At 39.7% G+C, this 232917-nt stretch overlaps 13 protein-coding genes across 13 annotated transcripts; all 13 read right to left on the reverse strand.

Annotated features, from left to right (window-relative positions):
• Positions 1-3556: 3556 nt before the first annotated feature.
• Positions 3557-5143, reverse strand: LOC114510218 (olfactory receptor 145-like). The gene is made up of 2 exons (XM_028528889.2): positions 4800-5143; positions 3557-4678 (listed from the first exon to the last, which is right to left on the reverse strand). Exon 2 carries the CDS (start codon positions 4666-4668, stop codon positions 3715-3717), a length of 954 nt encoding a protein of 317 aa, XP_028384690.1. The 5' UTR covers positions 4669-4678; positions 4800-5143; the 3' UTR covers positions 3557-3714.
• A 10895-nt stretch (positions 5144-16038) lies between these two features.
• LOC114510219 (olfactory receptor 145-like) lies at positions 16039-17105 on the reverse strand. The gene has a single exon (XM_028528890.2). It carries the CDS (start codon positions 17100-17102, stop codon positions 16146-16148), a length of 957 nt encoding a protein of 318 aa, XP_028384691.1. The 5' UTR covers positions 17103-17105; the 3' UTR covers positions 16039-16145.
• A 7219-nt stretch (positions 17106-24324) lies between these two features.
• Positions 24325-28272, reverse strand: LOC114510220 (olfactory receptor 8B12-like). Its single transcript, XM_036014126.1, has 2 exons — positions 27994-28272; positions 24325-27270 (listed from the first exon to the last, which is right to left on the reverse strand). The coding sequence occupies exon 2, from the start codon at positions 27252-27254 to the stop codon at positions 26319-26321; it is 936 nt and encodes a 311-aa protein (XP_035870019.1). The 5' UTR covers positions 27255-27270; positions 27994-28272; the 3' UTR covers positions 24325-26318.
• A 15997-nt stretch (positions 28273-44269) lies between these two features.
• Positions 44270-46587, reverse strand: LOC114509927 (olfactory receptor 8B12-like). Its single transcript, XM_028528523.2, has 2 exons — positions 46309-46587; positions 44270-45586 (listed from the first exon to the last, which is right to left on the reverse strand). The coding sequence occupies exon 2, from the start codon at positions 45568-45570 to the stop codon at positions 44635-44637; it is 936 nt and encodes a 311-aa protein (XP_028384324.1). The 5' UTR covers positions 45571-45586; positions 46309-46587; the 3' UTR covers positions 44270-44634.
• Positions 46588-62576: 15989 nt separating this feature from the next.
• Positions 62577-64894, reverse strand: LOC114509924 (olfactory receptor 8B12-like). The gene is made up of 2 exons (XM_028528518.2): positions 64616-64894; positions 62577-63893 (listed from the first exon to the last, which is right to left on the reverse strand). The coding sequence occupies exon 2, from the start codon at positions 63875-63877 to the stop codon at positions 62942-62944; it is 936 nt and encodes a 311-aa protein (XP_028384319.1). The 5' UTR covers positions 63878-63893; positions 64616-64894; the 3' UTR covers positions 62577-62941.
• Positions 64895-80990: 16096 nt separating this feature from the next.
• Positions 80991-83495, reverse strand: LOC114509942 (olfactory receptor 8B12-like). The gene is made up of 2 exons (XM_028528551.2): positions 82957-83495; positions 80991-82231 (listed from the first exon to the last, which is right to left on the reverse strand). Exon 2 carries the CDS (start codon positions 82213-82215, stop codon positions 81280-81282), a length of 936 nt encoding a protein of 311 aa, XP_028384352.1. The 5' UTR covers positions 82216-82231; positions 82957-83495; the 3' UTR covers positions 80991-81279.
• A 14904-nt stretch (positions 83496-98399) lies between these two features.
• On the reverse strand, positions 98400-100705 carry LOC114509972 (olfactory receptor 8B12-like). Its single transcript, XM_028528603.2, has one exon. It carries the CDS (start codon positions 100246-100248, stop codon positions 99313-99315), a length of 936 nt encoding a protein of 311 aa, XP_028384404.1. The 5' UTR covers positions 100249-100705; the 3' UTR covers positions 98400-99312.
• A 15608-nt stretch (positions 100706-116313) lies between these two features.
• On the reverse strand, positions 116314-138439 carry LOC114509950 (olfactory receptor 8B12-like). The gene is made up of 2 exons (XM_028528568.2): positions 138308-138439; positions 116314-117534 (listed from the first exon to the last, which is right to left on the reverse strand). The coding sequence occupies exon 2, from the start codon at positions 117516-117518 to the stop codon at positions 116583-116585; it is 936 nt and encodes a 311-aa protein (XP_028384369.1). The 5' UTR covers positions 117519-117534; positions 138308-138439; the 3' UTR covers positions 116314-116582.
• LOC114509944 (olfactory receptor 8B12-like) lies at positions 136595-138426 on the reverse strand. Its single transcript, XM_028528553.2, has 2 exons — positions 138308-138426; positions 136595-137573 (listed from the first exon to the last, which is right to left on the reverse strand). The coding sequence occupies exon 2, from the start codon at positions 137555-137557 to the stop codon at positions 136622-136624; it is 936 nt and encodes a 311-aa protein (XP_028384354.1). The 5' UTR covers positions 137558-137573; positions 138308-138426; the 3' UTR covers positions 136595-136621.
• A 14417-nt stretch (positions 138440-152856) lies between the features above and the next one.
• Positions 152857-155063, reverse strand: LOC114509945 (olfactory receptor 8B12-like). Its single transcript, XM_028528554.2, has one exon. The coding sequence runs from the start codon at positions 154723-154725 to the stop codon at positions 153790-153792; it is 936 nt and encodes a 311-aa protein (XP_028384355.1). The 5' UTR covers positions 154726-155063; the 3' UTR covers positions 152857-153789.
• Positions 155064-174575: 19512 nt separating this feature from the next.
• LOC114509938 (olfactory receptor 8B12-like) lies at positions 174576-175620 on the reverse strand. Its single transcript, XM_028528544.2, has one exon. The coding sequence runs from the start codon at positions 175608-175610 to the stop codon at positions 174675-174677; it is 936 nt and encodes a 311-aa protein (XP_028384345.1). The 5' UTR covers positions 175611-175620; the 3' UTR covers positions 174576-174674.
• Positions 175621-192004: 16384 nt separating this feature from the next.
• Positions 192005-193079, reverse strand: LOC114509906 (olfactory receptor 8B12-like). Its single transcript, XM_028528498.2, is given in 2 exon segments — positions 192005-192563; positions 192565-193079. Coding segments are annotated over 2 exon segments (936 nt in total). The 5' UTR covers positions 193078-193079; the 3' UTR covers positions 192005-192140.
• A 15895-nt stretch (positions 193080-208974) lies between these two features.
• Positions 208975-210192, reverse strand: LOC114509913 (olfactory receptor 8B12-like). Its single transcript, XM_028528503.2, has one exon. The coding sequence runs from the start codon at positions 210157-210159 to the stop codon at positions 209224-209226; it is 936 nt and encodes a 311-aa protein (XP_028384304.1). The 5' UTR covers positions 210160-210192; the 3' UTR covers positions 208975-209223.
• Positions 210193-232917: the final 22725 nt, after the last annotated feature.

A 232917-nucleotide genomic window follows, 5' to 3' on the forward strand; every position in this document is an offset into this window, starting at 1 on the left:
TTGGCCTGAAGTTTTCTTTCCTTGTTTTGTCTCTATCTGGTTTTGGAATTAGGATGATATTGGCCTCATAAAAAGAGTTTGGGAGACTCCCGTCTTTTTTGGATTTACAAAACCCAATTTTCAACCCTCAGAGTAATTATTGATTTGGCCTAGAATCATCGATGCATGCTAATATCAGAGTGTGAAAGATGAAAAAGGAACAAGACATTTCATAGTGTCAAAATATTGCCTTATGATTTCTTTTTAATTATGAACAAAAACCCCAATCTTTCCCAATAAATTACTAAGCAAGTTGCAAAATTCCAAAACTGTCTTCTCAAATGTCCTCACAAGCAATTCTGAGAAGATATAGAATGTATAAATTGGTCAGGGAAAAAAAAGAGGAAAGTTTGCTCTGAGAGGAAGGAAGGTTTACTGTCCTGGGCCCTGGAAAGCCAGCAAAGAAGAGGCAGACTATGGTCTTGGTGGCACTCTTCTAAGTGTATTTGTGTTTTGGACGCAACCACGCAGGCCCACAGGCTCTGGTACTCTGGGGGAAATGGGAACTGCATACATGAAGGATTCACTTTTTCACTGTACAAGGTTTTCTTCAGTGTGTCATCACTGGACTATTAGTCAAAGTGGGGAGCACACAATGAATGCTCAATTGCTGGGGTTTTATAAACTTCCTTTGAAGCCCTATGTTTAGCTGGATAGCTACTTAGAGCTTGCACGAGTTAACCATTTTATATAACACTACATACATTTTACCATATGAAGAAGTGGCAAGTTGGGGTTTCTAACTCCAAATCTAAGGGGGAATCCCCAGATCTAAGATAGGATCTGCTTCCTGCTATAGCTGCCTGGAGACAAGTGCCTAGACTCGGAGATCAGGAATGAAATACAGGAAGACTCTAAATAAGGCATCAGGGCTGTGGTATAGTAGGGATCAAACAGGTGTCTATCCATGCATGGGGAAGGGGGCGGGGGAGAATATGTTGCCAGAACATAAGAACAGGAAAGTCCCTCTAGCAAGTCAGCCCTTAAACTACCAGGTGCTTCATTCTTGCATCCAACACCTGGATGTCCCCACCCACCCACTCTACACGAGTCAGGCACTGTGCTAGGTGTGGGGGATATATCAAGATGGACTCTGCAGGCCGACAATGTAGTCTAATTGATGGTGCAGGTAGACACAGAAAAGCAAATGAGCACGTAGTAGGTGAAAGGCAGTGTGCCATGTGAGCACAGAACCAGGGTCCTGAAACCATCCCAGGTAGGGGAAAGATATTCCAGAAAGGCATCTCAAAATGGAGTATCACAGAGGTAAGGGCTGCTGAGTATCTTCCCTTCCCAGGATGAAAAAGTTTACCAGAAATAGGGTCAAGTCAAGGAAAGACATTTAGGAAATAAGGGGAATAGGCAAGGAAGGCAAAGGAGGAAGAATATGTTTTCATTTTTTTTGTGACTTTTCTTTTTTCACCCATTTAGATTTATAAGTATTTTATAAAGTAGAGCACAACAAGATATAAAAGGAGGAGACAACACCACAACCAAAATGAAAGCTAACAAGTTTTCCAAAGTGCTGGCCAAGAGCAGATGATGTGGATATGTTTAGGCTGCCAGTGAGAGTGCAAATACACCTTCTAGAAAGAATTTGCTATAAAATTCTAGAATCTGGTATAATTCAGAGATTTCCTGTTTAAGGTGTATCCTAATTAGGGAAAAATGGAAAGATTTAGTGACTAAGTGTATTCAACAAGTATTATTCATAATTTGGCAAATAAAATAATATACAGTAGTAAAACATGTGAATTAGATAGAAACATCCATATAGAGAATTTTACACAGTCCTAAAAATCAAGTTGGAGGCAAGAGATCGGAAAAACCAATTGTTGCTGTGAGCCACGCTCTGGGCTGCACAGCAAGAGCTCAGAACAAGAGCTGAGGCTCCCTTGCTTTCCCAGGACTCCTTTATCTCTCCTTCTTCTGGGCTACCCACCACCATTCACATACATCCTTCCTGCTTTTGTATTCATTTCTTTGTCACAGTAACCCTCCCCATTGCCTCATCGTCTAATTCATTTTCAGCAACGGATACATTTTAAAGGAGCTTTTGTAAGACTTTGAAAACAAGGACAAGATCCTATGTATGTATGCCCAGGTGCTACACATGCAAAGACTGTCTAAAAATACACAAGTCACAAGCAACCTTTATGGAATGTTACAAGCAACCATGATGGACCCAGTGGGAGGTATCGGGGGACCCAGAAAACTGGAATAAAGGGAGATTTTTTTCACTGATTATTCTATGGGAGTGATTTTTTTTAAAAATCCTACTTCAGCACATTTATGCATTGCTTTTAGAGTGAGAAGGAAGAGAGAGAGGAAGGGAGAGAGAGAAACATTGACATGAGAGAGAAACATCAATTGGTTGTTTCCTATATGTGCCTGAGCCAAAGAATAAACCTGTCACCAAGGTATGTGCTCTGATCAGGTATCAAACTGGTGATCTTTTGGTTATGGGAGGATACTCCAACCAACTGAGCCATACTGGCCAGGGCTCTTGGGTAACAATTTTAAATGAACATGTACTACCCAGTCAATATACAGAGATATGTATTAAATGAAATGCAGAAATTATCTGATTGAGCATAAACATTTTTCATAGAAGGAGGCATGAGCACAGAAAGGTGAAACAATTGTCCCAGGTTCATACGATAAATTCATGGAAGTGCTCATATACTATGTGGCAGAGAACCTAGCAGGGATGAAGGGAAAATTTACTGAGCACTCAGCATTTCATTGTTTTAATAATTCTTCAACAAAGTTTTTAAAGGTAAAAGCATCAATGCTTAGAGACATCAAGCTACTTGGTTAAGGGCACAGAGCTGCAGAGTAAAAGCTAGGAGCTCAGATTTGTCCCCACCCTCCAGTTCCCTAGCCTCTGCTCTTTCTGGCTCTTTCTGCTGCTCTATTCCACCCCCTGCCACAGTCACATGAGTTCAATGCTGTCCATCTGTCTTGTGCTGTCTAAAGCACAATTCTCTCACTGCACTCGCCTTCTTTTGAATTCACTTTTACCGATCTGTACCATCCCAAATGCAAAACTACATATCCATCCAAACTTCATTTTTCTACGAAGAAGACGATTTTCATAAAGAGAATCTTGTTTAGTCAGAAGTCTTTTCACAGCATTTCACATTTTGTAGCTTCACAAAAATATTTACACTTACAGTTTTCTTTTAAACCAAAAGGCAACTCTACCTGCCTTGACACCGCACCACGAGGCTGTGGATTTACAACGTGAGCCACAGAACTCTTCCACTCTGGAAAGCATATCAGTCAGGGAAGAAGAAAACAGATGACTCACTGAAACAAAGTAATTGAAAAATACACCCCTGACTGGTGTGGCTCATTGTGTTGGGTGTTGCCCGCCAAACCGAAAGGTTGCTGGTTTGATTCCCAGAGAAGGGACATGTCTCGGTTTCAGGTTCTGTCCCTGGTCAAGATGCATACAAGAGGCAACCAATGAATGTTTCTGTGATACATTGATATTTCTCTCGCTCTCTTTCTCCATCCCTTCCCCTATCTCTAAAAATAAATAATTTTTTTTTTTTTTAAATTAAGAGATGCTTAAAATGGGAAGGATAAACTTGTTTGAGAAAGAGTGAACATTTCCTCCATGTAACCACTGGAACTCGCATCACCTATGGAAGGAAGAATGTCCCTTCCCTAAGTATTTCCCCTTTCTTGAGAGAATGACATTCTGCTCCAGGTTCTCTTCAGAGCAGCTTGGACATCCCTGTTCCTCAGGCTGTAGATTAACGGGTTCAGCATGGGCACCACAGTGGTGTAGAACAAGGAGGACACTTTCTCCTGGCTCATGGGTAGAAGAGAAGACGGCTTGAGGTACATGAATGCCCCTGATCCAAAGAAAAGAGAAACTGCAATTATGTGGGAGCCACAGGTGCTGAAGGCTTTGAACCTGCCCTCAGTGGAACGAATGTGGAGAATGCTGGAGAGAATCAGGGCATAAGAAATGAAGATGGTAACCACTGGCACACCGATATCGATGCCAACAACCACGAAAACCACCAGCACATTCACCTGTGTGCTGGTACAAGAGAGCTCAAGAAGGGGCAGGATGTCACACATGTAGTGGTCAACCAGGTGATCGGCACAGAAGGTCAGTCTGGCCATGCACACTGTGTGGACCATGGCTCCTACGAACCCCATTCCGTAGACACCCAAGAGGAGACACAAGCAGACGAGGGGAGACATGGTGGCTGTGTACACCAGTGGGTGACAGATGGCCACATAGCGGTCATATGCCATTGCTGACAGGATGAAGGACTCGGACACAACAAAAAAAAGGAAGAAGAAGAGCTGAGTCATGCACCCTGTGTAGGAGATGATCTTCTTAGAGACAAAACCCATCAGCATCTTGGGGGTGATAACAGTGGAATAGCAGAAATCTATGAAGGACAAATTATAGAGGAAAAAGTACATGGGGGTGTGCAGGTGAGAGTTCAGCCCAATCAGTGTTATCAAGCCCAGGTTCCCCACCACAGTGACCACGTAGAAGCCCAGAAACAGGAAGAAGAGGGGCAGCTGGAGTCCCGGCTGGTCCGTTAAGCCTGCGAGGATAAACTCTGCCACAGAGGAGTTCTCACCTACCATTCTCATTTAGGGCACTCTGTGGGAACAAAGGAAAAGGGTCACTGAGAGAGAGAGACAGAGAGGGAAAGAGAGAGAGAGAGAAAGAGAGAGAGATGGCTGTCCTCTGTCCCCTCCCCATTCTGGAGAATTAGACCCACACAGGCAGGCACTGGACGTCAGCAGAGAGGGTTTCTGGAAGCCCTGGGCCTGCTCTCACCACACCCTGGGGTAGCCTCTGGGTCTGTGCAGTGGGAGCAGGTGCTGCCTGAGGAGGAGCTGAGGAGTCTCCCAGATCTTCACTCTGGTCCATTTACTGTGTCCTTCTGACTCTGCTTTCTGCTCAAAGTCACCCAACTGGACCCAGTCTCTGGAGAAAGCCCCCTCACAGGCTGAGGCAGCCCAGCTGTGCCTGGGGTGTCACCTCACAGTCAAGTGAGACAGAGTGCAAAGGTGAGGGGACCTTTCTCCAAGCCTTTCCTACCCGAGGTTGACGGCAGAGAAAGGTCATTCCAGATGCAGTCACTCACGCTCCTTCAGCCTGATGTTCCTTTGGGTCTGACCCTTCCCCGTTGTTCAGAGAACTAACTGGTTGTACTGCCCACACAGAAGAAGGCACTGATAGCAGATCCGTCTGGTCTCTGACCTGTCTGGAGGACCAGGGCTGGGGTGGCCTTAGAATTCTCCCTGAGCTGCAGAACCTGAGAGCTGTGGGAGGCTCTGCCCCGAGGCTCTGATCCCAGCTGGCGGGAGGGAGACTGCGTTCTTGCCTGTGACTGGTGCCAGGTGGGGCCGGGGCACTGAGCAGTTTTATTCTGGCTTCAGAGACCTGGGGACCTGATTACAGGTAGGAAGCCAGAGGTTCCCCTGGGAACACAGCCATCAAATTTAAGGTTCCAAAGGAGAAAATTTTACTTATACCCTTGATAATATTTTAATGGGGTTAAAGACCTTATTTGTTCAGTTAACCTCTGCTCAGCAAAATGAAAAGTGTGTGTAAAAATAATAATTTGTCACCTCTTTTGCACTTAGGATGTATGCCCCACACACTTCCTGTCCTCACACTTGTATCCTGGCCCCAGCATGCCTGGGACCATTCCATCTTACATATAATACTTTGTTTTAATTTTTCCTCCAATCCTGGGAACTGAGTTTTCTGTCTCCCATTATATGTTATTTTTATAAATGTTTTTTATATTAGAGAGACAGAAAGGAAGGGTTAGCAAGACAGGGAGAGAAACACTGATGGGAGAGAGAAACATCAGTGGGCATCCAACCGGCGGCCCTTCACACTGTGGAAGGAAGTCCATCCAAACAGCCATAGCCCATAGGCCAGGGCTGCCGCTCCCATTCCACAGATGTAATTTAGCAGATGTCAAAATTACAAAGGACATATGAAATCTAAGTGATTCTGACTACAAATCTGGTGTTTCAAACAATTGTATTTAATACTTCTCTGTGAGAAATAATCAAATGTATGAAGCTTTGCCTTCAAGGCTCTGACATTCTCTTGGAAAGGATGATAGAACACATTTACCTAAACATGCAAACAATGGATAAGTCTAGAAAAGGTAAAAATAAAATGCCATGTGAGTTCGGAGGAGGGCATGCTACACACCACTTACATCTCCGGCTCAGTGCCTAGTCCAGGGAGAAGCAAATCTCTGGTGTCACTTGGAATCTGAGCTTGGCAGGAAAGACAGTCCCAATTAATTAAGAACAGTTTTTCCCAAACTGCTAAATTGTTGGGCTTCTCCTTGATGGCTCCTGCCCTATGCCCTCCCAGCTCTCTTTGGGCTCCAGTGCCCTGAGAGTGACCCTGATGACCTTGTATGTTGAGGCCCTTCACCCACTCAACCCACCAAGCCTGGCTTCCTTGTTTTACTCTTTTTGTAACTACCCTCTCTCATGACAAAACTTATCCCTCTGTGGTCATATATTTCAGAGCCCTGCTTGAGCTCAGTGACTGCCAGTTCACACTTTAGGGGCCTAGGTTTGATGTCATATTAAAAGATTATCTAGCCCTGTGGCTAGTAAGGCTGACAGTGCAATGCAATAGGGAAGTGTGTACATGCTCACCAAAAGTGCATTATCTCACTACTACTGTCCAGTCATAACATGCCAGATTCACCAGGGACTTTATCATCTGTGTTCTCTGTTAAATCTTCCCTGGTGACCTGGACCTTTTGCCAGGTTTGAGATTCACCCATCCAACCCCGTACCTTTACTTCCAGACAGGAAACCCGAACACGATCAAGAGCTGGTTGGAGGTAGAGACATGAATGAAACACGGGCTACCCTCCCTAGGTGAAGAGGTTTCCCAAACGACCCAGGAGAAGCCCACATGGCTTTTAGTTTGGCTCAAATGGGGGTGCAGTGAAAGACATAACTGGACAGCAGGCCCGGAAGAGCACCCCGGGGGCGTACTGGGGAGCGACTTGGATATCGAGATGGGGAAACTGTGCACAGTGTGATCCTTGGAGCATTTCCAACAGAGCAACATGGAAATGACAAGGTGTCCTGGGGAAGACCAGCTGGTCTCATGGCTACTGGAGTCAGGGACTTGAAGCAGCAGTCCCTCTAGGCATGATGGTTTACCTTGTAGTTCAGACAAATCACTCCAAGGACAGCAATGAGATAAGAGCGAAGGGATGCACTTTCTACACAAGTAGCAGCTAAATGGTGCAAAAGGCCTTCCTGAAATTTGTAGCCCCTTATAAACCACAGCCTATGGGCCTTGCCTAGGAGCTGGGTGCCCTCTGTCCTCCACTCTGAACATTCTCATGAGGCCCTGAGTTCAGGATCCAGTACCAGCTCTGTGTGCTGGACATCTTTTCTGCCTCACTTTATATTATTCAGCCCATCTTCTTGTTTTCTCCTGATGCTGGGGCAGCTGGCTGCAGGCAGTTAGTGCCAAACAACACCACTCCTCAGATGTACCTGGTCTGCCTGGCTTTCTGTGGAAGAATGCTGTTTCTATCACCACAGGTGGCACATGTGTTGGAATCCACTCAGACATTCTTGTAAGGGTGGGAACTGTAATCCACCCCACCATTGTTTTGGCATTGTTTCTGTAAGTGCTGACTCTGACTAATATGTAGCTGAGAGATGAGCAGCATGGTAGGAACTAAGTTCAAAAGATACAGAATCTGATCTTTGGGCACCCCAACTCCAGGAGATTTGCTGACCTTCCAATGAGAAGGCAGGATGACATGAAGGCAGCCTGGTTAAGCCAGGGTGATGTACAGTGGACCATCACTTGCCTTGTAGACTGGGCTATGCTCTTCTGCACACAGAGAACTTTTCAACCCCCTCCCTTAATCTCTTTGTTCTGTTCCCCTCTATCTCCTCATGAAAATCTCTGCCTACAGTGAGAGGTGCAAATGGGCTTTAAACAAGAGTCCCCACCTTCCCAATTGGGATCCTCAATTTCCCAGTAAAGTAACCAGCTCATGAAGCCACCCACAGTTGGGTTGACTTCCTGTCCTTCCCTGTTTATATTCCTCTTCCCTGAGATCACGTCCAACAATAAGCTACCTGCATACAAGTCCTTGTCTCCAGCGCCGCTTGCTGTGGGAACCCCACTAAGGCCCTGTTGGAACATTGTTTAACACAGGTCTGACCAAAATGTGCCTTTTCCAGCAGCAAGTAAGTGGCCTCCCCCTGTTTGAGTCCAGGTGAGAACATCAAATATGTATCAGTAACTTTATGAAGCACCTGAAACTCCATGTTACAGAGAATTTTTGCGTCTTAAATATGCCCTATCAAAATTCCCTCCAATGCCAGAAGAAGTAGGGTCTGAAGTCCTCATCAGCTCACACTGTCAGGGGCATCAGCAGAAAACCCCTGCAGTGCCTTGTCCTTAGAGCCGCTGCAGCGCCCCTCCCGGTGCACCGCTGTCTTTGTTGCGGTCCACAGGGCCCCAAGGACGGTGACAGATGGGAACTAGGTTTAGTCTTTTATGCTTTAGAACCCAGCACAGAACTTGGTTTGCAGCAGCTCACAGAATGTTTATTGATCTCACGTGCTCATCTCATCATCTGCAAAGTGGAGCAAATACTGATCATCCACAGGGTTGTGGTGAGGGTTCGATTAAATCAGAAGGTGGAAAGGCCTAGGAGAGGGCTGACATGTGGAAGAGCCATGATCATGTTCAGGAAATATACCGAAAACAAACATAAAATATGTATAATTTAGGGAGGGAGTGAGGGAGAGAAAAAATTGCGAAGAGCGAGACCAGCCTGAAAGGGGAGAGAGAGAGGCTCCCATGAGGTGGGAGAGCTGATAGAAGTTAGGGGAGCTGTGAAGTAACGCTTTTTCTTCAAAATTCTATCTAGGGCCCATCTTAACACATGATCCTCAGTCAGGCTCCAGGGCCTGGATCATTTACCTTGTCCCTCTTCCTGTCCCACCACTGATACCCTAGTTTTCAAATAACCCCACTCTTCCATACCCCAAAGGCCTAATTGCAAAGTCAGGTGAGGTTTCCTTCACAGTCTGCAATCTCCTCTTTCTGTACCCCCTTCTCATCTCAATCAATGTTCCTCTTCCCCAAATACTCAGTGTCTTAATACTTGCCCTGTCTTTGATTTTCTGGTAAAACCCAACCTCAGGAAACATCTCCCAAATTCATCAACACAGTCTACAGGAAACACTTCTGAGGATTATCCACATTCCAGAACTTCTTCCAGACATATGAAAAATATAAAGACAAGTCCTTTAACCCCCCAAATAGATTTCTAATTATGAAATCTGACACAGTACTCCATTGATGACAGGTATACTTTGGTCAGGATGGGTCAGGTGTCTCTCACATTGATGTTTTCTGTTTCACTTCCTCTCTCTCTAAAAGCAGTGAAAAAATGGCCTCGTGGGATGATGAAAAACGTAAATAATTAAAAAAAAAGGAAACAGGGTTGTCTTTCTGTGCAGTAAATCAAACATTTCAAATCATTCCACTGACCTTTCAGGTTTAAACACAATTAGGGAAGTCATTAAAAATCATGATTTTCATATACATTTAATCACATGGAAAGCTGTTTACAGTGTGTTACAGAATGAAAAGAGGAATTACAAGCTCCCACTTAGCAGGATCACACCTGTCTGTGCAGTATACACCTATATGCTGTTGACACGGCGGGCACGCACATATATGCACAATGGTTTCACCACTGTGTTTCAGCCATCACAACAACACACAGAAAAAACTATGGGAAAATAATATACACAAAATCCTAAGGGCGCTTACCTCTAGGTGGCAGGATTACGGAGTTGTTGTTTTTTTTTTGTCTTGTCACCTGGGTTCTTAAAAATATTTTTATTTTTGATTTTAGAAATTTTTTTTAAATTTCATTTTAATCATTGTTCAAGTACAGTTTTCTCCCACTTACTCCCATTCCAGCCCACCCACCCAACCCTCCCCTCGTCCCCCCATTACTCCCCACCCCTAGTTTTTGTCCATGTGTCCTCCAAATTAGTTCCTGTAAACCCTACCCATTCCCCCCTGAAATTCCCTCTTCTCTCCCGTCTGGTCACTGTCAGCCTGTCCCCTATTTCAGTGTCTTTGGTTATATTTTGCTTGCTTCTTTGTTTTGTTGTTTAGGCTCCTGTTAAAGGTGATATCATGTGGTATTTGTCTTTCACTGCCTGGCTTGTTTCGCTTAGCATAATGCTTTCCAGCTCCATCCATGCTGTTGCAAAGGGTAGGAGCTCCTTCTTTCTTTCTGCTGCATAGAATTCCATTGTGTAAATGGGCCATAGTTTTTTGATCCATTCATTTACTGATGGGCATCTTGGTTGCTTCCAGCATCTAGCTATTGTAAATTGTGCTGCTATGAACATTGGGATGCACAGGTTCTTTGGGATTGGTGTTTTAGTGTTCTTAGGATAGAGTCCCAGCAGTGGAATTGCTGGGTCAAAAGGTAGATCCATTTTTAGTTTTCTGAGGAAGTTCCATACTGCTTTCCACAGTGGTTGTACCAGTCTGCAGTCCCACCAGCAGTGCACTAGGGACCCCTTTTCTCCACAACCTCTCCAACACTTGTTGTTTGTTGCTTTGTTTATGATGGCCATTCTGACTGGTGTGAAGTGGTATCTCATTGTGGTTTTAGTTTGCATCTCTCTGATAGCTAGTGATACTGAACATCGTTTCATGTGTCTTTGGATTTTCTGTATGTCCTCCTTGGAGAAGTGTCTGTTCAAGTCCTTTGCCCACTTTTTCATTGGATTCCTTGTCTTCTTAGAGTGGAGTCGTGTAAGTTCTTTATATATTTTGGAGATTAAACCCTTGTCTGAGGTATCATTGGCAAATATGTTTTCCCATACAGTTGGTTCTCTTTTAATTTTGATACTGTTTTCTTTAGCTGTGCAGAAGCTTTTAATTTTGATGAGGTCCCATTTGTTTATTCTTTCCTTTATGCCCCTTGCTCTAGGGGACAAGTCAGTAAAAAAGTTTCTGCATGAAATATCTGAGATTTTCCTACCTACCTTCTCCTCTAGGACTTTAATGGTGTCATGTTTTATATTTAAGTCTTTTATCCACCTTGAACTTATTTTTGTATATGGTGTAATTTGGTGTTCAAGTTTCATTTTTTTGCACGTGGCTGTCCAGTTCTCCCAACACCATTTGTTGAAGAGGCTATATTTACTCCATTTTATGTTGCTTTCCTCCTTTGTCAAATATTAATTGACCATAGAGACTTGGGTTTATTTCTGGGCTCTCTGTTCTGTTCCATTGGTCTATGTGCCTGTTTTTATGCCAGTACCAGGCTGTTTTGATTACAGTGGCCTTGTAGTATAGTTTAGTGTCGGGTATTGTGATCCCTCCGACTTCACTCTTCTTTCTCAAAATTGCAGCAGCTATTCGGGGTCGTTTATGATTCCATATACATTTTTGAAGTGTTTGTTCTATGTCTGTGAAATATGCCATTGGTACTTTAATAGGAATTGCATTGAATGTGTAAAGTGCCTTGGATAGTATGGCATTTTCATGATATTAATTCTTCCAATCCATGAACACGGTGTATGTTTCCATTTGTTTGTGTCTTCCTTGATTTCTTTCGTGAGTGTTATGTAGTTTTCTGAATACAGGTCTTTTACTTCTTTGGTTAGGTTTGTTCCTAGATATTTTATTTTTCTTTTTGCTATTTCAAATGGGATTTTTTCTTTGATCTCTGCTTCTGCTGTTTCATTGTTCATGTACAGAAATGCCTTTGATTTCTGGATATTGACTATGTATCCCGCTGTTTTGCCAAATTCATTCATTAGATCAAGCAGTTTTTTGGTGGAGTCTATAGGATTTTCTATGTATACTATCATGTCATCTGCAAACAGTGACAGTTTTGTTTCCTCCTTTCCGATTTGGATGCCTTTTATTTCCTTTTCTTGTCTAATCGCTATGGCTAAAACTTCCAGTACTATATTGAATAGAAGTGGTGAAAGTGGACAGCCTTGTCTTGCTCCTGATCTTAGTGGGAAAGATTTTAATTTTTGCCCATTGAGAATGATGTTGGCTGTAGGTCTCTCATATATGGCCTTTATTATGTTGAGGAATGCTCCCTCTATTCCCACTTTGCAGAGTGTTTTTATCATGAATGGGTGCTATACCTTATCAAATGCTTTTTCTGCATCAATTGATATGATCATGTGGTTTTTGTCTTTGCTTTTGTTTATGTGATGTATTACATTTACTGATTTGTGAATATTGAACCATCCTTGCATCCCTGGAATGAATCCCACTTGGTCATGGTGTATGATCTTTTTAATGTATTGTTGGATGCGGTTTGCCAGTATTTTGTTGAGGATTTTAGCGTCAATGTTCATCAGTGATATTGGCCTGAAGTTTTCTTTCCTTGTTTTGTCTTTATCTGGTTTTGGAATTAGGATGATATTGGCCTCATAAAAAGAGTTTGGGAGACTCCCGTCTTTTTTGGATTTACAAAACCCATTTTTCAACCCTCAGAGTAATTATTGATCTGGCCTAGAATCATCGATGCATGCTAATATCAGAGTGTGAAAGATGAAAAAGGAACAAGACATTTCATAGTGTCAAAATATTGCCTTATGATTTCTTTTTAATTATGAACAAGAACCCCAATCTTTCCCAATAAATAACTAAGCACGTTGCAAAATTCCAAAACTGTCTTCTCAAATGTCCTCACAAGCAATTCTGAGAAGATATAGAATGTATAAATTTGTCAGGGAAAAAAAAAGAGGAAAGTTTGCTCTGAGAGGAAGGAAGGTTTACTGTCCTGGGCCCTGGAAAGCCAGCAAAGAAGAGGCAGACTATGGTCTTGGTGACACTCTTCTAAGTGTATTTGTGTTTTGGACGCACCACGCAGGCCCACAGGCTCTGGTACTCTGGGGGAAATGGGAACTGCATACATGAAGGATTCACTTTTTCCCTGTACAAGGTTTTCTTCAGTGTGTCATCACTGGACTATTAGTCAAAGTGGAGAGCACACAATGAATGCTCAATTGCTGGGGTTTTATAAACTTCCTTTGAAGCCCTATATTTAGCTGGATAGCTACTTAGAGCTTGCATGAGTTAACCATTTTATATAACACTACATACATTTTACTATATGAAGAAGTGGCAAGTTGGGGTTTCTAACTCCAAATCTAAGGGGGAATCCCCAGATCTAAGATAGGATCTGCTTCCTGCTATAGCTGCCTGGAGACAAGTGTCTAAAATTGGGGATCATGAATGAAATATAGCAAGACTCTAAACAAGGCAACACAGTCATGGGATAGTAGGGACCAAGCACGAGTCTATCCATGCATGGGGAAGGGGGGGGGGAGAATATGTTGCCAGAAAATAAGAATAGGAATGTCCCTCTAGCAAGTCAGCCCTTAAACTACCAGGTGCTTCATTTTTGCATCCAACACCTGGATGTCCCCACCCACCCACTCTACACGTGTCAGGCACTGTGCTAAGTGTGGGGGATATATCAAGATGGACTCTGCAGGCAGAAAACTTAGTCTAATTGATGGTGCAGGTAGACACAGAAAAGTAAATGACCACGTAGTAGGTGAAAGGCAGTGTGTCATGTGAGCACAGAACCAGGACCCTGAAACCATCCCAGGTAGGGGAAAGATATTCCAGAAAGTCATCTCAAAATGGAGCATCACAGAGGTAAGGGCTGCCGAGTATCTTCCCTTCCCAGGATGAAAAAGTTTACCAGAAATAGGGTCAAGTCAAGGAAAGTCATTTAGGAAATAAGGGGAATAGGCAAGGAAGGCAAAGGAGGAAGAATATGTTTTCAATTTTGGTGCAACTTTTCTCTTTTTCACCCATTTAGATTCACAAGTAATTTATAAAGTAGAGGAAAAAAAGATATAAAAGGAAGAGACAACAGCACAACCGAAATGAAAGGTAACAAGTTCTCCTAAGTGCTGGCCAAGAGCAGACCATGTAGATATGTTTCTGCTGCCACTTAGAGTGCAAATATACCTTGTAGAAGGAATTTGCAATAAAATTCAAGAATCTGGTGTAATTCAGTGATTTCCTGCCTGAGGTGTATCCTAATTAGGGAAAAATGGAAAGATTTGGTGACTAAATGTATTCAGCAAGTCTTATTCATATTTTGAAAAATAAAATAATATACAGTAGTAAAACATGTGAATTAGATAGAAACATCCATATGGAGAATTTTACACAGTTCTGAAAATCAAGTTGGAGGCAAGAGATCAGGAAAACCGATTGTTGCTGTGAGCCACATTCTGGGCTGCACAGCAAGAGCCCAGAGCAAGAGCTGAGGCTCCCTTGCTTTCCCAGGACTCCTTTATCTTTCCATCTTCTGGGCTACCCACCACCATTCATATACATGTTTCCTGCTTTTCTATTCACTTCTTTTTCACAGTAACCCTCCCCATTTCCTCCACGTCTAATTCATTTTCAGGAACATATACGTTTTAAAGCAGCTTTTGTAAGACTTTGAAAACAAGGACAAGATCCTATGCATGTATTCACAGAGGCTATACATGCAAAGACTGTCTAAAAATATACAAGTTACAAGCAACCTTGATGGACCCAGTGGGAGGTATAGGAGGACCCAGAAAACTGGAGTAAAGGGAGATTTTTCTTTCACTGATAATTCTATGGGAATAATCTTTTAAAAATCCTCACATGGGAACACTTATGCATTGCTTTTAGAGTGAGAAGGAAGAGAGAGAGGGAGGGAGAGAGAGAAACAATGACATGAGAGAGAAACATCAATTCGTTGTTTCCTATATGTGCCTGCACCAAAGGTCAAACCTGCAGTCTAGGTATGTGCCCTGATCAGGATTCAAACTGGTGATCTTTTGGTTATGGGAGGATACTCCAACCAACTGAGTCATACTGACCAGGGCCCTGGGTAACAATTTTAAATGAACATGTACTACCCAGTCAATACACAGAGATATGTATTAAATGAAATGCAGAAATTATCTGATTGAGCATAAACATTTTTCATAGAAGGAGGCATGAGCACAGAAAGGTGAAACAATTGTCCCAGGTTCATACGATAAATTCATGGAAGTGCTCATATACTATGTGGCAGAGAACCTAGCAGGGATGAAGGGAAAATTTACTGAGCACTCAGCATTTCATTGTTTTAATAATTCTTCAACAAAGTTTTTAATGATAAAAGCATCAGTGCTTAGAGACATCAAGCTACTTGGTTAAGGGCACAGAGCTGCAGAGTAAAAGCTAGGAGCTCAGATTTGTCCCCACCCTCCAGTTCCCTAGCCTCTGCTCTTTCTGGCTCTTTCTGCTGCTCTATTCCACCCCCTGCCACAGTCACATGAGTTCAATGCTGTCCATCTGTCTTGTGCTGTCTAAAGCACAATTCTCTCACTGCACTCTCCTTCTTTTGAATTCACTTTTGCTGATCTGTATCATCCCAAGGACAAAAATGTACCCATGCAAAGTTCATTTTTCTATGAAGAAGATGATTTTCCAAAAGAGAATCTTGTTCAGTCAGAAGTCTTTCAAATGATGTTGCTTCACAAAAATATTTATACTTACAATTTTCTTTTAAACTAAAAGCCAACTCTACCTGTCTTGATGCAGCACCAAGAGGCTGTGAATATACAAACCTGAGCCACTGAACTCTTCCACTCTGGAAAGCATATCAGTCAGGGAAGAAGAAAACAGATGACTCACTGAAAGAAAGTAGTTGAAAAACACACCCCTGACTGGTGTGGCTCATTGTGATGCGTGTTGCCCGCCAAACAGAAAGGTTGCTGGTTTGATTCTCAGAGAAGGGACATGTCTCGGTTTCAGGTTCTGTCCCTGGTCAAGATGCATACAAGAGGCAACCAATGAATGTTTCTGTGATACATTGATATTTCTCTCGCTCTCTTTCTCCATCCCTTCCCCTATCTCTAAAAATAAATAATTTTTTTTTTTTTAAATTAAGAGATGCTTAAAATGGGAAGGATAAACTAGCTTGAGAAAGAGTTAACATTTCCTCCATGTAACCACTGGAACTCGCATCACCTATGGAAGGAAGAATGTCCCTTCCCTAAGATTTCCCCCTCCTCCAGTAGAACCACATTCTGCTCAAGGTTCTCTTCAGAGCAGCTTGGACATCCCTGTTCCTCAGGCTGTAGATTAATGGGTTCAGCATGGGCACCACAGTGGTATAGAACAAGGAGGACACTTTCCCCTGGCTCATGGGTAGAAGAGAAGATGGCTTGAGATACATGAATGCCGCAGACCCAAAGAAAAGAGAAACTGCAATTATGTGGGAGCCACAGGTGCTGAAGGCTTTGAACCTGCCCTCAGTGGAACGAATGTGGAGAATGCTGGAGAGGATCAGGGCATAAGAAATGAAGATGGTAACAGTGGGCACACTGATATTTATGCCTGCAACCACGAAAACCACCAGCACATTCACTTGTGTGCTGGTGCAAGAGAGTTCAAGAAGGGGCAGGATGTCACACATGTAGTGGTCAACTAGGTGATCGGCACAGAAGGTCAGTCTGACCATGCACACTGTGTGGGCCACAGTCCCCAAGAACCCCATTCCATAGACACCCAAAAGGAGACACAAGCAGACGAGGGGAGACATGGTGGCTGTGTACACCAGTGGGTGACAGATGGCCACATAGCGGTCATATGCCATTGCTGACAGGATAAAGCACTCAGAGACACCACAAAAAACAAACAAGAAGAGCTGACTCATGCACCCTGTGTAGGAGATGGTGTTCTTCTTAGAGACAAAACCCATCAGCATTTTGGGGGTGATAACAGTGGAACAGCAGAAATCTATGAAGGACAAATTGTAGAGGAAAAAGTACATGGGGGTGTGCAGGTGAGAGTTCAGTCCAATCAGTGTTACCAAGCCCAGGTTCCCTGCCACGGTGACCACATAGAAGCCCAGAAACAGGAAGAAGAGGGGCAGCTGGAGTCCCGGCTGGTCCGTTAAGCCTGCGAGGATAAACTCTGCCACAGAGGAGTTCTCACCCACCATTCTCATTTAGGGAACTCTGTGGGAACAAAAGAAAAGGGTCACTGAGAGAGAGACAGATAGGGAGAGAGAAACGGTGAAGGAGAGGGAGAGGGAGAGAGAGAGAGCGAGAGAGAGAGAAGGCTGCCCCTGTCCCCTCCCCATTCTGGAGAATTAGACCCACACAGGCAGGCACTGGACGTCAGCAGAGAGGGTTTCTGGAAGCCCTGGGCCTGCTCTCACCACACCCTGGGGTAGCCTCTGGGTCTGTGCAGTGGGAGCAGGTGCTGCCTGAGGAGGAGCTGAGGAGTCTCCCAGATCTTCACTCTGGTCCATTTACTGTGTCCTTCTGACTCTGCTTTCTGCTCAAAGTCACCCAACTGGACCCAGTCTCTGGAGAAAGCCCCCTCACAGGCTGAGGCAGCCCAGCTGTGCCTGGGGTGTCACCTCACAGTCAAGTGAGACAGAGTGCAAAGGTGAGGGGACCTTTCTCCAAGCCTTTCCTACCCGAGGTTGACGGCAGAGAAAGGTCATTCCAGATGCAGTCACTCACGCTCCTTCAGCCTGATGTTCCTTTGGGTCTGACCCTTCCCCGTTGTTCAGAGAACTAACTGGTTGTACTGCCCACACAGAAGAAGGCACTGATAGCAGATCCGTCTGGTCTCTGACCTGTCTGGAGGACCAGGGCTGGGGTGGCCTTAGAATTCTCCTTGAGCTGCAGAACCTGAGAGCTGTGGGAGGCTCTGCCCCGAGGCTCTGATCCCAGCTGGCGGGAGGGAGACTGCGTTCTTGCCTGTGACTGGTGCCAGGTGGGGCCGGGGCACTGAGCAGTTTTATTCTGGCTTCAGAGACCTGGGGACCTGATTACAGGTAGGAAGCCAGAGGTTCCCCTGGGAACACAGCCATCAAATTTAAGGTTCCAAAGGAGAAAATTTTACTTATACCCTTGATAATATTTTAATGGGGTTAAAGACCTTATTTGTTCAGTTAACCTCTGCTCAGCAAAATGAAAAATGTGTGTAAAAATAATAATTTGTCCCTTCTTTTGCACTTATGACATATGTCCCACATACTTCCTGTCCTCACACTTGTATCCTGCCCCAGCATGCCTGGGGCCATTCCATCTTACATATAATAATTTGTTTTAATTCTCCCTTGAATCCTGGGAGCTGGGTTTTATCTCTCCCATTCTATGTTATTTTTATAAATGTTTTATTTTTTTATATTGGAAAGAGAGGAAGGAAGGGATAGCAAGAGAGGGAGAGAAACACTGATGGGAGAGAGAAACATCAGTGGGCATCCAATCAGCGGCCCTTCACACTGTGGAAGGAAGTCCATCCAACCAGCCACAGCCCATAGGCCAGGGCTTCTGCTCCTATTCCACAGATGCAATTTAGCAGATGTCAAAATTACAAAGGACGTATGAAATCTAAGTGACTCTGACTGCCAATCCGGTGTTTTAAATGATTGTATTTAATACTTCTCTGTGAGAAATAATCAAATGTATGAAGCTTTGCCTTCAAGGCTCTGACATTCTCTTGGAAAAGATGATAGAACACATTTACCTAAATATGCAAACAAATGGATAAGTCTAGAAAAGGTAAAAATAAAATGTGAGTTCAGAGGAGGGCATGCTACACACCACTTACATCTCCGGCTCAGTGTCTAGTCCAGGGAGAAGCAAATCTCTGGTGTCACTTGGAATTTGAGCTTGGCAGGAAAAACAGTCCCAATTAATTAAGAACATTTTTTCCAAAACTGCTATATTGTTGGGCTTCTCCTTGATGGCTCCTGCCCTCTGCCCTCCCAGCTCTCTTTGGGCTCTAGTGCCCTGATAGTGGCCCTGATGACTTTGTAGGTTGAAGAAGCCCTTCAATCCTGAGATCCTCTACCCCTCTTCACTGCTACTCTTCCTCTTCCCTGAGATCATGTCCAACAGTAAGCTACCTGCACACAAGTCCTCGTCTCTTGCATGCCTTGTTGTGGGAACCCCACTAAGGGCCTCCTGAAACAGTGTTTAAAGCAGGTCTGACCAACATGTGCCTTTTCTAGCAGGAAGTAAGTGGCCTCCCCCTGTTTGAGTCCAGGTGAGAACATCAAATATGTATCAGTAACTTTATCAAGTACCTGAAACTCCATACTACAGAGAATTTTTGTGTCTTAAGTATGCTCTATCAAAATTCCTAAATGCCAGAAGGAGTAGGGTGTCATGTCCTCATCAGCTCACACTGTCAGGGGCATCAGCAGAAAACCCCTGCAGTGCCTTGTCCTTAGAGCCGCTGCAGCGCCCCTCACGGTGCACCGCTGTCTTCGTTACCGTGCACAGGAATGGTGACAGATGGGAACTAGGTTTAGTCTCTTTTATGCTTTAGAACCCAGCACAGAACTTGGTTTGCAGCAGCTCACAGAATGTTTATTGATCTCACGTGCTCATCTCATCATCTGCAAAATGGAGCAAATACTGATCATTGGCAGGGTTGTGGTGAGGGTTCGATTAAATCAGAAGGTGGAACAGCCTGACACGTGGAAGATCCGTGATCATGTTCAGGAAATATACCAACAACAAACATAAAATATGTATAATTTAGGGATGGCGGGAGGGAGAGGAAAAGATTGGTAAGAGTGACACCAGCCTGAAAGGGGAGAGAGAGAGGCTCCCATGAGGTGGGAGAGCTGATAGAAGTTAGGGGAGCTGTGAAGTAATGCTTTTTCTTCAAAACCCTATCTAGGGCCCATCTTTCCACATGATCCTCAGTCAGGCTCCAGGGCCTGGATCATTTACCTTGTCCCTACTTCTTGTCCCACCACTGATGCCCTAGTTTTCCAATAACCCCACTCTTCCGTATCCCAAAGGCCTAATTGCAAAGTCAGGTGAGGTTTCCTTCACAGTCTGCAATCTCCTCTTTCTGTACCCCTTTCTCATCTCGATCAATGTTCCTCTTCCCCAAATACTCAGTGTCCTAATACTTGCCCTGCCTTTGATTTTCCAGTGAAACCCAACCTCAGGAAACATCTCACAAATTCATCAACACAGTCTAGAGTATTTTGAGGATCATCCACATTCCAGAACTTCTTCCAGACACATTATAAAAATGCAGACAAAAACTTTAACCCCAAAATAGATTTCTAATTATGAAATTTCACACAGTACTCAACAATGACAGGTATATTTTGGGGTGATCATGAATGGGGTTTATATTGGAACCATGTTGGCATCTGCTTGCCCTACATTTGGCAAGATAAGTACAGCCTGTACATCATTCCTGTGTGTGTGTGTGTGTGTGTGTGTGTGTGTGTGTGTGTGGTGACATATACCCAGCCCAATACTTGCCAGTCCTTCGCACGGGAATATAGTTTGGTCACTGCTCAATAACAAGAGGCCTAAATTGTATATCTTGCACTTAGATATTTGCCATGGCCATGGTGATCACAATCTATCCCAGTTCCTGCTCTGTTCCACACCTCTGTCATCCAGTCACTATTAAAGAAGTTGTCAGTACAGACCTGGACTGGGCCCCACAGGAAAAGGGCCCCTGGGGGCACAGAAAGCGAAGAAGGCCCAAGCTTCATCATGAGCTGACTTTTCCCTCTGAGCCTTAGAGGATCCTTGTTTGGATGGTGGAACAACTAAGAAAAGTTCCTCTGGTGTTATGTCACTTTAGGGCCTGTTGCCATGGGAATTACATTTCAAAATCTTGTCAGCTGGGGCTTCACGCAAGTCATGTTCCCTAAAGAGCACATGAAGCCCTGGCAGGAAGCAGTGTAGGAAGAACTATACTTAACCATATTCCTTTAGTTGCAGAACTGCCCTTTTTCAAAAACTTGAATCTCTATATAGAGCTTCTTTATTTTATTTCTATTTTCCATCATTTTTTATTGTGATCTGTTTGTGTCATTTCATGTGCGATACATATAAATGCAATACAATGTCTCCCATGCACAAGCATGGACACTCAGACTTCTGGGGACAAGAATTGGATCTCAAGAGTGTGGACCATCACTGCACTCCAGAGGAGGCCGACTGACCACAAGTGACAATTTCGTGAGAAGAGGCATAGATGTCACTGAGAAGACAAGATGGCAGTTGAAATGTCTTCATTTGAAATGGCCTCTGCTAGCTCCTGAGAAAGTAAACATTAGGAGTTACATGGATCTGCATTATGTTTAATCTCAAGTTACTTTCATCAAGCATTTTCAATTGCTTAACACACAAATCTCTACATAAATAATATGTGTATTTACCACTGATTTCTAGAGTTAGAGGGCAACTTGCAGGTCTGTATTGTGGGTAATCAACAGGTAGTGAACACTTATGTACATACAATAAAATATTATGTATTTTATGGAAAATGACAAATCTATAGAATGTGCAGATTTAGCATGCTTAAAAAATCATCTAATGGGTTCAAGAATACTAATACCAATAGTTTATGGTTTTTAAAATGCTTGCTATGTACCAGGAACTATGCTAAGAATTTTACACATATTAATTCAGCTATTTTTTACAAAAATTCAAGAGGTAGGTGCTTTCCTTATCCTACTCGGTACAGGAACATTTCCTTGAATCAAAGTAACCAGCCTTGCTTATCTCTTAGCTGTGACAGGTCTTAGCCTCTAGGTATTTGTAGTGACAGAGGAATTAGCAGGATTTGCTAGATTAATGGTGGTGGGGGTGGAGGGGAGGGCAGAATGAAGTGGAAAAGCTAAGTATCAAAAGAGACTAAGATTGCAATCCCAGGACAGAGGAAAAGGGAAGAACAGAAAATAAAGACTCAAATGCTGAGAGTTCACCTAAGAGGGATGGCAGAAAGAGCTGTCAGTGGACACGGCGCCAGGAAGTGGAAATCCTGCACATGGCAGCGACCCTGCAACCACGAGTCCAGGGGTTAGGGGGGAACTTTTCAATACTGGGGAGGAGGAAGCAGTTAGTACCTGCACCAGAGAAGGGAAATGTGGTGACCCTGAGCGGGCTTCACAGCCAGATAACCTGGGCAATGATCACATCACGCACTGGCCCAGTAAGCACACGGTGTCTGCACCTCAGCGGCCCTTGCATAAGCAGAGACATTAACACCTAACTTAGAGGATTGCAGTGAGCATCAGCTATTGTATAATGTTTAATGAATAATTTTGAATTAATGAGGTGCCATAGGATCCTTATTCTTTCATATCTCTTTTTTACCCACTTGGTTAAATTCTGCCTTTTACTTTGCAACTATGGTTTTGGGATTGAAATCCCCTAGCCCCAACTATATTATAAGTGAGTACAAGGCAAGATCATATGCTGCAATACTGTTTAACTTACACACCCAATATTGAACACAAAGACAAAGGCACATACTCTTTATAATACTTACTAAGTTCAATAGAAAAAATATAAATATGGTTCAATAAAAGCCCATATTAGAAACTTGATAAATTCAGGGACACATTTATTTCTTCAAACACTGAAGACTTTATCAGAGGTTTCTCATAAATAGCTATGTGGCAAGCCCATGTCCAAAGTGTAAATAAATAACATAGATGACACATAACTGGTTTTATTGCCAATATTTTGGGCGTTTGCAATATGCTAACATTGACACTAAACTGACAGTCATGCTAGGTGACATGTACCTTTTGGATGTGACCGCCAGGGTCATGATATTTGGAGGTCTGGCAAAGGAAAATTACTCAGTGACAGAAAGAGCTGGAATGCCTTCCCAAGTCAGGAGCTGCCCAGAGCTCAATTTCGTCACAGCCCACAGTTTGGGGCTCTTAAAATAGGGATCCATTTTTAAGTGACATTTATCCAAAGAACATATAGGCTATAAAAAGCAAATTGCACTAACACCAGCACTATAAAATATATGTGTTAAGGGCATGCCATGTTCCAAGCCTGTGCTAGAGGGAGAAAGTGCAAGGAGGTGGCCTTATTTAAAGTCAGTTTGATGGAGGGCAGGTTATTTTAGGCAACAGTGGGGAAGTCTTAATTGATTTAAAAAGATTAATTCTAAAAATGAACATTCACAGACTGTCCCTATTGGACAGAAATGCCTCAGACATCCTGATTTCAGGATAGAGAAGACTCTGTTATTTTCTTTTTTAAACATCTCTACTGGTCAAGAAAGCCACAAAACCTCTGTAACTTTTTGGGGGGTACTTTTCAAAGCTTTCCGTAGAGAATTTTTATAAAGACTGCTTTTCATCCAGAAGTCATGTGAGGTAGTTGAAGGAAACAGATTTAGGGGTCTGAAGATCTAGGTGTGTGGCCTTGGGAAAGTAAAAATGTTTTCAGTCTGGGATTTCCTGTCCGTAAACAGGAATGTCAAACCCCGCCATACCTACCCGTTGGTCTTAGGTCCACTACCGCAGCTATCCTCCTCCCTGCCCATCATTCAGTGTTGAGGTTCCTCAAATTTCCAACCTCATCTTTCTTATCTCCTCATCCCATGTCAGTTTCCAGAGTAATTCCATTCATTCCTATGGTTTACATAGCATCTGTTTTTTAAAACTCTCACCCAAGGATATGTGTTTTTTTTTTAAGTTGATTTTAGAGATAGGAGAGAGCAAGACAAACATCGATTGGTTGCCTCCCACACAAGCCCTGACCAGGGATCGAACCTGTCCAGGATAAAGTTCCCACCACCTGAGGCACCCAACCAGGGCATTTCATTGCTGAAAGGACTCGCAAGACTCAAACGTTTTATATTCACAGAGCAGGTTTATCACAAGTAAAGAATAAAGCAATAGCTGGGATGGTACACAATGAGAGAGATCTAGATATTTCTGGCCCTGGCTTCTGAGTCCTCTCACCACTGGACTGTACAAGATGCATTTGGTCTCCAGGCCTTAGAGCATCACCAGCATCCACAGGAAGTATCTCAGTACAAACAAGTCCAAAGTCTGCTATTCTAATACAACTCTGGAACCATGGGCATAGTCCACCCATGTGACCGGCATGAACTGTTGAAGCCCCCCAGGCTCCACTAAAACCAGATTCTATTACTATATAATTATTATAATTGAATTATTTTTACCATACAATGTTGGCCAAATTAGGTCAGGGACACATGGTTATAAAGCATCATTTATATTTAGTATATACATTCCATTGCATTGCCAGTGGTCAGCACAACTGGTAGCTGCCCAGTGTACATGTCTAGCTCAGACCTATGTCCTGGAAGTATGCATATTCTGTGACCCAGTGAATCCAACTCTAGGGATAGGTCCAAAAGAAATGAGTGTATTTCAAAGAAACTACATGTCAAGAATACTCATGGCAGCTTTATTATTAATATGAAGAAACTCAAAATAAGCCAAATGTCCATAAAGAGGATAGTTGATAAATAAATTGCTCTGTATTCACACACTTGAACACTACACAGCAACAACAAAGAGCAAAGTACCTATTCACACATTATGGATGAGATGCACAATACCTCTATATTATATTATGAGAAAGAAGCCAGACATGAAAAAGTAAATGCAATATTTAACATTTATATGAACCTTGAGAATGAGTGAATTAGATCTGTAATAATAACAGTGAGAATAGTAGCTATTTCCAGGGAGAGACTGTAGAGTAATATTGACTGGGCACAGGCAGACAGGGATTTTCTGAAATGAAAATCTTATGTATCTTAGGATAGGTGCTGGTTACACAGCCTTACAGATGTGAAAAAATTCATTGAGCACTCAAGATTTTTCTGTATATAAATTATACTTCAACTTAAAAGGGGGTGAGATTGTTTTTCCATCTACTAACCTTCTACTGATTCTCCATCATCCTCCCTGCATTTACAACCCGTCAGCATCTTGGATTCAGTGGCTGTCCCCTCCCTGCACTACCCAAAGTACATCCATCCCCTGCATTTCCATCCCTTTTGTTACGTCCTCATTGCCAGAATGATTCCCAAGGACAAGACTACCCATTTGTCCAACATTTCCTTTTTTCCTAATAGAATAAAACTTTCCTAGCAAAAGTTTGTAAGTCAAAGTGTTTTGCAAACTGTTCCCACGCCATTGCTTCTACTAATAAAAGAGCTGTGTTCAGACCAAACATTGTTCTCTTACTTTATGCAGGTCCGGTAGAAGTAACACCTGCATCAGTGTGGTTGGTAGGGTGATAATATGGGTGTGATAATTTATAGTTTTCATTTGAACATTTCACCTAAAATGTCATATGATGTGCTTGAGTGTGATATTGTTATGTTATAGAATTACATGCTTATGATTTCTTTATGAAAGATTTTGTAATTAAAAAAAGGAGTTTTTTTTGTGCAGGACCTTGGATAAAGCTGTACCTCCATTTTCCCAATACTGTGAATACGCAACCTGTCCTGAGACCACCATTGTTTTCCTTAGTTGTTACTGCTAAAAGATCGCAGCTCTATGCAACACCTTAAAATGCAAGAGCAAATGCCTCCCTAATAAATTCTTGCTTGTACTGCTCTTAGGGCTCTCTTACACCCAAAACTATTACTCAGTTACAGCATTCAAACCCTTGAACTGAGGCTACAAATTCTATTTTATTATTCAGGAAATAACTCTTAAATCTGTGCATCTGTCTGTTAAATGTCTAAGAAGTAAGCCTCTGTTCTTAGAGCTCTGTACACCATCTTAACAGGCACCATGCTTGACTCTATCTAAAACTTTCCCCCCTGAAAAACCATAAAACATGTAAAAAATCATTGTGCCCAAACCAAATCACTACACTTTTAACCTTCAACATTCTTGCAAAATTGATCTTCCAAAAATTAACCCTTGAAGAGATTCATGATATCCCTGTAAATAGAATTAGACCTCTTTAAATGCAAAACTAAACTAAAAAAAAAAACCACTTGAAATGAAACTTACTATAAAAAAGATGGATCAAGAAAACATGACTGAAAGAAAGTAAAACTCAGGGGATACAAGCCCAGGACCTAGATTCCAGACCCAGCTCTGGCACCAGCTGTATGCATCTTCATGAGAAACCTACAAAATATTTGTCTCCAGTGTGCAACGTGTCACATGAGAGGCTGGTCTAAATGGTTTCTTACCAATTCAACAGTAACCCTATATGACTGTGGAAACTGTTTTCATAAAAAAATGAGTGGAATAGTTAGGGTGGAGTAAGGAATAGATGGAAATAGTATACTTGAGAACAAACTAAAAATTTCTTCTACCTACAAGAGAGCAAGTTTAGATATTTATTTTCCTCATTGAAAAGCTAAGAAAAACACACCAATAAACAAAGCTTTGGATCTCTGTTCGGAGTCATTTTCAAAAGAAGATTTTTCTGCCCAAGGTTTTCTTCATGGCTAATTTGACATCCTTGTTCCTCAGGCTGTAGATTAGTGGGTTCAACATGGGCACCACAATGGTATAGAACACAGTACACACTTTCCCCTGGTCAAGGGGTACAATAGAAGGTGGTTTGAGATACATAAAAGCTCCTGAACCAAAGAAAAGACAAACTGCAATTATGTGAGAACTGCAGGTACTAAAGGCTTTGGACTTGCCCTCAGTAGAACTAATGTGGAAAATGCTGGAAAGAATGAAGCCATAAGAGAGAGAAATGGTCACAATGGGCACCCCAATGCCAAAGGCCACATTAATAAAGAGTGCCTGAATATTCAGATAAGAGCTATTGCAGGAGAGTTCAAGGAGGGGAATGATGTCACACATATAATGATTGACAAGGTTGTCTGCACAAAAGGTCAGAAACAGTACATTACTTGTATGAGCTATACCCAACAAAGCGCCCATCCCATAGACACCCAGCAAAAGAAATAGACACACCTGAGGAGACATGGTGACTGTGTACAACAGTGGTTTACAGATGGCCACATAGCGGTCATATGCCATTGCTAACAGGATGAAACATTCACAAACAACAAAAAAACAGAAGAAAAAGAGCTGAGTTATACACCCTGTGTAGGAGATGATGTTCTTCCTTGAAACAAAACTCATCAGCATTTTGGGGATGATGGTAGAGGAGTAACTGAAGTCAATGAAGGACAAGTTGAAGAGGAAAAAGTACATGGGGGTGTGCAGGTGAGAGTTCAGCCCAATCAGTGTTATCAAGCCCAGGTTCCCCAGCACAGTGACCATGTAGAAGCCCAGAAACAGGAAGAAGAGGGGGAGCTGGAGTCCTGGCTGGTTTGTTAAGCCTGCGAGGATAAACTCTGTCACAGAGGAGGTGTTATCTGCAGCCATCCTCCTCTGGGAGGGTCTGGGAGAGAAACAGAAGAGAATTGCTCACACAGAGAGAGGAAAACAACCCATTCTTGAGAGTGGTGTTTGAACAAGGATGTATGGAACTTAGAGCTGAGATGGCATCTCCTTGTTCCCCCATCTGTTTTTATAGTCTCCACAAGGCCTCAAGCATCCTAGTAACTGTTGGTGGATGAAAATTGCCTCCAGAGTAAGGGCTCATCCAACTGAGGAGAAAGTCCACAAAGCTCAGCTGGGATGCCCCTGCAACCTTGCAGTCACCCTCCTCAGATACTGCCTGCTCTGTACAGCCCTCGACCAAGTTTTGTGCGACCTGGGACCTTCTCTGGAGTACTGTTGAGAAGCAGAAGTCAATTGCCCTAGACCTTCCACCTTTGGTCAGTGCTGGTCACCACAGGAAGATGAGGCTTTGTTGCCCAGAGTCTTTATTGGCAATGCCTGTGGAAATGTTATGTGAAAATAATACCAAAGTTATAAGGCAAAGATACCAAATAACCTAAGAAAAAAGAAACATTTGCTGAGCACTAACTATGCTAATGGCACTGTTCTAAGTGCTCTGGGGCATTTTGATTAAACCCATTGAACAGCTGAGGACACTGAGCACAGTCCCAGTCCTTCTAAGTGGCAGCAGAAGGGGAACTCAGGCTGTCTGGCTCCGGGGTTGGAGCTTCATACCCTAATTGCTCTGCTAGATCACAGAGCAGGTCAGACAGGCACTCACCCTCCTTCTGCCTGCAGTCACAGTGCTGGGCTCTACTGGCTCCCACCCATCTCTCTCATGGAGACTCAGATGGCCCTGGTGACAAGAAGGGGACAACTCAGAGCTCAGACCACTTTGCTTCTTCTGTCTCTCTCCTTTAAAATTCAAAGCCTTTAGTTTGTCTTGGTTCTCCTGTTAAGCTGAAGAAGATGGTCTCTGACATTCTTTGTCCCGAGCTTCCAGGTCAGCTTCCAGGGATGAAACAGCACTTTTACAACATCCATGGATAACCAGAGACTGAAGAGTATTTTTCTAGATTACAGACCACAGTACGTAGTTACAGGGGCTCCCTCAGGATACCAGTCCCTATGGAAGAGGAAATGTTTGTTTATGCCCTTGATAGTACTTGATGGGGCTTTTAATAGGCTTCCCTTTCATTCAGGTTACATCTTTTTAAGTACAATTAAGAAGAAAGCACTTGGGAAAAGAATTCTTGTACTGAGCACTTACTGTATACTGACCACTGTTTCTGTCCCAGCACCCTCATCTAAAAGATCCAGAGAAATGCATACATAATTTCACCTTCTTTATTCCTCAGAACAACCTCATAAGGTAGACCTACCAGTCTCCACTAATAATACATGGAAAATACATGAAAGAAACATGAAAGTGCACAGAAGAAAAGAAAGCTAGGGAGAGGAACAGCACACAGGGGAGAGCGGCTGTAAGGGTAAGTGTTACAGATTTCAGTTTAAATAGTGGAATCTGATAGTTGAGCAATGACTTGAGAGAGACCTGGAAAGCCTTTGCTTAAAAATAATAACACCAGTTACTCTAATGAAACACTGGATGCCATGTCTTAATGCAGCACCGGGCATCAAGGTTTTGTCCTGCAGTTTTACACAGCACTCCAGCCCAAATTAGTGCTGTGGGGAAGGAAATTCTGACCAAATAACAGGATAGAGGGGTAACAGAGCTTGCTGAGGTTTCACATAACCACAAGTCACACAGTGTAGACTTTTGGCTGACACTGATATAAAGAGTAATAAAATTTTATGTGGCAATATGTATTCAACACCCTTTGCCATAGGCATTTACGTAGTAAGGATGGCAAATTTTCTATTCAAAAAACAAATCTGTATTTGGGGAAGTTCAAGAGTTGGTTTGCTGATGAGGTATGTATGTTTTTGGTCAGAGTTAAGGTCTGAAGCTCTTTGGGAGAAATCAGGACATCAGAACACAAAGGCAGAACCCATCGTCTTCCAGGCAAGTCCAACTGAAACCATTGCACATGGGCCTGTGTGTGTGTCTGAGTGTGCACACATACAGCAGTGAGGACTTGCCCTCCCCACACTAAGGCTCAGCAGTGAGGGTGCCTCATCTGCCTGTTTGCATTGGGAATAGCCCACTGCCCAGATGACACTAATGAATCCCAGTCCCTGTTCTTCATCCCACTGCACATGTTGAAGAAATAGAGGAAAACAATGCATTATCAAGAAACTAAATTAAGCACCACAGGTACGCTCTCCTTAGGACTAAGGTCAAAGAGGACCTTGGGGACTCATGAAAATGTTCAGTTTCCTTTCAGAATCTCAGAGGGTTCTTGGAAGCATGATGCAATGCCAGGAATAATTTTTCTGAGATCTTTGCCTCTTCAGAGATGGTTTCCCTGGGAGCTGCATTTCCACTGCATCCGGGTTTTATTTCAAGTGCACCAGGGCTTCTCTAAAGCTGTTTTGACTGTTGACTTGCTCCTATACAAGCAGGGAAAAACACAAAGCAATATTCTGGATTAAGTTATTTTGTTGCAGGTCTTTTATCTACTTGGTTAAATTTATTCCTAGGTACTTTATTTTTTTCTTGCTATAGTAAATGGGATTTCTCCTCTAGTTTCTCTTTCTGATATTTCATTGTTGCTGCACAAAAATTTCATTGATTTCTGAATATTGACCTTGTATCCCACTACTTTGCCAAATTTACTCATTAAGTCAATAGTTTTTTGGTGGAGACTGTAGGGTTTTCTAGGCGCACTATCATGTCATCTGCAATAATGACAGTTTTCCTTCCTTCTTTCCAATTTGGATGACTTTTTGTTCTTTTCTTGTTTGATTGCTGTGGCTAGAACTTCCAGTACTATGTTGAATAAGAATGGTGAGAGAGTACACCCTTGTCTTGTTGCTGATCTTAAGGGGAAAGCTTTTATTTTTTTCCCACTGAGTATAATGTTGCCTGTAGGTTTCTCATATATGGCTTTTATTGTGTTGAGGTGTGCTCCCTTTAGCTCACTTTGCTGATGTTTTTATCATAAATGGGCATTGGATTTTATCAAAATCTTTTTCAGCATCTATTGATTTCATCATGTGATTTTTGTCCTTAATTTTGCTTATGTGGAGTATTACATTAATTAATTTGTGAACATTGTACCATCCTTGCATCCCTGTGATGAATCCCACTTGACATGGTGTATGATTTTTCTAATGTATTTCTGAGTCTGGATATGCAGTGTATTGTTGAGGATTTAAGCATCTATGTTCATCAGCAATCCTGGCCTGTAGTTTTGTTTCTTTGATTGGTCTTTACCTGGTTTTGGAATTAGAATGACACTGGCCTTGTAAAAAGAGTTTGGGAGTTTTCCCTCATCTTGAATTTTTTGGAACAGTTTGAGGAGATGGCAGTTGGTTCTTTCTTAAATATTTGGTAGAATTCAACTGTGAAGCCTTCTGATCCAGGGTTTGTGTGCTGGGAGTTTTTGATTACCACTTCAATTTCACTAGTTGTTACCAGTGTATTCTGGCATTCTGCTTCGTCTTGATTCAGTTTTGGAAGATTGTATGTTTCAAGAAATTTCTCCATTTCACCCAGGTTGTCCTGTTTCTTGGCATTTAGTTGTTCATATTAATTTCTTACAATCCTTTGTATTTCTGTGGTGTCAGTTGTAACTTCTCCTCCTTCATTTCTGATTTTATTTATTTGTGTCCTCCCTCTTTTTCATGCTGAGTCTCTTTAAAAGCTTTTCAATTTTATATACCTTTTCAAAGAACCAGCTCCTGGATGTCCTGATCCTTTGAATTGTTCTTTTAGTCTGTGTGTCATTTCATTCTGCCCTGTTCTTGATTATTTCCTTCCTTCTCTTTGCTATGGCCTTTGTTTGTTGTTGTTCCTCTAGTTCTTGTAGATGCAGGGTTAGGTTGTTTATTTGAGATTTTTCTATCTTCTTTATGTAGGACATTAACCATTTCTTTCAATATGAAGTCAAACTTATGTTCCTAGGATCAAACTCTACTTCAAAATTATATGAAACTATTTTTGTGTTATGTTGGATTTCTTTAGGCCAGTGTTTCCAGGTGTTTTTTTGCATGTAAATTCATGAAGCGTATTGGTGTATACATATTTTTCTAGTAACATTTTCATCCAGTTTAGGTTATCAGAGGCAGTACAATTTCCTCTGGTGAGCCAAGATTTCAGTCACTAATAATCATGTCACCAGACTTATCCCTAGACTCAGGCAACCCATTAGTGCTGCTGAGAACCCACCATCAGGCTGCTATGAGCCTGAGAGATTGGAACACATGGTGACTTTGCACACGTGTTTTCCCAGTGGCTCCTTTTCCATTTGTAGATTCACTGGGCCTGCAGTTAAGGCAAGAGCTGACACTTACAAAGGCCTCTGTACCTCACAAAGACCCTTCACACACACCATGTGCTAATCAATCCTCACAAAGCATTAAGATTGTATCCTGTTTTTCATTTTAAAGATAATAAAGCTGAAGTATGTATGAGTCACCAAAAGTCACAGAGCAAGAAATGCATTTTTAACAAAGTTTAACAGGTCACATAGTAAGAAATGCATGGAACCAAATCAACAAAAGAAAAAAGGAAGCAAAATATAACTGGGAGCCCTGGCTGGCATAGCTCAGTGGATTGAGCATGGGCTGCGAACCAGGCATCGCAGGTTCGATTCCCTGTCAGGGCACATGCCTAGGTTGCAGGCCATGGCTCCCAGCAACCGCACATTGATGTCTGTCTGTCTGTCTGTCTGTCTCTCCCTTCCCTCTCTAAAAAATAAATGAATAAAATCTTAAAAAAACCTTATGTGCAGATGGAGATAAAATATCTACTTAGATTTTTAAAAAATATATAACTGGAGACATTGAAATAAGAAGAATCTGACAGTAACCAGAGGGGAAGTGGAAGGGATTAATGAGGAAACAGGGGAAGGGTTTTCAGGAACAACTATAAAGGACACATGGACAAAACCAACGGGGCATGGAAGCAAGGAAAGGAGGGAGGTTTGGCAGGGGTGGTGGCGGGAGGTAGGGAGTAAACACAGACAAGTGTAACTGGACAATAAAACAATTTTTTTTGGAAAAGGAAAACATTCCTAGATAAAAAAGAAAGGAAGAAAGGAAGAAAGAAAGAAAAGAAATGCATTCTATGGCAGTCTTTTGTCTTCCATTTTCAAAGTTCATGATCTTTCCTCTACCAATTCATGCATTTTTCAACATTTCTAGAGGATTCTGGGGCCTCAAACACTATTGGAAAAATGTGATTAAAAAATTTTGGCAAAAGACATGTGGCAGGGAGCAAAATTTAATGTCAAAAGAGGAGAAGTTTGAGGACATAAATCAGGAATGAAAGTTGAATCTGTCACAAACATAAAGAGCTCACTAGGGTAACTGTCCCAGTCAAGTTTTGGATCTCCAGCGCCACCCACACAACAAAATTAAGGCCTCTGATGCATGTAAGCAAACTCATACTACATTCAACACCAAGTAAATGGGCGTCCTCACAGCACTCCCTCCCACCTCATCTCCAGGCTCCCCCTGCACACACCTCATTAATGAGAGGGCAGTATAAAACCACGAGGCTCCACCTACTTGTAGAAAGCAGCCTGGCCTGACCAGCAGTTGAATCCTATCCACAATAAACCCTGCCTGTCATGTCCTGGCCCATATCCTTGTATGTTATTTAGGGATTCAATTTTTGCTCCTTGAACAGATACTCCCAAGGCTGGAACTACAGACACCCTCTCAGAGCCAGCTGCCTGATGCTGTTGTGTGCTCACTCTGGCCATCCTGACTGATGCGCATGTGCACATTCAGCAACATCATGTCACTTGCACACACAACTGCATAGCACATGCTCACAGGTGCCACATTGGTTTGCCAGAAGGGCACACCTTCTGGATTATGCTGGTACATCCCTTGGATCTGATGGTCAGGGTCATAGCTGAAGACTTCCCCTTGTTGCTGATGTCTCTGGGATCTTCTCAAGAGATCTGCCCTATGGAGTTGGTGCCATGGTCTACTTTCAAATTGTGAGCCACAGTGTGAAAAACCCTTGTCTGAAACTGTACTTTGGAGATCAATCAACAGGGTCAGAAAATTTGGGAAAGATCATCTAAAGTTATCATTTCCTGGATTTTTCATTCAAAAATTTAGAAACACCCCCCATTACCCCCAAGCATATGTTAGAGATACCCACAACTAAAAGAGAACTGTGCGGTATAGCAACTGCCTCAACATTCTTTGTTTCACTTAAGTCTCCTTCTACATTACTTTGTTTTGAAACTGCTTAGTGATCTTGGCTCTTTTCTTGACATTGAAAGTGTCCTAAGCTGATAAAACACAGATGTGCTTTGCACAGACTGCTCTACAAGAGCACTTCACTTTCCCCATGCTTTTGTGGTCTGTATTACTAGGCAACTCCTATCCTTGGGATCCAGTTCTCTCTTTTTGGGCTAATCAGTTTCACCAGAAGGCCATGCTCCAGTCTCTTAAGAGGTCATGTTAGGGTGCATAATAATCTTAAGGAAATCCTTTCTATATTATTTCCTTTTAGTTTAGTTTAGTTTAGTTTAGTTTAGTTTAGTTTATGTATGTGCTCCTGGGCTTCCCTCCTCCCCAGCTCACTCCTCCCCACTTGCCAACTCCAGGATGCCTGGGAGGTGTGCTGAGCCTCGCTGTTGATTTAAGCTACCCAGAACTAGCAGCAAATTCAACATCCTAGTCAGGTCCAGCCTTTCCTCTCAATATCACAAACAAACTCTTGGCTGAAAATCCCTTATGATCTCATGGAACCAGCACTGGGCGTATTGTGTGTCACTGATGGTTGTCACACGGTGCATCAACACACACTTTTTCAGCCTCGTAGGGTCTCACTTCCGTGTTCTCACGGGGTTTACCTGGAATGCTTCCTAGCAAATCACTTCCATGTAAGCCTTCATCTCATGGACTTTGGGGAACCTAATCCAAGACTGGTGGGAAGGAAGCAAAACGAAGGGTAGAGAAGACTGCACACAAGAGAAAGGGGGAGAAAAAGCATTCCCGGGGAAAATTAAACTCCCGACTTTCTAGAAGGAAAACTGTTGGAATTCAGGATGCTCGGTAAAGAAAGTTCAAAAATAAAGAAAAATGTCAGAGTTTACACCTCAGGAAATGAGGTGCTCTTAGGATCGTTCAGCATGGCTGCTGCTTGGCTCAAAGAGATCCTGGTTCTGGGTGGTTGCTCCCCAGGCAGGAGGAGCAGCATCACTGGGGATCTTCTTAGGAATGAGAAGTCTCAAGTCCTATCCGAGACCTACCAGATCGGAAACTCTGTGGATGGGGCCTAGAATCTGTGTTTCAGCACATCCTCCGTGTGTTTCAGATTCATCTAAGAACCACCAGTGTAGTTCCTGGTCCCAGGACACGAGCTAAAGTAAAGTGTTTTCCTGACCCGTAGGGAAGAAAGAGGAGCTTCTACTTCTGCCTCAGGAGGGAGGAAAATAAGAATGAGTATGCACCACATGAAGATGGTCGGTTGTAATGCTCATGGCTACAAAATCCAACTGCTTGTCAGTAGGTGCTGAATAAAGAGTTTGATGAGAGCAGGTGTGTTGCACGTGCCATGGTTGATGCTGCTGTGGTTACAGAAAGACACATTGACCTTTGACATTGGGTGGGTCATGACACCCCCGATATCTGTTCCTACACAAACCAAGTGTTGGCAGAGAACAGACCTGAGAGACAGATGCCATAGTGACATCAAGCCATGAGTATTAAAACAGTGGTCACTAACCAAAAAGGAGCAGGAGAAAAGTGTCTTGCCCTTAAAATTAGTGATGCTGTTCCTATGTGATATAGAGTTCATTATCATTTTAAGTAAAATGGCAAAAATAGAGAAGATCCTCTATTATTCACTTTGTTTTTAAAAATATAATTTATTTCCTTTTACTTTACAACTACAGTTGATGTACAATATCATGTTAGTTTCAGGTGTGCAACCCCATCATTAGACATTTACACAACTTATGAAGGGATCACCTCAATAATCTAGTCCCCATCTGGCACCATACATAGTCATGACAGAAGTATTGACTGTATTCCTGTGCTGTACTTTGTGTCCCCATGACTATTCTGCAACTACCAATTTGTACTTCCTAGTCCCTAAATCCCTTCACCTTTCTCACTCTTTCCCCCAAACTGTCTGATCTCACAGCCATCAAAATGTTCTCTGCATTTCTGAGTCTCCTTTTCTGTTTGTTGTTCATTTTGTTTTTTAGATTCCACAAAGAAGTGAAATCATCTGGCATTTGTCCTTCTCTGTCTGACTTATTTCACTCAGGATAATATCCTCTAGGACCACCCATGATGTTAGGGTGCAGGAACTCATTCTTTTTTGTGGCTGAATCATATTCCATTGTATGTCTGCACCTCTTCTTCCTTCACTCATTTCTTGATGGACACTCAGGTTGCTTCCATATCTTGGCCATTGTAAATAGTGCTGCAACGAATGTACAAGTTTCTTTGGATAAACACCCACAAGTGAAGTTTCTGGGTCCTTCTTTGTCTCTTGTTTAGTCTTTGTTTTAAAGTCTATATTTTCTGGAATATGCACTGCTCTCACAGCTTTTTTGGCTTTCCTCTGTTTCCATTTTCATGTACTACATTTTTCCATCCCATTACCTTCTGTCTGTGTGAGTCTTTTCATCTGAAGAGGGCAAATGGAAGGGTCTTGTTTTGTTATTCATTAAGCCACTGTATGTCTTTCAATGCAGCACTAATTCATTTTCACTTAAAGCAGTTATGGATGAATATGTATTTGTTGCCATTTATTATTCACATTTCTAATCTTTTTTATTCTTTTTTTTTTAAGTTTTCCTTTCTTTAGTTTTAGAGAGAGGGGAAGGAAAGGAGAAAGAGAAATATCAATGTCTGGTTGCCTTTCACCCACCCCCTACTGGGGACCTGGCCTGCAACCCAGACCTGTGCCCTGACTGGGAAGTGAACTGTCAACCTTCGTCGGGTTTGAAGCTTGTGTAAAATCCACTGAGCTACACCAGCCAGGGCTTTTTTACTCAGTTTAAAGAAGTCCCTTTAATATTTCTTTTTCTTCTATTTTCTTTCTGTATTTATTGAATTTATTGGGGTTGACATTAGTTAATAAAATTATGTAGGTTTCATGTGTACATTTCTATAACACATCATCTGTATGTTGTATTGTGTGTTCACCACCCCAAGTCAAGTCTCCTTCCATCACCACTTATGCCCTCTCTCACTCTGTGCCTTCTTCACTCTGGTAATAATGCTGTTATTGTCTGACTATGAGTTTTTTTCATTTTTTGCTTAATTCCTTCACCTTTTCTCCCAGCAACCCCCTCTTCTCCTCTGATGGCTGTCAGTCTCTTCTCTGTATCCATGATTCTGTTTCTATTTTGTTGAAATCACATGGTAATTTGTCTTTCTCTAACTGGTTTATTTCACTTACCCTAATACTCTACAGGTCCATCCATGCTGTCCCAAAAGGTAAGATTTCCTTCTTTTTTATAGCCAACTAGTCCACTGGGTGAATGTACCACTTTTTTATCCACTCATCCACTGATGGACACTTGGAATCCTAGCAATTGTAAATAACGCTGCCGGGAACACCAGAGAGCATAAATTCTTTGAAATAGTGCTTCTTTGGATATATTGCCAGATTTGTAATTGCTGGGTTTAAGGCAGTTCCACTTCTTACTTTTCTGAGGCAACTCCATACTGCTTTCCAAAGTGGCAAGGCAGAAGATCACTATATGAATGATACACACTTTTAATCACTTATTATTCCATAAGTCCATAATTGCTACATTTTAAAAGGAATACAGGAATTAATGGACGCCCAGTAATTGTGAAAACTTTCCTCTAATACATGGAGTTAATTGAATGATGCAACTTTTCCTAACATTTATTTTAATTAATGCTATGTATTTTCTCATAAAAGTGATATGATATATAGTGGGCTTTTTAATGCTATGTTCCTAGTATGGATGTGTTAGCTGTTTTGGTTTGATTTTTTATTCTGGTAAGATCATTTAACATGAGATTTATCCTCTGAACAATTTGTAAGTGGACAATACAGTACTGTTAACTAGAGGCTCTCCATTGCACAGCAGATCTCTGGAACTTACTCATCTGCATAACTGAAGCTTCATATGTGTTGAAAAACTGAAGAGGGCATAACACCTTGAAATTTTATTTCATTTTATTTTAATCATTGTTCAAGTACAGTTTTCTCCCTTTTACTACCATTCGAGCCTGCCCACTCATCCCTCCCAGCTTACCTCCCATTACCACCCTCCCCCTAGTTTTTGTCCATGTGTCCTTTAAATTTGTTCCTGTAAACCCTCCCATTCTCCCCTGAAATTCTCTCTTCTCTTGCCTCTGGTCACTGTGAGCCTGTCCTCTATTTCAGTGTCTTTGACTAGATTTTGCTTGTTTCTTTGTTTTGTTCTTTAGGTTCCTGTTAAAGGTGAGATCATAGGTATTTGTCTTTCACTGCCTGGCTTATTTTGCTTAGCATCATGCTTTCCAGCTTCATCCATGCTGTTGCAAAGGCTAGGAGCTCCTTCTTTCTTTCTGCTGCATACAATTCCATTGTGTAAATGTACTATAGTTCTTTGATTCATTCATTTACTGATGGGCATCTAGGTTGCTTCCAGCATTTAGCTATTGTAAATTGTGCTGCTATGAACATGGGGGTGCAAAGGTTCTTTTGTACTGCCACCTTAAATTTGGATCAAAAAGAATGACTGCTTCCACCTGGTGGCCTGAGGCCTAGATTTCAGGATAGTAATTGAGTCACATACACAGGAGGTGAACCTCAGGTTCTAGGATGCCTTGAAAATCAGATGTGAAGTCTCATTGGCATGGATTGGTCAGATTTTAAAATATAAGTGCATCTGAATAGGGATGTTACACTCCAACACTGGAGTAGAAAGAGAGGCATGGGCAAAAATTGCATAAATAATATACAAAAGTAGCCACGAGACTACAAATGTGGAGAAGAAAGAAGCACTGGTCACTCTCCTTAATTTTGGACATAAAAGGGGGAGGGAATAGCAAAGGGAATTTTTTTTAGAGTAAAAGCAGACTGGCACATGTTTACAGGCAGAAGAGTCTGTAGAGGTGGGGTGATTAAAGATCTAAGAAAGATGAGAAAATTTTGAGGGAACAAATTCCAAAGAAGATGAAAAGAAGTTGTCAGAATTCAACATCTTTACATGTTTTTAAAATACTTATCTGAATAGGGAATGACAGATACTTCTTGAAGATGATTAAAAATATATATAATCCATAGCAACATCAGCAGTGTAATTAGGAAACTCTAGAAGCATTCTTAATCACTTCTACCAAAACCAAGATGACTATAGTCTTCAGTATTATTTAACAATGTGTTAAAGAAAGTGTTAGAAAATGCAATGATAGAGGCAAATGGAAGAAGAGGTATGCTAATTAGAGAAAAAGAGGTAAGATTATCTTTAATTATAAAATATTTTATTACATATTTGGAAAACCTGAAAGAATTCATGGAAAGAATTCTACAAATAGTAATTACTTTACAAAGTATAAAATTAGGATAGAATTCAATAAAATTCATACATACAAATAAATAATAATCAGAAGATGCAATGAAAGATAAAACTCTTGTTACAGTTGCAAAAGTAAAATAAAATTCCCATGCATAAATGTAATAAAATGTGCAAAAAATAGATGACAAAAATTATAAAACACTCCTAGGAGATACTGAAGTTTGCCCCACAGAAAGTGGAGAGACATACCACACATCAAGATTGGAAGTCTCGAGATCCAAAGAGGTTAATATTCCTTAAAAGTTTACTTACAAATTTAAGATGCAGACAATAAATATGCCTTTAAGTTATTTTGCAGAAGTAGAGAGTTTAATTATAAAGGTTGAAGTTAAACATCAATAGCCAAGAAAACCATAAAAAAAGAACAACATGTGGAAAGTTACCTTCAAGATATGAAACATTTTAAAGCTTCTGTAATTCCAGCAGTGTGGTATTGGCTTATAAATACACTGACAAACCAATAGAACACAATGGAGAACACAGAAATAGCCCAGGTGCCTATGAAACCTTGTATGTTATGAAGGCAACAGCTCATACCAGTGGGGGGAAAATAAACTTTTTAATAAATGGCAATAGAACTACAAAATGGTCTTCTGGAAAGTATATAGTTAGAAAGTATATAGTATATAGAAAGTACATAGTGAGGAATATATCTGTTCCTCACACCATACACTGATAAAACTTCTACAATGATCAGATATTCAAATATAAAAATATAAAACCATACAATCACATTATGATAAAAATGAGTGACTTTCTTTATAACCTAAGAGGAGAGAAAATATTTCTATCATCAAAATACTGGAGACAATAGAAGATTAATAAATTTAATTTTAAAAACGTATCTTAAGAACTGTCAAAAGCCAAATCACAAATTACAGGAAAATATGCAACTTATACCTCAAACACAAAGCTATTATACCCAATATGCACTCCTCCAAAAAGTTGAGAAGGTCAAAATCCAGCAGAAACATGAGGAAAAGCTATGAAGAGACAGTCCATAAAAGAAGTCGTAACACCAACACTCATTAAATACAGGAAACCATCTCCCATGGTTCTTAAAATTAAAGAAATGCAAATTATAATAATAGTTAAACACTACTTCTCATCCATCAGGATGGAAATTTAAAAAATTCTGACACTACACCATGCTGAACAGACTGCAAGAAAGTAGGCACTCCCATTTATTGCTGAGGGGGAATATAAATGTCAAATTCCACCCCCCTACACTCCCGGACACCACCACCCCCACCCTACCCACAAATCCAGAGTCAATACAAGCTCATTCAAAATCACAGAAGGTACTTTTATAGGAATTTACAAGCTGATTCTAGAATTCATATGGAAACTCACAGGTCCTAAAGTAGCCAAGACAACTGTGAAAGAGGAGAATGAAAATCAAGTACTTATACTAACTGATTTAAAAAATTATTATAAAGCTACAGTAATCAAAACTGTATGGTATTGGCATCAAGATAGACAAATAGATGAAAACAAACACACACAAATAGAATCAACTGATTTTTAACAGAGGTAAAAGAACAATCACTGGATATTTATGTGCAAATACACACATGCCCCCAAACCCCACTTTGATCCATATACAAAAAAATTAACTCATAAAATTTTCACATTGTTTTTCTGGCTGCAGCAAAAGCAATGAATAATTTCTTAAACAGGACATAGCCCTAGTCATGAAAGGCAAAGTTGAAAAATCAAACTTCATTACAATAAAAAATATTGGCTATCAAAAGATATCATTCAAGATATATTCATTGTCTACCTGGGAAGGTAGACAGAGGCAGGAAGATGACTGCATATGTATGCATGTATTATCCACAGATACATATATATTATCTACAGATACACAAACACAAACATGTGTGTGTGTGTGTGTGTGTGTGTGTGTATATATATATATATATATATATATATATATATATATCTTACATGCATTTTAAAATCCCTTCAATACAATAGGAAAATAACTAGCCTATGTTTTAATGAGCAAAAGACATGAATAATTTCTTCAGAGAAGATGTCCAAACAGCCAGTAAGTATGTAAAAAGGTGTTCAACATCATTACTTATCAGGAAAAAAGTTTAAACAAAAAGGCATTCCCCGTCCATACCAGAATAAAAATACATTTTTGCATGTGGGAGAAAACAAGGATAAAATAAAAATACCAAGGATTAACAAGGATGTAGAACAACGGGAATCCTCAGGCATTGTTGATAGCAATGCAAATTGAATCAAACATTAGAAAACAGTTTGGCAGTGATGTTTATGAAAACTGCACATAAGCCTACTCCAGTGTCCAGCACATCCACATATAGGCATAATCCAAAAGCAATATTTGCTTATTCAATCAAAATATACACTCAAACTCTTTCTAAATGCTTTATCAATAATAGGCAAAAACTTGAAGCTATCTAATTTTATTAATAGGCTAAATAATTGTATATTCAATAAACAAATGGGACCTCATCAAAATAAATAGCTTCTGCAGAGCTAAAGAAAACAGTATCAAAATAAAATGGGAACCAACTGTATGGGAAAACATATTTTCTAATGATACCTCAGACAAGGGTTTAATCTCCAAAATATATAAAGAACTTACACGACTCCACTCTAAGAAGACAAGCAACCCAATTAAAAAATGGGCAAAGAACTTGAACAGACACTTCTCCAAGGAAGACATACAGAGGATCCAAAGACACATGAAACGACGTCCAATACCGCTAGCTATCAGAGAGATGCAAATTAAAACCACAATGTGATACCACCTCACACCAGACAGAATGGCCATCATAAACAAAGCAACAAACAACAAGTGTTGGAGAGGTTGTGGAGAAAAGGGGTCTCTAGTGCACTGTTGGTGGGATTGCAGACTGGTACAACCACTATGGAAAACAGTATGGTATTTTCTCTAAAAACTAAAAGTGGATCTGCCTTTCGACCCTAAATTCCACTGCTGGGACTATATCCCAAGAACCCTAAAACACCAATACAAAAGAACCTTTGCACCCCCATGTTCATAGCAGCACAATTTACAATGGCTAAGTGCTGGAAGCAACCAAGATGCCCATCAGTAAATGAATGAATCAAAGAACTATAGTACATTTACACAGTGGAATTGTATGCAGCAGAAAGAAAGAAGGAGCTCCTAGCCTTTGCAACAGCATGGATGAAGCTGGAAAGCATGATGCTAAGCAAAATAAGCCAGGCAGTGAAAGACAAATACCTATGATCTCACCTTTAACAGGAACCTAAAGAACAAAACAAAGAAACAAGCAAAATCTAGTCAAAGACACTGAAATAGAGGACAGGCTCACAGTGACCAGAGGCAAGAGAAGAGAGAATTTCAGGGGAGAATGGGAAGGGTTTACAGGAACAAATTTAAAGGACACATGGACAAAAACTAGGGGGAGGGTGGTAATGGGAGGTAAGCTGGGAGGGATGAGTGGGCAAGCTAGAATAGTAGTAAAAGGGAGAAAACTGTACTTGAACAATGATTAAAATAAAATTAAAAAATAATTGTATATTCACATGATAGATACTACACAGCAATATAAAAATCTACCCATATATACTACAATATAGATGTACAGGACAGGCTTTATGATGAAGAAAAGAGGCCAGAAACAATTGAGTACCTGTTTATATGAAGTTCAAATACAGACAACATTCTACAATGATAAAAGTCAGAACAGTGGATAGCTATGGGGGATGAGGTGCAGGGCAGGTTATATTTATTAGAAAGATGGAAATATTCTACATCTTGATCTAGGTTATGGTTACATATACATAAGCAAAAGTTTAATGAGCTATACAGTTAAGATTTGTGGACTTTGCTATATGAAAGTTACAACACAAAATTTTCAAAAGGACGTTTCTCTATTCTTTCCTGACCTACATTGAATAGCATATTCAATACACCAACCCCAACCCCAACTCCTAAATTCTAGGTTCCCTAAATTCAGGCACATACAGGGTCCAGCACAAAAATACCCCTTTGATTACATAAAAATCTTTTATTACAAAATAATAAGCATGTACTTCTGTAACACAAAATACCACACTCCAGCACGCCATATGACACTTTAGGTGAAATGTTCAAATTGCCGTCCATCTCTTGTGAGACATTCACATACCCTACCAACCACACTCAGTGGTGCTACCTCTGCTTCACCCTGTATTTCATCTCATCTCATTCCTCTCTTCAGAAGCTTATTCTTTCCTTTTTGGCAGCATTGAACAGAATCAAAAGGCAGAACAAACTTAACAGTTCTTCCAATTTCCCCTACATCCCAATGGAATGGACTTGCCTAAGGAACAGCCAGGTAAGTCAAAATGTTTCCCCCAGCACTTCATTTGTCATTGCTTCTCTGAGAAATTTTACCAATAATAGAGAGTTTAGATAAAAATTGTTCTTTTGAATTTTAATATAAAGCTCTATTTCCCATTTCATAATATGGTGGCTTTATGAACTTATCCCGAGCTCACCATTTCTTACCCATATGCCTCTGTTATTAGAACATCGAGGCTACCTGCAATGCCTGACAATTCCATAGCAATTGCCTCTCTTAATAAGCAGCAGCTTGGTGCTGCCTGGCAGGTGACCATGGACCCAGGGCCAGCTAGTGCTCTGTTCCATCCTCTAGACCAGTGTCATCCAATAGAAATATAATTAAACCACCTATAAATTCTAAACTTTCTAGTAGGTCCCTTAAAAATAAACAAATAGATTCATTTTAAAGACATATTTTGTTTAACACTATATGTTCAAAATGTTATCATTTCAACATGTAATCAAGTAAGAAAGCATCCATGAGATTATTTTTCATATTCTTCAAAGATTTGGTGTGTATATCACGCTTACTTTGCTCACTTACACTGTCTCAATTTGCATGTCCACATTTCAGTTGCTCAATACCACACATGACTCGTGACTACCAGTTCAGATAGCACAGCTCCCAATGACCTTGGACCACAACCAAGATAACCCTTGCAATGAGACTCCAAATTATGTCTGAGCCTTGAAATAATATGATGCCTCCACTCAGCATCTTTCTACCCTATAAAATTCCATTTCTCTCCCCTGGAAGTCCTAATTCACTAGTCCTAATTCACTAACCCATGTCCCTGGTCCTCCACTCACCAACTGGGTGGTCACCATACTTGCCTTCTGAGAAACCTAAAACACGACCCATTAACACACTAAGAAATTCATCAGACACTGATCTTGTCATTTTGCCAAGACCAACTCAAAAAAATTTTTTCACCTCCTATTCTCTTGCAAAATGTGATGGATTAACATTATTTTGTGAAAGTAGTATGAAATTACTGTCAATCCATTATTCATTTACAGGTACTGTGTCAACTATCATGTGAAATGACATCTTCCTAGAAAGAGATGAGGCAAGAAAACATGGCATAAAGGGAAACAAACTGAATTGAGATTCAAGCAGGGATTTCAGTCCCTGCTCTGCCACCAGGTAGTTTCATATTTTCAGACTAGATGAAGTGATTCTGAATCCTAATTCAATACTGCATACTGTATAATTGCAGAAAATATTTTCATAAAATAAAGAAGGAAGAGTTGGGGTGATGATGAGAGAGAATAAATCCATTTGGGAAAGAGAGTTAAAATTTCCTTTCAATATAGAACCCAAAAGCACGAAGTTTGAATTCCTTATTGATGATGATGATAAAATAATAACAGCACTCTAATTAAAAAATTCTGATTCCTTTACTCAATTTCCAATTTTTTTTCAAGAGAAACTTATTCTGCCCAAGGTTTTTTTCATGGCTAATTTGACATCCTTGTTCCTCAGGCTGTAGATTAGTGGGTTCAGCATGGGCATCACAATGGTATAGAACAGAGTACACACTTTCCCCTGGTCAAGGGGTACAGCAGAAGGTGGTTTAAGGTATCCAAAAGTTCCTGATCCAAAGAAGAGACAAACTGTCATTATGTGAGAACTGCAGGTACGAAAGGCTTTGGATCTGCCCTCAGTAGAACTAATGTGGAAAATGCTGGAAAGAATGAAGCCATAAGAGAGAAAAATGGTCACAATGCACACCCCAATGCCAAAGCCCACAAAAGTGAAGACCACCAGCAAATTCATGTAAGAGCTATTGCAGGAGAGTTCAAGGAGGGGAAGGATGTCACACATATAATGATTGACAAGGTTGTCTGCACAAAAGGTCAGAAACAGTATATTACTTGTATGAGCTAAAGCCGCCAAAAGCCCCATCCCATAGACACCCAGCAAAAGAAATAGACACACCTGAGGAGACATGGTGACCGTGTACAACAGTGGTTTACAGATGGCCACATAGCGGTCATATGCCATGGCTGACAGGATGAAACATTCACAAACAACAAAAAAACAGAAGAAGAAGAGCTGAGTCATACACCCTGTGTAGGAGATGATGTTCTTCTTTGAGACAAAACTCATCAGCATTTTGGGGATGATGGTAGAGGAGTAACTGAAGTCAATGAAGGACAAGTTGAAGAGGAAAAAGTACATGGGGGTGTGCAGGTGAGAGTTCAGCCCAATGAGTGTCATCAAACCCAGGTTCCCCACCACAGTGACCATGTAGAAGCCCAGAAACAGGAAGAAGAGGGGGAGCTGGAGTCCTGGCTGGTTTGTTAAGCCTGCGAGGATAAACTCTGTCACAGAGGAGGTGTTATCTGCAGCCATCCTCCTCTGGGAGGGTCTCAGAGAGGAAAAGAAAAGAATTGCTCACACAGAGAGAGGAAAACAACCCATTCTTGAGAGTGGTGTTTGAACAGGGAGGTGTGGAACTCAGAGTTGAGATGGCATCTCCTTGTTCCCCCATCTGTTTTTATGGTCTCCACATGGCTTCAACCATCCTAGTAACTCTTGGTGGATGAAAATTGCCTCCAGAGTAAGGGCTCATCCAACTGAGGAGAAAGTCCACAAAGCTCAGCTGGGATGCCCCTGCAACCTTGCAGTGACTCTCCTCTGGTACTGCCTGCCCACTATAGCCCTTGACCAAGTTTTGTGTGACCTGGGCCCTCCTCTGTAGTGCTGTTGAGAAGCAGAAGCCAATTGACCTAGACCTTCCACCTTTGGTCAGTGCTGGTCACCACAGGAAGATGAGGCTTTGTTGCCCAGAGTCTTTACTGGGAATGCCGTGGAAATGTTATGTGAAAATAATACCAAAGTTATAAGGCAAAGATATCAAATAACCTAAGAAAAAAGAAACATTTGCTGAGCACTAACTATGCTAATGGCACTGTTCTAAGTGCTCTGGGGCATTTTGATTAAACCCATTGAACAGCTGAGGACACTGAGCACAGTCCCAGTCCTTCTAAGTGGCAGCAGAAGGGGAACTCAGGCTGTCTGGCTCCGGGGTTGGAGCTTCATACCCTAATCGCTCTGCTAGATGACAGAGCAGGTCAGACAGGCACTCACCCTCCTTCTGCCTGCAGCCACAGTGCTGGACTCTACTGGCTCCCACCCATCTCTCTCATGGAGACTCAGATGGCCCTGGTGACAAGAAGGGGACAACTCAGAGCTCAGACCACTTTGCTTCTTCTGTCTCTCTCCTTTAAAATTCAAAGCCTTTAGTTTGTCTTGGTTCTCCTGTTAAGCTGAAGAAGATGGTCTCTGACATTCTTTGTCCCGAGCTTCCAGGTCAGCTTCCAGGGATGAAACAGCACTTTTACAACATCCATGGATAACCAGAGACTGAAGAGTATTTTTCTAGATTACAGACCACAGTACGTAGTTACAGGGGCTCCCTCAGGATACCAGTCCCTATGGAAGAGGAAATGTTTGTTTATGCCCTTGATAGTACTTGATGGGGCTTTTAATAGGCTTCCCTTTCATTCAGGTTACATCTTTTTAAGTACAATTAAGAAGAAAGCACTTGGGAAAAGAATTCTTGTACTGAGCACTTACTGTATACTGACCACTGTTTCTGTCCCAGCACCCTCATCTAAAAGATCCAGAGAAATGCATACATAATTTCACCTTCTTTATTCCTCAGAACAACCTCATAAGGTAGACCTACCAGTCTCCACTAATAATACATGGAAAATACATGAAAGAAACATGAAAGTGCACAGAAGAAAAGAAAGCTAGGGAGAGGAACAGCACACAGGGGAGAGCGGCTGTAAGGGTAAGTGTTACAGATTTCAGTTTAAATAGTGGAATCTGATAGTTGAGCAATGACTTGAGAGAGACCTGGAAAGCCTTTGCTTAAAAATAATAACACCAGTTACTCTAATGAAACACTGGATGCCATGTCTTAATGCAGCACCGGGCATCAAGGTTTTGTCCTGCAGTTTTACACAGCACTCCAGCCCAAATTAGTGCTGTGGGGAAGGAAATTCTGACCAAATAACAGGATAGAGGGGTAACAGAGCTTGCTGAGGTTTCACATAACCACAAGTCACACAGTGTAGACTTTTGGCTGACACTGATATAAAGAGTAATAAAATTTTATGTGGCAATATGTATTCAACACCCTTTGCCATAGGCATTTACGTAGTAAGGATGGCAAATTTTCTATTCAAAAAACAAATCTGTATTTGGGGAAGTTCAAGAGTTGGTTTGCTGATGAGGTATGTATGTTTTTGGTCAGAGTTAAGGTCTGAAGCTCTTTGGGAGAAATCAGGACATCAGAACACAAAGGCAGAACCCATCGTCTTCCAGGCAAGTCCAACTGAAACCATTGCACATGGGCCTGTGTGTGTGTCTGAGTGTGCACACATACAGCAGTGAGGACTTGCCCTCCCCACACTAAGGCTCAGCAGTGAGGGTGCCTCATCTGCCTGTTTGCATTGGGAATAGCCCACTGCCCAGATGACACTAATGAATCCCAGTCCCTGTTCTTCATCCCACTGCACATGTTGAAGAAATAGAGAAAAACAATGCATTATCAAGAAACTAAATTAAGCACCACAGGTACGCTCTCCTTAGGACTAAGGTCAAAGAGGACCTTGGGGACTCATGAAAATGTTCAGTTTCCTTTCAGAATCTCAGAGGGTTCTTGGAAGCATGATGCAATGCCAGGAATAATTTTTCTGAGATCTTTGCCTCTTCAGAGATGGTTTCCCTGGGAGCTGCATTTCCACTGCATCCGGGTTTTATTTCAAGTGCACCAGGGCTTCTCTAAAGCTGTTTTGACTGTTGACTTGCTCCTATACAAGCAGGGAAAAACACAAAGCAATATTCTGGATTAAGTTATTTTGTTGCAGGTCTTTTATCTACTTGGTTAAATTTATTCCTAGGTACTTTATTTTTTTCTTGCTATAGTAAATGGGATTTCTCCTCTAGTTTCTCTTTCTGATATTTCATTGTTGCTGCACAAAAATTTCATTGATTTCTGAATATTGACCTTGTATCCCACTACTTTGCCAAATTTACTCATTAAGTCAATAGTTTTTTGGTGGAGACTGTAGGGTTTTCTAGGCGCACTATCATGTCATCTGCAATAATGACAGTTTTCCTTCCTTCTTTCCAATTTGGATGACTTTTTGTTCTTTTCTTGTTTGATTGCTGTGGCTAGAACTTCCAGTACTATGTTGAATAAGAATGGTGAGAGAGTACACCCTTGTCTTGTTGCTGATCTTAAGGGGAAAGCTTTTATTTTTTTCCCACTGAGTATAATGTTGCCTGTAGGTTTCTCATATATGGCTTTTATTGTGTTGAGGTGTGCTCCCTTTAGCTCACTTTGCTGATGTTTTTATCATAAATGGGCATTGGATTTTATCAAAATCTTTTTCAGCATCTATTGATTTCATCATGTGATTTTTGTCCTTAATTTTGCTTATGTGGAGTATTACATTAATTAATTTGTGAACATTGTACCATCCTTGCATCCCTGTGATGAATCCCACTTGACATGGTGTATGATTTTTCTAATGTATTTCTGAGTCTGGATATGCAGTGTATTGTTGAGGATTTAAGCATCTATGTTCATCAGCAATCCTGGCCTGTAGTTTGTTTCTTTGATTGGTCTTTACCTGGTTTTGGAATTAGAATGACACTGGCCTTGTAAAAAGAGTTTGGGAGTTTTCCCTCATCTTGAATTTTTTGGAACAGTTTGAGGAGATGGCAGTTGGTTCTTTCTTAAATATTTGGTAGAATTCAACTGTGAAGCCTTCTGATCCAGGGTTTGTGTGCTGGGAGTTTTTGATTACCACTTCAATTTCACTAGTTGTTACCAGTGTATTCTGGCATTCTGCTTCGTCTTGATTCAGTTTTGGAAGATTGTATGTTTCAAGAAATTTCTCCATTTCACCCAGGTTGTCCTGTTTCTTGGCATTTAGTTGTTCATATTAATTTCTTACAATCCTTTGTATTTCTGTGGTGTCAGTTGTAACTTCTCCTCCTTCATTTCTGATTTTATTTATTTGTGTCCTCCCTCTTTTTCATGCTGAGTCTCTTTAAAAGCTTTTCAATTTTATATACCTTTTCAAAGAACCAGCTCCTGGATGTCCTGATCCTTTGAATTGTTCTTTTAGTCTGTGTGTCATTTCATTCTGCCCTGTTCTTGATTATTTCCTTCCTTCTCTTTGCTATGGCCTTTGTTTGTTGTTGTTCCTCTAGTTCTTGTAGATGCAGGGTTAGGTTGTTTATTTGAGATTTTTCTATCTTCTTTATGTAGGACATTAACCATTTCTTTCAATATGAAGTCAAACTTATGTTCCTAGGATCAAACTCTACTTCAAAATTATATGAAACTATTTTTGTGTTATGTTGGATTTCTTTAGGCCAGTGTTTCCAGGTGTTTTTTTGCATGTAAATTCATGAAGCGTATTGGTGTATACATATTTTTCTAGTAACATTTTCATCCAGTTTAGGTTATCAGAGGCAGTACAATTTCCTCTGGTGAGCCAAGATTTCAGTCACTAATAATCATGTCACCAGACTTATCCCTAGACTCAGGCAACCCATTAGTGCTGCTGAGAACCCACCATCAGGCTGCTATGAGCCTGAGAGATTGGAACACATGGTGACTTTGCACACGTGTTTTCCCAGTGGCTCCTTTTCCATTTGTAGATTCACTGGGCCTGCAGTTAAGGCAAGAGCTGACACTTACAAAGGCCTCTGTACCTCACAAAGACCCTTCACACACACCATGTGCTAATCAATCCTCACAAAGCATTAAGATTGTATCCTGTTTTTCATTTTAAAGATAATAAAGCTGAAGTATGTATGAGTCACCAAAAGTCACAGAGCAAGAAATGCATTTTTAACAAAGTTTAACAGGTCACATAGTAAGAAATGCATGGAACCAAATCAACAAAAGAAAAAAGGAAGCAAAATATAACTGGGAGCCCTGGCTGGCATAGCTCAGTGGATTGAGCATGGGCTGCGAACCAGGCATCGCAGGTTCGATTCCCTGTCAGGGCACATGCCTAGGTTGCAGGCCATGGCTCCCAGCAACCGCACATTGATGTCTGTCTGTCTGTCTGTCTGTCTCTCCCTTCCCTCTCTAAAAAATAAATGAATAAAATCTTAAAAAAACCTTATGTGCAGATGGAGATAAAATATCTACTTAGATTTTTAAAAAATATATAACTGGAGACATTGAAATAAGAAGAATCTGACAGTAACCAGAGGGGAAGTGGAAGGGATTAATGAGGAAACAGGGGAAGGGTTTTCAGGAACAACTATAAAGGACACATGGACAAAACCAACGGGGCATGGAAGCAAGGAAAGGAGGGAGGTTTGGCAGGGGTGGTGGCGGGAGGTAGGGAGTAAACACAGACAAGTGTAACTGGACAATAAAACAATTTTTTTTGGAAAAGGAAAACATTCCTAGATAAAAAAGAAAGGAAGAAAGGAAGAAAGAAAGAAAAGAAATGCATTCTATGGCAGTCTTTTGTCTTCCATTTTCAAAGTTCATGATCTTTCCTCTACCAATTCATGCATTTTTCAACATTTCTAGAGGATTCTGGGGCCTCAAACACTATTGGAAAAATGTGATTAAAAAATTTTGGCAAAAGACATGTGGCAGGGAGCAAAATTTAATGTCAAAAGAGGAGAAGTTTGAGGACATAAATCAGGAATGAAAGTTGAATCTGTCACAAACATAAAGAGCTCACTAGGGTAACTGTCCCAGTCAAGTTTTGGATCTCCAGCGCCACCCACACAACAAAATTAAGGCCTCTGATGCATGTAAGCAAACTCATACTACATTCAACACCAAGTAAATGGGCGTCCTCACAGCACTCCCTCCCACCTCATCTCCAGGCTCCCCCTGCACACACCTCATTAATGAGAGGGCAGTATAAAACCACGAGGCTCCACCTACTTGTAGAAAGCAGCCTGGCCTGACCAGCAGTTGAATCCTATCCACAATAAACCCTGCCTGTCATGTCCTGGCCCATATCCTTGTATGTTATTTAGGGATTCAATTTTTGCTCCTTGAACAGATACTCCCAAGGCTGGAACTACAGACACCCTCTCAGAGCCAGCTGCCTGATGCTGTTGTGTGCTCACTCTGGCCATCCTGACTGATGCGCATGTGCACATTCAGCAACATCATGTCACTTGCACACACAACTGCATAGCACATGCTCACAGGTGCCACATTGGTTTGCCAGAAGGGCACACCTTCTGGATTATGCTGGTACATCCCTTGGATCTGATGGTCAGGGTCATAGCTGAAGACTTCCCCTTGTTGCTGATGTCTCTGGGATCTTCTCAAGAGATCTGCCCTATGGAGTTGGTGCCATGGTCTACTTTCAAATTGTGAGCCACAGTGTGAAAAAACCCTTGTCTGAAACTGTACTTTGGAGATCAATCAACAGGGTCAGAAAATTTGGGAAAGATCATCTAAAGTTATCATTTCCTGGATTTTTCATTCAAAAATTTAGAAACACCCCCCATTACCCCCAAGCATATGTTAGAGATACCCACAACTAAAAGAGAACTGTGCGGTATAGCAACTGCCTCAACATTCTTTGTTTCACTTAAGTCTCCTTCTACATTACTTTGTTTTGAAACTGCTTAGTGATCTTGGCTCTTTTCTTGACATTGAAAGTGTCCTAAGCTGATAAAACACAGATGTGCTTTGCACAGACTGCTCTACAAGAGCACTTCACTTTCCCCATGCTTTTGTGGTCTGTATTACTAGGCAACTCCTATCCTTGGGATCCAGTTCTCTCTTTTTGGGCTAATCAGTTTCACCAGAAGGCCATGCTCCAGTCTCTTAAGAGGTCATGTTAGGGTGCATAATAATCTTAAGGAAATCCTTTCTATATTATTTCCTTTTAGTTTAGTTTAGTTTAGTTTAGTTTAGTTTAGTTTATGTATGTGCTCCTGGGCTTCCCTCCTCCCCAGCTCACTCCTCCCCACTTGCCAACTCCAGGATGCCTGGGAGGTGTGCTGAGCCTCGCTGTTGATTTAAGCTACCCAGAACTAGCAGCAAATTCAACATCCTAGTCAGGTCCAGCCTTTCCTCTCAATATCACAAACAAACTCTTGGCTGAAAATCCCTTATGATCTCATGGAACCAGCACTGGGCGTATTGTGTGTCACTGATGGTTGTCACACGGTGCATCAACACACACTTTTTCAGCCTCGTAGGGTCTCACTTCCGTGTTCTCACGGGGTTTACCTGGAATGCTTCCTAGCAAATCACTTCCATGTAAGCCTTCATCTCATGGACTTTGGGGAACCTAATCCAAGACTGGTGGGAAGGAAGCAAAACGAAGGGTAGAGAAGACTGCACACAAGAGAAAGGGGGAGAAAAAGCATTCCCGGGGAAAATTAAACTCCCGACTTTCTAGAAGGAAAACTGTTGGAATTCAGGATGCTCGGTAAAGAAAGTTCAAAAATAAAGAAAAATGTCAGAGTTTACACCTCAGGAAATGAGGTGCTCTTAGGATCGTTCAGCATGGCTGCTGCTTGGCTCAAAGAGATCCTGGTTCTGGGTGGTTGCTCCCCAGGCAGGAGGAGCAGCATCACTGGGGATCTTCTTAGGAATGAGAAGTCTCAAGTCCTATCCGAGACCTACCAGATCGGAAACTCTGTGGATGGGGCCTAGAATCTGTGTTTCAGCACATCCTCCGTGTGTTTCAGATTCATCTAAGAACCACCAGTGTAGTTCCTGGTCCCAGGACACGAGCTAAAGTAAAGTGTTTTCCTGACCCGTAGGGAAGAAAGAGGAGCTTCTACTTCTGCCTCAGGAGGGAGGAAAATAAGAATGAGTATGCACCACATGAAGATGGTCGGTTGTAATGCTCATGGCTACAAAATCCAACTGCTTGTCAGTAGGTGCTGAATAAAGAGTTTGATGAGAGCAGGTGTGTTGCACGTGCCATGGTTGATGCTGCTGTGGTTACAGAAAGACACATTGACCTTTGACATTGGGTGGGTCATGACACCCCCGATATCTGTTCCTACACAAACCAAGTGTTGGCAGAGAACAGACCTGAGAGACAGATGCCATAGTGACATCAAGCCATGAGTATTAAAACAGTGGTCACTAACCAAAAAGGAGCAGGAGAAAAGTGTCTTGCCCTTAAAATTAGTGATGCTGTTCCTATGTGATATAGAGTTCATTATCATTTTAAGTAAAATGGCAAAAATAGAGAAGATCCTCTATTATTCACTTTGTTTTTAAAAATATAATTTATTTCCTTTTACTTTACAACTACAGTTGATGTACAATATCATGTTAGTTTCAGGTGTGCAACCCCATCATTAGACATTTACACAACTTATGAAGGGATCACCTCAATAATCTAGTCCCCATCTGGCACCATACATAGTCATGACAGAAGTATTGACTGTATTCCTGTGCTGTACTTTGTGTCCCCATGACTATTCTGCAACTACCAATTTGTACTTCCTAGTCCCTAAATCCCTTCACCTTTCTCACTCTTTCCCCCAAACTGTCTGATCTCACAGCCATCAAAATGTTCTCTGCATTTCTGAGTCTCCTTTTCTGTTTGTTGTTCATTTGTTTTTTAGATTCCACAAAGAAGTGAAATCATCTGGCATTTGTCCTTCTCTGTCTGACTTATTTCACTCAGGATAATATCCTCTAGGACCACCCATGATGTTAGGGTGCAGGAACTCATTCTTTTTTGTGGCTGAATCATATTCCATTGTATGTCTGCACCTCTTCTTCCTTCACTCATTTCTTGATGGACACTCAGGTTGCTTCCATATCTTGGCCATTGTAAATAGTGCTGCAACGAATGTACAAGTTTCTTTGGATAAACACCCACAAGTGAAGTTTCTGGGTCCTTCTTTGTCTCTTGTTTAGTCTTTGTTTTAAAGTCTATATTTTCTGGAATATGCACTGCTCTCACAGCTTTTTTGTCTTTCCTCTGTTTCCATTTTCATGTACTACATTTTTCCATCCCATTACCTTCTGTCTGTGTGAGTCTTTTCATCTGAAGAGGGCAAATGGAAGGGTCTTGTTTTGTTATTCATTAAGCCACTGTATGTCTTTCAATGCAGCACTAATTCATTTTCACTTAAAGCAGTTATGGATGAATATGTATTTGTTGCCATTTATTATTCACATTTCTAATCTTTTTTATTCTTTTTTTTTTAAGTTTTCCTTTCTTTAGTTTTAGAGAGAGGGGAAGGAAAGGAGAAAGAGAAATATCAATGTCTGGTTGCCTTTCACCCACCCCCTACTGGGGACCTGGCCTGCAACCCAGACCTGTGCCCTGACTGGGAAGTGAACTGTCAACCTTCGTCGGGTTTGAAGCTTGTGTAAAATCCACTGAGCTACACCAGCCAGGGCTTTTTTACTCAGTTTAAAGAAGTCCCTTTAATATTTCTTTTTCTTCTATTTTCTTTCTGTATTTATTGAATTTATTGGGGTTGACATTAGTTAATAAAATTATGTAGGTTTCATGTGTACATTTCTATAACACATCATCTGTATGTTGTATTGTGTGTTCACCACCCCAAGTCAAGTCTCCTTCCATCACCACTTATGCCCTCTCTCACTCTGTGCCTTCTTCACTCTGGTAATAATGCTGTTATTGTCTGACTATGAGTTTTTTTTCATTTTTTGCTTAATTCCTTCACCTTTTCTCCCAGCAACCCCCTCTTCTCCTCTGATGGCTGTCAGTCTCTTCTCTGTATCCATGATTCTGTTTCTATTTTGTTGAAATCACATGGTAATTTGTCTTTCTCTAACTGGTTTATTTCACTTACCCTAATACTCTACAGGTCCATCCATGCTGTCCCAAAAGGTAAGATTTCCTTCTTTTTTATAGCCAACTAGTCCACTGGGTGAATGTACCACTTTTTTATCCACTCATCCACTGATGGACACTTGGAATCCTAGCAATTGTAAATAACGCTGCCGGGAACACCAGAGAGCATAAATTCTTTGAAATAGTGCTTCTTTGGATATATTGCCAGATTTGTAATTGCTGGGTTTAAGGCAGTTCCACTTCTTACTTTTCTGAGGCAACTCCATACTGCTTTCCAAAGTGGCAAGGCAGAAGATCACTATATGAATGATACACACTTTTAATCACTTATTATTCCATAAGTCCATAATTGCTACATTTTAAAAGGAATACAGGAATTAATGGACGCCCAGTAATTGTGAAAACTTTCCTCTAATACATGGAGTTAATTGAATGATGCAACTTTTCCTAACATTTATTTTAATTAATGCTATGTATTTTCTCATAAAAGTGATATGATATATAGTGGGCTTTTTAATGCTATGTTCCTAGTATGGATGTGTTAGCTGTTTTGGTTTGATTTTTTATTCTGGTAAGATCATTTAACATGAGATTTATCCTCTGAACAATTTGTAAGTGGACAATACAGTACTGTTAACTAGAGGCTCTCCATTGCACAGCAGATCTCTGGAACTTACTCATCTGCATAACTGAAGCTTCATATGTGTTGAAAAACTGAAGAGGGCATAACACCTTGAAATTTTATTTCATTTTATTTTAATCATTGTTCAAGTACAGTTTTCTCCCTTTTACTACCATTCGAGCCTGCCCACTCATCCCTCCCAGCTTACCTCCCATTACCACCCTCCCCCTAGTTTTTGTCCATGTGTCCTTTAAATTTGTTCCTGTAAACCCTCCCATTCTCCCCTGAAATTCTCTCTTCTCTTGCCTCTGGTCACTGTCAGCCTGTCCTCTATTTCAGTGTCTTTGACTAGATTTTGCTTGTTTCTTTGTTTTGTTCTTTAGGTTCCTGTTAAAGGTGAGATCATAGGTATTTGTCTTTCACTGCCTGGCTTATTTTGCTTAGCATCATGCTTTCCAGCTTCATCCATGCTGTTGCAAAGGCTAGGAGCTCCTTCTTTCTTTCTGCTGCATACAATTCCATTGTGTAAATGTACTATAGTTCTTTGATTCATTCATTTACTGATGGGCATCTAGGTTGCTTCCAGCATTTAGCTATTGTAAATTGTGCTGCTATGAACATGGGGGTGCAAAGGTTCTTTTGTACTGCCACCTTAAATTTGGATCAAAAAGAATGACTGCTTCCACCTGGTGGCCTGAGGCCTAGATTTCAGGATAGTAATTGAGTCACATACACAGGAGGTGAACCTCAGGTTCTAGGATGCCTTGAAAATCAGATGTGAAGTCTCATTGGCATGGATTGGTCAGATTTTAAAATATAAGTGCATCTGAATAGGGATGTTACACTCCAACACTGGAGTAGAAAGAGAGGCATGGGCAAAAATTGCATAAATAATATACAAAAGTAGCCACGAGACTACAAATGTGGAGAAGAAAGAAGCACTGGTCACTCTCCTTAATTTTGGACATAAAAGGGGGAGGGAATAGCAAAGGGAATTTTTTTTAGAGTAAAAGCAGACTGGCACATGTTTACAGGCAGAAGAGTCTGTAGAGGTGGGGTGATTAAAGATCTAAGAAAGATGAGAAAATTTTGAGGGAACAAATTCCAAAGAAGATGAAAAGAAGTTGTCAGAATTCAACATCTTTACATGTTTTTAAAATACTTATCTGAATAGGGAATGACAGATACTTCTTGAAGATGATTAAAAATATATATAATCCATAGCAACATCAGCAGTGTAATTAGGAAACTCTAGAAGCATTCTTAATCACTTCTACCAAAACCAAGATGACTATAGTCTTCAGTATTATTTAACAATGTGTTAAAGAAAGTGTTAGAAAATGCAATGATAGAGGCAAATGGAAGAAGAGGTATGCTAATTAGAGAAAAAGAGGTAAGATTATCTTTAATTATAAAATATTTTATTACATATTTGGAAAACCTGAAAGAATTCATGGAAAGAATTCTACAAATAGTAATTACTTTACAAAGTATAAAATTAGGATAGAATTCAATAAAATTCATACATACAAATAAATAATAATCAGAAGATGCAATGAAAGATAAAACTCTTGTTACAGTTGCAAAAGTAAAATAAAATTCCCATGCATAAATGTAATAAAATGTGCAAAAAATAGATGACAAAAATTATAAAACACTCCTAGGAGATACTGAAGTTTGCCCCACAGAAAGTGGAGAGACATACCACACATCAAGATTGGAAGTCTCGAGATCCAAAGAGGTTAATATTCCTTAAAAGTTTACTTACAAATTTAAGATGCAGACAATAAATATGCCTTTAAGTTATTTTGCAGAAGTAGAGAGTTTAATTATAAAGGTTGAAGTTAAACATCAATAGCCAAGAAAACCATAAAAAAAGAACAACATGTGGAAAGTTACCTTCAAGATATGAAACATTTTAAAGCTTCTGTAATTCCAGCAGTGTGGTATTGGCTTATAAATACACTGACAAACCAATAGAACACAATGGAGAACACAGAAATAGCCCAGGTGCCTATGAAACCTTGTATGTTATGAAGGCAACAGCTCATACCAGTGGGGGGAAAATAAACTTTTTAATAAATGGCAATAGAACTACAAAATGGTCTTCTGGAAAGTATATAGTTAGAAAGTATATAGTATATAGAAAGTACATAGTGAGGAATATATCTGTTCCTCACACCATACACTGATAAAACTTCTACAATGATCAGATATTCAAATATAAAAATATAAAACCATACAATCACATTATGATAAAAATGAGTGACTTTCTTTATAACCTAAGAGGAGAGAAAATATTTCTATCATCAAAATACTGGAGACAATAGAAGATTAATAAATTTAATTTTAAAAACGTATCTTAAGAACTGTCAAAAGCCAAATCACAAATTACAGGAAAATATGCAACTTATACCTCAAACACAAAGCTATTATACCCAATATGCACTCCTCCAAAAAGTTGAGAAGGTCAAAATCCAGCAGAAACATGAGGAAAAGCTATGAAGAGACAGTCCATAAAAGAAGTCGTAACACCAACACTCATTAAATACAGGAAACCATCTCCCATGGTTCTTAAAATTAAAGAAATGCAAATTATAATAATAGTTAAACACTACTTCTCATCCATCAGGATGGAAATTTAAAAAATTCTGACACTACACCATGCTGAACAGACTGCAAGAAAGTAGGCACTCCCATTTATTGCTGAGGGGGAATATAAATGTCAAATTCCACCCCCCTACACTCCCGGACACCACCACCCCCACCCTACCCACAAATCCAGAGTCAATACAAGCTCATTCAAAATCACAGAAGGTACTTTTATAGGAATTTACAAGCTGATTCTAGAATTCATATGGAAACTCACAGGTCCTAAAGTAGCCAAGACAACTGTGAAAGAGGAGAATGAAAATCAAGTACTTATACTAACTGATTTAAAAAATTATTATAAAGCTACAGTAATCAAAACTGTATGGTATTGGCATCAAGATAGACAAATAGATGAAAACAAACACACACAAATAGAATCAACTGATTTTTAACAGAGGTAAAAGAACAATCACTGGATATTTATGTGCAAATACACACATGCCCCCAAACCCCACTTTGATCCATATACAAAAAAATTAACTCATAAAATTTTCACATTGTTTTTCTGGCTGCAGCAAAAGCAATGAATAATTTCTTAAACAGGACATAGCCCTAGTCATGAAAGGCAAAGTTGAAAAATCAAACTTCATTACAATAAAAAATATTGGCTATCAAAAGATATCATTCAAGATATATTCATTGTCTACCTGGGAAGGTAGACAGAGGCAGGAAGATGACTGCATATGTATGCATGTATTATCCACAGATACATATATATTATCTACAGATACACAAACACAAACATGTGTGTGTGTGTGTGTGTGTGTGTATATATATATATATATATATATATATATATATCTTACATGCATTTTAAAATCCCTTCAATACAATAGGAAAATAACTAGCCTATGTTTTAATGAGCAAAAGACATGAATAATTTCTTCAGAGAAGATGTCCAAACAGCCAGTAAGTATGTAAAAAGGTGTTCAACATCATTACTTATCAGGAAAAAAGTTTAAACAAAAAGGCATTCCCCGTCCATACCAGAATAAAAATACATTTTTGCATGTGGGAGAAAACAAGGATAAAATAAAAATACCAAGGATTAACAAGGATGTAGAACAACGGGAATCCTCAGGCATTGTTGATAGCAATGCAAATTGAATCAAACATTAGAAAACAGTTTGGCAGTGATGTTTATGAAAACTGCACATAAGCCTACTCCAGTGTCCAGCACATCCACATATAGGCATAATCCAAAAGCAATATTTGCTTATTCAATCAAAATATACACTCAAACTCTTTCTAAATGCTTTATCAATAATAGGCAAAAACTTGAAGCTATCTAATTTTATTAATAGGCTAAATAATTGTATATTCAATAAACAAATGGGACCTCATCAAAATAAATAGCTTCTGCAGAGCTAAAGAAAACAGTATCAAAATAAAATGGGAACCAACTGTATGGGAAAACATATTTTCTAATGATACCTCAGACAAGGGTTTAATCTCCAAAATATATAAAGAACTTACACGACTCCACTCTAAGAAGACAAGCAACCCAATTAAAAAATGGGCAAAGAACTTGAACAGACACTTCTCCAAGGAAGACATACAGAGGATCCAAAGACACATGAAACGACGTCCAATACCGCTAGCTATCAGAGAGATGCAAATTAAAACCACAATGTGATACCACCTCACACCAGACAGAATGGCCATCATAAACAAAGCAACAAACAACAAGTGTTGGAGAGGTTGTGGAGAAAAGGGGTCTCTAGTGCACTGTTGGTGGGATTGCAGACTGGTACAACCACTATGGAAAACAGTATGGTATTTTCTCTAAAAACTAAAAGTGGATCTGCCTTTCGACCCTAAATTCCACTGCTGGGACTATATCCCAAGAACCCTAAAACACCAATACAAAAGAACCTTTGCACCCCCATGTTCATAGCAGCACAATTTACAATGGCTAAGTGCTGGAAGCAACCAAGATGCCCATCAGTAAATGAATGAATCAAAGAACTATAGTACATTTACACAGTGGAATTGTATGCAGCAGAAAGAAAGAAGGAGCTCCTAGCCTTTGCAACAGCATGGATGAAGCTGGAAAGCATGATGCTAAGCAAAATAAGCCAGGCAGTGAAAGACAAATACCTATGATCTCACCTTTAACAGGAACCTAAAGAACAAAACAAAGAAACAAGCAAAATCTAGTCAAAGACACTGAAATAGAGGACAGGCTGACAGTGACCAGAGGCAAGAGAAGAGAGAATTTCAGGGGAGAATGGGAAGGGTTTACAGGAACAAATTTAAAGGACACGTGGACAAAAACTAGGGGGAGGGTGGTAATGGGAGGTAAGCTGGGAGGGATGAGTGGGCAAGCTAGAATAGTAGTAAAAGGGAGAAAACTGTACTTGAACAATGATTAAAATAAAATTAAAAAATAATTGTATATTCACATGATAGATACTACACAGCAATATAAAAATCTACCCATATATACTACAATATAGATGTACAGGACAGGCTTTATGATGAAGAAAAGAGGCCAGAAACAATTGAGTACCTGTTTATATGAAGTTCAAATACAGACAACATTCTACAATGATAAAAGTCAGAACAGTGGATAGCTATGGGGGATGAGGTGCAGGGCAGGTTATATTTATTAGAAAGATGGAAATATTCTACATCTTGATCTAGGTTATGGTTACATATACATAAGCAAAAGTTTAATGAGCTATACAGTTAAGATTTGTGGACTTTGCTATATGAAAGTTACAACACAAAATTTTCAAAAGGACGTTTCTCTATTCTTTCCTGACCTACATTGAATAGCATATTCAATACACCAACCCCAACCCCAACTCCTAAATTCTAGGTTCCCTAAATTCAGGCACATACAGGGTCCAGCACAAAAATACCCCTTTGATTACATAAAAATCTTTTATTACAAAATAATAAGCATGTACTTCTGTAACACAAAATACCACACTCCAGCACGCCATATGACACTTTAGGTGAAATGTTCAAATTGCCGTCCATCTCTTGTGAGACATTCACATACCCTACCAACCACACTCAGTGGTGCTACCTCTGCTTCACCCTGTATTTCATCTCATCTCATTCCTCTCTTCAGAAGCTTATTCTTTCCTTTTTGGCAGCATTGAACAGAATCAAAAGGCAGAACAAACTTAACAGTTCTTCCAATTTCCCCTACATCCCAATGGAATGGACTTGCCTAAGGAACAGCCAGGTAAGTCAAAATGTTTCCCCCAGCACTTCATTTGTCATTGCTTCTCTGAGAAATTTTACCAATAATAGAGAGTTTAGATAAAAATTGTTCTTTTGAATTTTAATATAAAGCTCTATTTCCCATTTCATAATATGGTGGCTTTATGAACTTATCCCGAGCTCACCATTTCTTACCCATATGCCTCTGTTATTAGAACATCGAGGCTACCTGCAATGCCTGACAATTCCATAGCAATTGCCTCTCTTAATAAGCAGCAGCTTGGTGCTGCCTGGCAGGTGACCATGGACCCAGGGCCAGCTAGTGCTCTGTTCCATCCTCTAGACCAGTGTCATCCAATAGAAATATAATTAAACCACCTATAAATTCTAAACTTTCTAGTAGGTCCCTTAAAAATAAACAAATAGATTCATTTTAAAGACATATTTTGTTTAACACTATATGTTCAAAATGTTATCATTTCAACATGTAATCAAGTAAGAAAGCATCCATGAGATTATTTTTCATATTCTTCAAAGATTTGGTGTGTATATCACGCTTACTTTGCTCACTTACACTGTCTCAATTTGCATGTCCACATTTCAGTTGCTCAATACCACACATGACTCGTGACTACCAGTTCAGATAGCACAGCTCCCAATGACCTTGGACCACAACCAAGATAACCCTTGCAATGAGACTCCAAATTATGTCTGAGCCTTGAAATAATATGATGCCTCCACTCAGCATCTTTCTACCCTATAAAATTCCATTTCTCTCCCCTGGAAGTCCTAATTCACTAGTCCTAATTCACTAACCCATGTCCCTGGTCCTCCACTCACCAACTGGGTGGTCACCATACTTGCCTTCTGAGAAACCTAAAACACGACCCATTAACACACTAAGAAATTCATCAGACACTGATCTTGTCATTTTGCCAAGACCAACTCAAAAAAATTTTTTCACCTCCTATTCTCTTGCAAAATGTGATGGATTAACATTATTTTGTGAAAGTAGTATGAAATTACTGTCAATCCATTATTCATTTACAGGTACTGTGTCAACTATCATGTGAAATGACATCTTCCTAGAAAGAGATGAGGCAAGAAAACATGGCATAAAGGGAAACAAACTGAATTGAGATTCAAGCAGGGATTTCAGTCCCTGCTCTGCCACCAGGTAGTTTCATATTTTCAGACTAGATGAAGTGATTCTGAATCCTAATTCAATACTGCATACTGTATAATTGCAGAAAATATTTTCATAAAATAAAGAAGGAAGAGTTGGGGTGATGATGAGAGAGAATAAATCCATTTGGGAAAGAGAGTTAAAATTTCCTTTCAATATAGAACCCAAAAGCACGAAGTTTGAATTCCTTATTGATGATGATGATAAAATAATAACAGCACTCTAATTCAAAAATTCTGATTCCTTTACTCAATTTCCAATTTTTTTTCAAGAGAAACTTATTCTGCCCAAGGTTTTTTTCATGGCTAATTTGACATCCTTGTTCCTCAGGCTGTAGATTAGTGGGTTCAGCATGGGCATCACAATGGTATAGAACAGACTACACACTTTCCCCTGGTCAAGGGGTACAGCAGAAGGTGGTTTAAGGTATCCAAAAGTTCCTGATCCAAAGAAGAGACAAACTGTCATTATGTGAGAACTGCAGGTACGAAAGGCTTTGGATCTGCCCTCAGTAGAACTAATGTGGAAAATGCTGGAAAGAATGAAGCCATAAGAGAGAAAAATGGTCACAATGCACACCCCAATGCCAAAGCCCACAAAAGTGAAGACCACCAGCAAATTCATGTAAGAGCTATTGCAGGAGAGTTCAAGGAGGGGAAGGATGTCACACATATAATGATTGACAAGGTTGTCTGCACAAAAGGTCAGAAACAGTATATTACTTGTATGAGCTAAAGCCGCCAAAAGCCCCATCCCATAGACACCCAGCAAAAGAAATAGACACACCTGAGGAGACATGGTGACCGTGTACAACAGTGGTTTACAGATGGCCACATAGCGGTCATATGCCATGGCTGACAGGATGAAACATTCACAAACAACAAAAAAACAGAAGAAGAAGAGCTGAGTCATACACCCTGTGTAGGAGATGATGTTCTTCTTTGAGACAAAACTCATCAGCATTTTGGGGATGATGGTAGAGGAGTAACTGAAGTCAATGAAGGACAAGTTGAAGAGGAAAAAGTACATGGGGGTGTGCAGGTGAGAGTTCAGCCCAATGAGTGTCATCAAACCCAGGTTCCCCACCACAGTGACCATGTAGAAGCCCAGAAACAGGAAGAAGAGGGGGAGCTGGAGTCCTGGCTGGTTTGTTAAGCCTGCGAGGATAAACTCTGTCACAGAGGAGGTGTTATCTGCAGCCATCCTCCTCTGGGAGGGTCTCAGAGAGGAAAAGAAAAGAATTGCTCACACAGAGAGAGGAAAACAACCCATTCTTGAGAGTGGTGTTTGAACAGGGAGGTGTGGAACTCAGAGTTGAGATGGCATCTCCTTGTTCCCCCATCTGTTTTTATGGTCTCCACATGGCTTCAACCATCCTAGTAACTCTTGGTGGATGAAAATTGCCTCCAGAGTAAGGGCTCATCCAACTGAGGAGAAAGTCCACAAAGCTCAGCTGGGATGCCCCTGCAACCTTGCAGTGACTCTCCTCTGGTACTGCCTGCCCACTATAGCCCTTGACCAAGTTTTGTGTGACCTGGGCCCTCCTCTGTAGTGCTGTTGAGAAGCAGAAGCCAATTGACCTAGACCTTCCACCTTTGGTCAGTGCTGGTCACCACAGGAAGATGAGGCTTTGTTGCCCAGAGTCTTTACTGGGAATGCCGTGGAAATGTTATGTGAAAATAATACCAAAGTTATAAGGCAAAGATATCAAATAACCTAAGAAAAAAGAAACATTTGCTGAGCACTAACTATGCTAATGGCACTGTTCTAAGTGCTCTGGGGCATTTTGATTAAACCCATTGAACAGCTGAGGACACTGAGCACAGTCCCAGTCCTTCTAAGTGGCAGCAGAAGGGGAACTCAGGCTGTCTGGCTCCGGGGTTGGAGCTTCATACCCTAATCGCTCTGCTAGATGACAGAGCAGGTCAGACAGGCACTCACCCTCCTTCTGCCTGCAGCCACAGTGCTGGACTCTACTGGCTCCCACCCATCTCTCTCATGGAGACTCAGATGGCCCTGGTGACAAGAAGGGGACAACTCAGAGCTCAGACCACTTTGCTTCTTCTGTCTCTCTCCTTTAAAATTCAAAGCCTTTAGTTTGTCTTGGTTCTCCTGTTAAGCTGAAGAAGATGGTCTCTGACATTCTTTGTCCCGAGCTTCCAGGTCAGCTTCCAGGGATGAAACAGCACTTTTACAACATCCATGGATAACCAGAGACTGAAGAGTATTTTTCTAGATTACAGACCACAGTACGTAGTTACAGGGGCTCCCTCAGGATACCAGTCCCTATGGAAGAGGAAATGTTTGTTTATGCCCTTGATAGTACTTGATGGGGCTTTTAATAGGCTTCCCTTTCATTCAGGTTACATCTTTTTAAGTACAATTAAGAAGAAAGCACTTGGGAAAAGAATTCTTGTACTGAGCACTTACTGTATACTGACCACTGTTTCTGTCCCAGCACCCTCATCTAAAAGATCCAGAGAAATGCATACATAATTTCACCTTCTTTATTCCTCAGAACAACCTCATAAGGTAGACCTACCAGTCTCCACTAATAATACATGGAAAATACATGAAAGAAACATGAAAGTGCACAGAAGAAAAGAAAGCTAGGGAGAGGAACAGCACACAGGGGAGAGCGGCTGTAAGGGTAAGTGTTACAGATTTCAGTTTAAATAGTGGAATCTGATAGTTGAGCAATGACTTGAGAGAGACCTGGAAAGCCTTTGCTTAAAAATAATAACACCAGTTACTCTAATGAAACACTGGATGTCATGTCTTAATGCAGCACCTTCTCCGGGCATCAAGGTTTTGTCCTGCAGTTTTACACAGCACTCCAGCCCAAATTAGTGCTGTGGGGAAGGAAATTCTGACCAAATAACAGGATAGAGGGGTAACAGAGCTTGCTGAGGTTTCACATAACCACAGTCACACAGTGTAGACTTTTGGCTGAGGCTGATATAAAGAGTAATAAAATTTTATGTGGCAATATGTATTCAACACCCTTTGTCAGAGGCATTTACGTAGTAAGGATGGCAAATTTTCTATTCAAAAAACAACTCTGTATTTGGGGAAGTTCAAGAGTTGGTTTGCTAATGAGTTATGTATGTTTTTGGTCAGAGTTAAGGTCTGAAGCTCTTTGGGAGAAATCAGGACATCAGAACACAAAGGCAGAACCCATCGTCTTCCAGGCAAGTCCAACTGAAACCATTGCACATGGGCCTGTGTGTGTGTCTGAGTGTGTACACGTACAGCAGTGAGGACTTGCCCTCCCCACACTAAGGCTCAGCAGTGAGGGTGCCTCATCTGCCTGTTTGCGTTGGGAATAGTCCACTGCCCAGATGACACTAATGAATCCCAGTCCCTGTCCTTCATCCCACTGCACATGTTGAAGAAATAGAGAAAAACAATCCATTATCAAGAAACTGAGGTAAGCACCACAGGTATGCTCTCCTTAAGACCCAAGGTCAAAGAGGACCTTGGGGACTCATGAAAATGTTCAGTTTCCTTTCAGAATCTCAGAGGGTTCTTGGAAGCATGATGCAATGCCAGGAAAAATTCTTCTGAGATCTTTGCCTCTTCAGAGATGGTTTCCCTGGGAGCTTCATTTCCACTGCATCCGGGTTTTATTTCAAGTGAACCAGTGCTTCTCTAAAGCTGTTTTGACTGTTGACTTGCTCTTATATAAGCAGGGAAAAACACAAAGCAATATTCTGGATTAAGTTATTTTGTTGCAGGTCTTTTATCTCCTTGGTTATATTTATTCCTAGGTACTTCATTTTTTTCTTGCTATAGTAAATGGGATTTCTCCTCTAGTTTCTCTTTCTGATATTTCATTGTTGCTGCACAAAAATTTCATTGATTTCTGAATATTGACCTTGTATCCCACTACTTTGCCAGATTTACTCATTAAGTCAATAGTTTTTTGGTGGAGACTGTAGGGTTTTCTAGGCACACTATCATGTCATCTGCAATAATGACAGTTTTCCTTCCTTCTTTCCAGTTTGGATGCCTTTTTGTTCTTTTCTTGTTTGATTGCTGTGGCTAGAACTTCCAGTACTATGTTGAATAAGAATGGTGAGAGAGTACACCCTTGTCTTGTTGCTGATCTTAAGGGGAAAGCTTTTATTTTTTTCCCACTGAGTATAATGTTGGCTATAGGTTTCTCGTATATGGCTTTTATTGTGTTGAGGTATGCTCCCTTTAGTCCCACTTTGCTGAATGTTTTTATCATAAACGGGCATTGGATTTTATCAAAATCTTTTTCAGCATCTATTGATTTCATCATGTGATTTTTCTCCTTTATTTTGTTTATGTGCAGTATTACATTAATTGATTTGTGAACATTGTACCATCCTTCCATCTCTGGGATGAATCCCACTTGACATGGTGTATGATTTTTCTAATGTGTTTCTGAGTCTGGATATGAAGCGTATTGTTGAGGATTTAAGCATCTATGTTCATCAGCAATACTGGCCTGTAGTTTTGTTTCTTTGATTGGTCTTTACCTGGTTTTGGAATTAGAATGAAACTGGCCTTGTAAAAAGAGTTTGGGAGCTTTCCCTCATCTTGAATTTTTTGGAACAGTTTGAGGAGATGGCAGTTGGTTCTTTCTTAAATATTTGGTAGAATTCAACTGTGAAGCCCTCTGGTCCAGGGCTTTGTGTGCTGGGAGTTTTTTGATTACAGCTTCAATTTCACTAGTTGTTATGAGTCTATTCAGGCTTTCTGCTTCGTCTTGATTCAGTTTTGGAAGATTGTATGTTTCAAGAAATTTCTCCATTTCACCCAGGTTGTCCTGTTTCTTGGCATTTAGTTGTTCATATTAATTTCTTACAATCCTTTGTATTTCTGTGGTGTCACTTATAACTTCTCTTTCATTTCTGATTTTATTAATTTGTGTCCTCCCTCTTTTTCATGATGGGCCTCAATGAAAGCTTGTCAATTTTATATACCTTTTCAAAAAACCAGCTCCTGGATGTCCTGATCCTTTGAATTGTTCTTTTAGTCTGTGTGTCATTTCATTCTGCCCTGTTCTTGATTATTTCCTTCCTTCTCTTTGCTATGGCCTTTGTTTGTTGTTGTTCCTCTAGTTCTTGTAGATGCAGGGTTAGGTTGTTTATTTGAGATTTTTCTATCTTCTTTATGTAGGACATTAACCGTTTCTTTCAATATGAAGTCAAACTTATGTTCCTAGGATCAAACTCTACTTCAAAATTATATGAAACTATTTTTGTGTTATGTTGGATTTCTTTTGGCCAGTGTTTCCAGGTGTTTTTTTGCATGTAAATTCATGAAGCGTATTGGTGTATACATATTTTTCTAGTAACATTTTCATCCAGTTTAGGTTATCAGAGGCAGTACAATTTCCTCTGGTGAGCCAAGATTTCAGTCACTAATTATCATGTCACCAGACTTATCCCTAGACTCAGGCAACCCATTAGTGCTGCTGAGAACCCACCATCAGGCTGCTATGAGCCTGAGAGATTGGAACACATGGTGACTTTGCACACGTGTTTTCCCAGTGGCTCCTTTTCCATTTGTAGATTCACTGGGCCTGCAGTTAAGGCAAGAGCTGACACTTACAAAGGCCTCTGTACCTCACAAAGACCCTTCACACACACCATGTGCTAATCAATCCTCACAAAGCATTAAGATTGTATCCTGTTTATCATTTTAAAGATAATAAAGCTGAAGTATGTATGAGTCACCAAAAGTCACAGAGCAAGAAATGCATTTTTAACAAAGTTTAACAGGTCACATAGTAAGAAATGCATGGAACCAAATCAACAAAAGAAAAAAGGAAGCAAAATATAACTGGGAGCCCTGGCTGGCATAGCTCAGTGGATTGAGCATGGGCTGCGAACCAGGCATCGCAGGTACGATTCCCTGTCAGGGCACATGCCTAGGTTGCAGGCCATGGCTCCCAGCAACCGCACATTGATGTCTGTCTGTCTGTCTGTCTGTCTCTCCCTTCCCTCTCTAAAAAATAAATGAATAAAATCTTAAAAAAAAAACCTTATGTGCAGATGGAGATAAAATATCTACTTAGATTTTTAAAAAATATATAACTGGAGACATTGAAATAAGAAGAATCTGACAGTAACCAGAGGGGAAGTGGAAGGGATTAATGAGGAAACAGGGGAAGGGTTTTCAGGAACAACTATAAAGGACACATGGACAAAACCAACGGGGCATGGAAGCAAGGAAAGGAGGGAGGTTTGGCAGGGGTGGTGGCGGGAGGTAGGGAGTAAACACAGACAAGTGTAATTGGACAATAAAACAATTTTTTTTGGAAAAGGAAAACATTCCTAGATAAAAAAGAAAGGAAGAAAGGAAGAAAGAAAGAAAAGAAATGCATTCTATGGCAGTCTTTTGTCTTCCATTTTCAAAGTTCATGATCTTTCCTCTACCAATTCATGCATTTTTCAACATTTCTAGAGGATTCTGGGGCCTCAAACACTATTGGAAAAATGTGATTAAAAAATTTTGGCAAAAGACATGTGGCAGGGAGCAAAATTTAATGTCAAAAGAGGAGAAGTTTGAGGACATAAATCAGGAATGAAAGTTGAATCTGTCACAAACATAAAGAGCTCACTAGGGTAACTGTCCCAGTCAAGTTTTGGATCTCCAGCGCCACCCACACAACAAAATTAAGGCCTCTGATGCATGTAAGCAAACTCATACTACATTCAACACCAAGTAAATGGGCGTCCTCACAGCACTCCCTCCCACCTCATCTCCAGGCTCCCCCTGCACACACCTCATTAATGAGAGGGCAGTATAAAACCACGAGGCTCCACCTACTTGTAGAAAGCAGCCTGGCCTGACCAGCAGTTGAATCCTATCCACAATAAACCCTGCCTGTCATGTCCTGGCCCATATCCTTGTATGTTATTTAGGGATTCAATTTTTGCTCCTTGAACAGATACTCCCAAGGCTGGAACTACAGACACCCTCTCAGAGCCAGCTGCCTGATGCTGTTGTGTGCTCACTCTGGCCATCCTGACTGATGCGCATGTGCACATTCAGCAACATCATGTCACTTGCACACACAACTGCATAGCACATGCTCACAGGTGCCACATTGGTTTGCCAGAAGGGCACACCTTCTGGATTATGCTGGTACATCCCTTGGATCTGATGGTCAGGGTCATAGCTGAAGACTTCCCCTTGTTGCTGATGTCTCTGGGATCTTCTCAAGAGATCTGCCCTATGGAGTTGGTGCCATGGTCTACTTTCAAATTGTGAGCCACAGTGTGAAAAACCCTTGTCTGAAACTGTACTTTGGAGATCAATCAACAGGGTCAGAAAATTTGGGAAAGATCATCTAAAGTTATCATTTCCTGGATTTTTCATTCAAAAATTTAGAAACACCCCCCATTACCCCCAAGCATATGTTAGAGATACCCACAACTAAAAGAGAACTGTGCGGTATAGCAACTGCCTCAACATTCTTTGTTTCACTTAAGTCTCCTTCTACATTACTTTGTTTTGAAACTGCTTAGTGATCTTGGCTCTTTTCTTGACATTGAAAGTGTCCTAAGCTGATAAAACACAGATGTGCTTTGCACAGACTGCTCTACAAGAGCACTTCACTTTCCCCATGCTTTTGTGGTCTGTATTACTAGGCAACTCCTATCCTTGGGATCCAGTTCTCTCTTTTTGGGCTAATCAGTTTCACCAGAAGACCATGCTCCAGTCTCCTAGGAGGTCATGTTAGGGTGCATAATAATCTTAAGGAAATCCTTTCTATATTATTTCCTTTTAGTTTAGTTTAGTTTAGTTTAGTTTATGTATGTGCTCCTGGGTTTCCCTCCTCCCCAGCTCACTCCTCCCCACTTGCCAACTCCAGGATGCCTGGGAGGTGTGCTGAGCCTCGCTGTTGATTTAAGCTACCCAGAACTAGCAGCAAATTCAACATCCTAGTCAGGTCCAGCCTTTCCTCTCAATATCACAAACAAACTCTTGGCTGAAAATCCCTTATGATCTCATGGAACCAGCACTGGGCGTATTGTGTGTCACTGATGGTTGTCACACGGTGCATCAACACACACTTTTTCAGCCTCGTAGGGTCTCACTTATGTGTTCTCACTGGGTTTACCTGGAATGCTTCCTAGCAAATCACTTCCATGTAAGCCTTCATCTCATGGACTTTGGGGAACCTAATCCAAGACTGGTGGGAAGGAAACAAAACGATGGGTAGAGAAGACTGCACACAAGAGAAAGGGGGAGAAAAAGCATTCAGGGAGAAAATTAAACCCCCGACTTTTTAGAAGGAAAACTGTTGGAATTCAGGATGCTCGGTAAAGAAAGTTCAAAAATAAAGAAAAATGTCAGAGTTTACACCTCAGGAAATGAGGTGCTCTTAGGATTGTTCAGCATGGCTGCTGCTTGGCTCAAAGAGATCCTGGTTCTGGGTGGTTGCTCCCCAGGCAGGAGGAGCAGCATCACTGGGGATCTTCTTAGGAATGAGAAGTCTCAAGTCCTATCCGAGACCTACCAGATCGGAAACTCTGTGGATGGGGCCTAGAATCTGTGTTTCAGCACATCCTCTGTGTGATTCAGATTCATCTGAGAACCACCGGTGTAGTTCCTGGTCCCAGGACATGAGCTAAAGTAAAGCGTTTTCCTGACCCAAAGGGAAGAAAGAGCACCTTCTACTTCTGCCTCAGGAGGGAGGAAAATAAGAATGAGTATGCACCACATGAAGATGGTCAGTTGTAATGCTCATGGCTACAAAATCCAACTGCTTGTCAGTAGGTGCTGAATAAAGAGTTTGATGAGAGCAGGTGTGTTGCACGTGCCATGGTTGATGCTGCTGTGGTTACAGAAAGACACATTGACCTTTGACACTGGGTGGGTCATGACACCCCCAATATCTGTTCCTACACAAACCAAGTGTTGGCAGAGAACAGACCTGAGAGACAGATGCCATAGTGACATCAGGCCATGAGTATTAAAACAGTGGGCACTAACAAAAAAGGAGCAGGAGAAAAGTGTCTTGCACTTAAAATTAGTGATGCTGTTCCTATCTGATATAGAGTTCATTATCATTTTAAGTAAAATGGCAAAAATAGAGAAGATCCTCTATTTTCACTTTGTTTTTAAAAATATAATTTATTTCCTTTTACTTTACAACTACAGTTGATGTACAATATCATGTTAGTTTCAGGTGTGCAACCCCATCATTAGACATTTACACAACTTATGAAGGGATCACCTCAATAATCTAGCCCCATCTGGCACCATACATAGTCATGACAGAAGTATTGACTGTATTCCTGTGCTGTACTTTGTGTCTCCATGACTATTCTGCAACTACCAATTTGTACTTCCTAGTCCCTAAATCCCTTCACCTTTCTCACTCTTTCCCCCAGACTGTCTAATCTCACAGCCATCAAAATGTTCTCTGCATTTCTGAGTCTCCTTTTCTGTTTGTTGTTCATTTTGTTTTTTAGATTCCACAAAGAAGTGAAATCATCTGGCATTTGTCCTTCTCTGTCTGACTTATTTCACTCAGGATAATATCCTCTAGGACCACCCATGATGTTAGGGTGCAGGAACTCATTCTTTTTTGTGTCTGAATCATATTCCATTGTATGTCTGCACCTCTTCTTCCTTCACTCATTTCTTGATGGACACATAGGTTGCTTCCATATCTTGGCCATTGTAAATAGTGCTGCAACGAACGTACAAGTTTCTTTGGATAAACACCCACAAGTGGAGTTTCTGGGTCCTTCTTTGTCTCTTGTTTAGTCTTTGTTTTAAAGTCTATATTTTCTGGAATATGCACTGCTCTCACAGCTTTTTTGTCTTTCCTCTGTTTCCATTTTCATGTACTACATTTTTCCATCCCATTACCTTCTGTCTGTGTGAGTCTTTTCATCTGAAGAGGGCAAATGGAAGGGTCTTGTTTTGTTATTCATTAAGCCACTGTATGTCTTTCAATGCAGCACTAATTCATTTTCACTTAAAGCAGTTATGGATGAATATGTATTTGTTGCCATTTATTATTCACATTTCTAATCTTTTTTATTCTTTTTTTTAAAAGTTTTCCTTTCTTTAGTTTTAGAGAGAGGGGAAGGAAAGGAGAAAGAGAAAAATCAATGTCTCGTTGCCTGTCACCCACCCCCTACTGGGGACCTGGCCTGCAACCCAGACCTGTGCCCTGACTGGAAAGTGAACTGTCAACCTTTGTCGGGTTTGAAGCTTGTGTAACATCCACTGAGCTACACCAGCCAGGGCTTTTTTACTCAGTTTAAAGAAGTCCCTTTAATATTTCTTTTTCTTCTATTTTCTTTCTGTATTTAATTGAATTTATTGCAGTGACATTAGTTAATAAAAATATGTAGGTTTCATGTGTACATTTCTATAACACATCATCTGTATGTTGTATTGTGTGTTCACCACCCCAAGTCTAGTCTCCTTCCATCACCACTTATGCCCTCTCTCACTCTGTGCCTTCTTCAGTCTGGTAATAATGCTGTTATTGTCTGACTATGAGTTTTTTTCATTTTTTGCTTAATTCCTTCACCTTTTCTCCCAGCAACCCCCTCTTCTCCTCTGATAGCTGTCAGTCTCTTCTCTGTATCCATGATTCTGTTTCTATTTTGTTGAAATCACATGGTAATTTGTCTTTCTCTAACTGGTTTATTTCACTTACCCTAATACTCTACAGGTCCATCCATGCTGTCCCAAAAGGTAAGATTTCCTTCTTTTTTATAGCCAACTAGTCCACTGGGTGAATGTACCACTTTTTTATCCACTCATCCACTGATGGACACTTGGAATCCTAGCAATTGTAAATAATGCTGCCGGGAACACCAGAGAGCATAAATTCTTTGAAACAGTGCTTCTTTGGATATATTGCCAGATTTGTAATTGCTGGGTTTAAGGCAGTTCCACTTCTTACTTTTCTGAGGCAACTCCATACTGCTTTCCAAAGTGGCAAGGCAGAAGATCACTATATGAATGATACACACTTTTAATCACTTATTATTCCATAAGTCCATAATTGCTACATTTTAAAAGGAATACAGGAATTAATGGACGCCCAGTAACTGTGAAAACTTTCCTCTAATACATGGAGTTAATTGAATGATGCAACTTTTCCTAACATTTATTTTAATTAATGCTATGTATTTTCTCATAAAAGTGATATGATATATAGTGGGCTTTTTAATGCTATGTTCCTAGTATGGATGTGTTAGCTGTTTTGGTTTGATTTTTTATTCTGGTAAGATCATTTAACATGAGATTTATCCTCTGAACAATTTGTAAGTGGACAATACAGTACTGTTAACTAGAGGCTCTCCATTGCACAGCAGATCTCTGGAACTTACTCATCTGCATAACTGAAGCTTCATATGTGTTGAAAAACTGAAGAGAGCCTAACACCTTCAAATTTTATTTCATTTTATTTTAATCATTGTTCAAGTACAGTTTTCTCCCTTTTACTACCATTCGAGTCTGCCCACTCATCCCTCCCAGCTTACCTCCCATTACCACCCTCCCCCTAGTTTTTGTCCATGTGTCCTTTAAATTTGTTCCTGTAAACCCTTCCCATTCTCCCCTGAAATTCTCTCTTCTCTTGCCTCTGGTCACTGTCAGCCTGTCCTCTATTTCAGTGTCTTTGACTAGATTTTGCTTGTCAAAATTTTGACAACCTGTCAAAATTTTGACAGGAACCTAAAGAACAAAATCAGAATTTTGTTCTTTAGGTTCCTGTTAAAGGTGAGATCATAGGTATTTGTCTTTCACTGCCTGGCTTATTTTGCTTAGCATCATGCTTTCCAGCTTCATCCATGCTGTTGCAAAGGCTAGGAGCTCCTTCTTTCTTTCTGCTGCATACAATTCCATTGTGTAAATATACCATAGTTTTTTGATTCATTCATGTACTGATGGGCATCTAGGTTGCTTCCAGCATTTAGCTATTGTAAATTGTGCTGCTATGAACATTGGGGTGCAAAGGTTCTTTTGTACTGCCACCTTCAAATTTGAGTCAAAAGGAATGACTGCTTCCACCTGGTGGCCTGAGGCCTAGATTTCAGGATAGTAATTGAGTCACATACACAGGAGGTGAACCTCAGGTTCTAGGATGCCTTGAAAATCAGATGTGAAGTCTCATTGGCATGGATTGGTCAGATTTTAAAATATAAGTGCATCTGAATAGGGATGTTACACTCCAACACTGGAGTAGAAAGAGAGGCATGGGCAAAAATTGCATAAATAATATACAAAAGTAGCCATGAGACTATGAATGTGGAGAAGAAAGAAGCACTGGTCACTCTTCTTAATTTTGGACATAAAAGGGGGAGGAAATAGCAAAGGGAATTTTTTTTAGAGTAAAAGCAGACTGGCACGTGTTTACAGGCAGACGAGTCTGTAGAGGTGGAGTGATTAAAGATCTAAGAAAGATGAGAAAATTTTGAGGGAACAAATTCCAAAGAAGATGAAAAGAAGTTGTCAGAATTCAACATCTTTACATGTTTTTAAAACACTTATCTGAATAGGGAATGAAAAATACTTCCTGAAAATGATTAAAAATATATATAATTCATAGCAACATCAGCAGTGTAATTAGGACACTCTAGAAGCATTCTTAATCACTTCTACCAAAACCAAGATGACTATAGTCTTCAGTATTATTTAACAATGTATTAAAGGAAGTATTAGAAAATGCAATTATAGATGCAAATGGAATAAGTGGAGTTCCAATTAGAGAAAAAGAGGTAAGATTATCTTTAATTATAAAATATTTTATTACATATTTGGAAAACCTGAAAGAATTCATGGAAAGAATTCTACAAATAATAATTACTTTACAAAGTATAAAATTAGGATAGAAATCAACAGAATTCATGCATACAAATAAATAATAATCAGAAAATACAATGAAAGATAAAACTCTTGTTACAGTTGCAAAAGTAAAATAAAATTCCCATGCATAAATGTAATAAAATGTGCAAAAAATAGATGACAAAAATTATAAAACACTCCTAGGAGATACTGAAGTTTGCCCCACAGAAAGTGGAGAGACATACCACACATCAAGATTGGAAGTCTCGAGATCCAAAGAGGTTAATATTCCTTAAAAGTTTACTTACAAATTTAAGATGCAGACAATAAATATGCCTTTAAGTTATTTTGCAGAAGTAGAGAGTTTAATTATAAAGGTTGAAGTTAAACATCAATAGCCAAGAAAACCATAAAAAAAGAACAACATGTGGAAAGTTACCTTCAAGATATGAAACATTATAAAGCTTCTGTAATTCCAGCAGTGTGGTAATGCCTTATGAATACACTGACAGACCAATAGAACACAATGGGAAACACAGAAATAGCCCAGGTGCCTATGAAACCTTGTATGTTATGAAGGCAACAGCTCAAACCAGTGGGGGGAAAATAAACTTTTTAATAAATGGCAATAGAACCACAAAATGGTCTTCTGGAAAGTATATAGTTAGAAAGTATATAGTATATAGAAAGTACATAATGAGGAATATATCTATTCCTCACACCATACACTGATAAAACTTCTACAATGATCAGATATTCAAATATAAAAATATAAAACCATACAATCACATTATGATAAAAATGAGTGACTTTCTTTATAACCTAAGAGGAGAGAAAATATTTCTATCATCAAAATACTTGAGACAATAGATTAATAAATTTAATTTTAAAAACTTATCTTAAGAACTGTCAAAAGCCAAATCACAAATTACAGGAAAATATGCAACTTATACCTCAAACAGAAAGCTATTATGCCCAATATGCACTCTTCCTAAAAGTTGAGAAGATCAAAATCCAGCAGAAACATGAGGAAAAGCTATGAAGAGACAGTCCATAAAAGAAGTAGTAACACCAACACTCATTAAATACAGGAAACCATCTCCCATGTTTCTTAAAATTAAAGAAATGCAAATTATAATAATAGTTAAACACAACTTCTCATCCATCAGGATGGAAATTTAAAAAATTCTGACAATACACCATGCTGAACAGACTGCCAGGAAGTAGGCACTCCCATTTATTGCTGAGGGGGAATATAAATGTCAAATTCCACCCCCCTACACTCCCTGACACCACCACTCCCACCCTGCCCACAAATCCAGAGTCAATACAAGCCCATTCAAAATCACAGAAGGTACATTTATAGGAATTTACAAGCTGATTCTAGAATTCATATGGAAACTCACAGGTCCTAAAGTAGCCAAGACAACTTTGAAAGAGGTGAATGAAAATCAAGGACTTATACTAACTGATTTCAAAAATTATTACAAAGCTACAGTAATCAAAACTGTATGGTATTGGCATCAAGATATACAAATAGATGAAAACAAACACACACAAATAGAATCAACTGATTTTTAACAGAGGTAAAAGAACAATCACTGGATATTTATGTGCAAATACACACATGCCCCCAAACCCCACTTTGATCCATATACAAAAAAATTAACTCATAAAATTTTCACATTGTTTTTCTGGCTGCAGCAAAAGCAATGAATAATTTCTTAAACAGGACATAGCCCTAGTCATGAAAGGCAAAGTTGAAAAATCAAACTTCATTACAATAAAAAATATTGGCTATCAAAAGATATCATTCAAGATATATTCATTGTCTACCTGGGAAGGTAGACAGAGGCAGGAAGATGACTGCATATGTATGCATGTATTATCCACAGATACATATATATTATCTACATATACACAAACCCAAACATATATATATATATATATATATATATATATATATATATATATATATGACTTACATGCATTTTAAAATCCCTTCAATACAATAGGAAAACAACTAGCCTATGTTTTAATGAGCAAAAGACATGAATAATTTCTTCAGAGAAGATGTCCAAACAGCCAGTAAGTATGTAAAAAGGTGTCCAACATCATTATTTATCAGGAAAAAAGTTTAAACAAAAAGGCATTCCCCTGTCCATACCAGAATAAAAATATATTTTTGCATGTAGGATAAAACAAGGATAAAATAAAAATACCAAGGATTAACAAGGATGTAGAACAACGGGAATCCTCAGGCATTGTTGATAGCAATGCAAATTGAATCAAACGTTAGAAAACAGTTTGGCAGTGATGCTTATGAAAGCTGCACATAAGCCTACTCCAGTGTCCAGCACATCCACATATAGGCATAATCCAAAAGCAACATTTGCTTATTCAATCAAAATATACACTCAAACTCTTTCTAAACGCTTTATCAATAATAGGCAAAAACTTGAAGCTATCTAATTTTATTAATAGGCTAAATAATTGTATATTCAATAAACAAATGGGACCTCATCAAAATAAATAGCTTCTGCAGAGCTAAAGAAAACAGTATCAAAATAAAAAGGGAACCAACTGTATGGGAAAACATATTTTCTAATGATACCTCAGACAAGGGTTTAATCTCCAAAATATATAAAGAACTTACACGACTCCACTCTAAGAAGACAAGCAACCCAATTAAAAAATGGGCAAAGAACTTGAACAGACACTTCTCCAAGGAAGACATACAGAGGATCCAAAGACACATGAAACGACGTCCAATATCGCTAGCTATCAGAGAGATGCAAATTAAAACCACAATGTGATACCACCTCACACCAGACAGAATGGCCATCATAAACAAAGCAACAAACAACAAGTGTTGGAGAGGTTGTGGAGAAAAGGGGTCTCTAGTGCACTGTTGGTGGGATTGCAGACTGGTACAACCACTATGGAAAACAGTATGGTATTTTCTCTAAAAACTAAAAGTGGATCTGCCTTTCGACCCTAAATTCCACTGCTGGGACTATATCCCAAGAACCCTAAAACACCAATACAAAAGAACCTTTGCACCCCCATGTTCATAGTAGCACAATTTACAATAGCTAAGTGCTGGAAGCAACCAAGATGCCAATCAATAAATGAATGAATCAAAAAACTATGGTACATTTACACAATGGAATTGTGTGCAGCAGAAAGAAAGAAGGAGCTCCTAGCCTTTGCAACAGCATGGATGAAGCTGGAAAGCATGATGCTAAGCAAAATAAGCCAGGCAGTGAAAGACAAATACCTATGATCTCACCTTTAACAGGAACCTAAAGAACAAAACAAAGAAACAAGCAAAATCTAGTCAAAGACACTGAAATAGAGGACAGGCTGACAGTGACCAGAGGCAAGAGAAGAGAGAATTTCAGGGGAGAATGGGAAGGGTTTACAGGAACAAATTTAAAGGACACATGGACAAAAACTAGGGGGAGGGTGGTAATGGGAGGTAAGCTGGGAGGGATGAGTGGGCAAGCTAGAATAGTAGTAAAAGGGAGAAAACTGTACTTGAACAATGATTAAAATAAAATTTAAAAATAATTGTATATTCACATGATAGATACTACACAGCAATATAAAAATCTACCCATATATACTACAATATAGATGTACAGGACAGGCTTTATGATGAAGAAAAGAGGCCAGAAACAATTGAGTACCTGTTTATATGAAGTTCAAATACAGACAACATTCTACAATGATAAAAGTCAGAACAGTGGATAGCTATGGGGGATGAGGTGCAGGGCAGGTTATATTTATTAGAAAAATGGAAATATTCTACATCTTGATCTAGGTTATGGTTACATATACATAAGCAAAATTTTAATGAGCTGTACAGTTAAGATTTGTGCACTTTGCTATATGAAAGTTATGACACAAAATTTTCAAAAGGACTTTTCTCTATTCTTTCCTGACCTACATTGAATAGCATATTCAATACACCAACCCCAACTCCTAAATTCTAGGTTCCCTAAATTCAGGCACACACAGGTCCAGCACAAGAAATACCCCTTTGACTACATAAAAATCTTTTATTACAAAATAATAAGCATGTACTTCTGTAACACAAAATACCACACTCTAGCACGCCATATGACACTTTAGGTGAAATGTTCAAATTACCGTCCATCTCTTGTGAACCATTCATATACCCTACCAACCACACTCAGTGGTGCTACCCTCTGCTTCACCCTATATTTCATCTCATCTCATTACTGCCTTCAGAAGCTGATTCTTTCCTTTTTGGCAGCATTGAACAGAATCAAAAGGCAGAACAAACTTAACAGCTCTTCCAATTCCCCCTACATCCCAATGGAATGGACTTGCCTAAGGAACAGCCAGGTAAGTCAAATGTTTCCCCCAGCACTTCATTTGTCATTGCTTCTCTGAGAAATTTTACCAATAATAGAGAGTTTAGATAAAAATTGTTCTTTTGAATTTTAATATAAAGCTCTATTTCCCAGTTCATAATATGGTGGCTTTATGAACTCATCCCGAGTTCGCATTTCTTACCCATATGCCTCTGTTATTAGAACATCGAGGCTACCTGCAATGCCTGACAATTCCATAGCAATTGCCTCTCCTAATAAGCAGCAGCTTGGTGCTGCCTGGCAGGTGACCATGGACCCAGGGCCAGCTAGTGCTCTGTTCCATCCTCTACACCAGTGTCATCCAATGGAAATATAATGCAAGCCTCCTATAAATTCTAAACTTCCTAGTAGGTCCCTTAAAAATAAACAAACAGATTCATTTTAAAGACATATTTTGTTTAACACTATATATTCAAAATGTTATCATTTCAACATGTAATCAAGTAAGAAAGCATCCATGAGGTTATTTTTCATATTCTTCAAAGATTTGGTGTGTATATCATGCTTACTTTGCCCACTTACACTGTCTCAATTCGGATGTGCACATTTCAGTTGCTCAATACCACACATGACTCGTGACTACCAGTTCAGATAGCACAGCTCCCAATGACCTTGGACCACAACCAAGATAACCCTTGCAATGAGACTCCAAATTATGTCTGAGCCTTCAAATAATATGATGCCTCCACTCAGCATCTTTCTACCCTATAAAATTCCATTTCTCTCCCCTGGAAGTCCTAATTCACTAGTCCTAATTCACTAACCCATGTTCCTGGTCCTCCACTCACCAACTGGGTGGTCACCATACTTGCTTTCTGAGAAACCTAAAAGACAACCCATTAACACACTAAGAAATTCATCAGACACTGATCTTGTCATTTTGCCAAGACCAACACAAAAATTTTTTTTCACCTCCTATTCTCTCGCAAAATGTGATGGATTAAAATTACTTTGTGAAAGTAGTATGAAATTACTGTCAATCCATTATTCATTTAGAGGTACTGTGTCAACTATCATGTGAAATGACATCTTCCTAGAAAGAGATGAGGCAAGAAAACATGGCATAAAGGGAAACAAACTGAATTGAGATTCAAGCAGGTATTTCAGTCCCAGCTCTGCCAGGAGGTAGTTTCATATTTTCAGACTAAATGAAATGATTCTGAATCCTAATTCAATACTGCATACTGTATAATTGCAGAAAATATTTTCATAAAATAAAGAAGGAAGAGTTGGGGTGATGATGAGAGAGAATAAATCCATTTGGGAAAGAGAGTTAAAATTTCCTTTCAATATAGAACCCAAAAGCACGAAGTTTGAATTCCTTATTGATGATGATGATAAAATAATAACAGCACTCTAATTCAAAAATTCTGATTCCTATTCTCAATTTCCAAATTTTTTTCAAGAGGAAGTTATTCTGCCCAAGGTTTTTTTCATGGCTAATTTGACATCCTTGTTCCTCAGGCTGTAGATTAGTGGGTTCAGCATGGGCATCACAATGGTATAGAACAGACTACACACTTTCCCCTGGTCAAGGGGTACAGCAGAAGGTGGTTTAAGGTATCCAAAAGTTCCTGATCCAAAGAAGAGACAAACTGTCATTATGTGAGAACTGCAGGTACGAAAGGCTTTGGATCTGCCCTCAGTAGAACTAATGTGGAAAATGCTGGAAAGAATGAAGCCATAAGAGAGAAAAATGGTCACAATGCACACCCCAATGCCAAAGCCCACAAAAGTGAAGACCACCAGCAAATTCATGTAAGAGCTATTGCAGGAGAGTTCAAGGAGGGGAAGGATGTCACACATATAATGATTGACAAGGTTGTCTGCACAAAAGGTCAGAAACAGTATATTACCTGTATGAGCTATATCCAACAAAGCACTCATCCCATAGACACCCAGCAAAAGAAATAGACACACCTGAGGAGACATGGTGACCGTGTACAACAGTGGTTTACAGATGGCCACATAGCGGTCATATGCCATTGCTGACAGGATGAAACATTCACAAACAACAAAAAAACAGAAGAAGAAGAGCTGAGTCATACACCCTGTGTAGGAGATGACGTTCTTCTTTGAGACAAAACTCATCAGCATTTTGGGGATGATGGTAGAGGAGTAACTGAAGTCAATGAAGGACAAGTTGAAGAGGAAAAAGTACATGGGGGTGTGCAGGTGAGAGTTCAGCCCAATGAGTGTCATCAAACCCAGGTTCCCCACCACAGTGACCATGTAGAAGCCCAGAAACAGGAAGAAGAGGGGGAGCTGGAGTCCTGGCTGGTTTGTTAAGCCTGCGAGGATAAACTCTGTCACAGAGGAGGTGTTATCTGCAGCCATCCTCCTCTGGGAGGGTCTCAGAGAGGAAAAGAAAAGAATTGCTCACACAGAGAGAGGAAAACAACCCATTCTTGAGAGTGGTATTTGAACAGGGAGGTGTGGAACTCAGAGTTGAGATGGCATCTCCTTGTTCCCCCATCTGTTTTTATGGTCTCCACATGGCTTCAACCATCCTAGTAACTCTTGGTGGATGAAACTTGCCTCCAGAGTAAGGGCTCATCCAACTGAGGAGAAAGTCCACAAAGCTCAGCTGGGATGCCCCTGCAACCTTGCAGTCACCCTCCTCTGGTACTGCCTGCCCTCTATAGCCCTGGACCAAGTTTTGTGTGACCTGGGCCCTTCTCTGGAGTGCTGTTGAGAAGCAGAAGTCAATTGCCCTAGACCTTCCACCTTTGGTCAGTGCTGGTCACCACAGGAAGATGAGGCTTTGTTGCCCAGAGTCTTTATTGGCAATGCCTGTGGAAATGTTATGTGAAAATAATACCAAAGTTATAAGGCAAAGACATCAACTAAACCTAAGAAAAAAGAAACATTTGCTGAGCACTAACTATGCTAATGGCACTGTTCTAAGTGCTCTGGGGCATTTTGATTAAACCCATTGAACAGCTGAGGACACTGGGCACAAGTCCCAGTCCTTCTAAGTGGCAGCAGAAGGGGAACTCAGGCTGTCTGGCTCCGGGGTTGGAGCTTCATACCCTAATCGCTCTGCTAGATCACAGAGCAGGTCAGACAGGCACTCACCCTCCTTCTGCCTGCAGTCACAGTGCTGGGCTCTACTGGCTCCCACCCATCTCTCTCATGGAGACTGGGATGGCCCTGGTGACAAGAAGGGGACTACTCAGAGCTCAGAATGCTCTGCTGCTTCTGTCTCTCTCCTTTAAAATTCAAAGCCTTTAGTTTGTCTTGGTTCTCCTGTTGAGCTGAAGAACATGGTCTCTGACATTCTTTGTCTGAGCCTCCAGGTCAGCTTTCAGGGATGGAACAGCACTTTTATAACGTCCATGGATAACTGTAGAACAAACAGTGTTCTTCTGGATTAGAGACCACAGTGACCTAGATACAGGGGCTCCCTCAGGATACCTGTTCCCTAAGGAAGAGGAAATGTTTGTTTATGCCCTTGATAGTGCCTGACAGGGCTCTTAATGACCTTTCCTTTCATTCAGGATACATCTTTTTAAGTACAATTTAAAAGAAAGCACTTGGGAAAAGAATTCTTATACTGAGCACTTATGTATACTGACCACTTTTTCTGTCCCAGCACCCTCATCTGAAAGATCCAGAGCAACGTGTACATAAGTTTACTCAGAATAACCTCATAGGGTAGACCTATCAGTCTGCACTTTAAAAGCAAGGAACACACACAGTTTCTTGGTTCCAGAACCTTAAGTGAAACTCCAGTCTGTCCAACCCCAAACTCTTCCATGTGAATCACTCATCTCCAGTGTCTCCCTGAAAGTGACAATGAAAGTTGGAGGCAGCACTTTTGCCAGTAGCATCTCATGAGACTCTAGACAAAAACAAGTACTTAAATAACTTCAATGGAATGTAGAAAGTATCAAGGCCAGGAATGGGAAAATTTGAGATATCTGGACTTGAAGAGAGGAGACTCATTATTTCAATCACATTCAATACATACTAAGAATTATTTGCACCTTCTTCAATTTTTAAAAAAGCTCTCTCTGTTTTATATCTACTACTTGATCATGCAGTTGAAACTTAGTTATTTTAAGCAAATACTTGTCAGACAACTAATTACAACTTATGTCAAGACCTAGAGGTGTGGCAAAGACTCTACAGCTAATATGTCTGATAATGGGGTGTGGATAAGAAACTTTGACAAGTGGCCCTCCTTCAAGAAATAGCCATTGAACATTCACCCTGTCCCTGAACTCTTCTAAGCCCTAAGCTCCTAAGCTTCTGTGAAAAAATAAAAATAACTTTGTATGTATTCCTTCATGGAGATTTCATTCACGTGGGAGAAAAATACATGAAAGAAACATACAAGTGCACTGAAGAAAAAAGAAAGCTAGGCAGAGGGACAGCACACAAGGTGGAATGGCTGAAAGGGTGAGTGTTACACATTTCAGTTTACATAACAGAATCTGACACTTGAGCAATGACTTGAGAGAGACCTGGAAAGCCTTTGCTTAATAACACCAGTTACTCTAATGAAACACTGGGTGTCATGGCTTAAAGCAGCACCTTCCCTGGGTATCAGGGTTTTGTCCTGCAATTTCACACAGCACTCCAGCTCAAATATTTGCTTTTGGGAAGAAAATTCTGATAAAAAAACAGGATAGAGGGTTAAGAAAGCTTGTTGAGGTTTCAGATATCCACAAGTCACACAATATAAATTTTTGGCTGAGACTAATATAAAGAGTAATAAAATTTTATGTTGAATTTGTATTCAACACCCTTTGTCAGAGGCATTTATATAGTAAGGATGGCAAATTTTCTATTCAAAAAACAAATCTGTATTTGGGGAAGTTCAAGAGTTGGTTTGCTAATGAGTTATGTGTGTTTTTCATCAGAGTTAAGGTCTGAAGCTCTTTGGGAGAAATCAGGACATCAGAACACAAAGGCAGAACCCATCGTCTTCCAGGCAAGTCCAACTGAAACCATTGCACATGGGCCTGTGTGTGTGTCTGAGTGTGTACATGTACAGCAGTGAGGACTTGCCCTCCCCACACTAAGGCTCAGCAGTGAGGGTGCCTCATCTGCCTGTTTGCATTGGGAATAGTCCACTGCCCAGATGACACTAATGAATCCCAGTCCCTGTTCTTTATCCCACTGCACATGTTGAAGAAATAGAGAAAAACAATCCATTATCAAGAAACTAAAGTAAGCACCACAGGTACACTCTCCTTAGGACCCAAGGTCAAAGGGGACCTTGGGGACTCATTAAAATGTTCAGTTTCCTTTCAGAATCTCAGAGGGTTCTTGGAAGCATGATGCAATGCCAGGAAAAACTCTTCTGAGATCTTGCCTCTTCAGAGATGGTTTCCATGGGAGCTTCATTTCCACAGCATCAGGGTTTTATGTCAAGTGCACCAGGGCTTCTCTAAAGCTGTTTTGACTGTTGACTTGCTCCTATACAAGCAGAGACAAACAAATCAATATTCTGGATTAAGTTATTTTGTTGCAGGTCTTTTATCTCCTTGGTTATATTTATTCCTAGGTACTTCATTTTTTTCTTGCTATAGTAAATGGGATTCCTCCTCTAGTTTCTCTTTCTGATATTTCATTGTTGGCGCTCAAAAATATCATCGATTTCTGAATATTGACCTTGTATCCCACTACTTTGCCAAATTCACTCATTATGTCAATAGTTTTTTGGTGGAGACTGTAGGGTTTTCTAGGTACACTATTATGTCATCTGCAATAATGACAGTTTTCCTTCCTCCTTTCCCATTTGGATACTTTTTAGTTCTTTTTCTTGTTTGCTTGCTGTAGCTAGAACTTCCAGTACTATGTTGAATAAGAATGGTGAGAGAGGACACCCTTGTCTTGTTGCTGATCTTAAGGGGAAAGCTTTTAGTTTTTTCCCATTGAGTATGTTGGCTGTAGGTTTCTTGTATATGGCTTTTATTATGTTGAGGTATGCTCTCTCAAGTCCCACTTTGCTGAGTGTTTTTATGATAAATAGGTGCTAAATTTTATCAAAATCTTGTTCAGCATCTATTGATCTGATCATGTGATTCTTGTCCTTTATTTTTTTTTTATGTGGAGTATTACATTAATAGATTTGTGAATATTGTACCATCCTTACATCCTGGGATGAATCCCACTTGACAAGGTGTATGATCTTTCTAATGTATTTCTGAGTCTGGATATGCAGTGTATTGTTGAGGATTTAAGCATCTATGTTCATCAGCAATACTGGCCTGTAGTTTTGCTTCTTTGATGAGTCTTTACCTGATTTTGGAATTAGAATGAAACTGGCCTTGTAAAAAGAGTTTGGGAGCTTTCCCTCATCTTGAATTTTTTGGAACAGTTTGAGAAGATGACAGTTGGTTCTTTCTTAAATATTTGGTAGAATTCAATTGTGAAGCCCTCTGGTCCAGGGCTTTGTGTGCTGGGAGTTTTTTGATTACAGCTTCAATTTCACTAGTTGTTATGAGTCTATTCAGGCTTTCTGCTTCGTCTTGATTCAGTTTTGGAAGATTGTATGTTTCAAGAAATTTCTCCATTTCACCCAGGTTGTCCAGTTTCTTGGCATGTAGTTGTTCATAGTAATTTCTTATAATCCTTTGTATTTATGTGGTATCGGTTGTAACTTCTCCCCTTTCTTTTCTGATTTTATTTATTTGGGTCCTCTCTCCTTTTCATGGTGACTCTGGTTAAAAGCTTGTCAATTTTATGTATCTTGCCAAAGAACCAGCTCCTGGATTTCTTATTCCTTTGCATTGTTCTTTTAGTCTGTGTGTCATTTCATTCTGCCTCGTTGTTGATTATGTCCTTCCTTCTCTTTGCTCTGGCCTTAGTTTGTTGTTGTTCCTCTAGTTCTTGCAGACACAAGGTTAGGTGGTTTATTTGAGACTTTTCTATCTTCTTTATGTAGAAAATTAACTGATTTTTCAATATGAAGTCAACCTTATGCTCCAAGTATCAAACTGTACTTCAAAATTACATAAAACTATTTTTGTGTTATGCAGGATTTTTAAGCCATTTTTTCCACTTGTTTTTTTTTTTTTGCATCTAAACTCATGAAGCATATTGGTATATATATATTTTTTTCTAGTAACATTTCAGTCCAGTTTAGGTTATTAGAGGCAGTACAATTTCCCCTGATAAGCCAAGATTTCAGTCACCTATAATCACATCACCAGACTTATCCCTAGACCCAGGCAACCCATTAGTGCTGCTGAGAACCCACCATCAGGCTGCTATGAGCCTGAGAGATTGGAACCCAAGGGTGACCTTTGAACACGTGTTTTCCCAGTGGCTCCTCCTCCATGCCTAGACTCACTGGGCCTGTAGTCACAGCAAGACCTGACACTTACAAAGTCCTCTGTACCTCAAAAAGCCCCTTCACACACTCCATGTGGTAATCAATCCTCACAAAGCATTAAGATTGTATCGTGTTTCTCATTTTAAAGATAATAAAGTTGAAGTATGTATGCGTCACCAAAAGTCAACAGTAAGCAATGCATTTCTTAACAAGTTTAACAGCTCACATAGTAAGAAATGCATTTTTAAGAAAGTTTAACAGCTCACATAGTAAGAAATGCATGGAACCTAATCGACAAAATTAAAAAGCAAGTAAAATGTAACTGGAGACATTGAAATTAAGAACAATCTGACAGTCCTGGCTGGCGTAGCTCAGTGGATTGAGCGCGGACTGGGAACCAAAGTATCCCAGGTTCGATTCCCAGCCAGGGTACATGCCTGGGTTGCAGGCCATAACCCCCAGCAACCGCATATTGACGTTTCTCTCTCTCTCTCTCTATCTCCCTCCCTTCCCTCTCTAAAAATAAATAAATAAAATCTTTAAAAAAAAAAAAAAAAAAAAAAAGAACAATCTGACAGTAACCAGAGGGGAGGTAGAAGGGATTAATGGGGAAAAAGGGGAAGGGTTGCCAGGAGCAACTCTAAAGGACATGTAGACAAAACCAATAAGGAGTGGAAGCAAGGGAGGGAGGAAGGTTAGGGGTAGGGGTGGGGAGGGGAGGGAGTAAACACGGACAACTGTAATTGGACACAATGAAACAATTTTTTTTCAAAAGGAAAACATTCCTAGATACAAGAAAAGAAAGAAAGAAAAGAAATGCATTCCGTGGCACTCTTTTGAGTTCAGTTGTCAAGGTTCATGATCTTTCCCCTACCAATTCATGCATTTTTCAACATTTCTAGAGCATTCTGGGGATCTTAAACACAATTGTAGTAATGTGATTAAAATATTCTGGCAAAACACGTGACAGGGAGCAAAATTGAATACCAAAAGAGGAGAAGTTTCAGGGCACAAATCAGGAATGAAAGTTGAATCTGTCACAAAGATAAAGACCTCACTAGGGTAACTGTCCCAGTCAAGTTTTGGATCTCCAGCGCCACCCACACAACAGGCCTCTGATGCATGTAAGTGAACCCATACTACACTCAACACCAAGTAAATGGGCGTCCTCACAGCACTCCCTCCCACACCATCTCCAGGCTTCCCCTGCACACACCTCATTAATGAGAGGGCAGTATAAAACCATGAGGCTCCACCTACTTGTAGAAAGCAGCCTGGCCTGACCAGCAGTTGAATCCTATCCACAATAAACCCTACCCGTCATGTCCCAGCCCATATCATTGTATGTTATTTAGGGACTCAATTTTTGCTCCTTGTACAGATGCCCCCAAGGCTGGAACTGTAGACACCCTCTCAGAGCCAGCTGCCTGATGCTGTTGTATCCTCACTCTGGCCATCCTGAATGATCCTCATGTGCACATTCAGCAACATCATGTCACCTGCACACACAACTGCATAGCACATGCTCACAGGTGCCACACTGCATTGCCACAGGGGCCCACCTCCAAGATTATGCTGGTGCATCCCTTGGATCTGATGGTCAACTTCACAGCTGCAGACTTCCCCTTGTTGCTGATGTCCCTGATATCATCCCAAGAGTTCTGCCCTACAGAGTTGCTGCCATGGTCTACTTTCAAATTGTGAGTCACAGTGTGAAAAACCCTTGTCTGAAACTGTGCTTTGGAGATCAACCAGCAGGGGCCGAAAACTTGGGAAAGATCATCTGAAGTTATCATTTCTAGAATTTTGACTGAAAAATTCTAGAAACACCCCCCGTCACCCTCAAGCATATATTAGAGGTACCCACAACCAAAACAGTCTTGTCTGGTACAGCAATTGCCTCACAACATTCTTTGTTTCACTTAAGTCTCCTTCTATGTTACCATTTTTTCAAAACTGCTTAGTGATCCTTGGCTCTTTTCTTGACATTGAAAGTGTCCTAAGCTGACAGAACACACATGTGCTTTGACCAGACTGCTCAACAAGAGCACTTCACTCTCCCCGTGTTTCTGTGGTCTGAATTACTGGGCAGCTTCTATCCTTGGGGTCCAGTTCTCTCTTTTGTGCTGATCAGTTTCACCAGAAAGCCATGCTCCAGTCTCTTAAGGGGTCATGTTAGGGTGCATAATAATCTTAAGAAAATCCTTTCTATAATCATTTCCTTTTAGTTTAGTTTAGTTTAATTTGTGTATGTGTAGGGGCGTGCTCCTGGGCTTCCCTCCTCCCCAGCTCACTCTTCCCCACTTGCCAACTCCAGCATGCCTGGGAGGTGTGCTGAGCCTCATTGTTGATTTAAGCCACCCAGACAAGCAGCAAATTCAACATTGCAGTCAGGTCCAGCCTTTTCTCTCAACATCACAAACTCTTGGCTGAAAATCCCTTATGATCTCATGGAACCAGCAGTGGGTGTATTGTGTGTCACCGACAGTTGTCACACAGTGCATCAACACACACTTTTTCAGCCTCCTAGGGTCTCACTTCTGTGTTCTCACTGGGTTCACCTGGAATGCTTCCTAGCAAATCACTTCCATGTAAGTCTTCATCTCGTGGTCTTTGGGGAACCCAATGCAAGACTGGTGGGAAGGAAACCAAATGAAGAGTAGAGAAGACTACACACAAGAGAAAGGGAGAGAAAAAATATTCCGGGAGAAAATAAAACCACCGCTTTTAAGAAGGAAAACTTGGAATTCAGGATGCTCAGTAAAGAAAATTAAAAAATAAAATGAGATATCAACATTTCCCCAAGTCAAAAGAAAAATCTCAGAGTTTTCACATCCAGAAATGACGTGCTCAGAGGATGGTTCAGCATGGCTGCTGCTCTGCTGGAAATAATCCCAGTCCTGGGTTGTTGCTACCCAGGCAGGAGGAGCAGCATCACTAGGCATCTTCTTAGGAATGAGAATTCTCCAGTCCTCCCGAGACCTACCAGATCGGAAACTCTGTGGATGGGGCCTAGAATCTGTGTCTCAGCAAATCCTCTGTGTGATTCAGATTCATCTGAGAACCACCAGTGTAGTTCCTGGTCCCAGAACATGAGCTAAAGTAAAGCGTTTTCCTGACCCAAAGGGAACAAAGAGCAGCTTTTGTATCTGCCTTAGGAGGGAGGAAAATAAGAATGAGTGTACACCAGATGAAGATGGTCAGTTGTAATGCTTATGGCTACAAAATCCAACTGCTTCTCAGTAGGTGCTGAAGATTTTGATGAGAGCAGGTGTGTTGCATGTGGCAGGGTTATGGTGTTGTGGTCATAGAAAGACACATTTTCCTTTGCCACTGGGTGGGTCATGACACCCCTGATATCTGTTCCTACACAAATCAAGTGTTGGCAGTGAACAGACCTGAGAGACAGATGCCATAGTACATCAGGCCATGAGTTTTAAAACAGTGGTCACTAACCAAAAAGGAGCAGGAGAAAAGTGTCTTGCACTTAAAATTAGTGATGCTGTTCCTATCTGATATAGAGTTCATTATCATTTTAAGTGAATTGACAGAAACAGAGAAGGTTCTTTATTATTCACTTTCTTTTAAAAAATATAATTTATTTCCTTTTACTTTACAACTACAGTTGATGTACAATATCATGTTAGTTTCAGGTGTGCAACCCCATCATTCGACATTTACACAACTTATGAAGGGATCACCTCAATAAATCTAGTCCCCATCTGGCACCATACATAGTCATGACAGAAGTATTGACTGTATTCCTGTGCTGTACTTTGTGTCCCCATGACTATTCTGCAACTACCAATTTGTACTTCCTAGTCCCTAAATCCCTTCACCTTTCTCACTCTTTCCCCCAAACTGTCTGATCTCACAGCCATCAAAATGTTCTCTGCATTTCTGAGTCTCCTTTTCTGCTTGTTGTTCATTTTGTTTTTTAGATTCCACAAAGCAGTGAAGTCATCTGGCATTTGTCCTTCTCTGTCTGACTTATTTCACTCAGGATAATATCCTCTAGGACCACCCATGATGTTGGGGTACAAGCTCTCATTCTTTTTTGTGGCTGAGTCATATTCCATAGTATGTCCGCACCCCTTCTTCCTCCACTCATCTCTTGATGGACACTCAGGTTGCTTCCATATCCTGGCCATTGTAAATAGTGCTGCAACAAACATACAGGTTTCTTTGGATGAACACCCACAAGTGGAGTTTCTGGGTCCTTCTTTGTCTCTTGTTTAGTCTTTGTTTTAAAGTCTATATTTTCTGGAATATGCACAGCTACTGCAGCTTTTTTGTCTTTCCTTTGTTTCCATTTTCATGTAGTACATTTTCCTATCCCATTACCTTCTGTCTGTGTGAGTCTTTTGATCTGAAGATGGCATATCGAAGGGTCTTGTTTTGTTATCCTTAAGCCATTGTATGTCTTTCAATGGCATAATTTAGTCCATTTGCACATCAAATAAGTGTGAATAAATATGCATTTATTGTCATTTTATTATTCATATTTCTAATCTTTTTATTCTTTTAAAAGACCTTTTCACATTTCTTTTTCTTCTTTTTTCTTTATTTCTTTATTGAATTCATATTGGGGTGACATTGGTTAATAAAATTATGTAGGTTTCAGGAGCACATTTCTATTACACATCATCTGTATGTTGTATTTTGTGTTCACCACCCCAAGTCAAGTCTCCTTACATCACCACTTGTCCCCTCTCTCACTCCCTGACTTCTTCACTCTGGTAATAATGCTACTGTTGTCTGCCTACGAGTTTTTTTCATTTTTTGCTTAATCCCTTCACCTTTTCCCCCAACCCCCATCTCCTCTCCTCTGACAGCCGTCAGTCTATTCTCTGTATCCATGAGTCTGTTTCTATTTTGTTTGGTAGTCTATTCTATTCATTTGAATCCACAGGTAAGTGAAATTACATGGCAGTTGTCTTTCTCTATGTGGCTTATTTCATCTACCCTAATACTCTATAGGTTCATCCATGCTGTCCCAAAAGGTAAGATTTCCTTCTTTTTTATAACCAAGTTGTATTCCATTGGGTGAATGTACCACTGCTTTTTTACCCGGAAGTTACCTTCAAGATATGAAACATTATAAATCTTCTGTAATTCAAGAAGTGTGGTATTGGCTTATGAATAGATGGACAGACCAATAGAACACAATGGTAAACACAGAAATAGCCCAGGTGCCTATGAAATTTTGTATTCAGTGAGATCAACAGCTCAAACCCATGTGGAAAAGATGGACTTTTTTATAAATGGCAATAGAACCACAGGATGGTCTTCTGGAAAAATATATGGTTGGATCCATTCTTCACTGCATACATACACTGGTAAAATTTCTAAAATGACCAGATATATTAAGCGGGGCCTTTGATAGCTCAGTTGGTAGAGTGGAGGACTGTAAAATGACCAGATATTCAAATATTAAAAAAATAAAACCATACAATCACATTATGATAAAAATGAGTGACTTTCTTTATAACCTAAGAGAAAAAATATTTCTAGCATTAAAATACCAGAAACAATAGATTAATAAATTTAATTTAAAAAATGTATCATAAGAACAGTCAAAAGCCAAATCACAAGTTAGAGGAAAATATGCAACTTATACCTCCAACAGAAAGCTATTATACCCAATATACAGTCTTTCTAAAAATTGAGAAGATCAAAATCCAGCAGCAACATGAGGAAAAGGTATGAAGAGACAGTCCATAAAAGAAGTAGTAACACCACTGCGGGGGCTCTCGGCCCGGGTGGACAGATGGGTGGGGCCAGCAGTGCAGTTCACAGAACAGAAAATGTGAGCCCTAGAGTGCGGAGTGCCTGGCGAATGCCATGAGAGCCTGCAGTAGAGCCCTGAGCAGGGGCTCCTCACTTAACTACGGAAAACTCCCCTTTGAAAAGTACTTTCTGACTTCTGGACAAGATGGAGGCATAGGTGGACGCACTGTACCTCCATGCACAACCAAGATTGGAACAATAACAATTTAGAGACAGAATAACATCCAAAACTGACAGAAAATTTATCTGAATGGAAGTCGGACAGCCAAGAAGTTGAAGTAGACCCGTTCATCCAGAACGGTAGGAGGGGCGGAGAGGAGCAGCCAGGCACAGGTCGCAGCATGGAGAGCAGAGAGAGTTGGGTGCATAAGGCATCTAGGGGCGCATAAGGCATCTGGGGCATGCAAGATCACAGTGGGTGGACCCTGAGTATGCAAGCGGCAGCTGGCAGACCCAGTGAGGAGGCCGTTGTGGAACAGGGCAGAGCACACAACCCAGGGTCCCAAGAAAGGGAATGAGGTCCCACAGAGAACGGAGCAAATGCCATTGTTCCCTCTTGACCCTGCCCCCACATACAACATTACAATCTAGCAACTGGGGTGCCCAGCCCTGGTGAACACCTAAGGCTCTGCCCCTCACCGTAACAGGAGTGACCACATTAAAAAAAAGAGAGAGAGAGACAGATGGCTCAAACAGAAGAAGAAAGCAATGCCCCAGAACTCATCCTTTTAAGCGACTGAGAGATAGCCAACGTATTAGATGCACAGTTCAAAACACTGGTGATCAGGAAGCTCACAGAATTGGTCGATTTTGGTAGCAAATTAGATGAAAAACTGCAGGTTACAATAACGGAAATGAAGGAAAATGCACAGGGAACCAACAGTGATGGGAAGAAAACTGGGACTCAGAACAATAGAGTGGGCCAGAAGGAAAAAAACAACCAAACAGGAAAGAATGGAGAAATAAGAATTCAAAAAATGAGGAGAAGGTTAGGAACCTCCAGGACATCTTTAAATATTCCAACATCAGAATTATAGGGGTACGAGAAGGGAAAGAGGAAGAGCAACAGATTGAAAATGTATTTGAACAAATAATAAAGAAGAACATCCCCATTCTGGCAAAGGAAATAGACTTCCAGGAAATCCAGGAAGCTCAGAGAGTCCCAAAGAAGTTGGACCCAAGAAGAAACACACCAAGGCACATCATAATTTCATTATCCAAGGTAAAAATGAAGGAGAGAATCCTAGAAGCAGCAAGAGATAAGGGGAGAGTAACCTACAAAGCAGTTCCCATCAGACTGTCAGCTGATTTCTCAAAAGAGACCTTACAGGCAAGAAGGGGCTGGACAGAAGTATTCCAAGTCATGAAAGACAAGGACCTACATCCAAGATTGCTCTATCCAGCAAAGCTTTCATTTAGAATGGAAGGGCACATAAAGCCCTTCTCTGATAAGGTCAAGTTAAAGGAGTTCATCATCACCAAGCCATGATTATATGAAATGTTAAAGGGACTTATCTAAGAAAAAGAAGATAAAAAACATGTATAGTAAAATGACAGCAAACTCAGTTATTAACAACCACACCTACAGCAAAACCAAAAGAAACTAAGCAAACAACTAGAACAGGAACAGAACCACAGAAATGGAGATCACATGGAGGGTTAGCAACAGGGGAGTGGGAGGAAGAGAGATGGGGGAAAGGTAGGAATGAGTAGCATAGATTATAGGTTGAAAATAGATAGGGGGAGGGTAAGAATAGTACGTGAAATGTAGAAGCTAAAGAACTCATAAGCATGACACATGGACATGAACTAAAGGGGGGGAATGTGGGTGGGAGAGGGTGTACAGGGTGGAGGGGAGTGAAGTGGGAAATGGGACAACTGTAATAGCATAATCAATAAAATATATTTTAAAAAGAAGTAGTAACACCAACAATCATTACATAAATGAACCCATCTTCCATGTTTCCTAAAATTAAAGAAATGCAAATTATAATAATACTTAAACACTACTCATCCATCAGGATGGAAACTATAAAAATTCTGAGAATACACCATGCTAAAGAGACTGTAAAAAAGTAGGCATTCCCATTTATTGCTGAGGGAGAAAATAAATGTCAATTCCTCCTCCCCCAACACAAAATCCATTGTCAATACAATCCCAATCAAAATCACAGCAGGTTCTTTTGTAGGAATTTACAAGCTGATTCTAGAATTCATATGGAAACTCACAGGTCCTAAAGTAGCCAAAACAACTTTGAAAGAAGTGAATGAAATCCAGGACTTTTGCTAACTGATTTCAAAAATTATTATAAAGCTACAGTAATCAAAACTGTATGGTATTGGCATAAACATAGACAAATAGATGAAAACAAACACACACAAATAGAATCAACTGATCCTATTTAACACAGGTAAAAGAACAATCACTGGACATTTAGGTGCAAATATACACATACCCCAAAATCCCACTTTGATCCATATACAAAAATTAACTCATAAAATTTCCACATTGTTCTTCTGGCCTTAGCAAAAGCAGTAAAGAATTTCTTAATTAGGACATAGCACTAACTATGAAAGACAAAGTTGATAAATCAAACTTCATTACAATTAAAAATATTGGCTATCAAAACATATCTTTTAGGATAAGTGACACACAGTCTGGGGAAGATAGACAGGGAGAGGAAGATGACTGAGTATGTATGTATTATCCATAGGTACACATATATTATCAATACAACACAAACATGTACACGTATATGGACTTACAAGTGCATATTAACATTCCTTCAATACAATAGGAAAACAACTAACTACCCTATATTTTTAATGAGGAAATGACCTGAATAATTACTTCAGAGAAGACATCCAAATAGCCAGTAAATAGGTAAAAAGGTGTCCAACATCATTACTTATCAGGGAAAAAAGTTAAACAGAAAAGCATTCCACTGTCCATACCAGAATAAAAGTACATTTTTGCATATGGCATAAAACAGGGATAAAATAAAAATACCAAGGGTTAACAAGGATGTAGAGCAATTGGAATCCTCAAACATGGTTGATAGCAATGAATTTGAATCAAAAATTAAAAACCAATTTGGTATTTTTTCTTGATTTCTGCTTCTGTTGTTTGATTGTTGGTATACAGAAATGCCTTTGATTTCTGCATACTGACTTTGTATCCTGCTGTTTTGCCAAATTCATTATTAGGCTGAGCAGTTTTCTGGCTGAGTCTATAGGATTTTCTATGTACACTTTCACGTCATCAGCAAACAATGACAGTTTTGATTCCTCCTTTCTGATTTGGATGCCTTTTATTTCCTTTTCTTGTCTGATCGCTGTGGCTAAAATTCCAATGCTAGGATTATATCCTAAGAACTCTGAAACACCAATCTAAAAGAGCCTATGCACCCCAATGTTCATAGCAGCACAATGTACAATAGCCAAGTGTTAGAAGCAAGCTAGGTGCCCATCAGTACATGAATGTGTCAAAAAACTATGGTGCATTTACACAATGGAATTCCATGCAGCAGAAAGAAAGGACATCCTACCCTTTGAGACAGCATGGATGGAACTGGAAAGCATTATGCTAAGTGAAATAGGCCAGGAGGGGAAAGACAAATACCACATGATCTCAGCTTTAACAGGGACCCAAACAACAAAACAAACAAACACGCAAAATATAACCAAAGACACTGAAGTAGAGAACAGGCTGACAACAACCAGGGGGAAGAGAGGAGGAAATATCAGGGGAAAGGGGGAAGGGTTTACAGGAACAAGTATAAAAGACACATGGACAAAAAAACTAGAGGGGAGTGGAAATGGGAGTGGGGGAGTGCTGGGGGTGGACAGGGAAGGGAGTAGAAGGCAGAAAACTGTGCTTGAACAACAACTAAGATAAAAGAAAAGAAAAGAAAAAGAAAACAGTTTGGCAGAGATGTTTATAAAAGCTCCACATAAGCCTACTCTATTATCTAGCAGATACACATATAAGCATAATCCAAAAGAAATGTTTGCTTATTCAACCAAAATGCACATTCAAACTGTTTCTAAAGGCTTTATCAATAATAGGCAAAAACTTGAAACTATCTAACTTTATTAATAGGCTAAATAATTGTACATTCACATGATGGAATACTACACAGCAATATAACATAATCTACCCATATATACTGCAAAATAGATGTACCTGACAGGCTTTATGATGAAGAAGAGAGGCCAGAAACAATTGAGTACCTGTTCATATGAAGTTCAAATACAGACAACACACTATAATACTAAAAGTCAGAAGAGTAGATAGCTGTGGGGCATGGGACTGAGGGCAGGTTGTATTTATTGGAAAGATGTAATAGGAAACTTTCCAAAGTAGATGGAAATATTGTGCATCTTGATGTAGGTTGTGGTTACATATTCATGTGCAAAAGTTTAATGAGCTGTACAGTTAAGATTTGTGCACTTTGCTATATGAAAGTTAGGGCACAACATTTTCAATAGGATGTTTCTGTATCCTTTCATGACCTACATTGAATAGCGTATTCAATACACCAACCCCAACTCCTAAATTCTAGGTTCCCTAAATTCAGGCACACACAGGGTCCAGCACAAAAAATACCCCTTTGATCACATAATCTTTTATTACAAAATAATCAGCATGTAATTCTGTAACATAACAATATCACACTCCAGCGCGCCATATGACACTTTAGGTGAAATGTTCAAATTGCTGTCCACCTCTTGTGAGACATTCATGTACCCTAGAAACCACACTCAATGGTGCTATTTCTGCTGGACTCTGTGTTTCATCTCATCTCAATCCTCTCTTCAGAAGCTTATTCTTTCCTTTTTGGCAGCATTGAACAGAATCGAAAGGCAGAACTAACTCCACAGATCTGCCAATTTCCCCTGCATCCTAATGGAATGGACTTCCCTAAGGAACAGCCAGTTAAGTCAAAATATTTCCCCCAGCACTTCATTTGTCATTGCTTCTCTGAGAAATTTTACCAGTAATAGTGAGTTTAGATGAAAGTGGTTCTTTTGATTTTAATATAAAGCTCTATTTCCCATTTCATAATATGGAGGCTTTATGAAATTATCCCAAGATCACCATTTCTTACCCATATGCCTCTGTTATTAGAACATTGAGGCTACCTGCAATGCCTGACAATTCCATAGCAATTGCCTCTCCTAATAAGCAGCAGCTTGGTGCTGCCTGGCAGGTGACCATGGACCCAGGGCCAGCTAGTGCTCTATTCCATCCTCTAGACCAGTGTCATCCAATGGAAATATAATGCAAGCCTCCTATAAATTCTAAACTTTCTAGTAGGTACCTGAAAAATAAACACATACATTCATTTTAATGGCATATTTTCTTTAACACTATATATTCAAAATCTTATCATTTCAACATGTAATCAAGTAAGAAAGTATGCATGAGATTATTTTTTCATATTCTTCAAAGATTTGGTTTGTATGTCACACTTACTTTGCCCACTTGCAGTATGTCTCAATTTGGATGTCCACATTTCAGTTGCTCAATACCACACATGACAGTGACTACCAGTTCAGATAGCACAGCTCCCAATGACCTTGGACCACAACCAAGATAACCCTTGCAATGAGACTCCAAATTCTGTCTCAGCCTTGAAATAATATGCCGCCTTCACTCATCATTTTTCTCCCCTATAAAATTCCATTTCTATCCCCTGGAAGTCTTAATTCACTAACCCACATCCCTGGTGCTCCACTCACCAACTGGGTGGTCACCATACTTGCCTTCTGAGAAACCTAACACAGGACACATTCACACACTGAAAAGTTCATCACACACTGATCTTCTCATTTTGCCAAGACCAACTCAAAAAAATTTTTCACCTCCTATTCTCTTGCAAAATGTGATGGATTAAAATTATTTTGTGCATGTAGCATGAAATTACTGTCAACCCATTATTAATTTAGATGTACTGGGTCAACTAACATGTGAAATGACATCTTTCAGAAAGAAATGAAGCAAGAAAACATGGCATAAAGGGAAACAAACTGAACTGAGATTCAAGCTGGGATTTCAGTCCCAGATCTGCCACCAGGTAGTTTCATATTTTTGGACTAGATGAAATTATTCTGAAGCATCATTCAATACTGCATACTGTATAATTGCAGAAACTATTTTCATACAATAAAGAAGGAAGTGTTGGGGTGATGATGAGAGAGAATAAATCCACTTGGGAAAGAGAGTTAAAGTTTCCTTTCAATATACAATCCAAAAGCACGAAGTTTGAATTCCTTATTGACGATGATGATAAAATAATAATAGCACTCTCATTTAAAAATTCTGATCCTTTTTCTCAATTTCCAATTTTTTCTCAAGAGAAAGTTATTTTGCCCAAGGTTTTTTTCATGGCTAATTTGACATCCTTGTTCCTCAGGCTGTAGATTAGTGGGTTCAGCATGGGCACCACAATGGTATAGAACAGACTACACACTTTCCCTTGGTCAAGGGGTACAGCAGAAGGTGGTTTAAGGTATGCAAAAATTCCTGACCCAAAGAAGAGACAAATTGCAATTATGTGAGAACCACAGGTACTAAACGCTTTGGATTTGCCCTTAGTAGAACTAATGTGGAAAATGCTGGAAAGAATGAAGCCATAAGAGAGAAAAATGGTCACAATGCACACCCCAATTTCAATGCCCACAACAGCAAAGACCACCAGATTATTCATGTAAGAGCTATTGCAAGAGAGTTCAAGGAGGGGAAGGATGTCACACATATAATGATTGACAAGGTTGTCTGCACAAAAGGTCAGAAACAGTATATTACTTGTATGACCTAAAGCCTCCAAAGCGCCAATCCCATAGATACCCAGCAAAAGAAATAGACACACCTGAGGAGACATGGTGACCATGTACAACAGTGGTTTACAGATGGCCACATAGCGGTCATATGCCATTGCTGACAAGATAAAGGATTCAGAAGCGACAAAAAAACAGAAGAAAAAGAGTTGAGTCATACACCCTGTGTAGGAGGTGATGTTGTTCTTTGAGACAAAACTCATCAGCATTTTGGGGATGATGGTAGAGGAGTAACTGAAGTCAATGAAGGACAAGTTGAAGAGGAAAAAGTACATGGGGGTGTGCAGGTGAGAGTTCAGTCCAATCAGTGTCATCAAACCCAGGTTCCCCATCACAGTGACCATGTAGAAGCCCAGAAACAGGAAGAAGAGGGGGAGCTGGAGTCCTGGCTGGTTTGTTAAGCCTGCGAGGATAAACTCTGTCACAGAGGAGGTGTTATCTGCAGCCATCCTCCTCTGGGAGGGTCTCAGAGAGGAAAAGAAAAGAATTGCTCACACAGAGAGAGGAAAACAACCCATTCTTGAGAGTGGTGTTTGAACAGGGAGGTGTGGAACTCAGAGTTGAGATGGCATCTCCTTGTTCCCCCATCTCTGTTTTTATGGTCTCCACATGGCTTCAACCATCCTAGTAACTCTTGGTGGATGAAACTTGCCTCCAGAGTAAGGGCTCATCCAACTGAGGAGAAAGTCCACAAAGCTCAGCTGGGATGCCCCTGCAACCTTGCAGTCACCCTTCTCTGGTACTGCCTGCCCTCTGTAGCCCTGGACCAAGTTTTGTGTGACCTGGGACCTCCTCTGTAGTGCTGTTGAGAAGCAGAAGTCAATTGCCCTAGACCTTCCACCTTTGGTCAGTGCTGGTCACCACAGGAAGATGAGGCTTTGTTGCCCAGAGTCTTTATTGGCAATGCCTGTGGAAATGTTATGTGAAAATAATACCAAAGTTATAAGGCAAAGATACCAAATAACCTAAGAAAAAAGAAACATTTGCTGAGCACTAACTATGCTAATGGCACTGTTCTAAGTGCTCTGGGGCATTTTGATTAAACCCATTGAACAGCTGAGGACACTGAGCACAAGTCCCAGTCCTTCTAAGTGGCAGGAGAAGGGGAAGTCAGACTGTCTGGCTCCGGGGTTGCAGCTTCGTACCCTAACCACTCTGCTAGAGCACAGAGCAGGTCAGGCAGGCACTCACCCTCCTGCCTGCAGTCACAGTGCTGGACTCTACTGGCTCCCACCCATCTCTCTCATGGAGACTCAGATGGCCCTGGTGACAAGAAGGAGACAATTTAGAGCTCAGGCTGCTCTGCTGCTTCTGTGTCTCTCCTTTAAAATTCAAAGCCTTTAGTTTGTCTTGATTCTCCTGTTGAGCTGAAGAACATGGTCTCTGACATTCTTTGTCTGAGCCTCCAGGTCAGCTTTCAGGGATGGAATAGCACTTTTATAACATCCATGGATAACTGTAGAACAAACAGTGTTCTTCTGGATTAGAGACCACAGTGACCTAGATACAGGGGCTCCCTCAGGATACCTGTTCCCTAAGGAAGAGGAAATGTTTGTTTATGCCCTTGACAGTGCCTGACAGGGCTCTTAATGACCTTTCCTTTCATTCAGGATACATCTTTTTAAGTACAATTTAAAAGAAAGCACTTGGGAAAAGAATTCTTATACTGAGCACTTATGTATACTGACCACTTTTTCTGTCCCAGCACCCTCATCTGAAAGATCCAGAGCAACGTGTACATAAGTTTACTCAGAATAACCTCATAGGGTAGACCTATCAGTCTGCACTTTAAAAGCAAGGAACACACACAGTTTCTTGGTTCCAGAACCTTGAGTGAAACTCCAGTCTGTCCAACCCCAAACTCTTCCATGTGAATCACTCATCTCCAGTGTCTCCCTGAAAGTGACAATGAAAGTTGGAGGCAGCACTTTTGCCAGTAGCATCTCATGAGACTCTAGACAAAAACAAGTACTTAAATAACTTCAATGGAATGTAGAAAGTATCAAGGCCAGGAATGGGAAAATTTGAGATATCTGGACTTGAAGAGAGGAGACTCATTATTTCAATCACATTCAATACATACTAAGAATTATTTGCACCTTCTTCAATTTTTAAAAAAGCTCTCTCTGTTTTATATCTACTACTTGATCATGCAGTTGAAACTTAGTTATTTTAAGCAAATACTTGTCAGACAACTAATTACAACTTATGTCAAGACCTAGAGGTGTGGCAAAGACTCTACAGCTAATATGTCTGATAATGGGGTGTGGATAAGAAACTTTGACAAGTGGCCCTCCTTCAAGAAATAGCCATTGAACATTCACCCTGTCCCTGAACTCTTCTAAGCCCTAAGCTCCTAAGCTTCTGTGAAAAAATAAAAATAACTTTGTATGTATTCCTTCATGGAGATTTCATTCACGTGGGAGAAAAATACATGAAAGAAACATACAAGTGCACTGAAGAAAAAAGAAAGCTAGGCAGAGGGACAGCACACAAGGTGGAATGGCTGAAAGGGTGAGTGTTACACATTTCAGTTTACATAACAGAATCTGACACTTGAGCAATGACTTGAGAGAGACCTGGAAAGCCTTTGCTTAATAACACCAGTTACTCTAATGAAACACTGGGTGTCATGGCTTAAAGCAGCACCTTCCCTGGGTATCAGGGTTTTGTCCTGCAATTTCACACAGCACTCCAGCTCAAATATTTGCTTTTGGGAAGAAAATTCTGATAAAAAACAGGATAGAGGGTTAAGAAAGCTTGTTGAGGTTTCAGATATCCACAAGTCACACAATATAGATTTTTGGCTGAGACTAATATAAAGAGTAATAAAATTTTATGTTGAATTTGTATTCAACACCCTTTGTCAGAGGCATTTATGTAGTAAGGATGGCAAATTTTCTATTCAAAAAACAAATCTGTATTTGGGGAAGTTCAAGAGTTGGTTTGCTAATGAGTTATGTGTGTTTTTCATCAGAGTTAAGGTCTGAAGCTCTTTGGGAGAAATCAGGACATCAGAACACAAAGGCAGAACCCATCGTCTTCCAGGCAAGTCCAACTGAAACCACTGCACATGGGCCTGTGTGTGTGTCTGAGTGTGTACATGTACAGCAGTGAGGACTCGCCCTCCCCGCACTAAGGCTCAGCAGTGAGGGTGCCTCATCTGCCTGTTTGCATTGGGAATAGCCCACTGCCCAGATGACACTAATGAATCCCAGTCCCTGTTCTTCATCCCACTGCACATGTTGAAGAAATAGAGAAAAACAATCCATTATCAAGAAACTAAATTAAGCACCACAGGTATGCTCTCCTTAGGACCCAAGGTCAAAGAGGACCTTGGGGACTCATTAAAATGTTCAGTTTCCTTTCAGAATCTCAGAGGGTTCTTGGAAGCATGATGCAATGCCAGGAAAAATTCTTCTGAGATCTTTGCCTCTTCAGAGATGGTTTCCCTGGGAGCTTCATTTCCACAGCATCATGGTTTTATTTCAAGTGAGCCAGGGCTTCTCCAAAGCTGTTTTGACTGTTGACTTGCTCCTATACAAGCAGAGACAAGCAGAAATCAATATTCTGAATTAAGTTATTTTGTTGCAGGTCTTTTATCTCCTTGGTTATATTTATTCCTAGGTACTTCATTTTTTTCTTGCTATGGTAAATGGGATTTCTCCTCTAGTTTCTCTTTCTGATATTTCATTGTTGGCGCGCAAAAATATTATTGATTTCTGAATATTGACCTTGTATCCCACTACTTTGCCAAATTCACTCATTACGTCAATAGTTTTTTGGTGGAGACTGTAGGGTTTTCTAGGTACACTATCACGTCATCTGCAATAATGACAGTTTTCCTTCCTCCTTTCCCATTTGGATACTTTTTAGTTCTTTTTCTTGTTTGCTTGCTGTAGCTAGAACTTCCAGGACTATGTTGAATAAGAATGGTGAGAGAGGACACCCTTGTCTTGTTGCTGATCTTAAGGGGAAAGCTTTTAGTTTTTTCCCATTGAGTATGTTGGCTGTAGGTTTCTTGTATACGGCTTTTATTATGTTGAGGTATGCTCTCTCAAGTCCCACTTTGCTGAGTGTTTTTATGATAAATAGGTGCTAAATTTTATCAAAATCTTTTTCAGCATCTATTGATCTGATCATGTGATTCTTGTCCTTTATTTTTTTTTATGTGGAGTATTACATTAATAGATTTGTGAATATTGTACCATCCTTACATCCCTGGGATGAATCCCACTTGACAAGGTGTATGATCTTTCTAATGTATTTCTGAGTCTGGATATGCAGTGTATTGTTGAGGATTTAAGCATCTATGTTCATCAGCAATACTGGCCTGTAGTTTTGCTTCTTTGATTGGTCTTTACCTGATTTTGGAATTAGAATGAAACTGGCCTTGTAAAAAGAGTTTGGGAGCTTTCCCTCATCTTGAATTTTTTGGAACAGTTTGAGAAGATGACAGTTGGTTCTTTCTTAAATATTTGGTAGAATTCAATTGTGAAGCCCTCTGGTCCAGGGCTTTGTGTGCTGGGAGTTTTTTGATTACAGCTTCAATTTCACTAGTTGTTATGAGTCTATTCAGGCTTTCTGCTTCATCTTGATTCAGTTTTGGAAGATTGTATGTTTCAAGAAATTTCTCCATTTCACCCAGGTTGTCCAGTTTCTTGGCATGTAGTTGTTCATAGTAATTTCTTATAATCCTTTGTATTTATGTGGTATCGGTTGTAACTTCTCCTCTTTCATTTCTGATTTTATTTATTTGGGTCCTCTCTCCTTTTCATGATGACTCTGGTTAAAAGCTTGTCAATTTTATGTATCTTGCCAAAGAACCAGCTCCTTGATTTCCTGAAACTTTGCATTGTTCTTTTAGTCTGTGTGTCATTTCATTCTGCCCCGTTGTTGATTATGTCCTTCCTTCTCTTTGCCCTGGCCTTAGTTTGTTGTTGTTCCTCTAGTTCTTGCAGACACAAGGTTAGGTGGTTTATTTGAGACTTTTCTATCTTCTTTATGTAGAAAATTAACTGATTTTTCAATATGAAGTCAACCTTATGCTCCAAGGATCAAACTCTACTTCAAAATTATATAAAACTATTTTTGTGTTATGTAGGATTTTTAAGCCATTTTTTCCACTTGTTTTTTTTTTTTGCATCTAAACTCATGAAGCATATTGGTATATATATTTTTTTTTCTAGTAACATTTCAGTCCAGTTTAGGTTATAGAGGCAGTACAATTTCCCCTGATAAGCCAAGATTTCAGTCACCTATAATCACATCACCAGACTTATCCCTAGACCCAGGCAACCCATTAGTGCTGCTGAGAACCCACCATCAGGCTGCTATGAGCCTGAGAGATTGGAACCCAAGGGTGACCTTTGAACACGTGTTTTCCCAGTGGCTCCTCCTCCATGCCTAGACTCACTGGGCCTGTAGTCACAGCAAGACCTGACACTTACAAAGTCCTCTGTACCTCAAAAAGCCCCTTCACACACTCCATGTGCTAATCAATCCTCACAAAGCATTAAGATTGTATTGTGTTTCTCATTTTAAAGATAATAAAGTTGAAGTATGTATGCGTCACCACAAGTCAACAGTAAGCAATGCATTTTTTAACAAGTTTAACAGCTCACATAGTAAGAAATGCATTTTTAAGAAAGTTTAACAGCTCACATAGTAAGAAATGCATGGAACCTAATCGACAAAAGAAAAAAGCAAGTAAAATGTAACTGGAGACATTGAAATTAAGAACAATCTGACAGTAACCAGAGGGGAGGTAGAAGGGATTAATGGGGAAAAAGGGGAAGGGTTGTCAGGAGCAACTCTAAAGGACATGTAGACAAAACCAATAAGGAGTGGAAGCAAGGGAGGGAGGAAGGTTAGGGGTAGGGGTGGGGAGGGGAGGGAGTAAACACGGGCAACTATAATTGGACACAATGAAACAATTTTTTTTCAAAAGGAAAACATTCCTAGATACAAGAAAAGAAAGAAAGAAAAGAAATGCATTCCGTGGCACTCTTTTGAGTTCAGTTGTCAAGGTTCATGATCTTTCCCCTACCAATTCATGCATTTTTCAACATTTCTAGAGCATTCTGGGGATCTTAAACACAATTGTAGTAATGTGATTAAAATATTCTGGCAAAATATGTGACAGGGAGCAAAATTGAATACCAAAAGAGGAGAAGTTTCAGGGCACAAATCAGGAATGAAAGTTGAATCTGTCACAAAGATAAAGACCTCACTAGGGTAACTGTCCCAGTCAAGTTTTGGATCTCCAGCACCACCCACACAACAGGCCTCTGATGCATGTAAGTGAACCCATACTACACTTAACACCAAGTAAATGGGCGTCCTCACAGCACTCCCTCCCACCTCATCCCCAGGCTCCCCATGCACACACCTCATTAATGAGAGGGCAGTATAAAGCCCCGAGGCTCCACCTACTTGTAGAAAGCAGCCTGGCCTGACCAGCAGTTGAGTCCTATCCACAATAAACCCTACCCGTCATGTCCCAGCCCATATCATTGTATGTTATTTAGGGACTCAATTTTTGTCCCTTGCACAGATACTCCCAAGGCTGGAACTACAGACACCCTTGTCAGAGTCAGCCGCCTCATGCTATTGTCCTCACTCTGGCCATCCTGACTGATCCTCATGGGAACATTCAGCAACATCATGTCACTTCCACACACAACTGCATAGCACATACTCACAGGAGCCACACTGTTTTCTCACAGGGGCCCACCTCCAAGATTATGCTGGTGCATCCCTTGGATCTGATGGTCAAGATCATAGCTGCAGACTTCCCCTTGTTGCTGATGTCCCTGGGATTTTCCCGAGTTCTGCCCTATGGAGTTGCTGCCATGGTCTACTTTCAAACTGTGAGCCACAGTGTGAAAAACCCTTGTCTGAAACTGTACTTTGGAGATCAACCAGCAGGGGCAGAAAACTTGGGAAAGATCATCTGAAGTTATCATTTCCAGAATTTTTCAGTCAAAATTCTAGAAACACCCCCTGACCCCCAAGCACAACCAACACAGAATTGTGTGGTACAGCAACTGTCTCACAACATACTTTGTTTCACCTAAGTCTCCTTCTATGTTACCATTTTTTAATAACCTGCTTAGTGATCTTAGCTCTTTTCTTAATATTGAAAGTGTCCTAAGCTGATAAAACACAGATGTGCTTTGGCCAGACTGCGCAACAAGAGCACTTCACTCTCCCTGTGTTTGTGTGGTGTGTATTACTAGGCAGCTCCTATCCTCCAGATGCAGTTCTCTCCTTTTGGGCTAATCAGTTTCACCAGAAGGCCATGCTCCAGTCTCTTAAGGGGTCATGTTAGGGTGCATAATAATCTTAAGAAAATCCTGTCTATAATTATTTCCGTTTAGTTTAGTTTATGTATGCGCTTCTGGGCTTCCCTCCTCCCCACCTCACTCTTCCTCACTTGCCAACTCCAGGATGCCTGTGAAGCGAGCTAAGCTTCATTGTTGATTTAAGCCACCCAGAACTAGCAGCAAATTCAACATTACAAACAGGTCCAGCTTTTTCTCTCAACATCACAAACAAACTCTTGGATGAAAATCTCTTATGATCTCATGGGTGAGCACTGGGTGTATGTTGTGTCACTGACGGTTGTCACATGGTGCATCAACACATATTTTTTCAGCCTCCCAGGGTCTCACTTCCGTGTTCTCACTGGGTTTACCTGGAATGCTTCCTAGCATATCACTTCCATGTAAGCCTTCATCTCACAGTGTTTGGGGAACCCAATCCAAGACTGGTGAGAAGAAAACCAAATGAAGGGTAGAGAAGACTCCACACAAGAGAAAGGGGGAGAAAAACATTCAGGGAGAAAATTAAACTCACAACTTTTTAGAAGGAAAACTGTTGGAATTCAGAATGCTCAGTAAACAAAATGCAAAAATAAAATGAGATATCATCATTTCCCCAAGCCAAAAGAAAAATGTCAGAGTTTTCACCTCAGGAAATGACGTGCTCAGAGGATCATTCAGCATGGCTGCTGCTTTGCTGGAAACGATCCCGGTTCTGGATGGTTGCTTCCCAGAGCAACATCACTAGGGAACTACTTAAAAATGAGAAGTCTCAAGTCCTACCCGAGACCTACCAGATTGGAAACTCTGTGGATGGGGCCTAGAATCTGTGTCTCAGCACATCCTCTGTGTGATTCAGATTCATCAGAACCACCAGTGTAGTTCCTGGTCCCAGGACATCAGCTAAAGTAAAGCGTTTTCCTGACCCAAAGGGAAGAAAGAGCAGCTTCTACTTCTGCCTCAAGAGGGAGGAAAATAAGAATGAGTATGCACCAGATGAAGATGGTCAGTTGTAATACTTATGGCTACAAAATCCAACTGCTTGTCAGCAGGTGCTGAATAAAGAGCTTGATGAGAGCAGGTGTGTTGCAAGTGCCATGGTTGATGGTGCTGTGGTTACAGAAGGACACGTTGACCTTTGACACTGGGTGGGTCATGACACCCCCGATATCTGTTCCTACACAAATCAAGTGTTGGCAGAGAACAGACCTGAGAGACAGATGCCATAGTGACATCAGGCCATGAGTTTTAAAACAGTGGTCACTAACCAAAAAGGAGCAGGAGAAAAGTGTCTTGCCCTTAAAATTAGTGATGCTGTTCCTATCTGATATACAGTTCATTATCATTTTAAGTGAATTGACAAAAACAGAGAAGGTTCTTTATTACTCACTTTCTTTTAAAAAATATAATTTATTTCCTTTTACTTTACAACTACAGTTGATGTACAATATCATGTTAGTTTCAGGTGTGCAACCCCATCATTAGACATTTACACAACTTATGAAGGGATCACCTCAATAAATCTAGTCCCCATCTGGCACCATACATAGTCATGACAGAAGTATTGACTGTATTCTCTGTGCTGTACTTTGTGTCCCCATGACTATTCTGCAACTACCAATTTGTACTTCCTAGTCCCTAAATCCCTTCACCTTTCTTACTCTTTTCCCCAAGCTGTATGATCTCACAGCCATCAAAATGTTCTCTGCATTTCTGAGTCTCCTTTTTTTCTGCTTGTTGTTTATTTTGTTTTTAGATTCCACACAGAAGTGAAGTCATCTGGCATTTGTCCTTCTCTGTCTGACTTATTTCACTCAGGATAATATCCCCTAGGACCACCCATGATGTTGGGGTGCGAGATCTCATTCTTTTTTGTGGCTGAGTCATATTCCATAGTATGTCCGCACCCCTTCTTCCTCCAATCATCTCTTGATGGACACTCAGGTTGCTTCCATATCCTGGCCATTGTAAATAGTGCTGCAACGAACATACAGGTTTCTTCGGATAAACACACAGAAGTGGAGTTTCTGGATCCTTCTTTGTCTCTTGTTTAGTCTTTTTCTTTTTTTTTAAAGCAAATATTTCTTTATTTTATTTTATTTTACTTTATTTATTTATTTTTAGAGAGGGTAGGGAGGGAGAAAGACAGAGAGAGAAACATCAATGTGTGGTTGCTGGGGGCGGTGGCATGCAACCCAGGTGTATGGCCTGATTAGGAATCGAACCTGCGACAGTTTGGTTCACAGCCTGTGCTGCAGTCTTTTTCTTAAAGCCTATTTTTTTCTGGAATATGCACTGCTACCACAGCTTTTTTGTCTTTCCTTTGTTTCCATTTTCAGGTACTACATTCTTCCATCCCATTACCTTCTGTCTGTGTGAGTCTTTTCATCTGAAGAGGGCATATGGAAGGGTCTTGTTTTGTTATTCATTAAGGCACTGTATGTCTTTCAATGCAGCATTAATTCATTTTCACTTAAAGTAGTTATGGATAAATATGTACCTGTTGCCATATATTATTCACATTTTGAATCTTTTTTATTCTTTTTTTTTTTAAATATTTTATTCCTTTAGTTTTAGAGAGAGGGAAAGGAAAGGAGAAAGAGAAATATCAATGTCTGGTTGCCTGTCACCCACCCCCTACTGGGGACCTGGACTGTAACCCAGACCTGTGCCCTGACTGGGGATTGAACTGGCTACACTTGCGTTTGCAGCCTGTGCACAATCCACTGAGCTACACCAGCCAGGGCTTTTTTATTGCATTTAAAGAAGTCCCTTTAACATTTCTTTTTCTTATTTTTTTCTTTCTGTATTTTTTAATTGAATTTATTGGGGTGATACTGGTTAATAAAATTATGTAGTTTCATGTGTACATTTCTATAACACATCATCTGTATGTTGTATTGTGTGTTCACCACCCCAAGTCAAGTCTCCTTCCATCACCACTTATGCCCTCTCTTACTCCCCACCTTCTTCACTCTGGTAATAATGCTACTGTTGTCTTACTACAAGGTTTTTTTTTCATTTTTTGCTTAATCCCTTCACCTTTTCCCCCGACCCACCTCTCCTTTTCTCTACAGCTGTCAGTCTCCTCTCTGTATCAATGATTCTGTTTCTATTTTGTTTGGTAGTTTATTCTGTTCATTAGAATCTACAGGTAAGTGAAATTACATGGTATTTGTCTCTCTCTGACTGGCTTATTTCACTTACCCTAATACTCTATAGATCCATCCATGCTGTCCCTGGTAAGGGGCAGATTTCCTTCTTTTTTATAGCCAAGTAGTATTCCATTGGGTGAATGCACCACTGATTTTTTTATCCACTCATCCACTGATGGACAATTGGAATCTTAGCAATTATAAATAATGTTACAATGAACACCAGAGAGCATAAATTCTTTGAATTAGTGCTCTTTGGATATATTGCCAGATTTGTAATTGCTGGGCTATAAGCCAGTTCCACTTCCTACTTGTCTGAGGCAACTCCATACTGCTTTCCAAAGTGGCAAGGCAGAAATTCACTATATGAACGAGACACACTTTTGTTCACTTATTATTCCATAAGTCCGTAATTGCTACATTTCAAAAAGAACACAGAAATTAAATGATGCCCAGTAACTGTGAAAAGGTTCCTCTAAAACATGGTGTTAATTGAATGAAGCAATTTTTCCTAAAATTTACTTTCTTAAATAATGCTATGTATTTTCTCATAAAAATGACATGATATATAGTGGGCTTTTTAATGCTATGTTCCTAGTATGGATGTGTTAGCTGTTTTGGTTCGATTTTTTATTCTGGTAAGATCACTTAACATGAGATGTATGCTCTGAACAATTTGTAAGTGGACAATACAGTACTGTTAACCAGAGGCTATGAATTGCACAGCAGATATCTAGAACCTACTCATCCGCATAACTGAAGCTTCATATGTGTTGAAACACTGGAGAGGGCATAACACCTTCAAATTTGGGTCAGACAGAGTGATTCCTTTCACCTATTGGCCTGAAGCCTAGATTTCAGGACAGTAATTGAGTCACATACATAGGAGCTGAACCTCAGGTTCTAGGATGCCTTGAAAATCAGATGTGAAGTCTCATTGGCATGGATTGGTCAGATTTTGAAAAGTAAGTGCATCTGAATAAGGGCGTTACACTCCAACACTGGAGTAGAAAGGGAGACATAGGCAAAAATTGCATAAATAACATACAAAAATAGCCACGAGACTATGAATGTGGAGAAGAAAGAAGCACTTGTCACTCTTCTGAATTTTGGACATAAAAGGGGGAGGGAATAGCAAAGGGAATTTTTAAGGGTAAAAGCAGCCTGGCACATGTTTACAGGCAGACGAGTCTGTAGAGGTGGAGTGATTAAAGATCTAAGAAAGATGAGAAAAGTTTGAGGGAACAAATTCCAAAGAAGATGAAAAGAAGTTGTCAGAATTCAACATCTTTACATGTTTTTAAAATACTTATCTGAATAGGGAATGACACATACTTCTTGAAGATGATTAAAAATATATATAATCCATAGCAACATCAGCAGTGTAATTAGGAAACTCTAGAAGCATTCTTAATCACTTCTACCAAAACCAAGATGACTATAGTCTTCAGTATTATTTAACAATGTGTTAAAAAAGTGTTAGAAAATGCAATGATAGAGGCAAATGGAAGAAGAGGTATGCTAATTAGAGAAAAAGAGGTAAGATTATCTTTAATTATAAAATATTTTATTACATATTTGGAAAACCTGAAAGAATTCATGGAAAGAATTCTACAAATAATAATTACTTTACAAAGTATAAAATCAGGATAGAATTCAAAGAAATTCATACATACAAATAAATAATAATCAGAAGATGCAATGAAAGATAAAACTCTTGTTACAGTTGCAAAAGTAAAATAAAATTCCCATGCATAAATGTAATAAAATGTGCAAAAAATAGAGGAGGAAAATTATAAAATACTCCTAAGAGATACTGAAGTTTGCCCCACAGAAAAACGGGTAGACATACCATACTTCATGATTGGAAGTCCCAAGATCCAAAGAGGTCAATACTCCTTAAAAGTTTACTTACAAATTTAAGATGCAGTCAACTAATATGCCTTTAAGTTATTTTCTAGAACTAGAGAGTTTAATTATAAAGGTTGAAGTTAAACATCAATAGCCAAGAAAACCATAAAAAATGAACAACATGTGGAAAGTTACCTTCAAGATATGAAACATTATAAAGCTTCTGTAATTCAAGCAGTGTGATAATGGCTTATGAACAGACTGACAGACCAGTGGAACACAATGGGGAACACAGAAATAGCCCAGGTGCCTATCAAACCTTGTATCTTATGAAGGGAACAGCTCAAATCAGTGAGGGAAAAATGAACATTTTTATAAATGGCAATGAAACCACAGAATGTTCTTCTGGAAAGTATATAGTTAGATGTATTCCTCACACCATATACTGACAAAACCTCTACAATGGCCAGATATTCAAATGTAAAAAAATAAAACCATACAATCACATTATGATAAAAAAAGAGTGACTTTCTTTATAACCTAAGAGGGGAGAAAATGTTTCTAACTATCTTTAAAATGCAAGAAACAATAGAAGGTTAATAAATTTAATTTAAAAAGCTTATCATAAGAACAGTCAAAAGCCAATCACAAATTACAGGAAAATATACAACTTATACCTCAAGCAGAAAGTTATTATACCCAATATGCAGTCCTCCTGAAAGTTGAGAAGATCAAAATCCAGCAGAAATGTGAGGGAAAGCTATGAAGAGACAGTCCATAAAAAAAGTAGTAACACCAACACTCATTAAATACAGGAAACCATCTCTCATGTTTCTTAAAATTAAAGAAATGCAAATTATAACAATACTTAAACACTACTTCACATCAATCAGGATGGAAATTATAAAAATTCTGACAATATACCAAGCCAAAGAGACTGTAAGAAAGTAGGCACTCCCATTTATTGCTGAGGGGAAATATAAATGTCAAGTTCCACCCCCCTACACTCCCCACCACCACCACCACCACCCTGCCCACAAATACAGAGTCAATACAAGCCCATTCAAAATCACAGAAGGTATATTTGTAGGAATTTACAACCTGATTCTAGAGTTCATATGGAAACTCACAGGTCCTAAAGTAGCCAAAACAACTGTGAAAGAGGTGAATGAAAATCAAGGACTTATACTAACTGATTTCAAAAATTATTATAAAGCTACAGTAATCAAAACTATATGGTATTGGCATCAAGATAGACAAATAGATGAAAACAAACACACACAAATAGAATCAACTGATTTTTAACACAGACAAAAGAGCAATCACTGGATATTTATGTGCATATACACACACCTCAAAACCCCACTTTGATCCATATACAAAAAATTAACTCATAAAATTTTCACATTCTTTTTCTGACTGCAGCAAAAACAATGAAGAATTTCTTAAACAGGACATAGCACTAGTTATGAAAGGCAAAGTTGATAAATCAAACTTAATTACAATAAAAAATATTGGCTATCAAAAGATATCATTTAGGATAAGTAAGGCATAGTCTGGGAAGATAGACAGGGAAGGAAGATGACTGCATATCTATGCATGTATTATTCACAGATACATATATGTGATCTATAGATTCACAAACATGTGTATATATATATATATATATATATATATATATATATATGACTTAACGTTCATTTTAAAACCCCTTAAATACAATAGGAAAACAATGACCCTATGTTTTAATGAGCAAAAGACATGAATAGTTACTTCAGAGAAGATGTCCAAACAGCCAGTAAGTATGTAAAAAGGTTTTCAACATCATGTCTTATCAGGGAAAAAGGTCAAACAAAAAGGCATTCCACTGTCCATACCAGAATAAAAATACATCTTTGCATATGGGATAAAACAAGGATAAAATAAAAATACCAAGGATTAACAAGATTGTAGAACAATGGGAATCCTCAAATATTATTCATAGCAATGCGAATTGAATCAAATATTAGAAAAAAGTCTGGTAGTGATGTTTATAAAAGCTGCACATAAGCCTACTCTATTATCCAGCACATCCACATATAAGCATAATCCAAAAGAAATGTTTGCTTATTCAATCAAAATACACATTCAAACCGTTTTTAAAGGCTTTATCAATAATAGGCAAAAGCTTCAATCTATCTAAATTTATTAACAGGCTAATTAATTGTATATTCACATGATGGAATGCTACACAGCAATATAACAATCTACCCACATATACTACAATATAGATATACATGACAGGCTTTATGATGAAGAAAAGAGGCCAGAAACAATTGAGTACCTGTTCATATGAAGTTCAAATACAGTAAACACTCTACAATGATAAAAGTCAGCACAGTGGATAGCTGACGGGGATGGGGTACAGGGCAGGTTGTCTTCATTAGAAAGATGCAAGAGGAAGCTTTCTAAAGAAGAGGAAAATGTTGTACATCTTGATCTAGGTTGTGGATACGTATTCATATGCAAACATTTAATATGCTAAAAACAAAGTTAAGACTTGTGCACTTTGCTATATGAAAGTTAGGACACAAAATTTTCAGAAGGACGTTTCTCTATTCTTTCCTGACCTACATTGAATAGCATATTCAATACACCAACCCCAACTCCTAAATTCAGATTCCCTAAATTCAGGCACCCACAGGGTCCAGCACAAAAAATACCCCTTTGATTACATAATGATCTTTTATTACAAAATAATAAGCACGTAATTCTGTAACATAACAATATCACACTCCAGCGCACCATATGACACTTTAGGTGAAATGTTCAAATTGCTGTCCACCTCTTGTGAGACATTCATGTACCCTAGAAACCACACTCAGTGGTGCTATTTCTGCTGGACTCTGTGTTTCATCTCATCTCAATCCTGCCTTCAGAAGCTTATTCTTTCCTTTTTGGCAGCATTGAACAGAATCGAAAGGCAGAACTAACTCCACAGATCTTCCAATTTCCCCTGCATCCTAATGGAATGGACTTGCCTAAGGAACAGCCAGGTAAGTCAAAATATTTCCCCCAGCACTTCATTTGTCATTGCTTCTCTGAGAAATTTTACCAGTAATAGTGAGTTTAGATGAAAGTGGTTCTTTTGATTTTAATATAAAGCTCTATTTCCCATTTCATAATATGGAGGCTTTATGAAATTATCCCAAGATCACCATTTCTTACCCATATGCCTCTGTTATTAGAACATTGAGGCTACCTGCAATGCCTGACAATTCCATAGCAATTGCCTCTCCTAATAAGCAGCAGCTTGGTGCTGCCTGGCAAGTGAACATGGACCCAGGGCCAGCTAGTACTCCTTTCCATCCTCTAGACCAGTGTCATCCAATGGAAATATAATGCAAGCCTCCTATAAATTCTAAACTTTCTAGTAGGTACCTGAAAAATAAACACATAGATTCATTTTAATGCCATATTTTCTTTAACACTATATATTCAAAATCTTATCATTTCAACATGTAATCAAGTAAGAAAGTATGCATGAGATTATTTTTTCATATTCTTCAAAGATTTGGTTTGTATGTCACACTTACTTTGCCCACTTGCAGTATGTCTCAATTTGGATGTGCACATTTCAGTTGCTCAATACCACACATGACAGTGACTACCAGTTCAGATAGCACAGCTCCCAATGACCTTGGACCACAACCAAGATAACCCTTGCAATGAGACTCCAAATTCTGTCTCAGCCTTGAAATAATATGCCGCCTTCACTCATCATTTTTCTCCCCTATAAAATTCCATTTCTATCCCCTGGAAGTCTTAATTCACTAACCCACATCCCTGGTGCTCCACTCACCAACTGGGTGGTCACCATATTTGCTTCCTGAGAAACCTAACACAGGACACATTCACACACTAAAAAATTCATCACACACTGATCTTCTCATTTTGCCAAAACCAACTCAAAAAAATTTTTCACCTCCTATTCTCTTGCAAAATGTGATGGATTAAAATTATTTTGTGCATGTAGCATGAAATTACTGTCAACCCATTATTAATTTAGATGTACTGGGTCAACTAACATGTGAAATGACATCTTTCAGAAAGAAATGAGGCAAGAAAACATGGCATAAAGGGAAACAAACTGAACTGAGATCAAGCTGGGATTTCAGTCCCAGATCTGCCACCAGGTAGTTTCATATTTTTGGACTAGATGAAATTATTCTGAAGCCCCATTCAATACTGCATACTGTATAATTGCAGAAACTATTTTCATACAATAAAGAAGGAAGTGTTGGGGTGATGATGAGAGAGAATAAATCCACTTGGGAAAGAGAGTTAAAGTTTCCTTTCAATATACAATCCAAAAGCACGAAGTTTGAATTCCTTATTGACGATGATGATAAAATAATAATAGCACTCTCATTTAAAAATTCTGATCCCTTTTCTCAATTTCCAATTTTTTTCTCAAGAGAAAGTTATTCTGCTCAAGGTTTTTTTCATGGCTAATTTGACATCCTTGTTCCTCAGGCTGTAGATTAGTGGGTTCAGCATGGGCACCACAACAGTATAGAACAGACTACACACTTTCCCCTGGTCAAGGGGTAAAACAGAAGGTGGTTTAAGGTATGCAAAAGTTCCTGACCCAAAGAAGAGACAAATTGCAATTATGTGAGAACCACAGGTACTAAACGCTTTGGATTTGCCCTTAGTAGAACTAATGTGGAAAATGCTGGAAAGAATGAAGCCATAAGAGAGAAAAATGGTCACAATGGACACCCCAATGCCAAAGCCTGCAACAATAAAGACCACCAGATTATTCATGTAAGAGCTATTGCAGGAGAGTTCAAGGAGGGGAAGGATGTCACACATATAATGATTGACAAGGTTGTCTGCACAAAAGGTCAGAAACAGTATATTACCTGTATGAACTAAAGCCTCCAAAGCGCCAATCCCATAGACACCCAGCAAAAGAAATAGACACACCTGAGGAGACATGGTGACCATGTACAACAGTGGTTTACAGATGGCCACATAGCGGTCATATGCCATTGCTGACAGGATGAAGCATTCAGAAACGACAAAAAAACAGAAGAAAAAGAGTTGAGTCATACACCCTGTGTAGGAGATGATGTTCTTCTTTGAGACAAAACTCATCAGCATTTTGGGGATGATGGCAGAGGAATAACTGAAGTCAATGAAGGACAAGTTGAAAAGGAAAAAGTACATGGGAATATGAAGGTGAGAGTTCAGCCTAATCAGTGTCATCAGGCCCAGGTTCCCAACCACAGTGACCATGTAGAAGCCCAGAAACAGGAAGAAGAGGAGGAGCTGAAGTCCTGGCTGGTCTGTTAAGCCTGCAAGGATAAACTCTGTCACAGAGGAGGTGTTATCTGCAGCCATCCTCCTCTGGGAGGGTCTGGGAGGGAAACAGAAAAGACTTGTTCACACAGAGAGAAGAAAACAAGCCATTCTTGAGAGTGGTGTTGAACAGAGAGGTGTGCAACTTGGAATTGAGATGGCAACCTGTTGTTCCTCCATCTCTGTTTTTAGGGTCCCCATGTGGCTTCAACCATCCTAGCAACTGCTGGTGGGTGAAATTTGCCTCCAGGGTAAGGGTTCATCCAACTGAGGAGAAAGTCCACAAAGCTCAGCTGGGATGCCCCTGCAACCTTGCAGTGACACTCCTCTGGTACTGCCTGCCCTGAACAGCCCTGGATCAAGTTTTGTGTGACCTGGGCCCTTCTCTGGAGTGCTTTTGAGAAGCAGAAGCCAGTTGTCTTAGACCTTCCACCTTTGGTCAGTGCTGGTCACAACAGGAAGATGAAGCTGTGTTGCCCAGAGTCTTTATTGGGAATGCCTGTGGAAATGTTATGTGAAAATAATACCAGAGTTATAAGGCAAAGATATCAACTAAACCTAAGAAAAAAGAAACATTTGCTGAGCACTAACTATGCTAATGGCACTGTTCTAAGTGCTCTGGGGCATTTTCATTAAACCCATTGAACAAGTGAGGACACTGGGCACAAGTCCCAGTCCTATGTGGCAGCAAAGGGAAGTCAGGCTGTCTGGCTCCTGAGTTGGAGCTTCATACCCTAACCATGCTGCTAGAGCACAGACCAGGTCAGGCAGGCACTCATCCTCCTTCTGCCTGCAGTCACAGTGCTGGACTCTACTGGTTCCCACCCATCTCTCTCATGGAGATTCAGATGGGCCTGGTGACAAGAAGGGGACAACTCAGAGCTCAGACCACTTTGCTTCTTCTGTCTCTCTCCTTTAAAATTCAAAGTCTTTAGTTTGTCTTGGCTCTCCTGTTGAGCTGAAGAACATGGTCTCTGACCTTCTTTGTCCCAAGCCTGCAGGTCAGGTTCCGGGGATGGAGCAGCACTTTTATAACATCCATGGATAACTGTAGAACGAAGAGTGTTCTTCTGGATTGGAGACCACAGTGACCTAGTTACAGGGGCTCCCTCGGGATACCTGTCCCTAAGGAAGAAGAAATGTTTGTTTATGCCCTTGATAGTACTTGATGAAGCTTAATGGCTTTTCCTTTCATCCAGGTTACAACTTTATATGTATAATTAAGAAGAAAGCATTTGGGAAAAGAATTCTTGTACTGAGCACTTACTGTATACTGACCACTCTTTCTGTCCCAGCACCCTCATCTGAAAGATCCAGAGAAATGCATACATAATTTCACCTTCTTTATTCCTCAAAACAACCTCATAAGGTAGACCTATCCGTCTCCACTAATAATACAAAGAAAATACATGAAAGAACCATGAAGTGCACAGAAGAAAAGGAAAGCTAGGGAGAAGAACAGCACACAGGGGAGAGCGGCTGTAAGGGTAAGAATTACAGATTTCAGTTTAAATAGTGGAATCTGATAGTTGAGCAATGACTTGAGAGAGACCTGGAAAGCCTTTGCTTAAAAATAATAACACCAGTTACTCTAAAGAAACACTGGATGTCATGTCTTAATGCAGCACCTTCTCCGGGCATCAAGGTTTTGTCCCATAATTTCACACAGTACTCCAGCCCAAATTAGTGCTGTGGGGAAGGAAATTGTAACCAAATAACGGGATAGAGGGGCAAAAGAGCTTGCTGAGGTTTCACATTACCAAAAGTCACACAGTGTAGACTTTTGGCTGAGGCTGATATAAAGAGTAATAAAATTTTATGTGGCAATGCGTATTCAACACCCTTTGCCAGAGGCATTTACATAGTAAGGATGGCAAATTTTCTATTCAAAAAGCAAATCTGTATTTGGGGAAGTTCAAGAGTTGGTTACCTGATGAGTTATGTATGTTTTTGGTCAGAGTTAAGGTCTGAAGTTCTTTGGGAGAAATCAGGACATCAGAACACAAAGGCAGAACCCATCGTCTTCCAGGCAAGTCCAACTGAATCCACTGCACATTGGCCTGTGTGTGTGTCTGAGTGTGTACATGTACAGCAGTGAGGACTTGCCCTCCCCACACTAAGGCTCAGCAGTGAGGGTGCCTCATCTGCCTGTTTGCATTGGGAATAGTCCACTGCCCAGATGACACTAATGAATCCCAGTCCCTGTTCTTCATCCCACTGCACATGTTGAAGAAGTAGAGAAAAACAATCCATTATCAAGAAACTAAATTAAGCACCACAGGTATGCTCTCCTTAGGACCAAGGTCAAAGAGGACCTTGGGGACTCATTAAAATGTTCAGTTTCCTTTCAGAATCTCAGAGGGTTCTTGGAAGCATGATGCAATGCCAGGGAAAATTCTTCTGAGATCTTTGCCTCTTCAGAGATCATTTCCATGGGAGCTTCATTTCCACTGCATCATGGTTTTATTTCAAGTGAGCCAGGGCTTCTCTAAAACTGTTTTGACTGTTGACTTGCTCCTATACAAGCAGAGACAAACACAAAGCAATATTCTGGATTAAGATACTTTGTTGCAGGTCTTTTATCTCCTTGGTTAAATTTATTCCTAGGTACTTTATTTTTCTTGCTATAGTAAATGGGATTTCTCCTCTAGTTTCTCTTTCTGATATTTCATTGTTGGTGTACAAAAATGCCATCAATTTGTGAATGTTGACCTTGTATCTCAGTACTTTGCCAAATTCACTCACTAGGTCAATAATTTTTTGGTGGAGACTGTAGGGTTTTCTAGGTACACTATCATGTCATCTGCAATAATGACAGTTTTACTTCCTGCTTTCCAATTTGGATACTTTTTAGTTCTTTTTTTTTGTCTGATTGCTGTGGCTTGAACTTCCAGTACTATGTTGAATAAGAGTTGTGGGAGAGAACATCCTTGTCTTGTTTCTGATCTTAAGGGGAAAGCTTTTAGTTTTTTCCCACTGAGTATAATGTTGACTGTAGGTTTCTTGTATATGGCTTTTATTATGTTGGGGTATGCTCCCTCAAGTCCCACTTTGCTGAGTGTTTTTATGATAAATGGGCATTTGATATTATTAAAATCATTTTCAGCATCTATTGATCTTATCATGTGATTTTTGTCCTTCATTTTTTTTTATGTGAAGTATTACATTTACTGATTTGTGAACATTGTACCATCCTAGCATCCCTGGGATGAATCCCACTTGACATGGTGTATTATCTTTCTAATGTATTTCTTAGTCTGGATATGCAGTGTATTGTTGAGGATTTAAGCATCTATGTTCATCAGCAATCCTGGCTGTAGTTTTGTTTCTTTGATGAGTTTTTACGTGGTTTTGGAATTAGAATGAAACTGGCCTTGTAAAAAGAGTTTGGGAGTTTTCCCTCATTTTGAATTTTTTGGAACAGTTTGAGGAGATGGCAGTTGCTTCTTTTTAAATATTTGGTAGAATTCAACTGTGAAGTCTTCTGATCCAGGGTTTGTGTGCTGGGAGTTTTTGATTGCCACTTCAATTTCACTAGTTGTTATGAGTCTATTCAGGCTTTCTGCTTCATCTTGACTCAGTTTTGGAAAACTGTATGTTTCAAGAAATTTCTCCATTTCACCCAGGTTGTCCAGTTTCTTGGCATGTAGTTGTTCATAGTAATTTGTTACAATCCTTTGTATTTCTGTGGTGTCAGTTGTAACTTCTCCTGTTTCATTTCCGATTTTATTTATTTGGGTCCTCCCTCTTTTTCATGGTGACTCTCGTAAAAGCTTGTCAATTTTATACACCTTTTCAAAGAACCACCTCCTGGATTTCCTGATCCTTTGCAGTGTTCTTTTAGTCTGTGTGTCATTTAATTCTGCCCCGTTGTTGATTATGTCCTTTATTCTCTTTCCTCTAGCCTTTTTTTGCTGTTGTCCTCTAGTTCATGTAGATGTAGGGTTAGGTTGCTTATTTGAGATTTTTCTATTTTCTTTATGTAAGACATTAACTGATTTTTCAATATGAAGTCAACCTTATGTTCCTAGGATCAAAAAACTCTACTTCAAAATTATATAAAACTATTTTTGTGTTTTGTTGGATTTTTTTGGTCAGTTTTTCCAGTTGTTTTTTTTTTTTCATGTAAATTCATGAAGGATATTGGTATATACACATTTTTAGTGATGTTTTCATCCAGTTTAGGTTATCAGAGGCAATACAATTTCCCCTGTTGAGCCAAGATTTCAGTCACTAATAATTACATCGCCACACTTATCCCTAGACCCAGGCAACCCATTAGTGCTGCTGAGAACCCACCATCAGGCTGCTAAGAGGCTGAGACATTGGAACCCAAGGGTGACCTTTGCACACGTGTTTTCTCAGTGGCTCCTTCTCCATGCCTAGACTCACTGGGCCTGCAGTCATGACAAGACCTGACACTTACAAAGTCCTCTGTGGCTCCTAAAGCCCTTTCACACACGCCATGTGCTAATCAGTTCTCACAAAGTGTTAAGATTGTATCATGTTTTTCATTTTAAAGATAATAAAGTGGAAGTATGTATGAGTGACCAAAGTCACATAGTAAGAAATGCATTTTTAACAAAGTTGAACAGCTCACATAGCAAGAAATGCATGGAACCTAACCAACAAAAGAGAAAACCAAGCAAAATATAACTGGAGACATTGAAATTAAGAACAGTCTGACAGTAACCAGAGGGGAGGTGGAAGGGGTTGATGGGAAAATAGGAGAAGTGTTTTCAGGAGCAACTATAAAGGACATGTGGACAAAACCAACAAGTGGTGGAAGCAAGCGAGAGAGGAAGGTTTGGGGTGGGGGTGGGGAGGGTAGGGAGTAAACACAGACACCTGTAATTAGACAAAGTAAAACAATATTTTTTTGAAAATGAAAAAATTCCTAGAAAGAAAGAAAAAGAAATGAAGGAAGGAATTAAAGAAATGCATTTTATGGCAGTCCTTTGTCGTCAATTGTCAAAGTTCATGATCTTTCCTCTACCAATTCATGCATTTTTCAACATTTCTAGAGGATTCTGGGGGTCCTAAACAAAACTGTAGTAATATGATTAAAATATTTTGGCAAAAGGCATATGGCAGGGAGCAAAATTTAATACCAAAAGAGGAGAAGTCTGAGGGCATGAATCAGGAATGAAAGTTGAATCTGTCACAAAGAGAAAGAGCTCACTAGGCTAACTGTCCCAGTCAAGTTTTGAATCTCCAGCACCACCCACACAACAAAATTAAGGCCTCTGATGCATGTAAGCAAACTCATACTACATTCAACACCAAGTAAATGGGCGTCCTCACAGCACTCCCTCCCACCTCATCCCCAGGCTCCTTATGCACACACCTCATTAATGAGAGGGCAGTGTAAAGCCACAAGGCTCCACCTACTTGTAGAAAGCAGCCTGGCCTGACCAGCAGTTCAGTCCTATCCACAATAAACCCTGCCTGTCATGTCCTGGCCCATATCATTGTATGTTATTTAGAGAGTCAATTTTTGGTCCTTGCACAGATACTCCCAAGGCTAGAACTGCAGACACAAGTCAGAGCCAGCCACCTCATGATATTGTCCTCACTCTGGCCATCCTGACTGATCCTCATGTGCACATTCAGCAACATCATATCACCTGCACACACAACTGCATAGCACATGCTCACAGGAGCCACACTACTTTGCCAGTGGGGCCCACCTCCAAGATTATGCTGGTGCATCCCTTGGATCTGATGGTCAAGTTCATGGCTGCAGACTTCCCCTTGTTGCTGATGTCCCTGGGATTTTCCCAAGAGTTGTGCCCTATGGAGTTGCTGTCATGGTCTACTTTCAAATTGTGAGTCACAGTGTGAAAAACCATTGTCTGAAACTATACTTTGGAGATCAACCAGCAGGGGCAGAAAACTTGAGAAAGATCATCTGAAGTTATCATTTCCAGAATTTTTCAGTTAAAAATCTAGAAAAATCCCCCCTCACAGCCAAGCATATATGTTAGAGGTACCCACAACTAAACAGTCTTGTGTGGTACAGCAATTGCCTCACAACATTCTTTGTTTCACTTAAGTCTCCTTCTATGTTACCGTTTTTTCAAAACTGCTTAGTGATCTTGGCTCTTTTCTTGACATTGAAAGTGTCCTAAGCTGATAGAACGCACATGTGCTTTGGCCAGACTGGGCAACAAGAGCACTTCACTCTCCCCATGTTTGTGTGGTCTGAATTACTGGGCAGCTCCTATCCTTGGGATCCAGTTCTCTCCTTTTGGGCTAATCAGTTCCACCAGAAGGCCATGCTCCACTCTCTTAAGAAGTCATGTTAGGGTGCATAATAATCTTAAGGAAATCCTTTCTATAATTATTTCCTTTTAGTTTAGTTTAGTTTAATGTAGTGTAGTGTAGTTTATGTATTTGCAGGGGCGTGCATCTGGGCTTCCCTCCTCCCCAGCTCACTCTTCCCCACTTGCCAACTCCAGGATGCCTGGGAGGCGAACTAAGCTTCATTGTTGATTCAAGCCACCAAGAATTGGCAGCAAATTCAACATCCTAATCAGGTCCAGCCTTTCCTCTCAACATCACAAACAAACTCTTGGCTGAAAATCCCTTATGATTTCATGGAACCAACACTGGGAGTATTGTGTGTCACTGATGGTTGTCACACGGTTCATCAACACACACTTTTTCAGCCTCCTAGGGTCTCACTTCTGTGTTCTCACTGGGTTTACCTGGAATGCTTCCTAGCAAATCACTTCCATGTAGGCCTTCATCTCACAGTGTTTGGGGAACCCAATCCAAGACTGGTGGGAAAGAAACCAAATTAAGGGTAGAGAAGATTGCACACAAGAGGAACAAGGAGAAAAAACATTCAGGGAGAAAATAAAACCCCCCACTTTTAAGAAGGAAAACTTGGAATTCAGGATGCTCAGTAAAGAAAAGTAAAAAATAAAATGAGATATCAACATTTCCCCAAGTCAAAAGAAAAATCTCAGAGTTTTCACCTCAGGAAACGACATGCTCAGAATATCGTTCAGCATGGCTGCTGCTCTTCCGGAAAAGATCTTGGTTTCGGTAATTGCTCCCCAGGCAGCAGGAGCAGCATCACTAGGGAACTTCTTAGGAATGAAAAGTCTCAAGTCCTACCTGAGACCTACCACATCAGAAACTCTGTGGATGGGGCCTAGAATCTGTGTTTCAGCAAATGTTCTGTGTGATTCAGATTCATCTAAGAACCACCAGTGTAGTCTCTGGTCCCAGGACATCAGCTAAAGTAAAGCGTTTTCCTGACCCAAAGGGAAGAAAGAGCAGCTTCTATGTCTGCCTCAGGAGGGAGGAAAATAAGAATGAGTATGCACCAGATGAAGATGGTCGGTTGTAATGCTCATGGCTACAAAATCCAACTGCTTGTCAGTAGGTGCTGAATAAAGAATTTGATGAGAGCAGGTGTGTTGCACGGGCCATGGTTGATGGTGCTGTGGTTACAGAAGGACACATTGACCTTTGACACTGGGTGGGTCATTGCAGCCTTGATATCTGTTCCTATACAAACCAAGTGTTGGCAGATAACAGACCTGAGAGACAGATGCCATAGTGACATCAGGCCATGAGTATTAAAACAGTGGTCACTAACAAAAAAGGAGCAGGAGAAAAGTGTCTTGCCCTTAAAATTAGTGATGCTGTTCCTATCTGTATAGAGTTCATTCTCACTTTATGTAAAATGGCAAAAACAGAGAAGATTCTCTATTATTCACTTTCTTTTTAAAAATATAATTTATTTCCTTTTACTTTACAACTACAGTTGATGTACAATATCATGTTAGTTTCAGGTGTGCAACCCCATCATTAGACATTTACACAACTTATGAAGTGATCACCTCAATAATCTAGTCCCCATCTGGCACCATACATAGTCATGACAGAAATATTGACTATATTCTCTGTGCTGTACTTTCCATCCCCATGACTATTCTGCAACTACCAATTTGTACTTCCTAGTCCCTAAATCCCTTCACCTTCCTCACTCCCCCAAAAGAGTCTAATCTCACAGCCATCAAAATGTTCTCTGCATTTCTGAGTCTCCTTCTTTTCTGCTTGTTGTTTATTTTGTTTTTTAGATTCCACAAAGAAGTGAAGTCATCTGGCATTTGTCCTTCTCTGTCTGACTTATTTCACTCAGGATAATATCCCCTAGGACCACCCATGATGTTGGGGTGCAAGATCTCATTCTTTTTTGTGGCTGAGTTATATTCCATAATATGTCTGCACCCCTTCTTCCTCCACTCATCTCTTGATGGACACTCAGGTTGCTTCCATATCTTGGCCATTGTAAATAGTGCTGCAACGAACATACAGGTTTCTTTGGATGAACACCCACAAGTGGAGTTCCTGGGTCCTTCTTTGTCTCTTGTTTGCTCTTTCCCTTAAAGTCTATTTTTTTCTGGAATATGCACAGCTACCACAGCTTTTTTGTCTCTCCTTTGTTTCCATTTTCATGTACTACATTTTTCCATCCCTTTATTTTCAGTTTGTGCAAGTCTTTTGATCTGAAGACGGCATATCGAAGGGTCTTGTACTGTTATCCTTAAGGCACTGTATGTGGTTCAATGGCAGAATTTAATCCATTTGCACGTTAAATAAGTGTGGATAAATGTGCATTTATTGTCATTTTATTATTCATATTTCTAATCTTTTTATTCTTTTAAAAGAAGACCTTTTTCACATTTCTTTTTCTTTTCTATTTCTTAACTGAACTCATATTGGGGTGACATTGGTTAATAAAATTATGTAGGTTTCAGGAGCAAATTTCTATAACACATCATCTGTATGTTGTATTGTGTATTCACCACCCCAACTCAAGTCTCCTTGCATCACCACTTATCCCCTCTCTCACTCCCTGCCTTCTTCACTCTGGTAATAATGCTACTGTTGTCTGCCTATGAGTTTTTTTCATTTTTTTCTTAATCCCTTCACCTTTTCCCCCGAACCCCCTCTCCTGTCCTCTGACAGCCGTCAGTCTCTTCTCTGTATCCATGAGTCTGTTTCTATTTTGTTTCGTAGTCCATTCTGTTCATTCGAATCCACAGGTAAGTGAAATCACATGGCATTTGTCTTTCTCTGACTGGCTTATTTCATCTACCCTAATACTCTAGAGGTCCATCCATGCTGTCCCAAAAGGTAAGATTTCCTTCTTTTTTATAGCCAAGTAGTATTCCATTGGCTGAATGTACCACTGATTTTTTTACCCACTCGTCCACTGATGGACACTTGGGCTGCCTCCATATGTTGACAATTGTAAATAATGTTGCAATGAACACCAGGAAGCATCAATTCTTTGAATTAGTGTTTTGGGTTTCTTTGGATGTACTGCCAGATTTGTAATTGCTGGGTTATGAGGTAGTTCCACTTTTTACTTTTTTGAGGCAACTCCATACTGCTTTCCAAGGTGGCAAGGCAGAAATTCACTGAATGAATGATGCACACTTTTGTTCACTTATTATTCCACAAGTCCATAATTGCTACATTTTAAAAAGAATACAGGAATTAATTGATGCCCAGTAATTGTGAAAAGTTTCCTCTAATACATGGTGTTAATTGAATGATGCAATTTTTCCTAACATTTACTTTCTTAAATAATGCTATGTATTTTCTCTTAAAAATGACATGATATATAGGTGTCTTTTTTAATGCTATGTTCCTAGTATAGGTGTTTCAGCTGTTTTGGTTTGATTTTTTATTGTGGTAAGATTACATAACATGAGATTTATCCTCTGAACAATTTGTAAGTGGACAATACAGTACTGTTAACTTGAGGCTCTTCATTGCATGGCAGATCTCTAGAACTTACTCATCTGCATAACTGAAGCTTCATATGTGTTGAAAAACTAGAGAGGGCATAACACCTTCAAATTTGGGACAGACAGAGTGATTCATTCCACCTGGTGGCCAGATGCCTAAATTTCAGGACAGTAATCAAGTCACATAAACATGAATGTGTGGTTGCCTCTCGAGCGCCCTCTACTGGGGCCCTGGGTCACAACCCAGGTGTGTGCCCTGACTGGAAATCAAAGCAGCAACCCTTTGGTTCATAGTCTGGTGCTCGATCCACTGAGCCACACCAGCCAGTAAAATGACAAGAAATTCACAACTGTCATCCACTGAACATTAAAAAAAGATGAAAACAAAAACTAAGCAAACAACTAGAATAGGAACAGGATCAGAGAAATGGACATCACATGGATGGTTTTCAGTAGGGGTGGGGAGAGGGAGAATGAGGGTGGAAAAGTACAGGGAATAAGAAACGTAATTGGTAGGCATAAAATAGACAGGGAGAGGTTAAGAATAGTATAGGAAACAGAGAACTCAAAGAACTTATATGTACAACCCATAGACGTGAACTAAGTGGGGGGTGCCTGGAGGGTTTCTGGGTGCATGGTGGAGAGGACATAAAGGGAGGGAAATTGGGAAAACTTTAATGGCATAATCGATAAAGTTTATTTTTTAAAAAAAGAAAGAAAGAGTCACATAAATAGGAGCTGAACCTCAGGTTCAAGGAGCTCTGAAAATCAGACATGAAGTCTCATTGGCTCTGATTGGTCAGATTTGAAATATAAGTGCATTTGAATAGGGATGTTACACTCCAACACTGATGTAGAAGGGGAGACATGGACAAAAATGGCATAAATAACAGTCAAAAATAGGCAGGAGACTATGAACATGAAGAAGAAAGAAGCACTGGTCACTCTTCTTAATTTTGGAGAGAAAAGGGGAAGGGAAAATCAAAGGGAATTTTTAGGGGTAAAAGCAGACTTGCATATGTTTAGATGTAGAGGAGTCTGCAGTCATAGTTTAAAGATCTAAGAACGATGAGGAAAGTTTGAGGGAACAAATTCCAAAGATGAAAAGAAGTTGACAGAATTCAACATCTTTTCATGCTTTCAAAATACTTATTTGAATCTGGGAATGATTGATGCTTCTCTAAGATGATGAAAAATATGTACAACTCAGACCAAAAGTCAGCAACTTAATTAGGAAACTCTAGTGGCAGTCCTAATTAGAACTAGTAAAACCAAGATGACTACAGTCTTCAGTATTATGTAACATTGTATTAAAGAAAGTATTAGAACTTCTGGCCAAGATGGAGGCGTAGGTAGACACACTGTGCCTCCTCGCACAACCAAATTAAGGACAAAAAATATTTAGAAAAAAACAACAACAAAAAACAAGAACTGACAGAAAATGGAACTGTACGGAAGTCCAACAACCAAGGAGTTAGACACATTCATCCAGTCCAGTAGGAGGGGTGGAGTTGGGGGCCGGGAAAGAGGGGTCACAGCAAAAAAAAAAAAAAAAAAAAGCAGTGGCTTGCAGACCCTGGCACATAAGACAGCAGCTGACAGATCCCGAGTACAGGGTGGCAGCGGACAGACCCAGTGAGGTGCGGAGGGTGGCTGGCTGACTGAGTGGTCCCATACTTGTGCATAGACAAACCAGGCGAAGCTGAGGAGTAAGACAGACCGCGCAGCCCAGGGCACTAGCAAGGGAAAAAAAGCCTCAAAACACCAATTGAAAACACATGAGGGGGTTGAGGTTCTGGGAGAGACTCCCAGCCTCACAGGAGAGTTCCTTAGAGAGACCCACAGGGTCCTAGAACATACACAAGCCTACCCACCTGGGAATCAGCCCGAGAAGGGCCCAATTTGCTTGGGAAAAGTGGCAGAAGGGACTGAAACCTAGCAGAGGGCTCAGCATGTGGCACCATTCCCTCTTGGACCTCTTCCCCACAGACAGTGTCACAAACCAGCAACTGGGCTGACCTGCCCTGGTGAACACCTAAGGTTCCACCCCTTATATGTAATAGGTGCAGCAAGACAAAAAAATGGCCCAAACGGAAGAACAGGTCAAAGCTCGAGAGCAAATACTTTTAAGCGACGAAGAGATAGCCAATCTATCAGATGCACAGTTCGAAGCACTGGTGATCAGGATGCTCACAGAATTGGTTGATTTTGGTTGCAAATTAGATGAAAAAATGAAGGCTATGCTAAGTGAAATGAAGGAAAATGCACAAGGAACCAATAGTGATGGGAAGAAAACTGGGACTCAAATCAATGGAGTGGACCAGAAGGAAGAAAGAACAACCAAACAGAAAAGAATGAAGAAATAAGAATTCAAAAAAATGAGGAGAGGCTTACGAACCTCCAGGACATCTTTAAACATTCCAACATCCAAATTATAGGGATACCAGAAGGGGAAGAGGAAGAGCAACCAGTGGAAAACTTATTTGAACAAATAATAAAGGAGAACTTCCCCATTCTGGCAAAGGAAATAGACTTCCAGGAAGTCCAGGAAGCTCAGAGAGTCCCAAAGAAGTTGGACCCAAGGAGGAACACACAGACACATCATAATTACATTACCCAAGATTAAAATAAAGGGGAGAATTCTAGAAGCAGCAAGAGATAAGGGGACAGTCACCTACAAAGCAGTTCCCATCAGACTGTCAGCTGATTTCTCAAAAGAGACCTTACAGGCAAGAAGGACCTGGAAAGAAGTATTCCTAGTCATGAAAGGCAAGGACCTACATCCAAGATTGCTCTATCCAGCAAAGCTTTCATTTAGAATGGAAGGGCAGATAAAGTGCTTCTCAGATAAGGTCAAGTTAAAGGAGTACATCATCACCAAGCCCTGATTATATGAAATGTTAAAGGGACTTATCTAAGAAAAAGAAGATAAAAAACATGTATAGTAAAATGACAGCAAGCTCAGTTATTAACAACCACACCTACAGCAAAACCAAAAACAAACTAATCAAACAACTAGAACAGGAGCAGAATCACAGAAATGGAGATCACATGGAGGGTTAGCAACAGGGGAATGGGAGCAGGAGATAGGGGGAAAAGGTACAGAGAATAAGTAGCATAGATGGTAGGTAGAAAACAGACAGGGAGAGGGCAAGAATAGTATGGGACATGTAAGAGTTAGAGAACTTATGACACATGGACATGAACTAAAGGGGGGAATGTGGGTGAGAGGTGTGCAGGGTGGAGGGGAATGAAGTGGGAAAATGGGACAAATGTAATAGCATAATCAATAAAATAAAAAATAAAAATTTAAAAAATAAAGGAAGTATTAGAAAATTCAATCATAGATGCAAATGGAATAAGAGACATGCAAATCAAAGGGAAACAGGTAAAATCATCTTTAATTATAAAATATTTTATTACATATTTGGAAAACCTCAAAGAATACATGGAGAGAATGCCACAAAAAGTATTTACTTTACCAAGTATAAAATTAGCACAGAATTGACACATACAAATAAATAATATGAAAATATAATGAAAGAGAAAACTCTTGTTATAGTTGCAAAAACAAAATGAAATAAAATTCCCATGCATGAATGTAATAACAATGGCTAAAATGGATGAGGAAAATTATAAAACACTCCTAAAAGATACTGAAGTTGACCTGAAAAAAAATGGAAAGGCGTGCCACACTTCAAAATTGGAAGCCTCAAGATCCAAAGATGTCAATTCTTCCTGTTTACTTGTAAATTTAAGATGCAATCAATAAATATGCCTTTAAGTTATTTTCTGGCACTAGACAGATTACTTTTAAAAATTTAGTAGTCAGGAAAACCCTTAAAAAAGGGCAACATGTGGGAAGTTACCTTCAAGATATGAAATATTATAAAGCTTCTGTAGTTCAAGCAGTGTGGTATTGGTTTATGAATAGACTGACAGACCAATAGATCGTGATGGGAAACACAGAAATAGCCCAGGTGCCTATGAAATTTTGTATTCAATGAGATCAACAGCTCAAACCCATGTGGAAAAGATGGACTTTTTAATAAATGGCAATAGAACCACAGGATGGTCTTCTGGAAAAATATATGGTTGAATCCATTCTTCACACCATACACTGGTAAATTTTCTAAAATGACCAGATATTCAAATATTAAAAAAAAAAATAAAACCATACGTTATGGTAAAAATGAGTGACTATCTTTATAACCTAAGAGGGGAGAAAATGTTTCTAACTATCATTAAAATACCAGAAACAATAGAAGATTAACAAATTTAATTTTAAAAACTTATCTTAAGAACTGTCAAAAGCCAAATCACAAATTACAGGAAAATATGCAACTTGTACCTCAAACAGAAAGCTATTATACCCTATATACAGCCATCCTAAAAATTGAGAAGATCAAAATCCAGCAGAAACATGAGGAAAAGGTATGAAGAGACAGTCCATAAAAGAAGTAGTAACACCAACACTCATTAAATACAGGAAACCATCTCCCATGTTTCTTAAAATTAAAGGAATGCAAATTATAATAATACTTAAACACTACCTCACATCCATCAGGATGGAAATTATAAAAATTCTGAAAATACACCATTCTGAAGAGGCTATAAGAAAGTAGGACCTCCAATCTATTGCTGAGGGAGAAAATAAATGTCAATTCCTCCTCCCCCAACACAAAATCCATTGTCAATACAATCCCAATCAAAATCACAGCAGGTTCTTTTGTAGGAATTTACAAGCTGATTCTAGAATTCATATGAAAACTCACCAATCCTAAAGTAGCCAAAACAACTCTGAAAGAAGTGAGTGAAATCGAGGACTTTTGCTAACTGATTTCAAAAATTATTATAAAGCTACAGTAATCAAAACTGTATGGTATTGGCATAAACATAGACAAATAGATGAAAACAAACACACACAAATAGAATCAACTGACTTTTAGCACAGGTAAAAGAACAATCACTGGACATTTATGTGCAAATATACACATACCCCAAAACCCCACTTTGATCCATATACAAAAATTAATTCATAAAATTTCCACATTGTTCTTCTGGCGTTAGCAAGAGCAGTAAAGAATTTTTAAATTAGGACATAGCACTAACTATGAAAGACAAAGTTGATAAATCAAACTTCATTACAATTAAAAATATTGGCTATCAAAACATATCTTTTAGGATAAGTGACACACAATCTGGGGAAGATAGACAGGGAGAGGAAGATGACTGAATATGTATGTATTATCCATAGGTACACATATATTATCTATACATGCACAAACACAAACATGTACACTTATATGGACTTACAAGTGCATATTAACATTCCTTCAATACAATAGGAAAACAACTAACTATCCTATATTTTTAATGAGGAAATGACCTGAATAATTACTTCACAGAAGACATCCAAATAGCCAGTAAATAGGTAAAAAGGTGTCCAACATCATTACTTATCAGGGAAAAAAGTTAAACAGAAAAGCATTCCACTGTCCATACCAGAATAAAAGTACATTTTTGCATATGGCATAAAACAGGGATAAAATAAAAATACCAAGGGTTAACAAGGATGTAGAGCAATTGGAATCCTTGAACATGATTGATAGAAATGCAATTTGAATCAGACATTAAAAAACAATTTGGCATTTTTTTCTTGATTTCTGCTTCTGCTGTTTCATTGTTGGTATACAAAAATGCCTTTCATTTCTAGATATCGACTTTGTATCCCGCTGTTTTGCCAAATTCATTTATTAGGTTGAGCAGTTTTCTGGCTGAGTCTATAGGATTTTCTATGTACACTTTCACGTCATCAGCAAACAATGACAATTTTGATTCCTCCTTTCTGATTTGGATGCCTTTTATTTCCTTTTCTTGTCTGATCGCTGTGGCTAAAATTCCAATGTTAGGATTATATCCTAAGAACTCTGAAACACCAATCTAAAAGAGCCTATGCACCCCAATGTTCATAGCAGCACAATGTACAATAGCCAAGTGTTAGAAGCAAGCTAGGTGCCCATCAGTACATGAATGTATCAAAAAACTATGGTGCATTTACACAATGGAATTCCATGCAGCAGAAAGAAAGGACATCCTACCCTTTGAGACAGCATGGATGGAACTGGAAAGCATTATGCTAAGTGAAATAGGCCAGGAGGGGAAAGACAAATACCACATGATCTCAGCTTTAACAGGGACCCAAACAACAAAACAAACAAACACGCAAAATATAACCAAAGACACTGAAGTAGAGAACAGGCTGACAATGACCGGGGGGAGAGGGGAGGGAATATCAGGGAAAAGGGGGAAGGGTTTATAGGAACAAGTATAAAAGACACATGGAGAAAAACTAGGGGGGAGTGGAAATGGGAGTGGGGGAGTGCTGGGGGTGGACAGGGAAGGGAGTAGAAGGCAGAAAACTGTGCTTGAACAACAATTAAGATAAAACAAAAGAAAAGAAAAAGAAAACAGTTTAGCAGTGAGGTTTATAGAAGCTGCACATAAGCCTACTCTATTATCTAGCAGATACACATATAAGCATAATCCAAAAGAAATGTTTGCTTATTCAACCAAAATGCACATTCAAACCATTTCTAAAGACTTTATCAATAATAGGCAAAAACTTGAAACTATGTAACTTTATTAATAGGCTAAACAATTGTACATTCACATGATGGAATACTACACAGCAATATAACATAATCTACCCGTATATACTGCAATATAGATGTATCTGACAGGCTTTATGATGAAGAAAAGAGGCCAGAAACAATTGAGTACCTGTTCATATGAAGTTCAAATACAGACAACACACTATAATACTAAAAGTCAGAAGAGTAGATAGCTGTAGGGGATGGGACTGAGGGCAGGATGTATTTATTGGAAAGATGCAAGAGGAAACTTTCTAAAGTAGATGGAAATGTTGTGCATCTTGATGTAGGTTGTGGTTACATATTCATGTGCAAAAGTTTAATGAGCTGTACAGTCAAGATTTGTGCACTTTGCTATATGAAATTGAGGACACAAAATTTTCAATAGGACGTTTCTGTCTTCTTTCATGACCTACATTGAACAGCATACTCAATACACCAACCCAACTCCTAAATTCTAGGTTCCCTAAATTCAGGCACACACAGGGTCCAGCACAAAAAGTACGCCTTTGATTACATAAAAAACCTTTTATTACAAAATAATAAGCATGTAACTATGTAACATAACAATATCACACTCCAACACACCATATGACACTTTAGGTGAAATGTTCAAATTGCTGTCCATCTCTTGTGAGACATTCACATACCCTGCCAACCACACTCAATGGTGTTACTTCTGCTGGACCCTGTATTTCATCTCATCTCAATCCTTCCTTTAGAAGCTTGTGCGTCTCTTTTTGGTGGCATTGAACAGAATCAAAAGGCAAAATTAACTCAACAGTTCTTCCAATTTCTCCTGCATCCTAATGGAATGGACTTGCTAAGGAACAGCCAGGTAAGTCAAAATATTTCCCCCAGTGCTTCATTTGTCATTGCTTCTCAGAGAAATTTTAGAAATAATAGTGAGTTTAGACAAATATTTTTCTTTTGATTTTTAATATAAAGCTCTATTTCCCATTTCATAATATGGTGGCTTTATGAACTTATCACACGTTCACCATTTCTTACCCATATGCTGCTATATTAGAATATCGAAAGCTCTGGCTGGTGTAGGTCAGTGGATTGAGCACAGGGTGTGAACCAAAGTATTGCAGGTTTGATTCCCCGCCAGGGCACATGCCAGGGTTGCAGGCCACAGGCCCCAGCAACCGGATATTGATGTTTCTCTCTCTCTCTGTCTCTCTCTCTTTCTCCCTCCCTTCCCTCTCTAAAAATAAATAAATAAAAATCTTAAAAAATATATCATCTTTAAAAAATTTTTTTAAAAAAGAAAAATCACCATGATTTAAAAAAGAATATCGAGGCTACCTGCAATGCCTGACAATACCATAGCATTTGCCTCTCCTAATAAGCAGCAGCTTGGTGCTGCCTGGCAGGTGACCATGGACCCAGGGCCTTCTGGCACTCTCTTCCATCCTCTACATCAGTGTCATGCAATGGAAATATAATGCAAGCCACCTATAAATCCTAAACTTTCTAGTAGGTACATTAAAAATAAACAGATAGCCCTGGCTGGAGTAGCTCAGTGGATTGAGCGCGGGCTGGGAACCAAAGTGTCCCAGGTTCGATTCCCAGCCAGGGTACATGCCTGGGTTGCAGGCCATAACCCCCAGCAACTGCGCATTGATGTTTCTCTCTCTCTCTATCTCCCTCCCTTCCCTCTCTAAAAATAAATAAATAAAATATTTAAAAAAAAATAAACAGATAGTCTCATTTTAAAGACATATTTTAACACAATATATTCAAAATGTTATCATTTCAACATGTAATCAAGCAAGAAAGTATCCATGAGATTATTTTTTCATATTCTTCAAAGATTTGATGTGCATATCACACTTACTTTGCCCACTTACACTGTCTCAATTTGGATGTCCACATTTCAGTTGCTCATTACCACAAATGACTAGTGACTACCAGTTCAGATAGCACAGCTCCCAATGACTTTGGACCACAACCTAGGTAACCCTTGCAATGAGACTCCAAATTCTGTCTCAGCCTTGAAATAATATGATGCCTCCACTCAGCATCTTTCTACCCTATAAAATTCTATTTCTCTCCCTTGGAAGTTCTAATTCACTAACCCACATCCCTGATACTCCACTCACCAACTGGGTGGTCACCATACTTGCCTTCTGAGAAACCTAACACATGACCCATTCACCCACGAAGAAATTCATCACACACTGATCTTGTCATTTTGCCAAGACCAACTCAAAAAAATTTCACCTCCTATTCTCTTGCAAAATGTGATGGGTTAAAATTATTTTGGGCAAGTAGCATGAAATTACTGTCAACCCATTATTAATTTAGATGTACTGGGTCAACTAACATGTGAAATGACATCTTCCAAGAAAGAGATGAGGCAAGAAAACATGGCATAAAGGGAAACAAACTGAATTGAGATTCAAGCAGGGATTTCAGTCCCAGCTCTGCCACCAGGTAGTTTCATATTATCGGACTAGATGGAATGAATCTGAAGCCTCATTCAATACTGCATACTGTATAATTGCAGAAACTATTTTCATACAATAAAGAAGGAAGGGTTGGGGTGATGATGAAAGAGAATAATTCCATTTGGGAAAGAGAGTTAAAATTTCCTTTCAATATAGAACCCAAAACACGAAGTTTGAATTCCTTATTGATGATGATGATAAAATAATAATGGTACTCTAACTTAAAAATTCTGATTCCTTTTCTCAATTGCCAATTTTTTTCAAGAGAAAGTTATTCTGCCCAAGGCTTTCTTCATGGCTAATTTGACATCCTTGTTCCTCAGGCTGTAGATTAGTGGGTTCAGCATGGGCACCACAACAGTATAGAACACAGTACACACTTTCCCCTGGTCAAGGGGTACAGCAGAAGGTGGTTTAAGGTATGCAAATGTTCCTGACCCAAAGAAGAGACAAACTGCAATTATGTGAGAACTGCAGGTACTAAAGGCTTTGGATCTGCCCTCAGTAGAACTAATGTGGAAAATGCTGGAAAGAATGAAGCCATAAGAGAGAAAAATGGTCACAATGCACACCCCAATGTCAATGGCTACAACAGCAAAGACCACCAGATTATTCATGTAAGAGCTATTGCAAGAGAGTTCAAGGAGGGGAAGGATGTCACACATATAATGATTGACAAGGTTGTCTGCACAAAAGGTCAGAAACAGTATATTACCTGTATGAGCTAAAGCCCCCAAAGCCCCATTCCCAAAGACACCCAGCAAAAGAAATAGACACACCTGAGGAGACATGGTGACCGTGTACAACAGTGGTTTACAGATGGCCACATAGCGGTCATATGCCATGGCTGACAAGATAAAGGATTCAGAAATGACAAAGAAAGAGAAGAAAAAGAGCTGAGTCATACACCCTGTGTAGGAGATGATGTTCTTCTTTGAGACAAAACTCATCAGCATTTTGGGGATGATGGCAGAGGAGTAACTGAAGTCAATGAAGGACAAGTTGAAGAGGAAAAAGTACATGGGGGTGTGCAGGTGAGAGTTCAGCCCAATCAGTGTTATCAAGCCCAGGTTCCCCAGCACAGTGACCATGTAGAAGCCCAGAAACAGGAAGAAGAGGGGGAGCTGGAGTCCTGGCTGGTTTGTTAAGCCTGCGAGGATAAACTCTGTCACAGAGGAGGTGTTATCTGCAGCCATCCTCCTCTGGAAGGGTCTGAGAAGGTCTGGGAGGGAAACAGAAAAGAATTGCTCACACAGAGAGAGGAAAACAACCCATTCTTGAGAGTGGTGTTTGAACAGGGAGGTGTGGGACTTAGAGCTGAGATGGCATCTCCTTGTTCCCCCATCTCTGTTTTTATGGTCTCCACATGGCTTCGACCATCCTAGTAACTCTTGGTGGGTGAAATTTGCCTCCAGAGTAAGGGTTCATCCAACTGAGGAGAAAGTCCACAAAGATCAGCTGGGATGCCCCTGCAACCTTGCAGTGACTCTCCTCTGGTACTGCCTGCCCACTATAGCCCTGGACCAAGTTTTGTGTGACCTGGACCCTTCTCTGGAGTGCTGTTGAGCAGCAGACACCAGTTGTCTTAGACCTTCCACCTTTAGTCAGTGCTGGTCACCACAGGAAGATGAGGCTTTGCTACCCAGAGTCTATTGGGAATGCCTGTGGAAATATTATGTGAAAATAATACTGGAGTTATAAGGCAAAGTTATTAACTAAACCTAAGAAAAAAGAAACATTTGCTGAGCACTAAATTTGCTAATGGTACTGTTCTAAGAGCTCTGGGGCATTTTGATTAAACCCATTGAACAGCTGAGGACACTGGGCACAGTCCCAGTCCTTCTAAGTGGCAGGAGAAGGGGAACTCAGACCGTCTGGCTCCGGGGTTGCAGCTTCGTACCCTAACCACTCTGCTAGAGCACAGAGCAGGTCAGGCAGGCACTCACCCTCCTTCTGCCTGCAGTCACAGTGCTGGACTCTACTGGCTCCCACCCATCTCTCTCATGGAGACTCAGATGGTCCTGGTGACAAGAAGGGGACAACTCAGAGCTCAGACTGCTCTGCTGCTTCTGTCTCTCTCCCTTAAAATTCAAAGCCTTTAGTTTGTCTTGGTTCTCCTGTTGATCTGAAGAACATGGTCTCTGACTTTCTTTGTCCTGACCCTCCAGTCTGGCTTCTAACAATGGAACAGCACTTTTATAACGTCCATGGATAACTGTAAAACAGTGTTCTTCTGGATTAGAGACCACAGCGATGTAGATACAGGGGCTCCCTCGGGATACCTGTTCCCTAAGGAAGAGGAAATGTTTGTTTATGCCCGTGATAGTGCTTGATGGGGCTTAATAGCTTTTCCTTAAATTCAGGTTACACCTTTATATGTACAATTAGGAACAAAGCATTTGGGAAAAGAATTCTTGTACTGAGCACTTACTGTATACTGACCACTGTTTCTGTCCCAGCACCCTCATCTGAAAGAACCAGAGAAAAGCATACATAATTTCACCGTGTTTATTCCTCAGAACAACCTCGTAGGGTAGACCTATCAGTCTCCCCTAATAATACATGGAAAATACATGAAAGAAACATAAAAGTGCACTGAAGAAAAGGAAAGCTATGGAGAGGAACAGCACTCAGGGTAGAGTGGCTATAAGGGCAAGTGTTACAGATTTCAGTTTAAATCGTGGAATCTGACAGTTGAGCAATGAATTGAGAGAGACCTGGAAAGCCTTTGCTTCAAAATAACACCAGTTACTCTAATAAAACACTAGGTGTCATGGCTTTAACAGCACCTTTCTCGGGCATCATGGTTTTGTCCTGCAATTTCGTGCAGTACTCCAGCCCAAAGTAGTGCTGTGGGGAAGGAAATTGTAACCAAATAACAGGATAGAGGGGTAACAGAGCTTGCTGAGTTTCACATAACCACAAGTCACACAGTGTAGATTTTTGGCTGAGACTGATATAAAGATTAAGGAAACGTCATATGGAAATTTATATTCAACACCCTTTGACAGGGGCATTTATACAGTAAGGATGGCAAATTTTCTATTCAAAAAACAAATCTGTATTGGGGATTTGGAGAGTTACTTAGCTGATGAGTTATGTATGTTTTTGGTCAGAGTTAAAGTCTGAAGTTCTTTGGGAGAAATGAGGACATCAAAGCACAAAGGTAGAACCCATTGTCTTCCAGGTAAGTCCAACTGAAATCATTGCACATGGGCCTGTGTGTATGTCTGAGTGTGTACACATACAGTAGTGAGGACTTGTCCTCCCCCCACTAAAGTTCAGTACTGATGGTGCCTCATTTGCCTGTTTGCATTGAGAATAGTCCGCTGCCAAGAGGACACTAATGAATCCCAGTCCCTGTTCTTCATCCCACTGCACATGTTGAAGAAATAGAGAAAAACAATCCATTATCAAGAAACTGAGGTAAGCACCACAAGTATGCTCTCCTTAGGACCCAAGGTCAAAGAGGACCTTGGGGACTCATTAAAATGTTCAGTTTCCTTTCAGAATCTCAGAGGATTCTTGGAAGCATGATGCAATGCCAGGAAAAACTCTTCTGAGATCTTGCCTCTTCAGAGATGGTTTCCATGGGAGCTTCATTTCCACAGCATCAGGGTTTTATGTCAAGTGCACCAGGGCTTCTCTAAAGCTGTTTTGACTGTTGACTTGCACCTATACAAGCAGGGAAAAACACAAAGCAATATTCTGGATTAAGTTATTTTGTTGCAGGTCTTTTATCTCCTTGGTTATATTTATTCCTAGGTACTTTATATTTTTCTTGCTATAATAAATGGGATTTCTCCTCTAGTTTCTCTTTCTGATATTTCGTTGTTGGTGCACAAAAATTTCATCAATTTCTGAATATTGACCTTGTATCCCACCTCTTTGCCAAATTCACTCATTAGGTCAATAGTTTTTTGGTGGAGACTGTAGGGTTTTCTAGGTACACTATCATGTCATCTGCAATAATGACCGTTTTACTTCCTCCTTTCCAATTTGGATGCCTTTTAGTTTTTTTTCTTGTCTGATTGTTGTGGCTAGAACTTCCAGTACCATGTTGAATAAGAGTGGTGAGAGAGGACACCCTTGTCTTATTGCAGATCTTAAGGGGAAAGCTTTTAGTTTTTTCCCATTGAATATGTTGGCTGTAGGTTTCTCATATATGGCTTTTATTATGTTGAGGTATGCTCCCTCAAGTCCCACTTTGCTGAGTGTTTTTATCATAAATGGGCATTGGATTTTATTAAAATCTTTTTCAGCATCTATTGATCTTATCATGTGATTTTTGTCCTTCATTTAGTTTATATGGAGTATTACATTAATTGATTTGTGAATATTGTAGCATCCTTACATCCCTGGGATGAATCCCATTTGACATGGTGCATGATCTTTCTAATGTATTTCTTAGTCTGGATATGCAGTGTATTGTTGAGGATTTAAGCATCTATGTTCATCAACAATACTGGCCTGTAGTTTTGTTTGTTTGATGAGTCTTCACCAGGTTTTGGAATTGGAATGTAACTGACCTTGTAAAAAGTGTTTGGGAGTTTTTACTCATGTTGAATTTTTTGGAATAGTTTGAGAAGATAGGAGTTATTTCTTTCTTAAATATTAGGTAAAATTCAACTGTGAAGCCATTTGGTACAGGGCTTTGTATGCTGGGAGTTTTTTGAATACTGCTTCAATTTTACTGGTTGTTATCAGTCTATTCAGGCTTTCTGCTTCGTCTTGATGCAGTTTTGGAAGATTATATGTTTCAAGAAATTTCTCCATGTCACCCAGGTTGTTCATAGTAATTTCTTACAATTCTTTGTATTTATATGGAATTGGTTGTAACTTCTCCTCTTTCATTTCTGATTTTATTTATTTGTGTCCTCTCTCCTTTTCATGATGACTCTGGTTGAAAGCTTGTCAATTTTATGTATCTTGCCAAAGAACCAGCTCCTGGATTTCCTGATCTTCTGAATTGTTCTTTTATCTGTGTGTCATTTAATTCTGCCCTGTTCTTGATTATTTCCTTCTTTCTCTTTGCTCTGGCCTTAGTTTGCTGTTGTTCCTCTAGTTCTTGTAGATGTAGGGTTAGGTTGCTTATTTGAGATTTTTCTATCTTCTTGACGTAGAACACTAACTGATTTTTCAATATGAAGTCAACCTTATGTTCCCAGGATGAAACTCTAATTCAAAATTATATAAAACTATTTTTGTGTTATGCAGGATTTTTTTAGCCTATTTTTCCAGTTGGATTTTTTTTTGCATCTAAATTCATGAAGCATATTAGTATATATATATATATATATATATATATATATATATATATATATTCTCTAGTAACATTTCAGTCCAGTTTAGGTTACCAGAGGCAGTACAATTTCCCCTGGTGAGCCAAGATTTCAGTCACCTATAATCACATCACCAGACTTATCCTTAGACCCAGGCAACCCATTATTGCTGCTGAGAACCCACCATCAGGCTGCTATGAGCCTGAGAGATTGGAACACAAGGGTAACCTTTGCACACGTGTTTTCCCAGTGGCTCTGTCTCCATTCCTAGACTCACTGGGTCTGCAGTCAAGGCAAGACCTGACACTTACAATGCCCTCTGTGGCTCTCAAAGCCCCTTCACACACACCATGTGCTATCAATCCTCAAGAAGCATTAAGATTGTATCATGTTTTTCATTTTAAAGATAATAAACTTGAAGTATCTATGAGTCACCAAAAGTCACATAGTAAGAAATGCATTTTTAACAAAGTTTAACAGCTCACATAGTAAGAAATGCATGGAACCTAATCGACAAAAGAAAAAAGCAAGTAAAATGTAACTGGAGACATTGAAATTAAGAACAATCTGACAGTAACCAGAGGGGAGGTAGAAGGGATTAATGGGGAAAAAGGGGAAGGGTTGTCAGGAGCAACTCTAAAGGACATGTAGACAAAACCAATAAGGAGTGGAAGCAAGGGAGGGAGGAAGGTTAGGGGTAGGGGTGGGGAGGGGAGGGAGTAAACACGGACAACTGTAATTGGACACAATGAAACAATTTTTTTTCAAAAGGAAAACATTCCTAGATACAAGAAAAGAAAGAAAGAAAAGAAATGCATTCCGTGGCACTCTTTTGAGTTCAGTTGTCAATGTTCATGATCTTTCCCCTACCAATTCATGCATTTTTCAACATTTCTAGAGCATTCTGGGGATCTTAAACACAATTGTAGTAATGTGATTAAAATATTCTGGCAAAACACGTGACAGGGAGCAAAATTGAATACCAAAACAGGAGAAGTTTCAGGGCACAAATCAGGAATGAAAGTTGAATCTGTCACAAAGATAAAGACCTCACTAGGGTAACTGTCCCAGTCAAGTTTTGGATCTCCAGCACCACCCACACAACAGGCCTCTGATGCATGTAAGTGAACCCATACTACACTTAACACCAAGTAAATGGGCGTCCTCACAGCACTCCCTCCCACACCATCTCCAGGCTTCCCCTGCACACACCTCATTAATGAGAGGGCAGTATAAAACCATGAGGCTCCACCTACTTGTAGAAAGCAGCCTGGCCTGACCAGCAGTTGAATCCTATCCACAATAAACCCTACCCGTCATGTCCCAGCCCATATCATTGTATGTTATTTAGGGACTCAATTTTTGCTCCTTGTACACATGCTCCCAAGGCTGGAACTGTAGACACCCTCTCAGAGTCAGCTGCCTGATGCTGTTGTATCCTCACTCTGGCCATCCTGAATGATCCTCATGTGAACATTCAGCAACATCATGTCACCTGCACACACAACTGCATAGCACATGCTCACAGGTGCCACACTGCATTGTCACAGGGGCCCACCTCCAAGATTATGCTGGTGCATCCCTTGGATCTGATGGTCAAGTTCATAGCTGCAGACTTCCCCTTGTTGCTGATGTCCCTGATATCATCCCAAGAGTTCTGCCCTACAGAGTTGCTGCCATGGTCTACTTTCAAATTGTGAGTCACAGTGTGAAAAACCCTTGTCTGAAACTGTACTTTGGAGATCAAGCAGCAGGAGCCGAAAACTTGGGAAAGATCATCTGAAGTTATCATTTCTAGAATTTTTCACTCAAAATTCTAGAAACACCCCCCGTCACCCTCAAGCATATGTTAGAGGTACCCACAACCAAAACAGTCTTGTGTGGTACAGCAATTGCTTCACAACATTCTTTGTTTCACTTAAGTCTCCTTCTATGTTACCATTTTTTCAAAACTGCTTAGTGATCCTTGGCTCTTTTCTTGACATTGAAAGTGTCCTAAGCTGACAGAACACAGATGTGCTTTGACTAGACTGCTCAACAAGAGCACTTCACTCTCCCCGTGTTTGTGTGGTCTGAATTACTGGGCAGCTTCTATCCTTGGGGTCCAGTTCTCTCTTTTGTGCTGATCAGTTTCACCAGAAAGCCATGCTCCAGTCTCTTAAGGGGTCATGTTAGGGTGCATAATAATCTTAAGAAAATCCTTTCTATAATCATTTCCTTTTAGTTTAGTTTAGTTTAATTTGTGTATGTGTAGGGGCGTGCTCCTGGGCTTCCCTCCTCCCCAGCTCACTCTTCCCCACTTTGCCAACTCCAGCATGCCTGGGAGGTGTGCTGAGCCTCATTGTTGATTTAAGCCACCCAGACTAGCAGCAAATTCAACATTGCAATCAGGTCCAGCCTTTTCACTCAACATCACAAACTCTTGGCTGAAAATCCCTTATGATCTCATAGAACCAGCAGTGGGTGTATGGTGTGTCACTGACAGTTGTCACACGGTGCATCAACACACACTTTTTCAGCCTCCTAGGGTCTCACTTCTGTGTTCTCACTGGGTCTACCTGGAATGCTTCCTAGCAAATCACTTCCATGTAAGCCTTCATCTCATGGTCTTTGGGGAACCCAATGCAAGACTGGTGGGAAGGAAATCAAATGAAGAGTAGAGAAGACTACACACAAGAGAAAGGGGGAGAAAAAATATTCCGGGAGAAAATAAAACCCCCCACTTTTAGGAAAGAAAACTTGGAATTCAGGATGCTCAGTAAAGAAAATTTAAAAATAAAATGAGATCAACATTTCCCCAAGTCAAAAGAAAAATCTCAGAGTTTTCACATCCAGAAATGACGTGCTCAGAGGATGGTTCAGCATGGCTGCTGCTCTGCTGGAAATAATCCCAGTCCTGGGTGGTTGCTACCCAGGCAGGAGGAGCAGCATCACTAGGCATCTTCTTAGGAATGAGAATTCTCCAGTCTTCCCGAGACCTACCAGATCGGAAACTCTGTGGATGGGGCCTAGAATCTGTGTCTCAGCAAATCCTCTGTGTGATTCAGATTCATCTAAGAACCACCAGTGTAGTTCCTGGTCCCAGGACATGAGCTAAAGTAAAGCATTTTCTCGACCCAAAGGGAAGAAAGAGCAGCTTCTACGTCTGCCTCAGGAGGGAGGAAAATAAGAATGAGTATGCACCAGATGAAGATGGTCAGTTGTAATGCTTATGGCTACAAAATCCAACTGCTTGTCAGTAGGTGCTGAAGATTTTGATGAGAGCAGGTGTGTTGCATGTGGCAGGGTTATGGTGTTGTGGTCATAGAAAGACACATTTTCCTTTGCCACTGGGTGGGTCATGACACCCCTGATATCTGTTCCTACACAAATCAAGTGTTGGCAGTGAACAGACCTGAGAGACAGATGCCATAGTACATCAGGCCATGAGTTTTAAAACAGTGGTCACTAACCAAAAAGGAGCAGGAGAAAAGTGTCTTGCACTTAAAATTAGTGATCCTGTTCCTATCTGATATAGAGTTCATTATCATTTTAAGTGAATTGACAGAAACAGAGAAGGTTCTTTATTATTCACTTTCTTTTAAAAAATATAATTTATTTCCTTTTACTTTACAACTACAGTTGATGTACAATATCATGTTAGTTTCAGGTGTGCAACCCCATCATTAGACATTTACACAACTTATGAAGGGATCACCTCAATAAATCTAGTCCCCATCTGGCACCATACATAGTCATGACAGAAGTATTGACTGTATTCCTGTGCTGTACTTTGTGTCCCCATGACTATTCTGCAACTACCAATTTGTACTTCCTAGTCCCTAAATCCCTTCACCTTTCTCACTCTTTCCCCCAAACTGTCTGATCTCACAGCCATCAAAATGTTCTCTGCATTTCTGTGTCTCCTTTTCTGTTTGCTGTTCATTTTGTTTTTTAGATTCCACAAAGAAGTGAAGTCATCTGGCATTTGTCCTTCTCTGTCTGACTTATTTCACTCAGGATAATATCCTCTAGGACCACCCATGATGTTGGGGTACAAGCTCTCATTCTTTTTTGTGGCTGAGTCACATTCCATAGTATGTCTGCACCCCTTCTTCCTCCACTCATCTCTTGATGGACACTCAGGTTGCTTCCATATCCTGGCCATTGTAAATAGTGCTGCAACAAACATACAGGTTTCTTTGGATGAACACCCACAAGTGGAGTTTCTGGGTCCTTCTTTGTCTCTTGTTTAGTCTTTGTTTTAAAGTCTATATTTTCTGGAATATGCACAGCTACTGCAGCTTTTTTGTCTTTCCTTTGTTTCCATTTTCATGTAGTACATTTTCCTATCCCATTACCTTCTGTCTGTGTGAGTCTTTTGATCTGAAGAGGGCATATCAAAGGGTCTTGTTTTGTTATCCTTAAGCCATTGTATGTCTTTCAATGGCATAATTTAGTCCATTTGCACATCAAATAAGTGTGAATAAATATGCATTTATTTTCATTTTATTATTCATATTTCTAATCTTTTTATTCTTTTAAAAGACCTTTTCACATTTCTTTTTCTTCTTTTTTCTTTATTTCTTTATTGAATTCATATTGGGGTGACATTGGTTAATAAAATTATGTAGGTTTCAGGAGCACATTTCTATTACACATCATCTGTATGTTGTATTTTGTGTTCACTACCCCAAGTCAAGTCTCCTTACATCACCACTTGTCCCCTCTCTCACTCTCTGCCTTCTTCACTCTGGTAATAATGCTACTGTTGTCTGCCTACGAGTTTTTTTCATTTTTTGCTTAATCCCTTCACCTTTTCCCCCAACCCCCATCTCCTCTCCTCTGACAGCCATCAGTCTATTCTCTGTATCCATGAGTCTGTTTCTATTTTGTTTGGTAGTCTATTCTATTCATTTGAATCCACAGGTAAGTGAAATTACATGGCAGTTGTCTTTCTCTGAGTGGCTTATTTCATCTACCCTAATACTCTATAGGTCCATCCATGCTGTCCCAAAAGGTAAGATTTCCTTCTTTTTTATAACCAAGTAGTATTCCATTGGGTGAATGTACCACTGCTTTTTTACCCGGAAGTTACCTTCAAGATATGAAACATTATAAATCTTCTGTAATTCAAGAAGTGTGGTATTGGCTTATGAATAGATGGACAGACCAATAGAACACAATGGTAAACACAGAAATAGCCCAGGTGCCTATGAAATTTTGTATTCAGTGAGATCAACAGCTCAAACCCATGTGGAAAAGATGGACTTTTTTATAAATGGCAATAGAACCACAGGATGGTCTTCTGGAAAAATATATGGTTGGATCCATTCTTCACTGCATACATACACTGGTAAAATTTCTAAAATGACCAGATATATTAAGCGGGGCCTTTGATAGCTCAGTTGGTAGAGTGGAGGACTGTAAAATGACCAGATATTCAAATATTAAAAAAATAAAACCATACAATCACATTATGATAAAAATGAGTGACTTTCTTTATAACCTAAGAGAAAAAATATTTCTAGCATTAAAATACCAGAAACAATAGATTAATAAATTTAATTTAAAAAATGTATCATAAGAACAGTCAAAAGCCAAATCACAAGTTAGAGGAAAATATGCAACTTATACCTCCAACAGAAAGCTATTATACCCAATATACAGTCTTTCTAAAAATTGAGAAGATCAAAATCCAGCAGCAACATGAGGAAAAGGTATGAAGAGACAGCCCATAAAAGAAGTAGTAACACCACTGCGGGGGCTCTCGGCCCGGGTGGACAGATGGGTGGGGCCAGCAGTGCAGTTCACAGAACAGAAAATGTGAGCCCTAGAGTGCGGAGTGCCTGGCGAGTGCCATGAGAGCCTGCAGTAGAGCCCTGAGCAGGGGCTCCTCACTTAACTACGGAAAACTCCCTTTTGAAAAGTACTTTCTGACTTCTGGACAAGATGGAGGCATAGGTGGACGCACTGTACCTCCATGCACAACCAAGATTGGAACAATAACAATTTAGAGGCAGAATAACATCCAAAACTGACAGAAAATTTATCTGAATGGAAGTCGGACAGCCAAGAAGTTGAAGTAGACCCGTTCATCCAGAACGGTAGGAGGGGCGGAGAGGAGCAGCCAGGCACAGGTCGCAGCATGGAGAGCAGAGAGAGTTGGGTGCATAAGGCATCTAGGGACGCATAAGGCATCTGGGGCATGCAAGATCACAGTGGGTGGACCCTGAGTATGCCAGCGGCAGCTGGCAGACCCAGTGAGGAGGCCGTTGTGGAACAGGGCAGAGCACACAACCCAGGGTCCCAGAGAAGGGAATGAGGTCCCACAGAGAACGGAGCAAATGCCATTGTTCCCTCTTGACCCTGCCCCCACATACAACATTACAATCTAGCAACTGGGGTGCCCAGCCCTGGTGAACACCTAAGGCTCTGCCCCTCACCGTAACAGGAGTGACCAGATTAAAAAAAGAGAGAGAGAGAGAGACAGATGGCTCAAACAGAAGAAGAAATCAATGCCCCAGAACTCATCCTTTTAAGCGACTGAGAGATAGCCAACGTATTAGATGCACAGTTCAAAACACTGGTGATCAGGAAGCTCACAGAATTGGTCGATTTTGGTAGCAAATTAGATGAAAAACTGCAGGTTACAATAAGAGAAATGAAGGAAAATGCACAGGGAACCAACAGTGATGGGAAGAAAACTGGGACTCAGAACAATAGAGTGGGCCAGAAGGAAAAAAACAACCAAACAGGAAAGAATGGAGAAATAAGAATTCAAAAAAATGAGGAGAAGGTTAGGAACCTCCAGGACATCTTTAAATATTCCAACATCAGAATTATAGGGGTACGAGAAGGGAAAGAGGAAGAGCAACAGATTGAAAATGTATTTGAACAAATAATAAAGGAGAACATCCCCATTCTGGCAAAGGAAATAGACTTCCAGGAAATCCAGGAAGCTCAGAGAGTCCCAAAGAAGTTGGACACAAGAAGAAACACACCAAGGCACATCATAATTTCATTATCCAAGGTAAAAATGAAGGAGAGAATCCTAGAAGCAGCAAGAGATAAGGGGAGAGTAACCTACAAAGCAGTTCCCATCAGACTGTCAGCTGATTTCTCAAAAGAGACCTTACAGGCAAGAAGGGGCTGGACAGAAGTATTCCAAGTCATGAAAGACAAGGACCTACATCCAAGATTGCTCTATCCAGCAAAGCTTTCATTTAGAATGGAAGGGCACATAAAGCCCTTCTCTGATAAGGTCAAGTTAAAGGAGTTCATCATCACCAAGCCATGATTATATGAAATGTTAAAGGGACTTATCTAAGAAAAAGAAGATAAAAAACATGTATAGTAAAATGACAGCAAACTCAGTTATTAACAACCACACCTACAGCAAAACCAAAAGAAACTAAGCAAACAACTAGAACAGGAACAGAACCACAGAAATGGAGATCACATGGAGGGTTAGCAACAGGGGAGTGGGAGGAAGAGAGATGGGGGAAAGGTAGGAATGAGTAGCATAGATTATAGGTTGAAAATAGATAGGGGGAGGGTAAGAATAGTACGTGAAATGTAGAAGCTAAAGAACTCATAAGCATGACACATGGACATGAACTAAAGGGGGGGAATGTGGGTGGGAGAGGGTGTACAGGGTGGAGGGGAGTGAAGGGGGAAATGGGACAACTGTAATAGCATAATCAATAAAATATATTTAAAACAGAAGTAGTAACACCAACAATCATTACATAAATGAACCCATCTTCCATGTTTCCTAAAATTAAAGAAATGCAAATTATAATAATACTTAAACACTACTCATCCATCAGGATGGAAACTATAAAAATTCTGAGAATACACCATGCTAAAGAGACTGTAAAAAAGTAGGCACTCCCATTTATTGCTGAGGGAGAAAATAAATGTCAATTCCTCCTCCCCCAACACAAAATCCATTGTCAATACAATCCCAATCAAAATCACAGCAGGTTCTTTTGTAGGAATTTACAAGCTGATTCTAGAATTCATATGGAAACTCACAGGTCCTAAAGTAGCCAAAACAACTTTGAAAGAAGTGAATGAAATCCAGGACTTTTGCTAACTGATTTCAAAAATTATTATAAAGCTACAGTAATCAAAACTGTATGGTATTGGCATAAACATAGACAAATAGATGAAAACAAACACACACAAATAGAATCAACTGATCCTATTTAACACAGGTAAAAGAACAATCACTGGACATTTAGGTGCAAATATACACATACCCCAAAATCCCACTTTGATCCATATACAAAAATTAACTCATAAAATTTCCACATTGTTCTTCTGGCCTTAGCAAAAGCAGTAAAGAATTTCTTAATTAGGACATAGCACTAACTATGAAAGACAAAGTTGATAAATCAAACTTCATTACAATTAAAAATATTGGCTATCAAAACATATCTTTTAGGATAAGTGACACACAATCTGGGGAAGATAGACAGGGAGAGGAAGATGACTGAGTATGTATGTATTATCCATAGGTACACATATATTATCAATACAACACAAACATGTACACGTATATGGACTTACAAGTGCATATTAACATTCCTTCAATACAATAGGAAAACAACTAACTACCCTATATTTTTAATGAGGAAATGACCTGAATAATTACTTCAGAGAAGACATCCAAATAGCCAGTAAATAGGTAAAAAGGTGTCCAACATCATTACTTATCAGGGAAAAAAGTTAAACAGAAAAGCATTCCACTGTCCATACCAGAATAAAAGTACATTTTTGCATATGGCATAAAACAGGGATAAAATAAAAATACCAAGGGTTAACAAGGATGTAGAGCAATTGGAATCCTCAAACATGGTTGATAGCAATGAATTTGAATCAAAAATTAAAAACCAATTTGGTATTTTTTCTTGATTTCTGCTTCTGTTGTTTGTTGGTATACAGAAATGCCTTTGATTTCTGCATACTGACTTTGTATCCTGCTGTTTTGCCAAATTCATTATTAGGCTGAGCAGTTTTCTGGCTGAGTCTATAGGATTTTCTATGTACACTTTCACGTCATCAGCAAACAATGACAGTTTTGATTCCTCCTTTCTGATTTGGATGCCTTTTATTTCCTTTTCTTGTCTGATCGCTGTGGCTAAAATTCCAATGTTAGGATTATATCCTAAGAACTCTGAAACACCAATCTAAAAGAGCCTATGCACCCCAATGTTCATAGCAGCACAATGTACAATAGCCAAGTGTTAGAAGCAAGCTAGGTGCCCATCAGTACATGAATGTGTCAAAAAACTATGGTGCATTTACACAATGGAATTCCATGCAGCAGAAAGAAAGGACATCCTACCCTTTGAGACAGCATGGATGGAACTGGAAAGCATTATGCTAAGTGAAATAGGCCAGGAGGGGAAAGACAAATACCACATGATCTCAGCTTTAACAGGGACCCAAACAACAAAACAAACAAACACGCAAAATATAACCAAAGACACTGAAGTAGAGAACAGGCTGACAACAACCAGGGGGAAGAGAGGAGGAAATATCAGGGGAAAGGGGGAAGGGTTTACAGGAACAAGTATAAAAGACACATGGACAAAAAAACTAGAGGGGAGTGGAAATGGGAGTGGGGGAGTGCTGGGGGTGGACAGGGAAGGGAGTAGAAGGCAGAAAACTGTACTTGAACAACAACTAAGATAAAAGAAAAGAAAAGAAAAAGAAAACAGTTTGGCAGAGATGTTTATAAAAGCTCCACATAAGCCTACTCTATTATCTAGCAGATACACATATAAGCATAATCCAAAAGAAATGTTTGCTTATTCAACCAAAATGCACATTCAAACTGTTTCTAAAGGCTTTATCAATAATAGGCAAAAACTTGAAACTATCTAACTTTATTAATAGGCTAAATAATTGTACATTCACATGATGGAATACTACACAGCAATATAACATAATCTACCCATATATACTGCAAAATAGATGTACCTGACAGGCTTTATGATGAAGAAGAGAGGCCAGAAACAATTGAGTACCTGTTCATATGAAGTTCAAATACAGACAACACACTATAATACTAAAAGTCAGAAGAGTAGATAGCTGTGGGGCATGGGACTGAGGGCAGGTTGTATTTATTGGAAAGATGTAATAGGAAACTTTCCAAAGTAGATGGAAATATTGTGCATCTTGATGTAGGTTGTGGTTACATATTCATGTGCAAAAGTTTAATGAGCTGTACAGTTAAGATTTGTGCACTTTGCTATATGAAAGTTAGGGCACAACATTTTCAATAGGACGTTTCTGTATCCTTTCATGACCTACATTGAATAGCGTATTCAATACACCAACCCCAACTCCTAAATTCTAGGTTCCCTAAATTCAGGCACCCACAGGGTCCAGCACAAAAAAATACCCCTTTGATTACATAATAATCTTTTATTACAAAATAATAAGCACGTAATTCTGTAACATAACAATATCACACTCCAGCGCGCCATATGACACTTTAGGTGAAATGTTCAAATTGCTGTCCACCTCTTGTGAGACATTCATGTACCCTAGAAACCACACTCAATGGTGCTATTTCTGCTGGACTCTGTGTTTCATCTCATCTCAATCCTGCCTTCAGAAGCTTATTCTTTCCTTTTTGGCAGCATTGAACAGAATCGAAAGGCAGAACTAACTCCACAGATCTGCCAATTTCCCCTGCATCCTAATGGAATGGACTTGCCTAAGAAACAGCCAGGTAAGTCAAAATATTTTCCCCAGCACTTCATTTGTCATTGCTTCTCTGAGAAATTTTACCAGTAATAGTGAGTTTAGATGAAAGTGGTTCTTTTGATTTTAATATAAAGCTCTATTTCCCATTTCATAATATGGAGGCTTTATGAAATTATCCCAAGATCACCATTTCTTACCCATATGCCTCTGTTATTAGAACATTGAGGCTACCTGCAATGCCTGACAATTCCATAGCAATTGCCTCTCCTAATAAGCAGCAGCTTGGTGCTGCCTGGCAGGTGAACATGGACCCAGGGCCAGCTAGTACTCCTTTCCATCCTCTAGACCAGTGTCATCCAATGGAAATATAATGCAAGCCTCCTATAAATTCTAAACTTTCTAGTAGGTACCTGAAAAATAAACACATACATTCATTTTAATGGCATATTTTCTTTAACACTATATATTCAAAATCTTATCATTTCAACATGTAATCAAGTAAGAAAGTATGCATGAGATTATTTTTTCATATTCTTCAAAGATTTGGTTTGTATGTCACACTTACTTTGCCCACTTGCAGTATGTCTCAATTTGGATGTCCACATTTCAGTTGCTCAATACCACACATGACAGTGACTACCAGTTCAGATAGCACAGCTCCCAATGACCTTGGACCACAACCAAGATAACCCTTGCAATGAGACTCCAAATTCTGTCTCAGCCTTGAAATAATATGCCGCCTTCACTCATCATTTTTCTCCCCTATAAAATTCCATTTCTATCCCCTGGAAGTCTTAATTCACTAACCCACATCCCTGGTGCTCCACTCACCAACTGGGTGGTCACCATACTTGCCTTCTGAGAAACCTAACACAGGACACATTCACACACTAAAAAATTTATCACACACTGATCTTCTCATTTTGCCAAGACCAACTCAAAAAAATTTTTCACCTCCTATTCTCTTGCAAAATGTGATGGATTAAAATTATTTTGTGCATGTAGCATGAAATTACTGTCAACCCATTATTAATTTAGATGTACTGGGTTAACTAACATGTGAAATGACATCTTTCAGAAAGAAATGAAGCAAGAAAACATGGCATAAAGGGAAACAAACTGAATTGAGATTCAAGCTGGGATTTCAGTCCCAGATCTGCCACCAGGTAGTTTCATATTTTTGGACTAGATGAAATTATTCTGAAGCCCCATTAAATACTGCATACTGTATAATTGCAGAAACTATTTTCATACAATAAAGAAGGAAGTGCTGGGGTGATGATGAGAGAGAATAAATCCATTTGGGAAAGAGAGTTAAATTTTCCTTTCAATATACAATCCAAAAGCACGAAGTTTGAATTCCTTATTGACGATGATGATAAAATAATAATAGCACTCTCATTTAAAAATTCTGATCCCTTTTCTCAATTTCCAATTTTTTCTCAAGAGAAAGTTATTCTGCCCAAGGTTTTTTTCATGGCTAATTTGACATCCTTGTTCCTCAGGCTGTAGATTAGTGGGTTCAGCATGGGCACCACAATTGTATAGAACAGACTACACACTTTCCCCTGGTCAAGGGGTACAGCAGAAGGTGGTTTAAGGTATGCAAAAGTTCCTGACCCAAAGAAGAGACAAATTGCAATTATGTGAGAACCACAGGTACTAAACGCTTTGGATTTGCCCTTAGTAGAACTAATGTGGAAAATGCTGGAAAGAATGAAGCCATAAGAGAGAAAAATCGTCACAATGGACACCCCAATGCCAAAGCCTGCAACAATAAAGACCACCAGATTATTCATGTAAGAGCTATTGCAAGAGAGTTCAAGAAGGGGAAGGATGTCACACATATAATGATTGACAAGGTTGTCTGCACAAAAGGTCAGAAACAGTATATTAACTGTATGAGCTAAAGCCCCCAAAGCCCCTATCCCATAGACACCCACCAGAAGAAATAGACACACCTGAGGAGACATGGTGACCGTGTACAACAGTGGTTTACAGATGGCCACATAGCGGTCATATGCCATTGCTGACAAGATAAAGGATTCAGAAATGACAAACAAAGAGAAGAAAAAGAGCTGAGTCATACACCCTGTGTAGGAGATGATGTTCTTCTTTGAGACAAAACTCATCAGCATTTTGGGGATGATGGCAGAGGAGTAACTGAAGTCAATGAAGGACAAGTTGAAGAGGAAAAAGTACATGGGGGTGTGAAGGTGAGAGTTCAGCCCAATCAGTGTTATCAAGCCCAGGTTCCCCAGCACAGTGACCATGTAGAAGCCCAGAAACAGGAAGAAGAGGGGGAGCTGGAGTCCTGGCTGGTTTGTTAAGCCTGCAAGGATAAACTCTGTCACAGAGGAGGTGTTATCTGCAGCCATCCTCCTCTGGAAGGGTCTGAGGTCTGGGAGGGAAACAGAAAAGAATTGCTCACACAGACAGAGGAAAACAACCCATTCTTGAGAGTGGTGTTTGAACAGGGATGTGTGGAACTTAGAGCTGAGATGGCATCTCCTTGTTCCCCCATCTCTGTTTTTATGGTCTCCACATGGCTTCGACCATCCTAGTAACTCTTGGTGGGTGAAATTTGCCTCCAGAGTAAGGGTTCATCCAACTGAGGAGAAAGTCCACAAAGATCAGCTGGGATGCCCCTGCAACCTTGCAGTGACTCTCCTCTGGTACTGCCTGCCCACTATAGCCCTGGACCAAGTTTTGTGTGACCTGGACCCCTCTCTGGAGTGCTGTTGAGCAGCAGACGCCAGTTGTCTTAGACCTTCCACCTTTAGTCAGTGCTGGTCAGAACAGGAAGATGAGGCTTTGTTACCCAGAGTCTATTGGGAATGCCCATGGAAATATTATGTGAAAATAATACTGGAGTTATAAGGCAAAGTTATTAACTAAACCTGAGAAAAAAGAAACATTTGCTGAGCACTAAATTTGCTAATGGTACTGTTCTAAGTGCTCTGGGGCATTTTGATTAAACCCATTGAACAGCTGAGGACACTGGGCACCGTCCCAGTCCTTCTAAGTGGCAGGAGAAGGGGAAGTCAGACTGTCTGGCTCCGGGGTTGCAGCTTCGTACCCTAACCACTCTGCTAGAGCACAGAGCAGGTCAGGCAGGCACTCACCCTCCTGCCTGCAGTCACAGTGCTGGACTCTACTGGCTCCCACCCATCTCTCTCATGGAGACTCAGACGGTCCTGGTGACAAGAAGGGGACAACTCAGAGCTCAGACTGCTCTGCTGCTTCTGTCTCTCTCCCTTAAAATTCAAAGCCTATAGTTTGTCTTGGTTCTCCTGTTGATCTGAAGAACATGGTCTCTGACTTTCTTTGTCCTGACCCTCCAGTCTGGCTTCTAACAATGGAACAGCACTTTTATAACGTCCATGGATAACTGTAAAACAGTGTTCTTCTGGATTAGAGACCACAGCGACATAGATACAGGGGCTCCCTCGGGATACCTGTTCCCTAAGGAAGAGGAAATGTTTGTTTATGCCCGTGATAGTGCTTGATGGGGCTTAATAGCTTTTCCTTAAATTCAGGTTACACCTTTATATGTACAATTAAGAACAAAGCATTTGGGAAAAGAATTCTCATACTGAGCACTTACTGTATACTGACCACTGTTTCTGTCCCAGCACCCTCATCTGAAAGAACCAGAGAAAAGCATACATAATTTCACCGTGTTTATTCCTCAGAACAACCTCGTAGGGTAGACCTATCAGTCTCCCCTAATAATATATGGAAAATACATGAAAGAAACATAAAAGTGCACTGAAGGAAAGGAAAGCTGTGGAGAGGAACAGCACTCAGGGTAGAGTGGCTGTAAGGGCAAGTGTTACAGATTTCAGTTTAAATCGTGGAATCTGACAGTTGAACAATGAATTGAGAGAGACCTGGAAAGCCTTTGCTTCAAAATAACACCAGTTACTCTAATAAAACACTGGGTGTCATGGCTTAAAGCAGCACCTTTCTTGGGCATCATGGTTTTGTCCTGCAATTTCGCACAGTACTCCAGCCCAAAGTAGTGCTGTGGGGAAGGAAATTGTAACCAAATAACAGGATAGAGGGGTAACAGAGCTTGCTGAGTTTTCACATAACCACAAGTCACACAGTGTAGATTTTTGGCTGAGACTGATATAAAGATTAAGGAAATTTCATATGGAAATTTATATTCAACACCCTTTGACAGGGGCATTTACACAGTAAGGATGGCAAATTTTCTATTCAAAAAACAAATCTGTATTGGGGAATTTGAAGAGTTACTTAGCTGATGAGTTATGTATGTTTTTGGTCAGAGTTAAAGTCTGAAGTTCTTTGGGAGAAATTAGGACATCAAAGCACAAAGGTAGAACCCATTGTCTTCCAGGCAAGTCCAACTGAAATCATTGCACATGGACCTGTGTGTGTGTCTGAGAGTGTACACATACAGTAGTGAGGACTTGTCCTCCCCCCACTAAAGTTCAGTACTGATGGTGCCTCATTTGCCTGTTTGCATTGAGAATAGTCCGTTGCCAAGAGGACACTAATGAATCCCAGTCCCTGTTCTTCATCCCACTGCACATGTTGAAGAAATAGAGAAAAACAATCCATTATCAAGAAACTGAAGTAAACACCACAAGTAGGATCTCCTTAGGACCCAAGGTCAAAGAGGACCTTGGGGACTCATTAAAATGTTCAGTTTCCTTTCAGAATCTCAGAGGGTTCTTGGAAGCATGATGCAATGCCAGGAAAAATTCTTCTGAGATCTTTGCCTCTTCAGAGATGGTTTCCCTTGGAGCTTCATTTCCAGTGCATTAGGGTTTTATGTCAAGTGCACCAGGGCTTCTCCAAAGCTCTTTTGACTGTTGACTTGCTCCTATACAAGCAGAGACGAACAGAAATCAATATTCTGGATTAAGTTATTTTGTTGCAGGTCTTTTATCTCCTTGGTTAAATTTATTCCTAGGTACTTTATTTTTTTCTTGCTATAGTAAATGGGATTTCTCCTCTAGTTTCTCTTTCTGATATTTCATTGTTGGTGTACAAAAATGCCATCGATTTGTGAATGTTGACCTTGTATCTCAGTACTTTGCCAAATTCACTCATTAGGTCAATAGTTTTTTGGTGGCGACTGTAGGGTTTTCTATGTACACTATCATGTCATCTACAATAATGACCGTGTTACTTCCTCCTTTCTAATTTGGATGCCTTTTAGTTATTTTTCTTGTCTGATTGCTATGGCTAGAACTCTCAGTACTATGTTGAATAAGAATGGTGAGAGAGGACACCCTTGTCTTGTTGCTGATCTTAAAGGGAAAGCTTTTGGTTTTTTCCCATTGAGTATAATGATGGCTGTAGGTTTCCCATATATGGATTTTATGTTGAGGTATGCTCCCTCTAGTCCCACTTTGCTGAGTGTTTTTATCATAAATGGGAGTTGGATTTTATCAAAATCCTTTTTAGCATCTATTGATCTGATCATGTGATTTTTGTCCTTCATTTTTTTAATGTGGAGTAACAAATTATTGATTTGTGAGCATTGTACCATCCTTGCATCCCTGGGATGAATCCCACTTGACAAGGTGTATGATCTTTCTAATGTATTTCTGCGTCTGGATATGCAGTGTATTGTTGAGGATTTAAGCATCTATGTTCATCAGCGATACTGGTCTGTAGTTTTGTTTCTTTGATGAGTCTTTACCTGGTTTTGGAATTAGAATGACACTGGCCTTGTAAAAAGAGTTTGGGAGTTTTCCTTCATCTTGAATTTTTTGGAATAGTTTGAGGAGATGGCAGTTGGTTCTTTCTTAAATATTTGGTAGAATTCAACTGTGAAGCCCTCTGGTCCAGGGATTTGTATGTTGGGAGTTTTTTGATTACAGATTCAATTTCACTAGTTGTTATCAGTCTATTCAGGCTTTCTGCTTCTTCTTGATTCAGTTTTGGAAGATTGTATGTCTCAAGAAATTTCTCCATTTCACTCAGGTTGTTCAATTTCTTGGCATGTAGTTGTTCATAGTAATTTCTTACAATCCTTTGTATTTCTGTGGTGTCAGTTGTAACTTCTCCTGTTTCATTTCTGATTTTATTTATTTGGGTCCTCTCTCTTTTTCATGACGGGTCTGGTTAAAAGCTTGTCAATTTTGTATACGTTTTCAAAGAACCAGTTCCTGGATTTCCTAATCTTTTGAATTGTTCTTTTAGTCTGTGTGTCATGTAATTCTGCCCTGTCATTGATTATTTCCTTCCCTCTCTTTGGTCTGGCCTTTGTTGTTGTTCCTGTTGTTCTTGTAGATGCAGGTTAGGTTGTTTATTTGAGATTTTTCCATCTTCTTTATGTAAAACATTAACTGATTTTTCAATATGAAGTCAACCTTATGTTCCTAGGATCAAACTCTACTTCAAAATTATATAAAACTATTTTTGTGTTATGTTGGATTTTTTTGGCCAGTTTTTTCAGGGGTTTTTTTGCATGTAATTTCATGAAGGATATTGGTATCTACATATTTTTTCTAGTAATGTTTTCATCCGATTTAGGTTATCAGAGGCAATACAATTTCCCCTGAAGAGCCAAGATTTCAGTCACCTATAATCTCATCACCAGACTTATTGCTATACCCAGGCAACCCACTAGTGCTGGTGAGAACCCACCATCAGGCTGCTATGAGACTGAGAGATTGGAACCCAAAGGTGACCTTTGTACACGTGTTTTCCCAGTGGCTCCTTCTCCATGCCTAGACTCACTGGGCCTGCAGTCAAGGCAAGACCTGACACTTACAAAGTCCTCTGTACCTCAAAAAGCCCCTTCACACACACCATGTGCCAATCAATCCTCACAAAGCATTAAGATTGTATCTTGTTTTTCATTTTAAAGATAATAAAGTTGAAGTATGTATGAGTCACCAAATGTCACACAGTAAAAAATGCAATTTTTAACAAAGTTGAACAGCTCACGTAGTAAGAAATGCATAGAACCTAATCAACAGAAGAAAACAGCAAGCAAAATATAACCGGAGACATTGAAATTAAGAACAATCTGACAGTAACCAGACGGGAGGTGGAAGGAATTAAGGAGGAAACAGGGAAGTGTTTTCAGTAACACCTATAAAAGACACATGGACAAAACCAACGGGGCATGGAAGCAAGGAAAGGAGGGAGATTTGGCTGGGGTGGTGGCAGGTGGTACGGAGTAAAAACAGACAACTGTAATTGGACACAATAAAACAATTTTTTTTGAAAAGGAAGACATTCCTATATACAAAAAAAAAGAAAGAAAAGAAATGCATTTTATGGCAGTCTTTTGTCTTCCATTTTCAAAGTTCATGATCTTTCCTCTACCAATTCATGCATTTTTCAACATTTCTAGAGGGTTCTGGGGTCTCAAACACTATTGGAAAAATGTGATTAAAATATTTTGGCAAAAGACATGTGGCAGGGAGCAAAATTTAATGCCAAAAGAGGAGAAGTTTGAGGACATAAATCGGGAATGAAAGTTGAATCTGCCACAAACATAAACACCTCACTAGGGTAATTGTCCCAGTCAAGTTTTGGATCTCCAGCGCCATTCACACAACAAAATTAAGGCCTCTGATGCATGTAAGCAAACTCATACTACACTCAACACCAAGTAAATGGGCAGCCTCACAGCACTCCCTCCCACCTCATCCCCAGGCTCCCCCTGCACACACCTCATTAATGAGAGGGCAGTATAAAGCACAGTTTTCTCCCTATTACTCCCAATCCAGCCCACCCTCCCAACCCTCCCCACTTCCCTCCCATTACCACCCTCCCCCTGGTTTTGTCCATGTGTCCTTTAAATTTGATCTTGTAAACCCTTCCCATTCTCTGCTGAAATTCCCTCTTCTCTCCCCTCTGGTCACTGTCAGCCTGTCGTCTATTTCAGTGTCTTTGACTATATTTTGCTTGTTTCTTTGTTTTGTTCTTCAGGTTCCTGTTAAAGGTGAGATCATATGGTGTTTGTCTTTCACTGCCTGGCTTGTTTCGCTTAGCATAGTGCTTTCCTGCTCCATCCATGCTGCATAGAATTTCCATTGTGTAAATGGGCCATAGTTTCTTGATCCATTCATTTACTGATGGGCATCTAGGTTGCTTCCAGCATCTAGCTATTGTAAATTGTGCTGCTATGAACATTGGGATGCATAGGTTCTTTTGGATTGGTGTTTTAATATTCTTAGGATAGAGTCCCAGGAGTGGAATTCCTGGGTCAAAAGGCAGATCCTTTTTTTTGTTTTCTGAGGAATTTCCATACTGCTTTCCATAGTGGTTGTACCAGTCTGCAGTCCCACCAGCAGTGCACTAGGGACCCCTTTTCCACAACCTCTCCAACACTTGTTGTTTGTTGCTTTATTTATGATGGCCATTCTGACTGGTGTGAAGTGGTGTCTCACTGTGTTTTTAATTTGCATCTCTCTGATAGCTAGTGATATTGAACATCATTTCATGTGTCTCTGGATTTTCTGTATGTCCTCCTTGGAGAAGTGTCTGTTCAAGTCCTTTGCCCACTTTTTCATTGGATTCCTTGTCTTCTTAGAGTGGAGTTGTGTAAGTTCTTTACATATTTTGGAGATTAAACCCTTGTCTGAGGTATCATTGGCAAATATGTTTCCCCATACAGTTGGTTCTCTTTTAATTTTCATACTGTTTTCTTTTTTTTTCTTTTCTTTTTTTTTTATTTCAATCATTGTTCAAGTACAGTTTTCTCCCCCCTACTCCCGTTCCAGCCCATCCACCCAACCCTCCCCCCTTCCCCCCATTACCCCCCTCCCCTAGTTTTTGTCCATGTGTCCTCCAAATTTGTTCCTGTAATCCCTACCCATTCCCCCCTGAAATTCCCTCTTCTCTCCCCTCTGGCCACTGTCAGACTATCCCCTATTTCAGTGTCTTTGGTTATATTTTGCTAGTTTTTTGTTTTGTTTTGTTTTGTTGTTTAGATTCCTGTTAAAGGTGATATCATGTGGTATTTGTCTTTCACTGCCTGGCTTGTTTCACTTAGCATAATGCTTTCCAGCTCCATCCACGCTGTTGCAAAGGGTAAGAGCTCCTTCTTTCCTTCTGCTGCATAGAATTCCATTGTGTAAATGTACCATAGTTTTTTGATCCATTCATTTACTGATGGGCATCTAGGTTGCTTCCAGCACCTAGCTATTGTAAATTGTGCTGCTATGAACATCGGGGTGCAAAGGTTCTTTTGTATTGGTGTTTTAGTGTTCTTAGGATAGAGTCCCAGCAATGGAATTGCTGGGTCAAAAGGCAGATCCATTTTTAGTTTTCTGAGGAAGTTCCAAACTGCTTTCCATAATGGTTGTACCAGTCTGCAGTCCCACCAACAGTGCACTAGGGACCCCGTTTCTCCACATCCTCTCCAACACTTGTTATTTGTTGCTTTGTTTATGATGGCCATTCTGACTGGTGTGAAGTGGTATCTCATTGTGGTTTTAATTTGCATCTCTCTGATGGCTAGCGATATTGAACATCGCTTCATGTGTCTTTGGATTTTCTGTATGTCCTCCTTGGAGAATTGTCTGTTCAAGTCCTTTGCCCATTTTTTAATTGGGTTACTTGTCTTCTTAGAGTGGAGTCGCGTAAGTTCTTTATATATTTTGGAGATTAAACCCTTGTCTGAGGTATCATTAGCAAATATGTTTTTCCATACAGTTGGTTCTCTTTTTATTTTGATACTGTTTTCCTTAGCTGTGCAAAAGCTTTTAATTTTGATGAGATCCCATTTGTTTATTCTTTCCTTTATGTCCCTTGCTCTAGGAGACAAGTCAGTAAAAAAGTTTCTGCGTGAAATATCTGAGATTTTCCTACCTACGTTCTCTTCTAGGACTTTAATGGTGTCACGCTTTATATTTAAGTCTTTTATCCACCTTGAATCTATTTTTGTATAAGGTGTAAGTTGGTGCTCGAGTTTCATTTTTTTGCACGTAGCTGTCCAGTTCTCCCAACACCATTTGTTGAAGAGGCTATTTTTATTCCATTTTATGTTGCTGCTTCCTTTGTCAAATATTAATTGACCGTAGAGGCTTGGGTTTATTTCTGGGCTCTCTGTTCTGTTCCATTGGTCCATGTGCCTGTTTTTATGCCAGTACCAGGCTGTTTTGATTACAGTGGCCTTGTAGTATAGTTTAGTGTCAGGTATCGTGATTCCTCCTACTTTACTCTTCTTTCTCAAAATTGCAGCAGCTATTTGGGGTAGTTTATGGTTCCATATAAACTGTTGAAGTGTTTGTTCTATGTCTGTGAAATATACCATTGGTACTTTAATAGGTATTGCATTGAATGTGTAAATTGCTTTTGGTAGTATGGACATTTTAATGATATTAATTCTTCCAATCCATGAACACGGTATATGTTTCCATTTGTTTGTGTCTTCCTTGATTTCTCTCCTCAGTGTTATGTAGTTTTCTGAATACAGGTCTTTTACCTCTTTGGTTAGGTTTATTCCTAGGTATTTTATTTTCCTTTTTGCTATTTCAAATGGGATTTTTTTCTTGATTTCTGCTTCTGCTGTTTCATTGTTGGTGTACAGAAATGCCTTTGATTTCTGGATATTGACTTTGTATCCCGCTGTTTTACCAAATTCATTTATTAGGTCAAGCAGTTTTTTGGTGAAGTCTATAGGATTTTCTATGTATGCTATCATGTCATCTGCAAACAGTGACAGTTTTGTTTCCTCCTTTCCGATTTGGATTCCTTTTACTTCTTTTTCTTGTCTGATTGCTGTGGCTAGAACTTCCAGTACTATATTGAATAGAAGTGGTGAAAGTGGACAGCCTTGTCTTGTTCCTGTTCTTAGTGGAAAAGATTTTAATTTTTGCCCATTGAGTATAATGTTGGCTGTAGGTTTCTCATATATGGCCTTTATTATGTTGAGGAATGCTCCCTCTATTCCCACTTTACTGAGTGTTTTTATCATAAATGGGTGCTGTACCTTATCAAATGCTTTTTCTGCATCTATTGATATGATCATGTGGTTTTTGTCTTTGCTTTTGTTTATGTGATGTATTACATTTACTGATTTGCGTATATTGTACCATCCTTGCATACCTGGAATGAATCCAACTTGGTCATGGTGTATGATCTTCTTAATGTACTGTTGGATGCGGTTTGCCAGTATCTTGTTGAGGATTTTAGCGTCAATGTTCATCAGCGATATTGGCCTGTAGTTTTCTTTCTTTGTCGTGTCTTTAACTGGTTTTGGAATTAAGATGATGTTGGCCTCATAAAAAGAGTTTGGTAGTCTTCCATCTTTTTGGATTTTTTGAAATAGTCTGTGAAGGATAGGTGTTAGTTCTTCCTTAAATGCTTTGTAGAATTCTCCTGTGAAACCATCTGGTCCAGGGCTTTTGTGTGTTGGGAGTTTTTGGATTACTGCTTCCATTTCTTTTGCTGTTATTGGTTTGTTCAGGCTTTCTGCTTCCATTTTATTGAGTTTTGGAAGGTTATATTTTTCTAGAAATTTGTCCATTTCATCTAGGTTTTCAAATTTCTTGGCATACAGCTCTTTGTAGTAATTTATTACAATCCTTTGTATTTCTGTGGTATCTGTTGTAATCTCTCTTCTTTCATTTCTGATTGTGTTTATTTGGGTTTTCTCTCTTTTTTTCTTGATGAGTCTGCTTAAAGGCTTGTCGATTTTGTTTATCTTTTCAAAGAACCAACTCTTGGATTCATTGATCTTTAGAATTGTGCTTTTAGTCTCTATGTCATTTAATTCTGCTCTGATCTTGGTTATCTCCTTCCTTCTGCTTGCTCTGGGCTGTCTTTGTTGTTGTTCCTCGAGTTCTTGTAGACGTAGGGTTAGGTTGTTTGTTTGAAATGTTTCTAACTTTTTTAGGTGGGCCTGTATTGCTATGATCTTCCCTCTCAGGGCTGCCTTGGCTGTGTCCCATAAGTTTTGGGTTGTTGTGAGTTCGTTTTCATTTGTTTCCAAAAACCGTTCGATTTCTTCCCTAATATCATTCTTGACCCATTCATTGTTTAATAGCATGCTGTTTAATCTCCATGAATTTGAGTGTTTTGGGTTTTTTTCCTTGTGGTTGGTTTCTAGTTTCAGTCCCTTGTGATCTGAGAAATTGCTTGGTATGATTTCAATTTTTTTGAAATTGTTGAGGCTTGTTTTGTGTCCTATCATGTGGTCAATCTTTGAAAATGTTCCATGTACATTTGAAAAAAATGTGTATTTAGCTTCTTTGGGATGGAGGGTTCTGTAAATATCAGTAAAGCCCAGTTCATCTAGGGTATTGTTTAATGCCATAATATCTTTGTTGATGTTTTGTTTGGAAGATCTGTCCACTTTTGATAGAGGGGTGTTAAAATCCCCCACAATAATTGTGTTGCTGTCCATATCTTTCTTGAAGTCCTCTAAGATTTTCTTTATGTATTTAGGTGCTCCTATGTTGGGTGCATATATATTTACTATATTTATGTCTTCTTGGTGAATTCTTCCCTTGAGTATTATGAAATGACCTTCTGGGTCTCTCTTTATGGATCTTCTTTGGAAGTCTATTTTGTCAGATATGAGTATTGCTACCCCGGCTTTTTTTTCCTGTCCATTTGCTTGGAAAATTTGTTTCCAGCCCTTCACTTTCAACCTGTGCAGATCTTTTATCCTGAGGTGGGTCTCTTGTAGACAGCATATGTGTGGGTCATGTTTTCTTATCCAATCAGCTATTCTATGTCTTTTGATTGGAGCGTTTAGTCCATTTACGTTTAAGGTTATTATTGATAGGTACTTATTCATTGCCTTTTATGTATGTGTGATCCTCTCTCACTCTCTCTTTTCCTTTCTTTCCTTAAAGCAGTCCCTTCAGCATCTCTTGCAGAGCTGGTTTAGTGGAGGTGTATTCTTTTAGACTTCTTTTGTCTGAGAAGCTTCTTATTTGGCCTTCTATCTTAATTGAGAGCCTTGCTGGGTAAAGTAGTCGTGGTTGCAGGCCTCTGGTTCTCATTACTTGGATTATTTCTTGCCATTCTCTTCTGGCTTGGAGTGTTTCCATTGAGAAGTCAGCTGTTAGCCTTATTGGGGCCCCCTTGTATGTTACTTCCTTCTTCTCCCTTCCTGCCTTTAAGATTCTCTCTTTGTCTTGAAATTTTGCCATTTTAATTATGATGTGTCTTGAGGTGGGCCTCCTTGGGTTCCTCTTGATTGGGACTCTCTGTGTTTCCTGTATTTGTGTGACTTTTTGTCTCATCAAATTAGGGAAGTTTTCCATCATCACGTGTTCAACTAGGTTTTCTATCCCTTGTTCTTCTTCTTCTCCTTCTGGTATCCCTATTATACGGATATTATTACGTTTCATATTGTCTTACATTTCTCGTAATCCCTCTTCATTCTTTCTGAGCCTCTTTTCCCTTTCTTGCTCTTTCTGGGTGTTTTCTTCTATTTTGTCCTCTAGCTCGCTGATTCGATCTTCTGCTTCATCGATCCTGCTTTTCATTCCTTCTACTGTGTTCTTCATTTCAGAGATTGTATTCTTCATTTCCTCTTGGCCCTTGTTGAGAGTTTCTATTTCCTTTTTTATGCTGATGTAGTTTTCATTGAGTTCATTGTAGCTTCCCTGTAGTTTCTCGTAGCTCATTGTGAGCTCATTGAGCTTCCTGACAATCATTGCTTTGAATTCAATATCTGATAGTTGAATTGCCTCTGTTTCATTTAGCATTCTTTTTGAGGCTTCCTCCTTTCCTTTCATTTGGGGGGTATTTCTTTGTTTTCCCATTGTTTGTGAGACTCTTCTTGTTCACCTCAGCTTCTTATATTGATCTGTTCTGGCTCCCTGGGTTTATGATGTGAACTTCTTTAGTAGAGTAGCAGTGAGTTTCAGTGGTGCTGTTTCCTTGACCCCCCAAGCTCGCTGGTCTTGGGCTGTTGTCTAAGTTGGCTTTGTGTTTGCCTTTGGGTTTTGATTGTTGTTGAGTCTTTCTTTGGTGGTTCCTTCCCGCCAGCTGGTTAAATGTGGGTCACTCTGTCCACCACCTTCTGTATTTTGTTGTGCTGGTGAGGGCAGGTTGTGTTGAGGCTGGTTCTTCTGTGTGTACAAGGTTTAAAGAAATCTTGTTCAGTTGTTTGTATTGGGTACTGTCTCTACTGTTTAGTTGTATTTCCAGATAAGTCCTGGATTGAGGTTTGTGTGGTTACTACTCCCTCCTTCACCTTCTTCTGCTGTTATCTGTTAGTGGTTCCTTAGTTGTTGGGTTTCCTCTTCCAGTGGGTATCCTGGTGTTCACCTCCTCCACCTATTCTTTTTTGTCATCAGATGGAGGGGAAGGCAAAATGGTTTAAGACAGCAACCGAGAATTCTATGCTATTTACAGTAGTAGCAAGTAGGGAAGATATAGGAGATCCTTTCACTATGTATAGTGTTAACCGTGGTCTTCCACCCAGCTAGCTGATTTTTAGAAAGGATGGAAAGAAGATAATACTCTTGTTGGGGGAGGAAGGATTGTGAGTTGGATCTATAAAGCAGAGAGGTTGTGGGCGGTCAGATTCTGGGGTAAGGTGAGAGTAAAGGATAGTAAATAGGTGTAGTGTGTGAGAGAATAGAGTTAACCACTACAGTAATAGAGTTCAGGAAACTTTGAAATGGGCTAAGATCTGGGGGGGGGGGGTGTTGTGAAGTAATTACAATTGCATGGAACAGCAGTTATTTACAATAATATTATGGCAACATTCATATGGCAGAGTCTATGAAATCTAGGTAATAAGGATAGGGAGTACAGAACATTGAGTAGTATGCTGATAGGACACAGGTGAGTTAATGGACAGTAGATTAGTAATACGGTACAGAAAGAGATATCAGGGGAAAGCTGTCAGGTCATACAATAAAACCAGCCAAGCAAAGCGGGCTATACAAAAATAAGAGGGATATAAAAATATTGTTAAAAAAAAAGATGTAGGAACACTGGAAAAATAATAATAATACAAATATGCAATAACTTGCAGGTTCTCTGTAATAGCAGAGTGACATTTATCTCACTGCCCCAGCTGTTGTGATGCCCCTTCTTTGGGTTCAACTTTGGTCTTTTCACCGATCCAGGATTTTGTCTCACTTGTAGGTATTTAGGAAAAAATTTAAAAAAGAAAAAAATAGAAAAGGCAGACAAAGGCAGGAAGAAGAGATAAAATTGGAGGACAGGAAGGAGGAAGGAATAAAACAAGAAATCAGGTAAGAGAGGAAAAAGAAATCAAAAGAGAATAAAAACAATAAAACTTAAAAAATTAAAAATTGTTAAAAAAAATAGAATCAAATTAAAAAGTCTCTTGATTTCAAAGTGGCCAAACCGGTTTTTCTGCTCTTGCTGCTTGAGGCAGGCTGAAGGATGACTTGTTTGGCTTTTCTTCCTAGGCCCGTGGGGTTCGCACTGGCTCTGCAGCCCATCCGCCGCCTGCGCGCTCACAGCTGGGGAGCAGACAGGCCAGAGCCACTGATCACTTCAGGAGAATTCCCCAAACAGTGTCTGTGTCCATTCACTCCTTCCTCTTGGGAAATTCCTCCCGATCGAGCCCGCCACTCTCCACAGTGGCCCGGCTTCTCTCACCGCCAAAGCTCCAGCCAGAATGGTGACCCTGGGAGTCCAGGTCCGCAGCGCGACTTGGCTCTGGTGTTCACCGCCTCCAAAGCTGCTCGCCACCTGGAGTGTTTGCCAGCACCTGGATTCCTCCTAGAGCCGCCCAGACCTTGCTCGGCTGGGGAGGGAGCAGTTGACCTGGCTCTCTCCCACTAGCCCTATGGTAAACCCAGCCGCGGCCCCCGGGCCTGGGGCTGCAGCCCCGGGACCACACGCCTGTCCTGGGAGCCTACCTTGATGCAGCACTCCCCCTAGGATCCGTTCTTTGTTCTTTCGGTTCTGCCACAATCCTTGGTCCTCTGTTTTCAAAAATGCTGAAATATGTTGGTTGCTTGCCTTTCTACTCCAAAGATTGGTCAGGACTCTCTCCCCTGAGCAGAGGAAAGCCAAATCTGCTACTTCCTACTCCGACGCCATCTTAGATCCCTTCATACTGTTTTCTTTAGCTGTGCAGAAGCTTTTAATTTTGATGAGGTCCCATTTGTTTATTCTTTCCTTTATGTCCCTTGCTCTAGGGGACAAGTCAGTAAAAAAGTTTCTGCATGAAATACCTGAGATTTTCTTACCTATGTTCTCCTCTAGGACTTTAATGGTGTCACGTTTTATATTTAAATCTTTTATCCACCTTGAATTTATTTTTGTATATGGTGTAAGTTGGTGCTCCAGTTTCAGTTTTTTGCACGTAGCTGTCCAGTTTTCCCAACACCATTTGTTGAAGAGGCTATATTTACTCCATTTTATGTTGCTGCCTCCTTTGTCAAATATTAATTGACCATAGAGACTTGGGCTTATTTCTGGGCTCTCTGTTCTGTTCCATTGGTCTATGTGCCTGTTTTTATGCCAGTACCAGGCTGTTTTTATTATAGTGGCCTTGTAGTATAGTTTAGTGTTGGGTATTGTGATCCCTCCTACTTCACTCTTCTTTCTCAAAATTTCAGCAGCTATTTGAGGTCGTTTATAATTCCATATACATTTTTGAAGTGTTTGCTCTATGTCTGCGAAATATGCCATTGGTACTTTAACAGGAATTGCATTGAATGTATAAATTGCCTTGGGTAGTATGGACATTTTGATGATATTAATTCTTCCAATCCATGAACATGGTATATGTTTCCATTTGTTTGTGTCTTCCTTGATTTCTTTCCTGAGTGTTATGTAGTTTTCTAAATACAGGTCTTTTATCTCTTTGGTTAGGTTTATTCCTAGATATTTTATTTTTCTTTTTGCTATTTCAAATGGTATTTTTTCTTGATTTCTGCTTCTGCTGTTTCATTGTTGGTGTACAAAAATGCCTTTGATTTCTGGATTATATATATTTTTAACCATCTTCAAGAAGTATCTGTCATTCCCTATTCAGATAAGTATTTTAAAAACATATAAAGATGTTGAACGCTGACAACTTCTTTTCATCTTCTTTGGAATTTGTTCCCTCAAACTTTTCTCATCTTTCTTAGATCTTTAATCACTCCACCTCTACAGACTCTTCTGCCTCTAAACATATGCAAGTCTCCTTTTACCCTTAAAAATTCCCTTTGCTATTCCCTCCCCCTTTTATGTCCAAAATGAAGAAGAGTGACCAGTGCTTTCTTCTTCATATTCATAGTCTCGTGGCTATTTTGGTATGTTATTTATGCAATTTTTGCCCATGTCTCCCTTTCTACTCCAGTGTTGGACTGTAACACCCCTATTCAGATGCACTTATATTTCAAAATCTGACCAACCCATGCCAACGAGACTTCGCATCTGATTTTCAAGGCATCCTAGAACCTGAGGTTCATCTCCTGTGTATGTGACTCAATTGCTGTCCTGAAATCTAGGCATCAGGCCACCAGGTGGAAGCAGTCACTCTGTTTGGCCCAAATTTGAAGGTGTCAATACAAAAGAACCCTTGCACCCCAATTTCATAGCAGCACAATTTACAATAGCTAGATGCTGGAAGCAACCTAGATGCCCATCAGTAAATGAATGGATCAAAAAACTATGGTCCATTTACACAATGGAATTCTATGCAGCAGAAGGAAAGAAGGAGCTCTTACCCTTTGCAACAGCATGGATGGAGCTAGAAAGCACTATGCTAAGCGAAACAAGCCAGGCAGTGAAAGACAAACACCATATGATCTCACCTTTAACAGGAACCTGAAGAACAAAACAAAGAAACAAGCAAAATATAGTCAAAGACACTGAAATAGAGGACAGGCTAACAGTGTCCAGAGGGGAGAGAAGAGGGAATTTCAGCAGAGAATGGGAAGGGCTTACAGGTTCAAATTTAAAGGACACATGGACAAAACTAGAGGGAGGGTGGTAATGGGAGGGAAGTGGGGAGGGTTGGGAGGGTGGAGTGGATTGGGAGTAAAAGGGATAAAACTGAACTTGAACAATGATTAAAATAAAATTTATATATTTATAAAATCCATAGCAACATCAGCAGTATAATTAGGAAACTCTAGAGGCATTCTTAATTATTTCTACCAAAACCAGGATGACTATAGTCTTAAGTATTATTTAACAATGCATTAAAGGAAGTGTTAGAAAGTGCTATAATACACACAAATGGAATAAGAGGTATGCCAATTAGAGGGAAAGAGGTAAGATTATCTTTAATTATAAAATATTTTATTACATATTTGGAAAACCTGAAAGAATTCATGGAAAGAATTCTACAAATAATAATTACTTTACAAAGTATAAAATTAGGATAGAATTCAATAGAATTCATACATACAAATAAATAATAATCAGAAGATATAATGAAAGATAAAATTCTTGTTACAGTTGCAAAGGTAAAATAAAATTCCCATGCATAAATGTAAAAAATGTGAAAACAATAGAGGAGGAAAATTATAAAACACTCCTAAGAGATATTGAAGTTTGCCCCACAGAAAGTGGGAAGACATACCACACTTCATGATTGGAAATCTCGAGATCCAGAGAAGTCTCCTGGAATCACAAATTACAGGAAAATATGCAACTTATACCTCAAGCAGAAAGTTATTATACCCAATATGCAGTCCTCCTAAAAGTTGAGAAGGTCAAACTCCAGCAGAAACATGAGAAAAGAGACAGTCCATAAAAGAAGTACTAACACCAACAGTCATTAAATACAGGAAACCATCTCCCATATTTCTTAAAATTAAAGAAATGCAAATTATAATAATACATAAACACTACTTCTCATCCATCTGGATGGAAATTTAAAAAATTCTGACAATACACCATGCTGAAGAGAGTGTAAGAAAGTAGGGACTCCCATTTATTGCTAAGGGGGAATATAAATGTCAAATTCCACCCCCCTGCACTCCCCAACACCACACCCCCCACTCTGCCCACAAATCCAGAGTCAATACAAGCCCATTCAAGATCACAGAAGGTACAGTTATAGGAATTTACAAGCTGATTCTAGAATTCATATAGAAACTCACAGGTCCTAAAGTAGCCAAGACAACTTTGAAAGAGGTGAATGAAAATCAAGGACTTATACTAACTGATTTCAAAAATTATTATAAAGCTACAGTAATCAAAACTGTATGGTATTGGCATCAAGATAGACAAATAGATGAAAACAAACACACACAAATAGGATCAACTGATTTTTAACACAGGTAAAAGAACAATCACTGGGCATTTATGTGCAAATATACACACACCCCAAAACCCCACTTTGATCCATATGCAAAAAATTAACTCATAAAATTTTCACATTGTTTTTCTGGCTCCAGCAAAAACAATGAATAATTTCTTAAATGGGACATAGCACTAGCTATGAAAGGCAAAGTTGATAAATCAAACTTCATTACAATAAAAAATATTGGCTATCAAAAGATATCATTCAGAGTAAGTAAGGCATAGTCTGGGAAGACAGACAGGGGGAGGAAGATGACTGCATATGTATGCATGTATTATCCACAGATACATATATATTATCTATAGGTGAACACAAACATGTATGTATGTGTGTGTGTGTGTATATATATATATATATATATATATATGACTTATGTGCACTTTAAAATTCCTTCAATACAATAGGAAAACAACTACCCTATGTTTTAATGAGCAAAAGACATGAATAATTGCTTCAGAGAAGATGTCCAAACAGCCAGTAAATATGTAAAAAGGTGTCCAACATCATTACTTATCAGGGAAAAAGGTTAAACAAAAAGGCATTCCACTGTCCATACCAGAATAAAAATACATCTTTGCATATGGGATACAACAGAGATAAAATAAAAATACCAAGGATTAACAAGGATGTAGAACAATGGGAATCCTCAAACATTGTTGATAGCAATGCAAATTGAATCAAACATTAGGAAACAGTTTGGCAGTGATGTTTATAAAAGCTGCACATAAGCCTACTCTATTATCCAACGGATCCACATATAAGCATAATCCAAAAGAAATGTTTGCTTATCCAATCAAAATACACATTCAAACAGTTTTTAAAGTCTTTATCAATGACAGGCAAAAACTTGAAACTACCTAACTTTATTAATAGACTAAATAATTGTATATTCACATGATGGAATACTACACAGCAATATAACAATCTACCCATATATAGTGCAATATAGATGTACATGACAGGCTTTATGATGAAGAAAAGAAGCCAGAAACAATTGAGTACCTGTTTATATGAAGTTCAAATACAGACAACACTCTACAATGATAAAACTGAGAACAGTGGATAGCTGTGGGGGATGGGGTGCAGGGCAGGTTGTCTTTATTGGAAACATGCAAGAGGAAACTTTCTAAAGTGGATGAAAATGTTGTACATCTTGATCTAGGTTGTGGTTAGATATTCATGTGCAAACATTTAATGAGCTAAAAACAAAGTTAAGATTTGTGCGCTTTGCTATATGAAAGTTAGGGCACAACATTTTCAAAAGGACGTTTCTGTATTCTTTCATGACCTACATTGAATAGCATATTCAATACACAACCCCAACTCCTAAATTTTAGGTTCCCTAACTTCAGGCACCCACAGGGTCCAGGAAAAAAAACAAAATACCCCTTTGATTACATAAAAATCTTTTATTACAAAATAATAAGCATGTAACTATGTAACACAACAATACCACACTCCAGCACACCATATGACACTTTAGGTGAAATGTTCAAATTGCTGTCCACCTCTTGTGAGACACTCACGTACCCTACCAACCACACTCAATGGTGCTATCTCTGCTTCACCCTGTATTTCATCTCATCTCAATCCTGCCTTCAGAAGCTTATTCTTTCCTTTTTGGCAGCATTGAACAGAATCAAAAGGCAGAACAAACTCAACAGCTCTTCCAATTTCTCCTACATCCTAATGGAATGGACTTGCCTAAGGAACAGCCAGGTAAGTCAAAATATTTCCCCCAGCACTTCATTGGTCATTGCTTCGCTGAGAAATTTTACCAATAATAGTGAGTTTAGACAATAATTGTTGTTTTGATTTTTAATATAAAGCTCTATTTCCCATTTCATAATATGGTGGCTTTATGAACTTATCTGAGCTCACCATTTCTTACCAATATGCCTCTGTTATTAGAACATTGAGGCTACCTGCAATGCCTGACAATTCCATAGTAATTGCCTCTCCTAATAAGCAGCAGCTTGGTACTGCCTGGCAGGTGAACATGGACGCAGGGCCAGCTGGCACTCTCTTTCATCCTCTAGATCAGTGTCATGCAATGGAAATATAATGCAAGCCACCTATAAATTCTAAACTTTCTAGTTGGTACCTTAAAATAAACAGATAGATTTATTTTAATGACATATTTTGTTTAATAGAATATATCCATAAAGTTATCATTTCAACATGTAATCAAGTAAGAAAGCATCCAGGAGATTATTTTCCATATTCTTCAAAGATTTGGTGTGCATATCACACTTACTTTGCCCACTTACAGTATGTCTCAATTTGGATGTCCACATTTCAGTTGCTCAATACCACACATGGCTAGCCACTACCAGTTCAGATAGCACAGTTCCCAACGACCTTGGACCACAACCAGGTAACCCTTGCAATGAGACTCCAAATTCTGTCTCAGCCTTGAAATAATATTATGCCTCCACTCAACATCTTTCTACCCTATAAACTTCCATTTCTCTCCCCTGGAAGTCCTAATTCACTAACCCACGTCCATGGTGCTCCACTCACCAACTTGTTGTTCACCATACTTGCCTTCTGAGAAACCTAACACACGGCCCATTGACACACTAAAAAATTCATTACACACTGATCTTGTCATTTTGCCCAGACCATCTCAAAAAATTTTTTCACCTCCTATTCTATATCAAAATATGATGGATTAAAATTATTTTGTGCAAGTATATGAAATTATTGTTAATCCATTTTTAATTTAGATGTACTGGGTCAACTAACATGTGAAATGACATCTTCCAAGAAAGAGATGAGGCAAGAAAACATGGTATAAAGGGAAATAAACTGAATTGAGATTCAAGCAGGGATTTCAGTCCCAGCTCTGCCACCAGGTAGTTTCATATTTTCAGACTAGATGGAATGATTCTGAAGCCCCACTCAACACTGTGTAGTATATAATTGCAGATACTAATTTCATAAAGAAAGATGGAAGGGTTGGGGTAATGATGAGAGAGAATAAATCCACTTGGGAAAGAGAGTTACAATTTCCTTTCAATATAGAATCCAAAAGCACGAAGTTTGAATTCATTATTGATGATGATGATGATAAAATAATAACGGCACTCTAACTTAAAAATTCTGATCCCTTTTCTCAATTTCCAATTTTTTTCAAGAGAAAGTTATTCTGCCCAAGGTTTTCTTCATGGCTAATTTGACATCCTTGTTCCTCAGGCTGTAGATTAGTGGGTTCAGCATGGGTACCACAACAGTATAGAACAGACTACACACTTTCCCCTGGTCAAGGGGTACAGCAGAAGGTGGCTTAAGGTATGCAAAAATTCCTGAACCAAAGAAGAGACAAACTGCAATTATGTGAGAACTGCAGGTACTAAAGGCTTTGGATCTGCCCTCAGTAGAACTAATGTGGAAAATGCTGGAAAGAATGAAGCCATAAGAGAGAAAAATGGCCACAATGGGCACCCCAATGTCAATGCCCACAACAGCAAAGACCACCAGATTATTCATGTAAGAGCTATTGCAGGAGAGTTCAAGGAGGGGAAGGATGTCACACATATAATGATTGACAAGGTTGTCTGCACAAAAGGTCAGAAACAGTATATTACCTGTATGAGCTAAAGCTGCCAAAGCCCCCATCCCATAGACACCCAGCAAAAGAAATAGACACACCTGAGGAGACATGGAGACCATGTACAACAGTGGTTTACAGATGGCCACATAGCGGTCATATGCCATTGCTGACAGGATGAAGCATTCAGAAACAACAAAGAAACCGAAGAAAAAGAACTGAGTCATACACCCTGTGTAGGAGATGATGTTCTTCTTTGAGACAAAACTCATCAGCATTTTGGGGATGATGGTAGAGGAGTAACTGAAGTCAATGAAGGACAAGTTGAAGAGGAAAAAGTACATGGGGGTGTGCAGGTGAGAGTTCAGCCCAATCAGTGTCATCAAGCCCATGTTCCCTAGCACAGTGACCATGTAGAAGCCCAGAAACAGGAAGAAGAGGGGGAGCTGGAGTCCTGGCTGGTTTGTTAAACCTGCGAGGATAAACTCTGTCACAGAGGAGGTGTTATCTGCAGCCATCCTCCTCTGGAAGGGTCTGAGAAGGTCTGGAAGGGAAACAGAACAGAATTGCTCACACAGAGAGAGGAAAACAACCCATTCTTGAGAGTGGTGTTTGAACAGGGAGGTGTGGGACTTAGAGCTGAGATGGCATCTCCTTGTTCCCCCATCTCTGTTTTTATGGTCTCCACATGGCTTCGACCATCCTAGTAAGTCTTGGTGTATGAAACTTGCCTCCAGAGTAAGGTTTCATCCAACTGAGGAGAAAGTCCACAAAGCTCAGCTGGGATGCCCCTGCAACCTTGCAGTGACTCTCCTCTGGTACTGCCTGCCCACTATAGCCCTGGACCAAGTTTTGTGTGACCTGGACCCTTCTCTGGAGTGCTGTTGAGCAGCAGACGCCAGTTGTCTTAGACCTTCCACCTTTAGTCAGTGCTGGTCAGAACAGGAAGATGAGGCTTTGTTGCCCAGAGTCTATTGGGAATGCCTGTGGAAATATTATGTGAAAATAATACTGGAGTTATAAGGCAAATATATCAACTAAACCTAAGAAAATGGAAACATTTGTTGACCACTAACTATGCTAATGGCACTGTTCTAAGTGCTCTGGGGCATTTTGATTAAACCCATTGAACAGCTGAGGACACTGGGCACAAATCCCAGTCCTTCTAAGTGGCAGGAGAAGGGGAAGTCAGACTGTCTGGCTCCGGGGTTACAGCTTCGTACCCTAATCACCCTGCCAGAACACAGAGCAGGTCAGGCAGGCACTCACCCTCCTTCTGCCTGCAGTCACAGTCCTGGACTCTACTGGCTCCCACCCATCTCTCTTATGGAGACTCAGATGGTCCTGGTGACAAGCAGGGGACAACTCAGAGCTCAGAATGCTCTGCTGCTTCTGTCTCTCTCCTTTAAAATTCAAAGCCTATAGTTTGTCTTGGTTCTCCTGTTGAGCTGAAGAACATGGTTTCTGACCTACTTTGTCCTGAGCCTCTAGTCTGGCTCCAGGGATCAAACAGCACTTTTATAACGTCCATGGATAACTGTAGAACAAACAGTGTTCTTCTGGATTAGAGACCACAGTGACCTAGGTACAGTGGCTCCCTCGGGTACCTGTTCCCTAAGGAAGAGGAAATATTTGTTTATGCCCTAATAGTGCTTGACAGTTCTTTTAATGGCCTTTCCTCTCATTCAGGATACATTTTTTTAAGTACAACTACGAAGAAATCTCTTGGGAAAAAAATTCTTGTACTGAGCACTTATACATACTGACCACTGTTTCTGTCCCAGCACCCTCATCTGAAAGATCCAGAGCAACGTGTACATAATTTTACTCAGAATAACCTCATAGGGTAGACCTATCAGCCTCCACTTTAACAGCAAGGAGCACACATAGCTTGCAGATTCCAGAACCTTGAGTGAAACCTCAGTCTGTCCAACCCCAAACTCTTCCGTGTGAAGCACTCACCTATACTGTCTCCCTGCAAGTGACAGTGAAAGTTGGAGGCAACACTTTTGCCTACTAGCATCTCATGAGACCCTAGACAAAAACAAGTACTTAAATAACTTCAATGGTATGTAAAAAGTGTCAGGGCCAGGATGGGAAAATTTGAGGTATCTGGACTTCAAGAGAGGAGATTCACTACTTTAATCACATTCAATACATACTTAGAATTATTAGCACCTTCTCGAATTTTAAAAGAACTGTCTCTGGTTTATCTCTACTACTTCATCATGCAGTTGAAACTTAGTTATTTAAAACAAATACTTGTCAGATGACTAATAACAACTTTTGTCCAGACCTACAGGTACGGTAAAGACTCTACACCCAATATGTCTGATAATGGGGGGCTGATAAAAGACTTTGACAAGTGGTCCTCTTCAACAAATAGCTATTGAACATTCATCCTGTACCTGAACTCTTCTAAGCCCTAATTTCCTAAGCTTCTGTGAAAAAATAAAATAATTTGTATTTCCATCTTCACAGAGCTTTCATTCACGTGGGAGAAAAACACATGAAAGAAATATGAAAGTGCACTGAAGAAAAGGAAAGCTAGGGAGAGGAATAACACAGGGCAGAACAGCTGAAAGGGTGAGTGTTACACATTTCTGTTTATATAGCAGAATCTGACAGTTGAGCAATGACTTGAGAGAGACCTGAAAAGCCTTTGCTTAATAACACCAGTTACTCTAATGAAACACTGGGTGTCATGGCTTAAAGCAGCACCTTCCCTGGGCATCCAGCTTTTGTCTCACACTTTTACACAGCACTCCAGCCCAAATTAGTGCTGTGGGGAAGAAAATTCTGATCAAATAACAGGATAGAGGCAAGAGAGCTTGCTGAGGTTTTAGATATCCACAAGTCACACAGTGCACATTTTTGGCTGAGACTGATATAAAGATTAATAAAATTTTATGTGGAAATTTGTATTCAGCACCCTTTGCCAAAAGCATTTACATAGTAAGGATGGCAAATTTTCTATTCAAAAAACAAATCTGTATTTGGGGAAGTCCAAGAGTTGGTTAGCTGATAAGCTATGTATGTTTTAGGTCACAGTTAAGGTCTGAAGTTCTTTGGGACAAATCAGGACAACAGAACACAAAGGCAGAACCCATCGTCTTCCAGGCAAGTCCACCTGAAACCATTGCACATGGGCCTGTGTGTGTGTCTGAGTGTGTACATGTACAGCAGTGAGGACTTCTCCTCTCCCCACTAAAGCTCAGGAGTGAGGGTGCCTCATCTGCCTGTGTGCATTGAGAATAGCCCACTGCCCAGATGACACTAATGAATCCCAGTCCCTGTTCTTCATCCCACTGCACATGTTGAAGAAATAGAGGAAAACAATCCATTATCAAGAAACTAAAGTAAGCACCACAAGAAAACCTTAAGAAGTCATTAAAATGTTCAGTTTCCTTTTAGAATCTCAGAGGGTTCTTGGAAGCATGATGCAATGCCAGGAAAAATTCTTCTGAGATCTTTGCCTCTTCAGAGATGGTTTCCATGGGAGCTTCATTTCCACTAAATCAGGGTTTTATTTCAAGTGAACCATGGCTTCTCCAAAGCTCTTTTGACTGTTGACTTGCTCCTATACAAGCAGAGACAAACAAATCAATATTCTGGATTAAGTTATTTTGTTGCAGGTCTTTTATCTCCTTGGTTAAATTTATTCCTAGGTACTTTATTTTTTTCTTGCTATAGTAAATGGGATTTCTCCTCTAGTTTCTCTTTCTGATATTTCATTGTTGGTGTACAAAAATTTCACTGATTTCTGAATATTGACCTTGTACCCCACTACTTTGCCAAATTCACTCATTAGGTCAATAGTTTTTTTGGTGGAGACTGTAGGGTTTTCTAGATACACTATCATGCCATCTGCAATAATGACAGTTTTAGTTCCTCCTTTCCAATTTGGATGCCTTTTAGTTCTTTTTCTTGTTTGATTACTGTGGCTAGAACTTCCAGTACTATGTTGAATAAGAGTGGTGAGAGAGCACACCCTTGTCTTGTTGCTGATCTTAAGGGGAAAGCTTTTAGTTTTTACCCACTGAGTATAATGTTGGCTGCAGGTTTCTCATATATGGCTTTTATTATGTTGAGGTATGCTCCCTTTAGTCCCACTTTGCTGAGTGTTTTTATCATAAATGGGTGCTGGATTTTATCAAAAGCCCTTCCAGCATCTATTGATCCCATCATATGACTTTTTTCCTTTATTTTGTTTATGTCGAGTATTATGTTTATTGATTTGTGAATATTGTACCATCTCTGCATCCCTGGGATGAATGTCACTTGACATGGTGTATAATATTTTTAATGTATTTCTGAGTCTGGATATGCAGTGTATTGTTGAGGATTCAAGCATCTATGTTCATCAGCGATACTGGTCTGTAGTTTTGTTTCTTTGATGAGTCTTTACGTGGTTTTGGAATTAGAATGAAACTGGCCTTGTGAAAAGAGTTTGGGAGTTTTCCCTCATCTTGAATTTTTTGGAATAGTTTGAGAAGATGGAAGGTAGTTGTTTCTTAAATATTTGGTAAAATTCAACTGTGAAGCCCAGGGCCTTGTGTGCTGGGAGTTTTTTGATTACTGCTTCAATTTCACTAGTTGTTATCAGTTTATTCAGGCTTTCTGCTTCTTTTTTTCTTAAGATTTTATTTATTAATTTTTAAAAAGGGAGAAAGAGAGAGAGAGAGAGAGAGAGAGAGAGAGAGAGAGAGAGAAACATCAATGTGCAGTTGCTGGGGGCCATGGCCTGCAACCCAGGCATGTGTCCTGACTGGGAATCGAACCTGCGATGCTTTGGTACGCAGCCTGCACTCAATCCACTGAGCTACGCCAGCCACAGATTTCTGCTTCTTCTTGATTCAGTTTTGGAAGACTTTATGTGGTAAGAAATTTCTCCATTTCACCCAGGTTGTCCAGTTTCTTGGCATGTAGTTGTTCATAGTAATTTCTTATAATCCTTTGTATTTATGTGGAATCAGTTGTAACTTTCCTCTTTCATTTCTGATTTTATTTATTTGGGTCATCTCTTTCATGATGAGCCTCATTGAAAGGTTGTGAATTTTATATACCTTTTCAAAGAACCAGCTCCTGGATTTCCTGATCCTTTGAAATGTTCTTTTAGTCTGTGTGCCATGTAATTCTGCCCTGTTCTTGATCATTTCCTTTCTTCTCTTTCCTCTGGCCTTTGTTTGTTGTTGTTCCTCTAGTTCTTATAGTTGTAGGATTAGGTTGCTTATTTGAGATTTTTCTATCTTCTTTATGCAGGACATTAACTGGTTTTTCAATATGAAATCAACTTTATGTTCTGAGGATCAAACTCTACTTCAAAACTATATAAAGCTATTTTTATATTATGTTGGATTTTTTTTGGCCAGATTTTCCGGTGGGGTTTTTGTTTTTTGTTTTTTTGCATGTAAATTCATGAAGGATATTGGTATATACATATTTTTTTCTAGTGACGTTTTCATCCAGTTTAGGTTATTGGAGGTACTACAATTTCCCCTGGTGAGCCAAGATTTCAGTCACTAATAATCACATCACTAGAATTATCCCTAGACCCAGGCATCCCATTAGTGCTGCTGAGAACCCACCTTCAGGCTGCTAAGAGGCTGAGAGATTGGAACCCAAGGGTGACCTTTGCACATGTGTTTTCCCAGTGGCTCCTTCTCCATGCCTAGACTCACTGGGCCTGCAGTCAAGGCAAGACCTGACACTTACAATGTCCTCTGTGGCTCTCAAAGCCCCTTCACACACACCATGTGCTAATCAATCCTCACAAAGCATTAAGATTGTATCTTGTTTCTCATTTTAAAGATAATAAAGTTGAAGTATGTATACGTCACCAAAAGTCACACAGTAAGAAATGCATTTTTTAACAAAGTTGAACAGCTCACATAGTAAGAAATGCATGGAACCTAATCAACAGAAGAAAAAAGGAAGCAAAATATAACTGGAGACATTGAAATTAAGAACAATCTGACAGTAACCAGAGAGGAAGTAGAAGGGATTAATGGGGAAATAGGGGAAGGGTTTTCAGGAGCAACTATAAAGGACATGTGGACAAAACCAACGGGGCATGGAAGCAAGAAAAGGAGGGAGGTTTGGCTAGGGGGGGATTGTGGGGGTAGGTAGTAAACACAGACAACTACAATTGGACACAATTAAAGCAATTTTTTTTTTAAAAAAGGGAAAGATTCCAGCCCTGGCTGGCATACCTCAGTGGATTGAGCGGGGGGTTGCGAACCAAAGTGTCGCAGGTTGGATTCCCAGCCAGGGTACATGACTGGGTTGCAGGCCATAACCCCCCGCAACCGCACATTGATGTTTCTCTCTCTCTCTCTCTCTATCCTCCTCCTTTCCCTCTCCAAAAATAAATAAATAATCTTTTTTTAAAAAGGGGAGAAAGATTCCTAGATACCAAAAAGAAATAAAAAAGGAATCAAGAAAATAATGCATTCTATGGCAGTCTTTTGTCTTCTATTTTCAAAGTTCATGATCTTTCCTCTATCAATTCATGCATTTTTCAACATTTCTAGAGAATTGTGGGGTCTCCAACACAATTGGAAAAATGTGATTAAAAGATTTTGGCAAAAGACATGTGGCAGGGAGCAAAATTTAATACCAAAAGAGGAGAAGTTTGAGGGCATAAATCAGGAATGGAAGTTGAATCTGTCTTAAACATAAACACCTCACTAGGGTAACTGTCCCAGTCAAGTTTTGGATCTCCAGTGCCACCCACACAACAAAACTAAGGCCTCTGATGCATGTAAGCAAACTCATACTACACTCAACACCAAGTAAATGGGTGGCCTCACAGAACTCCCTCCCACCTTATCTCCAGGCTCCCCCTGCACACACCTCATTAATGAGAGGGCAGTGTAAAGCCACAAGGCTCCACCTACTTGTAGAAAGCAGCCTGGCCTGACCAGCAGTTCAGTCCTATCCACAATAAACCCTGCCTGTCATGTCCTGTCATGTCCCATATCCTTGTATGTTATTTAGGGACTCAATTTTTGCTCCTTGAACAGATACTCCCCAGGCTGAAACTGCAGACACCCTCTCAGAGCCAGCTGCCTGATGCTGTTGTATCCTCACTCTGGCCATCCTGAATGATCCTCATGATCCAACATCATGTCACCTGCACACACAACTGCATAGCATATGCTCACAGGTGCCACACTGCTTTGCCACAAGGGCCCACATTCAAGATTATGCTGGTGCATCCCTTGGATCTGATGGTCAAGTTTATAGCTGCAGACTTCCCCTTGTTGCTGATGGCCCTGGGATTTTCCCAAGAGTTCTTCCCTACAGAGTTGCTGCCATGGTCTACTTTCAAACTGTGAGCCACAGTGTCAAAAACCCTTGTCTGAAACTATACTTTGGAGATCAACCAGCAGGGGCAGAAAACTTGGGAAGGATCATCTGAAGTTATCATTTCCTGAATTTTTCATTCAAAAATTTAGAAACACCCCCTGACCCCCAAGCACAACCAAAACAGTACTGTGTGGTACAGCAACTGTCTCACAACATAGTTTGTTTCACCTAAGTCTACTATGTTACCATTTTTTAAAAACTGCTTAGTGATCTTTGCTGTTTTTTTCACATTGAAAGTGTCTTAACTTGATAGAACACAGTTGTGCTTTGGACAGACTGCTCAACAAGAGCACTTCACTCTCCCCGTGTTTGTGTGGTGTGTATTACTAGGCAGCTCCTATCCTTGGGATCCAGTTCTCTCCTTTTGGTCTAATCAGTTTCACCAGAAGGCAGTGCTCCAGTCTCTTAAGAGATCATGTTAGGGCGCATAATAATCTTAAGGAAATCCTTTCTATAATTATTTCCTTTAAGTTTAGTTTAGTTTATGTATGTGCAAGGGCATGCTTCTGGGTCTCCCTCCTCCCCAGCTCACTCTTCCCCATTTGCCAACTCTAGCATGCCTGGGAGGTGTGCTGAGCCTCATTGTTGATTTAAGCCACTCAGAACTAGCAGCAAATTCAACATCCAAGTCAGGTTCAGCCTTTTCTCTCAACATCACAAACAAACTCTTGGCTGAAAATCCCTTATGATCTCATGGAACCAGCACTGGGTATATGGTGCGTCACTGACAGTTGTCACACGGTGCATCAACACACACTTTTTCAGCCTCCCAGGGTCTCACTTCTGTGTTCTCACTGGGTTTACCTGGAATGCTTCCTAGCAAATCACTTCCATGTAAGCCTTCATCTCATGGTCTTTGGGGAACCCAATGCAAGACTGGTGGGAAGGAAACCAAATGAAGAGTAGAGAAGACTGCACACAAGAGAAACGGGGAGAAAAAACATTCAGGGAGAAAATAAACCCCCAACATTTTAGAAGGAAAACTGTTGGAATTCAGAATGCTCAGTAAAGAAAATTCAAAAATAAAATGAGATATTAGCCTTTCCCCAAGTCAAAAGAAAAATGTTAGAGTTTTCACTTCAAGAAATCACGTGCTCAGAGGATCATTCGGCATGGCTGCTGCTTTGCTAGAATAGATCCCAGTTCTGGGTGGTTGCTCCCCAGGCAGCAGGAGCAGCATCACTAGGGAACTACTTAGGAATGAGAAGTCTCAAGTCCTACCCGATACCTTCCAGATCGGAAACTCTGTGGATGGGGCCTAGAGTCTGTGTCTCAGCAAATCCTCTGTGTGATTCAGATTCATCTGAGAACCACCAGTGTAGTTCCTGGTCCCAGAACATGAGCTAAAGTAAAGCGTTTTCCTGACCCAAAGGGAACAAAGAGCAGCTTTTGCATCTGCCTTAGGAGGGAGGAAAATAAGAATGAGTGTACACCAGATGAAGATGGTCAGTTGTAATGCTCATGGCTACAAAATCCAACTGCTTGTCAGTAGGTGCTGAATAAAGAGTTTGATGAGAGCAGGTGTGTTGCACGGGCCATGGTTGATGGTGCTGTGGTTACAGAAAGACACATTGACCTTTGACACTGGGTGGGTCATGACACCCCCGATATCTGTTCCTACACAAACCAAGTGTTGGCAGAGAACAGACCTGAGAGACAGATGCCATAGTGACATCAGGACATGAGTATTAAAACAGTGGTCACTAACAATAAAGGAGCAGGAGAAAAGTGTCTTGCACTTAAAATTAAGGATGCTGTTCCTACCTGATATGTACTTCATTAACATTTTAAGTAAAATGGCAAGAACAGAGAAGATTCTCTATTATTCACTTTCTTTTTAAAAATTAATTAATTTCCTTTTACTTTACAACTACAGTTGATGTACAATATCATGTTAGTTTCAGGTGTGCAACCCCATCATTAGGCATTTACACAACTTATGAAGGGATCACCTCAATAAATCTAGTCCCCATCTGGCACCATATATACTCATGACAGAAGTATTGACTGTATTGTTTGTGCTGTACTTTGCGTTCCCATGACTATTCTGCAACTACCAATTTGTACTTCCTAGTCCCTAAATCCCTTCACCTTTCTCACTCTTTCCCCCAGACTGTCTGATCTCACAGCCATCAAAATGTTCTCTGCATTTCTGTGTCTCCTTTTCTGTTTGCTGTTCATTTTGTTTTTTAGATTCCACAAAGAAGTGAAGTCATCTGGCATTTGTCCCTCTCTGTCTGACTTATTTCACTCAGGATAATATCCTCTAGGACCACCCATGATGTTGGGGTACAAGCTCTCATTCTTTTTTGTGGCTGAGTCATATTCCATAGTATGTCTACACCCCTTCTTCCTCCACTCATCTCTTGATGGACACTCAGGTTGCTTCCATATCCTGGCCATTCTAAATAGTGCTGCAATGAACATACAGGTTTCTTTGGATGAACACCCACAAGTGGAGTTTCTGGGTCCTTCTTTGTCTCTTATTTAGTCTTTGTTTTAAAGTCCATTTTTTATGGAATATGCACTGCTCTCACAGCTTTTTTGTCTCTCCTTTGTTTCCATTTTCATGTAGTACATTTTCCCATCCCATTACCTTCTGTCTGTGTGAGTCTTTTCATCTGATGAGGGCAAATGGAAGGGTCTTGTTTTGTTATTCATTAAGCCACTGTATGTCTTTTAATGCAGCACTAATTCATTTTCATTTAAAGTAATTATGGATAAATATGTATTTGTTGCCATTTATTAATCACTTTTCCAATCTTTTTTATTCTTGTTTTTTTTAAAGATATTATTCCTTTAGTTTTAGAGAGAGGGAAAGGAAAGGAGAAAGAGAGATATCAGTGTGAGGTTGCCTATCACCCACGCCCTACTGGGGACCTGGCCTGCAACCCACACCTGTGCCCTGACTGGAAATTCACCTGGCAACCCTCATATTTGCAGCCTGTTCACAATCCACTGAGCTACACCAGCCAGGGCTTTTTTTACTCCCTTTAAAGAAGTCCCTTTAACATTTCCTTTTCTTCTTTTTTCTTTCTCTATTTTTTAATTGAATTTATTGGGGTGACACTGGTTAATAAAATTATGTACGTTTCTATAACACATCATCTGTACATTGTATTGTGTGTTTACCACAATGTCAAGACTCCTTCCATCACCACTTATTCCCTCTCTCACTCCCTGCCTTCTTCACTCTGGTAATAATGCTACTGTTGTCTGCCTGAGTTTTTTCATTTTTTGCTTAATCCCTTCACCTTTTCCCCCAACACTCCCCCTCTTCTCCTCTGACAGCTGTCAGTCTCTTCTCTGTATCAATGAGTCTGTTTCTATTTTGTTTGTTAGTTTATTATGTTCATTAGAATCTACAGGTAAGTGAAATCACATGGTATTTGTCTTCCTCTGACTGGCTTATTTCATTTACCCTAATACTCTACAGGTCCATTCATGCTGTCCCAAAAGGTAAGATTTCCTTTTTTTTTTAATAGCCAAGTAGTATTCCATTAGGTGAATGTACCACTGATGTTTTATCCACTCATCCACTGATGGACACTTGGAATCTTAGCAATTCTAAATAATGCTACAATGAACACCAGAGAATTAAAGAATTAAATTCTTTTAATTAGTGCTTCTTTGGGTATACTGTCAGATTTATAATTGCTGGGTTATGAGGCAGTTCCACTTCTTACCTCTCTGAGGCAACTCGGTACTGCTTTCCAAAGTGGCAAGGCAGAAGTTCACTGAATAAATGATACACACTTTTGTTCACTTATTATTCCATAAGTCCATAATTGCTACATTTTAAAAAGAACACAGGAATTAAATGATGCCCAGTAACTGCGAAAAGTTTCTCTAAAACATGGTGTTAATTGAATGATGCAATTTTTCCTAACATTTACTTTCTTAAATAATGCTATGTATTTTCTCATAAAAATGACATGATATATAGTGGGCTTTTTAATGCTATGTTCCTAGTATGGGTGGCTTAGCTGTTTTGGCTTGATTTTTTATTGTGGTAAGATCACAAAAGATGAGATTTATCCTCTGAACAATTTGTAAGTGGACAATACAGTACTATTAACCAGAGGCTCTGAATTGCACAGCAGATCTCTGGAACTTACTCATCAGCATAACTGAAGTTTCATATGTGTTGAAACACTAGAGAGGGCATAACACCTTCAAATTTGGGTCAAACAGAGGGATTTCTTCCACCTGGTGGTTTGAGGCCTAGATTTCAGGACAGTAATTGAGTCATATACACAGGAGCTGAACCTCAGGTTCTAGGATGCCTTGAAAATCAGATGTGAAGTCTCATTGGAATGGATTGGTCAGATTTTGAAATATAAGTGCATCTGAATAGGGGTGTTACAGTCCAACACTGGAGTAGAAAGGGAGACATGGGCAAAAATTGCATAAATAACATACCAAAATAGCCACAAGACTATGAATATGAAGAAGAAAGCACTGGTCACTCTTCTTCATTTTGGACATAAAAGGGGGAGGGAAAAACAAAGGGAATTTTTAGGAGTAAAAGCAGACTGGCACATGTTTAGAGGCAGAAGAGTCTGTAGAGGTGGAGTGATTAAAGATCTAAGAAATGAGAAAAGTTTGAGGGAACAAATTCCAAGGAAGATGAAAAGAAGTTGTCAGAATTCAACATCTTTATATGTTTTTAAAATACTTATCTGAATAGGGAATGACAGATACTTCTTGAAGATGGTTAAAAATATATATAATTCATAGCAACATCAGCAGTGTAATTTGGAAACTCTAGAAGCATTCTTAATTACTTCTACCAAAACCAAGATGACTATAGTCTTAAGTATTATTTAACAATGTATTAAAGGAAGTGTTAGAAAATGCTATTATAGATGCAAATGGAATAAGAGGTATGCCAATTAGAGGGAAAGAGGTAAGATTATCTTTAATTATCAAATATTTTATTACATATTTGGAAAACCTGAAAGAATTCATGGAAAGAATTCTACAAATAATAATTACTTTACAAAGTTTAAAATTAGCATAGAATTCAATAGAATTCATACATACAAATAAATAATAATCAGAATATACAATGAAAGATAAAACTCTAGTTGCAAAAGTAAAATAAAATTCTCATGCATAACTGTAATTAAATGTGTAAAAAATAGAGGAGGAAAATTATAAAACACTCCTAAGAGATACTGAAGTTTGCTCCACAGAAAATGGGAAGATATACCACACTTCACTTCATGATTGGAAGTCTCGAGATCCAAAGAGGTCAATACTCCTTAAAAGTTTACTTACAAATTTAAGATGCAGTCAATAAACATACCTTTAAGTTATTTTCTAGAACTAGACAGAATAATTATTAAGGTTGAAGTTAAACATGAATAGCCGAGAAAACCCTAAAAAAAAGAACAACATGTGGGAAGTTACCTTCAAGATATGAAACATTATAAAGCTTCTGTAATTCAAGCAGTGTCGTATTGGCTTATGAATAGACTGACAGACCAATAGAACACAATGGGAAACACAGAAATAGCCCAGGTGCCTATGAAACCTTGTATGTTATGCAGGCAACAGCTCAAACCAGTGGGGGCAAAATGAACTTTTTTATAAATGGCAATGGAACCACAGAATGGTCTTCTGGAAAGTATATAGTTAGATGTATTCCTCACACCATATACTGATAAAACTTCTACAATGACCAGATATTCAAATGTAAAAAAAATAAACCATACAATCACATTATGATACAAGTGAGTGACTTTCTTTATAACCTAAGAGGAGAGAAAATGTTTCTAACTATCATTAAAATGCCAGGAAAAATAGAAGATTAATAAATTTAATTTAAAGAACTTATCATAAGAAGAGTCAAAAGTGAAATCACAAATTACAGGAAAATATGCAACTTATACCTCAAACAGAAAGCTATTATACCCAATATGCACTCCTCCTAAAAGTTGAGAAGGTCAAAATCCAGCAGAAACATGAGAAAAAGCTATGAAGAGACAGTCCATAAAAGAAGTAGTAACACCAACACTCATTAAATATAGGAAACTATCTCCCATGTTTCTTAAAACTAAAGAAATGCAAATTATAGTAATAGTTAAACACTACTTCTCATCCATCAGGATGGAAATTTTAAAAATTCTGACAATATACCATGCTGAAGACACTGGGTTATGAGGCATGTAAGAAAGTAGGCACTCCCATTTATTGCTGAGGAGGAACATAAATGTCAAATTCCACCCCCCTGCACTCCCCAACACCACACCCCCTGCCCACAAATCCAGAGTCAATACAAGCCCATTCAAAATCACAGAAGGTACTTTTATAGGAATTTACAAGTTGATTCTAGAATTCATATGGAAACTCACAGGTCCTAAAGTAGCCAAGACAACTTTGAAAGAGGTGAATGAAAATCAAGGACTTATACTAACTGATTTCAAAAATTATTATAAAGCTACAGTAATCAAAACTGTATGGTATTGGCATCAAGATAGACAAATAGATGAAAAACAAACACAACACAAAATAGGATCAACTGATTTTTAACACAGGTAAAAGAACAATCACTGGGCATTTATGTGCAAATATACACACACCCCAAAACCCCACTTTGATCCATATGCAAAAAATTAACTCATAAAATTTTCACATTGTTTTTCTGGCTCCAGCAAAAACAATGAATAATTTCTTAAATGGGACATAGCACTAGCTATGAAAGGGAAAGTTGACAAATCAAACTTCATTACAATAAAAAATATTGGCTATCAAAAGATATCATTCAGAGTAAGTAAGGCATAGTCTGGGAAGATAGACAGGGGGAGGAAGATGACTGCATATGTATGCATGTATTATCCACAGATACATATATATTATCTATGGGTGAACACAAACATGTATGTACGTGTGTGTATATATATACATATATGACTTATGTGCATTTTAAAAATTCCTTCAATACAATAGGAAAACAACTACCCTATGTTTTAATGAGCAAAAGACATGAATAATTGTTTCAGAGAAGATGTCCAAACAGCCAGTAAATATGTAAAAACGGTGTCCAACATCATTACTTATCAGGGAAAAGGGTTAAACAAAAGGCATTCCACTGTCCATACCAGAATAAAAATACATCTTTGCATATGGGATACAACAGAGATAAAATAAAAATACCAAGGATTAACAAGGATGTAGAACAATGGGAATCCTCAAACATTTTTGATAGCAATGCAAATCGAATCAAACATTAGGAAACAGTTTGGCAGTGATGTTTATAAAAACTGCACATAAGCCTACTCTATTATCCAAACATCCACATATATGCATAATCCAAAAGAAATGTTTGCTTATTCAATAAAATACACATTCAAACAGTTTTAAAGGCTTTATCAATGATAGGCAAAAGCTTGAAACAACTAACTTTATTAACAGGCTAAATAATTGTACATTCACATGATGGAATACTACACAGCAATATAACAATCTACCCATATATACTACAATATAGATGTACATGGACAGTCTTTATGATGAAGAAAGAGGCCAGAAACAATTGAGTACCTGTTTTAATGAAGTTCATATACAGACAACACTCTACAATGATAAAACTGAGAACAGTGGATAGCTGAGGGGGATGGGTGCAGGGCAGGTTGTCTTTATTGGAAAGATGCAAGAGGAAACTTTCTAAAGTAGTTGGAAATGTTGTACATCTTGATCTAGGTTGTGGTTAGATATTCATGTGCAAAACATTTAATGAGCTAAAAACAAAGTTAAGATTGTGCACTTTGCTATATGAAAGTTAGGACACAACATTTTCAAAAGGACGTTTCTGTATTCTTTCATGACCTACATTGAATAGCATATTCAATACACCAACCCCAACTCCTAAATTTTAGGTTGCCTAAATTCAGGCACACACGGGGTCCAGCAAAAACAAAATACCCCTTTGATTACATAAAAATCTTTTATTACAAAATAATAAGCATGTAACTATGTAACACAACAATATCACACTCCAGCACACCATATGACACTTTAGGTGAAATGTTCAAATTGCTGTCCACCTCTTGTGAGACATTTCATGTACCCTAGAAACCACACTCAAAGGTACTACATCTGCTGAACCCTGTATTTCATCTCATCTCAATCCTCCTTTAGAAGCTTATTCTTTCCTTTTGGTGGCACTGAATGCAATCAAAAGGCAGAACAAACTCAACAGTTCTTCCAGTTTCCCCTACATCCTAATGGAATGGACTTGCCTAAGGAACAGCCAAGTAAGTCAAAATGTTTCCCCCAGCACTTCATTGGTCATTGCTTCTCTGAGAAATTTACCAATAATAGTGAGTATAGACAAAAATTGTTCTTTTGATTTCTAATATAAAAATCTATTTCCCATTTCATAATATGCCTGGCTTTATGAACTTATCCCGAGCTCACCATTTCTTACCCATATGCCTGTGTATTAGAACATTGAGGCTACCTGCAATGCCTGACAATTCCATAGCAATTGCCTCTCCTAATAAGTAGCAGCTTGGTGATGCCTGGCAGGTGAACATGGACGCAGGGCCAGCTGGCACTCTTTTCCATCCTCTAGATCAGTGTCATGGCAATGGAAATATAATGCAAGTCACCTATAAATCCTAAACTTTCTAGTAGGTCACCTTAAAATAAACAGATAGATTCATTTTAATGACATATTTTGTTTAATAGAATATATCCATAAGGTTATCATTTCAACATGTAATCAAGTAAGAAAGCATCCAGGAGATTATTTCCATATTCTTCAAAGATTTGGTGTGCATATCACACTTACTTTGCCCACTTACAGTATGTCTCAATTTGGATGTCCACATTTCAGTTCGCTCAATACCACACATGGCTAGTGACTACCAGTTCAGATAGCACAGCTCCCAACGACCTTGGACCACAACCAAGATAACCCTTGCAATGAGACTCCAAATTCTGTCTCAGCCTTGAAATAATATGATGCCTCCACTCAGCATCTTTCTACCCTATAAACTTCATTTCTCTCCCCTGGAATTCCTAATTCACTAACCCACGTCCCTGGTGCTCCACTCACCAACTGGGTGGTCACCATACTTGCCTTCTGAGAAAACTAACACACGACTCATTCACACACTAAAACCTCATCAGACACTGATCTTGTCATTTTGCCAAGACCATCTCAACAAAATTTTTCACTTCCTATTCTCTTGCAAAATGTCATGGACTAAAATTATTTTGTGCATGTAGCATGAACCTACTGTCAATCTGTTTTTAATTTACATGTACTGGGTCAACTAACATGTGAAATGACATCTTCCAAGAAAGAGATGAGGCAAGAAAACATGGTATAAAGGGAAATAAACTGAATTGAGATTCAAGCAGGGATTTCAGTCCCAGCTCTTCCACCAGGTAGTTTCATATTTTCAGACTAGATGGAATGATTCTGAAGCCCCATTCAATACTGCATACTGTATAATTGCAGAAACTATTTTCATACAGTAAAGAAGGAAGGGTTGGGGTGATGATGAAAGAGAATAATTCCATTTGGGAAAGAGAGTTAAAATTTCCTTTCAATATAGAACCCAAAAGCACAAAGTTTGAATTCCTTATTGATGATGATGACAAAATAATAATGGCACTCTAACTTAAAAATTCTGATTCCTTTTCTCAATTTCCAATTTTTTTCAAGAGGAAGTTATTCTGCCCAAGGCTTTCTTCATGGCTAATTTGACATCCTTATTCCTCAGGCTGTAGATTAGTGGGTTCAGCATGGGCACCACAATAGTATAGAACACAGTACACACTTTCCCCTGGTCAAGGGGTACAGCAGAAGGTGGTTTAAGGTATGCAAAAGTTCCTGACCCAAAGAAGAGACAAACTGCAATTATGTGAGAACTGCAGGTACTAAAGGCTTTGGATCTACCCTCAGTAGAACTAATGTGGAAAATGCTGGAAAGAATGAAGCCATAAGAGAGAAAAATGGCCACAATGGGCACCCCTATGTCAATGGCTACAACAGCAAAGACCACCAGATTATTCATGTAAGAGCTATTGCAGGAGAGTTCAAGGAGGGGAAGGATGTCACACATATAATGATTGACAAGGTTTGTCTGCACAAAAGGTCAGAAACAGTATATTACCTGTATGAGCTAAAGCTGCCAAAGCCCCCATCCCATAGACACCCACCAGAAGAAATAGACACACCTGAGGAGACATGGTGACCATGTACAACAGTGGTTTACAGATGGCCACATAGCGGTCATATGCCATTGCTGACAAGATAAAGGATTCAGAAACGACAAAAAAACAGAAGAAAAAGAGCTGAGTCATACACCCTGTGTAGGAGATGATGTTCTTCTTTGAGACAAAACTCATCAGCATTTTGGGGATGATGGCAGAGGAGTAACTGAAGTCAATGAAGGACAAGTTGAAGAGGAAAAAGTACATGGGGGTGTGCAGGTGAGAGTTCAGCCCAATCAGTGTTATCAAGCCCAGGTTCCCCAGCACAGTGACCATGTAGAAGCCCAGAAACAGGAAGAAGAGGGGGAGCTGGAGTCCTGGCTGGTTTGTTAAGCCTGTGAGGATAAACTCTGTCACAGAGGAGGTGTTATCTGCAGCCATCCTCCTCTGGAGGGTTCTGGGAGAGAAACATAAGAGAATTGCTCACACAGAGAGAGGAAAACAACCCATTCTTGAGAGTGTTGTTTGAACAAGGATGTGTGGAACTTAGAGCTGAGATGACATCTCCTTGTTCCCCCATCTCTGTTTTTATGGTCTCCAGGTTGCTTTGACCATCCTAGTACCTCTTGGGGGGTGAAATTTGCTTTCAGAGTTAGGGTTCATCCAACTGAGGAGAAAGTCCACAAAGCTCAGCTGGGATGCCCCTGCACCCTTGCGGTGACCTTCCTCTGGTACTGCCTGCCCTCTACAGTCCTGGACCAAGTTTGTGTGACCTGGGCCCTTCTCTGGAGTGCTGTTGAAAGCAGACACCTGTTGCCCTAGACCTTCCACCTTTGGTCAGTGCTGGTCAGAACAGGAAGATGAGGCTTTGTTGCCCAGAGTCTTTATTGGCAATGCCTGTGGAAATGTTATGTGAAAATAATACTGGAGTTATAAGGCAAATATATCAACTAAACCTAAGAAAAAAGAAACATTTGCTGAGCACTAACTATGCTAATGGCACTGTTCTAAGTGCTCTGGGCATTTTGATTAAACCCATTGAACAGCTGAGGACACTGGGCACAAGTCCCAGTCCTTCTAAGTGGCAGGAGAAGGGGCACTCAGACCGTCTGGCTCCGGGGTTACAGCTTCGTACCCTAACCACTCTGCTAGAGCACAGAGCAGGTCAGGCAGGCACTCACCCTCCTTCTGCCTGCAGTCACAGTGCTGGACTCTACTGGCTCCCACCCATCTCTCTCATGGAGACTCAGATGGTCCTGGTGACAAGAGGGGACAACTCAGAGCTCAGAATGCTCTGCTGCTTCTGTCTCTCTTCTTTAAAATTCAAAGCCTTTAGTTTGTCTTGGTTCTCCTGTTGAGCTGAAGAACATGGTCTGACCTACTTTGTCCCGAGCCTGCAGGTCAGCTTCCAGGGATGAAGCAGCACTTTTCTAACATCCATGGGTAACTGTAGAACAAACAGCGTTCTTCTGGATTAGAGACCACAGTGACCTAGACACAGGGGCTCCCTCGGGATACCTATTCCTTAAGGAAGAGGAAATGTTTGTTTATCCCCTTGATAGTGTTTGATGGGGCTTAAATGGGCTTTCCTTTCATTCAGGTTACACCTTGATATGTACAATTAAGAAAAAAGCACTTGGGGAAAAGAATTCTTGTACTGAGCACTTACTGTATACTCACCACTCTCTCTGTCCCAGCACCCTCATCTGAAAGATCCAGAAAGATGCATACATAATTTCACCATGTTTATTCCTCAGAACACCCTCATAAGGTAGACCTACCAGTCTCCACTAATAATACATGGAAAATACATGAAAGAAACATGAAAGTGCACTGAAGAAAAGGAAAGCTAGGGAGAGGAACAGCACACAGGGGAGAGCGGCTGTAAGGGTAAGAATTACAGATTTCAGTTTAAATAGTGCAATCTGATAGTTGAGCAATGACTTGAGAGAGACCTGGAAAGCCTTTGCTTAAAAATAATAACACCAGTTACTCTAATAAAACACTGGGTGTCATGGCTTAAAGCAGCACCTTTCCCAGGCATCACGGTTTTGTCCCACAGCTTTACACAGTACTCCAGCCCAAATTATTGCTGTGGGGAAGGAAATTGTAACCAAATAACAGGATAGAGGGGCAACAGAGCTTGCTGAGTTTTCACATAACCACAAGTCAAACAGTGTAGATTTTTGCCTGAGATTGATGTAAAGATTAATAAAATTTTATGTGGAAATTTGTATTCAACACTCTTTGCTAGAGGAATTTACATAGTAAGGATGGCAAATTTTCTATTCAAAAATCAAATCTGTATTTGGGGAAGTTCAAGAGTTGGTTAGCTGATGAGTTATGTATGATTTTGGTCAGAGTAAAGATCTGAAGCTCTTTGGGAGAAATTAGGACATCAAAGCACAAAGGCAAAACCCATCGTCTTTCAAGCAAGTCCAACTGAAATCATTGCACATGGGCCTGTGTGTGTGTCTGAGTGTGTACATGTACATCAGTGAGGACTTGTCATCCCTCCACTAAAGCTCAGCAGTGAGCAGTGAGGCTCAGGGTGCCTCATCTGCTTGTTTGCATTGAGAATAGTCTACTGCCCAGATGACACTAATGAATCCCAGTCCCTGTTCTTCATCCCACTGCACTTGTGAAAGAAATAGGGAAAAACAATCCATTATCAGGAAACTAAAGTAAGCACCACAAGTATGCTCTCCTTAGGACCCAAGGTCAAAGAGGCCTTAGGGACTCATTAAAACGTTCAGTTTCCTTTCAGAATCTCAGAGGGTTCTTGGAAGCATGATGCAATGCCAGGAAAATTCTTCTGAGATCTTTGCCTCTTCAGAGACGGTTTCCCTGGGAGCTTCATTTCCGCTGCATCATGGTTTTATTTCAAGTGAGCCAGGGCTTCTCTAAAGCTGTTTTGACTGTTGACTTGAGCCTATACAAGCAGAGACAAACACAAAGCAATATTCTGGATTAAGTTATTTTGTTGTAGGTCTTTTATCTCCTTGATTGTTTATCTCCTTGGTTAAATTTATTTCTAGGTACTTTATATTTTCTTGGTATAGTAAATGGGATTTCTCCTCTAGTTTCTCTTTCTGATATTTCATTGTTGGTGTACAAAATGCCATCGATTTGTGAATGTTGACCTTGTATCTCAGTACTTTGCCAAATTCACTCATTAGGGCAATAGTTTTTTTGGTGGCGACTGTAGGGTTTTCTAGATACTCTATCATGTCATCTACAATAATGACCGTGTTACTTCCTCCTTTCCAATTTGGATGCCTTTAGTTATTTTTCTTGTCTGATTGCTGTGGCTAGAACTTCCAGTACTATGTTGAATAAGAGTGGTGAGAGAGGACATCCTTGTCTTGTTGCTGATCTTAAGGGGAAAGCTTTTGGTTTTTTCCCACTGAGTATAATGTTGGCTGTATGTTTCTCATATATGGCTTTTATTATATTGAGGTATGCTCCCTCTAGTCCCACTTTGCTGAGTGTTTTTATCATGAATGGGTGCTGGATTTTGTCAAAAGCCTTTTTAGCATCTATTGATCTTATCATATGACTTTTTCCTTCATTTTGTTTATGTCAAGAATTACATTTATTGATTTGTGAGCATTGTACCATCCTTGCATCCCTGGGATGAATCCCACTTGACATGGTGTATGATCTTTCTAATGTATTTCTGAGTCTGGATATGAAGTGTATTGTTGAGGATTTAAGCATCTATGTTCATCAGCAATCCTGGCCTGTAGTTTTGTTTCTTTGATGAGTCTTTACCTGGTTTTGGAATTAGAATGAAACTGGCCTTGTAAAAAGAGTTTGGGAGTTTTCCTCCATCTTGAATTTTTTGGAATAGTTTAAGGAGATGGGAGTTAGTTGTTTCTTAAATATTTGGTGGAATTCAGCTGTGAAGCCCTCTGGTCCAGGGCTTTGTGTGCTCGGAGTTTTTTGATTACAGTTTCAATTTCACTAGTTGTTATGAGTCTATTCAGGCTTTCTGCTTCTTCTTGATTCAGTTTTGGAAGATTGTATGTTTCAAGAAATTTCTCCATTTCACCCAGGTTGTCCAATTTCTTGGCATGTAGTTGTTCATAGTAATTTCTTAAAATCCTTTGTATTTCTGTGGTGTCAGTTGTAACTTCTCCTCTTTCATTTCTGATTTTATTTATTTGGGTCCTCTCTCTTTTTCCTCACGACTCTGGTTAAAAGCTTGTCAATTTTGTATACCTTTTCAAAGAACCAGCTCCTGGATTTCCTGATCCTTTGAATTGTTCTTTTAGACTGTGTGTCATTTAATTCTGCCCTGTTCTTGTTCATTTCCTTCCTTCTCTTTGCTCTGGCTTTGTCTGTTGTTGTTCCAATAGTAGATGTTGTTCTTGTAGATGCAGGGTTGGGTTGTTTATTTGAGATTTTTTAAACCTTCTTTATGTAGGACATTAACTGATTTTTCAATATGAAATCAACTTTATGTTCCTAGGATGAAACTCTAGTTCAAAATCATATAAAACTATTTTTGTGTCATGTCGGATTTTTTTGCCAGTTTTTCCAGTTGGTTTTTGTGCATGTAAATTCATTAAGGATGTTGGTATATACATATTTTTTTCTAGTAACGTTTTTTATCTGGTCTCAGTTATCAGAGGCAATACAATTTCCTTTGATGAGCAAAGATTTCAGTCACCTATAATCACATCACCAGACTTATCCCTAGACCCAGGCAACCCATTAGTGCTGCTGAGAACCCACCTTCAGGCTGCTAAGAGGCTGAGAGATTGGAACCCAAGGGTGACCTTTGCACATGTGTTTTCCCAGTGGCTCCTTCTCCATGCCTAGACTCACTGGGCCTGCAGTCAAGGCAAGACCTGACACTTACAATGTCCTCTGTGGCTCTCAAAGCCCCTTCACACACACCATGTGCTAATCAATCCTCACAAAGCATTAAGATTGTATCGTGTTTCTCATTTTAAAGATAATAAAGTTGAAGTATGTATACGTCACCAAAAGTCACACAGTAAGAAATGCATTTTTTAACAAAGTTGAATAGCTCACATAGTAAGAAATGCATGGAACCTAATCAACAGAAGAAAAAAGGAAGCAAAATATAACTGGAGACATTGAAATTAAGAACAATCTGACAGTAACCAGAGGTGAAGTGGAAGGGATTAATGGGGAAGTAGGGGAAAGGTTTTCAGGAGCAATTATAAAGGTAATGTGGACAAAACCAATGGGGCATGGAAGCAAGGAAAGGAGGGAGGTTTGGCTAGGGGGGGATGGTAGGGGTAGGGAGTAAAAACAGACAGCTACAATTGGACACAATTAAAGGCATTTTTTTAAAAAGGAAAACATTCCTAGATACAAAAAAAAAGAAAGAAAAGAAATGCATTCTATGGCAGTCTTGTCTTCCACTTTCAAAATTCATGATCTTTCCTCTACCAATTCATGCATTTTTCAACATTTCTAGAGAATTGTGGGGTCTCCAACACTATTGGGAAAATGTGATTAAAAGATTTTGGCAAAAGATATGTGGCAGGGAGCAAAATTTAATACCAAAAGAGGAGAAGTTTGAGGACTTAAATCAGGAATGAAAGTTGAATCTGTCACAAAGACCTAGTGATAAAGACCTCACTAGGGTAACTGTCCCAGTCAAGTTTTGGATCTCTAGTGCCACCCACACAACAAAATTAAGGCCTCTGATGCATGTAAGCAAACTCATACTACATTCAACACCAAGTAAATGGGCGTCCTCACAGCACTCCCTCCCACCTCATCCACAGGCTCCCCCTGCACACACCTCATTAATGAGAGGGCAGTATAAAGCCACGAGGCTCCACCTACTTGTAGAAAGTAGCCTGGCCTGACCAGCAGTTGAGTCCTATCTACAATAAACCCTGCCTGTCATGTCCTGGCCCATATCCTTGTATGTTATTTAGAGAGTCCATTTTTACTCCTTGCACAGGTACTCCCAAAGCTGCAACTGCAGACACCCTCTCAGAGCCAGCTGCCTGATGCTGTTGTATCCTCACTCTGGCCATTCTGAATGATCCTCATATGCACATTCAGCAACATCATGTCACCTGCACACACAACTGCATAGCACATACTCATAGGAGCCACACTGCTTTGCCACAAGGGCCAACATTCAAGATTATGCTGGTGCATCCCTTGGATCTAATGGTCAAGTTCATAGCTGGAGACATCCCCTTGTTGCTGATGTCCCTGGGATTTTCCCAAGAGTTCTGCCCTACAGAGTTCCTGCCATGGTCTACTTTCAAATTGTGAGCCACAGTGTGAAAAACCCTTGTCAGAAACAGTACTTTGGAAATCAACTACCAGGGCAGAAAGCTTGAGAAAGATCATCTGAAGTTATCATTTCCAGAATTTTTAAGTCAAAATTCTAGAAACACCCCCCAAGGATATGTTAGAGGTACCCACAACCAAAAGAGAACTATGTGGTACAGCAACTGCCTCACAACATTCTTTGAATCGCTTAAGACTCCTTCGTTACCTTTTTTAAAAAACTGCTTAGTGATCCTTGGCTCTTTTCTTGACATTGAAAGTGTCCTAAGCTGATAGAACGCAGATTTGCTTTGGCCAGACTGGGCAACAAGAGCACTTCACTCTCCCCATGTTTGTGTGGTCTGAATTACTGGGCAGCTTCTATCCTTGGGGTCCAGTTCTTTCTTTTTCTGCTGATCAGTTTCACCAGAAGGCCATGCTCCTGTCTCTTAACAGTTCATGTTAGGGTGCATAATAACCTTAAGGAAATCCTTTCTATAATTATTTCCTTTTAGTTTAGTTTAGTTTTTACTTTAGTTTACTTTAGTTTAGTTAGATTAGTTTAGTTTTGTTTAGTTTAATTTATGTATGTGCTCCTGGGCTTCCCTCCTCCCCAGCTCACTCTTCCCCACTTACCAACTCCAGCATGCCTTGGAGGTGTGCTGAGCCTCATTGTTGATCTAAGCCACCCAGAACTAGCAGCAAATTCAACATCCAAGTCAGGTTCAGCCCTTTCTCTCAACATCACAAACTCTTGGCTGAAAATCCCTTATGATCTCATGGAACCAGCACTGGGCGTGTGGTGTGTCACTGACGGTTGTCACACGGTGCCTCAACACACACTTTTTCAGCCTCCTAGGGTCTCACTTCTGTGTTCTCACTGGGTTTACCTGGAATGCTTTCTAGCAAATCACTTGCATGTAACCCTTCATCTCATGGACTTTGCGGAAACCAATGCAAGAGTGGTGGGAAGGAAACCAAATGAAGAGTAGAGAAGACTGAACACAAAAGAAAGGGGGAGAAAAAATATCTGTGGAGAAAGATAAAATCCATCACTTTTTAGAAGGAAAACTGTTGGAATTCAGAATGCTCAGTAAACAAAATGCAAAAATAAAATGAGATGATAGAATGAATCATCTCATAAATCAGCATTTCCCTGAGTCAAAAGAAAAATGACAGAGTTTTCACCTCAGAAATGAGGTGCTCAGAGGATTATTCATCATGCCTGCTGCTTTGCTAGAATAGGTCCCAGTTCTGGGTGGTTGCTCCCCAGGCAGCAGGAGCAGCATCACTAGGGAACTTCTTAGGAATGAAAAGTCTCACATCCTACCCCGAGACCTACCAGATCGGAAACTCTGTGGATGGGGCCTAGAATCTGTGTCTCAGCAAATCCTCTGTGTGATCAGATTCATCTGAGAACCACCAGTGTAGTTCCTGGTCCCAGAACATGAGCTAAAGTAAAGCGTTTTCCTGACCCAAAGGGAACAAGAGCAGCTTTTGTATCTGCCTTAGGAGGGAGGAAAATAAGAATGAGTGTACACCAGATGAAGATGGTCAGTTGTAATGCTCATGGCTACAAAATCCAACTGCTTGTCAGTAGGTGCTGAATAAAGAGTTTGATGAGAGCAGGTGTGTTGCACGGGCCGTGGTTGATGGTGCTGTGGTTACAGAAAGACACATTGACCTTTGACACTGGGTGGGTCATGACACCCCCGATATCTGTTCCTACACAAACCAAGTGTTGGCAGAGAACAGACCTGAGAGACAGATGCCATAGTGACATCAGGACATGAGTATTAAAACAGTGGTCACTAACAATAAAGGAGCAGGAGAAAAGTGTCTTGCACTTAAAATTAAGGATGCTGTTCCTACCTGATATGTACTTCATTAACATTTTAAGTAAAATGGCAAAAACCGAGCAGATTCTCTATTATTCACTTTCTTTTTAAAAATTAATTAATTTCCTTTTACTTTACAACTACAGTTGATGTACAATATCATGTTAGTTTCAGGTGTGCAACCCCATCATTAGGCATTTACACAACTTATGAAGGGATCACCTCAATAAATCTAGTCCCCATCTGGCACCATATATACTCATGACAGAAGTATTGACTGTATTGTTTGTGCTGTACTTTGCGTTCCCATGACTATTCTGCAACTACCAATTTGTACTTCCTAGTCCCTAAATCCCTTCACCTTTCTCACTCTTTCCCTCAGACTGTCTGACCTCACAGCCATCAAAATGTTCTCTGCATTTCTGAGTCTCCTTTTCTGCTTGTTGTTCATTTTGTTTTTTAGATTCCACACAGAAGTGAAGTCATCTGGCATTTGTCCTTCTCTGTCTGACTTATTTCACTCAGGATAATATCCTCTAGGACCACCCATGATGTTGGGGTGCAAGATCTCATTCTTTTTTGTGGCTGAATCATATTCCATAGTATGTCCACACCCCTTCTTCCTCCACTCATCTCTTGATGGACACTCAGGTTGCTTCCATATCTTGGCCATTCTAAATAGTGCTGCAACGAACATACAGGTTTCTTTGGATGAACACCCACAAGTGGAGTTTCTGGGTCCTTCTTTGTCTCTTGTTTAGTCTTTGTTTTAAAGTCCATTTTTTATGGAATATGCACTGCTCTCACAGCTTTTTTGTCTTTCCTTTGTTTCCATTTTCATGTAGTACATTTTCCCATCCCATTACCTACTGTCTGTGTGAGTCTTTTGATCTGAAGAGGGCAAATGGAAGGGTCTTGTTTTGTTATTCATTAAGCCACTGTATGTCTTTTAATGCAGCACTAATTCATTTTCATTTAAAGTAATTATGGATAAATATGTATTTGTTGCCATTTATTAATCACTTTTCCAATCTTTTTTATTCTTGTTTTTTTAAAGATTATTTTCTTTAGTTTTAGAGAGAGGGAAAGGAAAGGAGAAAGAGAGATATCAGTGTGAGGTTGCCTATCACCCACGCCCTACTGGGGACCTGGCCTGCAACCCACACCTGTGCCCTGACTGGCAACCCTCATCAGGTTTGCAGCCTGTGCACAATCCGCTGTGCTATACCAGCCAGGGCTTTTTTACTGCCTTTAAAGTAGTCCCTTTAACATTTCTTTTTCACTTTTTTCTTTCTCTATTTTTAATTGAATTTATTGGGGTGATACTGGTTAATAAAATTCTGTAGGTTTCATGTATACATTTGTATTACACATCATCTGTATGTTGTATTGTGTGTTCACCACCCCAAGTCAAGTCTTCTTCCATCACCACTTATGCCCTCTCTCACTCCCTGCCTTCTTCACTCTGGTAATAACGCTACTGTTGTCTGCCTATGAGTTTTTTTTCTTTTTTTGGTTAATCCCTTCACCTTTTCCCCCAACACCCCCTCTCTTCTCCTCTGACAGCTGTCAGTCTCTTCTCTGTATCAATGAGTCTGTTTCTAGTTTGTCAGTTTATTCTGTTCATTAGAATTCTACAGGTAAGTGAAAGCACATGGTATTTGTCTTTCTCTGACTGGCTTATTTCATTTACCCTAATACTCTACAGGTTCTTCCATGCTGTCCCAAAAGGTAAGATTTCCTTCTTTTTTATAGCCAAGTCGTATTCCATTGGCTGAATGTACCACTGATTTTTTATCCACTCATCCATTGATGGACACATGGGCTGCCTCCATACTTTGACTATTGTAAATAATGCTGCAACGAACACCAGGAAGCATCAATTCTTTGAATTAATGTTTTGGGTTTCTTTGGATATACTGCCAGATTTGTAATTGCAGGGTTATGAGGCAGTTCCACTTGTTACTTTTTTGAGGCAACTCCATACTGCTTTCCAAAGTGGCAAGGCAGAAGTTCAATGAATGAATGATGCACACTTTTATCCACTTATTATTCCACAAGTCCATAATTGCTACATTTTAAAAAGAAAAGAATACAGAAATTAAATGATGCCCAGTAATTGTGAAAAGGTTCCTCTAAAACATGGTGTTAATTGAATGATGCAATTTTTCCTAAAATTTACTTTCTTAAATAGTGCTATGTATTTTCTCAGGAAAGTGATATGATATACAGTGGATTTTTTAATGCTATGTTACTAGTATGGGTGTCTTAGCTGTTTGGGTTTGATTTTATTGTGGTAAGATCACTTAACATTAGATTTATCCTCTGAACAATTTGTAAGTGGACAATACAGTACTGTTAACTAGAGGCTCTGCATTGCACAGCAGATCTCTAGAACATACTCATCTGCACAACTGAAGCTTCATATGTGTTGAAAAACTGAAGAGGGCATAACAGCTTCAAATTTTATTTCATTTTATTTTAATCATTGTTCAAGTTCAGTTTTCTCCCTTTTACTACTATTCCAGCCTGTGCACCCATCCCTCCCCACTTCCCTCCCATTACCACCCTCCTAGTTTTCTCCATGTGTCCTTTAAATTTGATCCTGTAAACCCTTCCCATTCTCCCCTAAAACTCCCTCCTCTCTCCCCTCTGGTTACTGTCAGCGTGTCCTCTATTTCAGTGTCTTTGACTATATTTTGCTTGTTTCTTTATTTTGTTCTTTAGGTTCCTGTTAAAGGTGAGACCATATGGTGTTTGTCTTTCACTGCCTGGCTTATTTCACTTAGCATAATGCTTTCTAGCTCCATCCATGCTGTTGCAAAGGGTAGGAGCTCCTTCTTTCTTTCTGCTGCATAGAATTCCATTGTGTAAATGGACCATAGTTTTTTGATCCATTCATTTACTGATGGGCATCTAGGTTGCTTCCACCACTTAGCTATTGTAAATTGTACTACTATGAAATTGGGGTGCAAAGGTTCTTTTGTATTGACACCTTCAAATTTGGGTGAAACAGAGTGACTGCTTCCACCTGGTGGCCTGATGCCTAGATTTCAGGACAGCAATTGAGTCACATATACAGGAGATGAACCTCAGGTTATAGGATGCCTTAAAAATCAGATGTGAAGTCTCATTGGCATGGACTGGTCAGATTTTGAAATATAAGTGCATCTGAATAGGGGTGTTACAGTCCAACACTGGAGTAGAAAGGGAGACATGGGCAAAAGTTGCATAAATAACATACAAAAATAGCCACGAGACTATGAATATGAAGAAGAAAGAAGCACTGGTCACTCTGCTTCATTTTGGACATAAAAGGGGGAGGGAATAGCAAAGGGAATTTTTAAGAGTAAAAGCAGACTGGCACATGTTTAGAGGCAGAAGAGTCTGTAGAGGTGGAGTGAGTAAAGATCTAAGAAAGATGAGAAAAGTTTGAGGGAACAAATTCCAAAGAAGATGAAAAGAAGTTGTCAGAATTCAACATCTTTACATGTTTTTAAAATACTTATCTGAATAGGGAATGACAGATACTTCTTGAAGATGGTTAAAAATATATATAATTCATAGCAACATCAGCAGTGTAATTTGGAAACTCTAGAAGCATTCTTAATTACTTCTACCAAAACCAAGATGACTATAGTCTTAAGTATTATTTAACAATGTATTAAAGGAAGTGTTAGAAAATGCTATTATAGATGCAAATGGAATAAGAGGTATGCCAATTAGAGGGAAAGAGGTAAGATTATCTTTAATTATCAAATATTTTATTACATATTTGGAAAACCTGAAAAAATTCATGGAAAGAATTCTACAAATAATAATTACTTTACAAAGTATAAAATTAGGATAGAATTCAATAGAATTCATACATACAAATAAATAATAATCAGAAGATACAATGAAAGATAAAACTCTTGTTATAGTTGCAAAAGTAAAATAAAATTCCCATGCATAACTGTAATAAATGTGTAAAAAATAGAAGAGGAAAATTATAAAACACTCCTAAGAGATACTGAAGTTTGCCTCACAGAAAGTGGAGAGACATACCACACTTCATGATTGGAAGTCTCGAGATCCAAAGAGGTCAGTATTCCTTAAAAGTTTACTTACAAATTTAAGATGCAGTCAATAAACATGCCTTTAAGTTATTTAATAGAATTAGACAGGTTAATGATGAAGGTTGGGGTTAAATATGAATAGCCAAGAAAACCATTAAAAAAAAGAACAACATGTGGGAAGTTACCTTCAAGATATAAAACATTATGAAGCTTCTGTAATTCAATCAGTGTGGCATTGGCTTATGAATAGACTGACAGACCAATAGAACACAATGGGAAACACAGAAATAGCCCAGGTGCCTATGAAACCTTGTACGTTATGCAGGCAACAGCTCAAACCAGTGGGGTCAAAATGAACTTTTTTATAAATGGCAATGGAACCACAGAATGTTCCTCTGGAAAGTATAGAGTTAGATGTATTCCACACACCATACACTGATAAAACTTCTACAATGACCAGATATTCAAATATAAAAAGATAACACCATACAATTACATAATGATAAAAATGAGTGACTTTCTTTATAACCTAAGAGGACAGAAAATATTTCTATCATCAAAATACTAGAGACAATAGAAGATGAATAAATTTAATTTAAAAACTCATCTTAAGAAAAGTCAAAAGCAAAATCACAAATTACAGGAAAATATGTAACTTATACTGCAAACAGAAAGTTATTATACCCAATATACAGTCCTCCTAAAAATTGAGAAGATCAAAATCCAGCAGATACTTAAGGAAAAGATATGAAGAGACAGTCCATAAAAGAAGTAGCAACACCAACACTCATTAAATTCAGGAAACCATCTCCCATGTTTCTTAAAATTAAAGAAATACAAATTATAATAATACTTAAACACTACTTCTCATCCATCAGGATGGAAATTTTAAAAATTCTGACAATATACCATGCTGAAGAGACTGTAAGAAAGTAGGCACTCCCATTTATTGCTGAAGGGGAATATAAATGTCAAATTCCACCCCCCTGCACTCCCCAACACCACACCCCCACCCTGCCCACAAATCCAGAGTCAATACAAGCCCATTCAAAATCACAGAAGGTACTTTTATAGGAATTTACAAGCTGATTCTAGAATTCATATGGAAACTCACAGGTCCTAAAGTAGCCAAGACAGCTGTGAAAGAGGTGAATGAAAATCAAGGACTTATACTAACTGATTTCAAAAATTATTATAAAGCTACAGTAATCAAAACTGTATGGTATTGGCATAAACATAGACAAATAGATGAAAACAAACACACACAAATAGAATCAACTGATTTTTAACACAGGTAAAAGAACAATCACTGGGTATTTATGTGCAAATATATACACACCCCAAAACCCCACTTTGATCCATATGCAAAAAATTAACTCATAAAATTTTCACATTCTTTTTCTGGCTGCAGGAAAAACAATGAATAATTTCTTAAATGGGACATAGCACTAGCTATGAAAGGGAAAGTTGATAAATCAAACTTCATTACAATAAAAAATATTGGCTATCAAAAGATATCATTCAGAGTAAGTAAGGCATAGTCTGGGAAGACAGACAGGGGGAGGAAGATGACTGCATATGTATGCATGTATTATCCACAGATACATATATATTATCTATGGGTGAACACAAACATGTATGTATGTGTGTGTATATACACATATATGAGTTATGTTCATTTTAAAATTCCTTCAATACAATAGGAAAACAACTGCTCTATGTTTTAATGAGCAAAAGACATGAATAATTACTTCAGAGAAGATGTCCAAACAGCCAGTAAATATGTAAAAAGGTGTCCAACATCATTACTTATCAGGGAAAAAGGTTAAACAAAAAGGCATTCCACTGTCCATACCAGAATAAAAATACATCTTTGCATATGGGATACAACAGAGATAAAATAAAAATACCAAGGATTAACAAGGATGTAGAACAATGGGAATCCTCAAACATTTTTGATAGCAATGCAAATCGAATCAAACATTAGGAAACAGTTCGGCAGTGATGTTTATAAAAACTGCACATAAGCCTACTCTATTATCCAACAGATCCACATATAAGCATAATCCAAAAGAAATGTTCCCTTATTCAATGAAAATACACATTCAAACAGTTTTTAAAGGCTTTATCAATGATAGGCAAAAGCCTGAAACTAACTTTATTAACAGGCTAAATAATTGTATATTCACATGATGGAATACTACACAGCAATATAACAATCTACCCATATATACTACAATATAGATGTACATGACAGGCTTTATGATGAAGAAAAGAAGCCAGAAACAATTGAGTACCTGTTTATATGAAGTTCATATACAGACAACACTCTACAATGATAAAACTGAGGACAGTGGATAGCTGTGGGGGATGGGGTGCAGGGCAGGTGGTCTTTATTGGAAAGATGCAAGAGGAAACTTTCTAAAGTAGATGGAAATGTACATTTTGATCTATGTTGTGGTTACATATTCATACGCAAAAGTTTAATGAGCTAAAAACAAAGTTAAGATTTGTGCACTTTGCTATATGAAAGTTAGGACACAACATTTCAAAAGGACATTTCTGTATTCTTTCATGACCTACATTGAATAGCATATTCAATACACCAGCCCCAACTCCTAAATTCTAGGTTGCCTAAATTCAGGCACACACAGGGTACAGCAAAAAAAATACCGCTTTTATTACATAAAAACCTTTTATTACAAAATAATAAGCATGTAATTCTGTAACATAACAATATCACACTCCAGCATGCCATATGACACTTTAGGAGAAATGTTCAAATTGCTGTCCATCTCTTGTGAGACATTCACATACCCTACCAAACACACTCAAAGGTACTGCTTCTGCTGGGCCCTGTATTTCATCTCATCTCAATCCTCCCTTTAGAAGCTTATTCTTTCCTTTTTGGGAGCATTGAACAGAATCAAAAGGCAAAACTAACTCAACGGTTCTTCCAATTTCCCCTACATCCTAATGGAATGGACTTGCCTAAGGAACAGCCAGGTAAGTCAAAATGTTTCCCCCAGCACTTCATTTGTCATTGCTTCTCTGAGAAATTTTACCAATAATAGTGAGTTTAGACAAAAATTGTTCTTTTGATTTCTAATATAAAAATCTATTTCCCATTTAATAATATGGAGGCTTTATGAACTTATCCGGAGCTCACCATTTCTTACCCATATGCTTCTGTTATTAGAACACTGAGGCTACCTGCAATGCCTGACAATTCCATAGCAATTGTGTCTCCTAATAAGCAGCAGCTTAGTGCTGCCTAGCAGGTGAACATGGACCAGGGCCAGCTAGTGCTCCGTTCCATACTATAGATCAGTGTCATCCAATGGAAATACAATGCAAGCCACCTATAAATTCTTAACTTTCTAGTAGGTACCTTAAAAATAAATGGATAGATTCATTTTAATGATATAGTTTGTTTAACATAATATATCCATAAGGTTATCATTTCAACATGCAATCAAGTAAGAAAGCATCCATGAGATTATTTTAAATATTCCTCAAAGATTTGGTATGTATATCACACTTACTTTGCCCACTTACAGTATGTCTCAATTTGGATGTCCACATTTCAGTCGCTCAATACCACACATGGCTAGCGACTACCAGTTCAGATAGCACAGCTCCCAACGACCTTGGACCACAACCAAGATAACCCTTGCAATGAGACTCCAAATTCTGTCTCAGCCTTGAAATAATATGATGCCTCCACTCAGCATCTTTCTACCCTATAAACTTCCATTTCTATCCCCTGGAATTCCTAATTCCTAACCCACGTCCCTGGTGCTCCACTCACCAACTGGGTGGTCACCATACTTGCCTTCTGAGAAAACTAACACACGACTCATTCACACACTAAAAACCTCATCAGACACTGATCTTGTCATTTTGCCAAGACCATCTCAACAAAATTTTTCACTTCCTATTCTCTTGCAAAATGTCATGGATTAAAATTATTCTGTGCATGTAGCATGAACCTACTGTCAATCTGTTTTTAATTTACATGTACTGGGTCAACTAACATGTGAAATGACATCTTCCAAGAAAGAGATGAGGCAAGAAAACATGGTATAAAGGGAAAAACTGAATTGAGATTCAAGCAGGGATTTCAGTCCCAGCTCTGCCACCAGGAAGTTTCATATTTTCAGACTAGATGGAATGATTCTGAAGCCCCATTCAATATTGCATACTGTATAATTGCAGAAACTATTTTCATACAATAAAGAAGGAAGGGTTGGGGTGATGATGAAAGAGAATAATTCCATTTGGGAAAGAGAGTTAAAATTTCCTTTCAATATAGAACCCAAAAGCACAAAGTTTGAATTCCTTATTGATGATGATGATAAAATAATAATGGCACTCTAACTTAAAAATTCTGATTCCTTTTCTCAATTTCCAATTTATTTTCAAGAGAAAGTTATTCTGCCCAAGGTTTTCTTCATGGCTAATTTGACATCCTTGTTCCTCAGGCTGTAGATTAGTGGGTTCAGCATGGGCACCACAATAGTATAGAACACAGTACACACTTTCCCCTGGTCAAGGGGTACAGCAGAAGGTGGTTTAAGGTATGCAAAAATTCCTGACCCAAAGAAGAGACAAACTGCAATCATGTGAGAACCGCAGGTGCTAAAGGCTTTGGATCTGCCCTCAGTAGAACTAATGTGGAAAATGCTGGAAAGAATGAAGCCATAAGAGAGAAAAATAGCCACAATGGGCACCCCTATGTCAATGGCTACAACAGCAAAGACCACCAGATTATTCATGTAAGAGCTATTGCAGGAGAGTTCAAGGAGGGGAAGGATGTCACACATATAATGATTGACAAGGTTGTCTGCACAAAAGGTCAGAAACAGTATATTACCTGTATGAGCTAAAGCTGCCAAAGCCCCCATCCCATAGACACCCACCAGAAGAAATAGACACACCTGAGGAGACATGGTGACCATGTACAACAGTGGTTTACAGATGGCCACATAGCGGTCATATGCCATTGCTGACAGGATGAAGCATTCAGAAACGACAAAGAAACAGAAGAAAAAGAGCTGAGTCATACACCCTGTGTAGGAGATGATGTTCTTCTTTGAGACAAAACTCATCAGCATTTTGGGGATGATGGCAGAGGAGTAACTGAAGTCAATGAAAGACAAGTTGAAGAGGAAAAAGTACATGGGGGTGTGCAGGTGAGAGTTCAGCCCAATCAGTGTTATCAAGCCCAGGTTCCCCAGCACAGTGACCATGTAGAAGCCCAGAAACAGGAAGAAGAGGGGGAGCTGGAGTCCTGGCTGGTTTGTTAAGCCTGCGAGGATAAACTCTGTCACAGAGGAGGTGTTATCTGCAGCCATCCTCCTCTGGAGGGTTCTGGGAGAGAAACAGAAGAGAATTGCTCACACAGAGAGAGGAAAACAACCCATTCTTGAGAGTAGTGTTTGAACAGGGATGTGTGGAACTTAGAGCTGAGATGGCATCTCCTTGTTCCCCCATCTCTGTTTTTATGGTCTCCAGGTGGCTTCGACTATCCTAGTAATTCTTGTTGGGTGAAATTTGCCTCCAGAATAAGGGCTCGTCCACCTGAGGAGAAAGTCCACAAAGCTCAGCTGGGATGCCCCTGCAACCTTGCAGTTACCCTCCACTGATACTGCCTGCCCTGAACAGCCCTTGACCAAGTTTTGTGTGACCTGGGCCCTTCTCCAGAGTGCTGTTGAGAAGCAGATGCCAGTTGTCCTAGACCTTCCACCTTTGTTCAGACTGGTCACAACAGGAAAATGAGGCTGTGTTGCCCGGATTCTTTATTGGGAATGCCGTGGAAATGTTATGTGAAAATAATACTGGAGTTATAAGGCAAAGATATCAACTAAATCCAAGAAAAAAGAAACATTTGCTGAGCACTAACTTTGCTAATGGCACTGTTCTAAGTGCTCTGGGGAATTTTGATTAAACCCATTGAACAGCTGAGGACATTGGGCACAAATCCCAGTCCTTCTAAGTGGCAGGAGAAGGGGAACTCAGACCGTCTGGCTCGGGGTTACAGCTTCGTACCCTAACCACTCTGCTAGAGCACAGAGCAGGTCAGGCAGGCACTCACCCTCCTTCTGCCTGCAGTCACAGTGCTGGACTCTACTGGCTCCCACCCATCTCTCTCATGGAGACTCAGATGGTCCTGGTGACAAGCAGGGGACATCTCAGAGCTCAGACTGCTCTGCTGCTTCTGTCTCTCTCCTTTAAAATTCAAAGCCTGTAGTTTGTCTTGGTTCTCCTGTTGAGCTGAAGAACATGGTCTCTGACCTATTTTGTCCCGAGCCTTTAGTCTAGCTTCCAGGGATGAAACAGCACTTTTATAACGTCCATGGATAACTGTAGAACAAACAGTGTTCTTCTGGATTACAGACCACAGTGACCTAGACACAGGACCTCCTTCGGGATACCTGTTCCCTAAGGAAGAGGAAATGTTTGTTTATACCCTTGATAGTGCTTGACAGTCCTTTTAATGGCCTTTCCTCTCATTCAGGATACATTTTTTTAAGTACAACTAAGAAGAAATCTCTTGGGAAAAGAATTCTTGTACTGAGCACTTATATATACTGACCACTGTTTCTGTCCCAGCACCCTCATCTGAAAGATCCAGAGCAACGTGTACATAATTTTACTCAGAATAACCTCATAGGGTAGACCTATCAGCCTCCACTCTAACAGCAAGGAGCACACATAGCTTGCAGATTCCAGAACCTTGAGTGAAACCTCAGTCTGTCCAACCCCAAACTCTTCCGTGTGAATCACTCACCTACACTGTCTCCCTGCAAGTGACAATGAAAGTTGGAGGCAGCACTTTTGCCTACTAGCATCTCATGAGACTCTAGACAAAAACAAGTACTTAAATAACTTCAATGGAATGTAGAAAGTATCAAGGCCAGGAATGGGAAAATTTGAGATATCTGGACTTGAAGAGAGGAGACTCATTACTTCCATCACATTCAATACATACTAAGAATTATTCGCACCTTCTTGAATTTTAAAAGAACTGTCTCTGGTTTAATAACAGCTTTTGTCAAGACCTACAGGTATGGTAAAGACTCTACACCCAATATGTCTGATAATGGTGGGCTGATAAAAGACTTTAACAAGTGGCTCTCCTTCAACAAGTAGCTATTGAACATTCACCCTGTACCTGAACTCTTCTAAGCTCTAATTTCCTAAGCTTCTGTGAAAAAATAAAAATAATTTGTATTTCCATCTTCACAGAGCTTTCATTCACGTGGGAGAAAAACACATGAATGAAACATGAAAGTGCACTGAAGAAAAGGAAAGCTAGGGAGAGGAATAACACAGGGCAGAGCAGCTGAAAGGGTGAGTGTTACACATTTCCATTTATATAGCAGAATCCGACAGTTGAGCAATGACTTCAGAGAGACCTGAAAAGCCTTTGCTTAATAACACCAGTTACTCTAATGAAACACTGGGTGTCATGGCTTAAAGCAGCACCTTCCCTGGGCATCCAGCTTTTGTCTCACTTTTACAAAGCACTCCAGCCCAAATTAGTGCTGTGGGGAAGAAAATTCTGATCAAATAACAGGATAGAGGCAAGAGAGCTTGCTGAGGTTTTAGATATCCACAAGTCACACAGTGCACATTTTTGGCTGAGACTGATATAAAGATTAATAAAATTTTATGTGGAAATTTGGATTCAGCACCCTTTGCCAAAGGCATTTACATAGTAACAATGGCAAATTTTCTAATCAAAAAACAAATCTGTATTTGGGGAAGTCCAAGAGTTGGTTAGCTGACAAGCTATGTATGTTTTTTTTTAATTTTATTTATTTATGTTTGGAGAGGGAAGGGAGGGAGAAAGAGAGAGAGAGAGAGAGAGAGAGAGAGAGAGACATCAATGTGCAGTTGCCTGCACATGGAATGGGTCATGGCCTGCAACCCAGGAATGTACCCTGGCTGGGAATCGAACCTGCAACACTTTGGTTTGCAAGCCTGCACTTAATGCACTGAGCTACGCCAGCCAGGGCTGCTATGTATGTTTTTGATCACAGTTAAGGTCTGAAGCTCTTTGAGAGAAATCAGGACATCAGAACACAAAGGCAGAACCCATTGTCTTCCAGACAAGTCTAACTGAAACCATTGCACATGGGCCTGTGTGTGTGTCTGAGTGTGTACATGTACAGCAGTGAGGACTTGTCATCCCTCCACTAAAGCTCAGGAGTGAGGGTGCCTCATCTGCCTGTTTGCATTGAGAATAGTCCACTGCCCAGATGACACTAATGAATCCCAGTCTCTGTTCTTCATCCCACTGCACATGTTGAAGAAATAGAGAAAAACAATCCATTATCAAGAAAGTAAAGTAAGCACCACAAGAAAACCTTAAGAAGTCATTAAAATGTTCAGTTTCCTTTCAGAATCTCAGAGGGTTCTTGGAAGCATGACGCAATGCCAGGAAAAATTCTTCTGAGATCTTTGCCTCTTCAGAGATGGTTTCCATGGGAGCTTCATTTCCACAGCATCAGGGTTTTATGTCAAGTGCACCAGGGCTTCTCTAAAGCTGTTTTGACACTTGACTTGCTCCTATACAAGCAGAGACAAACAAATCAATATTCTGGATTAAGTTATTTGGTTGCAGGTCTTTTATCTCCTTGGTTAAATTTATTCCTAGGTACCTTATTTTTTTTCTTCCTATACTAAATGGGATTTCTCCTCTAGTTTCTCTTTCTGATATTTCATTGTTGGTGTACAAAAATTTCATCGATTTCTGAATATTGACCTTGCATCCCACTACTTTGCCAAATTCACTCATTAGGTCAATAGTTTTTATGGTGGAGACTGTAGGGTTTTCTAGATACACTATCATGTCATCTGCAATAATGACAGTTTTAGTTCCTCCTTTTCCAATTTGGATGCCTTTTAGTTATTTTTCTTGTCTGATTGCTGTGGCTAGAACTTCCAGTACCATGCTGAATAAGAGTGGTGAGAGAGGACACCCTTGTCTTGTTGCTGATCTTAAGGGGAAAGCTTTTAGTTTTTTCCCACTGAGTATAATGTTGGCTGTAGGTTTGTCATATATGGCTTTTATTATGTTGAGGTATGCTCCCTTTAGTCCCACTTTGCTGAGTGTTTTTATCATAAATGGGTGCTGGATTTTATCAAAAGCCCTTTCAGCATCTATTGATCTCATCATATGACCTTTTTCCTTCATTTTATGTCGAGTATTATGTTTATTGATTTGTGAATATTGTACCATCTCTGCATCCCTGGGATGAATGCCACTTGACATGGTGTATAATCTTTTTAATGTATTTCTGAGTCTGGATATGCAGTGTATTGTTGAGGATTTAAGCATCTATGTTCATCAGCGATACTGGCCTGTAGTTTTGTTTCTTTGATGAGTCTTTACCTGGTTTTGGAATTAGAATGAAACTGGCCTTGTGAAAAGAGTTTGGGCGTTTTCCCTCATCTTGAATTATTTGGAATAGTTTGAGAAGATGGAAGGTAGTTGTTTCTTAAATATTTGGTAAAATTCAACTGTGAAGCCATCTGCTCCAGGGCCTTGTGTGCTGGGAGTTTTTTGATTACTGCTTCAATTTCACTAGCTGTTATCAGTTTATTCAGGCTTTCTGCTTCTTTTTTTCTTAAGATTTTATTTATTTATTTTTAGAGAGGGAAGGGAGGGAGAGAGAGGGGGAGGAGAGGGAGAGAAACATCAATGTGCAGTTGCTGGGGGCCATGGCCTGCAACCCAGGCATGTGTCCTGACTGGGAATCGAACCTGCGATGCTTTGGTTCGCAGCCTGCACTCAATCCACTGAGCTACGCCAGCCACAGCTTTCTGCTTCTTCTTGATTCAATTTTGGAAGACTGTATGTCTCAAGAAATTTCTCCATTTCACCCAGGTTGTCCAGTTTCTTGGCATGTAGTTGTTCATAGTAATTTCTTACAATCCTTTGTATTTATGTGGTATCGGTTGTAACTTCTCCTCTTTCATTTCTGATTATATTTATTTGGGTCGTCTCTTTCATGATGGGCATCAATGAAAGCTTGTCAATTTTATATACCTTTACAAAGAACCAGCTCCTGGATTTACTGATCCTTTGAAATGTTCTTTTAGTCTGTGTGCCATGTAATTCTGCCCTGTTCTTGATCATTTCCTTTCTTCTCTTTCCTCTGGCCTTTGTTTGTTGTTGTTCCTCTAGTTCTTATAGATGTAGGATTAGGTTGATTATTTGAGATTTTTCTATCTTCTTTATGCAGGACATTAACTGGTTTTTCAATATGAAATCAACTTTATGTTCTCAGGTTCAAACTCTACTTCAAAATTATATAAAGCTATTTTTATGCTATGTTGGATTTTTTTTGGCCAGTTTTTCCAGTTGTTCTTTTTTTTGCATGTAAATTCATGGAGGATATAGGTATATACATATTTTTTCTAGTGACGTTTTCATCCAGTTTATGTTATCGAAGGTACTGCAATTTCCCCTGGTGAGCCAAGATTTCAGTCACTAATAATCACATCACTAGAATTATCCCTAGACCCAAGCAACCCATTAGTGCTGCTGAGAACCCACCATCAGGCTGCTAAGAGGCTGAGAGATTGGAACCCAAGGGTGACCTTTGCACATGTGTTTTCCCAGTGGCTCCTTCTCCATACCTAGACTCACTGGGCCTGCAGTCAAGGCAAGACCTGACACTTACAATGTCCTCTGTGGCTCTCAAAGCCCCTTCACACACACCATGTGCTAATCAATCCTCACAAAGCATTAAGATTGTATTGTGTTTCTCATTTTAAAGATAATAAAGTTGAAGCATGTATGCGTCACCAAAAGTCAACACTAAGCAATGCATTTTTTAACAAGTTGAACAGCTCACATAGTAAGAAATGCATGGAACCTAATCAACAGAAGAAAAAAGGAAGCAAAATATAACTGGAGACATTGAAATTAAGAACAATCTGACAGTAACCAGAGGGGAAGTGGAAGGGATTAATGGGGAAATAGGGGAAGGGTTTTCAGGAGCAACTATAAAGGACACGTGGACAAAACCAACGGGGCATGGAAGCAAGAAAAGGAGGGAGGTTTGGCTAGAGGGGGATGGTGGGGGTAGGTAGTAAACACAGACAACTACAATTGGACACAATTAAAGCAATTTTTTTTAAAAAAAGGGAAAGATTCCAGCCCTGGCTGGCATAGCTCAGTGGATTGAGTGGGGGCTGGGAACCAATGTGTCACAGGTTCAATTCCCAGCCAGGGTACATGACTGCGTTGCAGGCCATAACCCCCAGCAACCTCACTGTGATGTTTCTCCTCTCCTCTATCCTCCTCCACCCACACAACAAAATAAGGCCTCTGATGCATGTAAGGAAACTCACACTACATTCAACACCAAGTAAATGGGCTGCCTCACAGCACTCCCTCCCACCTCTCCACAGGCACTCCCCCTGCACACACCTCATAATGAGAGAGGCAGTATAAAGCCACGAGGCTCCACCTACTTGTAGAAAGCAGCCTGGCCTGACCCAGCAGTTCAGTCTATCCACAATAAACCCTACCCATCATGTCCCAGCCCATATCCTTGTATGTTATTTAGAGACTCAATTTTTGCTCCTTGCACAGATACTCCCAAGGCTGGAACTGCAGACACCCTCTCAGAGCCAGCTGCCTGATGCTGTTGTATCCTCACTCTGGCCATTCTGAATGATCCTCATGTGCACATTCAGCAACATCATGTCACCTGCACACACAACTGCATAGCACATGCTCACAGGTGCCACACTGCTTGCCACAAGGGGCCCACATTCAAGATTATGCTGGTGCATCCCTTGGATTTGATGGTCAAGTTCATAGCTGCAGACTTCCCCTTGTTGCTGATGGCCCTGGGATTTTCCCAAGAGTTCTTCCCTACAGAGTTCCTGCCATGGTCTACTTTCAAATTGTGAGCCACAGTGTGAAAAACCCTTGTCTGAAACAGTACTTTGGAGATCGACCAGCAGGGGCAGAAAACTTGGGAAAGATCATCTGAAGTTATCATTTCCTGAATTTTTCATTCAAAAATTTAGAAACACCCCCTGACCCCCAAGCACAACCAAAACAGTACTGTGTGGTACAGCAACTGTCTCACAACATAGTTTGTTTCACCTAAGTCTACTATGTTACCATTTTTTAAAAACTGCTTAGTGATCTTTGCTGTTTTCTTCACATTGAAAGTGTCCTAAGCTGATAGAACACAGATGTGCTTTGGCCAGACTGCGCAACAAGAGCACTTCACTCTCCCCGTGTTTGTGTGGTGTGTATTACGAGACAGCTCCTATCCTTGGGATCCAGTTCTCTCCTTTTGGGCTAATCAGTTTCACCAGAAGGCAATGCTCCAGTCTCTTAAGAGGTCATGCTAGGGTGCATAATAATCTTAAGGAAATCCTTTCTATAATTGTTTCCTTTTAGTTTAGTTTAGTTTAGTTTAGTTTAGGTTAGGTTAGTTTAATTTAGTTTAATTTGTGTATGTGCAGGGGCCTGCTCCTGGGCTTCCCTCCTCCCCAGCTCACTCTTCCCCATTTGCCAACTCCAGCATGCCTGGGAGGTGTGCTGAGCCTCATTGTTGATTTAAGCCACCCAGAACTAGCAGCAAATTCAACATCCAAGTCAGGTTCGGCCCTTTCTCTCAACATCACAAACAAACTCTTGGCTGAAAATCCCTTATGATCTCATGGAACAAGCACTGGGTGTATTGTGTGTCACTGATGGTTGTCACACGGTGCATCAACACACACTTTTTCAGCCTTCTAGGGTCTCACTTCTGTGTTCTCACTGGGTTTACCTGGAATGCTTCCTAGCAAATCACTTCCATGTAAGCCTTCATCTCATGGTCTTTGGGGAACCCAATGCAAGACTGGTGGGAAGGAAACCAAATGAAGAGTAGAGAAGACTGCACACAAAAGAAAGGGGGAGGAAAAAACATTTGGGGAAAGAATAAAACCCATCACATTTTAGAAGGAAAACTGTTGGAATGCCGAATGATCAGTAAAGAAAATTCAAAAACAAAATGAGATATCAGCATTTCCCCAAGTCAAAAGAAAAATGTCAGACTTTTCATCTCAGGAAATGAGGTGCTCAGAGGATCGTTCAGCATGGCTGCTGCTTGCTGGAAAAGATCGTGGTTTCAGTAATTGCTCCCCAGGGAACAGGAGGGGCATCACTAGGGATGAGTATGCATCAGATGAAGATGGTCAGTTGTAATGCTTATGGCTACAAAATCCAACTGCTGGTAGGACTTCCGGCAAGATGGAGGAATAGGTGGGACGGACCGTATCTCCTCACACAACCAAGATTAGAACAACAATATTTACAGACAGATTAACACCTAGAACTGGCAGAGGATTTATCTTAATGGAAGTTGGACAGCCAAGAAGTTGAAGTAGACCCATACATCTAGACTGGTAGGAGAAAACAGGCCGGGCGGGCGCGGGGCTGGCGAGGGTCAGCGGCACGTGGAAGTCAGGGAAAATTTGGCGCGAAATCGGTTCGACAGCCATCCGGGGCACAACAAGGCAGCGGTGATCCCTGAGTACGCAAGCTGCAGCTGGCGGACCCAGAGGGGCAGCGATTGTGGACCAGGGCAGAGCTCGCACCCCAGGATCCCAGAGAAGGGTCTGAGCCCAGGAGAATGGAACTACCACCATTGTTCCCTCCCGTCCCCTCTCCCGCCCCCGACCCCACATATAACGTCACAATCTAGCGACTGGGGTGCCCAGCCCCGGTGAACACCTAAGGCTCCGCCCCCCACCGTAACAAGACTGACCAGACTGGGGGGGGGGGAAGAAAAAAAAAAGGAGAGACAGGGAGAGATAAGTTTCCAACAGAAGAGATCAGTCCCCCAGGACTCATCCTTTTGAGTGACCAAGAAATAGCCAGTCTATCAGATGCACAGTTCAAAACACTGGTGATCAGAAAGCTCATGGAATTGGTTGATTTTGGGCGCAAATTAGATGAAAAAAAAATGAAGGCTATGCTAAGTGAAATGAAGGAAAACGCACAGGGAACCAATAGTGATGGGAAGAAAACTGGGACTCAAATCAATGGAGTGGACCAGAAGGAAGAAAGAAACAACTAACCAGAAAAGAATGAAGAAATAAGAATCCAAAAAATTAGGAGAAGCCTAGGAACCTCCAGAACATCTTTAAACATTCCAACATCCTAATTATAGGGGTACCAGAAGGGGAAGAGGAAAAGAAACAGATTGAACATGTATTTGAACAAATAATAAAGGAGAACTTCCCCATTGTGGCAAAGGAAATAGACTTCCAAGAAATCCAGGAAGCTCAGAGAGTCCCAAAGAAGTTGGACCCAAGGAGGAACACACCAAGGCACATCATAATTACATTACCCAAGATTAAAATAAAGGGGATAATTCTAGAAGCAGCAAGAGATAAGGGGACAGTCACCTACAAAGCAGTTCCCATCAGACTGTCAGCTGATTTCTCAAAAGAGACCTTACAGGCAAGAAAGGCTGGAAAGAAGTATTCCAAGTCCTGAAAGGCAAGGACCTACATCCAGGATTACTCTATCCAGCAAAACTTTCATTTAGAATGGAACGACAGATAAAATGCTTCTCAGATAAGGTCAAGTTAAAGGAGTACATGATCACCAAGTCCTTATTATATGAAATGTTAAAGGGACCTATCTAAGAAAAAGAAGATTAAAAACATGTATAGTAAAATGACAGCAAACTCACAGTTAGTAACAACCACACCTACAGCAAAACCAAAAAGAAACTAATAAAACAACTAGAACAGGAGCAGAATCACAGAAATGGAGATCACATGGAGGGTGAGCAACAGGAGAGTGGGCAGAGGAGAGAGGGGGAAAAGGTACAGAGAATAAGTAGCATAGATGGTAGGTAGAAAATAGATAGGGGAGGGCAAGAATAGTATGGGAAATGTAGAAGCTAGAGAACTTATGACACATGGACATGAACTAAAGGGGGGAATGTGGGTGGGAGGGGGTGTGCAGGGTGGAGGGTAATGAAGGGGGAAAATGGGACGAGTATAATAGCATAATCAATAAAATAAAAAATAAAAAAATAAAGGAAGTATTAGAAAATCCAATAATGCATGCAAATAGAATAAGAAGCATGCAAATTAGAGGAAAAGGGGTAAAATCATATTTAACTATAAAATATTTTATTACATATTTAGAAAACCTCAAAGAATACATGGAAAGAATTCTACAAAATGTATTTACTTTACCAAGTATAAAATTAGCATAGAATTGATACATACAAATAAATAATATAAAAATATAATGAAAGAGAAAACTCTTGTTACAGTTGCAAAAACAAAATGAAATAAAATCCCCATGCATAAATGTAATAACGATGTGCTAAAATGGATGAGGAAAATTATAAAACACTCCTAAAAGATACTGAAGTTGACCTGAAAAAAAAATGGAAAGGCGTGCCACACTTCAAATTGGAAGTCTCAAGATCCAAAAATGTCATTCTTCCTAAGTTTACTTGTAAATTTAAGGTGCAATCAATAAATATGCCTTTAAGTTATTTTCTAGAACTAGAAAGATTATTTAAGGTTTAGTAGCCAGAAAAAAAAACCCTAAAAAAAAGAACAACATGTGGGAAGTTACCTTCAAGATATGATACATTATAAAGCTTCTGTAATTCAAGCAGTGTCGTATTGGCTTATGAATAGACTGACAGACCAATAGAACACAATGGGAAACCAGAAATAGCCCAGGTGCCTATAAACCTTGTATGTTATGAAGGCAACAGCTCAAACCAGTGGGGGGAAAATGAACGTTTTAAAAGGCAATAGAATCACAGAATGGCCTTCTAGAAAGTACATAGTTAGATCTATTCCTCACACCATATACTGATAAGACTTCTACAATGACCCAGATATTCAAATGTAAAAAAATAAAACCATACAATTACATTATGATAAAAGTGAGTGACTTTCTTTATAACCTAAGAGGAGAGAAAATATTTCTAACTATCATTAAAATACCAGAACAATAGAAGATTAACAAATTAATTTAAAAAAACTTATCTTAAGTAGAGTCAAAAGCCAAATCACAAATTAAAGGAAAATATGCAACTTATACCTCAAACAGAAAGCTATTATGCCTAATATAAAGTCCTCCTAAAAGTTGAGAAGATCAAAATCCAGCAGAAATGTGAGGAAAGGGTATGAAGAGACAGTCCATAAAAGAAGTAGTAACACCAACACTCATTAAATATAGGAAACCATCTCCCATGTTTCTTAAAATTAAAGAAATGCAAATTATAATAATACATAAACACTACTTCTCATCCATCAGGATGGAAATTTTAAAAATTCTCAGAATACACCATGCTGAAGAGACTGTAAGAAAGTAGGCACTCCCATTTATTGCTGAGGGGGAATATAAATGTCAAATTCCACCCCCCTGCACTCCCCAACACCACCACCCCCACCCTGCCCACAAATCCAGAGTCAATACAGGCCCATTCAAAATCACAGAAGGTATTTTTATAGGAATTTACAAGCTGATTCTAGAATTCATATGGAAACTCACAGGTCCTAAAGGAGCCAACACAACTGTGAAAGAGGTGAATGAAAATCAAGGACTTATACTAACTGATTTCAAAAATTATTATAAAGCTACAGTAATCAAAACTGTATGGTATTGGCATCAAGTAGACAAATAGATGAAAACAAACACACACAAATAGAATCAACTGATTTTTAACACAGGTAAAAGAACAATCACTGGACATTTATGTGCAAATATACACACCCCCAAAACCCCACTTTGATCCATTTACAAAAAATTAAATCATAAAATTTCACATTGTTTTCTGGCTGCAGCAAAAGCAATGAATAATTTCTTAAATAGGACATAGCACTAGCTATGAAAGGCCAAAGTTGATACATCAAACTTCAATACAATAAAAATATTGGCCTATCAAAAATATATCAGTTAGGATAAGTAAGGCATAGCCTGGGAAGATAGATGGGGGAGGAAGATGACTGCATATGTATGCATGTATAATCCACAGATACATATATATTACCTATAGATGCACAAACACAAACATGTTTATATATATGACTTACTACATTTTAAAATTCCTTCAATACAATAGGAAAACAACTACCCTATGTTTTAATGAGCAAAAGACATGAATAATTACTTCAGAGAAGATGTCCAAACAGCCAGTAAATATGCAAAAAGGTGTCCAACATCATTACTTATCAGGGAAAAAGGTTAACAAAAAGGCATTCCACTGTCCATACCAGAATAAAAATACATCTTTGCATATGGGATACACCAGAGATAAAATAAAAATACCAAGGATTAACAAGGATGTAGAACAACAGGAATTTTCAAACATTGTTCGATAGCAATGAAAATTGAATCAAACGTTAGAAAACAGTTTGGCAGTGATGTTTATGAAAGCTGCACATAAGCCTATCTATTATCCAACACATCCACATATAAGCATAATCCAAAAGAATGTTTGCTTATTTCAATCAAAACATACATTCAAAGTGTTTCTAAATGCTTTATCAATAATAGGCAAAAGCTTGAAGCTATCTAACTTTATAAACAGGCTAAAAATTGTACATTCACATGATGGAATACTACACAGCAATATAACAATCTACCCATATATACTACAATATAGATGTACATGACAGGCTTTATGATGAAGAAAAGAGGCCAGAAACAATTGAGTACCTGTTTATATGAAGTTCATATACAGACAACACTCTACAATGATAAAAGTCAGAACAGTAGATAGCTGAGGGGGATGGGGTGCAGGGCAGGTTGTCTTTATTGGAAAGATTCAAGAGGAAAATTTCTAAAGTAGATGGAAATGTTTTACATCTTGATCTAAGGGGGAAGGGTTTACAGGAACAAGTATAAAAGACACATGGACAAAAACTAGGGGGGAGTGGAAATGGGAGTGGGGGAGGGCTGGGGGTGAACAGGGAAGGGAGTAGAAGGCAGAAAACTGTAGTGAACAACAACTAAGGTAAAAGAAAAGAAAAGAAAAAGAAAACAGTTTAGCAGTGATGTTTATAAAAGCTGCACATAAGCCTACTCTATTATCTAGCAGATACACATATAAGCATAATCCAAAAGAAATGTTTGCTTATTCAACCAAAACACACATTCAAACCATTTCTAAAGGCCTTATCAATAATAGGCAAAAACTTGAAACTATCTAACTTTATTAATAGGCTAAATAATTGTACATTCACATGATAGAATACTACACAGCAATATAACATAACCTACCCATATATACTACAATACAGATGTACATGACAGGCTTTATGATGAAGAAAAGAGTCCAGAAACAATTGAGTACCTGTTTATATGAAGTTCAAATACAGACAACACACTATAATACTAAAAGTCAGAAGAGTAGATAGCTGTGGGGGATGGGACTGAGGGCAGGATGTATTTATTGGAAAGATGCAAGAGGAAACTTTCTAAAGTAGATGGAAATGTTGTGCATCTTTATGTAGGTTGTGGTTACATGTGGTTATATTCATGTGCACAAGTTTAATGAGCTGTACAGTTAAGATTTGTGCACTTTGCTATACGAAAGTTAGGGCACAAAATTTTCAATAGGACGTTTCTGTATTCTTTCATGACCTACATTGAACACAATACACCAACCCAACTCCTAAATTCTAGGTTCCCTAAATTCAGGTACTCACAGGGTACAGCACAAAAAAATACCCCTTTGATTACATAAAAATCTTTTATTACAAAATAATAAGCATGTACTTCTGTAACACAACAATACCACACTCCAGCATGCCGTATGACACTTTAGGTGAAATGTTCAAATTGCTGTCCACCTCTTGTGAGACACTCACGTACCCTACCAACCACACTCAATGGTGCTATCTCTGCTTCACCCTGTATTTAATCTCATCTCAATCCTCTCTTCAGAAGCTTATTCTTTCCTTTTTGGCAGCATTGAACAGAATCAAAAGGCAAAACTAACTTAACAGCTCCTCCAATTTCCCCTACATCCTAATGGAATGGACTTGCCTAAGGAACAGCCAGGTAAGTCAAAATGTTTCCCCCAGCACTTCATTTGTCATTGCTTCTCTGAGAAATTTTACCAATAATAGTGAGTTTAGACAAAAACTGTTCTTTTGATTTCTAATATAAAGATCTATTTCCCGTTTCATAATATGATGGCTTCATGAACTTATCCTGAGCTCACCATTTCTTACCCATATGCCTCTGTTATTAGAACATCAAGGTTACCTGCAGTGCCTGACAATTCCATAGCAATTGCCTCTCCTAATAAGCAGCAGCTTGGTGCTGCCTGGCAGGTGAACATGGACCCAGGGCCAGCTAGTGCTCTGTTCCATCCTCTAGAACAGTGTCATCCAATGGAAATATAATGCAAGCCACCTACAAATTCTAAACTTTCTAGTAGGTACCTGAAAAATGAACAGATAGATTCATTTTAATGATATATTTTCTTTAACACAATATATCCAAAATATTATCATTTCAACATGTAATCAAGTAAAAAAGTATCCATGAGATAATTTTTCATATTCTTCAAAGATTTGGTGTGCTTATCACTCTTACTTTGTCCACTTACAGTATGTCTCAATTTGGATGTCCACATTTCAGTTCCTCAATACCATACATGGCTAGTGACTACCAGTTCAGATAGCACAGCTCCCAATAACCTTGGACCACAACCAAGATAACCCTTGCAATGAGACTCCAAATTCTGTCTCAGCCTTGAAATAATATGATGCCTCCACTCAGCATCTTTCTACCCTAAAAAATTCCATTTCTCTCCCCTAGAATTCCCAATTCACTAACCCACCTCCCTGGTGCTCCACTCGCCAACTTGGTGGTCACCATACTTGCCTTCTGAGAAACCTAACACACGACTCATTCACACACTAAGAAATTCATCAGACACTGATCTTCTCATTTTGCCAAGACAAACTGAACAAAATTTTTCACCTCCTATTCTCTTGCAAAATGTGATGGATTAAAATTATTTTGTGCAAGTAGTATGAAATTACTGTCAATCCATTTTTAATTTAGATGTACTAGGTCAACTAACAGGTGAAATGACATCTTCGTAGAAAGAGATGAGGCAAGAAAACATGGCATAAAAAGAAACAAATTTAATTGAGATTCAAGATGGGATTTCAGTCCCAGCTCTTCCACCAGGTAGTTTCATATTTTCAGACTAGATGAAATGATTCTGAAGCCCCATTCAATACTGCATACTGTATAATTGCAGAAACTTTTTTTCATAAAGAAAGAAGGGTTGTTGTGATGATGTGAGAGAATAAATCCACTTGAAAAAGAGAGTTAAAATTTCCTTTCAATAAAGAATTCAAAAACACAAAATTTGAATTCCTTATTGATGATGGTGATAAAATAATAACAGCACTCTAACTTAAAAATTCTGATCCCTTTTCTCAATTTCCAATTTTTTCTCAAGAGAAAGTTATTCTGCCCAAGGTTTTCTTCATGGCTAATTTGACATCCTTATTCCTCAGGCTGTAAATTAGTGGGTTCAGCATGGGCACTACAGTGGTATAGGACAGACTACACACTTTCCCCGGGTCACGGGGTACAGAAGAAGGTGGTTTAAGGTATGCAAAAGTTCCTGAACCAAAGAAGAGACAAACTGTAGTTATGTGAGAACTGCAGGTACTAAAGGCTTTAGATCTGCCCTCAGTAGAACTAATGTGGAAAATGCTGGAAAGAATGAAGCCATAAGAGAGAAAAATGGCCACAATGGGCACCCCAATGCTAAAGGCAACAACAGTAAAGACCACCAGATTATTCACCTGGGGGTAAATCTGTCCCATGGACATGCCAGCAGCAATAAAGGCTCAACTACAACAGGATGGTATACACAACCCACATGGGGAATCATACCTGGAGTGCCCAGCTCAGGTGATTGGGAAGGCCCTGCCACTGGGCCCTACAGGACACCTACTATATAAGGCCACTCAACCAAGACCAGGAGTCACAAAAGCTCTACCTAGTACATACAGACAAACATAGAGAGGCAGCCTAAATGAGGAGACAAATGAAAGAACAGAATAAAAATCCAGAAAAAGAACTAAATAAAATGGAGACAAGCAATCTACTAGATCAGAGTTCAAAACACTGATTATGCTCAATGATCTCAACAAGAACTTCAACAAAGAGAGAAAACATAAAAATGAAGTTAGAACATATAAAAAATAACCTGTTGGAAATTCAGATTACAATAACTGAAATGAATAATACATCACAGGGAATCAACAGTAGGGTAGGTGGAAGAGAGAACCACATCAGCAATTTCAATGATAAGAAAGCAGAAAGCACACAATCAGAACAGCAAAAAGAAAAATGAATACAAAAAATGTCTTTCTGGGACTTCAAGCATAACAACATTGTCATTGTGAGAGTACTACAGGAGAAGAGAGACAGATGAAATTGAAAACCAATTTGAAAAAATAATGACAGAAACTTCTCTAACCTGGTGAAGGACATGAACATACAAGTTCAGGAAGCCCAGAGAGTCCCAAACAAGATGAACTCAAACAAACTTTCACCAAGACACATCATAATTAAAATTCCAAAGATTAAAAACAAAGAGAGAATCTTAAAAGCAGCAAGAGAAAAGTAGTTAGTTACTTACAAGGGAGCTCCCATAAGACTGTCAAATGATTTCTTAACAGAAACATTTCAGGCTAGAAGAGATTGTCATGAAATATTCAAAGCGATAAAAGCAAAGATGTACAAATATTATCATAAGCAGTTAGGTAGACATTAACCAAAAGGGAGAGAGTGGACCAATCAAAAGCAGATAACTGATTAAAGCTGCTTAAGCTTTACAGTCACCCTGGGGAGTCTGCCCCACCAACACGGGAAGGCAGAAGATGGTGCAGGGGAAAGTCATTTCAATGCCAAATGTTATGTGAAATACTCCACGCCAAGCTTCCCAGTCCAGGGAACCAGAGCTGGAAAGAGGAGCCCACATAATATCTGGCTGTGAAAAATCAGTGGGGACTCCATCAGCCCAGGTGAGATGCAGGCTGCTGAAAACCCAGGCACCCTCTCAAAGAAAAAAATGCACAAGCTCTAGCTTACAGGCATTCACCCTGGGCTCTGGCAAAGAGGTGGCAGCTCAGGAGGTGCCCAAGTCATATGGAGAGACCCTGACTTGTGTGGTGAGGGCTGGAGGGACAGCCTCCAATGCCCCTCAGTGGAGTCCTCCTGCTGTACAACCCACAGGCACCATCTTTCCTGGGTTAAGCACTCCCCCCACAGGGCATTAGCCTGGTGAGCTACACTAGTCCCATCCTGACCATTCCCTGAGGCCCTGCCCTACCCAACTCACGCAGGACCAGAAGCTCTGTCCATAGTGGCTGGCCTGGGCCTACTTTGCAGTCTTTCTTGAAGAACTCCTGAGGGTTTCCAGTCAGGCTTGGGAAAATGCAGAGACAAGCAGGGAGAGCCTGAGTTGTTCAGCTTTGGGTTTGGGACCATCTTGCTGTGTGGCTGGTGGACACCACCTTTCCTGTGTTAAGCCCTCCCTCCACACAGGCAAATCTTAATCTTCTCTAGCCTGGTGAACTCTACTAGCTCCACCTTGATGACTCCCTGAGACCCTGCCCCATGGCAAAGGTCCACAGGCATCCGTGTACCCTGAGACTTTTGCTCAGTGGCCTGAGACTTGGTACTGGTGCCACATTTGAATCTGTATTAAACTGGTGAACATCACTCAGCCCCCCAACATCCCACTCCTCTGGTAATCATCAGTTTGTTCTCTGTATCTGTGAGTCTTTTGTTGTTGTTGTTGTTCTTTTATTTTGTTCTTTAGATCCCACATATAAGTGAAATCATATGGTATCTATCTGTCACTGATTACATATTTCACTCAACATAATACCTTCTAGGTCCATGCATGCTATCGCAAATAGTAAGATTTCATTCTTTTCCTTTTTATGGTGAGTAATATTTAACTGTATATATGTAACTGCAGCATCTTTATCCACTCATCTACTGATGTATCATAGAATTGTACACTTGAAACTTATATAATTTTATTAACTAATATCACCCCAATAAATTGAATTGAAAAATAAAAAATAAAAATTAAGCCTATGGGAGAAAATAGGAGAGTATCTTCAAGACCTTAGAGTAGAAAGAATTTCTTAAACATAAAAGGTACTAACCATTTAAAAAAAAACCCAGAAGTTCTATTTTATCACTATGTAAAACTTCTGCTCTTTGAAATACAGCATTAAGAAAGTATAAAGGCAAACCACAGATAGGAAGAAAATATTCACAATACAAGTACAGGATTAATTATGATATATTGCAAGTTCAGTTTCAGACCACTGCAGTAAAGCAAGTGTTGCAATAAAGCAAGTCCTAATCTCTTTTGCTGGTGGAGGGTCTTGAATTCATTTTGTGGAAGCACAACACCTAATACGCACAACAAATCAAAGTGCAATAAAATGAAGTATGCCTATATCTGTCAAATATTTTATATCTCATATCTCATCTACATTTTATAAACAACTCCTACAAATAAATTAATAAAAGATTAAAATTGTTTAATGGGACAAAGATTTAAATAGACACTTCAGAAGATATTCACATGGACAGTAAGCATATGGAAAGTTGCTCAAAGCGTTACTTATTAGAGAAATGCAAATTAAAACCACAATGAGTTATCACTACATACCTATTACAATAGCTAAAATTTGGAAGATTGATAATACCAAATGTTGGCAAGAATGTGAAGCCAATGAAACTCTCTTTTATTGCTACTGGGAATGTAAAATGGTATAACTATTTGTACAACTGGCAGTACCTAGCAAGGTGAAACACACACCTACCCCGTGAACCAGAAACTCCAAACCTCCAGTCAGATACCACGCCCCCCAAATGCATATGTCCACAAAATGTTTTATATACAAATGTTCATAGCTGCTTTATTCATAACAGCCAAAACATTTCCCTAATTGAAAAACAACCCAAATGAAGATCAAGAGGAAAGTAGATAAAGGTAAGCTGTGATTTGTTTACACAATGAAATACAATTCAGTAATAAAAAATAATAGACTATTCATACCATGCAATAACCTGAGTGACTCTTTTCTTTTTAAAGATTTTTTAAGTTTATTTTGAGAGAGGGGGGAAGGGATGGAGAAAGAAAGGGAGAGAAACATCAATGTGTGGTTGCCTCTCCCACATCCCCAGGCATGTGCCCTGACTGGGAATCAACCAGCGACCCTTTGGTCCACAGCCTGGAATTCAAACCATTGAGTCACACCCACCAGGGCAACCTGAGTGACTCCTGAAAGAAGTAAGAAATTAGTCTGGCACAGTACACCAAGAGCACACTAAGGAGAGTGTAGAATGCTGAACCCAAAGGCAGTTTGTTAGCCAGTGAGTAAGCTCTAAGGGTCTTTGAATAACACAATGACATTAATTGATTCATTCAAAAAATACCAAGAAACTATATGTCTGGAACTGTTCTAGGAACTGCACTACACAAAACAAAACCCTTGTTCTCACTGAGCTTTTACTCCAACTGGGGGAAGACAGGCAATAAATAAAACAAGTAACTTATATAATATTTTAGAAAATAATAGGGGCTATAAAAAACAAAGGAAGGGTTGTGGGTTGTGTGTTTAAATTGGATGTAGATTGGGTGTCCTTGTGAAGAGGCCACCTGAGGCAAGCCTTGAAAGACTATGGTCAGAGCTGTGCTGTTAGCATCAATGACTCTAATGGCCCAACCAGTGAACATATCACTCCCCACAGGCAACTCATTATTGCCCTGGGCTTCAGTCAACTGCTTCACCATGAGCACTGGCTCTAGTGAAGGAAATCTCGCATGTAGTGACAAGTTAGAGAAGGCAAAAGACCTTTTAAGCTTTTTATAAAATCACAAGGGACAGAATGAAGGTCCCCACCCACACATATTCCTGGTCTTTAAATAGGCCAGCGCCAGCTATTCTAGATTCTGTTAATTTTCAAATCGGCTCTCAGGAAGGGATCTGATAAACTCCTTTGTGAAGGGACTGATTGAGTTCATGTGTAGCTACCTTTGCTCCAGACACAATCACATAGCATTTATGACGTCTTTAGCCAAAGCAGGGGGATATCTCTGGAGACACTCAAGCCTCAGTGAACAAGCGACTAAGCTATGTTTTGGATCAGGACATCTCATGAGAAGTTTATCAAATCACACCACAAATGCAGAAACCAAGCTTCTTGTCAGGTCCGATTACAATCACTGCCCCGTCGCTGCGTTTGTGTGTGTCCATACATCGATGCCTGCTTGCTGACCCACCTCTGAGAGGCCTGTTTGGCTAATACTCCATAATAACGGTGCTTTATTGCTGATTTACACTTAGAACTTCGCTATGTCCTCCAGTGACTCTAATGGATCCCAAAGCATGACCTTAAATCCCACTACACTTAAGTTACAAGTGGAGGAAAACAATGAACTATCGTAAACTCTCTTAGGAATGCAACTGCAAAGAAGACCTTGGGGGTTCATTAAAAGTTCACTTTTCTCTAGGAGCCTTAGAGAATTGTTGTCTGCATGATGCAACACCAGGAAAACTTCCTCTGAATTGATGTCACTTCAGAGACCACCGCCGTGAAAACTGGATTTCAAATGCTTTTCACCCATGGTTCCTCCAGGATCAAGTTCACTGATGACTTGCTTTAACATAAGCAGGAAGCAGTACAGAAAGAGATATTTTTGACCATGTTCATTATGGTACAAAACCTGAATCTCTGCTTAATGATTGCTTTAGTTATTTCTAGCTCATATCTAATGTATATTTATAGTTTATCATGTGTAATGTAAGTGTATGTTCGATACTTAAACGTGTATACAGTGTCTTTACATATATGTCTCAGAGTCCCTCCAATGTCACTAGGATAACCTGCAGTGAGCTGTTCATCACTGCCCACCAGAGGAACACAAGAACACACATTATTCCAGGAAGAAGAGGCATGGAGACTGGCTGGACAGAAAAGGTGGCAGTAGAGAGATCTTTATTTAAAGTGGTGTTAAACCTAAGAAAGTGGATAAATTAAGGTGGTTAAGTAAGAGTCAGATGGGATAGTATTCTTTTTAATACTGGTCTGCACATAGTCCCCTCGACAGAGAACTCTCAGCGCCCTCTGCCTTGAACTATTTGTTCTGCCTTCCCTCTCCCTCCTTACAAAACTTCTGCCCCTACTTCGCCAGCATCTGTTTCACAAAGTTTGGCTTTTGTTTCAGCAGGCAGCTGGACCTGCGTTCAGGAACAATGGTTGACACAAGCATCTCACATCCCTTCATAAGCTCCGATAATTAATTTGGCTTAAAATTCCCAAGTATTTGTTTTATCTTAGAAACACATAGCTTAGTACTCCAAGTTCCAAGGAGGCCACTATCCGGATTTCCGGAGTTCTTTGTTTGGTTTCTATACGGTTCTCTACATGTTCCAGCTACTTCCGACTCCAAAAACTCTGGACTGCTTCTTCCCAACTGACCAAAATGCTACGCGGTGCTTGTATATACATTCCCTGGGACATGGTCTAGAAAGTATGTCCAGACAAAAAAAAGTCAGGGTGAATACAGGGTTCATCTCATTTATTCCTCTCTTATCATAGATCATAATTCAGCAACACCTGTTGTCAAATGTCTGAAAACAATTATTTTATATATTTTGTCCAGTCTTTTAATTGTTTATTTGGGACGGCTTATGCCAGAGAACACAATTCAGTCCATAGCATATGCTCACAAATAAATGAATACTATTACATTATTTCAAAATGAGCTAAAAGACTTTTTGAAAGTGATACAAAGTCCTGGCTGGGTAGCTCAACTGGTTAGAAAATTGCCCCTGATACCCCGAGGTTGAGGGCGCCATCTCCCATCAGGGCGCACGCAAAAAATTCACTAGCAAAAGCATCAATAAGCAGAACAATAAACTGATGTTTCTCCCTTACTCTCTTCCCACCTCTTCTTCTCTCTCTATTTAAAATCAATTTTAAACAATGATACAAGCTATGAAAGAAAAATCAGAATGAAAAAACTCATATAGGTAATAGAACTCAGCAAATTATTAGAAAGAAAAGAAAAGTAATTTAGGAAATTAAGACTGAATTAGAAGTTAGAGAACAAATAAACACCTCACATAACACCTTAGGGGAAACATGAGGAGAAAAAGAGGGATAAACTGTTGTTTTAAAAAACCGAAGAGGATTTACAGGAAAGTAACAAATGTAGATACAAGGCAAAGAGGATCTAACTCACCTAGACCAGGAGCCCCAAAGAAGAAAGCCAACTCAATGGACAGAACTGACAACAGAATGTGTAATTTAAGAAAGTTTTCCTAATATTAAAAAAAGATTCAAAGTGACATATTGAAAAGAAATATACCTAAGGAAATTGCCTAAGAATAAATATCAAAACATATCCTAGTAAAATTATTGGTCCTTCTTATTTCAAATTTTAAAAAGATACTTTGAGAACCATGTAGTCCACATTTCCTAGTTCTTCTTCAAAAGGACGTAGAAACAACAATCCAGAAGCAATGAGCCCCTCTGGTGCCCAAGTTTTGGCCTTGAAACACCACTTCACCACTGAAAGGAAGTGTGTTTCTTGAGGACACGGTTGTTTCTTGGTCTGAAGAATGAAGTGTGTGTTATGAGCTCAGAACACCTTGTAGTATCAGAACAAGGGAGGAATTAAGGACTAACAGCACTGTTTCTCAGGAGAAAAACTGAAGAGAATTCCACAGGCCAAAGAAAAAATTGTGAGTCACCAAAAGATAATAATTGCAGTGGACTGAAATACATAAGGTATATTTAAGTTAGTGAGAGTATAAAGATGCTAAAGAAAAATAACTAGTCACCTTTGCAGGATCATAAGAAACCAAAATATTATTTTGAGTATTAGAAAATGAAAATGATGTGTTTTTATTTGAACTGCGTGGTGGATACAGAAACCTATGCATGTGATAAAACTGCATCACACTAAATGTATGCATACACATACAGATGAGTATTGGCAAAGCTGGGGAAATCTGAATGAGATCAGCAA

The sequence above is a fragment of the Phyllostomus discolor genome, chromosome 13 (assembly GCF_004126475.2).
Source record: "Phyllostomus discolor isolate MPI-MPIP mPhyDis1 chromosome 13, mPhyDis1.pri.v3, whole genome shotgun sequence".
Lineage (NCBI taxonomy): Eukaryota > Metazoa > Chordata > Mammalia > Chiroptera > Phyllostomidae > Phyllostomus > Phyllostomus discolor.

Excerpts from the sequence above, each read along its gene's own strand:
- LOC114510218 (XM_028528889.2), bottom strand. The coding sequence starts at position 4,668 with ATGAGAATGGTAGGTGAGAACTCCTCTGTGGCAGAGTTTATCCTCGCA.
- LOC114510219 (XM_028528890.2), bottom strand. The coding sequence starts at position 17,102 with ATGAGAATGGTGGGTGAGAACTCCTCTGTGGCAGAGTTTATCCTCGCA.
- LOC114510220 (XM_036014126.1), bottom strand. The coding sequence starts at position 27,254 with ATGGCTGCAGATAACACCTCCTCTGTGACAGAGTTTATCCTCGCAGGC.
- LOC114509927 (XM_028528523.2), bottom strand. The coding sequence starts at position 45,570 with ATGGCTGCAGATAACACCTCCTCTGTGACAGAGTTTATCCTCGCAGGC.
- LOC114509924 (XM_028528518.2), bottom strand. The coding sequence starts at position 63,877 with ATGGCTGCAGATAACACCTCCTCTGTGACAGAGTTTATCCTCGCAGGC.
- LOC114509942 (XM_028528551.2), bottom strand. The coding sequence starts at position 82,215 with ATGGCTGCAGATAACACCTCCTCTGTGACAGAGTTTATCCTCGCAGGC.
- LOC114509972 (XM_028528603.2), bottom strand. The coding sequence starts at position 100,248 with ATGGCTGCAGATAACACCTCCTCTGTGACAGAGTTTATCCTCGCAGGC.
- LOC114509950 (XM_028528568.2), bottom strand. The coding sequence starts at position 117,518 with ATGGCTGCAGATAACACCTCCTCTGTGACAGAGTTTATCCTTGCAGGC.
- LOC114509944 (XM_028528553.2), bottom strand. The coding sequence starts at position 137,557 with ATGGCTGCAGATAACACCTCCTCTGTGACAGAGTTTATCCTCGCAGGC.
- LOC114509945 (XM_028528554.2), bottom strand. The coding sequence starts at position 154,725 with ATGGCTGCAGATAACACCTCCTCTGTGACAGAGTTTATCCTTGCAGGC.
- LOC114509938 (XM_028528544.2), bottom strand. The coding sequence starts at position 175,610 with ATGGCTGCAGATAACACCTCCTCTGTGACAGAGTTTATCCTCGCAGGT.
- LOC114509913 (XM_028528503.2), bottom strand. The coding sequence starts at position 210,159 with ATGGCTGCAGATAACACCTCCTCTGTGACAGAGTTTATCCTCGCAGGC.